This window comes from Manis pentadactyla, chromosome 1 (assembly GCF_030020395.1).
Source record: "Manis pentadactyla isolate mManPen7 chromosome 1, mManPen7.hap1, whole genome shotgun sequence".
Lineage (NCBI taxonomy): Eukaryota > Metazoa > Chordata > Mammalia > Pholidota > Manidae > Manis > Manis pentadactyla.
Window position 1 is genome coordinate 199,293,215 of NC_080019.1, and position 285,604 is coordinate 199,578,818.

General features: G+C 48.8%; 6 protein-coding genes and 2 long non-coding RNA genes across 26 annotated transcripts; 5 read left to right on the plus strand and 3 right to left on the minus strand.

Annotated features, from left to right (window-relative positions):
- Nucleotides 1-3,235: 3,235 nt before the first annotated feature.
- Nucleotides 3,236-17,674, minus strand: TPRA1 (transmembrane protein adipocyte associated 1). 3 transcript variants are annotated; one of them, XM_036911590.2, is made up of 11 exons: nucleotides 17,309-17,674; nucleotides 9,505-9,646; nucleotides 9,257-9,389; nucleotides 6,634-6,714; nucleotides 6,470-6,542; nucleotides 6,299-6,378; nucleotides 5,688-5,774; nucleotides 5,458-5,518; nucleotides 5,161-5,263; nucleotides 4,984-5,064; nucleotides 3,236-3,809 (listed from the first exon to the last, which is right to left on the minus strand). In XM_036911590.2, exons 2-11 carry the CDS (start codon nucleotides 9,627-9,629, stop codon nucleotides 3,566-3,568), a joined length of 1,068 nt encoding a protein of 355 aa, XP_036767485.1. In that variant the 5' UTR covers nucleotides 9,630-9,646; nucleotides 17,309-17,674; the 3' UTR covers nucleotides 3,236-3,565. The 3 variants fall into 3 exon arrangements, with proteins under 3 accessions (XP_036767485.1, XP_036767484.1, XP_057361819.1); XM_036911589.2 differs by having other exon boundaries at nucleotides 5,664-5,774; nucleotides 17,309-17,672; XM_057505836.1 differs by lacking the exon at nucleotides 6,634-6,714 and having other exon boundaries at nucleotides 5,664-5,774.
- Nucleotides 17,675-17,760: 86 nt separating this feature from the next.
- LOC130684570 (uncharacterized) lies at nucleotides 17,761-23,722 on the plus strand. 3 transcript variants are annotated; one of them, XR_008998894.1, is made up of 4 exons: nucleotides 17,761-18,313; nucleotides 18,764-18,900; nucleotides 19,506-21,297; nucleotides 22,228-23,722. It is a non-coding gene; the product is annotated as an uncharacterized LOC130684570 (long non-coding RNA). The 3 variants fall into 3 exon arrangements; XR_008998891.1 differs by having other exon boundaries at nucleotides 19,506-20,479; nucleotides 21,139-23,722; XR_008998890.1 differs by having other exon boundaries at nucleotides 19,506-23,722.
- A 38-nt stretch (nucleotides 23,723-23,760) lies between these two features.
- Nucleotides 23,761-43,691, plus strand: MCM2 (minichromosome maintenance complex component 2). Its single transcript, XM_036911588.2, has 16 exons — nucleotides 23,761-23,894; nucleotides 24,742-24,974; nucleotides 28,005-28,180; nucleotides 28,272-28,532; nucleotides 29,257-29,476; nucleotides 29,689-29,896; nucleotides 31,599-31,733; nucleotides 32,047-32,238; nucleotides 37,981-38,074; nucleotides 38,854-39,104; nucleotides 39,250-39,376; nucleotides 39,959-40,071; nucleotides 40,932-41,183; nucleotides 41,935-42,117; nucleotides 42,347-42,502; nucleotides 42,907-43,691. Exons 1-16 carry the CDS (start codon nucleotides 23,889-23,891, stop codon nucleotides 43,015-43,017), a joined length of 2,718 nt encoding a protein of 905 aa, XP_036767483.2. The 5' UTR covers nucleotides 23,761-23,888; the 3' UTR covers nucleotides 43,018-43,691.
- An 11,096-nt stretch (nucleotides 43,692-54,787) lies between these two features.
- PODXL2 (podocalyxin like 2) lies at nucleotides 54,788-95,440 on the plus strand. Of its 3 annotated transcripts, none has more exons than XM_036911553.2 (8): nucleotides 54,788-54,900; nucleotides 60,927-61,205; nucleotides 74,983-75,749; nucleotides 76,588-76,662; nucleotides 91,042-91,198; nucleotides 91,709-91,770; nucleotides 94,090-94,269; nucleotides 94,857-95,440. In XM_036911553.2, exons 1-8 carry the CDS (start codon nucleotides 54,843-54,845, stop codon nucleotides 95,163-95,165), a joined length of 1,887 nt encoding a protein of 628 aa, XP_036767448.2. In that variant the 5' UTR covers nucleotides 54,788-54,842; the 3' UTR covers nucleotides 95,166-95,440. The 3 variants fall into 3 exon arrangements, with proteins under 3 accessions (XP_036767448.2, XP_036767450.2, XP_036767451.2); XM_036911555.2 differs by having other exon boundaries at nucleotides 94,953-95,440; XM_036911556.2 differs by having other exon boundaries at nucleotides 94,864-95,132.
- Nucleotides 95,441-95,555: 115 nt separating this feature from the next.
- ABTB1 (ankyrin repeat and BTB domain containing 1) lies at nucleotides 95,556-102,835 on the plus strand. 7 transcript variants are annotated; one of them, XM_036911566.2, is made up of 12 exons: nucleotides 95,556-95,698; nucleotides 96,881-96,943; nucleotides 97,039-97,094; nucleotides 98,152-98,296; nucleotides 98,410-98,584; nucleotides 98,671-98,716; nucleotides 99,030-99,146; nucleotides 99,233-99,351; nucleotides 99,622-99,720; nucleotides 99,827-99,994; nucleotides 101,958-102,158; nucleotides 102,246-102,835. In XM_036911566.2, exons 1-12 carry the CDS (start codon nucleotides 95,643-95,645, stop codon nucleotides 102,450-102,452), a joined length of 1,452 nt encoding a protein of 483 aa, XP_036767461.1. In that variant the 5' UTR covers nucleotides 95,556-95,642; the 3' UTR covers nucleotides 102,453-102,835. The 7 variants fall into 7 exon arrangements, with proteins under 7 accessions (XP_036767461.1, XP_036767462.1, XP_036767466.1 ...); XM_036911567.2 differs by having other exon boundaries at nucleotides 98,425-98,584; XM_036911571.2 differs by lacking the exon at nucleotides 99,827-99,994.
- Nucleotides 102,836-108,961: 6,126 nt separating this feature from the next.
- Nucleotides 108,962-237,009, minus strand: MGLL (monoglyceride lipase). Of its 7 annotated transcripts, none has more exons than XM_036911579.2 (9): nucleotides 236,894-237,009; nucleotides 216,392-216,536; nucleotides 178,745-178,851; nucleotides 139,767-139,903; nucleotides 138,416-138,526; nucleotides 127,654-127,743; nucleotides 114,782-114,997; nucleotides 114,404-114,519; nucleotides 108,962-111,862 (listed from the first exon to the last, which is right to left on the minus strand). In XM_036911579.2, exons 2-9 carry the CDS (start codon nucleotides 216,514-216,516, stop codon nucleotides 111,814-111,816), a joined length of 951 nt encoding a protein of 316 aa, XP_036767474.2. In that variant the 5' UTR covers nucleotides 216,517-216,536; nucleotides 236,894-237,009; the 3' UTR covers nucleotides 108,962-111,813. The 7 variants fall into 7 exon arrangements, with proteins under 7 accessions (XP_036767474.2, XP_036767478.2, XP_036767472.2 ...); XM_036911583.2 differs by lacking the exon at nucleotides 236,894-237,009 and adding an exon at nucleotides 232,383-232,405; XM_036911577.2 differs by lacking the exon at nucleotides 236,894-237,009 and adding an exon at nucleotides 217,759-217,927.
- LOC130684587 (uncharacterized) lies at nucleotides 148,154-158,300 on the minus strand. Its single transcript, XR_008998918.1, has 2 exons — nucleotides 157,983-158,300; nucleotides 148,154-157,952 (listed from the first exon to the last, which is right to left on the minus strand). It is a non-coding gene; the product is annotated as an uncharacterized LOC130684587 (long non-coding RNA).
- A 20,794-nt stretch (nucleotides 237,010-257,803) lies between the features above and the next one.
- On the plus strand, nucleotides 257,804-259,222 carry LOC130684580 (peroxisomal membrane protein PEX13-like). The gene has a single exon (XM_057505895.1). It carries the CDS (start codon nucleotides 257,855-257,857, stop codon nucleotides 259,061-259,063), a length of 1,209 nt encoding a protein of 402 aa, XP_057361878.1. The 5' UTR covers nucleotides 257,804-257,854; the 3' UTR covers nucleotides 259,064-259,222.
- The last annotated feature ends 26,382 nt before the right edge of the window (nucleotides 259,223-285,604 follow it).

The window sequence follows — 285,604 nt, forward strand, 5'->3', positions numbered from 1 at the left end:
GGGGCACACAGAGCTCTCTCCCAAGGGGATTCCTACCTCTTCTTTTCCACATACCCCTGCTGCCCTCTGCTACCCAAGGAATTTGGAAACAAAGGCCAGGAAGCTACCTATGAGCAGCAGGCTTCCCTGGGCCCCAGGGCCAAACTCCACCAACACAGGAGTGAGAAGGTGGCTGACGTTCAGAAAGGAACAGACACAAATTAGTATTACCTTGAAACATTACCCATCTCCCTCAAGTGACCCCTTGGAGAGAATTTTATAATCTCCATGTGTTTCTGTTAGGATTGGGTTTGCTGTAAACAAGATAGGTTCTTTCTCTTGTGTAAAAGAAATCTATTGGTAGCAGCTCACTGCTGGTATGGCAATGCCATATTTTGTCTTTCTACTTGACCATCCTTGATAAGTAGCTTCCCAAAGTCACCTCATCACCCAATACAGCTGCTGGAGAGTCAGCCTTCACATCTGCATTCCAGAAGTAGGAAGGAGAAAGGTAGGAGGAGAAAAGAGTCCATCTCCTCGCTGAATCAGCTCCCTTTAAGCAATTGGTGCTTAAAAAACAAAAGTCCCTCTTACTTCTACTAACATCCCATTGATTCAAACTTAGTCACATGACTGACAGCAAAGGGTTAGGGAATGTCACCTTTTCCCTGGGTGCTTCACAGACCCCCAAAAAATCAGGGTGCAGTTGGATAAAAATGGGTATCAGGTGGCTACCAGTCCTCTGCAACCCATGTCACCGATGAGGAAACAGAGGGTCAGAGAGAAGACGTGTTTGCCCACAAGTCCATGGACTCACTCAAAGTCCTTGAGCAGCAGCAGCAGGGAGGAGGGAGGTAAGACTGAAATTTGGGCTACATGTGGTGAACTCCATCATCACATCAAGGTTCCCAGAATCCCCTACATCCTGGCCACTCCTTTTAATGCCTGTTTCACCCAGACATAGCACATGGGCTGTGGTCCTAGCAGATCCAACATGAGCAGGGCTTTACAGGAAGACTGAAAATTACAAAGGCACCCAGGGTCAGTGAGTAGGGGTGAAAAAAAACTAGTACAACTTCTTTGAAGGCTCTGTTCTTTCAGACTAGTTTCATCTGTAAAAGAAAAATTCAAAGTGGCTTAAGCAAAGGAGACATGTATTTCTCTATTACATCCAAGAAGTTGTTTGAAGGTAGAAAGCCCAAGGCTATTATGAATGTACCACTGTATCAGGGCATAGGCTCCTCCTATCTTGCTGCACTTCCATGAGACTTCCATTCCCAAGATGACTGTGGCTCAAGATGGCTGCTTCCGCTCCAGCCACTGCAACCACATCCCAGTTAGCTGAAAAGAATGGAGCCTAGCCTCTCATGAAGGAGTTTGCATGCACACTTACATCCCATTGGCCAGAACTTGGATACATGGCCATAGCCACCTGCAAGGAAGGCTGGAAAATGGAGTCTCATTCCAGGCAGTTGTGTATCCAGTGAACAATCTGGGATTCCTTTACAATGGAAGAAAAGAGAACATGTATTGGAGGACAGCTATTCAACTCTGTCAGAAGATGTAAGACCAATTAAAACCAATGAAGATTGTGTGCTTCCGCAAGTCCACTTGCATGAGTCACCAAAAACATATTTACAAGGGTTTTTGTCATGGCTTTGTTATTGCAAAATACAGTAGAATCAAGTCTATCCTGAGGGAGCTGGTTAAATAAACTGCCACATATGCATGAAGTACACAGCTGAGAGGGAAGCAGCTCTCCCACCACGCATGATCCCATGATCAATTGCCAAGTGGAGAAAACAACATCCAGGTTATGTACGTTCCCAAATCAGCGGCTAATAGATGTACACACATGAACACACACAGGCACTTCTGGAAGGTCACGAAGCCCCTGGCCTTGGTGGTACTTCTGGGAAGTGGGGGAGGTGGGGAAACTGAATGTCAAGGTAAGAGGGAGTCACCGTCCATTCCACTGTATACGTCCTTGCACTGCATGAATTTTTTTTCTTTTTTGCCATGTGCATACATTATCTATTTAAAAAAACAAACTGAAATCAGAACCAGTGGGCTCTAGCCTCTTTTCTTCTGTTGATGCCTTCCTGGCGACCCAGCTGTTTGCTCAGTAATTTGTACCGGGCAAACCCAGGCTGCAGACGGCGCACACGTCAGAGGCTGCTGCTGGCTCTGGCCCCCAGCACTTGCCCTGAAGGCTTCCCTCCCTGCCTAACGGGCATCTACAAAAGCTGCCAGGTCTGAGAGGTCGCAGCGAAGCCTGCAGCTTGGGAGAAGCCTGCCAGGAGCCCCCCATGGTCCCACAGGGCCAGGAGTCCAGCTCACTGGCCATGCCTTTGCACTTGCTGGGACCCACACCCACCAGAGCCCTCTGTGCCCTGGATCCCAGGGAGCCTGACATGTCAGCCCCACATGCACAAGCCTCATGAGAAAGGAGGGCTGGCAGAGGAGACAGGAGCCAGGCCGGACCCTCAGCATCCCCATGGCCCCACTGGACCTCCTCTCTCTGGCAGTGGGAGTTACATAACTGGAAACTCCCTTTTCCTCTGGCTGCCCAGATTCAAGGCCAGACTTAGGCACAGTGGCAGCAATGTAGACACAGGCAGCCCCTCTCCCCTTACCGTCTTACCACCCCAGTGCTTTATGCTGACTTATCCCCATACCCAGCCCATCACACCCATCCTGATTATAACTGTCATTCCCTACCACCCTATTTCTGAGTGCCTACTATGTGCCACACACTATCCTAGTGGCTAAAAATAATTCCAGTTATTACTGTTCCCTGATGCTATGCCAGCCATTCACTCTTACTACCTCTTAATCCTTATAAATATCCTTGCAAGGCAGGCCTCTTTATCCCCATTTTACAGAGGCCAAAACCGGAGCTGTGGCTGCTTAGGAAGACAGAGTGGAGGGAGCAGAGAGGATGGAACCCACAGGGCTCACTCCAAACCCACACCCTGCACCGGGGCAGAGGGACAATGGCGCACAGGGACACAGTTCTCTTTCCACGTGTGTCTCCCCTACTCAAACAGGCCCCTGGCTGGGAGGCTGGGGTCAACTCTCTACCTCCAGGCAGCCAGCCCAGGGCCTGGGCACCGGCCAATGGCCTTGGTTAAACAGGTTAAAGCCCTCCCGGGCCCAGGATGCAGAGGGACGCACAGGGACCTCAGAATGGCCTTCGGGCTCCTGAACAGAGCTGGCCACAGAGTTCCTACAGAACCCCATAGTGTCACATTCCTCTCATTTTCCTTTTTATTAAAAAATAGATCAAGAAAATATACACACTTCAACCCACCCACTAGAGCAGACTTTGTGGAGGCCACAGTGCCGTGGGGAGTGGGCAGAGGGGTGGGGAGGGCCAGACCAGTCCTGATCAAAGTCTTGGCCATGTCCCTGAGCAGGGAGATGGCAGGTAGAGATGGGAGGTAGCCCCCCAGCTAGAGCAGAGGTGGCTGAGGGCAACATGAGGCCGGGAGGGCAGGACGGGGCCTGCCCAAGGCTGCTGCCGTGGCCTCGCCCTTCTCCACATGGACTCTCTGCTCCCTGGCCTCCTCTCGGGTCTCAGCACTCAGGTATTGATCGCCTTCCAGCGCTTGCTGTCTGTGCTGTTGATGCTGCCCGTGTGGCAGGGCATGGAGGCCACGTCATCCAGGTAGGCCACCCCGCCGGCCACGTCGAACTGTGTGCTGGCAGCCCCGGCTGCCTCCAGGCCCTCGCGCCGGGCCACGGCATACGGCTGGGGCAGGTGCATGTCCGGCTCCTCGGTCTCGTCCACTTGGCATTTGTAGGAGAACAGGATCTTGGGCTCCGAGCTGGTGGGGAGGACAGAGGGGCAGGGGAGCCCCACCGCAGGAGTCAGGAGAGGCCCTCCCTCTCTGGGCAGTACGGCTGGCAGACTGGGAGGAAAGGGGCTAATGGCTGCTAACGCCCACCCGGAGGCCCTGTCACTTGGACTCTAGGCCACAAGGACTTGTTTTAAACTCAGCGCTCCTGGCTGTGTGGGCTCAGGCAGGTGCTTCTGCACCTGCCTTCTCACTGCAATATGGGTGCAACTATCAACTTCAGGGGGCTCCTTGCCAAGGGTGAATAGGATAAGTCGGGAGCCTCAGCCGGCGCGGGGCGCAGAGTGCTCAGCAAACGTGGCGGTGACCTCCGCCCAGCAGCTGTTACTACCCGCTGTGTGCCTGCCCAGTCCCTCAGTCCTCAGGATAGCTCTGAAGGAGCAGCATAGCACCCAGTGTACAAAAAAGAGCCTGAAGCTTGGGGTGGGGGCAAACGCCAGCGCTTCCACCACGTTACAGGCCAGGGGTCCAAGCCTCAATCCCACATGTCCTTAGCATCGCGTCTTCCTGACATGCCTCCAAACACACATGCGTACAAGTGCACCCCGCCACATGCCCAAATACACGCGGGACTCCCCCAACCCTGTTCCTCTCCTGGTAATACATGCGGCAGGAGCCTGGGGGTTTTGGGTCTACTTTGTCCCTGTCGTGTCTGATGGCTACAGTGGTGCCCGGCACACAGGTGCTCAATGAATGGTCACTTAAGGAATGAGCTAATCCATCCTTAAATAAAAAACAGCACGTGCAGAACAGTGTGCATAGCTACTACCTCTGGTGGGGAAAGTATGTCTGTTGCATATAAAATGTATATATATGTGTATGTTTCTAGGTGTATACATGGACGTGTGTGCATGCACGTGCGCGTGTGTATATCTACATGTATACATATGCACGACTGTATATGTACACACGTACACCCCATCCACCACGGTTGTCCCGTGCTATCCCTGCACGGAGGAAGCAGGGAGGCTCACGACGCCACAGCATGCTTATGCGCAAGCGCACAAGCTGAGGGCGTAGTTCCATCGGAAGCCACGCGGGGGCGCCCGCAACCCTTTAAACTGCAGGGCAGTCGGCGGCGAGACCCCAGAACCGGCTGCGACCCCCACCCGCCAACCCGCAGTCCCTCTTTGGAAGGACTCACCCGAAGAAGCCCCGGAGGAAGGTCACGTAGATGAGGGGCGCAAAGAAGCTGAAGTAGAGGAACGTGGTGGCATCTACACAGCTGGAGGGGTCGGGAGGGGCAGGTCGGGGTGAGGCCTCATGCGAAGGGGGGCTAGCCTGCTCCCTGTCGCCCCCAGCCCGGCCTCGCCCCGCGTACCAGAGCCCCTCGATGATGTCGGCACAGAGCAGCGCGCTTCCCAGCCCCTGAAGCAGGTTGAGCAGCGCCAGGATGCCTGCGTACACGTAGAAGCTCCTCCGCGCTGGGGGGTGAGGGGGCGTGAAATCCTGCCCTGGCCTCCACCCTTCCTGCCCAGTATATCACCTGGGACCCCTCTGGGTCCCCCGGGAGGCCACCCTCCCTCTCGCCAGGGCTCTCCAGCTCTAGGCCACAGTGGCCCAAACAGACCCCTGCCCTGGGCCCAGTCCCACCCCGCGCCTGGCGCCAGCTGCTCACAGGGCAGGGAGATGCGCTCCTTCAGTGGGGTCTTGGGAAGCACGACCACCAGAGAGTAGACCTGCGGGAGCACAGTGGGCCTGAGAAGGATGCTGGGGAGCACCAGGCTGAGGCAAGCCCCAAACCAAGGCATCCGGGCCCCTGCCTCCAGCCCAGAGGCTCACCCAGCCTCCCCCAAGGCAGTGGGGGAACACCCGCCACCTCACCAGGAAGAAGAAGCAGGAGCTGACCAGCCAGAACTGGCGGCCCCCGTGCCCATAAATGTTGAAGTCCTCAGCAGAGAGGTGGGCATCAGGGTACAGGATCTCCAGTGTCCCCTGTAGGGACAGGCAGGGGAGGGTTTCACAGGCTCCTGTCACCTGGAAAGCCCCCTTCCTGGGAGCCTTCCCCCTGGCATACAGTCCCCAAAGCTGTCCACCCCACCCACGCAGCTCCCCAGCCTGGTCCTGAGTTCCTTGCTCCAACACCCAGAACAGGCCTGGCAGGGGGTAGAGCTGGGCAAGGGGCAGCCCCTGCCCAACCTAAGAAACGGGTCTCTGAATGCACAGCTCTCAGGGAGGTCTGCAGACCTGCATTGTCCCTACCTGGGCTGCCTGTTAAACCGGCAGGTACTGGGCATCTCCCTGCCCCGACCCCGACCTACAAGATTGGGATGGGTTGGGGGCATGACCTGCCTGGTTAGCAAGCACCCCAGGTGATCCCTTAGGTGCATTTAAAGTTTGAGAACACTGCACCTGATAAACTTCACAGCCTGACCCAGGACCAGAAGCAGTGGGTGCCCAGCCCTCACTGATCCCCGGCCCCTTCAGGGGGCCCCTGGGCTGTCCCAGCCCACCCTTGCCTGGGTGACAGAGTAGGCCAGGGACAGCACGGTGGTGATGGCCAGCACCCTCCTGATGCTCGACTTGCTCTCCAGGTGACCTGGAAGAAACATGCTGGTCAGTCAGCAGAAGCCAGCCAGGTGTCCGCCAGGGAGGGGCAGGGAGAGCGTTGGCCCCGGCCGCACACGCACCGAAGGCAAGGCCAAGAATGACCACACTCAGCTCGATGGCCAGCAGGAAGAAGCGGGTAATCTCCCACAGGATCTGGACATAGAGGGGGCAGGGTGTCAGCCAGGGGCCAATCACCCCTCTCCCCAGGGCTCAGCAGCCCCCTTGTCGGCAGGCCCAGCCACACCTTATCTGCGACAGTTGCAGCATCCGAGGTGCTGATGGACACCACGGCCCGGGCGATGCCCACCAGTGCCACCACGACCACCTGGTGGGAGAGGGGGTGGGGTGGTGGAGTCGGGGCCCAGACCTCCGGGAATCGGGGGACTACAAGCCCATTCCCCACAACTGCAGGAGCCTGATTCCTCAGAAGGGAAGGATTCCAAACTGAACAAGTCGGGGGTGGGATGCAGTGGAGTGGGGGAACCTCAGGCCTGGCCCTCCCCTCTCAGACCTCAGTTTCCTGGCTACACCAACAGCCTTGGAACACTTAGTAGGGGTGACATAGTGGAGCCAGGCTGCCTGGGTCCGAATGCCAGCTCTGCCACTTTCTGCCTCTGTGAACTCAGGGAAGGAACTGTACTTCCATGCCTCAGTTTCCTCATCTGTGAAATGGGGTAAAAACAGCGCCTGCTGCATTTGACCGTCGGGAGGACCGAATGGAGAACAGTACGTAGCAGAAGCGTGCCTGGCACACATAAGAGCTAGGTACACGTTTGCTGCTAGTACTGCTGTATTAAGGGTTTTCCTTCTGAGACACGGGCGCTAGGTGCAAGGAGACTGTAGGGAAGAGGTGTCAGTGACCCTGGGGAAGGCTGCTGCACCAGAGCTTGTGGAGAACTGCCTGTGCTCGGCATCTGCAGTTTTATCAGCCTGGTATCGACCCCTTCCTCTGGCTAGAGCCTCCTTCCTCTACCCTGCCCTCTCCTCCTTCACATGGTTTGGGCTGACCCACCACTCCTGGATTCAGGGACTGGTCGGCGACCCAGGGCTGGCCATTCAGCATATGCCATTCCCCTGGTTTGGGGCTGGGGGTGGGGGGGAAAGGAAGTCCAGTGAGAGTCACACCCAGGACATGAGGTGCAGCCCTGGGGAAAGGAAGTTCAGGGGATGCAAGCCTGGAGCTGCTGGGGCCACCGGCCAGCATGAGAGCAGAGGCTGCTAGACACAGGGCCATCACAGGGAGCCAAGCCGAGAGGGAGGCAGAAACGGTGCCCCAGCAGCATTGCTGAGCCCCTGAACCAGCCATGCCTGAAGCCCTGGGACCTGTCAGCTTCCCACCAATTACCTTGTCTCCGGCTTCTGTGAGTTTAGGTTGGGTTCACTGACACAAACAAACAAGAGGGCCCAAACTCACACACACTCCATCTTTTGTGTCATGAAAACCATGTCCAACCACTGGAAGTGGATGCCACCCAGCAGGGCCAGAGGCAGAAGCCACAGACTGTGGTGTGCCTACCGCAGGCCAAGCACTCCTGGGCTGGAGCTGGGCCCACCGTGGTACTCAGTGCTCAACTCAGTGGCCAGCGTGCATCTCAGAGGAGGCACTGAGGCCCAGAGGGCCAAGCCGCTGGTCCAAGGTCGTTCCGCACAGTGGGCTTTTTGGAAGGCAGGCTGCCCAAGTGTACTCTTACCGAGCATTGCGAACTCCCTGGCCCTACCCCGTGTTCCTGGGTACTGGCCCCGGGTCCCTCCACCCCGCCCACTCCCTGAGGAAACACATCTGCCTGACAAGCAATGGGTGCCTCATATCTGTTGAGTAAATACCCAAATGAGTAAATGCTCAGAGAGGCAGCGGGAGAGAGCAGAGATGAAAGCAGGCCTCGATCCCCACCCCTGCCCACTGCCACCTCACAGGGAAAGGGGCTCCAGCGGGGGCCTCTGGGGCCTCAACCAGTGTCCCCCCAGGTTCTCCATGGCCTCCTCTGCCTCTTGGCCTGCCCACTACCCACTCCTACGATTGGGATGTTCTGAGCCAGGCCAGAGAGGAGGACCAGGGAGCCACCCAGCTTTCAGTAGAGGTAAGTAAGAGTCACCACAGGGGGACTCCGGTCAGTAAGGCCCGAGCCCTGAAGGAAAGGAGCTGGTTACCCGGCACCTGGGGCTGCACCTGGGGCCGTCTTCTCACCCACAGCCCTGTTACTTCTCCCAGGCAACACGCACAGGACCACTGAGTGATGAAAATTCAGGCTGCTCTCCTGACAGGTGGTAAGTCTGCTCCAAAGAGATCTTGTAGAATGTGTGGGTGTGTGGACGTATGGACAGATGGATGGATGGACGGATAGATGGATGGATGGATGGATGGATGGATGGATGGAAGCTGCAGTGAGCATTTTTTCCCTCCCAGCATCTATTCCCCTTCCCCACAGTACTGGTTCCCCAGTTTTCTTCCAAGGACTATGACCCTCCTCAGTCCATATTACCTGGCCGACCCCACCCTCCAAAGAGCCTCTTCCCCTGATCATTACAGGGACGAACATGGGACACGAGATGGGCCAATCGGAGGGAATTCCAGGTCTATGCTGGCACCATCAGGAAAGAGGTACTGTGCTGGGGTTGGCAGGGAGGCAGGATGTCAGCTCGCCCGAAGCTGCTCTTGGCTGTCCGTGATGCCCTAGCGGACAACTCATCTAACATAAAGCTCAGAGGAGAGCAGGGATGCAGACAAAGACCAAGTCCTGCTGACATCCGTCAATGCCCTGGATGCAGCCATACCTGAAGCTGGCCAGTATAGAAGCAGTTAATAATGCTCTTTTCTGCTTAAGCCAGTTGGAGTTGGGTTTTCTGTCACCAACTGGAGTGAAACTCACCAGGATATAGAAGGTGATAAAAATGGGGCTGGAGGTGACGCGGATCTTGGCCCGAGCAAACGGAAGCTTCCAGAGCAGGAAGATGAAGAACAGCACATTGGGGATGAGCAGCAGGAGGTCCCAGTACCGGACCCTAGCAGATAGAAACAGAGGCTGGCTCGCTGGTGAGGCTGTGAACCCATGCCCCCCCACCATCCCCTCCCCGCCCCCCACAGCCTGCCTGCTCAGTGGGGCTGTCCCTGCCTCACCTAGAGGTACCAATGTCCTCATAGAGCAGCAGCAGACAGCGATGCGGCACACTGAGGTTGGGTGCCAGGGGCGGGGGCGGCACTATGCTCCCGTTCAGGCCAATCACCTCTCCCAGGGTGTCCATCCCGCCAGCAGCCAGCCCTGGGGGAGTGAGAGGTGCCATGTTAGCAATGCAGGGGCTGTGTGCCTGGGGCCACTGGGTCTCAGGCTCCCTGTGGGATACACGAGAGGCTGCCTACAGTGGGCCTGCGGACCGCTCCCCCACCCGCCCATGCCTGCCACAAGCCAAGCTCCGACAGGGGCCCAGCCCTTCATGTCAGGCTCTGTCTCTTAAGTCCCAGGCAATAAAAGCCACCCCAGTGACAGAGCCCATCTGTGTGCTGGGCCCAGCAATGCATGCCTCTTGCTGTCACCCCAGTGAGTCCCTCCAAACCCGGGGGCGAGGGAGAAGGAAGCAGAGGAGCTAGGAGCCAGCATTCACATCCCAGCCTACCCCTACTTCCTTTTCCCCTGGGCCTTAGTTTCCCCCACTTCTGAAGTGGGCACAATGACAGCATTCACCGTGTGAGGTTGTGGCGAGCACTAAATAAGCAATGTGGATGGAGTGCCTCCCGCAGCCTGACGTGTGCGGTCCTCAGTGACTGCAAGCTGCAGTGCCACCCTCCACAGGGACGCAGAACTGCCAGGGTAGCCAAGTAACCTGCGTGCGGTCACACGGCTTCCCAGGGCCACACCTCAGGTGGACCACAACCCCTTGCCTTCCTCTGCTCCACCCTGGAAAGGCAAGATGCAAACGGAGGGAACACCGCACCAAGGAAGACGCGCAGGAGGCCTCCACACGGATCCCGGAGCGGGAATAGGAGGCAGAGGGAGGAGCTGGGAATGAGACATTAGGAATCCAGCCAGAAGACAGGGCAGCTGGTGTCCTGGGCCCTGGAAGCCGCCCTGGAAGCCACCCTGGACAACTGAGGTGGGCTCCCAGGTCACAGGGCTCTCGGGGGTGGCTGCAGAGGAGCTGGGCCCACACGGACAGCTCAGGGGGACCCAGGGCAGGGGAGCCAGTCGTGGCCAGGCACCAGGACATAATAGATGCCTGCACGCAAATGACTTGAACAGACTGGGCCTTGTGACCCAGCATCTCCACTTCCAGGTACATTCATAACCACCCAGGCCAGAGTGGCCCAAGTGCCCACCATCAGCAGAACACACACATTGATGGCAACACTCCATAAACAGTGCAAACAGGGCAGAAATAAAAAGAACAGACTGCTGCAGGCAGTGAGGACCCCACAGACATGATGCTGAGCAGAGCCAGGCCCAAGTGCAGACACGCGGTCTGACCCCCGTGGAGATCCAGGTCAGGGGCCCCCTTGCAAAGGACGGAGTGCAGAGTGGAGGTGAGGCACGCCAGCTTCTGGATGCTTGATCTGGGTGGTGGGTATGCAAATACGCAGACAAGCTCACTGTGTCAAAATTCATCAAGCCGCATACCTGTGATGTGCACACTTTTCTGTATGGGATTTACTTCAGTAAACTTTTCAAAATTAAAAAGATGTGTTCTGTTTAAACGCCTATAGCACAGGCCTCCCCTCCAGCAGGGAGCAGCCCAGGGTGCTCAGCACCGGTTGGCAGGAAGGGTTTTCAGATGAAGCAGGACCCGAGCTGGCACCCTCACCAGCACCACCCCCAAGCAGCAGGCCCCAGATGGGCAGAAGGGACACAGGGATACCCTCACTACTGATCCAAGCCATGGAACATGATGCCGCCTCTGGTCAAAAGGGACGGAGGATCCTGTAGCAGGTGGACCAAGACCTGTGGCTCAGGACCCTCCATTCTTCCCTCCAACAGGCCATGGACTGGCTCTGGGGTCACGTCCCCATATGTGGGCATGCCAACGACAGGGAGTATTAAACAGAGCATGCCAGACACATAGTAGTTCCAAAGAAAGAAACTGGCTCCTTCCCTGTTCCCTACTGATGGAACAGCAACCAAAGTACCCCCTTCATTCTTGCATTCTCCCACCACAGCAGACACGGCTGAGCACCTTCTGTGCACCCTGGGTGAATGTAGGCACTGGACACACAGGACTTTCACAAGCCCTCATTCAAGGTGCCAACCACCAGCACACAAAGAAACTATACTTCTAGAGATAAGTGCTAAGAAAAAAGGAGTGGTACAGAATGATGGGAAACACAGTAGAGACTTGTGGGGCCCCCAACGTCCCCCCTTCCCTTTTGTGCTGGAGCCTGTGGATTTTAGCCTGCATGTGGCTTCCCAGAACAATGAGTACTTTCCCAGCTTCCCTTGCCACACTGTCTGTGGCCATATAACTGAGTTTCATCCAGTTGGACATGAGCGGTGAGGTTTGCCAATTTCAGGTCATGTCTTTCTCCTGCCCCACTTGCAATATGGGATGTGGTGGTAGGAGCAACAGCAGCCATATTAGACCACAAGACAGAAGCCACATATTGAGGATAACAGCAATAAGAAGGTGTCTGGGTCCCAGACATGATAGGGCCTCCATGCATGTCCTGGAAAGCTTGCACACTGACTGTCATGGAACAGACAGGAATAATCTTCTATCTTCTTACCTTGGCTCTGGGGGAAAGAGCCACTATACTGGCAACACAGGGCTGCTGAGGCAGGCTCCCGGATCACAGGACTCTCAGGGATGGCAGCAGAGGAGCTGGGTCCACACTGAGAGCAGCAGGGACTTTCACAGGGAGCTTATGGGGACCCAGGGCAGGGGAGCCAGGTATGGCTGGGCACCAGGACATAACAGATGCCAGCATTCCAAATGACGACTTGAATAGACTCGGCATTATGACCCGTTGTCTCCACTTCCAGGCACATTCATTACAGGCCAGGCCAGGAGCAGCCCAAGTGCCCACCATCAGAGAACGCACACACAGATGGCAGCATTCCATAAACAGTTCAAACGGTGCAGAAATAAAGAGAAGAGACTGCCACAGGCAATGAGGACCTCACAGACATGATGCTGAGCAGAGCCAGGCCCAAGTATGGACATTGGCCTTTGTTTCAACAGCTAAGCCGGAAGCCCAGTGAATATAAAGGGGTGCGGCTCTGCACTGGGTTATCAGACAAGGTAACATCTGAGCTGAGATCTAAATAACTGAGAAGCAGCCAGCCTTGGAAAAATCTGGACAAAAAGCATACCAGTGGGAGGACTGTGGATGCAAAGGCCATTGGAAAGAAATAGGCTTGGCCTGTTCACAGGGCAAAAAGCAGGCCAGAGTGGCTGGGGTGAGATCCAGAGGCTGGTGGGGCCACATAACCACACACAATGTGATTTCACTCCAAGTGCAAGCAGAAGGCTGTTCTGAAGGCAGGTGACAGGACCGAGGACCCCACTTCCATGTGGAGGGAATCACTCGGGCTACTGTGGAGAATGGACGGAAGCAGGGGCAGAGTGGAGGCAGGGAGACCGAGGCGGCTGTGCCTGTCCCGGTGAGAGAGGACAGGGCCTCACTAGTGGTGGCAGTTGGGGTGGATGGAGGGATCTGGAACGCCCCTGGGAGGCGCAGCCAGTAAGACCACAGACACCAGTCGGGAGTGAGGGGAGAGAGCCAGGGAGGCTGATGTCATGGCTTCTGGCCTGAGACGCCGGGTATTTTGCAGAGGCCAGGCTGACACTGTGTCGGGGTCCCCACCAAACACTGCCTCCTTCTTCCTTGCTAAAAAGGTGCTGTTTAGTTTCTGACTCCCTCCATGATGCCCTGCTGAACAGGCGGGGCCCCTCCCTGGCACTGGAAGTGGAATCTCGATTAATGCAAGCCAGTGGTTTGGGGTGGGGCCGCATGAAGCGAGGCATGCCGCAGTCCCGGACCCTCAGCGGGGTACAGGGGTGTTCCAGTTTGACAATGGGGCTGCAGGCGGCAGGGGGCTGTTGATTTTTCACAGACAGGGTTCAGGGCTACCAAATATTCTGCAACCTTCGGGACAGTCCAAATGCTTGTCCTCCCCTTTGCCAAGAGCGCCCTGCAGAGAAACTCTGGTCCAAGCCAAGAACGGTGGGCATGTTCTCCATGCCAGAGGCAGGTTCAGGCAAGGGCATGTGATGTCACATGGCAGAAGTCTCCTCTAGGAGAAAGGCCCCCTTCTTTGCACCTCTATGTGGCCGTTGAAGGTGTGAGTCCAACCTGCAGCCATGCTGCACCCACGTGAGGCCATGCTGGACACAGGGAGGTCACAGCGGGCAGGGGGTGTGCCTCCTCCCTCAAGACTTCCAGTGACCCAAGATGCTAACTTGAAAGTGACTGGAGTTGAAGGACAGGGCTTCTGCAGCCACCCTGCTCAGCACTCCCTGTGGGACAGTCTTCTGTCCCAGCAACCTGATACCAGCTCTGGCCTGGGACAGAGGACCAAGCAGCCCCAGGCAGGGCAGGACTGACGGGTGCTGGCCCAGCATCCAGCAGCTTCCAGGAACAGAGAGGCCCTTGTGGCAAAGAGGAGCCAGTGGGAATGAACAGGAGCCAGCAATAAGAGAAGCCATAGTGGGGGGCTTCTCTTGGTTTTGCCTGTCCAGTACCCCATTTTTCTCGGGGGTAACCTCAGCTACCCCAGTCTCTATCCATGAGGTTTAGATAGAGCTCACTATTACCCCTTTACAAAGCTAAGAAATGGGCCTGTGATCTAAGCCTGGCCAATGAGAATCAGCCCTGAGACTTCTGCCTAATTGTTAGGAAACAGCTACATTTTCTGCTAAGAGCAGTAAGCCAGAGCTGTACCACTTTGACACACACATGGATACCCACCTGAAAACAAAGCCAGCACAGAGGAATACAGAGCTGAGAGACAGATGGAAATAGATCGTCGTGTGAGACCCTGGGTGCAACCATACCTGAAGCCAGTCCTACCCCCTGGGCTTGTTAGTTATAAAATACAACAAATTTCCTTCTCATCTGAGGTCAGTTTAAGTCTGATTCCTCTAATTTACCACTGTACAACTTTCAGCTGACACAGGTTATAGTCTTGGGCAGGCCTGGGTTGTACTTCTGGCTCTGCTCTGTGCTACGTCATTTCCTCTCTCTGAGTATCATGGTGACACCACCTACCTAACACGGCTGCTCAGAAAATCAAACAAGTCCAGAGAAATAAATGTCAAAAGGCCATACAAAGGTAACTGCTGCTTTTATTCCCTGAGGGACATGGAGAGGAAAGGATTTGGTTCACGGGTCCAAAGGCCCCCTTCAAAGTTCACCTGCTCCAGGGTCTGGGATGAGGAACAATGTCAGCTGCTGTCCCTCCACCAATTCCCCTACTAATTCTATAATCACGGCGAGAACATTCACTGAGCCCTCCCAGCCCTATGGGAAGTACTTCTGTTGTACAGAGCTCAGAGTCAGGCAGGCCTGCAATCCAGGTTGTCTGCCTCTAGTGCCCAGACCGTGAGGCAGCAACTTGCCAGGTGGCCCCTCAGGGCCTCGGCTTCTCCACCTTCCCACGGAGGGCTATATGCTCCATCTAGGACTGTGCTTCTCAGACCTGAGGGCTGTGGACATGCAGGTTCTGATCCAGCAGGCCTGGGGCAGGGCTAGGAGTCTGCGTTTCTAACAGGCTCCGAGGTGGTGCCCGCTGCTCTGCTGATCAGGGAACCACACTTGAGTTATGAGGCTGTCATTCTTAACAGGGCTGCCAGTCTGTGTCAACACTTATCAAAATAACTGAAGCAATAAAAAATAAATAAAACGATGCCCACTGGGTACAGACCCAGGGCTGGATGCTTTACAAGTGGTAGCACACTTAACCATCACGGCCCCCGCTAAGAGAGAGGGACCTAGTATTGTGCGCAGTGTGCAGAGGCACAGAATGTAAGGCACTGGCCCCACATTCTCCTCCCACCACATGGGTGAGCTCCTGGCCCCCGGGGGTGGGAGGGGGAGGGCAGGAACCCAGACAGTGGCAGAGCACGGGGTCTGCAGGCTCAGGAAACAGGACCAGGGAAGGCCGGCTGAGGGCAGACACAACGGGTGGGGAAGGGAATTGTCAGAGGAGGAGGTCCTGGAGTACTGAGCGCTCTGGGGCAACCCTGCGCCTGTCAGGACCAGGACAACGAGGACGGCTGCTTCTTCCACTTGGGAGGGACTCTCCTGACCGCATTAACATTCCAGAGGCCATCTTCCCATGCCACATGGGCCTCCACCTCCCTCCCACACTCCCTCCACCCGAGGCCCGCCTGTGGAGCAGGACACCAGCCCAGCTCTGCTCGTGAGGTACCAGGTCTGCCATGAGCTCCTGGACAAGGCCCCCCCTCCTGGGCCTCAGCTTCCCATCTCTCATCTATGCAGTGGGATTGACCGAACCTGACTGGGAGTTGCTGGATGGGAAACCCCAAGGAAGACTGAAAACCATGAGCAGAAGAACGAAGCTGTCATTCTTAGTTGCTATAATGTTCCTCTACTTCCGAACCCAAGCTGGTTGGTTGTTGAGCTTTTAAACCTGGAACCAAAACAGGGAGAGAAACCTCCATAGATAGAGGCCGACGTCCTTACCCCACAGCCTTAGAGCTGGGAGTAGATACTACGTAGAGAGGCCCCTCCTGGTAAACTGCAGCAGCCTGGGCGGGAGCTTCCTTCCCCAGAAGGAAGGGGAACCCTGGACCCCTTCCCTTGGCCTTCAAGGCCCAACTTGACCTGACCCCTGCCTGCTGCTCTGCTCATCGCCTACCACTCCCCAGCCCCTGGCTTCCATCGTTTTCCCCAAGCTGCCAAGCTTATTCCCACCTCAGAACTTTGTTCTTGATCTTCTCCCACCATTACCTCAACATTCGGGCCACCTCCTCAGGGAAGCCCTCCTGAACCATCTTTCACAGCTAGCATACCCTGTGCTTCTTTACAATAATAGCACTTGGCCTCTGCCTCAAGTGGTGGCCCTAGCTGTGTATTTATTTATGGGTTTACTGGCTGTCTACCCCAGCCTGCTCATGACCCAATCCCCTAGAACAGTGCCTGGCACAAAATAAGTTGTCAGACAATACGCTAAGAGGCAGACAGATGAATCTCCAGCAGAGTGCAGCCAAGACCTTGTGGGGAGTGAGAGCAGGACCCCACAGACCCTGCTGCGGAGTGGGCGGCAGTCACTCCCACCCTTCCTCCCCTAATCCAGCAGCAGAGCACTGAGCGCGGCATGGGCCCCCGTGGGTATAAACACACTCCCTGGCCCGTTTCATGTTGCTGAAGGCCACCGTAAAGCTGGAGGCAGGCCCCGTCACACTGTAGATGGCGACACAGGCCCGGTGGGGGGATATCTCAGGCCAGATCTTCTCGTGCACAGGCTCAAGCCACAGGGTCCACAGCTCTGCTTGCCGGCCACAACCCCAGACTCTGTGCAGCTGTGAGGGTCCGCACTCCCTCCTCTGCCCCCTGCCCCCGCGGGACTCCCAGTTCCAACCCCTCTCCCTTTAGTCCTCACACCCAGGGACCTCTTTGCCCTCTGAAGCTCCTCCAAGGGTGTCCTACGAGGCTGTGCCCTGAGCAGGAAGGGGTCACTCCTGGAGGAGGGAGCGGGGACAGGTGGTCGCCCATCCAATCGATGGGGATGAGGGTCCCCATCGACGCCGGGCTCTTTTTCAGCTGTCACGGGGGGTCACTAGATGCTCCCGGGCTTCAGGAGCTCCCCTCCCGGAAGGGGTCGGGGGACAGCGGCTGTTGACGAGGCGTCTATGGAGCAGTGGTCCCAGCCCGGGCAGAGGCGAGGAGGCGCCCCACGCGCTGTAGGATTTCACCGCGCTGGGATAGGACCCCCTCCAGTTGTGGCAGGATTGGGAGAGGGTCACCTCCTTACCTGAGGGCCTCAGCCCGCTCTCAGGCCCCGCCGCCAGGGCGGCCCATTCGCTGTAGTGGGTGCGCTGACCGCGCAGGGGCTCCGGGATTCCGGCCTCCCGTGCGCGGAGCTGACAACGGGGCCGGGGAGCGTCGCGCAAGAGCCGAGGGAGGCAGGCTCCACGAAAATCGGGGCAAGCTGGCGGCGTCGAGAGTGTTCAGCTCGCCGGGCCCGCAGGGCCCACTGGCCCCCAGGACACCGTGCAGCCCTTGCCAGCTGCAGCAACCCGGAAGGCAGGAGCGTCCTTTTCTTTCAGCCAAAACTACAAAAACATTCACAGTCCCTACTTGTAGCGCTCAGGCCCGCCCCCCAGCCTCCAGTAGCCTATAGGAGTGGAGCGACACCTAAAAGAGGGCACAAACAACGGAAGAAGCCACTCAGATCCCTAAGGGGCGGAGCGGCCCGCTGACCTCTTAAAGAGACAGCACGCAGGCACTGCGGGAACGGGAAACCACTTGGGGGAGGATAGCTGTTGCGTTTCTCAGCCGGAAAAACGCCTTGATCGCTGACCCGAGAGCTGAGGACTTCGGCCCCTCGCTGGCCAGCTGTCAGCAGTTGTCAATGGACCCGCTCGCTCCGGCCAGCGCTCCTCTCCGGGGCCGGACTGCAGCCTGACGGTCCGGGGAGGAGCCGCGGCAGACCGGCCCCCTAGCGCGCCACCGCCTCGGGCGTACGGCAGTCGCTGACCGGCCGGGTGACCTTTGGTCACCTGGGTGAGGAAGGAAGGGTAGGAGACACCCCTCCCAGGAACGACGCGTTCTGACCAGCTTGCTACGCCGCCAGGACGTCCACCATCAAAGCGCTCGGGCGTCGTTTACCTCCACCCAGATTGCAGAGACTAATTTGCACAACAGCAACCCTGCAGGGCAGCTATTATCAGTCGCCTTTTACAAGGGACGCACCTGAGACGTTAAACAGCTTGCCTAAAGCCACACAGCCAGGAAGTGTCAAAGTCAAGACGCAGGGGTTTGAACTGTCCTTCCTCCATCTCTAACATCAACAATCCTTCGTCTAGCATTCAGCTTCCTCTAGGAAGCTTTCCTGACTGCCCCTGGCCTCGCCCTCCTGACATCTACATGTGTCCACTCCTGCCTCTCTTCTGCTGTTAGCACTGCCTGGTCCAGCCCTCCCTGCTTCGGAGTCCTCACCTCCCACCCTCCTCCTCCTCCTTCAGTGTGCTCAAACCACACTGCTTTCTGTTTCTCTTCGTTGAATATGTATATATTCACACACCAAGCTTGTTCCTGCCTGTGGATCTCTGCATCTGTCCTTGCCTGACTGACTCCTTATCACATGACTTCCTCCTTGACACCCCAGCTAAAAAGTAGCTGTCCAGTCTCTATCACATAATGCCCTTTTCTTTCCCTCCCAGCACCATCTCTCTAACATGATTATATTCATTTACTTGTATCCTAGTGAGTCATCAGCCTCCGCCTACTAGAGCGTCAGTGTCAGGGGACAGAACCATGCTTGTCACATTCCCTGCAATGTCCTAAGGCTGACTCACTGCCTGGTGCAAATTGAAGGCAGCCTCTTCTGACACCAACCCCAAGGTACACACCCCATGGTAGCACATCTGCTTCCAGTGCCGCTGCAAGGAGACCGGGCCTTGTCTTCACCTACTCCTGTTCTAAAACAGGGTACACTAGGAAGGAAGTCACCGCCTTGTAACCATTTGGGACTTGGTTTAGCTGGAACTTTCCCAGCCTGGACCGTGGTTGGCATGCTCAGCTTCTGTATCAGCCAGGAGAGGCTGTGCTCCATGCTGATGTGTCCCTTCCGGAATGGGCTGTGCAGAGTCAAGGTCAGCCCCCAGTTTCCTTCAGGAAGTTCACGCATTATCCCTACCCACACGTTGGCAAAAACAAGTCCTTGGCCACTTCTAACCTCTAGGGGCAGGAAACTTCCCTCCTACCAAGTGCCAGGAAGGAGGAGAGATGGAGTTAACTGAGGCGGGGGCCCAATGACTAACCTTTACTTTTCTGTGTTTTGAGACACTACAGACTTCCTGGGGCAGGGGTGGGGAGGAGTTTGCTATTACTATCACAATGCACGATTCTGTGTTTTTATTCTCTTGAGTTTTGGGCCCCACACGTGGGTCTCTGTGAGATTGTATTTGTGGAATAACAGCTTATCTATTCCACCCCCTCTCCTTCAGGGCAGAGGCAGCAGCTTATTCACTGCCGTATCCCTTACGCACAGGATTGAGTGTGGCAACAGCGAATTTCAATGAATGGTTGTTTAAAACACAAAGATCTGACACCCGGGTTCTGTTCATTGCCTGGCACCAAGCTCAAGGGTGGTGGTCATTCTCTTGAGGACACAGCTGACAGTAGGAGAGGCTGTTACAGAACCTGGCTTCCTGACAGCAGTGGGGATCCCAAAATAATAGAGACAAGATGGTAGTGCTCAGCTGTCAGAGACAGAGGGGCCCAGCCATCATAGAACCATCTAGGCCAAAGTACCAGCCATGAAGCCTGACTGATCACTGAGACAGACAGACTCTGTAGTCAGTAGAATAACACTTGGTTTGTATGATGACAGTTTTCAGAGAGGTGAAGGTTAAGTGACAGTCCTGAATCTTACCCCCACCATCTCACCTCGGCCAAGAAGTGAGTAAAAGGCAGTATCACAAACCAGGGGAAATGGCAGAGATTAGTGTTTCTGTTGAAGACCTAGAGCCTCTGAGTGGGGCAGGGGGTGTGGGGCTGGACCCCATCATATTCCTATTTAATTCATCCATCCGTCTGACTTTAAAACAATACAGGGTATGGGAGAGGTCTGCTACCGACTCAACCAACTAACAGCGCAAACAGCTGTGGTGCAAGTCATGCCAGCACAGATCAACACAGCCTCAGGTCCAGTGTGTGGCCTTCCTTCCATCTGGCCATCCCCATCAGGAACCATTGACTTTCACAGGGAAGGACAGCAGTTCACATTTATGGTCTTGCCCCAGGCCCGTGGTCACCCTCCCACCCTTTGTCATATTAAATCTGAAGGGCCCTGGCCATCTGGACATCTGCAGAGCAATGCACTGCTTTACTGCACCGGAGACATCCCTGCTAACCTGGCTGGACGGACAAGAGGAAACAAGTAAATGAAGACCTTGATGAGACATTTGTGCTCTAGCGGGTGGGAGATAAACCCTGTGAAAATCTGGGGGCTTGCATTCAGTGAAATTGGTAGGGTCTAGTGGTCTAGGAATGCCAGGACAACCCTCCACAGTCCGGGACAAATGTGGCACACCCCATCACAGGAAAGGAAGCACAATGCTGGGACTCACTCTTTGGGTTCTGGAGGTGGCATATTCCACACCTAGGAATGCTGCTCTGACCCATACATCCCTGGGAGACATTAAAGGCTTCCAGCTTTGAATGGGGCTCACAGCAGGAAAGGCCTGTCCCATGGGCCACAGGACAATAGACCCTGTGGTATTAGAGGCATATGTGGTAAAAAAGATGCTGTTTAAGGTTTCTGGCAAGCCCAAGTGCTGAAACCATGATGTAGATCCCTAGGGTTCTAGAAGAAGGCCAGGGCAACGACACCAGAAAACCACATACAAATTCAAAAGGCACCTCCCCCAAGCTACAGGACCCTGGTAGAGATGACTAGGGTACATCAAGTGACCACGAAGCCAGAGCAGGCCCTAATGAATTGGGTTCTATCAGACCCACTAAGCTGCAAATTCAGGTGGGCCCAGCAGCCATCTGTTGTAAGACTAAGCGATCAATTGTGGACCCATGTTATATACCACTGTCACATCAGCACCTCTCCCTCATTCACACCTACAGTCGACTGGAGGGCCCTCATGACCAGCTGACAAAGAAGGGAAAAGGCTGTGCTTGACCAGAGATGAACCAGCTAATGATCAGATGCAATGTCCAGAGCAGCAGCAGCTACAAGAAGACCTTGAGGACAACAGCCATAGGCTGAAGACATGGAACCAGGAGGTAGGAGGACACTTGTCCTTGATGATGTCCAGGGCCTGATGCCTACTGATGTGTGAAAAATAAACCCCAAGGTGACGTGGCTCCAGAGAGTCCAACATAGCTGTTGGCTGGGGTCTTCAGTTCCTCTCTCCATGGGGCTGTTCACTGGGCCACCTGTGTCCTCAGGACATGGCAGCTGGCTCCCCTCAGAGTGAGAAGGAGAGTGAAGCCACAATCTCTTCATAACTTCATCTCTGCAGTGACATCCAATCAGTGTTGGCCACACAGACCAACTCTGGTACAGTGCGGGAAGAGATGACACAAGCTGCCAGTACCAGCGGGCAGACCACTGCAGGCTGTAACAGAGGCTGCCCCACCCTGGTCCACCTTTGCATTCCTCCTACCCTCCTCCCACCAGTATGCCCAGAGGGCCTCTCCCCTCACAAAAGCCCTTCCTCAACCACAGGGCCAACTCCTCCAAAGAGCTGTCCACATTCACCCTTCTCACCTCCCTGCAGTCAGCCCTCGAGCACATTCCACTGTGGTGTCCAGTACCCCTCCGGCACAGACCAGCTCTCACAGGCGCCACCAATGGCTCCTGGTCCTCCCAAACTTGGCCTCTTGGCAGCTTGTCATCTTCTGACCCCATCTGTCATCTTGCCTATCTAGTCGGCAGCCTCTGAGATGGCCCACAAGAATCAATTCTCTCCCCATGACAATGGGCTGCACCTAGCCACTTGCTTCTAAAAAACAGAATATGGCACAAGTGACGGGATGTCACTTGAGGGATATGGCTTCTGCCTTGTATGGCTTCTCTCACCCTCTCACAAACCTGCTCTGTGCAAAGCCAGCTGCCATGTAGTGAGAGGCCCTATAGAGAGGCCCATGTGGCAAGGAGTGGAGGAGGCCCCCACCTCTGCACCAGTGGGAAACCGAGTCCTTGTTCAACAGCCTAGGAGGCACTGAATCCTGCCATGGGAGAGAGCCTGGAAAAAGGATCCCCCCAGGGCTAAGCCTTCAAATGAGACTGCAGTCCCCACAAGCACTTTGTCTGCAGCACTGTGAGAGACCCTGAGGCAGAGGCACTCAGCAGAGCTGTGCCCAGATCACAGACCCACGCTGGGATAATACACAGTCATTGTTTTAAGCTGCTAGATCATGGGATAATTTGTTATGCAGCAAGGGATAACTAATACAATCCGCCCCACCGTCTCCTCTGGCTTCTCCTCAGCAGCTCCCAGAAGCCCAGCTCCTGCCCAGTGTCCTTTGTGCCTCTGAACTGTTAGGGTTTCTGGGGCCCCAGACCTGGCTTTCTTCTCTTCTCACTGCACTCACTCTTTGGATTATCTAGCTACACCCATGGCAGTCTACAGCTGTGACCCAAACTCTTTCTCAAGCCCCAGACCTGTTATTGAATTCAGTATCTGGTATCTCCACTCAGAGCCCAAGTTCAACACAGCAGGAAATACACTCATCCCCTGTCCCCCAAAACTTACTTGTCTTCCTTTTGAGTTTCCCATCCTCCACCCAGTCTCCTAAGCCAGAATCCTGGTGTCATCTAGATGCGTCCCTTTTGTTGTCCTCAACCCCTAAGGCCAACAGACTCTATCTCCTGAATATCTCTTAGATAATTCTAGTCCTCATCCCCCTCCTGCCCCAACCCTGGGCCCCATCAGAGCTCCTTCACTGCAGAGCAGCACCAAGAGGGCTGTGATCCAGGCCTGCCCTGTTCACCAAGGGGCCCACCCTAACCCGAGCTGCCTGGAACTGGAGGAAGAGGCACAGCAACCACTTCCAACCTGGTTTGACCCACCTCCGTGCAGAAGCAAGCTGAAGGATTCTCCTAAATCCCACACTGCTCTCATCTCACTCTGCTCGAAATCCTCCTGTGGCTCCCCATTGCCCTCAGGATAAAGCTCCAGCTCCCAAGAAAGACTTGCAGCGTTTGTCACCTGGGCGCTCCAACCTTGTCTTGTCCCTATCTGCGCATCGCAAGTTGTTCAACCAGAGCTAAGAAATTGCCTGCAGATCCCTGCCGTGCGGGCCAAGCTCCCTACATCTTCACAAATAACATTCATTCTATATGGAATATCTTTGCAACTTTGCTCCAGGCGCTGAGGACAGCTACCAGAACATGAGATGCGGCCTCCTGCAATCCTGGAGCTGTGTCGATGCCTGAAGTATTCAGCCTGAGAGCTCTTGGAGAAGCTGAAACGGAAAGTCCGCTCCTACGACAGTGAGAACACCTCCGAAAACAAGGCTCTGGCGTAGTCGCCTCACGTGTAAACTGGCCGTAGCGTGACCAGGGTCTGACAGCCAGCAGGTGGGGCTGGTCCAAACGGCCCCCACCCGCAGCTCCCGCTCCCTCACCTTTGCGAGTTAAGCAACTCAGAGCCCGGGGACAGCTCTCCGGCCGGCACCGGGAGGAGAGCTGGGGCTGTGGGCGGGGCCTCCCTTCTGGCCCGCCCCCTAGCGCCAGCTTGACACACTAGACGCTTACGTCATGGCGCCATGTTCTTTCCTGCGCTTCCCGGGTTTACGCAGGTCACGTGAACCACTTTTCGCGCGAAAACTGCTTGCTCTGGAGGAGCGGAGAGGCGCACGGCGCTGCGATGGCGGTGAGCGCGCGGTTGCGGGGCGTGCGGAGGGTCCCCGTGGGCTTACGAGTGTGCCGGGCGGGAGACGTGGGGGTGGGCGGACGCGGATGGGCCCCGCGCCTGCTCGTGTGCAGGGCTTGAGGCGTGCGCCGGGAACAGGGCCGCGGAGGTGCGCGCTTCTGGTCCTCCGGCCCTCGCTCTGCCCCCGCCCCGCCCGGGATCGGTCCTCCAGATGAGCTTGGGCCCGTGGGGTCTGGTTTGGGGCAGATTTCTCTCCTTTACTCTGCTCTTGAGGGGTCTGCAAAGCCAGCGAGCCCCTCATCGCTCTAGGCTGTCCGGTGATGCCTCCTGCCCCAACCTGGGAGCGCAGGGTTGCCTAAGCGGGGCTCAGCCCGCCCCGGTCACTGGTTTATCCACTCCACTCCACACACGCGTTTAGGGCGCCCTCACTATGCCTAGTTCATGTCTTTGTGCACTTCTTATTGTAATATTTCTTGTGTTTTTTATTGTCTGTTCCCTCCACCAGTCTGCAAATTCCAGTCCAGATCTCTTATGTCTTGGTCACTGACACGTTGTGGGTGCTCAACTGGGTGGGAATTCATACTTAAGTGGGAGGAGTAAATGATGAACAAGTACGTAAATGATTTGGCATGGAGGAGCACAGGGTGATGAGTGAGCTGAGTTTGAGGAAGTGATACTTGAGCTGGCGCCTGTCTGTTGGGAAGCCACTGGCTCACAGAGCATTCTATGCAGATGGAACAGCAAGTGCAAAGCCTTGACACTGGAAGGGATTTGGAGTGTAGAACAGGGTCATGGTCACCTTAGAGGAAGCCAAGTCAGCCCTCACTTTTGTGTACTTCTCTCACAGGATTCATCTGAGTCCTTCACCGGTGCATCCAGCCCGGCCCAGCGTCGGCGGAGCAATGATCCTCTCGCCTCCAGCCCTGGGCAGAACTCACGACGCACAGATGCCCTGACCTCCAGCCCTGGTCGTGACCTCCCGCCATTTGAGGATGAGTCCGAGGGGCTACTAGGCACAGAGGGGCCCCTGGAGGAAGAGGAAGAGGATGGAGAGGAGCTTATCGGAGATGGCATGGAGAGGTATTTTTATTCAAGGCCCTGCACCCAACAGACAGTTTTGCAGAGAGCCCACTGTGTGTCCAGCCAGCAGCCTTCTTTTGAGTGCTAGGAAAGCAGACGAATCAGTGTTTGAGCGCACCTGGGTGCAGGGTCTGGGGAGAGGCAGGCATGTTCACGGAGCCACAGTGTAGGTCCACATGACTTGCTGTGTCTTAGAGTAGAACCTAGGGCCTGCATAAGCCCAGCTCCATGAGATGTGCACCCCAGGGGTGCAAGGGGCTCTGATCTAGTGGACCACATCAGGGATCCCAGCTGGGAAGGACAGGAAGCAGGCAACTGAGTGTTCTTCTACAAACTTCAAAGATATAGGGTGGGAAGGAGTCAAGATTTAGATTCAAATCACCAAATGTTTATTGTGCCTAATCTGTACCAGACCCTGTGTTAGATGCTTTCACACTTACTTGTAAACATTCAAACTTGTATTACAGGTTATCGAGGTTTAAGGCTAAGACAGTGGGGAACCTTAGCAGTGAGCAAGATTAGATTTCTGCTGCTGCCTCACCCTGAATTTCTGACCAGGTTTTGTGGGTATTAGTAGACTTGTGTGAACACCCGAGCTCATGGAGATTCTCCTTTGGGGCCTTTCCTTACTCTGACTCAGGAGTGCCGCCAAACTTGGTGTGTATGAGGCCAACCCACAGTGCACAGTGTGTGTGTGGGGTGCCCTCTGTGAGCCGTCCAAGGGGCTTTCAAGGGCACCCTGGACCATTCGGGTCTTTAAGCGCTGGCACCCTAGATGGTGAGCCTGGGTGTGTGCAGTATATGCCAGACTGGAAGAAAAGGAGTCTTTGAACACATCAGCCCTGGGCGGCTTCCCTGTTGTGCACTGTGCAGATGCGCAGGCTGGAACTGAACATTTCCTTATTGGGAAATTCATCCCCTTTAGGTCCCCTGTTTACAGTTAATCCTAGTTCCCATCCCCCTCCTCACCCCTAGGCAACCAGTCTACTTACATTACCTACAATAATCTTTCCTTTTAAATTTGCCAGTTCTGGCCATGTCATATAAACAGAATCATGTAATGAATGGCCTTTTGCAAGGGGCTTCTTCCTGTGATAGTGTGTACTGGTGCTCCTTCTGTTCTGTGGCTAGGTAATATGCTTTGTACACATAGACCACATTTTATTTATCCATTTATCAGCTGGGAACGTTTGGGTTCTGTGCACTTTTGGACTCGTGAATAATGATGCTGTGAAATTTTTGTATGAACATAAGTTTTCGGTTCTCTTAGGCATTTATCTAGGGATGGAATTGCTGGATCATGTGATTACTCAACGGTTAATCTTTTCAGGAACCACCAGACCATTTTCCAAAACATCTGCCCCATTCCCATGAGTGGCATATGAAGGTTCCGATTTCTCCACGTTCTCATAAATTTTGATTATATTACACTTTCCTATTTTCTGGGTTTTGATAGTAGCCATCTTAATGGGCATGAGGTGGCATCTCATGGGAGTTTTGACCTGCATTTCTCTGGTGATTGATGATGTGGAGCATCCTGTCATGTGCTTATTGACCACTTGGATACCTTTGGAGAAATGTCTTCCTATCCTTTGCCTGTTCTATAATGGGATTACTTAACTTTTTATTACTGAGTAGTAAAGCTTTTTAGAATTTATTCTGGGTACAAGTCCTTTATCAGATACATGATTTGCAGATATTTTCTCCTCAATCTGTGGCTTATCTTTTTCATTTTTCATTTTCAGGGGTGTCTTTTGAGGCACAAAAGTTTTATATTTTGATGAAGTCCAGTTTGTCAAAAAAAAAAATTTTCTGGACCAGTTAGAATCTGAGGGCATTTCATGTGACTTAAAATTCTAGGAGAGTCAGACAGATACCTTTACACCGAGGACATGTAAGAATTCAGAAACAGACCAGCCCGGAAATTTACCTGGCTCTGGGTTCTGTTTCTGGCATCAGTGGTGGGATTACTTCTTCTGAGAGTGTAGTTTGACAGAGTTTGCTGCAAAAAAAAATAACCAGTTCTCCTAATTGCCAGTTACCCAGAAAAGGGGGAGAATTCAAGAGGACCGTCTTAGGGAGGCCATGCAGAGGCCCATGTCAGGGAACAAGCCAGCCATTTGTGGTGGGACTGTATTTTGACATCCAGCTCTGCCAAGCAGCCACTGGCAAAAATCCTTTCCTGCCTAATCCTCAGTTCCCTCCTCCTTCGGGGGCGTGGGTGATGTCTGCCTCTCAGACTCGCATGGAGGAAAGCGGTGCTTTGCTCTCCGTGGGTTCCTTGTTAAGGCACTGTTCCCCTTCACATATCTGAGTGCTGCCATTGTGGAAAATGGGTCCTTCAAGGTCTTGGAGTAGCTGAGAGGGCAGTGGGCAGGCACTTCAGAGAGGCTGCTTTGGCTGGTGTGAACTGCAGGCCTTCCCGGGACTCCCCGGGGGTTGAGGCGGCCTTGAAGGAGAAGGTGGAGGGAGCATCCCTTCCCTGCGTGGAGCTGGGCGTGGCTCTCTGGAAGGCCTTCCTCCTGAAGGCAAAATTCCTTTTTCTTATTGCTCGCTCAGCACTGTGTGGAGAACACCCCCCCACACTTTTTTTATTGTGGTAAAATACACTTCACATAAAATCGACCATCCTAGCCAACGTAAGTGTCCAGTTCAGCAGCATTAGGTATGTTCCTGTTCTGTGACCATCCCCACCACCCACCCAGAGCTTTTGCATCTTCCCAAACTGAATTACACAGTATTTATCCATCTGTGTCTGGCTCATTTCACTGAGCACAGTGTCCTCAAGGTTCCTCCATGCTGTAGCACATGTCAGATGTTTCCACCCTTTAGGAAACTGAATGACATTCCATTGCATGGAGAGGCCACACTTCGCTGGTCTGTTGCAGGTCCTTTTTGAGCCTTTTATGTTCCTGGCAGGAGCCTCCTCAGGCCTACCCAGGCCAGGGCTCCTGAGCCTTCTGGAGGGGGGTGGAGGGGGTTGTTTTGCTTTTTCTAGTACTAACAGGGTCCATTTGGGGGCTCTGTCAGGGACTACCGTGCCATCCCAGAGCTGGACACCTACGAGGCCGAGGGACTGGCCCTGGACGATGAAGATGTCGAGGAACTGACGGCCAGTCAGAGGGAAGCGGCGGAGAGAGTCATGCGGCAGCGGGACCGGGAGGCTGGCCGGGGCCTGGGCCGCATGCGCCCCGGGCTCCTGTACGGTAGGTGCTGATGTCTGCACCCCCGAGGGGCTGGCCTTGGCTCCCAGCATCCCAGGAAGACGTCACTCAAAGGCATCACTTCCATCCCCAGACAGCGACGAGGAGGACGAGGGGCGCCCTGCCCGGAAGCGCCGCCAGGTGGAGCGGGCCACCGAGGACGGCGAGGAGGACGAGGAGATGATCGAGAGCATCGAGAACCTGGAGGACCTCAAGGGCCATTCGGTGCGCGAGTGGGTGAGCATGGCGGGCCCCCGGCTGGAGATTCACCACCGCTTCAAGAGCTTCCTGCGCACCCACGTGGATGGCCACGGCCACAACGTTTTCAAGGAGCGCATCAGCGACATGTGCAAAGGTGTGGCTTCTGCGCCCCGGGTCTCAGCTTCTGCAGCGTGTTTGGTGGAGACATAAAGTGCAGGGGATTTTTTGACTTGCCTCATAGACAGGAGCTTGGACCTGAAGCCTGAGGTGTCTGTCTTCAGACAAAAGCAAGCAGATACGAAAAAAAGCAGCGCATGATTGCCCTAGAATTCTCCAGCTGACTGTTCAGGGGCCACATCTGGCCAAGAAGTGTTCTTTGGCAAAATAAAATTTGGCAGGTTACATAAAAATCTGGATTACTACTTTGATCAGAATGTAGAAGCATTTCTGTGGGACAGGAATTAATTTTAAAAGGAGCCATGCAAATCTTGGTTCCCTGCCATCCCCTCCATTCCCTCTGTCTTATATTTGACACGGTTGACTCATAAGTTCCTTCCTCTCTCTTCCTTGGCTGCATTTAGAGTTTGCAGCCTGCTGTATTGGGCCCCCTACATGCATTATTTTACTTCCCCAGCAATTTCATGTACCAGGTGACATCCCCACTTTGCAGATTGGGAAGTTGAGTCTCAAGATCTATCACTTACTAAGTCACTTGGCTAAAGCAAGGTGGACCTAGAAGTGAGATCTGGGCTTTCCAGCTCAAAGTCAAGTATTTGGGTGGGCAGACCTGCCTCCTCATGTGGTAAGATGGAAATCGCCTCCTTTGGCCCCAGCCAAGCTCAGTACTTGGTCTCTCTTCCCATCTCACCTGCCCCTAGAGAACCGGGAGAGCCTGGTGGTGAACTACGAGGACCTGGCGGCCAGGGAGCATGTCCTGGCCTACTTCCTGCCAGAGGCACCGGCCGAGCTGCTTCAGATCTTCGATGAGGCTGCCCTGGAGGTCGTGCTGGCCATGTATCCCAAGTACGACCGCATCACTGACCACATCCACGTGCGCATCTCGCACCTGCCCCTGGTGGAGGAGCTGCGCTCGCTGAGGTGAGCTGAGGGCGGTGGTGGGGTGGGCGGGCTGTGGCTATGGAGCATCCTCGCCCCCTGAGTTCTGGCTTGCACAGGGCTGTGATGGGATGGATCTGGTGGTGGCTGGGCCCTGGATTTGGGGGATTGTGTGTTGGAATGCCCTGACCTGTACAGAGGGCATGGGTCAGGCGTCAGGGCTCTGGGCCCCTGACATCCCCTGGTCCCTGCAGGCAGCTGCATCTGAACCAGCTGATCCGCACCAGTGGGGTGGTGACCAGCTGCACGGGCGTCCTGCCGCAGCTCAGCCTGGTCAAATACAACTGCAACAAATGTAGCTTCGTGCTGGGGCCTTTCTGTCAGTCCCAGAATCAGGAGGTGAAGCCGGGCTCCTGCCCCGAGTGCCAGTCAGCTGGCCCCTTCGAAGTCAACATGGAAGAGGTGAGAGCCTGCTCCTGACTGTCCTTCCGTGGGCAAGTGCGCAGGGCCTGCCCACCCCATAGCTCTTCTGAGGACCAGCCAGGGTGGCTTTAGGCAGTATAGAATTGCGTTCCCTGCCATCGGAACCAGCCTGAGGGAACCAGATCTGTCTTGCCAGCCTGTTTGGTTTGGTTCCCATGGTGTTTTCAAGAATTCAAGCCAATATTTAGAAGCCAGACAACTTAGTTAAAATGTCAAAGCTTACGGCTTTTCTCAGAGAATGGTGCGGCCTGACAAATGGGCCCCCTTTTTGCCGGCTGCCCCCTTAGCGGGGCACCTGCTTTCCAGTGCATCACTGACATGGGGCGCTGCAGCCCCATCCAGACTGCCTCTTGACACTTTCTGGTACCTTCCTTTCTGTGGGCCTTTCCTTGGGGGCCCCTGGATTGTAACCACCTCAAACACTGTGCTGTATTCAGGGCATCCTGCCAAAAGCCTCTGGGCTTTGGGACTTGGGCACATCAGAGGTGCCTTTATGCTTGAGTGACCTCACCTGTATGGCTGGGGGGCAGGGGTCATCACAGGATGGGTGATGGACACCCAGACTCCATTCACTGCCTTGCTGTGAGTGTTGGTGGCCCAGCTCTCACTGCTGTACACTTCCGAGAAGGGCCCGAGCTGGAGCCGCCTTGCCAGGGAGTGCCTGGGAGATTATGCTTGTGGCAGCCCACAGCCAAAGACCTGTTTTCTTTAAAAGGTCAAGTGCATCTTGCTTGGGGGGGACAGCTGTACGGCTGGACTTGAGCTGAGCCCGCGCTTTGTCCAGGGTTTTCCCCGACGCTGTCTCACTTGCCCTCCTCTATGGGGTCCACCTTCACAGAAGTTTGTTGCACAAGAGCAGAGTTGCAAGCTCAGTTTCTGAAGTACCTGGACAGTAACTAGTAGAGGATCCAAAAGCGTAGCTGAAATTTCTGGAATATTCTCTGGGTGCCTAGTGGTGGGTAGGTGATATGTGGTGTAGTCGTTATCACATCCTGTAAGGTGGGTGCTGTTACCCCGTTTTGCCAATGGAATAAACTGGCTGAGGTCACCCAGCAGGAAGTGGCCCAAAGGATAAGAAAGAACTCAGGTGTTTGGATCCAGAGCATGTGCTTTTAAGGGCTGTATTCTGTGGCTTCTTTTCTAGACAGTAAGTGAAATAGTAGATGTCACATTATACACCACAATGCTGGCAGGTGACTTGACAATAAGAGCCCCCACTTAGTGTAGCTCATATTTCTTGGGCATTGGTTTAAGTGTCTTTTAGGAGTGACACGATTTTGTCCTCACCGTGAGGTTGGATTTGCAGTGTTAGTGTCCCTGTTCTTCAGGACACGCCTGCGGAGAGGAGGTCACTTGCCTAGAGTCACACAGCTCAAGCCACAGAGCCAGGATCTGAACCCACGCAGCCTGGCTCCAGCACCCATAAACACGAGGACTCAGCCATCGGGCCTCTAACAGGTGCTCGATCGTGAGCAGTCAGGAGACATCCAGAGGGGTGGAGGCAGGGGCAGGGACGGTCCACTGATGTGCTAGCCACAGTGCTGTCTGGCTCCGTTTCCTAGCCAGGAGGTGGAAATAACGCTGCTGGTTCTCAGGGCCATGACCAAGGTCAGGTGATAGAATAAGCAGAGTCTCTGCCGCGCGGGGACGGCCCCTGTGCCCTTCTGTTTGTCCCACGCAGACCGTCTATCAGAACTACCAGCGCATCCGAATCCAGGAGAGTCCCGGCAAAGTGGCGGCCGGCCGGCTGCCCCGCTCCAAGGATGCTATTCTCCTCGCCGACCTGGTGGACAGCTGCAAGCCAGGAGATGAGATAGTAGGTGGCAGGAGCGGGCTGGGAGGGAGCCAGGCTGCCGAGGAAATCGGCGTGGGCCTTTGTGGTGGGGAGAGGGCCCATGGGAACCAGGCTGAGGTCAGTTCTTTGTCCCTGGTTGAAGAGCTTCCCTCCTCAGAATGAGCCGGCCAGTTGGAATGTCGGGTTGAAGAGTAGTTTTGCTTTTGCATTGTGCTGAGTTTCCCATCCTGGTGCCTGTGGCGTGGAGGACTTGGGTGAGGCCAGTGTGGAGGCGGGCCTGGCTCCCGCAGCTGCCCAGGTTGGCCCTTCTGACCGCATGGTGCCCCCTGCCCAGGAGCTGACCGGCATCTACCACAACAACTATGATGGCTCCCTCAACACTGCCAATGGCTTCCCCATCTTTGCCACCGTCATCCTAGCCAACCACGTGGCCAAGAAGGACAACAAGGTGGCCGTGGGGGAGCTGACCGACGAGGACGTGAAGATGATCACCAGCCTCTCCAAAGACCAGCAGATCGGCGAGAAGGCAGGTGGTCTCCCAGGAGGAGGGGGTGGTGGTGGGCACCTGGGGTTGGCTGCTGCTCCAGGCTGCCCCTGAGACCTCTGTCCTGATACCTGGCTCCTGGGCCCCTTCCTACTCTTTTCCTTCCCAGCATCAGCCCTGTAAACTTGCCCTGACAGGAGCCCTGTACTGCAGAGAGCAGCGCGAATGGGGCATCAGGGATCAAGCTCTCTGACCCGTATCCCCACCCAGTTAGGACAGGGCTCTGCTAAGGAGTCGAGGTCCTCTCACGCCCGGGCTCGGAGTGGGAAGGGAGGCATTGCAGTGGGAAAACTCACCTCAAGTGGGTGTCCCTAGGGTGACTGCTACCAACAGTCTCTGGGGAGAATATCTCCCCAATATGCTTCGGTTTGGTTTTTAATTGTAGACCTTTTCCTGAAGGTTGGAGAGATGGGGGTTTACGTTGCAGAAATACAAATGACAAATGTCTATTCAGGCACTCGGGTGCATCAACTCCCAGGTTGCTAAGGGTTCTAAAGTTCATGGTCCTCCTGCTCTTCCTCCCTTCCTTCCTCCTCTTCCTCAGCCCTCCCTGTGTTTTCTTCATGCACAACCATGGAGCCCTCTTGCCCCTGCTCTTCTGCTGCTGGAGAGCCAGGCCCTCTGTTTACAGGGGTCAGTTCACATTCTGGTTGGCTTGTTGAGCGAATGGCATCCTGCCCTTTGTGGTCTGTGAACTCCCCGAGGGCAGGGCCATGTCTGACACACTCACCTGTCACGTCTCCCTGGGCTCCCTTTGTGTTAGTGTGCCACAGATTTGGGGGTGTTCGCGGGAGAGGCGGGGGTCTCCCCAACACTGGGAGACAAGAACTTCAGTCCTACCAAACTAAAGAACTAGGTCCTTGAACACCTTCTGGGACCACATTCTGGGAGCTTGTTAAGAAGTCAGATATAGTCCTGGTCCTCTCGGGGCCCATTTTATCAGGGTTCCCGGTCATAAGAAAGCAAATAGGGTCTTTTCATGACATGAGTAACATGGGAAAAAAAGTGATTCTTTGCTACCCACTTTTCTGCACTTACCACTCCCAGAAGAAAATTCATGCTAACGTGAAGGACACTTCTTCAGTCTCAGTGGAGGATTTGAGCTGGTTTCTCCAGGGATGGTAGACTCCACCCCGCCTGTGCCCTGTGCGTACATCAGTGTGTGCACAGGACCTGACATGCTGAAGAGCGGCATGCTTCTAGGACACACTGCTAATGCCCTCCTTCCTCTGCTTGGACTTTCAGCCACTGATTCCCACTCTGTGGGTTGAGGAGACTGGGAAATCTGGAGACAAGAGGGGAGCAGACACAGGGGGTCTGGACGTTACCCAGGGTGTCAGACAAGGCCATGTGTGCCTGTGCCCCAGACTTCCAGAGCTACTCACTGTTGCCTAAACGTGGAAGGCTCTGCCATGCTTCTGTGCCTTCGTTCCTGCTACTTTTGTCTGCTTTTCTCCCCTGTTCATCTAGCCGACAACCCCAGGCAGACACATGCCGATAGCATGGTGCTGACTGTCCAATTTCACGTATCTCTCCACATACTCACACAGTGGTTCCCTGGGTAGAAGAGGATGATAACTCTGCATGGCACCTTTCTGAGCCCTGGAGGGAAGGAGGACTGGGTGACAGCAGGGAGGGTTGATTTGCACTGGCATTCATCCTTCCTCCACTGTCAGGGTACATACTCTACCAACAACTTGGACAGAGATATAGAAGGCACAGTCAGCAAATTCAGGGACAAATCAGAGAGATGACAGACAAGATCCAGAAATGATCAGACTTTTTTGAACTATTCAAGCCCGAGGCTTGTGAAGTAGTGGCCCGTGGGCCACATCCAGCCTCCTAACAGGTTTTGTTCAGTTGGTTTGTGACTTTCTTTTCTTTTTGAATTAATTATCCTTTAGAAATCAGGAGATTTCATGTAAAAATCTGGACATCCAGGGTTTTGCCAATCCAGGTGTCCCTCGGTACTGGTTATGTGTTTCTAGCACCACCGGGGCTGTGGCTGCTGCCCTTTGGGACAAGGCGTGCCCCCTCCTGGTCACCCCAGCCACCCACTCACTGCCCTATTCACTCCAGCATGCTTACCTCAAGTTGGCAGCCTGGTCTGCCTTCTGTGGGCATTTGACTTCGTGGGCCCTGGTCCCTCATAGGATGTGTGTCACACCTCACCCTTTGATTTTAAAGAACTGACAGGAGAGTCATGCAGTCTGAAGCCAGACTTCCTAGGTTTGGATTCTGGCCTAATCCTTTGTATCATCAGATGAACTGTCCCTTTCAGTAAGGAGACGATGAAAGTATGTGCTCGCAGAGCTATGATAGGGATGAAATAGGTGAACACACGTGAATGCTCAGCAGGTAGAGTGCCCAGCTGTCATTATTTCAGGTTGTTAACAAAACTTAAGCTCTTTGTACAAAAACTGGATGGAGCACCCAGGACAGCATATGTGAAAAGCGTAGAGAACCAAAGGAGGATAAAAATAGCTTTGGGCTGGCACACTAGGTATCTCTTGGGCATTGTGTGGTGCTCACAGTGGCTGCGTGGCGCTGTGTGTGGGTGGGCCTCCCAAGCACTGATGGGCAGTGCACACACAGAATGAAGAGTGTGAGGCTCCAATGCAGAGGAATCGGGCTGGGTCCTGCCTCTGTCATTTAGGAGAAAATTATTTGACCTGAGGCTTGGTGATTTTCCTCCTCTGTGACCTGGAGGAACCAGGGTAGTTACGCTATTTCAGTGGAAGACTGCCTGGGTTATCACCCCGCAGGTCTGGGTTTGACTTTACCCTTTCCGCGGCCACTAACCTGGCCTGTGGGTGTAACTGGGTCAGCGACGGGGCCTAGCAACCCCATAGGCGTCGGCGTGGTAGCTCCTTGTCCTCCAGCCCCACAGGGAGGCCCGTTGGGTGCAGCCATTGCTTTATGGGAGAACCGAGCCTGGGAAGCTGCACTGCATGGCAGGCAGGGGGTGGGCCTGCTGCCCTCTGTCCTGGACGGAGAGGTTATCTCAATGGGCAAGGAGCTTGCTGTGAAAACAGCCCTGGGCAGCAGTCTGGGTCAGAGAAGCCAGGGCCAGGCAGTCTTGGCACGCCCACAGGATGTGGGGAGGATGTGAGATCAGAGGCAGGCTGTCTTTCCCAACACACCTGACAGAAAAGGGTTTAATGAGAGTCAGTTCGTGCCCTGAGCATGAACAGCTCACTTGGCCCTGTCAAGGTAACCTCCATGTAGTGATCCTGCAAGAAGGTGTCACCTGTGTCCCTTATCAATGAATCAGTTGAGGCGTGAGGGGTTACCTAAGTTGTCCATGTCACATAGCTAATCTGTGGCAGAGATGGTGTCGTCACATGGGCGGGCTGGCTTCAGTCCCTGCTCCATGTGGCTACGCTCTGCTCCCTAGCCCCACAGTGGCCCCAGCTGGGAGGGTGCACGTGTGAGTGTTTGGTGATTACGAGTTCTGTGGAGCACCATAGCCCACGTCCTGACCCGCGCTGTAAAACTTCTTATCTTAAAGATTTTCAGACGTGCACGTGGAGTTAATGAACCCCTGTAAACCCTTCACCAGTTTCACCCTGTAAACCCTTTGTCAGCCACAGCCAGTCATTTCCTCAGTACTGATGCCCACTGCCCCTCATTCTGAAGCAAATTCCAGACATAGCATTTCACCTGCAACTGTGTCAGCATGTCTCTCTAAAAGGCTCTCTCTTTACCAAACCACAGCGCCACCATCACACATAGTAGCTCCGTCACATCAACTATTTGTCCAGTGTCCACGGTTCCCCGAGCAAATCTTAACTTTTTTCTCTCTTCCATAACAATACTTGCAGTCAGTGTCCAAGTGGGCCCACATGTTGTGGTTTGTTGATCTGTCTTGTGAGTCTTGTAATCTTTAGGTTAGTTGACTGTTGCGATTTTTTGTGGAAGAAACTGGGTGGTTTGTCCTGCTGAGTTTTCAGAGTCGAGAAGCGGCTGATTATGTCCTCGCTGAGCATATTCCTCTGTCACCTGTTTCTGAAAACCGGCCCTTAGAAGCAGGCTTCATCAGACTCGGGGCCTTTTTCTGTTGGGCGCTGCTTTTCCTTTTTGGGTTGAGACTGTGGCAGGGTACTTCAGGGTGGACTTCAACGAGGAAGCAGACCCCATCTGCTTGTCTCTGTGATGTTAGGCTGAGCTCCTATAGGCAAACCAAAATAAATACTTTGTTATTTCCCTTTATGAATTTTGAAATAATGAACTGATTCAGAGTAACAAATGGTTCACCTCCCAGGGTGACCAGTGTCCCCACAAATTAATGGACTCATTGAGGTTTCGGAGCTACACTTAGCATCCAGGTGGTGATCCGAGTGTCCCATTTTTTGCCAGGTGAGCCTATTCCCATTAGCTCCTGCATCCTGTTGACAGGTCCCAGTCGTCTCTGACAGCTTGCTTACTAGCGTAAGATCCTGCAGGCTCCTCCTGTGTGCTTCCTGCCTCACACCTGGAATCGGCCCTTTCTCCAAAAAATCTGTGGGAAGTGTGACTTCGTTTCAGTGGGAAATAAGTGTTTAGAGACATAGTCCTCTCAATTCACCAGGCCCGGACCAGGGCTGGCCACTTAATGCTGTACAGCCTCTCATTCGGCTGGGTTTTGCAGTAAATTTTAGAGCCAAGGAATGAGCTAGTCAAGGTGTGCGTGTTGTGGAAACTGACCTCCACTCCTAGCTGCTTATAAAAAAATTATGGCAGGGGTCATTTCCAGGGGCACCACTGTGGTGGCAGTGGAGTGTGGCCATACACAGGAGAGACTGCTGACCCCCGCCTGGAGTTCCAGTTTACTCTTCCTGGGATCCCAGAGGGAACAACTCTCTGGCCTGGCAGGTGGTGCAGGCAGGAGAGCTGGACTCAGCTTAGTGGGCGCAGGTCTGTAACACTCTCGGTGCCCCATTCCCCTGGGGCCTGGTGCTTCCACCCCACCCGGCTCCAACGTGCAAAGAGAGGGGTTCATGTGTGCACAGGGCAGAAAGCACATCGATGCTGCAGGTAGAGGTGGAAGCTGCTTCCTACCAGCAAGACATTTATTTGATATCTCTTGCTTTATCTTTAAAATTCGTGCAGATTTTTAAGAGATTCTCCCCTTCCCTCCCTGACACCCACACGCACAGAAATGGAGAACTGTTCCACGACTTCCTGGTGGACCCATCTCCCAGATGCTCCATATCATTTTTTGCTGTCACAGTCCAGCCAGGCATTTTATAAACCTCTAGCGTAGCGCTCACACACTCCTGGGAAAGGAGTAGTGTCCTCTCTCTCTCCCATTTGAGGAAACTGAAGCTGAGGCAGGCCCGGCCCGCGTGAGGGCCCCCTCCTGCCTTCGTGTTGTCAGAGCCCACCCTCTGCTCACACGGTGCCCTGTCTCATGGGCCTGGGTCTTGCCTCCTCTCCACTCTTGCTCTGCAACCTTGGGGAATCCTTTCTGAAACAGGGCAGAGGGGGTCAGACCAAGGTCCTGTTAAGCTGTAAAGTTCTGTGGTTCTCAGGAAGAACCAACTAGTTGGAGGCCCAGAGCCAGCGAGCAGGGGGAGGGCCTGTTGGCGCCAGGGCTGGGAGACCTGCAGCAGCTGTGGCGCGGGCTGGAGATGTCCCCATTCCGTGAGGCCAGAGCCCAGGGTGACCTGCTGAGTATGTCACGTTGGCCAGACCCAGGGGCCGAGGTTCCCATCCCCACTGGCTTATCCTGCCTTCTTTCAGATCTTTGCCAGTATTGCACCTTCCATCTACGGGCACGAAGGCATCAAGAGAGGCCTGGCACTGGCTCTGTTTGGAGGGGAGCCCAAAAACCCAGGTGAGCAGCGCTGGGCACCATCTCCTTTCCTCTGCAGGCATTTCAGTGGGAGCCAGCATTTGGGGTGTCAGACAAGGTGGCTCTGCACTGAAAAGTTTGGGGCCGGGGAGAACCAGCATGTTGACCGATGACCGATGTGTGGCTCAGTCATTGGTGGGGGGCATAACCCATGGGTGTGGCATCTTGGACTGTTTAACTATAAAAATGATACATGAAGGTATATTTATGTTACATCCTCTTAAATTGTTAGAAGTCACAGAAAGGCTGGAGGCACCATTGACCAGCCTGTCTAATCCTGGCCCCCTCCCTGAAGCCCACTTTTCTGACCAGCGTGGTGTGTGCATAGCTGACCTGTATGTGGACGCTCACAGATTTGTGTTTACACAGAAAATGGGATTTTGTTACCTATGCATGTTTCTGTTGACAAGCAGTATTTCCTGCACCTGAGGCACCTTTTCTTGTTGGCACATACAGAACAAAGTCCTCCTAAGTTACTGTGTCATGGTCCACACAGTGTAGTGCATTTGGCCCTTCTAGTTGGAGAAGGTTTACCTCCGGTTTTTACACTCACAAAGCACATCTTTATACAAGCATCCTTGTATACCTGTTTCTCTGGGGTCAGCGCTCAGAAGTGGGAACTGCTGGTCCCAGGGTATTACATCCCTTTCTAGAAAGAGTATTGCTTTGCCATTTGGAATAAGCAGGCTGAGAAACTGGAGGTAATCCAGCAGTGCCTCCCTTTTGCCCCTCCCGCCCACTGCCGTCCCAACCTACTCCAGGTGGCAAGCACAAGGTGCGAGGGGACATCAATGTGCTCTTGTGTGGCGATCCGGGCACGGCCAAGTCTCAGTTCCTCAAGTACATCGAGAAGGTGTCCAGCCGCGCCATCTTCACCACCGGCCAGGGGGCGTCCGCGGTGGGCCTCACGGCATACGTCCAGCGGCACCCTGTGAGCAGGGAGTGGACCTTAGAGGCTGGAGCCCTGGTTCTGGCCGACCGAGGGGTGTGTCTCATCGATGAGTTTGACAAGGTGGGCCCCTGGGCCATGCTGCTGCTGCGATGCAGGGTGGCTGGCTTAGCCCTCGTGGGGGAGCCAGTGTTAGCTAATGAGGAGCGTTGGGACCTCATCCGAGAGGGCAGTCAGGGCAAGACTCCTGCGTTGGGGTTTCCTGCAGATGAATGACCAGGACAGAACCAGCATCCACGAGGCCATGGAGCAGCAGAGCATCTCCATCTCCAAGGCCGGCATCGTTACCTCCCTGCAGGCTCGCTGCACTGTCATCGCCGCCGCCAACCCCATAGGTATGCCGGGTGCCACAGCCCCTGGGGGACAGCACACAGAGGGATCCCACGCTCAGGAGTCAGGAGCCCAGGGCACCCCTCAGCCAGGCACAGGGTTGAAGAGGGAAGCGAGCAACAGAATGCCTTCCTCTCCTCCATTTCTGGCCTGGGAGAATGGAAGCTAGACTTGGGACTCCAGGGCTTTGTGTTGAGCTGTATCCTCAGAACCACACTTGGCCATAGTCCTCAGAGAATGGAGAAGGATCTAATGCATTGTCTGAGCTGGGGCTGAGTTGACTGTTGGTGTCAGCCAGCCCGCAGTGAAGAGCCCAGGTACCCTCGCCCACCTTCCTCATGGTTTTTCCTGCTGGGAGACTGTTAAGTGTTCTGTGTAAAGGCCATTTTCAGGCAGTTTCCTGGGAAAAGCCCTTTTCTCTGTCTTGTGCTAAGTGGCTGAGTGTCCGTTCTCTCCTGGTTCCTTTTCCAGAATCGTTTTCCCCTTTTGTCCCTGAAGCAAAGTGGGGCTGGAAAGAACTTTCCACAGTGAAGAGGGGAGCATCTGGGGTGCAGGAGCCCTGATGGAGAGACCCCTTTGTGTTACAGGAGGCCGCTATGACCCCTCGCTCACCTTCTCAGAAAACGTAGACCTCACAGAGCCCATCATTTCCCGCTTCGACATCCTGTGTGTGGTGAGGGACACGGTGGACCCAGTCCAGGTACACAGTCCGTGCCCTGGGCTCTGTGCGCCAAGTCTCCGGGACGCCGAGTGCAGCTCGGGGGCTGTGGTGTGCCCGATGCGGGGAAGGGGCACCGCACAGCATGCAGTAGTTTCTATTCTTCTTCTTGGGCCCACAGGTCCTTGATTTCTCTTTCCTTCCCAGTCCGCCCTGGCCACACACCTAGCATGGTACACACTCGGCCCCCTCATCCTGTTGGCCCTGCCGCCTGTGGCCACCTGCTTCTTTTCTGCTTCTCTGCTACAACCCAAGTCAGCGGTGCTACAGCATCTGGTGATTCGTGTTGGGCCTTTGCACTCAGCCCGCTTAGGCTTCTCCACCTAGAGGCCAGCTCATCTTTTGAAAGCCGAAGTCAGATCACGGGTCTCCTTTCAAAAACCTGCCAGCAGCTTTCTGCCGTGACCAGCAGAGAATCTGCCACCCCTGCTGTGGCTGCCGGCCTGTAGGACCTCTGTGCTCATCCTTCTGCTCCCTTCACACACCCCACCCTCTGTTCCCCTCAGAGGTGCCAGGCTTGCTCTCTTCTCGCCCTGGCATTCCCTTCTCGAAGACTCTCGTGTGACTGAGGCTCTGGCAGCCAGCTGGAGGGTCTCCTCTGCCCTGTTTCTCTCCGTAGCAGATCTTACTTTCTGCCGTTATTTTAAGAACTGTGTGTCTCCTGTCCCCTCCCTAGGAGGTGAGCTCCCTGGGGGCTTCGTCACGGTCCTCTTTTACCCCTAGCACCTGGTAGGCATAGGATATGTATTAAGAGAATGTCATTCTCAAGCACATACAGCTTTCAGGTACCCGCTGGGTCACGAGACTCACCCCACGACCTGCCCTCACCTGTGTTATCTTAGGACGAGATGCTGGCCCGTTTTGTGGTTGGCAGCCACATCAGACACCACCCCAGCAACCAGGAGGAGGGGGCGCCGGGCCGCAGAGGAGCCCCGGAGCCTGCCATGCCCAACACGTATGGTGTGGAACCCCTGCCACAGGAAGTGCTGAAGAAGTATGTCATCTATGCCAAGGAGAAGGTCCACCCCAAGCTCAACCAGATGGACCAGGACAAGGTGGCCAAGATGTATAGTGACCTGAGGAAAGAGTCCATGGTGAGGGCCCAGGGGCGGCCAGAGGACTGGGTGGGGTGCCAGGGGGCACACGGAAGCTGCCTCGTCCATGTGGTCAGTCAGGAGGTGCTGGAGGAGGACGGCCCCAAGGAACATGCTGCGCATGTGCCTTGGCCCTTTCCTAGGCGGAGCTTACTTAAGTGTGCATGCATTTGTCTCTCCTGAGGCAGAGGTCTTTTGATGGGCCACGGATTAACATCCTTATTGACTCTGCCTAAATCCCCATGATCACGTGGTCTGGGCTAGTTTGGTTCTTTCCACTGGGTGGAGTGGGAATGTGACGGTAGCAGGCAGGCGCTGAGATGTAGCATACTTGCAGGCCCCGTAATCTCCCCACCTAATAAGAGTAACTTGTTTTTTAACCTTTTAACTTTATTAGGCCTTTCAAAGCATTCAACTTAGTTTGCATAGAAATAACTTGCTTTTCTCAATGTTGTACTGGAGGGCACAGTACTTAGTTTCTGACAGTACTGAGTGCCACTGGCCACAGAGGGAACCCGCTCTGGCCTGCACACCAGTGATGGGGGAGAAGAGCGTACAGGCGCGGGAGGGCAGGCCACTAGCACCTTCCCCCTTGGAGGGGGACCGGGAAGTGTGAGCTCACCCCGTGGTTCCATGAGTGCTGCTGCAGTGGGACTGCTGGGTGGGCCTCCCTGTCTAGCCGCCAGCAGTGAGGCATCTCTTGTTCCTTGCCTCTCCTGGCTGAGAGAGCCTGACGCGTCCTTCCCTCCAGGCAACAGGCAGCATCCCCATCACGGTGCGGCACATCGAGTCCATGATCCGCATGGCGGAGGCCCACGCGCGAATCCACCTGCGTGACTATGTGATAGAAGACGACGTCAACATGGCCATCCGCGTGATGCTGGAGAGCTTCATCGACACGCAGAAGTTCAGCGTCATGCGCAGCATGCGGAAGGTGTGTGTGAGCCGAGGCTCAGGGCCTAGCACAGGAGGCCACAGCTGGGTGCCTCGAGACTCCGGCCTGCACGCCGGGCTTTGCCATCCGCCTGGCCACCCCATCCCCGACCTGGCTGCTCTGGCAGGTGGCGATGGGAGCATAGCAGAAATGGGCGCTGGCCGTCCTGTGGTACTCTGGGGGCCTGGCGGGGAGGCCTGTCATTTGACTCTTGCTGTTCTCCCTGCAGACGTTCGCCCGCTACCTTTCCTTCCGGCGTGATAACAATGAGCTGCTGCTCTTCATCTTGAAGCAGTTAGTGGCAGAGCAGGTGACATACCAACGTAACCGCTTTGGGGCCCAGCAGGACACCATCGAAGTTCCTGAGAAGGACTTGGTGGACAAGGTATGGGCAGGGAGGGGAGGGGAGGCGGGGGTCTGCCACCTGGGGAGCTGTCCGTCATGGGGGGGTGGGGCTGAAAGCCCTTGCTGGTCATTATGTGGATGGCCTTGCAGAAGAGCCACTCATTGAGTGTTCATAATGGGCTGGCAGCAGCCAGAGGAGCAGGCCTGTTCCCATCAGCCCACTTTACAGGGGAGACAGGCACAGGGCAACTAAGTAGCTTGCCCAAGTTCACAGGTGGTTGGGAGCCAAGATTTCAGCCCTGCATCTAGCTCCAGACCCCTACTCAGCGAGTCTCTGCTCTGCGTTATGCCTGCGTCCACACAAACTGCCTCAGTGCCCTGGGCCCAGGACTCTGGATGTGCGGCAGCCCACTCAGGGGACTCACTTGACGTTTCCCATTTTAGGCTCGTCAGATCAACATCCACAACCTCTCTGCCTTTTACGACAGCGAGCTCTTCAGGATGAACAAGTTCAGCCACGACTTGAGGCGGAAAATGATCCTGCAGCAGTTCTGAGGCCGGGCCGGCCAGTCCCAGTAGCTCGCCGGGATTCCAGCTGGGGAGTCAGATGCTGTTCTAGCTTCAGGGACGCAAAATGGAACCGCTGAGGCACGCCAAGTGTGCAGCCAGGGCTCGCATCTGAACCATCTGGCTTGCCCCACGGTGTCCTGGCTGCGGCTGGGGCCGGGAGTGGTGGTGTTCATTTCCTTGGCTCCACTTTGAGCATCTCGCACCACCATGTTGGGTGGGCCCACTTTGCTGGTGTTTCTCTTTTGGCAGCCGCCACCTGTGGGATGCTTGTCCCCTCTTCTTCCTGGGGTTGGCATCCCGTGTTGAGGATACCCAGTCTGTTTAGGTAACCAAGCACATAAGGGTGTTGGGAGAACTGTTGCCCTCTTGGTGTGACTTTGTGTGTTGCCTGCTTCTGCCGCTTCGGCGGAAGAACAAGGTCAGGGTATTTGGAGTGTTTCTGAGCTCTGTCCTGCAGGTTTCTCTAGGCTCTGTGAGTAAACGCCTGGGCGGAAGGGAGCGCAGCCTGTCCACACAGCCCCGTTGTCCCCTAGTGGGACCATCCATCACCATTACTGTTAGTCTGCTCTCTCCTACCTGACCGATTCCCCATTCTCATTGTTCATACATTCAATTTTTGTTGTGGTTTTAATTTTTAATAAAATGAAGTCAAATCTCAATACTGGTCTCTGTTGTTCTGAATCCTGTCCTAATAGCATAATGCAGGCTTTCCTGGACTTCCCCTGAAGTCCGCCTTCCACCGTTGGTAGGAGGTAGATCAGGCTAGAAGAGCTGACCTGTTTGTGGATGTGTAGAAGCAAAATCGGTTTGGCTCTTCCTGGACATTCAGTTGGCAGCTGCTGCCTGTGATCTCTGTGGAATCCATGGGAACCAGAGAACAGCCTCGGACAGCCGCGGGACTGGAGGTCACCTGGCCCCACTTCCAAATAGAGCAACACTGTTCATCTTGCCAGCAGTGCCATCGGCCTCTACCTGAAGTGCCAGACTCTGGGGGATGGGTAGACACCTACAATTCTTAGTGTTTCTGACCTGAGATTTAACAGATGGTCTTGCGTCCTCTGTCGTCCAGTTTCCTTTCTGTTGCCTTCCAAGATGAGTCCTTCCTGTGAAAGTCCTGAAGATAACTCAATGAAACTGGCATGTTGAATTCCCCCACTCAGTTCCTTCCCCAAATCCTTTTTGAGAGCCTGATAAGCAGGCCCTAAGGGGAACGAGCATACCTGATCTCTCCCACTCGGCCGGTGGGTAGACCTGTCAGCAAAGGGCAGGGAGAACCACGAGGAAGCAATTGTACGGTGGAGTGGGTAGTGGGAGGGATGGGAAGGAGCCAGCCACAGGGAGGGAGTGGGCGTCCCGAAGCGTAGCGGTGTGTGGGCGGCAGGGCCCAGTGTTCATCATGCAGGTTCAAAGGAAAGTTGTTTTCTTCTACAGAAGAACAGTTGTGACACAAGAAACGTGGGTTTTCCCACCCATCAGTTCTCCAGTTTTCTGTGATTGGGTGTCCCGGAGTGCAGACCCCAAAGGTTAAATGCTAAGTCCCACAAGATCACCTCCTTCAGACACCAGTTGCATGCGAGTAGTGGATTCCCCAGATCCCCCACACTTCTGTCAGATTGGTTACAAATCAAAGGTTCCCATGCCCCCCTCCTCAGGTTTGATAAGTTTGTTATAAGGGCTCTCAGAAGCCAGAGCAACAGATTACTCATTATTCCTGGGTATATATTAAAGGATACAAACGAACAGCCAGTAGGAGATACACAGAGCAAGGTCCGGAAGCATCCTTGAGCAGAGGCTTCCATCCCTAGACTTTGGGGTGCTCCACCCTCCTGGCACATGGATATGTTCTCCTTCACCAACCTGGAAGCTCTCCAAACCCCTTCAGTTATGTCTTTGTATGGAGGCTTCCTTATGTAGGCACAGTGATTAAATCATTGGCCATTAGTGATGAGCTCAACCTCTAGTTCTGCTCCCTTCCCAGAGGTCAGGGGCTGGAGCTGAAAGGTCTAACCTTCTAATCACATGGTTCCCCTGGCAACCAGGCCCCACCCTTAGGGTCCTATTACGTTATTCATAATAACAAAAGAGGCTCTTCTACCTCTGTTACTCCAGAGCCCTTTCAGGAGATAGAGCCCAAACACCCAAACATTCCAGCAGGACGCTCCTGCCTCTTAGGGAAGCACTCTGAGGGTCCAGTACGGAGTTGCTTATGTCAGACTTGTCTGTTTTTGTGCAACTGCCTCTGTAAACATACCCAACCCTAAAAGGAGCGCCAGTGACACCCAGACCTGATAACTCCGTACCTCAGGTGTGCCATGAACGCCCGAACTGGATAACCCCACATGTGGACTGTCCCCTCTTATCTCTGACCCCCAGATGGGTGGACTGGACTATATGAGGGACTGGACACAATCTGCAGCAAGCCTGTCCCGGGGTCCCTGACGCGTGCTCCGAGGCTTGCTCCTGCTCATCTGCCCGCGCTCCCACCCCCTCACGGATCATCAGTCCACTGGAACCGGCTGCTGCATCACCTTCCCCTTGGAAAAGACAAGAGGGTGATAGGGACAGCCTGGACCCGAACTGTCTGTCATCACCAGTATGAGGTGCATTGATCCATGATATGTGTGATTTTCAGATATGTGTGTTCCCCCTGAGTGTTGTGTGAAAGGAAAGTGCAAAATAAACTGTGTGATTCATACAACCTTAAGGGTGTTAAGTTCATTACTCCACCGTCCTGTGGATCCATATTTTCTGACCCACTCAAGTCAGAAAATACAAGACTGTGAGGGGCTCTGGCCAGGAGCTGGAGATAAAGACCTCAAAATATACATATCTACATCTATCTCTATGTATTGTTTTGTTTTGTTTTTAGAAACCAAGATTAGAAACCTAATTTTTATTTGATCTTTTTTATTGTTTTTATTGAGACATAATTGACACATATTAGTTGCAGGTGTACAACATGATTTGATGTCTGTATATACTGTGAAATCATTGTAAGTCTAGCTAACATCCATCACCATACTTGGTTGTAAACCTTTTTTTCTTGTATTAAGAACTTTTAAGATCTACTCCCTTAAAAACTTTAGAATCTACAATACAGCATCATTAACTATAGTCACCAGGCTATATATTTCTTACATCCCAATAGCACACAAGCCCCATAAGGCCTTGGGTTGGAGTGCAGTGACAGCCCTTGATGGCTGTAAGCAGGACAGTAATATGGTTCAGCGTGTTTTACAGGCAGCTCCCATCTGTCCACCACCAATCATACTGAACAGAGAAAAGTGTGCAAGAGTTGAGTAAAGGCTGTAGTGTAGCCTAGAAATGGCAATGATCTGGACTGGGGATGGGGACAGCGGGTGCATTTTAGATGTATTAAAGAGGTTAGACAAGATTCAGTGATGAGTGAGAGAAAAGAAGAACCAATGGATGACAACCAGGCTTCTAGCTTGAGAAACAAGTTGGGGTTTAGTGGAACCAGGAGCTTTGTTTTAGACATATCGGCTGGAAACGCCCCTCGGACATCCAAGTAGAAATGGGAAGCAGGCATCTGGACTGCTGAGCAGAGGTTTGGGCATGAGCTGTAAGCAATCACCTGACAGCTGTCACTGTGGTGCTGGGTGTCATCACCCTGCAGAGGGCAGAGGAGAAACATCACGGAGGCTTGAGTGCCTGTTGTTTGAACCAGCAAATAACACTTAGGAGTGGGCAAAAGGTGGGGGGAAATGGGGGGTTAGAGGGTGTTATGGAAGCCAGAAAAAATTCAAGAAGTCTGAGGTCAGTTGGGGCCAATGTAGCTGAAAGATCAGGTAAAATGATAAGCTGTCCACTGAACCAGGTTTCACTGAATCCCAGATGTCATCTATTGCAAAAATCATCATTATTTTATGTGCTAAGACAAAAATGTTAACTTTCAGAATTATTAGATGCCAGTAACCATCACATCCCAGTTAAGAAATATGGGCAGATTGTTTTAAGTTGAAATATGGTATTTGTGGTAACATGGGGGCTGGTAGTGACCTTGACAAGCAGTTTCAATACAACAGGAGTAGAATAAAGGGGAGGTAAGCAAGTAGAAACTATATAGGCAGAAGTCTTGAGAGATCTGGCTTTAAAGGGAGCAGTGAAATGGGACAGCTGGCAAGGTATATGGAACCAAGGGGAGGCTCTCCTTTCATATTTGTCTTTTAGAATTGGAGAATCAAAGCTTTTATTAGTATGATATGAATTTATTAATGCATTAATCTGAGAGATAATTGTGAGTGAAAAAATAAGATGCCAAAGGATGAGGTACCATATATATAAAATTTAAATTACATATATACTGTTTATAGGGGTGTGTGTATGTTACAGATAATATAAAGTGTATGCTTATATATACTTGTTTTTTTAAAATAATGGGTTTATTGGGATGTAATTTACATACCATACGGTTCAAAATGTACAATTTGATGGTTTTAACATATTCAGCGTTGTACACCCATCATCATAACCAATCTTAGAACATTTTCATCACCCTGCCCCCACCAAAAAACTCCACACCTGTTACCAGTCACTGCCCTTCCTTCCAACCCCACCCGCAGGCTAAGGCAACCACTAATCTGCTTTTTGTCTCTATGGATTTGCCCATTCTGGGCTTCCCTTATAAATGGAACCTTATAATATATGGTGTTTGGTGATGGGTTTCTTTCATGTAACAATGTTTTTAAGGCCCCTCTTGTGTTGTAGCCTGATCAGTACTTCATTCCTTTTTATGGCTGAATCATATTCCATTGTTTGGATGGGCCACATTTTGTTTATCCACACATTCACTGATGAACATTTGGGTGTTTTCCATCTTTCACCCTTGAATAATGCTGCTGTAAACATCTCTGTAACAAGTTTTTGTGTGGATTTGTCTTCTTTTCTCTTAGATACGTACCTAGGATTGAAGTTGCTGGGCCTTTGGCACTTCTATGTTAAGACTTTTGAGGAACCAGCAGAATGTTTTCCAAAGCAGCTGCCCCATTTTGCACTCTAATCATTAGTGCATCAGAGTTGATTTCTGTACATTTTGTATAACACATATTACTATCTTGCTGATTTTAGCCATCTTATTCATGAGTTTCCTCACTGTGATTTTGATGTGCATTTATTTCCTTGATGGCTAATGAAGATAAGTTATCTTTTCATGTGTTTATTGGCCACTTGTATATCTTCTTTGGAAAAGTCTGTGCAGATATGCTCATTTTTTAATTGATTTGTCTTTTATTGAATTACGAGTTCTTTATTCAAGACACAAGTCCCTTATCAGATTTATGATTTCCAAATGTTTTTCCCCAGTCTGTAGATTGTCTTCACTTCCTTGATTGTGTCCTTTAAAGCATAGACTTTTTGATTTTCTAGATCTCCAATTTATGTATCTTTTTTTTTTGTTGCTTGTGCTTTTGGTATCATCTCAGAAGCCACTGTCAAATCCAAGGTCATGAAGATATACCCCTCTGTTTTCTTCTAATAATTTTATAGTTTTTGCTCTTATTTTTAGGTCTTTGATCCATTTGGAGTTAATTTTTTATATAGTGTAATGTAGGGGTCCAACTTTGTTTTACATATGAATATCCAGTTGTCCCAGCACACTTTTCGAAGAAACTGTTCTTTCTCCTTTGAACTGCTTTGGCACTCTTGGTGAAAATCAACTGACCATTACTGTGAACAGGGCTTGTTTCTGAACTCTCCATCTTATTCCAAGGGTGTGTTTGTCCCTGTGCCACTGCCAACTCTTTCTTTCTCAAGATTGGTTTGGTTATTCTGGATCTTGTGAATTTCCATGTGACCTTTAGAATCAATTTGCCAATTCCTGAAAGTAAGCCACCTGGGATTTTGATGGGGATTGTGTTGAATCTGTAGATCACTTTGGGGACTGCCATTTTAACACTTTCAGTCCTCTGAAACATGAAAATGAAATGTCTTTCCATTTATTTAGGTCTTCTTTAATATCTTTGAACAATGTTTATTTTGTTTTCAGAGTGAGTTTTGCACTCTTTTATTAAATATATCCCTGAATATTTTATTCTTCTTGATGCTGTCGTAAATGGGATTGTCTTAATTTCATTTGTATTAGTTTCCTATTGCTGTTATAACAAGTTGGTTTAACATTATACAAAGTTGTATCTTAGTTTTGGAGTTCAGAAGTCTGACATGGGCTTCACTGGGCTAAAATCAAGGTGTCCGCTGGGTTGCCCTCCTTCCTGGGGGCTCCAGGCGAGAACCCATTCCCTTGTGTTTCCTAGCTCCTTGAGGTTGCTCGCATTCCTTGGCTGGTGGCCCCTTCCTCCATCTTCAAAGCCAGTAGTTGTGTCCCTCTGAGCTCTGCTTCCATCACCACATCTCCTCTGACTTTGGCCCTCCTTCTTCCCCTTTCGATTAGAAAGGGCCTGTGATTACACTGAGCTCACCTGTATAATCCAGGATACTGTCCCACTGCAAGATCCTTAACTTAATCACACCTAACAGTCCCTGAAGGGGTGTTGAATTGCATCAAATGCTTTTTTCTGTATCTATTGAGATGATCATGTGGGCTTTGGCCTATATTCAATTGATACAGTATATACTACATTAACTGATTTTCAGATGTTAAATTAACCTTGCATTCCTGCGATAAAGTTCATTAAGTCATAGTGTAAAATTCTTATGTGTTGCTGGATTTTGTTTGCTTGTACTTTATTGAGCACTTTTGCATCTATATTCACAAAAGATACTGGCCTGTATTTTTTTTCCTAGTAATATCTGTGTCTGTTTCTTGTATCAGAGTAATACTAGCCTTATATAATGAATGATTTAAGAAGTGTTTCCTGCTCTTCTATTTTTTGGAAGAGTATATGAAGAATTGGTATTGATTCTTTTTTAAATGTTTGGTATTCGTTTTATATAGTTATAAAACTCAATCATTTCCTTGATGTCTTTGCATTTGGTTAATATATTTCCTATACTACTTACCATTAGTTAAGGTAGCTTTTAAGAATTATTATATTTTGTTCTTCAGTCTAACTGGTGTGATTATATGAAGTATGGTTCTAAATTTATATTTTCAAATATAATTGACACAACACCATTTATTGAGTGAATAGCCATTCCCCATTTAAGAACTGTTTTCCTGCTCTTCTATTTTTTTGAAAAGCTTTATCATAAATTTCCATGTGTACAGGAGTCTGTTTTCTGAACTTTCTATTTTACTTCATTGATTTATGCATCTATTCCAGATTCAGTACCACATTAATTTCTATATGTCATATTGTGTTTCGGTAAAAATTTCCTTGACACATCTTAAACATTTTCTGTTCTAGATGAAGTTTTAAATCATCTTATCAAATTCCATTAAATATTCTCTTAGGATTTTTGGTCGGCATTAATCAGGTTAATTAATCAGGGAGGAACTGGTATCTTTACAACATTGAATCTTCCTCTCCAGGGACAAGATACATTTTCCCTTTTGTTCTGCTATTGTATGAAGCTATGTTTTCTTCATTTAGTTCTTACAAATCTAGTTTGGTTTACTCTTAGTTATAGTTGTTGTGAATGGCATATTTTCCTCTATTATGTTTTCTAATTGGTTAGTGATGATACATAGTAAACTTATTGATTTCTGTATGTTATCTCATATACAGCAATCTTGCTGAATTCTTATTAAATGTCTTCAATCTGTATCAGTTGATTGTCAGGAATTTTCTAGGTACACTTGCAAGTAATTAGTTACACTTACAAATAATTAGTTTTACCAGATTTTCTCCAATATTTTTCATCTATTTCCTTTATCATGACATTACATTGTCTCTTACAGAATATTCACTATTTGTGGTGGTAATGATTACCATTTTCTCTTCCTCCCTTAAATGGGAATGCTTCTACTGTTTCTCCTGTAAGGTTGATGATTGCTGTAGGTTTCTGGAGATACCACTTATTGAATAAAAACATTTTTCTTCTACTTTTTGTTTATTTCTTAAGTTTTGTTCCTTTAAACAGGAGTAGATGCTAAATTTCATTGCATGCCCTTTTTTGGCATCTCCTGAAAAAGATTTTTTTTCTTCTTGACTCTCTTAATACAGAGAACTAAATTAGTGGCTTTCTCTAATACTCAACCAATCTTGTATCTCTAGGATAACCCTTACTTAATCATGATACATTATTATTTTTAATACATTGTTGAAATCAACCTGCTCCTATTTTCTTTATGAAAGTTGCATCTGTGTTCAGGCAGATTGACTTACGGTTTTATTTTCCTATCGTATTATTCTTAGTTGTTTTGGTATCAAGGTTATACTAGCCTCATAAAGTAAGTTGGGATAGTTTCTAATGTTGTTCTGGAAGAGTTTATATTTTGTAGGTTTGATAGGATACTCATTCCAAGGGGCCCTATGCCATTTTTAAGGATGGGTTTTTATTGTCTTTTTATTTTTCCCCATTTTTGTTTATTAGCTTTTCTACTACTTGAATCAATGTCAGTACTTTGTGTTTTCCTTTAAAATATTCATTTCAATTACATTTTAAATTTTATTGATATATGCCAAGTCTTGCATTTAACTTTGTAATCTTATTTGTAGTTTTCTACCTTTTATCATTCCTAATGTCTTCTCTTTTTTATCTTGACCCTAAAGGTTTGACTGTTTTAATTCATCTTTTCAAATAGCAGGATTTTAGCAATCAGTTCTACTAGGTATTTTTATTTTAAAAACAGAAATTTATTGATTTGTGTGTGTTTTAAACCTTCTTTAGTTGAATGCTTAGTTCATTTACTGTGTTTTTTTTCCCTAATAAATGTATTTGTGGCTGTTAAATCTCCTCTGGGAATTGTTGGTTGCATTGCAGATTTTAATACGCAATGTTCTCATATTGTCATTAATTTCTAAATAGATTAAAGTTTATACTGTGATTTACTCTTTAACCTAAGAGTTATTCAGAGGGGGCATATGCATTTGGGGCTGCGGTTTCCTCCATCAATTAAATCTCAATTGCTTTTTATCTTCCAGGTGTTTCCTCAGCATTTTAGACCCCGTGACTGACTCGATCTTCTTTTCCAGTGCTGTTTTGAACTTATATGTGTATATGTATCTTTGCTATTATTTCCAGGACTCAAGAGCAGGAGGGGAAAGCAGGCATAATGTACTCAGTGTACCAGCAGTGTGAACTCATCTCCTCAGTTATCATTATTTTTTTTAAGGTGAGGGGTCCTTGGTCATGTTTGTATCTAATGAGAGAATGATCCAGAAGAGAGGCTGACAGTGTTGGAAAAGATACTGCTAAAATGGATGTCTTTGAGACATCCTTGAAAAGGAGACAGATAATGTAGTGATGAGCCTGTGATGAAGTGATAAAGAAGGGATGATAAAACTGGCCGCTGATGAAGAAGGGATGCCTCCTTCCTTCTAGCGGAGGGAAGGAGACAGATGACAGTCTAGATATACCCTTGTCTTCTCTTTTTCTAGGCAAATACTCTCTGCTTCAAAGATTGTTTTCGTGACATCCTCCTGGATTTCTCTCCTGTTACTTGGTCCTTCCTAAAAAAAAAGGTTACTATAGAAACACTATGTTGATGAAGTCCAAACAGTTCAGAACAGCAGGACCACTAACTTTCTTATTGTGGACACTGTACTCATATTAAAAGTCCACAATCACCTTACACTTTGCAGCCATTACCTATGGTGGGCTCTTCGTGTGAACTGTTATAAAGTGGGTCTCCTTTAATTTATGCTTGCAGAGAGAATAACACCAAAACCACAGCCGGCACGACTCAATTCAGGCATTGCCTGAGTCCCATTAGTTCTGTCTGGAGTGTTTTCTCAAATCTGCCATACTTGCCCCAGTCCAACTTTGACCACCTGCACTGGAGCCACGGCCATCTCTTCACTGGCTGTTTTGTTCCTTCTTCCATTTCAAGCCCTTCCTCCCAGTTGCTGCCAGAATTGTCTAAAATACAGAACTAATCATGCCATGATTCCTCTGTAAGAAATGAATTTCTTGAGCATGAAGTCCAAGCTTCTCATTATGACACTCAAGATGAATGTCCAGGTCCTCACCTATGTTTCCAGAACCCAGATTGCCCATGGACTAAAAATGGGCTGTGCAGTGTAAATTGGCCACAGGCTGAATGACATGATGTAGTTCTGTGAATTATGTAAAAATATCTTCACCTAAAAATTCTACTTTTATGGTACTACTTTTCATTATGTTTTAGACTATTCATTTTTTGTTTTCACTTGAAAAGTGAAATAAATGAGGATTTAATATTTTAAGATTAAGATATTTAACTAGTAAGTAAGTCACCTATGTTTCTGGCCTTGTCTTTTGCCCCCATTCTCATCATGAAACTCATCATCCCCTAAATATGATATGCTGTGTACTATCATACTGTAGTATGTTCTGCTCATGTTCTTCCTTTGCCTGGGACCCATTTCTCCCTACCCCCCTCCACTCCAACTCCTATTTCTCCTAAATATTTAGCCCTGGAAGAGTCCTTTGTGATCATCTACAATGTGTAGTGATATTCTCCTGGATTGAGGAGTGAGGATATTGCTCAGGAAAGCAGATTCAATATAATAATTTATCTTAAAGTGTTTTCCGAACATACTACATATAAAGCAAAATTATGGCTGCTGGAGATATTTAAACTGCAGTAATTCCAAAAGGGTCAGGACTTTTCTCGGTTCATTTAGGTGGCTGAGCACCTTTCAAACTTAGAAATTGCCATTGTGCTTTTCTCTCTGCCTGGAATGTTCTTTCCCCAACCCAACCTCCTACCAAATGTCCATTCATCCATTCAGGTGCTAGCTTAAATGTCATTTCTTCAGGCAGGCAAGTGCCAAGTTTCCCTTTTACACGGTCTCACAGCCCTTTATACTCAACAGACCTTACTGCAGTTGAAATGATGCAGTCATGTGTGTGGTGTTGAGTCTGTCTTCCCTAGATTGAATGAGGGTGGGAGTTGTGACTGTTTTGTTCACTAACAAAAAATGGATGAACTTCGGTTGCCAAAGGGACAAAACGCTTAACAGAAAGAAGTTAAGAAACACTGGCCTAAAACCCCAAAACCCGCATGTCACAGATGAGGCACCCGGGGCACAGAGGTGAGAAGAGATTCGCTTGAGGTCTCGGAGCCAGTCTGAAGTGAGGTGAGCACTAGCCTGCCTGGCTCCAAGTCCGGCTCTCTGCGCCCTCCCGGCCCAGGGCACTTGCTCGTCCTTCTCTTACTTTGGCCTTCATGTCTCACGCAGCTCAGGTACCCCCAGGAAGCCTTTTCCGACCCCACTCCTCCTAGAGCTCCCGTTCAACTCTTGATGTACCATTAGCGACACTCTCCACCCTGTAGTGTCACGGGTCACACCTCTGTCCCTCTGGTAAGGCTCATTCCTTGCAGGTGACCGTGCTTTGCCTGCACGCAGGCCGTGATTCCAGCACAGTGGCTGGGGGCAGCCCCGGCGCACCCTCCCCTGTCGTTGCGCCCTGGGGCTGAGGCCAGGAGCCGCTGAGAGAGTGTCCACGGGTCCCACCAGACAGGAGGTGTGAGGCCGCGGCCTACCGGCCGCAACTCCGCCCCCCAGAGGATTCCGCGGCTCTGATTGGCCAGCGGGAGCGGGGGACCGCGGCAAAGGGGCGAACGCCCGCGCTCCCGCCTCGTCTGCGCGGGGGCGCGCCCGCGGCACGCGGCCGGGCGGGGCCGGAGTTGAGTGACGGCCGCGGGGGCCAATGGGGCGGGCGCGCACCGCCGCCGCCGCCCGCGCGGCCCCTGACGCCGGCCGAGGCGCCGCGCCGCTGTGGCTGCGGGCAGCGACGGCTGCACCATGGGCCGGCTGGTGCGGGCCGCTCGGCTGTCGCCGCTGCTGCTCTTGCTGGCCGCGGGTGAGTGCGCGCCGCGCGGGCAGGCGGCTGCAGGGCGGGGGCCGGGCGGCGGCGGCGGCGGGCGGCGGTGCTGGACAGCTCCCGGACCGCCAACAAAGGGGCCGGCGCGCGGAGCGCGGGAGCGCGGGGATCGGCGGGGCTGATGAGCGGCGGCGGCACGCGAGCTCCCCGGGCGTGGGGCAGCCGCGTGGGCCTCGTGGTGCGCGGTTCCAGGGCGCGGGAAACGCACGCACGCGCGGGAGAGTGGGTACCCAAGGTGGCCATGGGCGCGCCCGCACACGCTCCTGGGGCGCGGTGCAGGGGGTTATGCGGGCAGGGCGGGAGCGCGGGTGAGGGAAGTGCGGACCCTGCCTGCCAGCTCCGTGGGGCCATGCAGGGATGAGAGGGTCATTTACAGGCCCCACGGGGCCACCACAATGAGCATGAGGCGGGGGTGTCCACGGCTACAAGGGGAAACAGCCAGAGCCCCTACACACAGCTGCTGCGACAGTGGGGGTGTGTTTACGTGTGTGGTGCTGCCGGACAGGAGGTGGGGGTGTGTCATTGTGAATGCGTGTCCTGGACTGTGCTGGGCAACTTTATTAGGTCTGATAGCCACCGAAAGGTCTCTGTTTGTGACAGTGACAGTGCTGGATAGCCCCTGCGCAGCTGACCAGCAGGGATGTGCTTTCCATTCAGTAGCTACCCAGGGCATTGGGATGTGTGTGGATGACAGGTTGGGGATGGGAGCATGTGTGAAACGGATGTGGCCGAGAGAGAGACAAGCCTGCTGAACGGCTTCCCAGTGTCAGACACGAGATTTAGGTGTGTGTATGGCAGGTGCGTGCAAGGTATGTGACAGCCTATGAGACAGGCCTCCACAGAATGGGGATAGGGAAAAGGGCCCTCTGCAAGGGTGGGTCAAATAAGGACATGGCCGAACAGCGTCTTCATGTGGGGGACACAGCAGAGGGGAGAGGATGACATGTGTGCAGTGTAAAGTGTGATGGTTAATTGGTGTCAACGGAGAAAAGTACTGGGATGTGTGTGTGTGTGTGTGTGTGCCTGTGTGTACACTCTCACATATCAGGTAGCCTTGAGTGACTCCACTTCCAGCGGACACACAGGAGTATAATGTGTGTGCCTGTGTTTTCGTAGATGTATGCAGGGAACGCTGGCTACTAGGCACTTCCCATGTTGTTAGCCACCAAAGACATGGGTGCGTTGTATGCTTACGTGTGTGCATGGAGAGACTTGTGAAGGGTCTCTGCCTGAGGGGAGGTACAAGCTCTGCTTGATGGTGACAATGAGATGGGCCACTGCCATGGCCCCACAGTGACAGAACCCCAGGGAGAATGGCTGGGAGGAGAAATGGGCCCCTTGCTTCTGAGCATGTCCCTTAAAGGCTCAGTTCAGTGAGGGTGCTTTTTCTCCACCATGAACCCAGGATAGATAAGGACTGAACTGGTGTGCCCATGAGCGTCTGTCTCAGACACTCACACACACCTCCCTCTGTCCTCATGTACCATTAATCCTCTTTGGAAGTAGGTGAGAGTCAGCAGATGGGTATCGGTCAGTCTGCTGTTTTGTTGTGTGACAGCCACAGCACCGGCCAGCAAAGTGAGTCAGGACTTGCACCCATCGCTAACTGCTGGGCCCCGTCACGCGGCACGCCGTGGATTACTGTGGACAGCTCCGCTCCCTCTGTTCCCTCCTGGCCCCTTCCGTGCACACTGCATGAGGCACGTTATTGCCCCTGTGCTTGGACGACATGTGCGTCTAGCAGTACATCGTTCTTATACACTTTGTGTGGAAACCCTGCAGGGACCCTTCAGCATCGTTCCTCAGACCCATACAGACGCACACGAGTGTAAGTGTGAGAATGCTAGACAATTTTTGTTGTAGCTGACACTCAAGGGTGTGGGCGACTATGACAGATGCTGCCCGGCAGCTCCCGTATTGTGTCTGGCGAGGGCTCAGGCAGATCTGGACTCCGAGCAGCTGATAGGGGGAGGGGGTGTGGCTGATGGTGGGAATCAGAGAAGGATGTTTGGATCAGGAGCAGATTGCAGGGGAGCTAAAACATGGGCACTACCAGGGCCTTGTTTTGTTCGTGCCAGTCAGATACAAGCCTGCTGCATTTGCCTCTCTTTCTGGGTTCATTTGGGTCAGACTTTCTGTTCTGTGAGTCTGATCCCTGAACCTTTTTCATATACCTTCCTTTTCTCTCTTCTCTCTGTTGGGAGTGATGAAGTAACAGAAAATTATAGCATTAAAAAAGAAGAAATTATAGGTGTTAGAGAAGAAAAGAGAATCAATCCCAAGGAGTGCCATTCTGAAATTTTAAATCAGGTGGACTCTTGATTAAGGCAGATTAATTATTAAGTGCACAAGTAATTATACACAGAATGGTTAGGTCTCGGCTACTATTTTGGTGGGGAAGTTTGAAAATAAGTAACTTCTCATAATTACCTAAGTAGTTACCCACTGCCAAGGCTTTTGGAAACATCAAGGTCTATAAAAAGGAAAAATAATCATCACAGGGAAAAATAACGTCAAGAACATGGGACTAGTTACTGGAGAAGGAATGAAAAACCATATTCCTTTTTTTTCATGCACAGCTTTTCAGCAGAATTATCAAAATCTCTCATTCGATCAGACCATTGGGACAGGAAGACAAGGAGGGAGAGGAAGAGAAGAGAAAGGGAGACTGTGGCTTCTCCACTTGACAGGTGGGGAGGATCAGGAATGGAGGCACTGGCCTAAGTCATGGTAAGGGTAGGGAATAGACCCAGTGAATTCAGCAGACCTCACACCTCTGCTTAAAGGCTTCACTGATTAAACATTTTATCCCCAGAGGTGGGAAATGTACAGGACTGCTAGTTAGACTTCCCTCCAGAGAGTAGACAGTTCTTTCAAGATCCAAGCTGTTCTGGAGAGCAAACCAAGGTCTAGATAGCAGTGACTTCTCTCCTGCCACGCACAATGTGTGTTCAATACCCTAATGGTTTTGTAGAGGTCAAAATACAAGAATTCTTAAAGAAAATCAGTTCACACTCTTTTAAAAAGGCTGCAGTCATGGCTTTCCCAACATCCCAGCTAGGGACTGGGATGGAGATGAAGATGTCAGTTCATGGCCCTCTCAAAGATGGGATGCTCAGGTGCCCTGGGAACCTGTAACATTTCTGTTATTTAATTATCACAAACATTTCTCATCAGCTGAGTTTTTCCAGATGAACATAGTTGGTTGCCCCAATCCTGGACATACCACTTTTGCAAATTAGGGCTGTTATGTCAGCTGGTATCATATATAAAACTTAGATTACACTTTCCAAACAGCGGTCATCCCCCGAGGCTGTCTCGTGTTCATCCTTGTATCTCCAGAGAGGGCCAGGCACTGCCCTGGTCCCAGAGGAGGAACTGGGGGTGACCACATTCTGCTCCAACAGAAAGTCTATGGCAAATTTTACGTCCACTAAGACACAGCAGTCTACCTAAAACTAACGGTAGTTCAGACAGCCTATCTGATGGGTGTATTACATGAGTCCCATTAATTTTTGTAAAAATTAGAAAATAACTTAAATGAGTACAGTTTATAAGGAAAGTATTTCCAAAAACAGGGTCCCCACAGAAGTAGAAATAAGGGGGATTCTTGGTGAAAATATTGGGAGCCACCTTACTGATAAGGCCTTTGGAGAAGAGGAGAGACGTGGGGACCCTGAGCAGAATGCCGGGGCGGGGAGGGGTGGCTCAGTCTTCGGCTCTGGCCTCTTCCTTTGCCCGTTAAATCTCAGCATTTGTATTTATGCCATCTTGGACATGTCTTCCCTTACTACTGCTTTGGAAGAAGCATGCCCAGTCCAGCGATTAATCGCTTTCCGGTCGTCATGGAGCATCTGCAAGACCTTTTTGTGAAGAGAAGCCAGCTAATTACAGCTCTTCTATTAAGTAACTGACCTTCATCTCACAAGGCCTCAGTTATTTCTTCTGTAAAACAAGAGGGGTATTTATCCATTTATTCATTCACTTATCCAAACATCTATTGAGCCCCTATTCCATTTCAGAGACTGTCCAGACACTGGAATGACAAGGCTGAACCAACACAGGACGCCTGGCTACGTGCTCACAGCTCAGCAAAGGCAGCTGTGTGATCGTCTGTCACAACTCAGGGAGAAAAGTGCAGTAGTTGGTTCAGAAGGCGAGGTCCTCGGAGTGGTTCCTGGCCTAGACTAGGAGTGGCCAGGGCTCACTTCTCAGAAGCAGAGGTGGAAGCAGAGTAATAAGAGTTAGGCAGGTGGGTGGAGGTGACCTAGGCATTACAAGCTTCCTAGGCATAAAGGCTTTTTGCTATCCTGTGTTGCCACCCATTAGTCCTCATTTTTTCTTTGAAGTCTGATAGAAAAATTCTGATCTTTATTATCCACATCAACCTTTTATTTTACTGTATTTGAAGATACTGACCTCTGTCTTTCTTAAATGTTCTCTTTTCCTGGCCAGAAGGTCCCTGTTCTCTGTTCTTTCTATAGGATAATAGTACTTAACATTCATAGACTACAATCTGCGCTCTATAGCACAGTCTGCATGTGCTGCAGGGAGCGGACCTCATGTGATGCCCCTGCCCCAGTGAGGGCTGCCTGGATCATTGTCCTCCTGTGGAGAGTAGGAAGCTAAGGCCTCAGTGGTGAAGCGGTTCACCCCCAGTCACAGCTAGCGAAGCTGGAATGGAAGCCAGCTTTCCTGGTGCCAAGCTCCCTCTACTAGAACACCCTTCTGTGTCTGATTTCAAGACCTGTGTATCCTCTTCTGCACACTTTGTACTTTGTTAAGCCCCTTCTGCTCGACCCTGGATGCTTTCATTATGACTAGATGTGTTTGGGGCCCTGTGGTGTCTGACTGGTGCACAGCCTAATCCAGATGCTCGTCCATTTCTGGTGGAACTCATTTCTGAGTCTGCAATGTCCATTTTCTTCAGGGGCCTTTGCTGGGCTGGTGCATGCCAAACCGTGCTGGCTGACTTCTTCATAAGGTGGTTTTAAGATTAAAACTCAGATAACACTCACAGAGCAGTTAGCAGGCCAATAACGTTGGCTGTCATTTTTATTATGAACACCACTAAAAATGTCCGTGAACACCTGTGAAGCCAGGTCACAGGGGTAGAGCCTATAATTCCCGAAATTCTCTTTCCTTCAACAAGACTAAGAATGTTAGTCTTGGAAAAGAAAATTTGGAGGTCATTTTATCTACCTTCCTTTTCAGGTGAGGAGACTAGACGTAGAGGTTTAATCAACTTTCCAGAAGATGTGTAGCAAGTTAGTAATATTCTTGTAATGAAGTTAGGAATTAAGTTGTGAAATGGTAGATAGGGCTGTGTTTCTCTCCTCGGTGAGCGGGAGAGAGAAGAAAGATGCCCTTTAATTTACTGGTTTTTGCTTGTTCATGTGTTTGTTTTGTAACAAAGATGCCCTTTAATTTTTTTGTCTATTTGTTTATTTGCTTTGAAAATTTGGAGAGAAGGATCAAGATTCTAAATGAGCCCTGTCATTACCAGCACTGGATGAGTTTGAGCTCTCCCCTCCCAGGGTTTTTTAAAGACTGCGTTCAGTATACCATATTGATGAAACACAAATCATGGTCTTAATACAGTTTTGGAAAATTTTCAGTCCAAATTAGAAGCTAGGGGGAACAACATCCACATGGGGTCCTTAAAAGTAGGGACCCTTTCCTGGCTGTGTTTGTGCCCCCAGCGCCTAGCACGATGGTGGCCCGGAGTGGGTGCCTGATGGGTGTTTCTGAGCTAACAGATGCCTGGCGGGTGCTGAGTCAGTAGTTCCTGACACTCTCCTGTCTCGCCTTTGCCCTGCCACAGCGAGAGCGAAGCAGCTTGGCCTTTCTGAAATGAGGACAGCATCTCGGAACCCCCTTGCGGGCCCTGAGTGTCAGGAGGGTCCCCAGAGCCCTGCCCCCAGGTTCTTTGTTGTTGGTGTCTGACCAGCACCAGCCTGTCCTCTCCGGCCTCTCATAACCATCTGGTTTTCGTGTCTGTGCAGGAGCGTCCCTGGGTGTGCGTGCGGCTGGGCCTGATGAGCCAGGCCCAGAGGGCCTCACCTCCACCTCTCTTCTGGACCTCCTGCTGCCCACTGGCCTGGAGCCGCTGGACGCGGAGGAGCCCAGTGAGGCCATGGGACTGGGGGCGAGCCTGGGAGCCCCTGGCTCGGGCTTCCCCAGCGAAGACAGCGAAGAGTCCCGCATCCTGCAGCCACCACAGTACTTCTGGGAAGAGGAGGAGGGGCTCAACGACTCCAGTCTGGACCTGGGGCCCACTGCAGGTAGCTCCTCCCCCGAGCGTGTGCGGATTACAGCCGCTGTGAGGCGGTCTGGGCAGAATGCCACGCGACCGTTCCCCTGCGTGAGCCACATGCTTCTCTCTCTGGCTCCTACCATGCTGTTGTCCGCCTGTCCATCAGCGCCGGGTCCCTGGGACTCCAGTGTCTTATTGGCCTAGGAGGCCCTTTTCTCCTTAATATTCACTGCTGTTTAGGGAGCCTGTATTCTGTGCTCAGATAATTCAATATAATGCTTATAGCCTGTGAAAGGAATAATATTATCCCAATTTTAAAAACACGAGAACAGGCTGAGGGAGCTTAAAAGCATGCCTAAGGGCATACAGCTGTTCAGGTGTTCAGTCGTGATTCCGATTCAAACCTGGGTCTTTCCAAGGTCTAGGGTTTTGTTTGTTTTCTATGCTGTGCTGTGTTGTCTCTGTTGTAGGTCCTGTGTCCCTTCTCAGGTCTCTCTAACCCCCAAGTCAAGGCGCTCTGATTGCTCGTCCCCTGCTCAAGCCCCAGAGCTGGTTTCTGGGTTTGCAGAGCACAGCTAATGAACATGGGGGCCCGAAGCAAGCCCGAGGCCCAGAGCCCGTCCGGGATGCACACAGCCACACTGACTGTGGCTCTGGCGGCTTCCAGCCACAGCAGCTGTGCAAGTATTCTGGGCCAGCTGGAGCCCGTTTTAAGTGCCAGCAGATCGTGTGTGTGCCTGCACAGGGGGCAGGGGTTACGGAACTTGGCCCTCAGTTTTCTTCTTAGAATGTGTAGTAGTTTAGATTTGTGTTCTCTAATTACAAAAATGATAGCATGACAATTGTAGAAAATATGGAAAATACAAAAACAGAGAAGAAAATAAAACCCACCATGGTCTCTCAGCTAAAAGATAATTACTACTAATAGTTGGGATACAGCCTTCCAGTCACTTTTATATGCACAACTGGAATCATAGATTACACCAGGTTTTCACTTAAAATCTTTCTATTTTATTTCCACATTATTGGATATTCTTCTATAACTTGACCTTTAATGACTACATAGTATTTTATCATGTGGAGCATTGTATGTATGAAACCAGTTTCCTACCGTTGAATATCTATATTGTTTCTAGTTTCAATGCTGCTACAGATATCTTTATATATATTTTTGTACCTTTCTGATTGTTTCCTAAGGATAAATGTCTAGAGTAAAATTATCTAGGTCTAAAGATACATCCATCAGCATCCTACTTAGAAACAAAATATAGGATCAGACTAAGATAATCCAAGGAGGGTCTATTTATAGAGCAACAAATTTACAAAGTTTTGGGCAGAGGATCGGCGAACCACCAAGGAGTCCAGGGCTAGTGGCAGCGGAGTGCTCGGCGCCTCTACACCCACTGTGACAAAGGGAGGGACCAGTGGGAGGACGCTGCAAGATCCAGTGGTGGGTGGTCCTGGCAAGAGCAGTGACCCGGCAGGGATGAAGCCCGGAGAATAAGTACCTGAATTGCCCCCCAGCTCTGCCCCGCTTCCTGCTGAGGTCCCTGTCATTCTCTCTTCTCCAGCCTCTGCTGAGGAGTCTGGTGAGGAAGCAGGGACATGGCTGCTGATGTAATGCACTGCATCAGTCTCCCTGGGCTGAGGACAGGGAAGAGAGGGGAGGAGAGTAGGCCTGGAGGGGGTGGAGCAAGTCTGCACAAAGAATGTGAATCTTCTTCCAGGCTTCCCTTAAAGGTTTCCAAGTTACCCTCCAGAGAAGCTGTTCCCGTTTGCATACCTGCCGGAGGTGCACCTGCCGGAGGTGGAAGGAACACCAGTTTCCTTGAATCCTTCCTGCCACTGATTTTGTCACTTAGAACTTTGTTGATTTGATAGGCAAAATTACAAGGGCCTTTGATTACTAGTACATTTAAACTTAAATATGTGCATTTATACAGAATATGTATGTTCTGACCATTCACACCTCTTTTTGATTTCAGGCAGAGTGTAATTAAGAGCAGGCTTTGGAGTTGGGCAGATTCAAAAGTTCCAGCACTGCCATTTAGCAGCTCTGTGCTTTTTGGCAAGTAAAACCTAAGTTTCAGTTTTCTCATCTAGGAAGTAGTATCATAGGATTGTGAGGTTTACATGCAATAATAGTTAAAGCACTTAGCCTGCTGCTTGGTATGTCATAAGTACTCTGTAAATATTATCTGTTTTACTGTTTTCCATTATTTTCCTATTGAGGCTTTTTCTTATCACTGTACCAGTCTTCATGTAAAAAGGATAGAAAGAAACCTCTCTGCCATATAGAAAATGTTTTTCTAGTTTATTAATTACTTTTATTTTTATTATAAGTTTTGATACACATAAATTTTTGTAAGCTTGGACAGTCCTTCTATTGAAATGTTTTTAAATGTTTATATGTGTTTTTCTTTGCTTTATGTTTAAACAAGACTTTCCCTCACTGAGTTACATGCATCTTTATTTTTTGCATCCTTTTTTAAGCTTACTTTTCACACTAACTCTTTATTCTAGCTGTAGTTTATTTTGGTGTGTGATGTTGAGATAGGGATGTAAGCCATTTCCCACAGACAGACCCCCCATCGCAGCAGCGCACACCAATGGAGCTGTCCTCTTGTCATTGAAAAGAAACGCCACCTCACCTTCTGTGTGCTGGGCTCTTCCTTGGCCTTCTCCTTTTGTCTGACTCTTGAGATTCGGGTCTAAGACAAGCAGTCGCTCAGAGGGCCTCAGGCCTTCCTCAGATGGTGAGGGGAAGAGCCCTTGGGCTTCCAGCCCCTCAGATTTGCTCCGTGCCACCCCCCTTGCTCTCACCTCTCTTGCTCTCCCCTTGGCTTCTCTAGGTCTTAGTAATAAAAAGAGCTGCCATTCATTGAGTACCAGCTACGTCACGGGCACTTGGCAGACATCCGGCCTCCTCACACAGCCCCACGGCTTCCTCACGTGTGCTGCGCATATGGGGCTATAGGTGGGGCAGAGTGCCCTGCAGGGGGAGTGGGGCAGCAGAGGAGGAAGCAGGGCCGCTGTTGTCCAGGCCCCTCCGTGCTCATCTTCTGAACAGGCCACTGCCTCTCCTCAGCCCTGTCTCTCCTCCAAGGCGATGTGAAAGTATAGGACCCACAGGGTAAAGGCAGGCCTCATAGCTTTGCTGATGTTGCTCTTGACAGTCTGTCACAGTGCCTTGGCGCCTTCCCTTGTCCAGTGCATATCATTTAGTGAGCCTATCATCAGCCCTGCTCGGCAGGCAGGGAGGTTCAGTGCCTTGCCCAAGGTCACACTTGGTCTGTGATGGAGCTGGATGGAGAATCTGTGTCTCCTTACTGTCTGTCTACTCCCTATTCTGCCCCACCCACTTGGGGTGCTCTTCTCCACCCCAGCTGCCCAGCATCACCCTTCAGCTCCAAGCTCAAAAGATACAACCTCTGCAAGGCCTTTTCCAGCTCTGCCGAGTGCGCAGGGCCACCACAGGTGGCTGTGCTGGTGGGATACATGCCAAGCAGGCAAGCTGGGGCTGACACCAGCCTCTGCACCACTCACTGGGCGGTGGGCCAGACAGAAGGAGTGCTTTTTGTTGAATCTTCCATGCAGAGGGAACATCTCTATGTGTTAACAGTGTCATCCTGCTGCTGTTTCCTCCAGCACCTTGATAACACACTATGAGGACATGACAGAGACAGAAGTGTTCAGGGCGTGGGGCTGATTTGCATGGGGAGGCAGCCCAGAGAGGACAGTGTGCAGCTCCCCACTGCCGCCTTCTGCTGTGACCCTAAAAGTCTGAGGCTCCCATCTTGGGGTTCTCTGGAAGAAGGAGAGCATTGCCTCCTGGAGTTTGCTCTTCTGGTTGGAAGGAGTCCATCCAGAGTCCACAGTGACTGTGCCAAAGGCCATCTAACATGGCTGCTTGGGACACTGTAACTCCATGCAGCACTGGCAAGGACAGCCAATCCCAGGTCTGGCGTCCTAATAACTGTGATTCCTGCCCATGTGCTGAACACCTAGCATGTGCCAGGCACTGTTAGGGCTTTTAGTATATTATCTCCTTTAATCTTCACAGGTACTTTTAAGTGTATCTTGTTTCTCCTAAGAGACAGTGAACAACCTTAGTTTCAGGGAGTTTAGGTAACTGCCCAGCTGCTAAGTGCGAGAACCAGGATTCCAACCCAAGTTGTCAGGTACCAGACTTTTGAGTCTTTCTGTTACGTTGCCTCTCAGTTCCATGACTTTACCAGAGACTGGCAATAATGTCTTGTATTATGTATAATGCATTTTTTCATAGAATTTCCTCTTTGGTTAGCTCATTGGAACTTCACAAGCAGTTCATGAGGTCACAAGACAGCAGTTCCATCTTTGTATCATGAATGAGGAAACTGAGGCCAAGAGAGGTTGAGAGCTTTGCCTAAGCCCACGCAGCTTAGGTGTGGCAGAGCCGAGCCTACCATCAGGTCTCCTGAGCCGTGATGCCCTGGGGCCTGGGTTCTTGCCCTGGGGGCTCCTCGATGGTGTGTGTTAGGGAGGAAGCCAGGCCATTTCATTGTCCCTGGTACTTTGTTATACCCCTCATTTTTAGTCTGTTGGGCCTAGAAGAGCTGGAGCTGTTGCCTGCCTTCTCCTCCCATAGCAATGACCCTCAGGGTCCAGGGCAAAGCAGCAGGCAAGTGTCTGCCTGGCCATGATGAGCACTAGTGCCACAAGTGGGTTCCTTTGCTAATCTTGGCCTCAGTCTCTGTGTCTGTGAGACCATGGCAATGATAGCCTGAAGTCTTTTCCAGCTTTAAAATATGATTCTCTGCCGTTTCAGGTGGAAAGAGTGGTCTCAACAAAGTAGACAAAAAGAAATGGAATGTAAGTTGCTGCTCCACCAGCTAGCATCAAGGCGACTTACAGCCCGATCCATGAAATGCATGCAAAATTGTTAATGATTAAGGACAGTTTTACAGGTTACTTGTTCATTCCAAGACCTGCACCTACTGTAGCCCTCCACCCTTTCATTTTCTAATCTCCCTAATAAAATCCTCTGCCTGCAATTTTAATTTTCCTAGGGAACAAGCTGATTTGTCATCTACAAGAAGAGAGAACTCTCTGGGGCTGGCAAGGGCTAGAAACCCAACTCAGACTCACAGGCCTGTGTGGAAAGGGGGCATTTACTGGCTCAGTAACTGGTGAGCCCAGGGTCGGTTCCCAGCTGCAGGGGTGCAGTGGGGTGGGGCGGTTCAGGCATTGAACCAGGGGGTCAGAACCTGCCGGGCTCCCGAGTGCTTTGCCCGCCCTTTCTGGCTTCATTCTTAGGCAGATTGTCCCTGTGGTGGCTTAGAGAGCCCCTGGTAGGTCTGTTTTCATCTCCTTTCACTTTGCAAACCCAGCCACTTCCCCAGCACTTGTCTCAGGATGGAGGCTTGTGAGTCTGGTCTGGGTCACAAGCCTGTCTCTGAACCAATCCTGATGGCAGGGGGATGGAGTTCTCTGACTGGCCCAGGCTAGGTCTTGCGCCCCTGAAGCTGGGGGGTGGGGCCCCACTCTCCTGCACCCTGAAAGGAGGACTGAAGTGCCAGTAACAGAAAAGGGAAGAAAATGATGGTGGGGCATAAGCCACAATGCACTTGAGTAAGGAACATTCAGAAAGTGCTTAGATTTTTATGCATCCTTTTCACCTAATTTTTTTTACATCTCCGCAACCTGACAAATTCTGTAAAAGCAGGCATGATTGGTGTCACTGTTTTATAGCTAAGGAAACTGGCTTAGAGAGGGTTAAAAGCACTAAATTACACAGGTAATAAGTGGCAGAGCTGAATTTCAAATCTGAGATTTCTACTTCAAGATCCACCACCTTCTCTTTATGAAAGCATTCATTAGGTGCTTTAATTACTATTGCATTTTTAGAAGCCATATCATCAAAGCAGCTGTCTTGCAGGACCTGGAAAGGTCTTTGTACAGCAAATCCTTGTTGAAATTTTATCTTCTATAGAATGATTTGACCTGCTGGGGCACAGTACACACATCAGGCATATTTTATAAGAGGAAGCCCAGCTGACAGAAGTACTTTCATGTGGATACACACTAAAAATACCCAATATTTTTGTTTTATGCTGGTAATAAGTATCATTATATGAAAATTAGAAAATGCAAACACATTAGAAGAAGAAAATAAAAACCGCTGGTAATCCCATCCTCCAGAGTTCGTAAGTTTAACATTAACATTTTGTCATATATCTTTCTTGACTTTTTTCCATATGGGAAATAACATAAAATATGCTCTAATTAAAAATGAAATTACAGTTCAGATCTTGCTGTTTCACCAGCATTTTTCCAAGCCAGCAAATGCAGTTCGCCAAACCTCAGTTCTAAGGCTGACACAGTACCCCATGCATGGGTGGGCTCCCATTTCTCTAGTCAGTCTCCCCGGGGAAGAAGCTAGATTGGTTTCAGTCTTTTGTAACGTGAACTGTGCCAAGATGGGAATCCTTAAAACCAAATTGTCGTAAACATCCTTAATTGTTTCCTTAGGGTGCATTTCTTGAAGTGAAATTGTAGTTTCAGAGTGTTTGTTTTTAAAGCTTTTCATTTGTCTTGCTCCCTCCTCCAAAATGTGGCCCGATCTCTGTTCCCATCAGCAGCAGACTGAGTGCCTGTTTGCTGCATTTAAACAATATACTGGGCGGTATCTTTAAATACATACATAGATCGTCAAGTTCGTAGTCCAAAAAATTTATTATCTTGTTTAATTTACATTTCCTTGATGACCACTGAGGTTGACCATTAAAAAGTCATTGTTAATTATACTGAAAGCTTCTTTCCTTGCACCTTTGTTTTATACAAATCTGTGAATTCTTTGAGTGTTTTTGTATTAACACTTCGTTGAATAGCTGGCTTGAGTGTTGTACTCGGGGGACAATTATCAGTGATTGGACATTAACCTGAAGGGACATTTATGATCTTACAAAGCCACTAGCCCTGATGCCTGTTTTAATTCCATGTCTTAAACAGGGGAATCAGTGCATTAATATTTCAGCTGATGCCAAAGGTCATCCATGAGATTATAGCTACCCTGGAAGGCAGATACAAAGTCCAGGGTGACCTTGATAAATTGGGCAAAGAGACTTACAAAACTGATGAAATACAAGAGGGAAAGAAAATGCAACATGATCTATTTAGGGAACAAAGCCAGCCCCATAGTGAGATTAAAAGAAAAAAAAAAAAGGCCTGGAGAAAAAAAAAGCTGTCTGGACGCTGGAGCTTCATCAAAGTGACCTCCAGCTGCCTCTGAGCCGCCCCATCACCTCAGTGAGGAGAAGGCAGCCTAAGCGCTGTGATCAGCTCCAGTGATGTGTGAGAGAGTCAGGAAATCTCACCTTGCATTTTGCATCAGTTAACCTCGAGTTAGTGAATCTTGTTCAGTGATCTTCAACAATTCATTTATCGTGTACCCAACTCTAATTTTGAGGCGACTCTTAAAACTGTGGCAAATCCAGTTTTCACAAGAGAAGAATAATGACAGCGGGAAGGACTGGGAAAAGGAATCATTATGGTTGTTTAGCCCCAGGAAAGAAAGCTGAACGGGGACAACCAAGAAAATGGGGAGGCCCTTTTACCCCTGAGGTATCGTGAAAGAACACACACAAGCCCTGTTTTACAGCTCTGCAACGACAGTGAGTCTATCGTCACGACATGGAGCAGGTACCCTCCCCTCTCTGGGCCTCTCTTTCCTCGTCTGTAGGACAGGGGTGATGATCTTGCCGGGGCTCTAGTATAAAATACCCTAAGTCTGTGATTTCGAGACCTGATATTCCCCAGGGCTCCAGGGAAGATTTTGTTTCCCCTTAAACCCACCAGGGGGCGCTGTGACATCACAGCGCTGTTGCCCGGCTTTGCCTGGGAGGCGAGGCAGAGGACCAGGTCCTGGGTGGCGCGCTGGTGTCTCTCATGGACAGCGTGGGGACTGAATCAGCTGTCTTCTGAGTCCCCTTGCAGCTTAGCCACTCCTTGACCACCCCCCACCCCCATGCTTTGGGGCCAAGCCGGAGCACCCCCCATGGAGGGCCTGGGCTGTGGGGCTTTGCATCTCTTCAGTGTCCAGCTGTCTCACCCTCTTGGGGACAGGGGCAGGCTTTGACTGGCTCTTACAGTCTTGAACATGTCTCCCGGGCATCTCTGCTTGTTCACGCCTGTGTCCAGATGTGGGGTGTATACAGAGTGTTCTGCAGGTTCATCCTCACTCCAGACAGGTGCTCGGGCTTGTGGGACCCTACTGCCCCCAGCCCAGAAAGAAGATGGGCCAGGAGGGCATCTTCCTCTGTTGCTAGCTTACTCCTTTTCCCCTCCTAGTGACTACTGAGACCTCCTGTCAGTGTCGCAGGTGCCTGGAAGCCTGGTCACCCTTCCTGGGCACAGCCCGTCCACTATTGCTTGCCTGTCTCCTGGCTTCTGTGTCCCTTCCTCCTGGGGCTCTTAGTCCCGGGTGGCCTGCCCTGGCCCCACCTTGTCTCTCTTCTCCTCTGGTAGCTCCAGTATAAAATACCCCAAGTCTGTGATTTGGAGACCTGATTTTCCCCAGGGCTCAAGGGAAGATTTTGTTTCCCATTAAAGCCACCAGCCTGTGAAGTGCTTCCCTCTGTAACTCCGTATTTTTTAAGAATTTCAAAGTTATAGAAGACTTGCAAGGCTAATTCCCATGTACCCCTCACTCAGATCCCCCCCTTCGTTAACATTTTGCCACATTTAAAAAAAATTCTCTGTATTTGTGTATATAGTGTATAGACATGTAATGTTTTCTAAACCATGCAGACACAATTCTCATTTACCCACACTCTTCAGTGTGTACTTCTTAAGAACAAAGACATTCGTTTCCAAAACCACAGGACAGTACTCAAACTCGGGCAGTTGGTGTTGATGCAATATTACATACTTTATTCAGACTTGACCAAGTGTTCCCAGCAGTGTCCTTTATAGCAAAAGAAACAAAAGGATTTGTTTCCCATTTCACTACAGGATCACGAAAGACATTTAGTTGTCATGCCTCATTTGTCTCTTCTATTGTGGAAAATTCTCCAGTCTTTCTTTGTCTTTCATGACCTTGACATTTTTGAAGGAGAGGGGCTTGGGTGTGTCTCATGTCTGCCAGGGATTAAATTCAGGGTCTGCATTTCTGGCAGGAGTGTCATAGACATGCCATTGCATCTTCAGAGTTGATCAGACCATGGCTCTCCTCTTGGATAAAGCTTGGTTTACTTGCTTGCTAGTCCACATTCAGGTTTGGATCAGTCCCTCTAACCACTCTCCTAGGACCCCGTTTTCATCCCACCAGGGTCTGTCCCACAGCTGCTCATGTCCCACTTCCCCACACACTCTTGGTTCCTAGTCTGTGTCCCCGCTGGGCCTCGCATTAAATTCTTGTTTCTGGTGTAGGCATTTCTGATATTCAGATCCATCTAGAACTGGCAATAGCGCCATCCTTTCCTGCCCTGCCCACATATGCGTATATTGCGTAAATACCCGCACAGAACCCTGTCCTGGATTCTCTTGGGCTTATCACTCAGTGCTTATCCTGCTCCTCAGCCTGTGGAGCAGACTTCCAGAATGGTACTATTTTCCTTTTTATGATTTTACAATATAATAATGCCTTTAACAATGTTAATAACAGGAGGAGGAGGTGGGGGAATAACAAAAATTAATAAGGTCTGGCAGAAGCCCCACACTGTCCGTGATACACCAGCGCTAGGTGCCATTATTATTCTACAGAGAAGGAAGAGCAGACGCATAGCGGTTAAGTACCATGTCCAAGGCCATATAGTTGATAAGCAGTAAAACTAAGGAAAAGAAATAATTTCGGATTATGAGAGGTGGTTAAAAAGCAGGAAAAAATCCTGCTGATTCCAAGCACCACGGAGCATTGTTAGTGAGTGATGTGTCAAGGGAAGAAGCTGGACAAGGGTGAGGCCTTGGTGGAGATGTAAATTTGGAGGCCATTAGCATAGAGGCAATAGATGAAGTCTTCGCAATCAGTGCAGAAATGTTGTGTCAAGGGCTGAGTCTTTGGAAGTGATCACATTTAGGGGGACAGGAAGACAGCAAACGGGGAAGTTTGGGTCATCATTGGAGGCTCTTTTCTCTCCCCAATGGGGATAGGTTCTGGGTTTAAGAGGCAGAAGATGGGAGTCAAGAGTTCAGTCAACACACATTCCTCTCCTTTCTCCTCTGGGCCAGGCACTGTGTTAGGTGCTGGGAACATAGAGATGAAGAAAATCACCTTGCCTGTCAATAAGAGTTTGTAATTTCATGAATATTCTATTCTTATTTTAGACTGTAGATGAGTTGTTTTTAACGCCACTGGTGTGCAAGGCACATTTATCCAAACTGTCTCCAAAGCATAGAATATCAGTGCTAGAAAGAACCTTGGAAATCAGCTGTTCCAGCACCCTCACTTGTTATATGAAAAACTGAAGCTCAAGAAGCCAAGGGGCTGACCACTGCTTTGACAAGTAAGTTGGTGGCTAAGTCTTCTGGCTCCCAGATCTTGTCATCCACAGCGTGAGTACTCTTGGCCAGCTTACGGGACATAGCAGCTGAGCGGATTCTGTTAGGAGCCAGGCTCTCTCTGGAGGTATGGAGACCCCAACTTTGGGGAAGTCAGCATCAGATTGAGTAGAGGGCTGGTGTTGGTCTGCTTGCCCTCGGGAACTCCTGCATCCCGTGGGATTCTGCCTGCCGGTTCTGCATTGCCACCCACCACATTCCCGCCACATCCCAGGCTCCATCAAATCTCTTGGCTGTTTCAAGTGTCTCGAGCATTTCCAGTGCATTTTCCTCTAGCCCCACCATTTCTGTTAATGTCATGCTTGCTGTCATGGTCAGCTAGAGCACTCACTTCTTCCTGTTAATTAGCCAACTCATGCATTTGATCAGTTCTGCCTTTGGGTCATCTCTAGAATCCCTTCTTCTCTCATTTCCAGTGTCATCACCTACGTTTCCTTCACCTGAACCATTGTAATGCGCCCTTATTTTTTCCAATTTCATTAATATCCTTCATTTTATTTTTGCACAGTGCTGCCAGGTCAATTTAATCCTGAAGTCTCAGGACTGTAAGGGATTTTATATGCTGCATTTCCCAAGTACCCATCTGACATTGTGTTGCTTGGTGTTCCCATGAATGGTCATCCAGCCCATTTCCATTACATTTTAATGCATTGAATTTCAGTTTAAACAGATCTATTATAAAATTATTTGAAGTGACATATTTTTATTCTTTTATATACTTAATTTGTGGGTGTAATTTCCTCTTGAATCTCTCTGAAGGTGTTAATACGTTTTTCTAAGTTCTCTTTTGTTTACTAGATGAACTCTTCCCTTAGAGGTCAGATGCTCTGCTTTTGCTCACTTTTATGCCTCTTCATGAGCCTGGCTCTCCTCAAGTGTCCTGTGAATCTTCATGGTTCTTTCACAGTTATAAGGGTAATACTAGGCTGCTCATATTTAGAGGCTGGTGTGGGTCTCTTCAGCAGTTCTGTGGTCACTGTTGCACTAGCAGGCCTCTCCCATGAACATGACTTGCTGCTTTGCATGGGGAATAGGGAGCTTTCCCACAGTGTATACATGGGGGAAGAGGAGGGAGAGATCTCAAGTTAGTATGTCTCTGCTATTCAAAAGGGGTATAATTAACAAAAATGGGATGGGTAGGATGTTCTAAGTATTCTTTTACATATAATAGGCTTTCAATTATCACTAAGATCATTCAGCTTCTAAAAATTATATGTTTTCTTATAGAAAATCTATTTTTCATGTAATATTTCTTCTCAGAACCCTCTGGATCCTTGTTCTGATTTGAACACTTGCTGTCTAGTCCTGCTGTCCATCCCGATAAATCTCCATCCTGAGATTTATTCTCATGACATTTCTCTCATATTTCTTAATTTCCCATGTCTTCTTTTTTGGATTTCTTGAGAGCTTCCTTAAGTAATTCTCTCAGAATCTATGGATAGTAAAACCATTAAAGTCCTTACATGTCTGAAAATGTCTTTATTTTGTAAGCACACTTAAATGATAGTTTAGTTGGGTATAAAATTCCGAGCTTAAAATAGGCTTAGAAATTTTAATGCAGTTTTCAATTCCTTTCCTGCAATCTACTGTTATTAATTGGAAGTTTGATGATAATTTGATACTGTTTCTTGTTCCTTTATAGGTGACCTGTTTTTTTTCTTTTCTCTGAGAGCTTTTAGGATCTTCTCTCATCCCTTAGAATTCTGAAATGTCAGGAGAATGAGGCCAGGTGTGTCTTTTATCATTTATCTTGCTTATATGCCCTTTCAGTATGAAGATTCATGCTGCCAGGCCTGGGAAACTTTCTTTGTTTGGCTGTTTATTCTCTCCATTTTATTGGTTCTTTTTGGAAGTCATATTTCTAGACTTCTCACATTGGTTGTCTATATCTTAACTTTCTCTCTTTGCTTTTGCTCTGTAGACCTTTCCTTGACTTTTTATTCCAGCCATTCTGTTGAATTTTCACATTTCAACAACTGAATTTAAGCTTCTAAGAAATTTTTAAAAGATTAGTTTATTTTCTTATTAGATTATTCTTATTTTAGGGATGTAATATCTTTGGGTCTTTCTGAGGATAATAATTAGAACTTACAAATTATCTTCTGTTCCTTGAAAGGTCTGTGTTCTGCCTCTTTGCTAATGCACAGAGTTCTCCTTCATTGCTAGGACACCCTCTTCCTCCACTGCTATCTTTCTTATGTTTATTTTGGCTGAGGGGTTATCTGTTCCTGTGATCTCATCTGCTTTCCATGTTCCCATAAAATTTATCTAAACCTTCTAAACTTTCATTTTGACAGTGAAAAAAAATTCCTGCATTTGACAGGAATTTAGGAGGAGAAGGAGGACAATGAGTAGGCTCAGTTCACCACCTTAAGTTATTCCCACCTCTCATTTATGAAGAATATTTTAAAACTGTCTTTGATATTTATTATTCTGAGACAAAATGGCAGCCAATAAATTTGCTACCTGGATATGGCTTGTGTTATTTCGAATAAATTTGCAGCATAGCTGGTCTGTAATTTCCGTATGTTGTTATCCTGAAGAGGCCTAAGTTTCACTGAAGAGCCAGAAAATGTCCTGGTCTCTAGAAGGTCTGCCAGATTCCCTGCTTCAAAATGAAATTCCGAGGAATAGCATGGAGAATAGAAATTCCCTCTCCCACTGCCAGCAGTGACCCTGTAAGTTCTGGAAGTCTCTAGAAACCTCTGGGCTCAGTTCCTGGCCTCTCTCTAGCTCACCTTGCCTCTTTTGCATTACAGAATAAGAGCATAGCCAAGGGACAGTGGTCATAATCTATGGGTCTCCTCTGTTCCTGTGATCAGAGCGTTCTCAGACTTCATTAGGGGATTTTGCCAAGAAGACCCCATGGTTGTTATGGGGTCTTCTTGGTGAAATGCCCAGGTGAGGAAATACAAGCACATTATAAAAACACTAGAGAAGATCAAACTGTTAACAAGGGCTGTGTCTGAGGGGCACAGGCACACAACTTTCCCTATACTTTTTCCACTCCTGTGTTCATGGGATTTTAGCCGCATAATAGTAGTGTGGGTATTATAAAGGAAACGAGGATTAGCGTGGCCCCTTTCCCCACAGCTGGCCCCTGGTCCCCATCCAGCCTTGCTTCCCCCTCCTTTCTAGAGGGACCAGTTATCCCGCCCCCCACCTCCCCTGTGGACCTCAGGGCTCTTTTATATCATCAGCTCAGTGAATACTGAATGCACCAGTGAGTGATGGAACTAGTGAGTGAACTTTGTGTCTCTGTCCCTTAGACTACGTTTTTCCAGACTTGACTGAGAAGGCGGGTCCCATAGAAGACACCAGCCAGGGCCAGGAGATGCCAAGCCCCCCGTCTCCCTTGCCCAAGATGAACCTGGGGGAGCCGCCCTGGCATATGGGTCCCAGAGAGGAGGAAGAAGAGGAGGAGGAGCAGAAGGAGGAGGCGGAGAGGGAAGAGGAGGCGGAGGAGGAACTGCTGCCTGTGAATGGACCCCAGGAAGCAGCTCAAACTCAGGCCCGTGACTTTGTTCCCACCAGCAGCAGCCAGGCCCCAGGGGCCTCCAAACACAGGCATGAAGATTCTGGGGACCAGGCTTCCTCCGGTGTGGAGGTGGGAAGCAGCATGGAGCCCAGCCTGTTACCACCCTCTGTCACCCTGAGTACAGTGACCCTGGGGGGTCAGGACGTCATCAGCCAGGAGGCAGGAGGCACAGTGCTGCCGGCCACAGGGCATGGGGTAGAGTTTGAAGCCCCTCAGGAGGCGAGTGAGGAGGCCACCGTGGGAGCCACGGGGTTGGCAGGCAAGCAGGGGGAGGCGCCGTCCTTGGCTTCATTCCCTCAAATGGAAGCTCCCAGCGGGGCTGAGGCCCCCGATGAAGACTCCCTCTATCCCGGAGACTCAGCCCCTTTCCCACTGGCCCCCCGAAGCATGGAACTGACACCTTCCTCTGCTACTGTGGGGCAAGAAGACCTCAGCCAGCAGCCCCAAGAAGGGCAGGCTGCTGAAGTTCAGTCCAGAATACCCTGGGATTCTACTCAGGTAGAGTTGGGGTGCACGTGGGCCTTGGGGCTGCACCTTTCCCCACGGAGCCCAGTCACCCTGGCTGCACAGTGTGTGGGGAGGGTCTGCCCCTCCACACGTGAGGCTCCTCTCCAGCATGCGGAACCCCAGCTGCACTGTTGGGCTGCATACCTCCCAGCCCTGCCACAGGTGGTCTCAGCACACTGCAGGCAGAGGGAAAAGCCTTGGGAAAGCTTGGTGCCCTGGCCTGGTTTTGTTGAGGCGCTACAGCTGCCACCCTTGGCCTTCTCACTGCTTAGAACAGTGGCTGAGAGTTGGTGCCTGAGCTGTGCTGTCCCTGCACGCTTCCCAGTGCCCAGCCCTGCACGTGCAGCCGCCTCTGCTCTCCTCAGTCCCTGCCTGGTGCACATGCATGCCAAGTCAGCGCTCACACCCGCCAACACAGACGGAAGGGAGAGCGGGTCCAAGCTGTTGGCTGCACATCAGGCCCACAGGCATATTTTTGTTTGGCCTGCAGAGCAGCACAAACAAGTTTGCCATTGGAAGCCTCTAGCTGGGGTGGGCCCTGGGCAGTCTGGCCTCCCCGACACAGTCCCTGCTTCCTGGGTGTCACGCCTGACCTCTCCCTGAGACATCCTTTGCTTTGTCCCTGAGGCATCTGGGTTTGTGAACCTTGGGCTGGGTCCTGGGCATGCCACCTTGCAGAGAGTCTGGGTGTGTCACTCCCACTTAGCTGTCGCAAACCTACACCTATCCTGCACCTTCTAGCTTCTCCAAGTGTTCCTACCGATGCTCTCATCAGATGCCCTCCTTATGCCCCGGTGACAGTCACCCTTCATTTCTTGTCATCATACAGGTGATCTGCAAAGAGTGGAGCAACCTGGCTGGGAAAAACTACATCATTCTGAACATGACCGAGAACATAGACTGTGTGAGTGCCGAGCTTGGCTGGGCACCAGCCGCAGGGAAGGTTGGGAGGCAGTGGGGGGCCAGCCCAACACAGGGGTCGTGCAGCACCTGCTCATGTTCAGAGAAGAGTGCTCCCCTACAGTTAGCTTTCTTGGGGCTTTTGCAGTGCCCCTGACCTGCATAATCTTCAGGAGTGGTTTTGTTCATGTGTGCAATGTCTTATCTCTGAGGGATATTGGGAGAGCTTTTTTAAGTTTTTTTCCCCATTTAGATTGCTTTCCATTTGCTACTTTTTGTCTCGGTTTTCCCACGTGCACACCCTCCTCAAATCTCTGGTGGCCTTTGTTCAGAACTGTTTGAGGAGGGCCATGAAAGAGGTTTGAGCTGGGTGATGGGGTTTATTTAATGCAGTGCCTCGGGAAGGTGGTGTGGCTGAGCCACTGTCAGCACTTACAGGTCCTTCCTCCAGGGTGATTAGATGTTCTGGAAAAGGAACTCCTGTCCTCCTGGGAGGCAAAGGGTGGTTTGCCAGTGTTCTGGGAGCCAGGGTAGGGAGAGGGCTGGCATCTCAGTATGGAACATATGTGCAGAGGTAAAGTCACTCCCCTTCCCACAGTTGTGCCCAGTGTCCTCCAGGTCAGAGACCATCTGTTTTACCCCCTTGAAAGAATAAACGTCCAGTCTCCTGCCAGGAGGAGGAGACATTGATTGGCAGTGGAGTGTTGAAAGGAGTTAGGGACCCAGCTGCTTCCTAAGCAGATTTCCCAACAGTTCTCCTGTCTTGAGTACCATTTTCATCCCCTCTTGCAATGCTGCTTATTTCAGAGCATTTGGGGGGTTCAATGGTATAAGACTGATTGCTTCTCAGCTTTTCCCATTTTGGCCCAGGATTCAGCTCTTTGGGGCTAAATCAGGAAATTCTAACTCATCCGTCTACTTCCAGTGTCCAGGTTTTGTTACTGTTCTCTCCTCTTCTTTCTTATTTTGTTTTTCGTCTTTGCGGTTTTAGACATTGAAAAAAAATTCTTTATTCTTTTTCAGTGGGTTTGGGGGAAAAGAGAAAGTACATGAGTGTGTTTAATCCAGAAGTGACCAGTGAAGTGGCTTTCTTTTTTCCCAGCATCATTATTGACAGGTGGATTTGACCCTAACTGATGTATTTTAATCCCTCGTGGCCCTTCTTATGGATGCTCAAGATTCCCTGCATTCGGCCGGTGAAGCCCCTTTGACTTGCCTTCTGAGTCCGTTTGGCCCACCTGTTAGTGTTCGGTAGGTTCCTTACTTTCCGGTGTAATAAGATGCTGCAGGCTCATATTGTATGTTCCTTCCCCCAGGCAACGGAAGCAACATTTCTCCAGCCTCGTGCCTGTTATTGGAAACTGGCACTCAGAGTTATCAATATGGCCACTTCGGACTCTTAAACTTTTGGTATGCACACTTGAACAGTAAATTCTAAAGCTAGTATCTCTCATCTCTGTCCAAATGACACATAAATGTGCTTTCATTCTGCTTTCCTGTTTTTGTCTTGTTTGTTATTCTCATTTAGTATTTGATATCCACCTAATTATATTATTATTTTTATGATTTTTTTCTGTTGTGGTAAAAAACATCTAACCTGAAATTTGCCATCTTAACCATTTTAAGGTGTGTAGTTGTGTTAAGTATATCCACATTGTTAAGAAATAGATCTCCAGAGCTTTTTCGTCTTGTAAAACTGAAACTCTGTCCCTATTAAACTTCCCTCCCCTCTTAGCCCCTGGCAGCTACCATTCTGTTTTCTATCTCTGTAAGTGTGACTCTGGGGACCTCATTTAAGTGGAATCAGACAGTACTTGTCCTGTTGTGACCGGCTTATTTCACTGAGTAGAATGCCCTCAAGATCCATCAACGTTATAGCCTGTGTCAGAGGTTCCTTATCTATTGAGGCTGAATAGTATCCATATATGTATAGATCATATTTTGTTTACTCATTTGTCAGTCAATGGATATTTGGGCTGCATCCACTGCTTGGCGGTTGAGAATAATGCTGCTATGAACATGAGTGTACAACTATCTTTTCAAGACCTTGTTTTCAATTCTTTTGGGTGTATACCCAGAAGTCAAATTGCTGGATCATATGGTGATTCTATGTTCATATTTCTGAGGAACTGCCATCAGTTCTGTGCAGTGACTGTGCCATTTTACATTCCTTCCAACAGGGACAAAGCTTCCACTTTCCCTGCATCCTCACCAATGCTTGTCATTTGCTATTGTTGTTTTTTAATAGTAGCCATCCTAATGGGTATGAGGTGGAGTCTCCTTAGGGGTTTCATTTGCATTTCTCCAACGATTAGTGATGTGGAGCATTAGTCTGTATTATTAATAGTCAATACTTATTTTGCTTTATCAACATAGTTATTCATTTCTTTGCTCATTCATCTTCTTACATCCCCAGTCCTTTCTTCTAGATTTAGCTTCCTTTTTCCTGAAATACATCCTTTAAGTATCTCTTCCTGCAAGGATATCTCAGCATCTATTTGTGTAAAAATGTCTTTAATTTCCTCATGTTCTTCTTTTTGGTAACTTTTTATTTTGATATAATTTCAAACTTATAGAAATAATGGCACAAAGAAATCACATATATCTTTCAGCCAGATTCACCAATTTAGAGTCCGTTGAAGACATTCCATTTTGCTCCTACCTCTAAATATGTTAGCATATATTTCCTCAGAACAAGAATATTCTTTTAGACAACCACAGAATATTCTTTCCAATAAGAGATATCAAAATCAGTATATTAGCACTGACACAAAACTAATCTATAGACCTTATTCAGATTTCACCAGTGGTCCAGTAATGTCCATTATAGCTTTTTTCCTTCTGGCTCAGGGTCTAATCCAGGATCACACATGGCACTTAGTTGTCATGTCTCTTTAGACTCCTTTAATCTGGAACAACAGTTCCTCAGCCTTTCTGTGTGTTCAATAACCTTGACATTGTTGAATAGTATAGGAGTAATGGTAAATGAGAAATGATGGGACTATACAGAGAAATACATGTTCAGAAAAAGATAAGGTGAAAAGTGTTGACAGTTTCTCAGAGAGTCTTGCAAGATAGAGCTTCAGTTCCAGGGATCTGATTCTCAAGATCTGGAAAAAGTATTGCAGACTCACTGTTCTTCTATTTTACCTGAGATGTCATTGATAATATATACAGAAGAAACTGCAAAGAAGCCTGCAAAGAAAATCCAGGAGAGGAAGCAGAAAGATAAAGTAGTAAATCAGAGATACTGTCTTTGGGTTCTAGAAGGCAAAAGGAAATCTTTGTAGTGGAGGTGCAAGGACCTGATCCTTTGCCCAGCACAACAGAGAAAAGCAAAACAGCATGAAAATGCTGCCCATCCTATAGTGAGAATCCTGCAAGAGCACCTCAGCACAAAGGACTGGATCACCAAGGTCTCAAACAGCTGAATGAGGGATTAATCTTTCATCTGAGGGCACTGAGTTGTCATTACACATACTTACACAGTGTGCACATCATACACATACTTACGAAAAGATGTTGCAGGCTCTCTTGAACTTTCCTGACTTTACCCTGGAATTAGCCCTTTCTCCAAGGAGCCTTGGTTCCTTTTGATGAAGAAAGATATTTAGAAACTAACATCTGGACTGTAGGTGTGCTCATGGCTACTGCAGTGTCATTGCATCTAGGCCCTTTTAGAGGAAGAGCTGAGAGATACACAGCTGTACAGATATGTATACATAATGCATGTGCATATATACATATGTGTTTACATATGTACACATACATATTTAAAACAATGAGTTCAGTACTTCCATACCCCATCCATCACCATCAGGTTCTTCCTGCCTCCTTCTGTGCCTTGTTTGTATCAGGCTTTGCTCACATAATCCTGTCTCCCCACATCCTCAGTATATTTACTCATTTGTCCAGTTCTAGAATACACAAAGTAGTTTCAGAATTTTTAACCCATATCACTGCAGCAACAGACATATTAAGTAAATGTCAGTATTTATTTGCAGTCTCTTTTATCTTTTAGACTACTCAGAAGTTACCTGAGTTAGATTTCTTTCCCCTTTTGGTATAGTTATACATTTGAAATTTAATTAGGTTTGTTTGTTTCTGGTTGTGTTCAATTTTAGTTTTTTCCCCTCATTCTTGTTTAATTTTTTAAGTATGTAAATTGTTAATGTGGTTCTAAACATCTGTATGATTCAAAAATGTAGAGAGGGGGTGGAGCCAAGATGGCGGCATGAGTAGTTCAGTGGAAATCTCCTCCCAAAAACATATATATTTATGAAAATACAATAAATACAACTATTCCTAAAAGAGACACCAGTGGATACAGTACAACAGCCAGGATACATCTACATATGCGAGAACTCAACATCACATGAAGGGGGTAAGATACAAGCCACGGCCAAGCAGGACCCGAATGCCCCCCCACCCCAGAACCTGGCGGGAAGAAAGGAGTTGGAACGGGGAGGGAGTGAAAGCCCAGGACTGCTAAACAACCAGCTCTAGAAATCTGCACCTGGAGCACATAGACAAGGTGCATGGGGTGCTGGATATTAGAGAAACGGAAAAGCAAAACCTGTGGGCAGGTCCCTGCAACTGACGCCCCTGAGACAAAAGAAAAGCAAGTGCTTTTTGCAAGTCTTAAAGAGACAGGGACCCCACAACTGGACGAAGTCGTCCCGGCACACTTAGCCAGCAGCTGGAAATCCTGGAGAACTTTAGGCGCCCTAACCCCCTGGGCAGCAGTGCAGCTCTGAAGCCCCTCACGGCACTAAGCAGCCTGCCAGTCATTCCCCCAACTGGTGCGGACCCTGACACACCGGCTCAGTAGTGGGAGAGTGGCAGTGCGCATTGGGGGCAGCGGCACCAGAGGGGACTGGGAGCGGCCCGCGTGCACCAGCGGTGCCAGAGGGGACTGGGAGAGGCCCGTGTGAGCTTGTGGTGGTGGTGACCGAGCGGCCTGCGTGTGCCAGCTGCGGCGGCGGTGCCAGAGGGGCATGGGAGAGGCCCACGCGCACCTGCAGTGGTGCCAGAGGGAGCAGCTGCACCTCCAGCAGCCGACTGGAAACCCTGCCCGACACACAGCCGTCTGGGCCAGACCCAGAGGCTGCTACCGGTACACAGCTGCCCGTCAGGGGTGCCGCTATCGCGGAGGAGCGCACCCAGTGTGCCTGCCACTCCCCGCAGGGCTCTGTGCTGCTCTGACGGAGACCCCGCCCACAGCAGCTTAGGGGACTAACCCGGTGGCTGCTCCAGGAGTGCGGGTAACCGACACAGGCAGTGGAGAAGGGCAAGGCATCCAGCAAGCAGGAAAGGACTTTCTTCTCCCAGCTGACACACCCGCAACCTGCCTACAGCCACTGCTATCACCATGAAAAGGCAGAAAAATTTAGTCCAGTCCAAAATAGTCCAGACAAATCCCTGAGAGAGGATCTGCAGAGACAGACCTAACCAGTCTCCCTGAAAAAGAATTCAAAATAAAAATCATAAACATGCTGATGGATCTGCAGAGAAATATGCAAGAGCTAAAGGAGCAAGTACAGAGGGAGACTACAGAAATAAAACAATCTCTGGAAGGACTTAAAAGCAGAATGGACGGGATGCAAGAGGCCATTAATGAATTAGAAACCAGAGAACAGGAAAGCATAGAAGCTGATGCAGAGAGAGATAAAAGGATCTCCAGAAATGAAACAATATTAAGAGAACTGTGTGACCAATCCAAAAGGAACAATATCTGCATTATAGGGGTACCAGAAGAAGAAGAGAAAAAGGGATAGAAAGTGTCTTTAAAGAAATAATTGCTGAGAACTTCCCCAAACTGGGGGAGGAAATGGTCTCTCAGACCACAGAAGCACACAGAACTCCCATGACAAGGGACCAAAGGAGGGCAACACCAAGACACATAATAATTAAAATGGCAAAGATCAAGGACAAGGACAGAGTATTAAAGTCAGCCAGTGAGAGAAAAAAGGTCACCTACAAAAGAAAACCCATCAGGCTATCATCAGACTTCTCAACAGAAACCTTACGGGCCAGAAGAGAATGGCATGATATATTTAATGTAATGAAACAGAAGGGCCTTGAACCAAGGATACTATATCCAGCACAATTATCATTTAAATATGAAGGAGGGATTAAACTATTCCCAGACAAGCAAAAGTTGAGGGAATTTGCCTCCCACAAACTACCTCTACAGGGTATTTTAGAGGGACTGCTCTAGATGGGAGCACTCCTAAAAAGAGCACAGAACAAAACACCCAACATAGGAAGAATCGAGGAGGAGGAATAAGAAGGGAGAGAAATAAAAGAATCATCAGACTGTGTTTATAATAGCTCAATAAGTGAGTTAAGTTAGACAGTAAGGTATTAAAGAAGCTAACCTTGAACCTTTGGTAACCACAAACTTAAAGCCTGCAATGGCAATAAGTACATATCTTTCAATAATCACCCTAAATGTAAATGGACTGAAAGTACCAATCAAAAGACACAGAGTAATAGAATGGATGAAAAAGTAAGACCCATCTATATGCTGCTTACAAGAGACTCACCTCAAACCCAAAGACATGCACAGACTAAAAGTCAAGGGATGGAAAAAGGTATTTCATGCAAACAGCGGGGAGAAAAAAGCAGGTGTCGCAGTAGTAGTATCAGACAAAATAGACTTCAAAACAAAGAAAGTAACGAGATAAAAAAGGACATTACATAATGATAAAGGGCTCAGTCCAACAAGAGGATATAACCATTATAAACATATATGCACCCAATACAGGAGGACCAACATATATGAAACAAATACTAACAGAATTAAAGGAGGAAATAGAATGCAATGCACTCATTTTGGGAGACTTCAACACACCATTCACTCCAAAGGACGGACCCACCAGACAGAAAATAAGTAAGGACACAGAGGCACTGAACAACACACTAGAACAGATGGACCTAATAGACATCTACAGAACTCTACATCCAAAAGCAACAGGATACACATTCTTCTCAAGTGCACATGGAACATTCTCCAGAATAGACCACATACTAAGTCACAAAAAGAGCCTCAGTAAATTCTAAAAGATTGAAATCCTACCAACCAACTTTTCAGACCACAAAGGTATAAAACTAGAAATAAATTGTACAAAGCAAAAAGGCTCACAAACACATGGAGGCTTAACAACATGCTCCTAAATAATCAATGGATCAATGACCAAATCAAAATGGAGATCCAGCAATATATGGAAACAAATGACAACAACAACACAAAGCCCCAACTGCTGTGGGACGCAGCGAAAGCAGTCTTAAGAGGAAAGTGTATAGCAATCCAGGCATATTTAAAGAAGGAAAAACAAATGAATAATCTAATATCACAATTATCGAAACTGGAAAAAGAAGAACAAATGAGGCCTAAGGTCAGCAGAAGGAGAGACATAGTAAAAGATCAGAGAAGAAATAAATAAAATTGAGAAGAGTAAAACAGTAGAAAAAAATCAATGAAACCAAGAGCTGGTTCTTTGAGAAAATAAACAAAATAGATAAGCCTCTAGCCAGACTTATTAAGAGAAAAAGAGAATCAACACACATCAACAGAATCAGAAACGAGAAAGGAAACATCACGACGAACCCCACAGAAATACAAAGAATTATTAGAGAATACTATGAAAACCTATATGCTAACAAGCTGGAAAACCTAGAAGAAATGGACAACTTCCTAGAAAAATACAACCTTCCAAGACTGACCCAGAAAGAAACAGAAAATCTGAACAGACCAGTTACCAACAACAAAATTGAAGTGGTAATCAAAAAACTACCCAAGAACAAAACCCCCGGGCCAGATGGATTTACCTCGGAATTTTATCAGACATACAGAGAAGACATAATACCCATTCTCCTTAAAGTTTTCCAAAAACTAGAAGAGGAGAGAATACTCCCAAACTCATTCTATGAAGCCAACATCACCCTAATACCAAAACCAGACAAAGACCCCACCAAAAAAGAAAACTACAGACCAATATCCTTGATGAATGTAGATGCAAAAATTCTCAACAAAATATTAGCAAACCGAATTCAAAAATACATCAAAAGGATCATACACCATGACCAAGTGGGATTCATATGCAAGGATGGTACAACATCATCCACCACATAAACAAAAAGAAAGACAAAAACCATGATCATCTCCATAGATGCTGAAAAAGCATTCGACAAAATTCAACATCAATTCATGATAAAAACTCTCAACAAAATGGGCATAGAGGGCAAGTACCTCAACACAATAAAGGCCATATATGATAAACCCACAGCTAACATCGTACTGAACAGCGAGAGGCTGAAAGCTTTTCCTCTGAGATCGGGAACAAGACAGGGATGCCCACTCTCTCCACTGTTATTCAACATACTACTGGAGGTCTTAGCCATGGCAATTAGACAAAACAAAGAAATACAAGGAATCCAGATTGGTAAAAAAGAAGTCAAACTGTCACTATTTGCAGATGACATGATACTGTACATAAAAAACCCTAAAGACTCCACTCCAAAACTACTAGAACTAATATCGGAATTCAGCAAAGTTGCAGGATACAAAATTAACACACAGAAATCTGTGGCTTTCCTATACACTAACAATGAACTAATAGAAAGAGAAATCAGGTAAACAATTCCATTCACAATTGCATCAAAAAGAAAAAAATACCTAGGAATAAACCTAACCAAGGACGTGAAAGACCTATACTCTGAAAACTACAAGACACTCTTAAGAGAAATTAAAGAGATCACTAATGAATGGAAACTCATCCCATGCTCCTGGCTAGGAAGAATTAATATCTTCAAAATGGCAATCCTGCCCAAAGCAATATACAGATTCGATGCAATCCCTATGAAACTACCAGCAACATTCTTCAATGAACTGGAACAAATAGTTCAAAAATTCATATGGAAACACCAAAGACCCCAAATAGCCAAAGCAATCCTGAGAATGAAGAATAAAGTGGGGGGGGGATCTCACTCCCCAACTTCAAGCTCTACTACAAAGCCACAGTAATCAAGACAATTTGGTACTGGCAGAAGAACAGAGCCACAGACCAGTGGAACAGAATAGAGACTCCAAACATTAACCCAAACATATATGGTCAATTAATATATGATAAAAGAGCCATGGACATACAATGGGGAGATGACAGTCTCTTCAACAGATGGTACTGGCAAAACTGGACAGCTACATGTAGGAGAATGAAACTGGATCACTGTCTAACCCCATACACAAAAGGAAATTCAAAATGGATCAAAGACCTGAATGTAAGTCATGAAACCATAAAACTCTTAGAAAAAAACATAGGCAAAAATCTCTTGGACATAAACATGAGTGACTTCTTCATGATCATATCTCCCTGGGCAAGGGAAACAAAAGTAAAAATGAACAGGTGGGACTGTATCAAGCTGAAAAGCTCTTGTACAGCAAAGGACACCATCAATAGAACAAAAAGGTATCCTACAGGATGGGAGAATATATTTTTAAATGACAGATCTGATAAAGGGTTGACATCCAAAATATATAAAGAGCTCACACACCTCAACAAACAAAAAACAAACAATCCAATTAAAAAATGGGCAGAGGAACTGAATAGACAGTTCTCCAAAGAAGAAATTCAGATGGCCAACAGGCACATGAAAAGATGCTCCACATCGCTTGTCATCTGAGAAATGCAGATTAAAACCACAATGTGATATCACCTCACACCGGTAAGGATCGCCACCATCCAAAAGACAAACACCAACAAATGTTGGCGAGGGGAGGTTTATCACATGCTTAAAATAGAAATACCATTTGACCCAGGAATTCCTCTTCTAGGAATTTACCCTAAGAATGTAGCAGCCCGGTTTGAAAAAGACAGATGCACCCCTATGTTTATCGCAGCACTGTTTACAATAGCCAATAAATGGAAGCAACCTAAATGTCCATCAGTAGATGAATGGATAAAGAAGATGTAGTACATATACACAATGGAATATTATTCAGCCATAAGAAGAAAACAAATCCTACCATTTGCAACAACATGGATGGAGCTAGAGGGTATTATGCTCAGTGAAATAAGCCAGGTGGAGAAGGACAAGTACCAAATGATTTCACTCATATGTGGAGTATAAGAGCAAAGAAAAACTGAAGGAACAAAACAGCAGCAGAATCACAGAACCCAAGAATAGACTAACAATTGCCAAAGGGAAAGGGACTGGAGAGGATGGGTGGGAGGGGAAGGATAAGGGGAAAAAGAAAGGGTGTATTACAATTAGCATGTATAATGTGGGGGGGGGCGGTACGGGGGAGGCTCTACAATGCAGAGAAGACAAGTAGAGATTTTACAGCATCTTACTACGCTGATGTACAGTGACTGTGAAGGGGTATGTGGGGGGAATTTGGTGAAGGGGGAGCCTAGTAAACATCATGTTCTTCATGTAATTGTAGATTAATGATACCAAAAAAAAAAATGTAGAGAAATGCCCCTTTCCTCATCTGGTCCTCACCTCCTAGGTTAGGTAATCAACCTCTTCAGTTTCTGGCTATCCTTTGTAGGTTTCTTTTCATAGAAGTAAGCAATAGATGTTCAGTTTCTTTTCCTTCTTGCAGAAAATGTAGCATGCTATTTATATTTTTATTAGTTTGCAACAGCTGTTGTAACAAAGTACCACAGACTGGGGACTTAAGGAACAGAAGATTATTTCCTCATAGTTATAGAGGCTAGAAGTGCAAGACTACAGTGCGAGCAGGGTTGGCTTCTCCTGAGGCCTCTCTCCTTGGCTTGCAGATGCCGTCTTCCCCCTGTGTCCTCTCGTGGCCTTCTCTCTGTGGGTATCTGTGTCTCTGCCTCCTCATTTTAATTTAATCACCTCTTTAAAGGCCTTATCTCCAAATATAGTCACATTCTAAGGTACTAGGGATTAGGACTTCAGTATGTGCAGTTTGGGGGACACAACTCAGCCCTTAATAATACTCTTTTGCATTTTGCTTTTTTCATTTAACAAGATATTCTGGAAATCACTTTATGTCAATTTCAGAGATGATTCTCAACCATTAATACTAATTATGTTAATATTATAACTAATATAATATTGCTCCGTATATATATGTACTACGTTTATTCATTAAACGTCCTTTGTGCAGTTGGGAGGTTTCCAGTGTTCTGTAGTTGCTTACAGTGCTGCAGTAGATAAATGTGCACGCATATACTTTTGTGTTGTTGGGATGTGTCTTCCAAGTAAATTCCTAGACGTGGGATTGCATATCTAGTTTGTTAGATTATTGCCAATTCCCATGTCTCCTTAATTCATGTTAGAAGTTTGTTAGGCCTTATTTTTCTATCTGCAGTGTCTCTTTAACAACACTTCTGTGTTTTCTCCCTCTTTAAAATATTTCTGATACATTCTGACTGATTTCCTAGCTCTGTCTTCTAAATTAGTAACTCTCTTCAGATGTGTCTAATCTTCTGTGAGTGATCCATTGAGTCTCTGGTAGAGATAAATGTTTTATATTTTTAGAATTTCTACTTGGCCCCAAACCTCTCCCTTCCCTATTCAGTTTGTTCTCTTTCATTATGGTTTCTATTCCTTGATCTTTGTAATTTAAACATGCTTAGTTGATGATCTTTCATATTTAGAAACACCACATCTTGGGATTCCAGTTCTCCTGTTTTTTTTGTATTTGTATCTTATTCCCTTGTATGGTTCATAATTTATTATTGTGTTCTCATCTTCAGCCCCAGGTTGTGAAAGAATTCCAATGAAGGAGTTTCAGGGACATTTCAGGAGTTTCAATAGTCCTAGGCCAGCTTTAATCTTAATTTCTTTGCTTAGACTTCTATACCACAAAGGACTGAAAATTTGAACTCCACATCCAGGTGAAGTGCAAGCCTGGGTTTTTAAATGATTAGGTGACCATTTTTTCTCCAACCCATGGATAGGAGCAGATGGCAGAGCTCCTCCAGGTGCATGGGAAGTGTGTTGAGTCCCTGTTGCACTGAAAGGACTGTTCTGTGAGGCCTCTAGCTTTATCCTTGTTCTCTGCCATAGTTCTCCACCTTTTCACGTGAGTTTTGGCCAGTTGGATAGCCTCTTTTCTGTGAAGTGCCTATTAAAGTCTTTTGCCCATTTAGCTATTGGGTTATCTGACTTCTATATTGACTTACATGAATTATTTATATATTCTGGATGTAAGAGCTCCTTGAAATATCTATACTGAAATATCTTCTCCCATTCTGTGAGTTGCCTTTTCACTCTCTTGATAGTGCCTTCTGATAAATTGAAGTTCTTAATTTTTTAAAACTCGATCATTAAATAGTCCAACTTACCAGTTTTTAAATTTATGGTTAGTGTTTTTGGGTCCAATTTAGAAAGCTTTGCCTATTCCAAGGTCATGAAGATAACCTTCTGTGCTACTTCTAAAAGCTTCAGATCTGAAATCCATCTGGAACGGAGTTGGTGTGTGGTGTGAAGTATGAGTCAAGGTATATATTTTCTTTTCCACTGGAATATCCATTTGTCCTAGCACCTGTGATTGAATACTTACTTTTCTTTTGATCCTCACAGTAAGACCACAATATAAGGGCCAACACCCACATTTTCAGATGAGGAAACTGAGGCTCAGAGAGGAGCATTATTTTGTTAAGGGTCACAGAGCTAATAAATGACAGAACCAGGATTTGAACCCAGATTTATCTGATCCCAAAGCCAGAGCTTTCCCCCAGGCCCCTGACACTCAGTTCCCATCTACAAAATAAGTAGTATGAAATAGACAGTCATCAGACCCTACCAGAACTGACACTGTGGGTCTGTGGGCTTAAGCCAGAGAGACAGCTTGACCCACAACGTGGAGCATGCACATGTGGTGGGGCACAGGGCTGCAGCACAGGGGTGGCACTGACCATGGCAGAAGGATGTCTGTTTGGAAGCAGTGGGGCTACTGGGTAGCTCACGCACCTTGCTCAGGCAGGTGTGGGCGTGCACCCCTTCCCCACGCACATGCATACACACACCCATGTATGAGGATGGTAAGAGCTACTTCAGGATCTAGGTTTTTCCCACTTGCTCGTGGCTTTCTCCAGTACCAGTCTTCCAAATTCAAAGTTGAGTTGGCTTTCCGTTAGGCCAGTGAGTGCCAAGGCTTGAGCCTGCACCCCACACTTGCCACGGTAACAAGGAACTCAGTCACCTTGGTAGCCTTTAGGTAGTTATGACAACTAGGGGAAGCTCTTTGGCTTGAGCTCTAGCAGAAAGACTTGAGTGTCAGGGCCCTACAGGGGTCGCCTAGGGAGTACCTGTGCCTTGAGGGCAGCCCTGGCTGGCAGCTCCACAGTGGGGCCCTGGAGAGTGCTGAGCAACTGGGAGAGGGGTGTTGGCTGGGAGTTTTGGAGGCTGGGAGCAGGGGACTGGTGATTTCCAGGTACAGAAGGGAGAAGGCTGCTGGAGAAGCGTCAGGGGTTGGGGGCAACGGGGAGTGGGGAGCAGCTACAGGGCCAATGGAGGGTCTCTTCCCAGATGGGGCTAGATAGGGACAACAGTGAGCTGTGAGCCAGAGGCAGGGCCCTGGACTCCAACCCTGCATGGGCCCCCACCACTCACTCAGTTCCCGTTCAGTGCTGGCCTCTTGCTTTTGTTTTTAAATTATGGAATTACATATACACAAGGTCAAGAGAATCTAAATACTACAAGAGCACATTGGGTGAGAAAGAAGCCTCCGTGTGCCCCTCGTCCTGTCCTGGCCCTGCCTCTGAGGATTGCCATTCTAACCATCTGTTTCTGTTCTGGTCGGCACGGCCACCATGAGAGTGCTCAGACATCTCTCCCAACTCCCCACCTTTGGGCTGCATCTCTGCAGTGACAGGCGAGCGATGAGCCTGGGTAGACTGCTTTCCACCTCTCTGCCTGGACTGTGGTGGCTGTGTGGTTGCATACATCTCTTAGCTTGTACCCCCAATATATATATTCATTCCTTGCACTATACACTTGAACTCTGAGGCATGATGAGGGGTCTCCACAGTCCTGCACATGCTGTGCACCCACTTCCTGGACTTGTGTATGTGGCACTTCTGTCCCCCAGCTCAAGTGTGTCTCTGAGCAGGTCCCATGCCCTCCTCATGGTGAGAGGCCAAGGCAGGAAGAAGTGCCTGGAAGCCTGTAGGGAACAGATGGGGGTCTATCTCGGTGTTTCCACAGTCCCACCCAGAGGCCGTACGCACAGCCTCCCAGTGGTCCCCCGAGCTGCCAGAGCAGCCCCCTCCCCAAGGGGCCAGATGGCCTTTCCAGCATTTGGCTGCTGCACAGAGGTCAGAGGTGGGCTAGCCGAGGGGCAGGGGTCAGTGGAGCCCAATCCTTCGCTGAGCGTGGGATGCTCTTTCTGCCTTTGCAGGAGGTGTTCCGGCAGCACCGGGGGCTGCAGCTCCTGGCCCTGGTGGAGGAGGTGCTGCCCCGCCACGGCAGTGGCCGGCACGGGGCCTGGCACATCTCCCTGAGCAAGCCTAGTGAGAAGGAGCAGCACCTCCTGATGGCCTTAGTGGGCGAGCAGGGTGAGTGGGGCAGTGCCCGGACACAGGGAGGGCCAGCAGGAAGGTGGCAGGTGGGAGGCCTGTGACCCAGCCGCATTTCCCGAGGGCCATGGAGGTGTCCTGCGGAGCTCCGGGGAAGTGTGCACACAGGGCTTCTGAACATGGCCCTCTCGGAGAGGAGGGTGAGGTGTTGGCCAGGTCCCTGGTTTAGGGTTCAGTGGGTACTGAAACCTGTGAGATCTGGAGAAGAGGTGGGGTGTGAACATTGGGAAAAGGAAGGAAGAGGTCTGGTTTCTGCCCAGGCAGAGGCCGGTGGGCACTACATGCTGCGGGGGGCTTAGGGGGCATTCACTAAATCCCTTTTCAAGAGTCAGTCGCTGGGAAGCAAGCAGAGAGAGTAGAGTGCATGCACATGAGGCCAGGAGCCAGAGTGAGGCTCTGAAAGCCCAGGCCAAGGCTGTCCGAGGGGCCAGGAGCCTATGGGGGCGCCTTGGTGACCGAGGCTGTACTGATGATGGTATCTGCCCCCAGGGGTGGTGCCCACTCAAGATGTCCTCTCCATGCTGGGTGACATCCGCAGGAGTCTGGTGGAGGTAAGACGCGCTCTTCTCCTGTTCCGTAAGCCCTGGGAGCAGGGCAGCCTACCTGAGGGTGGGAGGCACCTGCATCAGTGGTGCAGAAGAACAAAAGACAGACTCTCGCTCTGGGCAGCACCTCTTCAGGTCTCCTAAGACACAGTTGCCACGAAGAGATAGCATATGAGAACTCACCAGCCACACAGCGGCTGCAACCCAGGGATGGAAAGGGAGGGGACACAGATGACAGGGGACTCTCAGGGGGGCCTTGACAGGGACGTGGGAGTTTTCTGGGTAGATGATGTTTAGAGAAGCACCATGTCTGGGCAAAGAATTGTGCAGAAACCCAGTGAGGTGAGTGAGTGTCATGTGGAGCCGGAAACCACAAGACAGAGGCATGGATGCTTCGGAAGCCATCAACCGGGCACTTCCCATGGGAGTTTAGTGCTGCTCAGCCAGCGGGGGGCCACTTGGGGAGGCGGACGGGGCTCAGGACTCAGGGGACAGCTCTGCCATCTCCACAGGCGACCTGAACCAGTGTGGCAGGCTTGCTGGTCCTGAAGCCCTGGGCCTAGGAGACAGGCTGGCCACCCTCACTTGTGCTGCCCTCCATGCTCGCGCATGGAGCAGAGCCGGGGTCGGTGGGTGGGACAGGTCCCCGTGGGTCCCCCTGCTCCTCATTCCACCTTCCCCGAAAGGGAAGACCTCAGGTCCCTCACCTCCTTCCTTGAGGACAGCCACTGTCTCCAGCAAAACCACTTGCACCCACCGTGAAACCCAAAGCCCTGCCATGAGACCTCTTCCTTCCCAAGGGCTCTGCAGTGCTGGACGGCAGGGATGGGCGGAGTGGGACCCTGGGCGCAGCCTCCTTATCTCGTACATGCAGGGTGCAGGGGTGGTTTTGTTTTTTATGATAAGCATGCTGACAGCTTCCTGAGTGCAGACTGCACTGGGCGCTCTCATGTAGCCTTACAGCTGCTCCGGGTTGGTGACGATTAAATAAGGCCCTCCAGTGAGTGCTGCTGGTGCCCTGTTTAAGATGAGAGCTGTAGCCCAGAGAAGGGAGCTCACTCACCTGAGATTGCACAGCTAGTACATGGTAGAGCCGAGCTTTAGACCAGGCCTGCACTATCCAGAGCCCAGGACTTTCACCCAGTGCTATCTGTAAACCACCCAGACGGCCCCTGAGGGCCTTTCCAGTTGTGAAATTCTGGGTTCATGAATGCGACAGGATGGGGCTGGTGGAACTATGGGCTGGCCTTGACCTTTTTTACAGACCCTCCTGCATCTTCTCCCTGGCCCTGGGTATTCTGGCCTTACTAGACCTTTCATTCAGACTGACTTGCTGGGTCTGGAAGTATATTAGAGGGCACATTGAGTGAGTTCTTTGGTGGGTGAATCCAGCAAAAAACACTGTTTCTTGATAACTTAAAGAGTCAATAAAAAGTACTAGAAATACACAGGCGGTTCTCAGAAACCAAGAGCTGAATACCTGGCCTTAGAAAAGATAGCCCACAGTAGAAGGAGGCTCTCAGGTCTCTGCCCTGGGAGCCAGCAGACAGCACCCTCACATGGCACCTGCTGTCTGGTGAGGGTGGCACCTCACCTTCCCTACTTCCCTCTGCCTGAGATGCTGCTTTGTGGAGCGAGCCCCTGCCCAGCCCAGCAGGGGTACAGCAGCCTCTTGGCCAGAGAAGGCAGGCCCACCTGGCAGTGTGGGCCAGGTGCTGGGCGACCAAACACCATTGGGGACCACTCCAATGGGGAAGGGGAGGAAGCTGGGATGCTAGGGTTGGCCCAGGATGTGGGGCTGTCCCTAGCACCCCCTGCACTGTCTCTGGCCCTCAGTGGCCAGATGATGCCAGAGCACCCCTGCCCCAGGGTGGAAGCTGTTTCAGGGACCTAAGTAGTAGTGGCAAGTGTGTGCCCTTAAGTATCTTTTTTTGAACCACTAGGGATAGGTTTGGGGGCTCTAGCTAGTTTCAATCATGACTGGCAGCCTCACTGGGAGGTTAGGGCCACAACCAGGTGGGTTTAGGGCCAAACCTCTGGCTGGCAGGATCGGGTTCAGGGCAGAGCCATGGGCATGTGAGGGAAGGCTGCAAATGGAGGCCTGGGTGAGAGGGGCTTGGGCTGCCCTCAGGGGAGCAGGATGGGAACAGGGCATAGACTCTGATGAGTACAGGTCCAGGTCTCTCAGGGGGCTTCAGGAGCCAGGAGTGCGCCAGCTCTTTCTCAAAGCCTGTCCCCTGTCCCTGAGCCCCAACCCCACAGGCCCCATGGGGAGCTATGGCACCTGGGGCCTCAGCTGAGAAACCCGGCTCCTCCCGCCCTCAGATTGGCATCCAGAACTACTCCACGACAAGCAGCTGCCAGGCACGGGCCAGTCAGGCTCGCAGTGACTACGGGACACTGTTTGTGGTGCTGGTGGTCATTGGTGCCATCTGTGTCATCATCATCGTGCTGGGCCTGCTCTACAACTGCTGGCAGCGCCGGCTGCCTAAGCTCAAACATGTGGTGAGTGTGCAGGCAGGTGGGGAAGGGGCCTGGGTTGGGGCGGACTGGAGGACAGCATGCCCACTAGCGCAGTCATCTGATACAGTGTCCTCGTGTGCAGGTGGGATGGCAGTCACTGTCCTGGGACAAGTACTGTGGGTGAAGCCACCGTCTAGACTCTGGCACTGAGTTGTCCCTCTGCAGGGCACCAGCCCTGTGACAGGTGCTAGGGGTGAGGAGGCCACCCACGGGACCTCCATGGCACCAGCTCCTCCTGGGGCAAGGTGACCCAGGAACCCCCATTAAACCCGCCCGGAGCCCAGGTTCAGGAATAGGCTCCAGATTCCTGCAGTTTCCCCCAAAGGAGGGGCCAGGCACACCTCACATGTTTGCCAGAAGTCTTTTTTGGGGGTGGGCGGCTGTCTGTTGGGAGGAATCATATGATGTCATGGAGGCCATGGGGTTGTTTAGTGCAAAGGGTCATTAGAATTATTTTAAGGAGTTGAGTTGTGGGAACAGAAGAGAAGTGCCATCCGTGGGGGGTCCCCTGGGCATTCCCTGTGGGGTTTTACAGACCAGGGAAGGAACAATGAAGTGACTTGTTCAAGGTCACAGGCCGGTTCCTGGGCGTGTGCCTGCAGTTGTCCGGCGGGTGGGGGCCGGGGCGGCGGCGCTCGCCCAGCGGCCCTCTTCCACCGCCGCAGTCGCATGGCGAGGAGCTGCGCTTCGTAGAGAACGGCTGCCACGACAACCCCACGCTGGACGTGGCCAGCGACAGCCAGTCGGAGATGCAGGAGAAGCAGCCCAGCCTGAACGGCGGCGGGGCTGTCAACGGCCCGGGGGGCTGGAGCGCGCTCATGGGGGGCAAGCGGGACCCCGAGGACTCGGACGTGTTCGAGGAGGACACGCACCTGTGAGGGCGGCTTCGACCCGCTGCACCCCCAAGGCCATATGCCCTCGCCCCGCAGAGGCTGCGCCGGGACGAGCAGGGCGGCCCCGGAGCAGAAGCCACGCCTCCCCTCCCTTCCCGGCCTCGGCCGCCCCCCGCAGCCTGGCCCTGGGTGCGGGGCCTCCTGCTTCCCACCGACTCACAAAACAGCCTCGGCACAGCCCTCCCACCCCAGTGACGCCCCAGGGGCCGGCCCCGGAACCCCATTAAACCCGCCCGGAGACCCCGCCGGGCCCAGCCCGTCCGCCGCCTGCCCGACTCGTTCTTGCTCCGCGGTGGGGGCCGGAGCCGCGCGCGGCCCGGGTCGGTCCTCCGGGCGCCAGGCGCCGCTGCCGAGCGGGGCGGGGGTGAGGGCGGGCGCGGGGCGGGGTCGCCCCGTGTTTACATCCGGCCCCGGCGCGCCGCCGCCTGAGGTCGCTCGGCCCGGGTCCGAGCCTTCTGCGCCATGGACACGAGCGACCTCTTCGCCAGCTGCAGGAAGGGGGATGTGGGCCGAGTGCGGTGAGGACCCCGCCGTCCCGGGAGGGCCCCGGGTGGGGCGCCCTCGGAGCGCGTCTGGCGCGGGCGTGCAGGGACGGCAGCGGGAGGGGCGCGCGCCTCCGCAGCGCGAGCGCCCGGGGATGTGCCGCTGGTCACCCGCCAACAGGCGTCAGGGGCTGCCGCGGCTCCGAATCCGGGGCGTGTGCTAGCGGTGATTTACTGCCTGCGGCCCCGGAGGGCTTCCTGGAGGAGAGGACCGCCGCGCGGAGGCCGGGGGGAGAGGGGAGCGGAGAGAAGAGGAGGGTCGCGCCCTGGGTCCGGACGCCAGACCCAGGGGCAGGTCTGGGACTCCAGGCCTGGCTCCTCTTAGGAATGCGCCCTGGAGTTGGCGCTGGGAACACCCCTGGGCCCACAGTTGGCCTCTTGTCCCTGGGGATTCAAAAACTCGTTAAGTGCAGCTAAAGCAAATCTGTCGCTGAAATCGCCATCTCCATGGGCCAGACGGGGAGGGAGGAATGCCCATTTGGGATGGGAGGCACCTTTCTTGACCCTTCCCCATTCTCTGGTCGTGACTCACCACTTCCCATTTCCCCTGGGCCAGTCCCAGGCTTCCTGACCCCCACAGCTTTCCTAGCACCCAGGCCACCTAGGAGTTAGTTGACTCCTGAAGCTGCATCCAGCTCAGAGCTCTGCCTGGACACCCTGGACGTTTCCCCCAGGTCGCCCCTCGGTGGCTCTGTCACATCTGTGATGAGCCAGCCCCCTGCCCTCTCACAGCCCACCTTGTCTCCTGACCTCCATGCTTTAGAGCCTGTCCACCTCACGCTCCCGCAGCACCAGGACACCGGCAGCCTCTCCCTGGTCTGCCTTCCTCCGGTCTCCCCAGCAGTCAGAGGGCTCTGCCAGGAGCAGAGGCCCCATCACCACCACCTCTGCCAGACGCTCCAGGCCAGCGTCTCAGCCTCTTCAGTCCTGGGGCCTGAGCCCCAGTGTCCGCCATCTGCCTAGGGTTCCGGCCTCCACTTGCTGTCTAGCTGGCCCCTTTGCCTTGTGTGCCCTTCCTGCTCTGCTCTCTTGTCCCCTGCTCTCACGTGGGGGAGGTGTCCCTCAGCCAAAAGGGCTGGTTTCCCACCTTCCTGTTGTACGGACCTCCTCTCCAAGACCATGACCCTGTCCTGACCCAGGCTCTGACCTCCCGCCCAGGTACCTGCTGGAGCAGCGAGATGTGGAGGTGAACGTGCGGGACAAGTGGGACAGCACCCCATTGTGAGTGCCCAGGGGGTGGGCGGTCAGGGCAGGCAGGGGGTAGGGGGCTTCAGTCCTGACACCTGCCTTCCATATGCCTTCCTTCCCTCCCCGAGGTACTACGCCTGCCTCTGTGGGCATGAGGAGCTCGTGCTCTACCTTCTGGCCAATGGTGAGAGAATGGGGCAGGGGTGCTGTGTGTGCATGTGTGTTGACATGGGTGCAGGGGCTCAGAGGCATGGGTATGCATTTGCAAACCCGCGAGTCCTCTTTTCCTCATGCCCTACACCAGCAGCAAGCACTGTCAGCTCTACTTTCAGAACCTGTCCTCTCCGCTGTCCGCTTCCCATCTCCTCTGCCATGGCCCAGCCCAGCTACAACATCTCTGCTGAAAGCGAGGCTAGTCTCCTCTCTCCTGTCTGCCCCTTTTGCCCCACCTACAGTCTGTTTTCCATATTGCAGTCAGGTTGATCTCATAAGTCTGAACCAGCTTAAAATCCTCCAGTGACTTTCCTCTGCATTTAGTTGAACACTGGAATGCCTTGCCATGCCTATGAGCTTCTGCAGGACTCCAGCCTCACCTCCTTTGGCTCCCCCGTGTTCTTGCTGTTCCAGCCCCTGTCTCTAGCTCCCCAAGCTTGCTCCTGCCAAGGACCTTGGCACTTGGTGTGCCCCCTCCTTAGACTGCCCTTTCTAGATCTTTGCATGGCAGGCTCTGTATATGTTCAGGTCTCTGCACCTTGTTACTGACATAAGGACCTTCCCTGGCCTCCCTGTATGGCAGCTGCAACCGCTGTTTTCCTTTGTCTTGCATTACTTTTCTTCATAGCACTCAACATCTTTGGTTAAGCTGTTTTCTGTGCACTGCCCCTCTGAAGTGTCAGCTCACTGCAGACAGGGACTTGTCTGCTTAATGGCTGTGTCCCCAGTGCATAGAACAGGGCCAGTCTCTGAGCCTGATGTGTTTTGTGTGGGCTGTGGTATGTGTAAGTATGTGTGTGTGTGTGTGTGTTTGAGTTCACAGGTGTCTGTGTGCTGGGGCTCTGGCAGGGAGGATGCTGGGGTCACAGTAGGCCCAGGGTAAAGTGGAAATAGTCTCCAGGGCTTACGGGCTCCACGTGTGGGAAAGAGCTGGGAAGGGAGAGGGAGATTAGGATTTCTGAGGCCTCAGCCCAGCTGCAGCTTGCAGCCCCGTGGCCCCTCTGATTGGTGAGCCCTGCTGCCCCCAGGAGCCCGCTGCGAGGCCAATACCTTCGACGGGGAGCGCTGCCTCTATGGGGCACTGAGTGATACCATCCGCAGGGCCCTGCGAGATTACAAGCAGGTGACAGCCTCCTGCAGGAGGCGGGATTACTATGACGACTTCCTACAGAGGTGAGTGGGACGCGGGTGGGGCACGTGCAGCAGGGCTGAGGTTCTGTCTGTGGGATGGGATGGGAGCCGCAGGGACAGGACCAGGGGAGGCACTGCTGAGCACCCTCCCTCAGCCCACCCCTCCCCAGGCTTCTGGAGCAAGGCATCCACAGCGACGTGGTCTTTGTGGTGCACGGGAAGCCCTTCCGGGCACATCGCTGTGTCCTGGGTGCGCGCAGCACCTACTTCGCCAACATGCTGGACACCAAGTGGAAGGGCAAGAGCACCGTGGTCCTCAGGCATCCACTGGTCCGTCTCTCCCGGGGGCAGAGGGAGGCAGGGGTCTTGTGTGGGGCGGCTGCCTCTGACCTCCCCCTGGCTGTCTCTGCCCACAGATCAATCCTGTGGCCTTTGGGGCCCTGCTGCAGTACCTGTACACAGGTGACACTCCAGGCCCAGATGGGGGAGCTGGGAGAGGGCCACATTTCTGTCCAGGTGCCCCTGGGTTGGGTTGTTTTGGGAGACAGTTGGTGTGTCTGCTCTGGAAGAGTTTGTGCCCCTAACAAACTGAGCCCCTTTCCATCTGTCTTGGGGCCTGTAGAACTCAGGATGGCGAAACCAGGGCAGCAAGTGGACCTGGGAGTCTTGGCCCTGCAGCCAAGTGGCTGGGCAGGAGGCCACCTCTTATGGAACTGTGCCTGGGGAGAGCTGAGGGTCCCTCTTGGGCCTGAGCCCCCACACTGCATCCCCGCAGGCCGCCTGGACGTGGGTGTGGAACACGTCAGTGACTGCGAGCGCCTGGCCAAGCAGTGCCAGTTGTGGGACCTGCTCAGTGACCTGGAGGCCAAGTGCGAGAAGGTGTCCGAGTTTGGTGCGTCCAGGCTTTGGAGTCTGGGGGTTGGGGCTGGCCTGGCAGGGCCCACCCAGCACTCTGTAGCTGTGCTGTCTCCCCTGCAGTGGCATCCAAGCCAGGCACGTGTGTGAAGGTGCTGACCATCGAGCCACCCGCAGCAGACCCCCGACTTCGGGGGGACATGGCCCTGCTGGCCGACTGTGCTCTGCCCCCTGAGCTCCGAGTAAGCATCCGGTAGCCTGAGGCTGGGCCTGGGGATGGGGCTGTAGAAGGCAAGTCCCATACTGGGGTTCAGTTCCCTGTGCAACCTTGAGCAGGTCACTTCCCTTTTCTGAGCCTAGTTGTTTGTTTTGGTGGTGGTTTGTTTTGTATTTAAGTCTGCAAGTGGGGCTGCAGTCCACCTGTCCAGGCTCAGGCTAGAATGGGCTCTTGACTGGGGCTGGCCACGTTCCCTTCTCCTACCCATGCTGACAGCGTCTCCCCTGTCCCCCAGGGTGATCTCGGGGAGCTGCCCTTCCCTTGCCCTGACGGCTTCAACAGCTGTCCTGACGTCTGCTTCCGAGTGGATGGTTGCAGCTTCCTCTGCCACAAGGTGCCGTCCCTCTCCCAAATCCCCTCTTCCTTCGCCTTAAGCCCGGGGCTGGCTCCCCTGAGCATGAGCCCTGGCCCCTGCCTTTCCTGAGCCCAGCCTTCCCCAGGCCTTCTTCTGTGGCCGCAGCGACTATTTCCGGGCCTTGCTGGACGACCACTTCCAGGAGAACGAAGGGCTGGAGGCCTCGGGTGGCCTCCCAGCCGTCACCCTGCACGGCATCTCACCCGACATCTTCACCCACGTGCTCTACTACATATACAGTGACCACACGGAGGTGCGGGCTCCAGGCAGCTGCACGCACCTGGAGGGCGCGGGGCTGGGGGCGGGACAGAACAGTCACCACAGGGCTTAAAGGGAGGGCTCAGGTCCCCAGTGGCTCTGTGGGGTGAGTTTTCCATGAAGTTGGAGAAAGAGTGTGGAACCCATTTGGAGTTTTCTTCCAGGCAGAGTGACCTTGGTAGATTCCAGAGCAGGAATGAGTAATAAGACCCACATGAGCAGGATACTTGGGGACATAGTATCAGCTACCTGGAGTTTCCAGCTTTTCCAGCTGGAGGGTGGGTGGGGTCAGTAACCCTGACTTCTCACAAAGCAGGGAGCCCAAGCCTGCAGGTTCCCAGGGCTCTGGGCTCTGCCCCCAGTTCTGCTGCCCTGGGGCATCCCTAACTCTCCTGCGGTAGACAGGGCTGACGGTGTGCTTTGTGGGGGCTGTGGGGGGTGGGCAGAGGCCGCCGCAACAAAGCGCACAAACCACGGTGACTTAAGAGAGAAGTTTGTTTCCCCTTTGTGTCTGCGTGTCTGAGGAGAGTGTCCCAGGACAGGCAGCCTGCTGTCCTCTCCATCTCATTGCCCTGACATTCCCCAGGAGACGGGGCAGCAAACCTTTTCTCTGAAGGGCTAGGTGGTAAATATTGTTTGCTGTAGGCTTCCTGTCACAGCTGCTCAGCTCAGCTATTGTGCAAAAGCAGCTGTCGACAGTACAGAGATGAGTGGGTTTGTCTGTATTCCAATAAAACTTTATTCACGAAAGCAGGCAGAGGGCCTCATATAGCCCACAGGCCCTCGTTTACCCATCCAACCCTGGGGTGTTGTTCTTTGCATCTGGAGATCAGGGTGCAGCCCAACTCCTACTTTAAGAGGGAGGGGAAGGCAGGGCCTGTGTGGGCCAGGTGGGAGTTCACGCACCACTTCTCACATTGCGCTGGGGAGAACTTGGTCAGTGGCCATACTGCCAGCAAGGCAGGCTGGGCAGGGTGGTCTCTGACTGGGTCTCTGTTCCTATGGGAGAAGGCACAGGGACAAGCTGGGCTGTGGCAGCCCCTCCCTTGCCTCCTGCAGTGCTCCCGTCCTGCCAGTTCACTGGCCACCAGGCCTCCATGCTTCCTGCCTCCTCTCCTTCACGTGTGCAGCATGGTCGAGCTCTCTGCCCCGCCACCTGGTGTTCAGCTTGGCCCACCCCCACACCCCCTAGGAGCTCTGCCACCCTGAGGGCAGATGCTTAATGGCCGGCCCAAAGTGGGACTTGGGCTGCAAACCTGGGTTGACACTGAGGTAGCCCCTCACGAGCTGTGAGGTCTTGGGCTAGTTCCTCAATGGCTCCATGCCTCCGTTCTGCCCCTCCACCCCCCATGAGACAGGAATATGGGTAGTTAGCACCAGTGAAGTGCCTGGCATGAGTAAGCACACCGTGCGTGGCCTCCGACAATCTGGCAAAGGTCCTGTGTGCTCCACCTCAGCCAGCTCCCGTGGTCCTTCAAAGTCTGGACGTGAGCTGAGTGCATGGCCTCTCCCCGCGCAGGGCACAGCTGTGGGTGAGCCCTAAATCCCACAGCCTCTGCAGGTGGGAGGGCACAGGGTACCCCAGCCGTTAGCAGGGTACTGCCTTGGTTTTGAACAGCACCTTCTGGTTTCTGACAGTCTTTTGGGGCAAGCATGATTGCACCTCACAAAGAGGAATCCGAGGCACAGTGTGGCCAGGCTCCCACGGCTAGTATTTGAGAGCCCAGGACTGTGTGGTTTAGGGGCTCCTGCCTCTGCCAGTGCCTTGCCAGCCTGCCCCAGGCATGGGAACCCTGGTCTCCTGGGCCCCTTCAGATCGTGTGGATGCCTGCAGGGATCTGGGCTGGGCACCTGGGGCATGGGTAGGGGATTCCTCCACCCTTTCCCCAGCCCTGCTGCTGGGCCTGAGGCCCTGGTGACTTGGGGCACACCTGCCCTCACCCCTCCTTTCACTGCAGCTGCCCCCTGAGGTGGCCTACGATGTGCTGAGTGTAGCTGACATGTACCTGTTGCCTGGCCTGAAGCGGCTGTGTGGCCGCAGCCTGGCCCAGCTGCTGGATGAGGACAGTGTGGTGGGGGTGTGGCGCGTGGCCAAACTGTTCCGCCTGGTGCGCCTGGAGGACCAGTGCACCGAGTACATGGCCAAGGTCATCGAGAAGGTAGGCCTGTGGGTGGGGTTGCGGCAGGTGGGGCTGACTGAGGGCAGGCACCGTGGAGCCCTGAGCCCTGAACCCGCCCGTCCATAGCTGGTGGAGCGGGAGGACTTTGCGGAGGCCGTGAGGGAGGAGGCTGCGGCAGTGGCGGCCCGGCAGGAGACGGACTCCATTCCGCTGGTGGACGACATACGCTTCCATGTGGCCAGCACGGTGCAGACCTACAGTGCCATCGGGGAGGCACAGCAGCGGCTCCGGGCCCTTGAGGACCTGCTGGTGTCCATCGGCCTGGACTGCTGACTGCCTCTGGGCGAGAGGCCCCCTGAGGATGACATGCATGGGTGGCTGTGTGCGCAGCTGTTCTTTGCACCCCTTGCACCCAAAGGCATTGTGGGAGCCAAGGGGGGTCAGCGGGGCTCCCTGTCCCCTGTGTGCCCGGGGGACGGTCGCCCCTGGATGAACCCCCTCTTCCAGTGCACAGACCAGTCCCCTAGATCCTGGGGCTGGGCACCACTCAGGGAAACTTGGGGTGGGGTCTCTTAGGGCCTCCTTCCCCACCCCACCCCTGCTCTCCGGGCTCTGGCTGGCAGGCTCCTGGCAGCCAAGCTGGCCTCTCCCGGGCACGGAGCTGGCCCGGAAGAAGCAGGGAAGTCTGTGTGTGGCAATAAAGCTTGATTTCTCTATGGGAGCCTGAGCCTGCATCCAGGGCACAGGAGCAGGACTTGGGGAGGGCCGTGGGGAGCAGCTCTGCAGTCAGGGCATCTCCTCCAGCGTGAGGGTGCTGGGTGTCCAGCAGGGACTCCGTGGGGAGCAGTGGGTCTGCATGGGCAGCCCCTCTGTGTAGAGGCCCTGAGGTCTCCCAGCTGGGCTCAGCCTTCCCAATGCTTTGGGCTCCTCATGGTGAGGCCAGACCGACCTCCTGCCCACCCTCAGTGGCCCCGGGGAGGACCGATTGAGCAGCCAGAGGCTGCTTCCCCCGCACCAGGGAGGGCCTGGCTTCTGAGCCATGAATGTTTCTCAGCACTCACTTATTGAGCACCTCTGTATCAAAGGCTGCTCATACCGCTCATACCCTTGACAGGTGCAGGGCTGAGGCTGGGCTGTGGGCAGGGCCGGGGGAGCAGCCCCAGGATGAGGGCCAGGGAGGAGTGGGTGCAGAGAAGTGGGCAGAGTGGGAGGAGGTGCCCCTGACACCAGCCGCGGTCTGGGTGACTAGCCGCCCCACCGGTGGGCTTTGTCCCAGGAGGGGGCTTGGCACTGACCCCCAACTTCCCTCATCCCAAGAGCAGCCTCCTCCCTGGGGAGGCCCTCCTGACCCCTCCCGCAGGGGCTGTGACATCAGGGAGGGCAGAGTTGACTTTCTCAGGGGGCCCTGCATGCACCCCTCCCACACACACACCCATCCTGCCCCGCCACCCAAGGCCTGCCTGGGCTCCACTGCCCTGGGAGAGAAGGAAGCTCACTGTCCCCACAGGCTCCTCACGCTGGGGTCCCAGCCCCCCTGCATTTGTTTCCCAGCCCTTGGTGCCTTTTGACTTTTGTCCGTCATTTTCCCGGACTTTCAGGATCTTCTCCTTGCCCTCCACCATGCCCTTCATCCGTGTTGGTCTGGCGTGTTGGTCAAGTGGGGAAGCCATGCGGTCCCGAGGACCGGGATGAGTGAGTGATGAGGTGGATGAGTTAGCGGCTTGCAGGGAGGAGCGGTGATCAGGATCAACTTGGGGGAGGGCAGGGTCTGTGCAAGGGCCTAGGACCCTGCGATGCCCGATGAGGCGGGAGAGGTCGGTGGGCCGGAGACCAGAGTTGCCACCCTGGTCCTGCCTCTTCCTGCCTGGTCATACTCTGCCTCAGTTTGCCCATCTGTGAAAAGGGGATGACCATACTAGGGACTACCCTCCTTGCCTGGGGTAGTAAGTGAGTGACTACCTATGAAGGGCTCAGCACAGTTTCTGTAGGGAGCCTGCTGTGTTTGTTAGATGCTGGGCTCCGCCCCGGGGAGTGACAGGGCCTGACTTGCATCTTTAAAAGTTTGCCCTGAGCCTGGGACACACAAACAGGAAGGGCGGCGCCCGCCCCCGTGGCCCAAGAGCCGCAGGGTGCACCTCAGACCACACACTGGCCCTGTGTGTGCCAAGGTATATGCATTAAGGGTTTAAACATTAAACGAAAATGTTTAAAATTACTATGTATATATTTTACAAGATATTAGGGGGAAAAAGAACTAATACATCAAACCCATCATTTTTACAGAAATTATTTGAAATCATATAGTTTGTTTTATAACATTTTAAGCAAAAACATAAGCAAGGGGGTTTGAGGAAGAATACTCTGGAACTGATACCCTAGTGGCTCACGGACAGCAAGAACGGTGAGGTGTGCCAGCCGGGGCGGCATGGGGCGGGTGGCCGGTCCCCAGGACTGCATGCCACTCCCCAGCCATGCCACCCCTTCCTCGTGTTGTCTGTACTGTGGGTTGAAGGTGAGGAAAGGCTCTCGGTAGGAAGGTGCTGGGCGGTGTTGTAGATGAACAGGAAACCCCGTGCATGGTAGCCGCACTGAGCAGCGAGGAAGTCGTAATGCACGGGAGCTTCCTGTGGCCTCAGAGGCGGTCAGTGCACACAGGGGTCCATCTGTCTGCCTCAGGGGCTCCCCCATCCCAGCCGCGACTGAGCTCCCAGAAGGACGCAGGAGTGGCTGAGGGAGAGTCGGGGTCTCATCGGACTTGGGCTTGGTTTTCACAGCACAGCTGTGCTCCTTTCAGGGTTCAAGGGCACATCTCACCCTCACATAACTTTAATTCACTCCTGCCTGCCTCTAAGTGAAAAACTGCTGAATGAAAAATTGTTTCCATAAATTTTATTGGGAAATACACGTGCCTTCTTCCAACTCAAGAACTCCCCACATTTTTCACAGATGGGGGAATAGACCAACTGAACATTGAAAAAATAAGGGACAATAGAAAATAAACACGGCTTGTCCCTACCACGTCCTGCAGGGAGGGCGTGTTGCGCCCCCTCCTGCCCCAGGAGGGAACAGGCTGGGGGTGGGGCGGGGGTGGTGAGGAGCCGTCGCAGGGCTGTGCTGAGTCCTGCTGGGGCCCAAGCAAAAGGAGGGTCAGTAAGCTAGAGCCTTTCTTTATTTAAAATGTCAGTATGTGGCTCTTCATGAATATTCTTGCACTAATTTTGATTTTTTAAAAATAATACTTGAAAATATTACCTTGATTACTAAGATTTTTGTACCCCCTTAAATTGAGGAGAGTACTCACTTGCCACCCTTTAGTCCCAGCCCTGACCCAAACATTTTGTCACATGAGGTAAGTCTATAATGAACAAAGAAAATTTTGTTTTGCTCATCCTAGAATATCCCTTCCACGTGCAAAAAACACAAAAATACAAGAAAAAAAAAACGAAGAATGAAGTATTTGCTTTTTTTATTTGCTGCCTGGAAAACTCCAACATAGCCTTCAAGGCCCCATCTCACTGCAGTGGACAGGAACCCAAGGGGGGGTAAGCTGCCGTCCAGCCTTTGGCATCACAAAGTTGGGAGTGTTCTCCCCTGGGTTAGGTGCACCTTTAGTCCCTGAAGCAAACGTTCTGAAGGCATAAACATTTCTCACTATGGGGGAAAAGTCCGAACAGGCCTCAGAAGCAGACACTTCTGAAGGAGGAAGCCCTATGGCCCAAGGGCTTTGGAGTTTCTGCATCTCCCAGGAGGCCACGCTCAGGCAATACCAGTCCCTGCTGGTGGCTCAAGGTCTGAGAGGCAGTGGCCCTGTGCACCTGGGGCTTGTTCCCCTGCCTGCCTTCTCAGGGAGGCAGCGAGCAGTCTTGCACCTGAGTCTGAGATGCGGGCTGGAGCTCAGCGTCTCTCCCGGACTTTGAGCAAATCAGAGTCCCACAGAACCTCAGTTTACTTATCATTTGTGAGAAATGCGCTCACTGGTCCGACCCTAATAAGTGGACACGGAGTCAGAACAGCGGAGCGAGGCTTTAATGGCGGTCCTGCTCAGGCACCCTCAGGGTCACAGTGAGCAGGCACCCTCGGGATCACAAGCTATTTATTCCTTAGCCCGCAAGCCCCTCCCCTGGGTCCTCATTGGCTGAGCACTACAGGGTTCACATTCTTTCCCGGAGGTCACCTAAGCAGCTTATATCCATATTGGGCTTTCTTTACATTTGTCTTAAGTTTATTGGCAGCTCAAAACTCTTTCTGCATCCTTATGAAGTGACGCACAGCCCACTCTTTCTCAAGCTCCCTCCTCCCATCTGGGGTGACTCCCTGGTACCTGTTCTGACATGTAGGCATCTTGTCAATACCATTTTATCTAAATGTTATTTCCTCTGGGAATAAATCCCATACAGGTTTACATCATTTCTAACATCAGTCTAAACGGGAGCCACAGTGCCAACCAGCTAAAGCCAGTGTAGAGGTCAGGAGCAGCAAGGAACCTCCTGGCAGGGCAGGCATGAGGCTCAAACCATGTGAACTTCACCCTCTCCTGAAGATGGAAAGTATGTCCGTGGTTTGGGACATACTTTGTAACCTTGTCTGTAGACTTCCAGAGATGGACATGTGCTCCTTCTGTTCTGTCCCAATTCCCTGGCCCTCAGAGGTGGCTGGGCACCAAACCTGTGGATTCGGCCTCTCCAGTAGCTGCTGATTCCGTCTCCCCTTCCCTGTCCTACTGCCTGACCTCCAGCTCATTCTCACAACCCTCTTGGCATCTTCCAGGCAGATACCGAGACCCAGCCACCTCTCCTTGGAAGTCTGGATGCACACACAAGGCTCCTGGGCACAGCCTGTCCCCCTGATACCAGCCCCTCCTTCTCCTCGGGGACCTGGCTCCTGTCCCAGCCTCCCTTGCTTTAGCTGTGGATGTGAGCTAAATACTAGGTGCAATGGTCTCTGGTTTATTTCTTGAAAGGCTCACACCCACTTTTTTCTTTCTTCCCCTCCTGTGGGCTGGAATGAGGCCATGGTGGCAGGAGCTGGGGAAGCCATGTTGGACCACGGGCTGGAAGCCTCGTGCTGAAGACTGCAGGGCAGTGAGAGGGGATGGGAGGAGAAGGAGGCGCAGCTGCCTCCGCGGCTCGCCTCCACTTTGGTCGAGGCTGTGTCCTGGGCTCCACCTGCACCCTGCAGTCGGGCGGTTGGCTCCCTGCTGTGGCTGCTCCCCGCTGCACCTACCTGGTGAGCTCCCTTTATTACACTATTGCTTGGCTGACTGCTGTGGTTGGGGGGCCCTTGGTTTCCTCCAGCCATCACAGAAGTCTCAGTTCTGGGACCAGCCTGAGCTCCTTCCACCTGAGCTCCCCCCAGACCTTTCCCTGAGCCCCTTGGAGCCCCATGCACCCCCGCTCCCTGCTCCTCTGTGTGCTCAACTGCAGGGCTGCCTCTGGAGAGCCTGCTGGCTGCTGGCTGGCCTGCTGCAGACTCCCACCATCTCCCTTCCTGCCGCACAGCTGTGAGGTGACAACTTGGTGTCATTCTGTCCTCGTCCTAAGGGCCAGCCACAGGGCCAGCATGGAGGCTCCTGGCACATCAGGGACGCTCAGTAGGAGCTTCTGATGGTTCCTGACTGCTCACAGGAGGCAGGAAAAGCCTACAAAGGCGGGACACTGCCCAGGTCTGGCTCAGGCTCAGGGTAGAACTTGGCCGGGCCTAAGTAGAACATGAGGGCTTGCCCAAGTCTAATGCCATCCCAGGGGCCTCTGCATGGAGGGCAGGGCCAGCTCTGGCCATCCCACAGGACCTGCTTTGTGTTCGTGGGGCCCTTGTCCAAACACAACTGAGACACTTGAGGACAGCAACAGCAGGGCACTGAACCCAAGGAGGGGCCTTCCCAGTGTGGGCCCCTGGGTGGCCACGTGGCTTGGCCCTGTGTCCATGACCCCAGGGCCAAGCTCCGTGCCTGGCCAGAGAGCACTGGGTCCTCCACGCACTCCCTCACCCCAGCCCACCTGCCCTCCATCCTCACTGGGCAGGTGTTTGTCAGGGATGCTCTGGACCCCAGACAGAGGTCCTGGGCAGGGACACGCCCTCCTGCAGCTCAGCTCAGGGTGTCGGGGTCAGAGAGCTACCACAAGGCTATGTCCGATGGCGACACACGTGCTGGAGGAGGGGAAGCAGGGAAGGTACCAGAGCGGGTTTTGGATTTTAGGATGGCCGGGAAAGGTTCACTGAGAAGGTAGCCAGCAGGGAGGCCAGCATATGGTGGCCTGCAGGTGCGGGGCGCCCGGGAGCACAGGCAGGGAGGTCACAGCCCAGGGCCTCATCCGGGTGATGTGGGAGCCGTGGGGGCATTTTGAGCAGGAAGGGCCAGTGTCTGACTCATTTAACATCCTCTCTGTGTTGAGTGGGAATATTGAAGCGGTGGTGAAACAGGGCTGGGAAAAGAGGCTGCCACCCAGCAGGAGGGGCCGGAGGGCCCTAGGCATGGAGGACATCCGGGGCTCGGGGCTGCAGGGCTGGAGAGCTGCTTCCCTAAGCTGAGATGGACGGGTCGGAGGTGGAGCCCGCGTGGGTGGAGTAATCAAGGCTGTCTCTGGACATGCCAGGCATCCCCGAGGGCTGTGGGGGAAGCGCTCAGCCACGGAGCCCAGAGCCAGGGGAGGCCCGGATCCATGAGTACCCAGCAGCGGCCGAGTCTGGAAGAGAGAGAGGGCATGGAGTCTGCTCCTGGGGTAGAAGTCCCCATGTCTGGAGGAGAGAACTCAGATCCACACATAGGTTTATGGCAGATGCTGGCTCAGCCCAGACTCTCAATACTATCTCTGAAAAGGGAATCAGACAGACGGACACCACCATTCAGTAAACATCTGGTTTATTAGGATTAGCTGTGGTATACATCAGTTCCTTTAATACACCTAACCTGACAGCCACATCCCCACTAACAGTATACATGTAGGGACGTGGCTGAGCTTCAGTGACAACAGCAAACTAACCTGCTTGGAAAATCACGGTGATCCTGATGGGTTTATGTTAGCGGTAGTGTGGGCCTTGCTGCAGGGTGCTGAGCAGAGCCTGGCAGGCTTTCATAGAATCCTGTGCTCTCCCCGTGACCCCCAGCATCCCCCAGAAGCTGAGGGAGAGGCTGGGGTCACCGCAGGACAGCAAAGGAATGGGCCTGGTGGATTGGACCTCACTGGCTGCAGGTGGCATCTTTTCCTAAAAAGATTTGCAGGCATTCCACCCCTCTTCTGTATGGACCAGCGCGGCCTCTGAGGTACAGGAGAAGATTCTGTGTTCACACCAGTGCTTGGGCCAAGTGTCCTGAAATGCCGGAACCCCCAGCCTGGGTTTAGATCAGCTGCACCCCCAGGGCCACTCCATAGCCTTTGCCCTCCTCCCACCTTCTCAAGGCCAGGCCATGTGTGTCCCTGCTTCCCTTCCAAACCCATCTCCGCGGTGCCGTGGCGAAGGCATGACCTTAAAGCTCCAAAGGTCCGCATGGAGCTGCCAACATTCAGAAAAAACTCAATTCAAGACCTGCTCAGCTTTCCAAGAATGGGAGAGCCACGCTGCCCTGGAGGGGTCCTGTGTGAGCTCCAGTTACAGCTGGTGTCTGGCTCCCAGGCCCACCCCAAGTTCAGCGGGTGGGCGTGGCATGACCATGTCCCTGTCCCATCTCCTAGATTACAAGACTGTCCCAGTTTCAAATATTTTTTCTTTTTAATACAGGCTATTACTTAACCAGATATGTAAATATGGCTGACTTTGTCTCTGTATGAGCTGTCATATAAGTTCATGCACCTGCAAGCAACCTGGTCAAACTGTGGGCCTGACACTTAATTTGGGGAGCGGAGTGGCCGCCACATGCTTCTGGGCAGCAGATGGGAGGCTTGGGGGCTTGTGTGGCATGTGCTAGCACAGCCCCAGGCAGAGTCCCAGATCTGGGCTGGGGGCGTCTCGGGGCTGGGATTTGTGCGTGGAGCTTCGGCTTGTCCTGGGCTGAGAAACATTCCCACCGCTGCCCAGCAGAGCAGGTGGGCGTCCAGCCCTCTCGGCGCGTTTTCCGCATCTCTCGCCTCCAAAGAGGAGCCAGAGAGGTCAGATGAGGCTATGGCGCCCCTCTCCGTGGGACCTGGGCTGGGTGCCGAGGCTTTGCCCCTTTCTGGGGGGTGGGAAACACAAACCTTGGCCCCCCGGCAAACGTGACCTTCATCTGGGGACCAGGGGCCACCAGCAGGAGGTGACCAGCTCTTGGCTGGACCATGGTGTGGTCACGATTCCTGGAAGGAGGGCGGAGGGGCTCCCCTCTCTGGGGACCTGAAGAAGCCCCAGAAGCACAGGGCTTGAGGGGGAAGCCCGTGGAGGAAGTGGGGCCCCAGCCTCCTTGACGGAGGGCCCGGTAGGGCCCCTGCGGACTGCAGGCGGCTCCGCCCCCGCCCGGAGTCCTCTGCATGAGGAGCCGCGTGAGGTAACAGAGAGCCCGTTAGACGGTGGCCATACAGCTCCGGGGGGCGCTGACCCCTGTTTATTGCTGGCGCTACGTGAGGGCTAAGGGCGGGCAGGGTGGGGACGGCACCTGAGAAAGGTGGCCGGGAGCTGCCAGCCGGCCGCGCCAGCCCTGCGGTGCCTGGGCCGGGCCACAGCGCCGGGACTGTCTTCTGCCACCAGGGGTAGCTGTCCGGCCAGCAGCGAGGCCCCCGGCGCTGTGGGCCCAGGTGGGCGGGACCGGGGACGGCCCGAGGCCGCCACTGCGGGTGCTCCCGGGCCCTGCTTCCCAGGGACTCCGCCGTCACGCCGGGAGCACAGGGCCCCCTGGCCAGCCTGTCCCCCTTCTGGGCCGGGGCCTCAGGCTCCGGTGCCTTCAAGCCCCTCCCCCAGGGTCCCACCCCATCCCCCACCAAAATAGTCTCTGCTTTAGAATATACCTTATATATTAGACATTTCATCTTCAATACAACTGTCCTCTCAGAGCAGCAGGCAATTAGTCACGTGAAGAAAGGCAGCCTGAATATATACAGCACTTGGCAGGCACCTCCCGCCCAGCAGGAAGGAGCAGGTCCCTGCTGAGCTGTCTCAGGGCCAGGCCTGTCCCTTCCCGAAGCCCTGCTCCCCCTGGCAAGGAGCTGACACGGGTCACTGGTGGGCACTCGTTTTGAGGAAGTACTGTGCATATTCTGGGCCTCAGAGGGCATGTGAGGCCGCACGGGGCCAGAGAAAGGCCACAGAGCAAGGCCATCTGGGGGGAAAGGGGAAGGTGGGTGCTGGAGGGGACAATCCTCCAGTTATTGCAGCCAGGGGCCCTGGGCACACCATGAATTCCTGGGAATCTTGGGGGAGCTGGGAGAGGTGGGGCAGAGGCTTTGCTTGGTTTGAGGACATTTCAGCACATTCCCTTTCTGGGACACAGCCTGTGACCCTTCTCTGTTTTGGGATAAAATGTCTACCCCTCAAGGTGGGTCTGGTGGTGGACAGCCAAATATATGACAAGAATATATATAGTTTTTGGTAGTAAATTATGCTAGGGATTCCTCCAATTTGTGATTTGTTTTGGCGAGCCACATCAGAGAAGCCAGCTTCTGCCCTTTGTCTGCCCGCTTCCCCGGCCAGGGACAGCCACCCAGCCAGTGTGCTCAGGGTGGACACCCTGCTCCCGCCACCGCTGTCCTTTGAGAGACCCACATGTTTATTTCATGGAAGACAGAGTTGGTCACCTCAGGAAGCTCTTTGTGGAGAATGTGGTAGGCACCTTCATAGATCTGCAATTCAGAGAGACAGGAATCAGGCCTAGGGAGCGAAGGGCAGGGAGGGAGGCCGTGCACACCCTCTCCCATGCCCCGAGGACCCCCATCCTTAGGGTGTCAGTGCCTTTGGGGCACATAATCGTTCCAATAAGTGAAAACGCCCTAGGGTGTCCTAGCACTTCTCTCTCCAGCCCTGGACCCGGTCCGCGCCTCCATCTCCAAAGGGGGATTTCTCTGTCTTACCTCCCTAGCCTTCCATGTGGTCCTCGGTTCTTTCCAATCTGACTGCCGCTCCCACCGACTCGCAGTGGCCACCTTGGCACCCCCACCCCCACCCCCGTGACCGTGGTGCCAGGGAGCACTTCCTGCTGTCACATGATCTGACTCCTCAGCATCATTCAGAAGTCGACCAGTGCCAACTTCCAGAAACCTGCTCCCCTGGGGGTCTGCGCAGCTCTCTACCCTCCTGCCTCCCTGGCTGCTCATTCTCCGCCGGGGCTCAACAGCACCACCCTATTGGCCTCTGCAGGCTGGCACAGCCTAAGGATGTGGACGAGGCCCGCTGTCTGTCCCGAGAAATCTCCTCCTGTCCTGTGGCTTTAAAACCTGTCCACGTGCTGGTGACCCTGGAACTGTTATCTCCAGCCAGACCTCTCTGAAACTACACATCTATATCCAACTGCCTATTTCCTATTGCTTTCACATTTTTAATAGGTAACTCCACATTCCATTTTTTTTAAACTAGTAAAAGACATAACAGAATGTGTACCATCTTATCCATTTTGGGGGGTACAGTTCAGTCGCATTAGCTATAGTCAAACTGTTGTGCAACAGATCTCTACAACTTGGATCTTGCAAAACTGAAACTCTGTCCCCATTAAATACCTGCTGCTCCCTCCTCCTTCCCCAGCCCTTGGCCACCACCATGCCACTCTCTGTTTCTGTCCTTTTTTTGCTACTTCAGATGTTTCAAAGAACTGGAATCACACAGTATGTGTGGTTCTGTGACTGGCTTATTTCACTGAGCATGGTGTCCTCAAGGCTCATCCGTGTTGTAGGCCGTGTCAGAATTTCCTTCCTTTTTAAGGTTGAATCATATTCCACTGTATGGAGGGACCATACATTTTGTTTGTTTATCCATTCACCCATCAGTGAACACTTGGGTGGCTTCCATCTCTTGGTGATGGTGAATAATGCTGCTACGAGTGTGGGTGTGCAAATAACTGTTCGAGTTCCTGCTTTCCATTCTTTTTCCAAATACTGGATGGGATGCTCTAATAGGTATCTCCACATGGAACTCTTGAAAGACCCCAAGTCTGTCTCTCCACGTCTTGCCCATCTCAGAACAGGCTGTCTCGGTCTCCTCACTGATGCCAGCCCAGCCCCGGGGCTCACCCTGAATCACGTCAGCATCACTGCCTGCAGCCTCAGACTCCCCCATTCCGCCAGGCCTTCGCCAGCTTTGCTGCAGTGCCACAGGCCACCCCATGCCTTGGTCAAAGTCCCATCATCCACTGGTCTCCCTGCCTCCACTCTGGTCTCCACATGGAAGCAGGGAGGGTGCTTGGAGAACAGGAATTGGTGCACATCACTCCCCAGCTCAAAATGCCCCTATGCTTGTCATCGTACTAAAAGAAAAAGCCTAGACGTCTCATGCTGCAGGGGCCGCTGCCCCATCACACACCACCCCTCCCAGCTCGGCTCACTGCCGCACCCACCTTCTTTGGCTCTTGCACACACCACGGTCTTTACAATGTCGCTCTTCACACTTGCCCTTCCTATGTTCTGGAATGTTCTTCCACTGCTCTTGTCACAGCCAGATCGCAGGGTTGAGCCCCACCCCTCCTTCATCCCCTGTCTTATTTCCTCTGGGCCCTGACCCTCTCCAGTGTCAGTCTGTCAGTCACTTGTTTATTGCTAAGCCCGTTGGGACGCACGGGGGAGGTGAGACTTTGACTTGCTCTCTGAGCCCAGTCAGTTTCCCTTTTTCCTTTTTCTCTTTATCGTTACCCATGAGTCCACATCTGGTAGCTGGTGTGGGCCAGGGCCTGAGACTCGTAATGGCATGAGGGGAGCGCCTGACAGTTTGGTAAGATGTGAGAACCCTTGTGAGCAAGGCGCCACCTGGAGAGGGCCAGTGGGTCAGGCAGAGGAGCTGAGTTCAAATACTGACTCCCTGCTCAGCAGGTATTGGATCTGCCATGACTGGCCTGTTCTCTTTATGACCTAGTGGGAAATAGCCCTACACTCAGGGCCTCCACAGGCTCTTGCCAGGCTGTGGGGGCACAGTGGGGGACATGATGGTCAGGACTGCGCTCTGGGGCTGTGGTCTGCCCTGCTGACCACAAAGAGCCACCTCTTCCCAGTTCAGTCTGGCCAAAAAACCCACACGTCTTGAGTCCCAAACAACACTCGCCACCTCACGAGGCCCTCCGGGTCAGTCCACCGGGGTCTCCTGATTCTGAATGCCCTGAGGCTAAGCCACAGGCATGGCCCCTCTGTAGATATGCTCTTGAAGCCTCCCTTGCAGACCAGATCTTGCCAAGGCCACCTCACCTTTGCATCCCCAGCTCCCAGGGGCAGTGACCTCTCGGGAGCTGCTGCTGGTGCACGAAGCCAGGCTCAGGGAGGCCAGGCACCACACCCGCCCTAGGACCCTGGATGTGAGAAAGCTGAAGACATCCCCCCCTTTTTTTTACCTGTTTTTGCTCAGTGCCTGGTTGCAAGTTATTTTTCTGACCATGACATCTGAGTGTTCTCCCCTTCTTCCTTTCAAGCTCATTCATGTGAACAATCAGGTAGTGACTCACATACTCCCTTAGAATTAATAGATGCTTCCTACTCCTAGTGTCACTTCCCAGTGGGGCGGGGCCGGCCCACATCCCGAGCTGCCTGACCCACGGATGGCCCAGGGGGGTCTGGGCAGCTGCTCACCTTGAGTGTCTTGTCCTGGCTCTTGGCAGACTCCATGAGCAGGTAGGCCCCTTTGCTGTCACACAGGCGGTCGGCGGAGCCCTGGAGCAGCAGGAAGGGCAGCGTCAGCTTGGGGAGGGCACGCTCCACCCTCGACACGGCATTGAGCAGCTGGATGCCAAAGCACACCTTCAGCCCCGCCCGGCAGATGAGGGGGTCTGAGTTATAAAGATCGACCTGGACAAAGAAAGAGAGGGTTCCATCAGCTCATGGCAGGGGACTCTTTACCCACAGGCCCAGACCTATTTCCTGGTAGCTCTTCCTGCTGCTCTGGCCCAAAGAGCTGACTCCATTCAAGCCTGCCCTGTCTGGGGTGCAGAGCCTGCAGCGTGCCCAGTCCTTCTGCGGCCTGCACCTGCCCTGCCTTTGGTGCCTCTCCTTCCAGGCTTTGTTCTATGCATGTGCCCCTTGACAGTTTCAAGCATTAATTTGTATTTTTGAAAACAGCAGCAGTATTATATCTTTGTTCTGATTTCACTCAGGAATAGCTCTGAGGATGTTTTTGTGTTAATTCATGTGGATTTTGTTTCCTCTTTCTCCCTTGACTTGTTGTCTGCCTGGTTGGAGTGGCTGAGGGGCACACAGACTGTGGGATCCATGGAGGCCCTGCTGGAAAGTGTGGGGCTGGTGTGAGGAGGCCCTGGAGGCACTTTGGCTGGGTGCTGCCCCAGGAACCTCAGGAGGACTGAAGCTCAAGGCAGGTCTGGGCTGCAGGGCTCCTCCTCTGTGCCCTCTGCCCTGCCCCTCTGACAGGATGCCCCTCTGCCATCTCTGCATCCTAGGCCCTGTCTGCCCCTCTATGAGACCTACTAGAGGCTGGTCACCTCTCCTCAACCATCAGCCAGCCAAGGACCTGACTCTGACACTCTCCCAGCTTGCGGCTGAGAATGCAGCCCAGACTTTGGGGGTCATTCTGCACCCTGCTCTTGCTCTCCCTGGCCCAAATTTCTGGCTTCACCCCTCCTGCCTCTAAGGGGACAGTGAATTGCTTTTGCACTGTGGCCCAAGATGAGGCATCTGCCCCATAGAATATGGGTGAGAAGTTTCTAGAACTCTCAGAGGCCCATATGGGCACGTGTGAGGCCATGCCGCCCCTTCACTGCTTTCCTCATCCTTGCTGATGGGTTCTCAGCTGGCTGGAGAAGTGCCACATGGTGTCAGGACTGGGTGAGGGAGCAGAGGGTTCCCCGGGGACAAGGAGTACGGGGATGGCCGCCAGTATCCACCGTGTTCCCCCTCTGATTCTCCAACGGCGGGGGCTACCTCTCCGCTTCTGTTACCATCCCTTCAGGGACTTAGCCAGAATTCCGGATCCACGCCAAGAGGGGCAGGCTATCCTGGGTCACCCCTGCCATCCCTGGATTCCTCCCATGCTTTGGGGACAGAGCACGGCAAACCAGGCCATTTGTGGAAAGCCACACGAGATGGATTAGCCACTTCCTGCAGCTGAGCTGGCATGAATCCTGCAGGGCCAGGCCATCTGTTTGGGGGCTGAGAGGACAGGAGACTGGCAGGGGCAGTGTATGGGCAGTGCACCGCAGCGGGAGCTGTTCAGGGTCTGCCAGGAGCCCTGTTTGGGAAGAGAGCTGGGGGCCCACGAGAGAACCCTGGGCTTGGAGTCTGTTGAGAACTGACGCCAACAAGCGCAATGACCACTGCGGCCCCACTGGCCAGGCATACACTCTGTGGCCCACACGTGCCAGGGCATCACGTGCAGGATCTCACCTAGTGAAAAGAAGTGATAGTAAAATTGCCGAGCTCTTCCTATGTGTTTGGCACGAAGTGTTCATAACCTTCATTAAGCGCCCAGTCTGAGCCCAGGCCCTCAGCACCCCCGCTCTGCAGAGGAGCAGACTGCCTCGGTTACCCAGTTCCTGTGCTCCGTTACAGGACCTGGTGTTTAGTGTGGACTACAACCGCCCAGAACAGACTACATTTCCCAGCCTACCTTGAGAAAGGTGTGGTCACGTGGCCATGCTCTGGCCAATAGGAAGCGAGCAGCAGAGCCACCTGCACCCTGTGGTCAAGGCGTGTCCAGCCTTGCCCTGTCCCTCTTCCCACTGGCCAGAACATGGTGGAGTAGAGGGAGAGTAGGGGCCATGTGGACGAGGGGTGCACCCGGGAAACACCAGTGCTCTGTTCGTGCTGCAGGCCCCTGGTTTCAGGGCGCATGTCCTGTGAGCACAGAGAGCTAGAGGGCAAGAGACCACCTCCTTCCCAAAGCAGCCTGACACCTTGCCCTGCTGACCCAGACCGTGTGGGGCAGGCGAGGCCCCTCGGGGAGGCTGCTCCTGGGTTTCATTGCTCTGATGGCCCAAGCAGCTTCCTGCTCTTGGCTTCTTTTTCCATGTCTTGCTCACGTAGTCCCTGTTTACACAATGGCCTATTTTGGGCCTGGGGAAGGAGCCACCAGATGTGTCCGGGAAAGGGCGGGCCCCTGGTGTGAACCACAACCAGGGCAGGAGGTGAAGGGCAGAGGGGAAACTGGAACCAGGGGGGAAGAGGAGGGCCAAACCACACAGGGAAACTGAGGCTCAGAGGGCCCAAAGCGCCCCCTACTGTAATCATTCTGGCCCAATCACGGGGCCTTGTTTTTTTGACAGTTTAAGACCTAAGCCCACCAAAGGTCCTCCCCGTGGGGCTGGAGCATGTGTTGTCACCCCCAGGAAGGAGATGAGGTGCATGGGGCTCTCCCTCTGAGACCAGGCTCAAGCCCAGAGCCCTGGGCAGCAGAACGAGCCTACCCAAAACCAAAGACCAAAAAGTCACACCCACAAGATGACTTATTGTCTGAGTCCATTTCCAGGACGTTCTCGACGTGACAAACTCAGAGAACTGGAGGACAGATTAGTGGCTGTCAGGCATGGGGTGGCAGAAGCGACGTGGATGTGGCTAAGCAAGGCAGCGTGTCCTGTGGCTTGACTGTATGTTGGCAACCTGGCTGTGATGTTGTCCTGCAGTTTTGCAGGATGTACCTATTGGGGGGGCCTGAGTGAAAGGTGCATGGGATCCCTGTGTGTGATTTCTCACAACTGCGTGTGAATCAGAACTGTCTCAAAATTACAAGTTTCATTAAAAACACACAATGAAGCCCCAGACTTTGGCACCATCTCTTGTGGCCACCTGCCTGCAGTTTTTGGACCATGGCTGCTCCTGCCAGCAGAGACCAGCATCTGCTGGGGCCGTATCAGCTGGAGGCTGTGGGTCCGGGTCCACATGGCTGCATTTTTGCTCCAGATCACAGACTTCTGCCTGGGGAGGGGGGACCTCCACTGGCTGAGGTCTGAAGTTTTTTTTCTTGATTGGAGGTTGACAGAACAATATGAAGAAGATGGGAGACAGAAGGACCACCCTGCCCTGACATTCCCTAGCTGTGTGGTCTGGGCAAGGAGCTTCTCTTCTCGGCTCAGTTTGCTGATCTGTACAGTGGGAGCGACAGTGTTGGTGCCTCCGAGGATGCCAGGGAGATTCGGTGAGATGATGCAGCCCCAGCGCCAGGCCCAGGGTCTGGCCCACTGCAGCGTGGATGTGTGGCCTGCATCTGACCCTGGCACTGGGAGGAGAGCTGCTCTGCACTGGAGGCCTCTCTGCCTTGGAGACCCCAAGCCACATGTCTTTGGCTGGGGCTCTACTCCGACCTGGGCCTCAGTTTCCCCACAGTGGGGACCTGGAGAGTTCCTCTTGGGTTATATGTTTCACAGGCTGTGAATATTTGCCCAGCCCCCTGCCTGGGTCTTGCTGATCCCCTAGTACCTCCACTGTTTGCTGGAGCTCTGAGGGCTCCCAGCAAGGTTGAACATGACAGCTAGGAGCAGGCCAAGCAGGGCTTCTGACTTTTGCACACTGTTTCTTTGTGGGGAGAAACTTTGCCCTGAAGCATAGCAAATACAGCTGCAATCCACAGCTAGCTTTCTTAAACTTTTGGTTGAGCAAAATCTAGGCCCCACCCCTACAGTCAAACCTTTTTATCTATTTTTTTTTTTAAATCTGTGATGGAAAGCAAAATTACATTTTAAATTGGAATAATATTAAAAATAACTAACACACTGAACCCTCAGCTCTATGCCAGGTGCTATATTAAGTGCTTTAGTTGTGCTTTCTCAATAAAACCTTTGCAGGAAGCCTATGTAGGAACTACTATTCTTATCATTTTACACATGAGGAGACAAGCTCAGAGAGGCTAGGTGATTAATCTGAGGTCACACAGCAAGTAAGGGGCAGAGCCAGGATAAGAACCGAGGCAGTCAGACTCCACCATCAGCATTCTGAACCACTCACCAGGTTAGGCTACTTGTCTACAGAGGAGAAAGCAAGGGCGAGTCCTGTGTGCCTGGACAGCCAGGAGCCATGGGGGTGGCACTCCTCAGAAAGAAAGGGGTGGGTCCCTGGTGAGGACCAGCAACATCTGGGCTTGATAGACAGTGAAGTGAGTTGGTGGGTCCCAGCGGTTGCCACCCTTCACAGACTGCCAAAGCAGATGGGGGTACCCTCCTGGGCACAGACAGACATGTGCACCCCTGTGCCCCTGCACACCCTCCCCCCACTGACTTCACATATAAATACAGCCCCACAGGCCTAATCTGTGGTTTCTCCTCAGGTACCTACAGATGTATGTACAGCTGGGTCTTCTTGACCCTCTTTCCCTCAATCCCCTTCCATATTCCATAGAAGCCTTACCCTTTCACCTGAGGTTTGGGATCCCACCTCCTTCCTCACTGTTTAGATCTCTCTTAATCTATCCCTCGTCACCACAGGGAAATCAGATAGCCTCCTCTGGCATACTGGAGAGGGAGTGCACAACAGCTCTACCCAAGTGATTTCTGTGAAATCTGGAAACCCGTGGGAACCCTGAAATGAATTGGCATGGCTTTGCAAAGACAATCTCTTCCTTGTCCACCTTTGTCTTGAATGGCAGGGGATACAATCTGTTGTGGCAAGAATCGGATGAGAGAAAACCCCTTCCTTCCCACGGTGGCTTCCAGTCCGTCTCTCCTAATATAATTAACATCTGCCCCTCCTTCAGGCCTTGGGTCAGGCTTTGCCCTTCAGGGAGGCCTTCCAGACTCCTCAGGTCCCCGTGGCTAGCCACCCCGCTCCAGCCCACTCGTCCTGGCCTTCAGTCAGGTGTCTGTGCATCTGTCTGTCTCCCCGCTTGAGTGTCAGCCTGTAGCATTAGGCTCTATCTGTCCTCCTCGTGCTGTGTCCCAGCACAGGAGGCCCTCAAGAAATGCTGGCTGAATGAATGGGTGCAAGAGCGGGCCGGCCTTCCTCTAACCCAGCCTGGGAAGCAGCACCGCTGTGCACAGGTGGGAGCCAGCTGGTGCCTCTGCACCGGGCTCGCTGGCCTGCAGCTGGCAAAGACACTGTCCCCAGCGCAGATGACGCCGGGAGCCTTACAGGGGAAGGCCCCTTATCACTTCATTTGGCAAAGGATGACAAGATATGAAAGAGGAGCCAGCCATTTCCCAAAGGTCAGCTCTTTGGAGCTGCCTGGTATGGCTTTCCCTGTGGCTTATTGGACTGTGTTCTCACCAGTGCCAGCCTTATGGAATATTCTAAATGCAGATAAGAATTTACCATAGAAATGGGCCTGAATACGGAAATACTGGACACTGGCAACAGCCCTGCCTGGTGTGGCCAGTTTGAGCTCCTTCTCTCCATGTGCCACCTGCTCCTGGGTCTCACCATTCTCCCCCAGCTGGCGTACAGCACCCAGATCAATCCCTTGCACACCACACTTAGATTTCTTCCGTTCCTTCCTCCTAGAGAAACCCACCAGGTTTTGCACCGGCCTCAGGGCCAAATCCAAACTGCTCCTGTGGTTCGCCAGACCGTATGTGATGGGCTCCAGCGGGCCCTTCACCTTCCCGTCCCCCACACTCCCCCATCCTCTTGTACCTTGGTGCCCTTGCACAGTGTCCCCTCAGCCTTGCCTGCCTGTAGAGTTTCTCCTCCCTTTTGGCACTCAGCTCAGCTGCCCCTCCCTCCAGAAATCTCCTGCTCTCTCCAGGGGCACTGTGTGCCATCCCTGGCTCCTGTCCTTTTCTGTGTGTTCATCTTCTGTCCCTCCAGACTGGGGCCTGCCCCTGACATTTCCAGGATCCACAGTGCCCCTTTCCCCTGCCAGTCTTTCTGTCTGCCAACAAACCCCTTCCCCTCGAGTCTCAGCTGTTTCCTCCCCTTGACAGGTGCCCAGCCACGGTTGGTGACACTTCCCTTCCCCAGCCTCCTGTACTTTGCTGACACTCTTTAAAAACAGCTATGATAACAACAGTTCCCATCTACCCAGCATTCACCTGCACCAGGCTGCAGCCTGGAGCCCCCAGGGGACCAAGGACAGTGGCACTAAGTGTGGCTGCCAAGGTCACACTGCAGCATAAAGAGACAGGGCCAGAGAGCTGGGTCCAGACTCAGGCCCTTCTGCTGGAAGGCTTGTGCCCTCCCCCGGGCCCTCTGTGTGCCACTTTGTCCTCACACAGAACAGTTAATGTGCAGGCCTCTCCTGTGACTGTGACCCCAGAAGACAGAGTGACTCGCTGGGTGTCCCCAGCCTCTGGCTCGTGGCCTGGCCTGAAGCACGAGCTCTGTGAAAGCCTGCTGACTTGACGTGCCATCTGTAGGCTGGCAGAGGGGAGATAAGGGGTCTCCCAGACTGGGCAGAAAGTCTCCCCAGTTTGGTCGGCCAAAGAAAGCCCTGTTTCCCAGGGGGTCCAACACTCTGCTCCAACCACCAGAGCAGGTACCCAACCTTGGTGGCTGAAATTCCTGAGCCAGACAAGAACCAGCAGAAGCAAGGACATTGCAGTTCCATTCTGGATATAACAGGATTTGTCAGGATCAGCCCATATGAGAGGGTTGCGAATTATTCAAAAGCATGTGAATTACTGAACATTTTTTCCCAAGAATTATTTTTGCTATTCAAGCTTGAACTCTTGGACATCTGGGTATCTGCATTTTTGTGCAATGAGCTGGGCCAGCAGGTCACAGTTCTGGAAACGTCGGTGCAGGTGGTTCACACAACCTACCACAAGGTGGACCTCCTTCCGGAGGGCTGAGGGTCCTCACAACCAGAGATGCAGAAAGTCAGCCTCGTTTGCTCCTTTGGAGTGGAGGCCCCTGAAGTGTGACCCTGGACCAGACACAGCTCCTGAGTGGCCAGAACAGAAGAGAAGAAGCAGACACCAGGTTTCCACCCAATCACACTGGGAACAGCAACCTTTTCGCAGGCCCCAGGATGGAATAAATAACAAGAGAAACAAGAGAGAACACTGGGGTCTGGAAGGATCATGTTCGTAGTTGCTGGTCACAAAACAGCAGGATTGTGTAGCCTCAAGTCTTAAAATCAAAAGTTGGTGACAAACTCAGGAAATGTGAATAGAGACTAGACCACTGGAGAGAATAGTGATAGGAATTACTGTTCCTTTGCTAAAGTGTGATAATGGTGTGGGCTTCTGGGTGAATGTCCTTATTCTGGGTCCTTCCTCTTGGGCAACACTTGCTGAAGTATTCAGGAGTTAAGGATCATGGTGTATGCAACTTAATGTTCAGTCAAAACAATGTATCCACTTCATGACCCTGGATTTGGCAATGATTTTTCGAATATGACACCAAAAGCACAGGCAACAAAATAAAAAAATAGGTAAACTGGATAGCATGGAAATGAAAACCTTTTGGCCGCAAAGAACACTCCCAACAGAGGAAAAAGGTGACCCATGGAACGAGAGAAAAATATTTGAAAATTGTATATCTGGTAAGGGATTAATATCCTGAATACATAAAGAACACCTACACCTCAACAAAAACAGACAAAGTATTTTAATGGGTATTTCTCCAAAGAAGTACACAAGAGGACAATAAGCATGTGAAAAGATGCTCAACATTACTACTCATTAGGGAAATGCACATCAAAATGATCTGGTGATCCCATTTCTGGGCATATCTCCAGAAGAATCAGAAGAAGGGACACAGGGATATATCTGTACACCCAGGTCCATGGCAGCATTATTCACAATAGCCAAGGGGTGGAAGTGACCCAGCTGTCCATCAACAAATGAATGGATCAACAACTGTGGTCTATATGTACACTGGGATATCACTCAGCCTTACAAAGGAAGTTCTGCCGCAGGCTGCAACATGGATGAGCCTTGGGGTTGCTGTGCTCAGTGAAATAAGCCAGTCACAGGATACATACTGTGTGATCCCACTTATGACAGGTCCCAGGAGTGGTCACATTCACAGAGACAGAGAGTAGAGTTGGGGCTGTCAGGGGCTGGGGGAGGGGGAGTGAGTGTTTACCAGGGCAGACTCTTAGTTTGGCAAAACGAAAAAGCTCTGGAGATGGGTGGTGGGGATGGCCGTGTGACAATGTGAATGTACCATGAATGCCACAGAGCCACACACTTAAAAGTGGTTAAGATGGCAAATTTTATGTTCTTGTGTATCTTATCACAGATTTAAAAACATTTGGAATCATACCCATATTGATTTTTTCATATTTAAGCATAGATAAAGAAAGTATGGCTGGATAGTTCCCACTGGGGAGGAGCCTATGGGTGTGTGTTACCCTACCATGTCAACGTCTCTGTAGATTGGAAAAATTCCGTAATTAAAATTGGAGGGAAAAGCTGGTGACTGGCTTTGACCTCTCCTCTCCCCCCAGTCTCAGCTTTCACATTCTTAATTTGAATTCCCTTTGCCAGCAGGAGCCAAACATCCCTTGGGTGGGAAGACCCCTGTACCCCTGTGGTTAGAGTCCCCTGTCTGGGGCTGTGTCTGGCTTGGCCGCTTATCCCAAGCTTTGGCCAAGTCGGTTGCACCCAATTGTCATGTAAATGGAAGTTTGATCCTTAGCTTCTGTGCCACTTTGAGGTGCCTGAGCCTGTTTCTGAAACAGCTTTGCCCAGGCTGTGCTCCTGTGTGAGCCCAGCCGAGCGGGCAGCTTTCCTCTTCCACCACGTGAAAGGACCCGGGACAGAAGCTTAGCTGGGCCTGCGGGGCAGGGAGGTGCCACATTTTGTCTTGGGTCTGGCTGGCAGCTGGGACTACCCTGGAAGTCTCTCCGCGGCCTCCCTGCGGCGTCTGCTGGCATTAAAGCTGCCAGCCTCAGGGACATGCCTCCTGTGAGCTCAGAGCTGCTTCTCCCAGAGCTGCAGGTGGGAGTGGGGCTGGGGGCAGGGAACATCCAGCGCGGGGCAGGTGGGTGTGAGTCAACAGGCCCCGTGCGCAGGGCCCCAGACCAACGTAGCTCCCCGCCAGCTGCCCCCATGTGGAGATACACATGACAAGAGATGGTCTAATAGTTCGTTATTATTTTTTTTAGGCAATGGTAAATTGTTAGCTGCCTCAAATAGACAAATCTTTTGTGGGGAATATGAGATATGAATGATGGAAAGTCACGAAAGAAAATCAGCTAATCAAACCGAGTGTCCTGGAAAGTTAATAACCGGTTCTCAAGGCAGACTTCCGTGGGACGCTGTGTCCTGGGGACAGAGTGGGAGGCTACGGCCTATCTTTAGCTGAGGCTACAATTAGTCAAAAGCCTCCGGATGGCCGAGCTTTCCAAGACCTGGCAGGAGCCTTCTGAGGGCCATGGGCAGGTATGGCCTCCCGGCAGTCTGGATTGATGGTGTAGAGGGAAGAGAAGGGTAGGGGGCCTCATCCTTGATGCTGGGCACGTCTGGAATCCTGAGTTGGGGTCTGGAGCGGTACCCACCTAGTGCAATGGAAGGAAGCAGAGTTGGCCACTCCTTACAGCTCCCTGGGTGCCCAAAACTTGCCATATGGCCTGCCAGAGTGTGTGTTTACAGAGAACAGAGACTTGGGTCTAGAAGACAAATCGCCTCGGTATGTAAACAGTGGCTGTCCCTAGGAGAGGGTGTGCCCAGAGCTCAGCAGCACTTCCTCCAGGCTTCCACCCAGGTCTCAGGGCCAAAGGGCCGGGCCTGGAAAGCTTGGCATTCTGTCTCTGAGTAACCGAACAGTCATAGTGGTCTGGGGATGCAAGGAGATTCGAGGCACCTTCCCCTCCTCACCTCTTCCCCTCAGCCCTTCTGACCAGAGAATTATTTAGAACATTCAAGGATTTTCAGAGTGGGAGGGAGTCATCACATTCCGAAAACCCCAGTGCTGAGGGCAGAATGTCAGTACTCCTGTGTTCTAATCAGGGGCTCTAAGTGTGTTAAAAAATATAAAAAATATCTGAGTAGCAACTTCTTTGTACTCAAGATTTTAGGGCCAAAAGCACTTGGCCTGGACTAGAGAGATCTGGGCTCAACTCCTTACTTAGTAGCTGTGTGTCCTTGGGTAAGTGACTTGCCCTCTCTGGGCCCCAGCTTCCACACATGCAAATATTGGTAACAAGACTGACTTCTCGGGGCTTTGGTGAGACAAAAGGGCGAGGGTATCTGACACAGAACAAGGGCACAAGAAGCCATGTGGTGGATGACACTGAAACAATACAAGGCATTTCTGCCTTTGCTCCCAGAGGCTTCATACAGGTGGGGAGAATGTGGGCTTGCAGCATGTGAGGCAAGGCTTGTGCAGGCAGTTGCACCAACAGTCCTGGGTGGGCTGTGAGAACACTTGCCACAGCAAACCCCAAACAAACATCCCGTTTTTGACATGCGAACGACAGAGCCAGCCTGCTTCCCCAGAGACGGGCTCCCAAGCCTTCCCAGAGAGCTTGCGACACCCCCTCATCCTGAGCCCGCGGCCCCATCCACCACCGTCCTGCTTTAGGAAGCTTGTTAGGCAAACGTTTCTTCTCCTTCTGAGACTTTTATAGCTGCAGGGTTCCACAGGAAAGATCTTAGCTAAAGATGTGCCTTAAGACACCCCGATGTTAGATCTGGGGGGGTGCCTTTTCCGAACACATTTTCTCCCTCGCCGTTGCTATTTTTAAAGCTCAGCAGAATGTTCAAAGAGAGATTCAGAGTGGCGACAGGCGAGGGGCGAATCCTCTCTGCTGAAGGATGCAAACCCTTGCTCCTTATTTATTCCAACTGGAGTCCAGCCTGCAGGCAGACCAGCCACCTCCCTTCCTCCAAGTCTTCCCACCAGGAAATTTACTAGTGTTTCCAAAGAATCACCCCTCTTACTTGACCAGTATGACACCTGCTAAATGATGGTGTGCAACCGAGGGATGCGGGCCGGGACAGAGCCGAGAAGGGAAGGGCCTGCACGCCGCATGTTCACACCAGACTCTTCCCATTTTATGAGGCCTTTGATGGAATTTTCCATTATTTCAAAAATGAGAAACGAGCTCTGAAATTTGCTACTTTTAAACAAAGAGGGTTTGGAATCTCTCTTTTTTTTCCCTTTCCTTTGCTCATGTGTTTTCAGGTGGTAAAATGAACAACGTGGCTTTGCACCTGGATGTGCTGTCTTAACTATCTCAAAGGGAGGTCCCCCTCGCTCTCAACCCACCGTCGTCCTAGTGCAGCTGCTGCAAAGATAATTGGCTTTACTAGAGATTGCACATTCCAGCCAGAGCCTCTATGCGGCTGCCGGCAGGTGGAGGAGCCCCTGCCCCGTGCTGATCCCCCTCACACAATGAATCCTGCACACAGGGTGGTGGCTCCCAGCCACAGGCTGTGTGGACCACTCATTGTGAACAGGAAAAAGACTGTAATGATTGTAAACACTAGCTGGAAGGAGACACCCAAGCCATGCTTTTGACTCAGAAGGACTCAGCTCTGCCCCTACTAGCCATGCAACCTCAGACAACCCATTTTACCTCTCAGGTACATGAGTTTACTTGACCTTTTGTCTGACCTCGGAGCCTGGTTGCAACCTCCAGCTTGTCTCCCCCAAAGCCACTTTTCCCTCTTCTTTCTGAGCTTCTCACAGCTGGTGTTGCTTCTATAGAAGGCAGGACACAGCTCTGCCTGGGGGCTAAAGTGTGTTCCCAGCAGGTCAGTCACTCCTAGGAGATGGGGTTCACGAGGTGCCTTGTGACCTGACCTCAGCCACCCACCTACTGCCCTTTATACTAAGGCTGAACCAAACCCTTGGCTGTCCTGCAAATGAGTTGTCCTCTCTTCCTGCTGGGTCCTTATGGTGCTGTTACCACCACTGGGAACCCTCTTCCTCTGATCCTCGTGCAGCCCCAGCACCACTCCCATCCCCATAGAATATTTGGCCTGACCTGTATCTATTCTTCCACCCTCTGCTACCACCATCCCAGTTTGCCTGCCAGGAACTGCCCTTCTCTACTCTCAGTCCAGGAGGTTGGGTGGGGTTGATACTACCTCCTTTCCTGGACAAATAACTCAGGCCTGGACAATCAGCCAATAGGACTCAGTCCTGAGACTTCTGCTGGAAAGAGGTGCTGTCTTCCTGCTGGGCTTCCTCCCGTAACACTGCTGGTGGCCATCTGTGCCTCCACTTGGGGAAGGTTTGGCTGGGAATGGAACCAAACCAGGGGATATGAGAGCTGGGGAGAGACAGATGGCCAATGACACTTTGAGCCCCTGGATCCAGCCATGCCTGAACCCTTTAGTTACATTCACCAATAAATCCCTCTTTTTGCCTAATTTCACTTTGAGTTGGGTTTCTGTCACTTGCAACCAAAAGAGACTTGGCTGATACATATGCAGCTTCATCCGGTTAGCAGATTTGTGTGTTTAGGGCACAGTTCAGGCATCACGATCACCCACCCTTTCGCAGCCACCCCTGCAGCCAGGCGGCGCCTCACACATCCTCACGTCCCCATCACGAGGCACAGAGCTCAGGGAAAGGGTGGTAGAAGGCCACAGACACAGTTAAAACCCAGCAGCTGCCTTCACTCCCTCACCAGCCCCCAAGTAACCCCAGGTTTCCAGAAGGACTCTCACCTCTGTCTTATTCCGAGAGAGCACACTGGAGTCGATCGGGCCCAGGGACAGGTTTGGCAGTACAAAGTTGAGGATTTTCGCAGCAAAGACCTAGCAGAGAGGGAAAACAAGGGTGTGAGTTCAGTGGGATCCACACCCACCTCTGCCCAGAGGACAATTTACAGTAAATTGAGGAAAGTGACGTCTAGGCTGAACACCAGCCAGGTTCATTTCCCAGGGCTGAACACCCTGGGACTCCCTGTGCTCTGATTCACACAGCCTCCAGCCAGGCTGGCACAGATCTGCCGTGGGTGAGCCGGGTGGGAGGCGGTCTGCCGCGGCTGATGGCGGGAATGCCACGACTGTTTCTTGCCTGCTCCAGATTCTGTGCGGTCGCCCGCCCTGCAGTCCCTTATCGGTTGTAATTGTGAATTATTTGCAGGATCTGCCTCGCTGAGCACTTGGGCACAGCCACTTCTCCGGGGGTTCTAGAAAGCCCCAGCTGGAGCAGAGTGGCCAGGTCACCTGAGCATGATGCAGGCTGGCTCGGAGGCCGCTGGGGAGCCTGCTCTGGCCAGAAAGCACCTGTTGACTGCCTTGGTTTCTCTTGGAGGAAGACAGAAACAGTCAACAGTCTGATTAGCAGACAGATGTGCGGCAGACGGAAAGAGGCCCGGTTTGGCTCCCAGCTGTGGTCCCTTGTGCCCTTGGACGTGAGGTCTGAACGTCACTGATCCTCCATCTCCCCAGCCACCAGGGGCCCTCCCAGAGAACCACTCTGTGCAAAAGCACCCGGCATACAATAGGTGCTCCCCCTGCGGTCCTTGAACCTGAGCTGGAAGCACATACAGGCCATCCCACCCCACCCATCCCTCCTGCTGGACCTGGTGAACTTGGGCCTCACACTTCCTCCCACGGGGGTGAGGGGGGGCAGCTGTCTCATTTTTGCACTGTGCACACACTCTGGGCTGAGATGCTATTTCCAAAGTGAGCTGTGAAATGCTGAAATTAGAATCACATGGAAGGTGGCAAGCAGCGAATTCACGGCCCATGTTGAGGGCGCACGTCATGGAGCTAAGAAGCGATGTCCTCTCAGTACCCTTGGTGGGTGGGGCGCGATCACACACCACGGAACAATCTGTGGTGTGTCAGCACGGTGGTAGGTGCTGTCTTTTAATCTTGACACAAATGCTGTGAGATGAGGGCTTATCCTCGTGTTACAGACAAGGACACAGGCTCCGTACCGCACTGTGCGTCAGCTGGAAGGGGAGCAAGGGTCTGGGCAAGGCACTCTCTCCCTTTATGCCAAACAGCCTTCATCATTCCCTCTCTGTGTGAATGCAGTGGGGAGGCTTAGCCATCAACATGGATGCTCAGAAGCACCAGCCCGACGTTGTCCATGGAGACACTGCCGTGCACTTCCCCCAAATCCCCTGTACTCTCAGAGCTGTACAACATCCTATTTCTTTGGAGTGCTCGGGCGTGATGTAACTTCTCACTGCAGAGCTTCTCACACTGCAGGGATCAGGCTTCCCAAAGGAATATGGGTGCCTTTCTGAGATCCAAACTGTCGACTCTCCACTTCTCAGCACAAGGGTGGTAGCCCCTGCCGCTAAGGCTATTCTAGCTCACAGCACCCCAAGCGTGAAATCCAGGCAAGCAAACTCCATTTGTGACAAATGCGGCCTTCGACATGCCAAGTGCTATGCCAAGCCCTGGGCTGACTTTGAACCACCCAGAGTAGAAATATAGGAAAGTCCAAATTAGGGCTTTGAGTCAGGCCACCCAGTCTGGAGCCTTCTGGGGTGGACACCATCTGTTGGGCAGGTTCGAGAGTCAAGGTGGGACTTGGAGGCCAGCTCCGTGGACAAGAACAGGACTGGAAGGGCTTGGGATTCTGGGAGCTCTACAAAAGGAAAGGATTTGGGTGTTCCCAAATATGGATCAAATGAGTGCAAGCCCCAGAAATGGAGGCTCCTCTGGCAACCTAAATTTGGGGGTGGGGATCTGTGATTTCAAAGGTTAAAACAACATTTAGATGAAGAGGAAATGCAGCAGATGAGAAGCACTTTGCCAGTCCACAGAGGCAATGGGCTTCAGCTCTATGGCCTTTACTGGGTGTCAATTATATAAGGAGGGTGACTTTTATCTCCTCAGCAACAGTGGCCCAGAGGCCACATTATTAGGAAAAAACTTAATGTGCATCCCCAAGTTCACAGAACAGACTTCTAGACATTCTGCTTTTCTCTAGGACAGTCGCCACAGCTCCCTGGATGGACACAGGATTCCTGCCATGCGCAGGAATCACCGGGCAGCTGTGTGGCACGGTCCATCGTGCAAATGCCAGTCTGCCTCCTCGGCCCAGCACGGCCTTCTCAAGGACATGGCTGTTTCTCTGCAAGCCAGCTTCCAACCCATTCCCAGATTAGAAGGCCAACAGCCGGGAAAATGCCGAGGGACATGCCACTTCAGCTCTCAGCCTGCAACAGCCCTGATTCCTTTTCTCCTAAGCCCACCACCAGATTTCTCGTTCAACAACAGTTTATGTTTTGTTGTTCATCAGCTGATTCTGCATGGACCCCGGCACACAGGGTGCTGGCCGTTTGTGAAGAGACTGACTGACCTACATCTTTGATCCCACGCTCATGCTGCTGGCACTTAAACCAAAATGTAATACCCCAAAGTTCTGACATCTCCATTTCCAGGGGAAGATGCTGACAATTTAGCCTTGACAAAGACTAGAAAAGGCAGTGCTGTGGCTTGAAGCTTCCTTGACCTGCTGTCACGGTGGGTGCATGAGGGGACCGGAGAGCTAGGAGGGACCCTGCCTCCAGGAGAGAATGCCGGGGGCAAAACCTGTCCTGTCCTCTCTCTGAGCACCACAGGGGAGCTTTCTGCGGCTACAGGAAGCTGTTGGGGAGAGAACTTAATAAGAAAAATACAAGAGGAGGGCCATTTCTGGAGAAGAATTCGCTGTGCACGAAATGAACGCTACAAGGGTTTGGTCCCGAGAGGGAAGTGAACAATTACCGGCAGGTCAGTGGACCACCTGAGCTCCCCCTTCAGTCCAGTAAGCCAAGTCCCGGTGAGGACTCCCTCCTGCAGCTGCGAAGGGCCCATCACCCGGAGCACAAACAGGAAAGGACATGGCAAGGTGTCATGCTGCTCGGAGGTGGCAGGTGCCTGGGCCGCCGGCTGTGTCCCACCACCAGGTCTGGGTGGGTGGCAGCCGCTGAGCGCTCCCAAGGGTGCTGGGCCTTCAGGATGGGTGCACACGCCCAGAAGGACCGCCTCACAACAATACAACTCCAGGCGGAGGGGAGGGGGAGAGACTGGTGTCCTAGCAACCAGAACTGGTTGTTCCGTCACCAGTAGAGATGAGGGGTCAGACCTCTCCCCTCCAGCACTGCAGTGAGCAGGTCCCACAGCCTTCCCTCCACCTGCTCGGCTGTGTCCTGGCCCTCACCCCTGCAGGGCATCCCCCCACGACCAGAAGGCCGCAGCGTGGAGATGATCGCTAACCCTGGCTGAGTTAACGCCTGAGAGGGCACGGGAGGGGCCCGAGTTAGACATTCGATTCCCGAGACAGGGGCAGGGAGAGGAAACACTGAGGGAGACGTGGGGAGCCGGGGTCCAGAAGTGCCTGCGGCTCCCCGTCTTCCCAGGAGGACAGTGCTTTGACCTGGACCTACTGTGTCTGCCATCCAGTTAGCATATTGGTTAGGGCACCACACACCCATCGGGCGTCCCTTCCTGATATTCGATGGTACTGCCACCCCTACCCTGTGCTCTAAGGCCAGGAGCCCTGGCAGCCCCTGGGGACTCTGGGGTATAGATTAGGTCTGCACTTTCATAGGACCCCCAGGCCAGTCACATGGGCCCTGAAGGTTGAGGGGCAAATGCATCCTGCACAACCCATCCCAGGGCCCAGCCTGAGAGGTTCTGATCGAGTTGTCTGGGGTGGGGCTCTGGCATCTGTGTTTTCTCCCTCCAAGCTCCCTAGGTGGCTCCAGTGTGCAGCCCGAGTAGAGACAGTATTTCTGACCCACACCCATTAGGCCGGTGGGTGTGCGATGGCACAGGGATGTCTCTGAAGGACAAGTTGCCCTTTTAAAGGAGCCACGATAAGAGATGTTTGGACAGCTCTGACCCTCAGCTCTTTTTCTAAACCTGCATTTAAGTTCCAAGCCACATTTCTCACAAGACCCAGTTGGGTAGCGGCAAATCCTCTCGTGACAACGTCATGGCTTAAAAAAATTAGGTGCTTAGCCTCTTCCCCACAAAAGATGGGAGAAAGATGCAGGTAGGGTAGGATGCTTTGCACAGATATTCTTCTGCCCCGCTGTTCTTTGGGCTTGTTTATTTCATTAGCCTAAGGGCTGGTGGAGGAGGAAAGGTGGGGTGGGAGCAGAAAGAACTCGGCAGAGGCAGCGGGCTGACCATAGTGAGGAAGGAAGCTCGCGGGTGGAGAGGGGGTCTCCAGGTCATGTGGGAAGGAAGCAGCAGGACAGAAAGCGCCGGGCAGACCCCACACCCAAAGAGATCAGTTCTGTCCAGTCTGCCAAGAGGCTGCTGCTGCCCAGCCACCACCAACTACCGTGAGAGCCCCATGACCTGGTTCCAAAGACAGACATAGGACGCTGGTCGGGGGTGCAGCTCGCCCAAGGCAAAGGGAATCCAACACGGTGGCATTCTTGTTGCCTTTCCGACCAAACTCTTCAGAGGGTCCTGCAGGAGTGTGGATGGAGCCTCGGATCCTGCTCAGGAGAGGGACAGGCCCCCCTTGAGGTGAGACCCCCTCCCCTCATCAAGACCTCAACAGACTAAGTCAGGTTTGGGCAACCACAGAGCCCCCATGGCCCCAACTCGACAGGGATGCCAGGTCTCATTGCCTGAGGACAATCTGGGGGGACGACCTACATTGCCTGGACACACTGTCACTGGCCCCCAGCCCTGGAAAAGGCGGGTGATGACGTCAAAGACTTAGACCTGGGGATTCAGAGGCAAGCAAGTATGTATTCTGCATCCTGGAGAGAGTCTATGATCCTCTATGATCCAGTTTCTTTAAAATGGGGATAAGGAGGCTTGTTATGGGAAGGGCTGCAGGGAAGACCTGGCTCCCGCAGAGCTCCTCTAACTGCGCTTCTGGCTCCTGGCCCCAGGAGCAGCTCACCAAATATGTGCTGGCGGACTGAGCGTGTGCTGACATTATTCACAGGGGGACTTGGGGAAATGCATGACCTGAAGCTTTGCAACCAATGTCACGGTCACAGAAAAACCTGAAATTATGTCACCCACAAAAGAGGACAACTCTCCCAGAAGTGAGGTCCATCTCCTGGTAAGCAAGAGACCAGAGTGTGTCATTTGCCCTTGACTTCCCTTGGCGTGATGCCCGATTAACTGCAGCACTCATCACTTTAAATGCTAGTGACTTGCACAAATACCTTTATTGATCTGAAAGGTTTTAATGGCTCCCTAAGATCATTTTTAAGCTTCTACAGTGAAAGATTTTACATGAGGGAGGTAATTACAATCACCATCCTCCAAAGTGGCTCCAGTAAGTTGACCTGTGCAAAAGGAAGTCAGATTCCCCACCTTCCGTGGGGTTGGCATCAGTGCAAGGGCCCAGGAAAAGCCCAATCTTCTCTGGGGCAGGAAAGGGCACCCTCAGCAGACAGGGAATGCAAAGTGCCATGTGTCTTTCTGGGTAAGCCACGCTGCGGAGGACGGGACACTTCACACTGCTACACGCCCAGTGCCTAACACATAGCAGGGGCTCCCAAAGATGTGCTGGGGAGATGACGCGCTCCTTTTACCCCAAGTGTCTAGACATTTGAAGCCGTCAAACTAGTGCAGGTGCCTGCGGGACAGAGTAACAACTCCTCGTGGTGCATCAGGGCTGCCAAATCCACAGGCCAGTTCATGATCACAGCTTAAGTCCAACTTTACCTGAAGTTTGAAAGAGGAGCAATTCCCCATTTCCCCCACTCCCACCCCCAAGGGCCTTCGGAATTCTAGTGACTAAAAACAGATGCGTGACATTCAGAGGGGAAGTAGGCTAAAGTCAAAGGAAGCCAATTTGGGTGTGTTTCAGGGTGAAAGAGAGCCCGGACCATGGCACCTGCTGGAGCTGGTGCTCAAGCGAGCCTTGATGTGGAAGAATTATCAGCTTCATTTCCTTGTCTGTAAACTGGGAGCAATCTTCCCTCCTTTGGGTGGGTGACAGAGAGGAAATGAGACAGTGTGTGTTACCCACAACGTGCTAGGTTCATAGTGGCCGTGCTCTTCTCCCTACTTGGCCAGGTGCCCTGGCTGAAGGGGACTGGAAGCATCTGGAAGCACTGGGGCTGGCTCCTGCATCCCTGACCCTGGGGACAACCTTCAGGCAACAGGCAGAGAAGGTTATGTAGAAGATGACCTTCCTGGCAAGCGAAGCCCCCACCCTGACCCCAGGCTCTGCCCAGGGGAATGTCAGTGTCACCCGCCCATGGCTCCCAGATAAGGAAGAGGCTGTGCACCCTGTACCCCACCCTGTGTTATCCTGATAAGTCAGGTGAGGAGACCTGCATCTAGCTCAGATGCCCTCCCAGCTAGGCAGTCCCAGGTCCTCTGTTTGCCGGGTTCTCCAGCCTTGCCTTGCCCAGGATGTGGGACACTGATACCCCATGAAGTGACCTCATGAACAGTTGAAACTTGTTCTGATGCCGTGGATTTTGTTTCCAAATTTCTCCTGCTGTCACTGTCCCTGTGCGACCGCATTCTTAGCCCAGACTGATGGCCAGAAGCCCCTCTCCTCCTGGCCCCTTCTCCAGGTTAAATACAGCCAGCTTGCTGGAAACGGGGCATGGAGGGAAGAACTGGATGTGTGTGGGATTTAGTGCTGGGGGGATCTGGCATTCTCCTCGTTCAAGGTGGGGGCTTTGTGACCGTCCACATGCCTGCCTGTACTCGAAGCCTCAGGCACCTCGTGCTGTCCGTGTGCATGACTTCGGGAATCTCTCCAGCAGGAGACCGGTGTCAAGAGACGATCCACTGAATGAACAGCTGATGAGTGAGCTCTGGGCAGGGAGTCAAGCTCTATGGCCCCCGACAGTGCGACTCCACCCAGGGAACGGCCCCCTCCCGTGCCTCCACTTTCTTAGCAGAGGTGGTCTCTCGGCATCTGTCCAGCTTTGGGGTCAGTAAGAGTGAACAAGGGGAAGCCCCCCGAAATTCAGTCCACAGGACCCCACCTAATCCGGGATGCTTCCCTACAGCGGGACCCTTGTTAGTCCTGAGGGGAAGGGGTGCCAAGAGGTATCGCTAAGCAAAACGGCCAAGGCAGCCAAAAGAACAAAACAAACGCAGAGAGCACATTGCCATTTGTGTAAGACACTGATGTGCAACCACAGTAGAAGCATAAACTGCTAATGCCAGCTGCTCACCTCCAACGAGGACGTAGGCCCTCTTTTTCTCTTCCGAATTTCAAACTGTTTAAGTGTACCATTCCAAAAATGTTTAAATTGAATTTCAGATGAAGATTCTACAAGATGCTTTTAGGGAGGTTGTCAGACAAAACGAGATGTGTGCAGGGTAAGCAGGTCATCTGGGGGCGGTGAGACACATGAATCACAGACTTGTCAGTCAAGATTGCCAGGACCCAGCAACAGATTTCACAGTGAAAGGGGGTGTGTCCTCGGGTGTGGGGGCCATGGGGAATCTAATTTGTCTTGGTTAATAAGAGGAGACATGCGTTCCCCGGGGACAGGTGGCTCCTGATTTGACAAGGTGATCTATTAGCACAAGGCTCTGAAAGGTCACGTTGGTGGCCTGGCCCAGAAGTTCTGCCTCAGCCTGCAACTGTTGGCAGAAACCATGCTGGCTCCCCCTGCGGGCCCAGCGGCCAGGCCCCGTCGGTCCTTCATCTGAAAAGCCCCACAGACCCTAGCTTTTTCTAATGTCTGCTGCAGAAGACATCCCTTTTCTTCTCTGTCAGGGAACATCCTGGCCTGGGAGCAGACAGCCCCAGATTCAAATCCACTGCACAGGGTATATGGGCCTGGTGGATCACCCATCCTGCCCAAGCCTCCATGTCACCGGGTAAAACGAGGTCGTGACCTCTCCCTGGGGTGATGATGAGCACCGAGTGAAACACCACAGGAACCCCACCTGCTGTGGCCCTGGGCTGCTTATTCTGCTTGGACAAGAACCCTGGAATGGTTTGGCCTCTCATATCATCACCGTCACAGCACATGTAAGTGACCAAGAGGCAGTCCAGCCCCGCATTACCTGCATGACCTTCATTTCTGGGCAGGCTGGCTCCCACCTGCATTGATGTCGCACACACCCTGGAATTTACTGATGGCAGCCCATTTCAGTAAGTCAGTGGTGTAAAGTTCAAAGGAGTCAGGCATCCCTCTCCTTCAGTGGATTAAGAAATCACTGTTCTCTGGTTAAACTACAGACTAATTCCAGGGTTTCCTTTTGCTTAGCCCATCGCCATTTCAAAGTCATGAGATTGTCTGTATCTAACCAGAAGCCCTTACACACAGGACCTACCTCCCCACCATCTCTAGGGCCAGGAGTAAGTCTGTGGCTGTGGGCAGGAGGAACACTTTCAGGACGTTTTTATAAGGCCCACTGCTGGCACGCTGTCCCCTGTTTGGGTCCTCTGGAGAGCACACAAGGCATCAGAGCTGAGGCAGTTATTTAAGTGGTCCTGCTGTCATTTGACAGCGAGGCCAGGGAAGGTTGGGTAGGCCCATGGTTTGATGGCTGCCCAGTTCCCGTGGCCCCAAGACACCCCACCTCACCCCTGGATCTCCTTTGAGAGTCCTGAGAACTGACCCAGGAGGCAGTGGCCCCCACCCAGAGATGGGGAGGGATCAAGCGTGCCTTGGGGGTCCACAGGGTTGGGATTCTCCACTCTCATTTGGTTATGTTTCTCTCTTAAACCTCATGCCCCTCAAGGACAAGTCTGTGATCTGTCAGCGCACATTCACAGTGAAGCAGCCCTGCTGAGGCCATGGTTTTGAGGAAGGGCAGCATCGTGATTAATTTTTCCTGCCTTGATGAAAAATGCCGAGACATAAACAGTATATAGTAAGAACAGGAGGGACCCCATCTTAAAGCTAAGAGTCCATTTTAAAAACCCTGGAGTTCGGAGGTAAGATTCCTAATGTATTTTATGGTAATCAGCCAATAACCCACCCTATCTTAAGGCAGGGTGAGCAGTCCTAAGTGATACCCACTGCTTGAGGATAACCACCCTCTTGGAGAAGAATAGGGTTAAGAAATCCCTTGTGTTAAATTTATCTTACAGACCATCTAGAGGACTATGGATGGTGACAGTGTTTCTCACTGGAGATGGACATCATGAGACCACCTGTGAAGACTATTATCCCTACCCCTGCCCTTTGCCCAATCCTGGAAAGCCTCAAAGGACAGAATCCTAAGCCTCTAAGTGTACCCCCTTTCTCAGGTTGCCCACACTCCCCTTTCTTTGAATGTGTACTTTTTGCCTTAAATAAAGACATCTCACTGCTCAACTTACTGTGTTGTCTCTGTGCTCTTCTGGGGATAAGCATCTTTGTTACTTTGCTGGTGCATTCTATTTTCTAGACTTAAGCACAAGTCTTTACTCTCTCTGTCCTGCTTCAGACAAGTCGGGAAGGGCTACCGAGACCTCCAGTCTGGGCTTGCATGTTCCAGTCACCTGGGTGACCCAGACAGGTCTGCAGCTGTAGGATCGTGCTCCTTAGCAGCCTGCCAGAAGATCTCCTTTCTTTGCTTTGGAAGATTCTCAGAACCTAATCTCACTCCATCCAGTGCTCTGTGGCTCCCCCAAATCCTGGGGTGGTAGGGGGCTTGGTCCCCATGCTATGCAGATTCAAGGTGACTCTGGCTTCAGGAGTTGGCCAGGGATCTGCCCAGTGCCGAGCAGGAGGTCAGTGAGCTTCCCTTTCCCCCCTCTGCTCTTCCTTGCTCTCTGCTGCCTGCAGGGCTGCTGCCATTCCCTGCTGCTCTCGCTTTATTGAATTCCCTTCCTTACCTACACTTGTCTGATCTGCTTGAGAATTCTTTCCCGATCAGAGTCAAGAACCCTCCCCAGTCCAGGTTGAGGTTTTCACCTGGTGCACAGGGAGAGACCTCCCCAGACGCAGCTGCCCGGCAACAGTTTCATCTCCTTTCTCAGAGAGAGAAGGCATCTGTTCCATTTCTAGGTAGTATCTGGTGGCTCATTTGCTTTGGCAAAGTAGCTGAAGGCTCCAGACAAAGAGGGTTTATGGGGGTGTCATTGTGCAATTTTATAACCAGAGAATCAAAAGGACCATCAGAATTAGGTTAAAGTTATAGTCAGAGGGGAACGTTTGTGCTCTGGAAGGGAGGACAGCTACAGTGAATACAACTCTATTTTGAATCATAACTTGTCCACAGTCCCACTCACTATGCATTTTTGGCTGAAGTTGGCAAAAAATGAGAATCAGTTGGAGTCTTGCATGTGCCTCACTAACAAAGGTTACTGTGCTGGATTCCGAACACGTGTAACCTTATTCCTTTTAACTTTCACCAAGAAAACATACACAAACAGGAAGTCATTTTTCTTTTGTCTTTGGGGGAAAAGGCGCCTGACTTTAGAAACTATAGAACCTTGGTGGCAACAACGTTGATATTCGTCCAAACCTTCACACAAGAGTTGCATGAGGTCCAAGGACGGTGGCCTTTCCCCAGACTCTAGCTACAGATGGATGCTCCGGGTCCTGGGGAGGCTGCTGGAGTGTCACAGAACAGGAAGTCCATTTACCTTGAAAGTTGTTGCGGACTCAGGATTGGCAAGAACCAGAGGCGAAATCAGAACCATGCCGGAGAAGTGGCTGGGCCTCTCTGCAGCCGTGAGGATGGCGATGGCACCTCCCTGCAACACAAATGGCCAGAGTTGCCGCATGCAGGCTTCCACCAGTACATATATTTCTGATGAGCACCATCAACTAATCCTAAACTGCAGTCCCGGCCAAGCTAGAGGATGTCCACCTTGGAATAGATAGCACCGAATGTTGGCTAAACTGGATCTGCAATTATTTTATTACACATGTTTTTTTTTTCTCTGGGTTTTCCAAGAGCAAACATTTCAGAGAGATATAAATAAGGTTCCTGCCTGTGGGCTGCAAGTTAAACAATAACACATTCCTCTTTCGTTTCAAGCCAGAAGCTGGCAGACCCCCAATTCATCCATTCCATCAGGCTTCATATGAGATTTTTTTTTTAATCTGATAATAAGAGATGGCTACACTTTTTTTTTTTTTTTGTCCAGATTCAGTAAAGGTCCCAGAGATTTAAATCTCGAGAAAAATGCTTAGTGGACATGGATGGTTCTGAAAGCGGGAGGCTGTGGCTGTTTGCTGGAGCTGACGGTAACTTGAACCAAGGGTGAAAATCGCAAATGCTTACAGAGGCCAGGCGGTAAGAGAACTGTAGCAAGAGCCAGGCTGTGATAAAGGGGGTGGGAGTCCTGCCTCAGGGTGAGAAGTACCCCGACCCACCTGCATTCAAATTCAAGCAGCTCAGTATTCTCCGCAGCCCAGCGTTGGGCTGCCCTGGGGGTAGATTTGCCCTGCAGACTGACAGTTTGAGGAGCCCTCCACAAGATCAGATTGACTGATTTTTAGCGGACATTTTACATTTAAAAGGTAAATAGGATTTTGAACGACCTTTGAGGCCTTCTCTCCTCTGGGAGCCTGTGTCCCTCCTTCCCTTTGCCCTGAGACCCTGTGAAGCAGGCAGGCTGGGTCTTGACACACTGTAGGTGCTTCTCACTGGCTGAGTGCCGTCCCCACCCTGAGAAGCCCTCTGCACTGTCCTCACGAGGGGCCAACGGGGCTTGAAGAAGAGGTCCGTTTCCCAAGAGGCCCCACAGGAGCTTGTCAGCAAGGCCTGGTAGGTGACCTCCTGGCGCCTCCGGCCCTGGACGGGAATAAACGGGCTCCCGCTGGGGCCGCCTCCAGGACCCAACCAGGCCTGTTTCCTCCGCACTAAATTGCCTGGACGGGACAAGCAGGACGGGCTGCCCCTTCGCCATCATAGCTTCTCCACCTCCCACCTGCCGGGGGGCTGCAGTCCGGGCCGGATCTGGACCGGCTGTTCTGTGGCCTACTTACCATGGAGTGGCCCAGAAGAAAGACAGGAAGCCCGGGGTAGTCTTTCTGCATGATATCCACATGCTGCAACACATCCCTTATGAAAACGTGGAAGTCAGACACTACCATCCTCTCCCCTTCGCTCTGTCCATGGCCAACTGGAAGGGAACGGGGGACCAGAGAACCGGTTACCAGGAGCTGCCTCCCGCCCAAGCTCAGCGGCTCCCTCACCAGGATTACCTGCCACTCTTGAAAGTGGCAATTCCCTCACTCCCATTGTACAGATTAGGAAGGTGAAGCACAGAGTGATTAAGGAACTTGCCTGAGGCCACACAGCCAGGAAGTGACAAGCCAGGATGTAAGTGTCACAAAGCCAGTGCACACAGCCAGGAAGCCTTCTGTGTGGCCTTTTCCAAGGCATATGGAAAGTGAAGCCTGATTTTCCACAGAGTGGTTAGGAGTAGGACTGGTGGGGCTTGGACTTTTCTGAATTTGGCCCTCATGGTTGTGTTTTAATATTAGCCTTTGGTGAAGATAATATGACAGACATAAAATCAAATAAAATAGTCAAGTGTGCTTGCCAGAAATCTCAACGAAGCAGCCATAAAACTAGGTCACAGTATATTCCTCCTGGAGTTTATTATCTGTCACATTATCTGTGCTGTTCACTCCCCTTGTTCTTTACTTAGGGTCTCTGCATGTCGGCCCTCGCTGAAGGACATCAGGCACTATAGAAATAATGCGCTGGCTGCTGCGGCTTCCTGATTCGGCTGCAAACAGCTAAGTGGTGGTTTGAAAATGGCAGAAAATAAAAGCTCCCAGAGAACGGGGACCACACAGTAAGAAGATCTGCCCAGACCCTTCCTGCTGCCTCTGCTGGGAAGTTGTGGTGGTAATAATGACACCACCACTCACCTCCTGGACGGCAGGGGTGAAGGCTTGTCATCGCTGGGACCCGACTGCTGCCCGGGCCCCGTGTGGTCACCGCGCGCTTGCCGCCCACTGCCGCCCTGACCGTTGCGCATGGCCCATGGCTCCAGCGCCCTCTCAGAGCCGCCGCCAGTGCCCTGGCCTCTCTGAGGAGTGTTTTCCTTTCTTAGAATTATCTTAGCTTTTTATGGTGGTCAAATATAGATAACACAAAAGTGACCACCTGAATGGCTTCTCAGTGTCCAGGTCGCTGGCATTCAGCACATTCACGCTCTCGTGTGACCATGACCACCACCCAGTTCCAAAACTTCTTTGTCTTCCCAAACCGAAGCTCTGTACTTCTCTTGTTAGGAGCTGAGCTGTGTGCCCCCCAAATTCCTACATTGAGTCCTAAACCCCCCACAGAATGTGGCTGTCCTTGGAGAGAGGATCTTTAAAGAGGTGATTAAGTAGAAATGAGGCCATTTAGGTGAGATCTGACCCAGTCTGCCCGTTGTCCTTATAAGAAGAGACTAGGACGCAGACACGCACAGAGGGATAACCACGTGGGGACATGGTGGCAGGGGAGGGGAGATGCCGTCTGCAAGCCAAGGACAGACCCAGAAGGCCCCAGCCCTGCCGGCACCTTGACCGTGGACTTCCAGCCTCCAGAACATGCGAGAGTGAATTTCTGTCGTTCAAGACCCCAGCCTGTGACACTTTCTCATAGTGGCCTGAGAAGACTACCACACCCATTAAACAGTAATCCCCACTTCCCTCTCCCCCAGTCCTTGGAGTATGGTTCAATAATGAGATGGCTAGAGTATTGTGTTTAAAGTTTAAATTATTACAAGTAATGTAATTATTTTCTCTGTGTCCTTATGTTACTGATTTGACAGACAATTAGATTCATTCACTTCAAAATAAATCTGCTTCCAACTAGAAGGTTTGCTTTTTTGCAATGTAATTTTCTTTTCCAAGTATGTAAACATTTACCTGGTACAACAGAAATATACAAGAAGATTCATCCAGTGAAGTCATGCTCCTATTCTTATCCCCTCATTCCATATATTTAATCATTTTATTTATTTTCTGGTTCCTTGAAGCACTCCTCTTCACAAAAATAAGGAAAATATCCTTCTATCATCTATGCATGTACCTACCTACCTACTTATTTATCTGTCTGCCTGCCTATCTATCATATGTCTATTCTTGTTTTCCTTCTTTCTTACATAAAAGGTAGCATGCACACATCCATCCTATTCTATACCATTTTTTTTTAACTTTTAACATATTTTAGAGATTGCTTGGTATCACAAACAGACTACAGAGCTCTTCTTCATTCTGTTTTACTGCTGCATAGTCCTCCTTCATGTGGGTGAGCTATAGGGTGACATTTGTGCGCTATCTGATCTCATTTATTAGACAGCTGGCTGTAATGACAAGCCCAGGAACACTTTCTATCACCTTTGTGAAGGTGCATCTTCAGGGTATGTGTCCAGATGCAGGGCTGCTCGGTTGAAAGGTACCTGCATACGTCATTTTGGTAGATATTGACAATTTCCCCTCCATGGGGGATATGCTTTTACTCTATCAGTGAGGTAGGAAAGGACCTATTTTTCTCAGCCTTACCAACAGAGCGTGTTGTTTGGTGTTTGGACTTTTGCCCATATGATGGGAGAAAGTGTAGGTTGAACACTTCATATTTTAAGAACCACTTCTATTTCTTTTTTAGTACACTGGGAATTCATGTTGTTAATTTTTAATATCAGGGTTGTGTATTTCTTCTTAATATTTAGGAACTCTTTGTCTATTAGTTGGTCGTTTGTCCATTGACTTTGTTTATGTTGTGTTTGTATGGAAGACTTTTGTTTTTAAACAGTCAAATTATCTCTTCTCCTTTTTATGGCTTCTGAATTTTGGTTCTTGGTTATAAAGGCCTTCTCCACTCCAGAGTTATAAAGGAAGTTAGCCATATTTCTGTGAGTTCTTTTATGGTTTCATTTCTTTTGGGGACGGTAACAAATACATAATGTCAAATTTACATTCATCATTTTTTTTGGGGGGGTAAGGATTTATTAAGGTGTTCAACTGTTGAATAACTGTGTCATCTATTTGAGACCAATGTAATATTGTATATCAACTACAATAAAAAAAGGAAAAAATGAAAAGTCTAACATAAGCCCCATCGTGACAGGGTTTTATGTCTGTCATATTCCCATCATCTAGAAAAATTGCTTGGTTCACCAAATCACCATATCACTATATATGTGCTGAATAAATGGCTATTCCAGGAGTATGATCTCATACTAATGCTTATTAAGTGTTATACATGCCTAATAGATAAAAGGGCATCACAGAGTTGATGTCATACATTTCATGTTTGGAAATCACACAATATTTAAATGTCACCATATTACCTCAAATTATATTTGGAAAGAAACCTCATACATGAACAAACAAATTAGTTTATTTAGTAATAGCTGTCATAAATCATGTCCTTCCTGAGGGCAATTAGGGTTGGCAAACATCCTCCAAAGTCCTTCAAAGCTATTGACTAATGTCATTGGTATTGGTGTTGGTTGAAAAATGGTATTTTCACATTGGTATTTGTGGAAAAATTATGTTACTTAGTTTCTTTAAGCCTCATTTCCGTATAAAAGTAATAAGACCATTTCACTGTACTAGTACTCAGGTTTCATCGAGAATGAGCCCTTGTCCAATGTCTGTCAGGAACACGGATATTAGCTAATATTTCCTCCTCATCCCTGCTTTCGGGTTGAGAGCAAACATGCATAACTTTGCCTGTGGTCTGGTACAGGGCTTACACTTCTGTCATTTGTAAACTTTCGGAGAGCCATGTCTGGTCTCAGAGTAATTCTGTTGTCATCTGTGACACTGTAAAATACGAGGAAAATAATTTTCATGAAAGCATCTTGCTACTTGGGTCTTTATAATCCCCCCAAATAAATATGCACCTATTCTAATAAAGTTTTTACCAACATTCATCATTTTTAAGTGTCCAGCTCGGTGGCATTAAGTACATTATTGTTGTGCAATCATCCTCACCATCCTTGATCCACTTGGAGTCTATCTAGGTATACGGTGTGAGACAGGGATCTCTTTCCCAATGGCCCTGTGGTTCTTTTTTTTCTTTAAATTGCAGGAAGAATAACATGACATAAATTAACCATTGTGAAGTACACCAATTCAGTAGCATTTAGTACATACACAATGCTACTCAATGACCACCTCTATGCAGATGGGTCTTCATGGAATTTATAAAAAGGCCCTTCGTTACTTCACTGAATGGTGAGGTCGTCCTTATCATATAGGAAAGTTCCCTTGCACCTGAGTCTTGTCTGTTACTGGGTTTCTGCGCAGTGCTGCCCTCTGATTATTCACGAGTTAGCCCCTACTGTCTAACATTATAGGATCTGCCTACCCTTTCTATGTGGTATCCGCAGAAGTCCCTGGTCCCTGCACAAGCTCTCCTCATCCGCATCCAGAGCCCCCTGCTTTGACTCTCTTCGTAGCGGACATCTCCTCACTATGCTGTCTCTAGCTCTGGGCTCCTTCCAGAGCTGCAGATCTGCCTTGCCAACGCCCGGTCAGAGGGATTCCCCTGCTGACCCCTGGCTCCTCAAACTGCTTCCAAACCAGCTCCTCTCCTAGGTTCCCCATCAAGTTATGGCCCCATCGTCCTTCTGAACCATTCATGCTCAAAAACAGGCTGTCATCTTTGACTTTAATTCCGTTCCTCCATGCAAGCTGGCCCCCAAATCCTGGATATCCTGATCCACAGCCTCCAGAGCCAGCCTCCCTTCTGCACTTCTACAGCACACTCAGGCGGGGAGGCCCTTGTTGTCTTTTAAGTGGCAATAGCTTCTGAACACATCTTCTACATGCCCCAAGCTCCCCGGGCTCTAACTCACCCTGCACTGTGTCGCGTTCTCTTCTGGAAGCTGCTCTGATCTTGTAGAGGTCAGACCTTTGCTGTTTCAGAACTCGGCCCACATGTTCTAGCCCAGCATTTGGGGCCTCCACTAAAGGCTCCTACTGGTCCCTCTGCCTCCCTGGAATGCATCTTCCAAGTTCCATTCAGAGCACCTGCCCACTGTTCCTCAAAGCACCTCCATCCTTTCCTCTCCTGTGCCTCCCACTGAACAGAACGCCTGCTGTTTAGAGGACGGTGCCCTCACCTCTGCAACAGTGCAAGAGTGATGCCCCTTAAGGCTCACCTCAAATGCTAGCACTTCCATGGAATTTGCTGTGATTCCCGCAACCCAGGTGCGATTTTTTCCCCTTCCACACCCCAAAGCATTGCCTGTCTCCATCACACATGAGTTATTAGAGTTTCCCCTCCTCTCTCCTCCAGCACCACCCCTCCCCTGAGGACCAAGGGTCCCTAGAGACAAGCAGCTGTGATCGGTGGCTGGTGGTATGCTATGGAGGATTGTAAGGCAAGCCTGGCTGCACTGGGCAGAATGCTGTGAGCAATCAGTGATGTCTGCCGTGGCCTCCCAGGGGGAGGTTCCACATGCATATGCCCCCATCTGCCAGGGCTGCCCTGGAGAGCAGGGATCTGACTTTATTCATCTGCATACTCCTCAGGGCCCCTTGCACAGGACGGGCAGGAGGTAGGTGCTTTATAAACACTTGTTGAAATGAATTGTTTCATAGGCAGTGTTTCCATAATGGCCACTCATTAAAGAGATTAAATTCCACTATTCCAGCTATAACTGATGAGACACAGTCCCTTTCCCACCTCGTAGACTGAGTCTACTGTGGAGCTCTTCTGTGTGTGCAATTAAAATTCTTCTTTCCCTTATATTTTTTTAAAGAAACAACCCTGCACCACAGACCTTAATCCAACATAGTTTAAGTTTTCTTTACCCTGCTTCTGCTACATACTATGTTTTTTTATTTTTTGTATTTTGATGTTTTAATCTGGTTGATGCTGACCCTGGAGGCACCAGCTAATTTCTAGAGATAAGAAAGAATTCACCGGTGAGTCAGCCGCTCATATGCAAACCAGCCAATCCAGAGTGGCCTCACCCCAAAGCCGCCCTGGGTCTCCCTCTAGCTCCCTGCCTTACTCACCCATGGTCACAGACCAGACAACCGGGGATGGCCCTCTGCCCCCGAGCCCATGGAAATCACTCAAACTAGCCAGTCCTAAGCCTGCTGACCCTGCCTCACTGTTCCGCCCCATGGAAACCACAATAAAGGGTCCTCGCCCGCAGCCTCTTGCTTCCCTCGCCCCCAGACCGACCCCGGTGCTTCCCCGTGTGGCTCTGTATGGTGTGCCATGTCGCCCGTTTCTAGGGATCTATAAGCATAACAAATTCTTCCTTCATGACAGGGATTTCTGTGTCTGTGTGTCTTATCAAATCTGATTAAGATAAATCTCAGGTACCCTTAAAAAAAACTCTAGCACTGAGGTTGATGAAAAATAAGCACTTAATAATTCTGAGTTGAATGAATAAATAATCCCAGTCTCTTTGTCTCATACAAAGTGTTTCTACTTTGCATGCAGCTACGATGTGCAAAAAAAAAGAGATCACTGGGGAATACCCAGACAGCTGATGATCCTGTGAGTGTTAGACTAGGAAGAAACCAAGATCCCACTTCCCTTTTCTTAGGGAACAGGTTCTACTCAAGTATTCATTTTCCTACGGAAGAAAAAGCTGGTAAAATACAGGCTTGAATAAGGAAGGAGAGATTAAGCTTTCAAAAAGTAGATTACAACACCTGATGTTTGCCTGGTGGTTTCCAATTTCAAAGCTCTTTTCCCAGAGTATATTTCATTTAATCTTCCCAACTCTGTGAGTTAGGGGTTCTTTCCCCCATTTCCTAGCTGAGCAAACTGACCCTCAGGGTAGACAGGAGAGCTCAGCCTCCCAGTGAGTTAGGGATGGGGTAAGGACTCCTGCAAGTTTCAGATGCCAAATCCAGCACTTGATCTGTCACAGCTCGGCGAAGACAGGGGCAGCGAGCAGAAGGCTCAGACACTGATGGCGTGAAAAGAAAGCCCTCCCAATAGCTGTGAAAACACACAGCTTTGGAGGCACCTTTCCTCTGCGCTTGTCCCCAGAGCTGCGCACACCTGAGGCAAGTCCTGTGCGTGATCAGCAGCACCTCACACGGACAGTCACCCTCACCGTGTGGCCGAGCTCTTTAGCGCCTGCAGACGTGCAGACACAGAGGCCCCAGGGAAGCATCTTTCTGGAGCCTTCGCAAATATTTGAGAGCAGGGTCCAGTGGGAACACAGGGCTGGGAAGAGAGTGGGAATTAACCACAACAATAGCAACCGACAGTCACTGAAGACCTCATGTCTGTGAGCTTGCCACGTTCAAAGATGTTTCCCACAGGCAGCTCCCTGGGCACATGTGTGAACTTTCTCTACAGACATGAAGACTGGTCTCTGGAAGGGTCAGCAGCATCCTTGACCCAGTGTTTCCTCAGAGAAGTACTGTCTGAACTGAGCTGGGAAGACAGCCAGGTTGCAGGGAAGGGCAGGGTAAGGGAATCTCAGACCTGGGGACAGAGTGGATGAAATTCCCAGAAGGGAGGAAACGTGGGGCCTCGGAGTTGGGGTTAAGGTGGGGCTGAAGCCTGGCAGGGCTGACTTGGTCTCCCTGGGGACATCTGCCTGGCAAGGGGACAGACACTTCCTTCCACCATAGTCATGGTATTGGCCCTGCATTCCTGGCCAACCCACAGGCACCAGGAGGGGGGACTGTTGTGGGACGTGTGATTCCGGCCATTGAGACAGACAATCACTATGGAGCCTCTGGTCTTGAGAACCACATGGCTAGACTGGCAGGAGCCTGGGGTGGAAGTCACAGCTCCTCAGATCCAGGGAGAGAATTACAGCCACTTGTGGATGAGGGCCAAAGTGGAATAAATGCTTATAGGAGCAGAGAAGGGGTCCTAAATTTAAATTTTAAATTTATAGGGAATCACTAATTCACACATTACAGGAGAGAGAGAAACTGGTACAACCACTTTGGAAAACAATTTGGAGAACTGTCAGATTCAAATTCCATACTTTACAATCCCATAAATCCACCCCAGGTATACATATGCCCAACTCCTGTGCATGCACCAGGAGACAGGCACAGACTGTCACAGCAGCCTGCTGTCACACCTAGAGAATGGACACATTGTAGCAAAGGGAGTATTCCATAGTAGTGAAATATGGATAAACTAAAGCTACCTGCAGCAACATAGCTGAATCTTAGAAATAAAATATAAAGTGGAAAAGCAAGTCATAGAAGGCTGCCCAGGTATGCAGTTTAGCCATTTTATATAAAACTAAAATATACAAGCAAAAATGAACAATATGCATTTTTAGAGCCATGGCTCTGTGATAAAAGCATAAAATAAAAAAGCAAGGGAATAAAACACAAATTTTAAGGTGGTTGTTACTGCTGGTCACTTGCCAGTCTGTAAGTCTTCAGCAAGTGCTGCCTTCCATCCCCTTTATCCCTACCTCCAGCTTCAGAGGAGAAAAGTCATCAATTATCTTGGTGCTCAGCATTCATTTCCGTCAGAGTCTTCTGTATGTCTAAGCTGTACTTCTCACACCTACAAGGATTTTCTCCCGCTCAGCTCTCCAGAGAGATGGAAGATCACCGGTCTACACCCTCAGCATAATCGCGGCTTTCTTAGAGACAGGTACTGAATGACCTTCCCGCTCAGTTTCCTTCAAACTAAAAATGCCCAGGTTTAACATGTAACGGACTTTTGGCTACCCTGAAAACACATCCAGTTACATCTGTGGTGTCCTCCTCCAGGTTCCCATGTAGTGCTTTTACAGTTGTTTGGGGCTTAGGGTTGGAAAAATATGATACAAACAGAAACACTGCAACTCACACTTAACTTCTGATGAAACTGTAATGAAACTGTAACACACATGACTTAAAAGAAAAAAAAAAAACCCCAAAGGAGATTCCACAAGGTAAGGTGAGTTGCTTTAAGTGCAAATTCATTTCTCCAGGATGAGAGACATGATAGTTTTAATATTTAAGAAGTGGAGCTTTCTGGAAGCCTTGGAGATACAAAGCAACTAGAACTCATGATGTCAGGAACCCAGGGCTTTTTGAAAAGGCAGGAAGTGCGTCAGCATTTTCTCAACCACAGAGAGTACGTGGATGGGGTCATGGAGCAAATCGGCCATGACAAATGGCTCCTGCCCTCGAGAGCTCAAACTCCCCTCCCAGAAAGGGAACAGGTCCATCCCTGCATTCACACCGGCCAGGGCCAGCAGGGTGAGCGCCCCTTCCACAGTTGTTCAGTGAACGAGTGAATGAATAAACACTACTGCAAATTCAAATGCAGCTAAGGTATTATGAAGGCGAAGAGATAGAGACTCTTTCGTTAAGCACTTCTATGTCAGTCTCCTGGACCTGGGGTTCCTTCTCTTGTTTGATCATGACTCAAACCTGGAGGGAGGCGTCACCACTCAATTTAAAGATGAGGAGACAGAAGCCAGAGAGAATGATGTGCAATTGAGGCCTGGAGTTAAGGGCAGAGGTCTGGAGTCTCACCTCACCTGAGCACAGGGACACTCACAAAGTGCCCTCCAATGGGTGCCTGATGATTAAAAGAGCATGAGTGTCAGGCAGTTAGCACTGTGGGTGGTACTCAGTAAGTGCTCAATAAATGCTGACCAACGTTATCGGGTTATCATGAAGACGGGGCGAGGACCTGCAGCAGCCCTGTGTTCTTGACATTGGATCATCGCTGTTTTCGGTTCCCAGCCATCACCAGCTGCCCCTGGGGTCCCGGGAAATCGCCTCCTGCTCCTACACCAGCGTCAGCTATGTACTGACATGCGGCACACAGTGCTGGTATGTGAGGATAATGGTGGGAGTTTGATCCCTGAAGACTTCCTTGTGATTTCTGGGAGTCTGGAAAAGGTGATATAGGTCTTTCTTGTCCATTCCTCAAGCAAATGCAAGAGCAAGCCACAGCCCAGGGAGCCTTACTTTCTGAATCAAGTCTCTGCTTCCTAAGGAGCTGCTGGGGTCCCACATGATAATGGTGGGGGTGGAGGCCCAGGGTCTGGAATCTGGCTGCAGACACTCTCCACCCACTCAGTCTTGTCAGAATAATGGACAAGGCACAGGGGACTCTGGTGGAATCCATCCACCAGGATTGTAGGCGTCCTGCTAGCTTGAGCCCCTGACCCCTCCCGGCCCTGCCCGGGAAGAGGTTAGAGATGGCCATCTGAGCATGCAGCTCTTCTCCCAGCACAGAGGCATAGACTGTTCCTGCGGCTGCCCACCCAGCCCCTGCACAAGTGGGCACTCCCGGAGACGCCAAGTCCCTTTATACCAGCAGGGCGCCAAGTTCCTTATGCCAGCCCACAGTGTGACTGCAAATGTGCAGCACCAAATTGCCCTGTCCAGTACAGCAGCCACATGGGTCAATTAAACTTTAAATGAACTAAAATGAAAACCACTAAACACTCCGATGCTCAGACTCAGCAGCTGCACCTTAAGCGCCCCACGGCCATATGTTATGCATAGCAGCTGTACAGGTAGGGCAGATGTAGAACATTCCCCTAGGCAATGATTTCTATTCAGGAGGCACCATGTGCAATGAAGAAAAACACCCGTATGCATGGACAAGCATCCGTTCTCCGATTAGAGGTCATACATGTTTAAAGCAGATATCTGGGGAAAACCTGAAAAGCATCGGGGCAGCTCTGGAGTGTGGGATTGGGAAGGACAACTCTGGTACTAGACTTCCTTGGATGCGGTCTGGCTCCCTCAGAGAGAGGCCTCAAGTGGGCTTTCCAACCTCTTTGGCCTCAGTCTCCACATCTGCAAAGTGGGGGGTAATAACAGCCCTCTTCAGAGGTAAGATTCACTGAGATTATTGGCACAAAGTGCTCAGGGCACAGGGGAGTCAAGTATTAGCTGTAGTAAATATTAGAGAGCAAAGAGTAGTTGCAGAAATGAAAAATAAAAACCAAACCAACGAATGACAAACCACGCCTGCCCTCATCCACCAGAAGTATTATTAAAGTCTGGTCTCATTTCCAGGGCTGGCCAACAGGAATTGGCTGAACAGGCCTGGGAGGACCTCAAAGATACTGCTGAGAGAAAGAACTCCAACTGCAGAATGATGCCTTCATAGCTCACCACTTACTTTTTTAACAACCCACAAAAGTCATCATATTTCTTGTGGCCTCCCGGGAGGCTCTGCACATTTCAGTGGGGCCCTGGCAGGCTGACATGGCCTTATCAGGCTCTTCCCAGCCAGTCTAAGCTCCGCCAGGCAAGACAAAGCCACCTGGTATGCATTTACTCTGCCCTGAGGCACAGGATCCTGCAGGACACAGTGCCTTCCAAAGGGGCAGGAGGCGTGCTGTCCAGCAAGAAGAGCCAGGGCATATGATCTGAGTCCTCACTCAGTCAACACCCGTTATCTAATGGTCCCAAGGGGCATGTCTTAGCGTGTGGGAAGGGGACAAGGAATTTCTCTACCAGGGCTGCCCAGGAAGATGGTAAAAGTGGATCATTTCAACTGAACAAACATTTCCTAAATACCTGTTGTGCCTCAGGTCTTGGTTAGGTACTGGGGGCCTGGAGTTGAGTTTTACCCTAACATATAAAATACATGAATATTTTCCCCTCGTTGTTGCATGATTTGTACTTGGGAATTACCATCAGGGGAATGAAATCCAGACTCCCTTTGCTGTGAATAGCAGGGCACTGAGACTGCCTCTATCTTTGCTACTATAAATAACACTGAGATGAACATCTTTTTACAAATGTAAAGTTAGAGTACATTTGCCAAAAACGGGATTTCTGGATTACAAGAGATGTTTTGGGGAGTCTTCATTCATAGAAACAAAAATGTTTTCTAACTGAACAATTTTTATTATCCCCAGGCAAAGTAAGGATGTTTGAGTTTCATTACGTCTTTGCCAGCCCGGGGAGTTACATCTTTGTTTATTAAATAGGAGATGGCAAACCCAGTGTGTTTCTAGGTCAAAACCCTAGGAAAGCTACTATTTGGGTCTGAAGAACATGAAGCTTAGGTAATATGTTTTTTTCTCCCTACTTTAAGGCAACCCATTTCTCCATCTTTGGTAGGGGGAGAGCCATGAAATATGTATGTGACCCAAACAGTGGTTCATGAAATAATCCAGGCGTTGGGCTGCTCATTTGGAAGTCCCAACTGCAGACAGAATCCGTATGACTGCAGATCGAATCAAATGCACCCAGATGTGAAGTGACAGAAGACGAGCTCAGTGGCCTGTACGCCCAGCCATGGTCCTCTGGTTCCAGATTTCCCCGTGATTATTATGCATCTTCTGCTTTTGGTCCTCAGTCTCAGTGCTTCACTGGAACGAGGATGCTGGCAACCCCAGATTTCCTTCCTCCTGAAGGCTGCAATGTGATGTTTAGAACTGTGCTATCACGGTTCCAATGCCTGTTTTCTAAGGAAGCTCTGGTTGGTTTTCTGCACTTCTGTAACATCCAACAGCAGAAATCCCATCGGTGGTGGCACTCTATGCCAAAGCGTAAGGACCCAAAACAGATGACCAGTGAAAAGTAAAGCAACTGCATCCTGAAGCCACAAGGCCACATGTCCATTTGCTGCCACCAGAAAAGCACGTTGGGTCATCAGCTGACACATTCCAATAATGCTAAAAATGTCCTTGTTAGGTCCCAAGAGCACAGAGCATAGGAACAAAGGGAGACTCCAAGTCCCAGGGAAAAGGGACTCCAGGGGCGATTTGATCCGGGTTAGACAAGAGCTGCACGCTGCCAAGGGCTGCCATGCATGGATGCCTGTTCCCTGGGCAGCGCGAGGAATGCTGTTGATTATGAAGGTTCCACTTGTCTCTCTCTTTTTAAAAAAAAATGTGCATATGGCAAAAAGTCCAAGATCACAGCTTGTTGGCCTGGAAGAGAGTTTGTTTGCCTCAACAAAAGCCATTTCCTCCTCTTCTGTTTGCTGATGGTCCAGGTCTCCATCCGTGGCCACTTGGAGCCACACGCTTTTGTCTTCCCAGCTACCGTGCCACTGAGTCACCTTTAACCGGAGGAAAACGTATCCCTTGTTACTCCCTGCAGTATCCGAGCATGAGCTCGATTTCACAAAGGACATAAAGTTGGAAATTAATTTCTTTACTAATTGACAACAGCTTGAAAAAGGTATAAAGATGCCAGAATTCAGCATATGGGCTATGGAAACACATTTTGGCTCAGATTTTTTTTTTTTAAGCTGTTACAACATGCTTTATAATGTAACCAGCTAAAAGGCTGTTAACGGTGCGGCGTTTTAGAAATAATGCATTCTCAGGATTTCATATTTAGAAGGTTTATTTGAAAACATCCTGCTCTCCACTGTATAAATACAAGAAAACAGCATGACAAAAAGTGTCATAACTACGGTTCTTGATGTCTAGCAAGATGATCTTCCTTGTGCATCACATTGTAGGGCAACAATTTGATTTTGGAGGGCGAGGAAGACTGCTTCCCATGGTGGGACCAGTGGTCACCTTCCCACGGGTCTCGCCTGCCGGGGCCAGTCTCCCCCTCATTTTCTGTCTCATGAACTAGTGGGGTTCTGGGCGATGCCGGGTCTGCTGGAATCATCCAGAAACACCAGACCTTTTACCCAGATCTTTCCCATGAAAAGTTGAATATACAGATAGTGCCTCTGTCCTATAAACAGGCAACAGCTGTGGGGTGGGGGAGAGGCACTCATTACCAGGAACTTCCAGGATGTAATGAGATCAAGGAATAAAAAGCCTGTGACAAAATAACAGGATGCTCTGCAAAGTCCCAGTAATGCTTGAGGCAAATCACAGAACTCCACAAGATCAGCAATCCCAGGGGTTTGAGACTTCAGAAAAACGTTTAGTATATGAAAAATAACTTCCTATACTCAGGACCAAACGCAGGGGAAAATACCAAAGGGTTGGGTAACAATATGCCAACTCAGGCAAATTCCTGTCCTCGTCTGGCTTGTACAGAATACGTCATTTTTAACTACTTTCTCTGTGCCCTTAAGATCATCTTTTTTGTTAGAAAAATGATGAAGTAGATCATGTTTTGACTAACGTGCTTGCCTCCACACCAGGCCCCCACTGGCCACAGAGCCTCTGGAAGACAGCAGGGAGGTCCCAGGCTCGGCACCAGATCCGGGGCCCCACCCGCAGCTGCGCTTTGGCCGTGCGCGTGGGCAGCTGCTGCTGGGCTGCGACCCTGCTTTCCCCACCCGTGGCCGTCATCATCCCCGGCGCGTCCTTCGGGGGGTTTCAGGTGCCCGAGGTCGCAGCCTTTCCTCCTCCGGCCCAACAAGGCCCTACAGAGGCTGCGCAGAGCAAATCCCACTTCGGTGACAAGCCCTCCCTGTGAGAGGCAGCAGCACACAGCCACGGGGGGTGTAAGGAAGAGTCTGAACGGGCCCGCGGCTCTCGGAGACCACCTAGAAATGTCCTGATCTGCCTACCGTGTTAACAAAAGTGATTTTGACTTTTCTGAAGCAAATGCAAAGAACAGAGTCCAAATAGAATGGGACGCCCAGCAGGCAGGCACTCAGGAGAGGTGGCCCAGATGGAAACCAGCAAGGCAGAAATGACAGAGCGCAAGTGCCAGAGGACCCCGAGACAGGGCTGCAGGGCCGCAGAAATGGACCAGAGTCCGGCTGGAGCGGGAGAGTCTTCTGGACTCTCCTAAGGGGAAAACCAAAAAACACACATGCAGCCGCCTCCCTCCTCTCCTCTAACCTGGCGACTCCACACATCACCCTGCCTGCGTTCCTCCAAGTTCCTCTTCTCCTCCTGCCTCATTTTTCGCAGGAAGAGGTCTGCAGATATGATTAGCCCTAGTCCATGGCTCACGGAGCCGTCCTTGCCAGGGGGGGGGTCGCTATGTGTTGAGTTCTCTCCTCTCCTTCACGCTCTGTCTGTCCCGTTCACTCAGCAGAAAAGGGAAGCTCCTTGGTGCCTCTCCGGGTCCTGTCCCTCGATGGCCTGGGGCCTGGAGGAAGAGCCAGAAGCCAAGGCCACCCTCCTAGGGCTCTGCAGTCGGACCCCCCAGGCCCCAGGCACCACGTACTGAGCCAGCAGGCTCTCCTCCTGCTTGGGCCTTGCACACATTCTTACCCCCTCTGAACATTCCCTCTGACTCTGTGGAACTCCACTCGCCTCATCTCTCCTAAGGAGGACCCTGACTTCTCCCTGGGTCCCCAGCCCTGGGGTAGTCACAAAACAGTGTACCTAAGCTCTCCACTGTAGAACCACACCCCCTGAGACTATCTTTGAATCTCCCACATCTAGAAAGTGCCAGGCTGTAGGGAAAATGGAAGTTCCTATGGCCAGGATCCTCATCTGACCCTAATCTCCTTGATGTAATCGGCCTATTGCATGGGCTAATGTTTCCACACCTGCTGGCAATAAACCAATATTGCCTATTGCTATAAAGAGCTCTGCCCAGGCCTTGAGGCAGACAGCAGAGGCTGGAGGAGAAGAGAGAGCCTGGAGCAGAGGTAGAGGCAGAGACCGAGGCGGGCTTGCTGCATGCACACTTGCTGAAGGCGGACGTGATTCTAGTGCTTGACCTACCATCATGAGAATAACGCTGGGTATAAAAGCCCTTTTACCCAGTCCCAAAGTTCCGTTGTCATATTTTGATCTCATCACATCCAGAGTGAACTTGCCTGGAGCTGAAACCCCCTTCCACCCAGAGCTACGCACACCCACAGTGAATTCTCAAGAATAAGAGAACTAATGGGAACCAGAGGTCATAGTTTATTGAATAACACAGGAGAGCTTTGCCCCAGGTCAACCAGCAGGCTCACCAGGAAGTGATCACAGGGTCTCAAGGGCAGCTGAGCCCCAAATGGGGAGTCACAGTGGTTTCCAGCTGTGGCTGTGCACAACTGTGTGCAATAAGGTCCCAGGTTCCCTCAGGGCACGGGCTTCCGTCATTACACCTGTCTGAGCTCCTCAAAGACTGTCTCAGAGGAAACAACAGGAGCCTTATTCCACCCCCACAGTCCCTGGAACTGGCATGGACTCCCAAGCCCTCAAAGATAAGTGACCTCACCCATCACAGAAAGGGAGGTTTTCCCCACAGAGCGGGATGTCACAAGGGAAGGGCCCCCAAAGATGTTCCATCGAGGATAAATGAATAAGCATGAAGACTGAGAAGTATTCTCTGATACGACCAAAACTGAATGTGGTTGGCAACGAATATCAAGCATTTTGTGATCATACTTTGTGGACCTCACTTGTGTACTATACGGAGGGTGATTTTAGTTTATCCCATAAAAGCGTGCCCGCCCTCCATGGTCTCTGGTTGGTTTTCCCTCTACACCGTGGGGAGGCATCCAGCATTCAAAGGAACATCCAAGTTAAATACAAGTTCTTCTGAATTCAGGGTTGAACACCAGAACCTATGGGTATTGTTCCTTCCTTGTAACCCCCAGGAGAAACCCCAAGCCCTAGCTGAGGCACCCAGAGCCCTCCACACCCCACTGACTCACTCCCCGCCATGTGTGGCCTTCCAGTGTCTTTGTGTGGCCTGAATTGTGGCTTCCACAAAATTCATAAATTGAAGCTGTAAACACCAGTGTGATGTATTTGGAGATAGGGCCTTTCAAGAGGTAATTAAGATAAAATGAGGCCTTTAGGAGGGGCTGTAATCCAACAGAACTGGTGGCCCTATGAGGAAAGGAGATGAGGACACAGACATAGACATGGGGACGAGCATGTGAGGACACAGGAGAAGGTGGCTGTCTGCCAGCCAAGGGGAGAGAGGCCTCAGAGGGACCAGCCTGCCGGAGCCCTGGCCTTGGGCTTTCCTCCCCCAGAGCTGTGTGGAATAAATGTCTGGTGCGAGCTGCCAGTCTGTGTTTGTCACAGCAGCCCGAGCAGGCCACTGTGCATGGCATCCCTTCCCTGATGCTCCAACCCCAGCTAGGGGCCTGTGGGTCACTGTCACAGCCTCTGCTCTTCTGCAGGTGTGACTCTCCTTGCTTGGAATCCACCCGCCTCTGCCCGCCTCCCAGACTGCTGTTCAGCCACCAGAGCTCCCTGTGGATATTGCCTCGTCCACACACCTCACCTCACTCACCCCCTGCCCCTTCCATGGAGAGCTGCTCACTTATCTCGATGTCACAGCCCCAATCACCCTCTGCAGTCTGCGAATGGCAATGTGTTGAGAAGTCTATGGTCTGGTGCAAAGTTGGAACCCCCGGCATGGATTGCGACCCTTCTGAGGGGACCAGAGCAACATTCCTGCTCTCCTGCCTTCAGAGTGGACGGATTCAGAGAGAGCCCGTGCTCAGAGCAACGCGTACGATGCCCTCCTCTGTTCCTTCATTCAAATCCCATTCACCTTTTATTCAGCCATTTACTGACCACGAGCTTTGTGCTGGGGAAGGGGCTCAGCGGTCAGCAGTGGGGTCCCCCAAGCACAGACCTTTTGTCATTCCAGTGGAACCAGACAAGAAACACAGAAAATGGGGTGCAAGTCTGCTGGTGTCCTGGGGAAAACAGTAAGGGGGATGGTAGGGAGTCACGTGCATGAGTGTGTGTGCAAATGGGGTGGGGTTTACAGCTTCAGAGACGGTCTTGGGAGGAGGTGATGTTTCAGTGAAGATGAGAAGGTGACAGAGGAAGCCATTCAGACCGCTGGGTCACATGTGCCCGGGTGGCGGGAGCACGTGTGGAGGCTCCAGATGGAAGCCCTGTGGGTAGGGAGCAGAGCGGAGCCAGGGACCTGGGACCAGGGGACAGGATGAGGAGGGGGTCCCTGGAAGAGACTCTCCATGGGGAACAGGCTTTGCGGTGAGGAAGGGAGCAGGAGCAGGGGCACAGGCGCCCTGTGGGGAGCCACCTCTGTGTCCAGTTTGTTTCCTGAGAAATTGAGGGTCCTTTTTCTCTTCTGGACTTGCTGTAAAGGATGCATCTGAGTGACAAGGAGACTACAGAGGGTGTTCTGGGACACCGGGCTGGGACATGAGTGTCCCCATTCTGCCAACTCGCTGGGCAGCCCTGGGCAAGACCCATGCCCTCTCTGGGTCTTTGCTTCTTCACCTGTGCAGTTAAGGAGATGGTCCCTGTCTTCTCCTATCAAGCTTCAAGTACTCCTGTTTTCCAGGGTCAGAAGCAACTTACAAAAAAGTAGAGGAAGTGCAAAGAGGAGGGAGAGAGTGCCAGGGTGAAGGGGGAAGCAGAGAGTAAGCCCGAGCGACAGGTGGGGGCGGACCAAGCGGCTCATCTGTCCATTCTGTTGGCAGAACCACTGGTCTCAGTCCTTCACACACACACACACACACACACACACACACACACACACACACACGGAGAGCTAAAAGGGTGCACTATAAAATGGAGTACTGCTTTTCTCTGAATAATCGGATTAAGGTTATTTTAATTCTTTTGTCCTCTTGAAAACATTTTCCAGAAGTTCTACAATGACCTGGTATTTTGTCATCAGGGAAAAAAAACAAAGGCACTTTTAAAAAAGAAATCCCACTTGTACCCATGCACAGATACATAAAGCATGGAAACAAAATCACGGGACTCTGCAATCAGCCTACATCACATCTGCTCTTGAGAAATGATTGTAATTGGAGCTAGTGCGTTCATGCATTTAGCTAGTGTGCCAAGGACTCGGCTAGGTGTTGAGGGTATGGAAATGAATGAGCTGAGTAGCGGGGGTTGGGGGGTGAGGAAATAATGACAGTCGAGCCCTTCGGTAGAGCAATGATGCTTCTGCCCGCCCGCGTCAGAGCCATCGAGACAATTCCCTCACCGCCGAAGAGACATCCTGGCATGGAAAAAGCAATTATCAGAAATAGCTCCAAGAATTGCTTTTCATTCTATTCTGCCAGTTTTGCTTTCTCAGAAACACACCTGTAAGCTTGTCTTCTTGATCACTTGGTAGACTGGCTGCAAAAATGGTTACAGTTCTCCCCGCCTTTCCAGCGTGCCCTGAAGGGCCTCCTGGCCATGCCTGAATCTGGGCTCAGGACTTGCTTTGACCACCACAGTGACATTTGACCAGGTCTGAGCCTAGGCTTAAAGGGTTTTGAAGCTTCTGGAAACCTTGCTAACCTGCCAGGTGACAGAGACCAGCCCAGTCACCCCCGCAAGCTCTATAGCCCCAGCCAACAGCCACACGAACTCACTGACTGGAAGAACCATGAGCCTGATAAATGGCTGTGGTTTTAAGTCACTCAGTGTTGGGCGGTTTGTTACACAGCAATAATTGATGAACTGACTACTGTCACAAATGCCCCTGGTCAAGAAAACCCTGGCTCAACTTCAACTGGCGCCCAGAGAATGTTCTCCTGTGCCGGACATCTGGGGGTTCCCAGTCCACAGTGGGGCCTTTCAGAGGGCAAGCGCTGTGGCACATGAAGAGCCCCAAATAAGAACTAGGTCAAAAGCACTGCATCTATTAATTTTGAAACTGTCATTGATTTTAAATTACAAAATACACAAAAACAGCCTCAGATTTGCCCACGTTATCATTTGGGTGTTTATGCTGCTAGACCTTTTCCTGCACACTCACACTCACATGTCTGAACCTCTGTATAATTTTGTTATGACCCTTTTCTTTCCAAAAACACTATTTTTACAACATTATTTTAAAATATACTCTATGTTTTTTCCCTGGACGATATGTCTTGGAGACCCTTCTGTAGCCAAAATTATTGACCTCTCCCTTTCTTTTTAACCAGCAAAGCGTAAATGGGCTCTAGTCTGCCTAATTATTCCTCTGTTAGGGGGCATGTGACTGTTCAGACTTCCAATCAAACAAGGTTTGTGCACGCACGCCAGGACGCTGACCAAAATGTGGAACCACTGGTCGAGTGAGCATTTTAAAAGGAAGATGGTGGTACATGGAAAGTTTCCAAAATCCACAGACCAATGAATCGACCCTTCCTGCAGAACCAGTCAAGCTTCCCTTGTCCTGCACTTTCTGGTTTCTGTCACCTCCCTCCTCTCTCAGGTTCCCTCCCTGCGCTTGCCTCTCACAACCTTAAGCGCACCAAGCAATGGGCTTCTCCAAAAGGTTTCTCTCTACCTCTTCACCTAAATTAACATGTGCGTTGAAGTTGCTCTATTTTCCTAAGAGGGGAAAAACATCGCCCTCCATCTGCTTACTCTTGTGTCCTTGATTGATTTCTTCCTCTGAGTTCATGGTCTTGCATACAAAAAAAAAAGACTTCTCTACTGTTGCATTATAAAATAAACACCAGATCTTACAGGAAGAAGACTAGGAAGGGAATCACTACAAAAATGGGAGACACAACGCACCGCAGAAGCAAGTACAAAAGAAACCCGTTCCAGGGGGGCTGCTGCTGCTTGGATGGGCGGAGGTGTGAGACAAGTGTGGACTACAGGTGTGGAGGGCGAGTGGCCTTCCACACCTGTAGCTGACCATGTGGAAGATAATGTCCCTGGCAATTCTGAGAACCGAGGCACATTGGCCCTAGATCTTGGGTTTTCCAAGCCTGCACAGCCCCTTGTGCCCCGCTGACTCTCCGCACATCTGCTGAGAGCAGAACCCGGCTCGGCTGCCCAGCTGGGCACATTTGCAGCTCTGCTTCATGGAATCAGCATCGGGCATCCCAGGGCCTGAGGTCTGGCTCTGCCACGGGGAGCCATGTGCAAATGCTATCACCTCTCTGCCTTTCACTTTCCTCGTTGAGAATAGTGACAATAGTGAGTGTGGCAGAGTCCACGGGAGGAAGGCTCCTTCTGCAAACAAGACGAGGCCCAGAAACCGCCCGATGACTTCATCAAAGCCACGGGCTACAAGATGGCAGGTCTCCAGTCCCACACTGGGACCGGATGAGCTATGTCTTCCCTTGGGTGGTTCCTTGCCCCAAGCCACATCACAGCTCTCGGGGATTGCCCTCCACCCCGCGACACTTCTCTACCATTTTCTCCTCCCCGTAGGCCCCATGTCCCCGTGCTCAGTTTCGGTGCCTTCTGCTTGGTGGCCCTTCAGTGCCTGGAGGCTGCACCCTCCCACCAGCCAAGCCATGGTTTCAATCTGCTGCTCGGAGCTTCCTTCTCTGGCCAGTACTTCCTTTTGTGGACTCAGCCCAGGGCCTGCGAGAGGCCCCCCAGCTGACCTCCCAACCCCATGACCCACGGGCTCGGCCGCCCACATCCCCACCAAGCTCACATGGGTCCTCAGATCCCCTTGGGAGAAGGAGGTGTCTAGACCCAGTGGACAAATCTCTCCCTTTTAGGAAATCAGTCCTGCTGTCACCCTTACAACCATAAAAGGCAAAATAAGGAAGAATAAATTATATAAAAAACTCCATACCACTATGTTCCAAGATTGCAAAAAAAAAAGCCCAACTTCATTTTTGTCCCAGTTTCCTCAACAGCAAGATGAGAAAGCTCAAGCCTCTTGCTGCAGGGCCTTGGGGGTGGTGTCAGGAAAACAGCATGCCCACCTAGGGCTTCCCAGGCTCCCTGTACTCTAATGGATCAGTCCGCACAGGGGCCCTGCCAACTGCAGGCAGGACGATCCCCACTTTACCCAGGTGCAAACCGAAGCAGTGGGGTGACGAGCCCAGCTCTACTCTACCTGAGTGAGAGCTGCAGGCTGACCTGCAGGCTGGGGGTAGCAGGGGTCCAGAGGCTGTGCCCAGGAGGCAGAAGGCTTGCCTGCATTCTCTGAGGGCTGGGCTGCAGGCCCAGCCTGGGCCTGGAAGGCGAGTGGAGGGGCATGCTTGGTCAGCCAGCTGCCCCACGTGGACTCCCACCCAACAGCTGGGGAAACCAGCCATGCGGAGACAGGGAATGTCAAAATGAATGGGGTTTTTGGGTAGGCGTCTTGGAAGATGTATTTTTAAGTGTATGTACTCACGGCCGCACGGCCCACGCCCCTGTAGTTGTCACATTCCCCTGACCAGCTGTGCATTCCATCTTACACATCCACCTTGAGCCCCAGTAGGGGACTCAGTAGGAGAACGCTTGGCAAGATTGGGGGTGTTTTTGCATTTGGGGGCATCCTCAGACTTTTGGGGAACGGTGGCCGTTTAGGTCACCTCAGCTGTGGCAGCCGGGAGGGACCGTGGAAAGGGCCCTCAGAGGTGGGGCTGTTCCTTCAGCCTGCATGGCAGCTTCTGCTAGGGGGCGTCCCTTCCGTGGCTCAGCCTCAGAAGGAAAAGCGGAAGATAAAACCTCAATTCAAACAATTTCACTTCTCATGAGCCACTATCACCTTGGAACAGTAGACAGACCGAAGTTAAAACTGTGTTCACAGTAGCTACACTCGGTTCTTTTTGAAAAGGGGAAGGGATGTTTTAAAACATTGAAAAGGTTTTAATATATATATATGCTCACGGCTTGGGGAAGGATGCGATGCCTCTCCCACCAGCCTGCCCTCCTGTGCCTCAGGGCCCGCCCCACCACCCACCTAGGAGGTCTCCCATGCACGGTAGCCACACAGGATGCCAGGTCATGACACAGGCTATTCTCATGACAAGCACAAGGAAGAGAAGCCTGCTTCTGAATGTGTGCGGGTGGGGGGCACACCAACGCCATGAACAGTCAGAGGACAGCCTACGAGCTGGTGGCGTGGCTCAGGGCAGCTGGACACAGGAAGACTTGAGGGGGCACATGTCAGTGACGCTGTGACCCTGGAGTGAAGAGGAAGCCCTGCGGATCCCTGCACACACCCCAAACTTCTCCCCTAGCACTCAGAGTTGCACAGTCTTCATCACAGGGTACCCCCTTTCCAACTTCATCCTGGCCACACACCATCTGTATTGTGATTTACCTAATAGATTTGTTACATGGATTCACTTTTTTCTTTTATCAAATGTATTCATCAAAGATACTTTCTAACACTACCACTAACGGAAAACCAGAGTCACTTCCCATAAACAGAGAGTAATGAGCAGAGAGTACTAGTCGCCTACCAACATGCATTCTCTCCCTTCTTCTTAGCAACTTAAACCTGATTTTATTCAGATTAGCAATATTCCTAGCTAAAGCACTTTATCTCTCTGACTCCATAGCAATCAGGTGTGGCCATGTGACTACATCATTAAGATAAGTCATTAAGATATAAGAGAAAGTTGATAATTGGAATTTCCAGAAAGTCTTCTTAATAAAGAAGATAGTCATCATTTCTGATGTCTGAAATAGAAATGTGATGTGATGGCTGGAATTCTAGCAGCCATCTTGGACTGAGAGGGTGACTTGAAGCTAGATGCTCTAAGGGTGACAGAGCACACAGAAGAAAGCTGGTTTCTTGATAACAATGGAGCTACACTATCCCAGGGTATATTAAGCATGTCCTTTTATTCTGATATTTTGACCTCTGGGGCCTAACTGACCCTGGGGGAACTGCCTCTCCTAGGACTAGCCAATTCCTAGAGAGGATGATACAGCTTGTCTTCAAGGGCAATTTTCATATGCAGACTAACCAATTCAGAGTCCACCATTCCCCATCTACTCTGTCTGGCTCTTACACTAGGCCAATAGCCCCCTTTCCCAATCATACAGTCAGGTACCAGACAACTCGGGACAGCCCCTATGCCCCAGAGCCCACTGAAATCACTCAAAATGGCCAATCCTGAGCCTGCTCAGCCACCTGACCTCACCCATTGCTTCTCATGGAAACCATGGAAACCACAATAAAGGTTCCTGTCTCATTCCCCTGCTCCCTCTGCCTCCTGACCAAACCTGGTGCGTTCCTGTGTGGCCCCATTGGGGCATGGCATGCCCCTTCCTCTGGGAACTCTGCGTAACAAGCTATCTTTTCAATCGCAACCACCTCCTGATCTACTGGCCTCACCATACCTGAGTAATAATAAACCTACATTTAAAAACACAAGCCCTGAATATCTCTGGACTTCTTTTCAGTAAGAGAGAAATTAACTCTTTCTTGTTTAATACATTCTTATGACCAATTTCTATTCCACCAGCCAGGCTTTATTCCTCACTGACATAAAAATCATAAAATAAACATGTATTTTTTAAAACAAAAGGTGATCACCTATATATTATTTAAGATCATCTCGGGTTCCACCCTTGATGGCCAGCCAAACCCAGCCTGTATCAGCTGACTTACATACACACCAGAAAAAGAAAGCTATTGTTGTCTTGGGCTAATGAATATGGGGAGACTTTGTTACACAGTATTATTATGGCAAGAGCTGACAGGTTCAGTCAGGAGAGCAACAATCTACAAATACTTACTGATGTTTTGCTGTTTGTGGACATATCCCAATGCCTATATATAAAATACATAATGCATAATACACACACACACACAACTGGTGACATGCCTCCTGGCCTCAAGGATTTTATGTCTTAACTTCAGAACTCCCCACCCGCAAAGCACGATGTCCAGTTGCAAGCTCCAGTAGGAACTGTGTTACATATCCCCACTGAATGGATTCCATCCGAGAAAGAAACTCTTTGTTGAGCTCCCTAAAAAAATAAAGCCTCTGAGAAGCCTTGGGGACAACTAAGGAAGCTGTGACCGTCATGAAGCTGGGGACCTGCTAATAAGATAGCACTCCTTGACCCCAATCAGGGTAGATGTGAACTCAAGCTCACCCTGACTCAGCTGTGTTTAGCCATATGTCATTGACACCTGTGAATGGAGAGCTGATTGCATTTTCTTAATTATTATTTTTTATATTGAGGTTCATATTATTAAATGCACAAATCTTAGTGTATAGCTTGACGAATATGTATGTACCCTCATAATTGCACTTTTGCATTGGAAAGGAATGCACATTTGCTCATATTGGTAGAGTGACTACTGTATGTGTAGGTGCTCGGTGTACGTAATGCCATCATATCTGCACAATAGCTGTGAAAGGTCTTTTATCTCTATTTTACAAATGAGGAGACTGAGGTTCACAGGGCCCTGCATGGCCTGTCCTTTGTCACCTCTCTCTCATCTACCTCTCCCTCCTTCTCTCGCTGCACCCACTGTCTTCTGGTTGCTCCTCTGATGAGCCAGGCACTCTCCCACCTCAGGACCTTTGCACTGGCTGTTGCCCCTTCCCCCAAATCCCTGCATGGCTCCTCCTCCCCTTCTTCAGGGCTATGTTCACTTGCCACTTTAATAGTGAGACCAGCCTTTTTAGAATGGTACCCTGCCTCCACTGCTCTCTCTCCCGTGTTTCATCTTTCTCTGGAACACCTATCTCTGATACATAGTCTCAAGTCATTCATGTCTGTGATGGCCTGACAAGGGCAGGGGTTTTTGTCTGTCTTTTTCACAGCTGCATTTCCTGTGCTTAGGACCAGGCTGGCTCATGGCAGGTGCTCAATAAATTATAGAATGAACAAGTGAATGAATGAATGAATGAATGAGGCTCGATGAGGTCAAGGAACTAGCAAAATGTCAACAGCCAGAAGCTTTCTGAGCCAATGGAACTCCGTCTGTCTGGACCCCTGCACAGAGCCCATGATGCCTCATGTAATTAAACCTACAGCCACGCCTCTCTTCTGGTGCATCCCATTGTGAGCTTTTAAAGACAAAGTGTCAGTCTCCTTCTCACCAGTTTTGTTGGGTGGAGGGAGGAGAATGGGGGAAGTTACTCACAAGTTTCTTTTCTCTCTTGCTCTTTAAAAAGGCCTTTAAAAATAAGATCTCTTTTATGCAGAAGCCAGTCGATTAATCCTGTCAGCGACAAGCAATTGCTAAAGGAGAAATATTCTTGAAGACATGCAGAAATGCACTAGCTGCAAGTTGCCAATGTTATCCTTGCAGGGGGTGCGGGGGGGCGCTATCGATCAAGGAGACTCCTGACAGCTGTTTAACATGGTTCCCATGCTTGTAAACCAGCTCCCTTGTTCTGTGACAGGAACAGTGGGTCTCAACCTTGTCACCAGCTAATTAGCCAATGTCTCACGTCTCTGGGCCCGTCCTCATCGCTCTCTTGGCCCCTGTCCCACAAACAGATGTGTGACAAAGCTCTCAGCATTATCCCTGCACACAGTAGGTGTTCAATGGTCAGTTCACCACCCTCCTGGGTCACATGCCCCAGAGGGACATCTGTGTCCACCTGCAGTCATTCAGAAATCTTAACCATAGGCGTGTTCCCACATCTCACGTCGTCTGCTGCTGAGAGAGGCTCTAAGTCCACGGCAGCGGTGCCATTTCATGGAGATGCTTCTACCCCCGCAGCCTGGTGGCCTCAGCCGCTCTGGGCTGGTGGGTCCGCTGGGAGGAAGGTGGGGCCTGCCGAGAGCCGCACCTACTGCGGATCAGCCCGCCCCTCCTCCCCGACTCAGCCCACGGGCCTCGGCATCTGCCCCTCTGGCCTGCAGATGAAGGGCCCAGGATGATTCCTCTCCTTTTTTGGTCAAAGAGAAAGTTTCCACTGAATAAACCCTCTGAGCGGTTTTTCCGATCTGGTGACTTCTGCACAGTAACTGGGAAAAGAAATAATCATTATGGAGCCGAGATGACCCAGCCCTTCTCCATGGCTCTGGGGAAAGAGACAGCTGACCACTGCCTCTCTGGCTCACAGGCTTTGCTGGCAGGCCCTGCCTAGCCGGCTCAGTTCTCCGCACTAAAGAAAGGAATCTAGCGGCAGGGTAGAGAGGGCTGTCAGTTGTGGGTGCAACCTTTCAGACTAAAGCAGAGCAGAAGGAAGGGAAGAGATTACACAGGCACAGTAGCCTACATTTATCACGTGTGGAGTTTGTGCTGGGTTCTGTGATTGATTTAAAATTTCTAGCAGAAGCCTCAGGCCCATCACACAAATGGGAAAACCGAGGCTCAGAGATAACCGACTAGTTTCGGCTGCACAGCCAGAAACAGTGGGCCAGGCCCCCATTTTTCAATCTGAAAACAGGGTGCTGCCCCGGTGTGAAGACCACAGGATGTAGTTAGCAGGGGGCACGGGGCCATGCTGACTCTGCCAGTGCAGGAGCCGGGGAATCCGGGCCAACGGACTGTGTCTCCACTCCTGGATTTGGCCCTTGACGTTGTGTCCGTCCTTGCCTGGGCGTGGGGGCCGCCTTTGGGAGTCAGAACATCTCTGAGCTGAGCCTTGGCAGAAGGTGCACAGTGGGGAGCTGGCACCACACCCCCAACAGACTGCGTGTCATGAGCTATTCCTGGAGCTGCTCTGGCACTTCTGCCGGATGGCACAGAAACCGCAGGGCCACTTGCCTGGGGACCGCACTGCAAGCCAGCCTGCTCACAGGACAGCACCAAGAGAGGTGCCACCGGTTGGGCAGAGCCTGCGGCACCCCGCCCCATAGCAGTTTTCCAAAAGTTACAATCCTAGCAAGGTGAAAGAGTGTGGGATTTGAACCTGGCCCTGCCACTCAATGGCTGTGCAGCCTTGAGTGAGTTACTCTGCATCTCTGAGCTTGCTTCCCTACTGGGCACGCTGCCTGCCCTGCCACTGCTGTGAGTATGAAATGGGGTGGTGATCACGGAAAAATCACTCGCACAGAGATGACAGATTTTCCCAGGTGGGAAAGCATTATTTGGTATTCTTGAAACAGAAATATACAATGCATGATTCTGAATTTGGACAAACCCAGAGAAGCCAGTGTCTATCAAATGCCTTGTAATTCAGCGGACATTCATTGAGCAGCTATTGTGTGCTAGTAACTGGCAGAACCGGCAGGATGCTAGCTGGGTTGCTGTTCTCAGAGCAACTCACAGCCTGCGGAGGGGTTTTGTGGCTGCGCATGCTCAGAGAGGGACCCGCAGCGTGGGAGGGAGCCCTGGGGAGACCAAAGGCCAGGCTGCCCGGCTTTCTGGAGCTCACCAGGCAAAATGCTTCTTCCCTGCTGCTGTGTCCCAGTAGAGGCACTGCCCTGGGGCTGTGGACTGGGGCCGGGTGGGGTTCTGTGTCTCTGGGGCTCCTCCTTATCCAGCAGGCAGGACCATCTGCTCCCAAGCTCTGCTTCCAGGATCAGGCAGGAGCCCACCGGGCTCCAGAGGAAGCCCAGCCCCTTCTGCAGCCCCACAGCCGTGGAACGGCCTGGCACACCACACACTGTCTTCCCAGGCCCATTCGGAGCACTTTCCATGTGTGCCCACAGGTGTGACAAGTCAGTCTCACTGTTTGCAGATGAGGAAACAGAGGCCCAGAGAGGTCAGGCAGCAGCCAGTCTCTGGCAGAGCTGTGCTCAGCTCGAGCTCAAGGCACGGCCCCTCAGGCGCCCTCGGTCCCTGACAGTCCTGCCCGCTCACTCCCCGGCCTGGCCCCCGGAGCCCAGCTCTCCAGGCTCAGACCGGCTCTGCCTTCACACCCACAGCTCTTTGTGCCTGAATGGCCAGGCAGGCACTGAGTGTTGGGGCGCCCCCAGGGTGCTTGGCAAGGGCCAGAGTCCCCCTGAGTATCCCAGGCAAGGTGGGGCCCTCGGGTTGGTGTTTAAGCCTTCCTTGTAATGCCAATAGGAGGTAAACCAAGGCACGGACAGCGTGGCTTCTCCGAGCTGTGGCTTCTCCGAGCAGGGAGCTGGAATTCTGATCCTGGTCCTTCCACTCCTGGTCTGTTCTACCCTTTGGAAACAAAGCCAAGGATCGCTCCACTGGTTTTGGAAGCAACTTGTGGGCATGAAATTCAGCAAAGGCTATGAAAACCCTTGGGAAGGGTGTCATGAAAGTGCACCGGTTATTTATTATCTCCAAGTTGGTGACACGCACGTGTAAGAAGTGCCACCAGAGTCTGAGGCAGCACCTTGTCTGCCATGGCGGGGCCCTTTTTCAAGCCTGAGAGGACCCCGCTGGCTGCTGCCGTGCCTGTGTTCTCCTGGTACGGCCCGGCAGTTGGCAGCATCACAGCCATTTATTTTTAGTGCTCGGTGGGCTGGCCATTTCCCGGTCACGTGCTGTTTGAGCTCCTGCTGCAGGAAGGCTCTGGCTCCCAACGGCGATGACGCCCCCTCCCCCAGGCCTGAGGGCCACAGGGCCTCTCCCGGGGGTGGGTTTAATGCAGCCAGCCCTGGCCCGACCTGTTTTAAAATTTCCTTGAGTAGCTTCTTTATCCGGTCCATCTACAGGCAGAATTATTAGTATTTTTTATTCAGTCATTTATTTATATCAGTATGGATTCATGAATATTTTCTATTTTGGGTTACAGTCCAGTATTATATTTTGTTGCTCAGACTGTCCCATCTTTGGTCATTGGAAGCTCTTTCAGTCGACTCTTGTGTCCCTTTGACATACCCCCATTAATTACCTTTTTTGTTTTTATGGCATTTTCTAACTTTGCAGCATTATAAGGTGCTCCAGGCTCTCTTGTGTATCTGCTGCCCCAGTCTTAGAATTAGTCCTTTCTCCAACGGGCCCTGGTTGCTTTTAGACCAAGACGTGGGGGCTGGGTGTGCTTGTTGCTTGCTGGAGTGTCCCCTAAAGATTTTAATTAAACTTAACGTCTTTTTGAGAGGAGTGGAAATACCATGTTTAAGGGGAAAGTTTAGGCTTGTTCTTAATTTAGACTTTTCTTCCCCTCTCTTTTTTGTCTACCCCTTTCTATTGCAGTTTTTTTTTTGCAAAATAGTGCTAAATCTTAAAATGCCATGTAAAATGCCATTATGCTAGTGGCCTCTGGCTATTAATATGTAGGGCTTTAAACCATTGAGATTATCACCTTAGGAAATATGAGTGTGCATTCTTGCACTTGCCACAAAGCAGATATTTCAGGACAGCTTTCCACATCATTGACTAAAACTCTTGAAAGAGGAGTTAGTGGCTGTTGCTTCCTAGAAAAGTAAAACCTTCTGGATGTGTGAATCAAGTTCTGATTATGCTCTAAAGGAGCTACCAGTGGTTTATTTTTATTTTTATTTTCGGTATCATTAATCTACAATTACATGAAGAACATTGTTTGCTAGGCTCCCCCCTTCACCAAGTCCCCCCCACAAACCCCATTACAGTCACTGTCCATCAGTGTAGTAAGGTGCTATAGAATCCCTACTTGCCTTCTCTGTGTTGCACAGCCCTCCCCGTGGCACCCCCCACTACACATGCTAATCATAATGCCCCCTTTCTTTTTCCCCACCCTTTTCCCTCCCTTCCCACCCATCCTCCCCAGTCCCTTTCCCTTTGGTAACTGTTAGTCCATTCTTGGATTCTGTGAGTCTGCTGCTGTTTTGTTCCCTCAGTTTTTCTTTGTTCTTATACTCCACATATGAGTGAAATCATTTGGTACTTGTCTTTCTCCATACAGGCAGAATTATTTTGCATGTCAATTCACAAAAGGGCAGTGGCAGCAATTTCCAAGCCTGGGGAGATGCACAGGGACCCAGTCCTGGGGTCCCGGAGCCCTGCCATTTGTTGCTGGGACCAGGAAGCCTGCACTAAGCATGAGAATATGGCCTCTCCCCACCACAGGGCCACATCACCTCACTGCTTGGTTGGTGATGAATAAATGATGGTAATTACGATCACCCTTTTAACTTCAGTTATGACTGTGTGTCTAAGAACAAGCACCCCTTGCTGATACACCCCTCGGGCAGGTCCTGCTCTGAGCACTTTTCAGATGGAGGCTGCAGAAGCTATATATCCAGGTACCAAGGTTACCTGGGCAGGCCCTTGCCCACACCTTGTGGCAGGTGAGTGGAGGGGCTGGGATTTGAACGCAGGCCACTGCTCCAGAATCTGCCTCCTACCCTGCGATGCCAGGTTTGGCCATTCCCCGCCTCTTGCCCTGGGCCTCAGTATGCACTTAAAAAGTCTTCATGTCCCTAATATGATCGGGAACACAAGCTTGATCCACCTGACTTGAATGTCTTTAGGAAAATAGTGTTTGCAGATGCGGAAAAAAAACTGAACCAAGGTCATTGTTACCTAAGCCAGGTGTCGACTGATTAAATTTAGAAGGTGTCTGGCTCACGGTGGGGAGGAGCTGGCCTCGTGGGGTGCACTGCAGGGCACACGCTGATGCCCCTCAGCCCTCTGCCAGGCTTGCCCACACATGCACCCAGCGGCCAGGGAACAGGCATGCCCGGGAAGAAAAGGCTTCAGGGGGCATGTCATTTCCAATTTTTTAAAGATGCCAGCAAGCATTTGCTGGAACACTGAGGGTGTTCCAACCGTGGAAACCGTCAACCCTCCCAACACCGTGAGGCCACACAGGAAACTGAAATCGCCTGGCCAGCGTCCAGTCGTTAGGGTAATGGGGGCTCACAAGTCAAGGCCAGCTCTGACTCAGCCCGGAATAGGGGGCTCCTGGATGCACAGAAGCCCTCCAGGCATGCCCAGGAGTGTGCCCTCTGCTTCCCAAGAGGACTACCTCAGCCAAGGCTGCCTGGATCTGGGCCCTCCCGAGGCAGGCAGGGACCTCAGCTGTCTAAGCACAAGGCCCGCCTGGACATGTCCTGCTGTTGACTGGGTCCAGACCCTGGCTAGTGTCATTTCCTCCTCTGCCCTGAGCTCTGACAGCATGCCCCTGCCCTCCATGGAGTCTCTCCTAGCTTCCTTCCTCCCCCTCCCGCCCCTTACCTCCCTCACACTGCTCCCTCATCCTGTCATTCTCCCCGAGATGGAGGCCCTACTGGAGGGGGGAAGCTGGGCCTTGTACCCAGGGAGCTACTGGGCTTATTTATGTCACAAAGTCCTTACACCTCCCCCCAGTAAGTGGCCAGAATCTCAGCTGTGCTAGGGATACAGGAATAAAAAAAAATGAAGGCAAGGTTCCGATGTACAATTGCTTAGAGTCTAGCAGGGGAAGCAAGCGAAGCGCCTGAACAGGTAACTAAAAATACATAGTGGGAGAAGCACTATCCTCAGGTAAGTAAAAGCTGCTACAGGAGCACAGAGGGCAGCAGGGGCTGGGAGATGAGGGCATGGGCTGCAGGGTGCAGCCTCCGGCACTGGAGGTGGCTGGGCCCGGGAGGCTTCAGCCCGGCATGGCCGTTGGTCCAGTGTCTGCACAAAGATGAATGTTAGGAGGTGGCTGATGCCCCCAGAAACCTGAGATACCCTTGGCCATGTGGACAATGCTAAGTTGCCTGAAGATGGGGACAGAATCTCAGAAGCTGATTCATTTCATGGCAGCTAGTCCCTGCCTTAGAGCCCGGGGCCAGGCCATCTGCAAGGCCCTTGGCCTCTCCTTCCATGTGGCTGGACGGTCACCTCCAAACTCAGGCTTTGGCCACCCAACTGGACCGTGGCTTCTCAACCACACGGATCCTGGACAACGGGCAGAATCCAGTGTGTCCGTCCCACCATGTGCCCTGGCCTCTGTGAGTGGGAGGGCACAGCTGTGGCTCACAGAGGCAGGGAAGCCCACCCATGTCCTGCCCTGGCCTCTGCCCAGGGTGCCCTTTCTCCCACCCACGCTCTGCCTGGGGTGTCCCAGTCATAATGCAAATATCAGCCCTCATGGGGCCTTCTCTACACGGACTTCCAGCATCCGCCCCTCTCACCTGCAACGTTCCTCCCGCCTGGTACTCTTGGAGTTTGCGGGGTCAGCCAGCCTGACCCATGACCTGCACCTCGAGCAAAGGCAGGGCCTGTCCAAGTCTGGGATGTCCAATCCCAGCCCAGGGCCTCCCGAGGGGCACCCCAGGCCTGTTTGCCAAGGTGACTGAATACTGTCCCCCACCACCCTAGGGGCCCACTGTTCTCCCCTCTCCTCCCAGATGCAAGAACCCAGCTGAGAAAGAAACTGGGGAAGAAAATACTTTCCTATATAAACATCTGGCGTCAGAGAAAGCTCCTCAGACTCCATGCAGCTTAAGGAGAAACTGCAGCTCTGTCACATTCCCAGGAGAAACAGCCCTGGAAGGGACAGGGGCTCGGGGACCACAGACCTGGAGTGGAAGGGCCCCAGCCAGCTTCTGTCTGGAGAATCGGCACACAAACGTTTAGGCTATAGATCTGTGGTGCAGAATAAATGAGATGCAGGATGGGAAATGCCCAGGAGAGTCGTGGTGCACAATTAATGCCCATAGCGGTAACTACTGGGCCTTCATTTTGATTGCTGTCTTGCTATAGATGAGAAAACTGTGGTTCAGAGAGGTTAGGTAAGTTGCGCAGGGTCACACAGCAAGTAACTCGTAGAACTGACTGGAACCCAGGTCTTCCAGATGCCAAAGTCTATGTTTTCACTTTATTTCCAAATCTAATCCACACATATGTTACAATTAGGCACATCTTCTCACAGTAACTGAACCACGGCAAAGAGCAGCGGTAGTGCTGAGAAGAATTTCCTTCCCTAGAATTATTCAGCCTTTTTAACAGCATCACAAGGAGGTAAGTTGACTGTTTTTCATCCTCCAAAAAATGACTCATTCAAACACTTCAGAAACTCCTTCTTCCGGAAAGAAAACCATAGAGTGATATCTGTATTCTCCTTATCAGAAAACTAAGTATTTCCATCATGACTAAGTTTGAATGAATGAATATGCCCTTGGGGTAAATTTTGTTTAGGTGGCACATTATCAGGGACTCCTGGTGCTGAGCAGAGAAAGGTGGGAATGTATTTCCAGAAGCATCCATTTGGTGTTCAAAGCCCTTAGCACTCAAGACTCGGGATCCAGGCTGCAAAGGGGCTCCGTGGTTTTGTCACTTCACTGAAGCTGAGTAAACAACTTGCCTGATTCAGACGTGAGTAACTAGGCACTCTTGGGGTATTTTTCCCCACCATCACTTTCTAAATTTCTTAAAAAATGCAATCAACAGTGGGTGAAAGACCAGAGTGACTACACCAGCCATTGCCCCAGGGAAGCCCCCAGCTGCTGATAAAGATGCGTCTGGGACAGCGTGCTCTGCAGGGGCCGCCCGTCGTGGGCTGAACTGCTTTCAGATTAGATAAAACAGAAAGTGTGAGCCACCTGCTGCAGAAAAGATGGAAACTGTCTCTTTAACCTGAGGGAACTGAAAAACAGAATTTCTCTTCTTGACGAGAGTGTCTAATGATGAAGGGCAAAGGGGTCTGTGTGGGGGTGGGGCAGTACCCTCCCTGTGCCCAGCAGCTGCCCCAGTCATGTCGTCCTCACCAGGCAGATGCAGACTCGGGCCCAGGTGGGGAAACCAAGGCTCAGTGAGAGGCCTGTCCAAGCGTACGGCGTCGGCGCTATGAAGACTTTCCCTGTGGCCACTCCACAGGGTGGAGACCCAGCCCCCGGCTCTTTTTGCCCCTGCACACATCCCCCAGAGCTGGGTCATAAACTCCTCGCTTCATGTTCTTTTAAAGCCGGTCTGTCTCCTTCACAGCTCTGGGGTCCTTGGAGGGAGGACCAGCGTCATGTCGTTTCCACAGTCCCACACCCAGCACAGAGTCAGCACACATTAGAGTCTTATACCATCTATAATCAATAAGATATTGTATAAGCCAAAGCTGCTTATTACAAATACCTGCAATTTCAACTACATCTACACTATCCCTTAAAGAAACTTCTACCCAAGAAACCCCTGTGGTGACCCTCCCCTTCTCCTTTAAACTGCCCAGTTGAATCCAGAAATCTGGGAGTAGGGCCCAGCCATCTGGGTTTCCACTAGCCTTCCGGGAGCACAGATGCCTTTGGGGTTTGAGAACCCTGCTTTCTCCCTTTTATCCCACAGCCACAAAGGAGCCTCATCGTGACTGTCACCAGCACTGTGACGTATTCACCATCCTCACTGTACACACGAGCCAAGTGACTGAACACGTGTCAGAGACGGACCCCCAGGATGGAAGGTTCTGGCAAGACCTGTGGGGGAAGACGGCGGAGGAGTGGGGGAGGGGGAGGAAACTGCAGAGACCTCAAAGGGCACCACGCATGGCCCAGCGCATCCTCCTGCACCCACTGCATCCTCAGCGGCCCTGGGAACCCCTGAAGCATAGGGGACAACTCCCTACGTTATTTTCACTCTCATATTTACTAAGGCAGGGAAAATGAAACACATTTTTCAGACATCTCAAACTACAGTGTGTGACTGTACCTGATGGCCCGCTTCAGAATCAGCCCGGCCGGTGACCTTGACCCCACACTGTCTCCCGTGCACAGACACACAAACACCACCTTCCCCCACCGAGCCTCCTCAGCGCCCTTTGGACGGGGCAACCCCCTCACCAAGCGGGCAGGGTGATCCGCCACCCGCGGACATTCCCTCAGAACTTCCTCTTCTCTCTCACATGCCCCAGCTGAGTTGTAAAAAAAAAACCAAAACTCGTTCTAACACTTTCCCTCAAATATTTGTAGATAATTAATTCACTGTTAATCAGTTGAGAATGGGTCTTTTATACTTTGTAAATAAAGAGAGAGCAGCGGCTCCAGGCCCTGCAAACGGGGTGTTTCCATGTGCAATTGGGAGGCAGCTTACTGGGAAGGGCACCTTGACAGCAGCCTGTGGCTGGGGCCGCGGGCCTGATGCCTGGGTACCAGGAAGAAAGGGGCTTTTGGGACTGGGGAGCCCGCCCCAGCTCCCTGTCCCTCTCTCCGGGTCACACCAGCTGCTCTGCCTGCGTGTAGGGGCCCAGGGCTTTCCAGTGAGTCACCGCGAGCAGCTGGTGACTGAGGGACCACGTAAACAGGGGCCCTGGTTTTCTCCGCGCTATATTTAGAATGGCACAGAAAATCCCATCCTTTGGTGTTTCCACCTGTTCAGACGTCCCCGAAGCTCCTCAGCCCTGCCTGCCGGCACCCTCCGGTGCTGGTCCCTGTCCTGAGGGATCCAGTCTCCTGACAGCCGCTGGGGTCCTCCCGGCTTCCCCCGGCCCACCTGTCACTCCCTGCTTGAATTCCTTCACGGGCTCCAAGCGTCCTGAGGGATTCATTAGAGGGCCCTGCGCCTTGCAGGCCAGGGGCTCGCTCCCCCTTTGTTCCTGCTGCTAAACTTCAGGGCTCAGCAAAATCCCTGGGCCAGGATTTCTGCCTGAACAGAAGCATGGAATGGCGCATCTGTTTTTTGTCTGTACAGTTTCCTCCACCTGGAATGGCGGTTCCCAACCTTGGCTGCACATTAGATTCACCAAGGGTGATTTCAAAAGTCTTGAAGCCCCAGACACGTCAGAGACCAGAGAAATCTCAGTTTCTGTGGAGAGAGGGCACCCAAGCATCAGTACCTTTCAAGACTCTGCAGTGACGTCCACGGGCAGCCAAGGCCAGCACTATGGCTCTTGGTGACGGGCGCCTCCCCTACCCCCTTCCCTCTTCCCACAAGCTCCTACCCACCTGACGAAGCCCAGCTACTCCGCCAGTCCTCAAGGCACTGGGGACGCCTGTGCACCGAGGTGCAGAGCCCCCCTTGGCACACCCAAGTCACAGGCCTTGTGGTAGCTCCCCTGAGCCAGCCCCCATCCACATCACTTTGAGTTCCCCTTGACAGCTACCCCTGGCCACCCCAGCCTTGGCCACCAGACTGAGAATTCCAGTGGCCACTCTGCTGGGTTCTCTCCACAGGGATGAGACCCAGCAGAGCCTTCATTTTAACATTTCTGGTCTGATCTATTTTGGATCATAAACTCCTTTATTCATTCAACAAACACAGATGATGCTTCTACTCTGCTCCATCCTGGGCTCCACATGGCACATAGAACGGTGTAGCGTAGAGAGAAGAGCTCGCACTGGACACAAGCAGATGCATTTCATATTCACTGCTTCATTCTATGAAGGCACAGCAGCCTCTGCAGGCCTGACAGGGCACCGCCCTGACACAAGAACCCAGTGCCCATGACTCCCAGCCTCAGCTCAGCAGGTCCTGGGCAGAGCCTTGGAGACCAACTGGGTACACAGCGCACCAGCTGGTCTGCATCCTGGCTGGAGGGCGTCGCAGAGCCGGCAGAGAGAAGGAAGGCAGCCCACTCTGCTGGGCCCTCCCGGTGCACTCAACAGCCCTTAATGACAGCACCATCTTGCCCATTTGATAGATGAGAAAACTAAGGCTTGGGATAGTTAAACAGGGTTTCCAAGATGGCATGGCTTGGAATCGCACCACCATGGGGGCTTGGGCCTGGGTGTGTCTGCACCTGAGCCCTCTGCTGTCTAGGGTGAAGGATCCAGCAGCATGCATGGGGGGGCCTGGGCTGGCCTGTCCATGCAGAGGCCACGGGACTTTGAGCAGCTTTTTCAGCCCTGTGTTTTTAATCCTTCGTGAGTCTCCAACTGACCCAAGAAATGCCCTGACATTGTCCCCATATATGCTTTACTGAAATTTAAAAGTTGTGCTGAAAAGAATGAAGTCTGCGTGTGTCTCCGGACATATTCATGCTTGCTTGGTAGGAATACTGAACCATCTATATGGTGTCATCATGGAAGCCAGGCTTTAGAACCAGCAATCCCCAGTTCGAATCCCTCCTTCTCCACCCCACACTTCTCAGCAAAAGGAATAAAGTGCAGATCACTAAGCACCAGTCTCCCCTTCTCCAGCCTGCACCGGGCCCCCCCGCCTCACAATGACAGCCCACTCATAAGGTCAGTTTCATCTGTCCAGCGGCAGAAGTCACACATGCATTCTACTGGGTTCATTTCTTGACTAGAACACCTCTCTTTGGCACTTGCCAGACAGATTTCCCATGAATCACTGGAAGAAACTGATAAATCTAGGAACTTAAAACAGGTGAACATAAGTAACTGGTTTCCCAAATCAACTGATTTCCCACTAAATTTAGAATGTCACCAAGAGCTACGCCTCAGTTCTGGATGGCATTTTGAAAACATCAAAAGGTGGGCTGTTTCTTTTCTCCCTTGACTCTAAAAAAGAAGCCTTTTTAAACTGTTTTTTGAAGTTCCACAGTCAGACAAAATAAATATAGTTACTTGCTCCCACGGATTTGGCCAAAGGTAGCTGATAAGGAGGTAATTGTCACCAAGATTCAAAACACATGCCTGAAATTCTGGTTGGCAGTGGTTGACATTTGCATGGTATAAATATGCTTTTCTTTCAGAATGTCCCTATATTGTTCAGTTTGAACTTAACGATTGCAACAAATTTTAATGGTGACAAATGCCTTAGAAAAATGTCATTTCTGTCTTGGGCCTTTACATGGTGTGCAAAGTGTCAAAGTACATAATGACACAGTCCCCACAGTGAAAATCAGAATAATCTTCAAATGGTGTTTCTCAAACAATCTCATAAATATTTCTGGGATTGTTTGCAAAGAGCCACAGCACATTACAATCCTAACAAGAAAGAATTTGGTCAAATTTTTGGTTACCAGGACGCCTGCACATATCTGACTTACAAAGTGCTTTTTGGTAAACCAGACGGGCAGGTCTTTATATACAAAACGCCCCAGCAAGCGATTCACCCCCTGCGTTACCGTGTCTGTGCGGATAAGCGGCCCTTCTCCAGGGACTCCAGGGCCCCATCATGATCCTCTCTCCCTCTCTTCGGCAACATCACTTCATCATATATTTTCAAATCAGATAAAACAGAAGCAATGTTTCTGTGTCTGGGCCAGGATGAGAGACTTTCACACTGAAGCTGGGGCGAAATCACCAGGTTCGGCCTCAGGGAATTCTCCATTTTAAAGATTCTTAGGCAAAGGAAGGTCTGAATTGGGAGCCTTCCCAGCCGTGGAGAATGTCACAGGAACGATTAAGGAAGTGCATTTCTGACTTAGGCATGAATGTTGCAGAATGATGGTTACTGTGCATTTTGTTATGCACCCCGGGGATGTGTGCACATAGGTCTGTGTATCTGGGGTTTTCTTGTGACCAATATGGCCTTTTGAGACATTTACTATTCTGGTCTGAAATGCTTCGTAAATGTCGCGTGGTTAGACTGGGGTTTAACCTGTACTTGCATGAGTACATCCATTTAAAATCCCTGGGGAGGAAACCAGGCCCCACTCTGTACAGGAAGAGCTTTATCAATGTAAGAGAGGATTATGCGGCCCGGGGCAAGTTCTTATATAAACATATGCCGACTTTGTGTTTTTGCAGTTGAGGTTTCTAATCAGCCTGCATTCAGTTCCAGGCTCAACAGAAACTGCTGATCAGACATCTTTTTTGTTTACACAGCTCTGTTTCTTTTTAACTTAGAAGTATCCTGTGCAGAATGCCTTTTCTGAGTTTCCCTGCAGAGTTGGAAGACAATAACCAAGGAAGGAGAAAGATACTGGGGGTAGGCAGACTGGAAATGGGGATCCCCAGACCCAGGTGCTGGCCAGCAGTGTGGGCCCTGCCCCGCGGCCCTGGGGCACTCACCGTGGTCGTGGGCGAACACCAGCAGCTCCAGCCCCACCAGCATCTGAGCCAAGTCGTCGTAGCGGCCACAGTGCTCCCCGGCTCCATGGGACACAAAGATGAGGGCCCTGCAGGGGGAGAGGGGCCGGTTAGGAAGGTGGCAGACCACTGAGGCTGCAGGCTGAGCAGCGCAGAGCTGTCACGGCATCAGCAATGAGTCAAGGACTAAATCGCAGGCTAATCGGGTAAGTGAAGGTGATTGCTATTAAAACGCTGGGCTTCAGGGTCCCGTGGGATAGAGCCCAAATCCTGGCTCTCCACTGAGCTCTCAGGTAAGGTACCCACACCATGGAGCTTCATTTCTTCATCTGCGAATGATACATAATGACAGTATCTCCTTCCAGGGGCATCATTTGTGAGGGTCCCAGGGTCTCCACCTGTGCTGGTTTCCCTGGAGTTGGCTGCCCGGGAGGCCCAGACCTAAGCCAGCCAGGGCCCTCCATGCTCATGGCCACTGTGATGGGTTCAGGGACAGGCAAGTGGCTCAAGCCAAGCCGACTGGGTTCAACAGAGCTGACCGGAGAGCTCTGGCCGGGGAGCCAGAGGCACTTCCATTCCCCCAGCGTCCAAGGCTGGGGGCCTACAGTGGTCCCAGCCATCTGGCCAAAGCTGAGGCTGAGTCGCCCCAACAGAGGAGAACCACGTAAAGAGGGAACACCCACACCTGACGGTGTCATGCCAGCCCTGAGTCCAGCTGGACCTGGACCCGGAATTGCCCCCCCACCTCCACCTTCTGCTGTGCTGTTGAAGTCACTGGGCTTTCCGTCCCTCGCGATGAGAAGAATCTTAATGCCGTGCAGCTCTTTGCATTTGTGGGGGATGATTTTACTTCCACGCTCATCGTCCATAGGCTATTGGCATTTTTATTATGTGTGTGCTTTTTCCCCTCTTCCCCTTTTCTCCATTAGCAAACTCCCCTTCCTTCAAGACCCAGCCTCAAGGTCCCCCTCCTCTGAGAAAGATTTTTTTTGCAGCCTCGGAAAGGTTGTGAAGCCTCCTCTCTCCTCTAGGCTTCTGTAATCCCCTGCTAGTACAGGGGTGGCGGCTGCTTTCTGCCCACCTCCACCACCATAACCTGCCCGAGGGCATGCCGAGACATCCCCCTCGATTGGTCTACGGTGGCTGGCACAGTTTTGAGCTCATGGTGGGCCCTCTGCAAATGCCGTTGGAATGAATGAATGAATGAATGAATGAATGACCAAGGTTGTGAGGTTGTAAAATAAATAACTGTATTTCACACCCAAGATCTGTGTAGGACAAGCTTCAGGAGCTGGAAGCCAGATCCGCTGGGTGCTCAGTACCCAGGGAGAGCCTTAGACGTGGCAGAGCCCCGCTGGGACACGAACAGTACCAACCATTGAGCTGCGGCTCATCCCAGCCTCTCCGCCAGCCAGAGTCAGCCCAGCAGGGGTGGGGGGCGAATGAGAAGGCATTTCGGTTTTTAATATCCAATTGGCAAGGCTCATATTCTTAGCATAAGACCTAAGGGGTCTCCTATGGGCAAGAAGTGAGTGCTGTGAGCCATATCCACCCAATTTCTGCCAATAATGAGGAGGAAGAGGTGGAGGATAGCTGCCGCTGTAGTGAACATTGACTACGTGTTCCTCCCTCTGTTCACTCCACATACAGGATTTCCAACCCTAATAGTCTTAGTTATGCTCTATCTCCTTTATAGCTAAGAAGGAAATTCAGAGAAGTTAGGTAAATTGCCCAAGTCACACAGCAAGTTGGTAAAATGTAGATCAGATTATTCACTGCTCAGATTTCAGGGCTTCAGTGGGCCCTCCGGTGGGCTCAGAATACCAGCCATCTGTCTCTTGCCCACCTCAGTGCTCCTCCTGACCACCTTGCCCTCCTCACTTGGGGCTTCCAGCCAGTCTTCAGCAGCAACCAGTTCTTCCCACCTTAGAGCCTTTGGCCTTGCCAACCCCACCTGCCTGGCGTGCTCTCCTCCAGATCACCCATGGCTGATCCTCATGCTTGGGTCTCAGGACAGATGTTAGCTCAGAGAGGCCTCTCTTCCGTTCCACCTAGAGTGGCCTCCCTCCCTTGGGCCTTTCTGACCTCCACTGACCCCTCACTGCACATTACAGTTTGCATTGTTTTGTTCATTCACCTGCCTGCTTGGCTCCTGGCTCTCTCCTCCAAACCAAGGCAAGCGAGGAGCCTTGTCCACCTTGCTAGCAGAGCCCCAGGTAGCAGTATCTCAGTTTAGCAGCACTGTGCAGGGATGGTGAGTGTGCACGGAGCAAATAATCACCTCATTCAAGAGCCTGTGGTCTTCCTTCAGTTCCTCTCTGCCAGGTTGGGCAGGGGCAGAACCACCCGGCTTTGTTTCACCTCGCGATGCCTCTTATTCTGTGAGCAGGGCACAAACTACCAGCCTTTGCCTCGTTCTCCTTTGACATCTCTCCTCCCTGCCTTTTCCCTAAAAACATAAAAGAAACCCTTCACACCCTCTTCACTGTTCTGTGGGATGTCCAGCCACCTCTGCTTGATCAGCCATCAGTTTGGGCATTATACCTGCCCACCCGGGGCTGCTGGGGTTGGCCGATGGGATTTCTCTCAGCTACCAAGGTGCATGGCTGACACCTCTAAGTCGTCATCATCTCCCATGTGCAAAAGGAGGTGTGCTTCCAGAAGGGATGGATCACCCACTTTAACATCCTTTGGGCCTGGGGCAGCTGCCCGGTTAACTCAGCCCACAATTAAGGCAGTCAGGCAAGTGAATGAGCTGGGTCAGCCCCTCACTGCGGTCAGGGTCCAGGTTGGTGGAGAAAGACCTCAGGATTTCGCTTAGCATCCAAAGGAGTGGCATAAGGCATTGTTTCAGTGCTGGACTGCCTGTTAATAGAGGCCAGTCCTGAGGCAATATGTGGAAAAATACTTAGCCTTTCACTTTACAGAAACTTTTTCTAATCCAGTGCTTCTCAGCTTTGGCCACACCTTAAAATCACCCGGAGAGCTTTCAAAAATGCTGAGGCTGGATCCCACCCCCAGAAGAACTACTGGGTCTAACTGGTCTGTGGGAGAGGGGCCCCTGTGTTTGACTGGCAGCCAAGGTGGGGAAGCCCCTGCCCTCATCTCAGTGCATATCTTGGGGCAATGATGTTCTTCAGATGCCACATGTAACTTGCCAGTGGCGAGAATGCAGCCAATCTGTGGAGACACAGCCACTTTGGGGCCACTTACCTCCCTGAGGAACATGCTGGTAAATCACAGGTTACAACTGTAGGGATGTGGAAGCTTGTGGAGTTTGCTGCAGCCATGCCTTTGGAAATGAAGCAGACTGACATGGCTGCCCACTGCAGGTAGCAGCAGTGTCTGCCTTCCTGCTCTGCCTAGGCGGCGCAGCACCTGCGGGCCCAGCCCCCCTTCCCCCACCAGATCCAGGTCAGACACACTCTGACTCATTCTGGTCTTAAGCTGCGGCTGTGGGAAGTGGGGTTCTCCTTGGTTCCTGGATTCAGGCTCTTGCCTTGCCCCCAGTTCTGATAAATCAGCCTCCCCTCCCCCTCCCCACACTTCTTCCCCGGACCTGAGTCTTTGTTTTGTAGAATCTGTCTGGCAAAGTAAAAATCAAATCACAGTACTCTGCTTTAAATCCTTCAGAGACTTCGAGCTGCAGGAGAACAAAGCCTGCTGCCTCTGTGATAACATCCTCAGCTCCCCCCTCCCCTCTGCCCTAGCCTTTCAGGTGCTCACATATGCCAATTGGATGTGCTGTTCAGAGTTTAGCAGCTGGGGTGCAGGGTCCTGATCTGTAGCATTTGCCAGTTTTCATGGTGTAAATGTCCTCACCATGGCTGCCTTCAAGTTGTTAATGTAGCAGCAGCAGTCATGGGGTTGAGAGCAGGTGTGCAGGCCGCGGCTGGCAAGCCTGCCCCCCACTTCAGCCCCGGCACCAACTGCCACTAGGGACCACGTGGCCTCTCATTTGGATCTCAGGCCTTTTCTGATCACTCAGGACTAAAACGGTCTTTAGCATTTGTGACTGGCTAAAATCCCCCAGCCATTGCCAGGTTTTCTGGGGCCTTCCCTACCTAGAGCATGTCCCGGGAGAGCACAGGGCTCGTCTCTCATTTACTACTATATCCTCAGCTGAGAGAAATGCTGGCACATAGTGGGAGCTTTGTGAGTTTGGTGGCTGCCTGGATGACCCTGGAGACCCGTCTGCCCACTGCAGCCGCCCAGGTTCAGAGCTCGGGCCCAGGGGCAGGGTCCTAGAGAAGCTCTCTCCCACACACCTGCTGTACGCAGAGCCACCGTCTGTCATCCTGACCTGGTCCCACCTGCTCCCTGGGCTCCTCGGACGCCTGGCGCACCCTGAGTCCTAGCCCCGCCTGGCCCCCGCACCTTGTCACCATGGGCACACCAGCCCTGTCCTGAGCCGGCTCGCCTCCCTGGGGAGAGGGAGAGCCCCCAGCCTGAGGCTCTTGACGGAGTTCCACATTCACCGCTGGATGCCGGCCACCGCTTGGAACTTCTCCTTTTTGGTTTCACAAGATGTCATGATTATACTTCCATGATTATACTGCCCTGAAAACAGCATGAACACGAAGCCGGGGCACCGAGACATGGAGTAAATAAACACCACAGTTGCCCAGAGGCTGAGAGCAGAGAGCAAACGCTGAAGCCAAGATGACTTGGGTTGATTCCAGGCGTCACCATGCATGGCCCTGGGCAAATCACCTGATGGCTCCGAACCCACGTTCAAAGGATGGCAGCAGCTGTGGTCCTGAGACTGTCTGGAAATATCAACCCAAAGCTTATCATGTGCCAGGCCCAGGGACACAGAAAGGGACAAAGAGCAGAGGCCCTGCCCTCTCCTGGCTTACAGTCTAGCAGAAAGGCAGATGCTCAGCAGAGAATACTCGTGTAAGTGTATACTCCAAGAAGTGCCATAAACATAGGCCAGGGGACCACGGGGAGCCTTACTGGCCTGGACGGAGTGGCCTGGGAAGACCTCTCAGGATTTTCAGGCTGAGAACTTAAGGCCGAGAAGAGACAAGTCATAGGTGGGATGGGATCTGTCTGGGTGCAGAGTCCTGCCCTGGGCAACACGGGTGTGTGGACGCCGGGCACAGAACAAAGTCCTTGGCATCCAGAACACGACAATAAGCTCTGAGAGAGGTGAGGCAGCCAGAGCTTGCAGGGCCCAAGGGCAGTGGGCAGCCAGGGGCCAAGGTTTCTCCAGAGTCATTTGGAGGCGGCCAGTGACCCAATATGACCTTGGGAAGCTCCCAAGGCATGCGGAGCATGGAGTGGGAGACGGAATGATGCTTGTCAAGGCACCCACATGGCTGGGCTCTCAGCAGGTGCCAAGGAAAGCGGGTTCCTCCCTTTCTTCCCTGGCATTCTGCAACTTTGACAAAACACAGCAGCAAATTAGCAGGGCCATTTATGCAGACAAGGCAGTACCCACAGTGGCAGAAATTAGGTTGCAGAAGAGGCTGGTGAAGATCTTTTTCCTGGAACTTCTTTAACGGCTGCAGCCAGTTGGGAGACAGTCATTCCGAGAGAAGGCAATGACTGTCAGAGGGGGAGGCCCGGCCCCGGGAGCAGATGGCCCGTCTGGCATCCAGCCTTGGGAGGCGGGGCAGCTCCCAATAAAGCATATGCCGGCCTGAGATGAAGACGCTGCAGCACTTCTCAGAATGTATAAACCAGGCCAGCGTATCTGTACCCAGGTCTGACGAAGTAGAGTGTCTCTTCGTCAAGACATTAATTCTCCCCTATCTTCCTTCGCTTATTCATTGTTGAAGGGACTCACCTCTCTGGGCCTCTGCTTGCTCACCTGTGCAACGGGGACAATCTACCACCACCGACCCCAGAGGGCACCCTGAGATAGGTGAGGACATGTGTGTGGGGCACCCTGGGTCTCGCCCAGCACAAAGAAAGCACCCTGCAGCTGCCCTGAGCCTGTCTCCTCGGGTGGCACGGGTGGCCTGCTTGCAGTCCTGAGGCCTGCGCTCATGCTCTAGCCTTCCCATAAGCTGGTGGCTGCATCTCCGTGGGCCTCAGCTTCTCCACCTGTGAAATGGGTAGCTGGCACCTCCTCACTGGGGTTGCGAGAGGAAATGAGAGGTCGTACATCAAAGTGTCCCCGAAGGCAGCTCAGGGCTGAGAGGCCTCCGCCCCTCCAGCCACCCACTCTGCCTCACTCACACCTGGACGGAGAGGCCCATCCCGATGCCCACATTGGGCGGGGACCCAGGAAGAGCAGCGGGAAGCGGGCCAGCAGCCATGAGTGCCCTGAAAGACGGAGGCCAGGGTTGGGAGGAAAAGAATTCGTCTCCACCAAGGAGGCCCCACCTGCTTCCTGCAGGACGGTGGCCCTGGCCGGGACCTACTCCCCCCACCGTGTGCACATCTGTGGAGTGGGGATCACAGTGCCTCCCTACAAAGCCATCAGGAGGGGTCGTTGAGCCACGGGAAGCACTTAGCAGGGGTTGGCACCCCCGTCCTGCCTGCCTTTCCCACAGTGATGCCTCATTAAAGGGAGAGCTGCAAGGCCGACTGAAGAGACGTTCTGCTCATTTTATTAGGAAAAACTCAGGAACCAAACTTGGAGGAAACAAACTTGTCGGAGGGACACAGTAGGCGGTCCTCCCACAGGGAGCAGCTCAGGAGGTGATCTGGAGCTCCTGACCCTGCCAGGGGATGGACCCCAGGCCCACTGACCCCTACCATCCAACAAGCGGGTGGGAGGGTGCCCACCGGCCTCTTCCGGGGGCAGGGGGTGCTGTGTGTTCTTCTTTATTTCCAAGACATCCCACTCAGGGTACTGGATGGCTTCATATCCACTGAGCCTCTTACTGTCAACCTTTTATGACCTTAAAAAACCCACCCGGAACATCTGCTGTCCGGCCCACGAGTGGGACCGCGAGGCTGAGCTGGACCCCTTTCCTGCAGCTGAACCAGGGGCAGATGGGCTCTGCTGGGATCCAAATGTAACGTTGTCCTTCTCCCCCAGGGTCCCAGGGTGACCCTGCTCCTCTCTGTCTCTGGCAGAGCTTTCGCAGCACCAAGAGCTGGCGGGGACGGAAATAGAACAAAACCGTGAAGGGGTCTAACATTTCAGAGAGGGCACTAGAAATAGGCTTCTCATTTGTAAAACAGATCAATAACACCTCTCTCCCGGGGTCTTTGTGAGGGCTGATGGAGAGAATTTATGGAAAGTAACCCAGCAGGATGCCGACGCAGAGTCAGGCATTATATAATAGCCATTGCCAACAGCTAATATTTACTTTGGCCAGCTACTCAGCCAAGGGTGTTCAGCGCTAACTCACTTAACCCTCCGGACAACCCCAGCGGGTGGGTGCAGCCATTTCCCCCATTATATGGATGAGAAAAGCAAGGCTCAGAGAGGTGAGGCAGCTGGCCTGAGACCACACAGTCAGCGGGTTGTGAACCTGGCAGAATCTGAACCCAGCCAGGCTGGCTCTCAAGTGTGCCTGTTGACCACTGTGTGATTACATAATAAGAGGAAGAAGCCCAGTGGTTGTGTCACGATGCATGGTCACCCCTCACCCTGGCCAGCTGCCTCCCAGCCCTCCCCTTCTCCCACCCTGTACACCAGTCAAAGAAGGACATTTGGTTCCTCAACTGGCCACCTCTGTCCTACTGGGCATAGGTCTGACTCTGCCCTCTGTGAGCTCTGCGGTCCGCCCCCGCTGCCCCCGAGGCTGCGGTAGCTGCTCCCTCCTGGGACCCTTCTGCTTACAGCTCTTTTCTCCAGCACTCATCCTAATCAAGTGTAAGTAAACCCCGAGTTCTTTGAGGCCAAGGACCATGGTTTCTTTATTCATCCTGGTGTCCTGTTGTAGGAGCTAGCACGGCCTCTGCTCCACAAACGCCGGGCAAATGCACGAATGTGTGAACAAATGAATGAAGCGGCTCAGAGAGGGCAGAGACAACCACGGGCTGGGGAAGGCAGGGGTCTGTACACCCCTCCTGCAGCCCCTCTGGCTGTACTGAGAGCACCTGATCCTCCCAATACATTCCCTTGTGTGTCCTCGGCGAGAGAGGCTGCCCTTGTCTGCAACCCTACAAAGACTTCAGCAGAGAGAGAAGCAAGGATGCTGGACGGCCAGAGAGCAAAGCTGGGAGGAGGGGGACGAGGACCCGGACTGCACAGCGCCCCAGATGCAGGAGGACAACCGCTGATGACGCCCCCCAGCGGCTCACAGGTGCGAAGGCTTCTGGGGAGGGGTCAACAAGGCAGGGAACACACCTACTGCAGGAGGGGAGAGTCAAGACTCAGGAACAAGATGGGAATTAGGCTGATCACCTCCGAAGCCCAAACCAATCTAAGTTTTGTTTTTTGTTTTTTTTTAAAGTAGATCTTCAATAGAGATCTCCTTGGTATCTTCCAAGGAGAAAACACGATAATTATAAGAATTTTTAAAAGACCACGCAGAAAGTTTCCTCCTGCGCTCTTTCGTGTAATGCCCCTTTTGAAATGTTCACAACCCAAAACCAGAATGGCTTTGTATCTAGTGTATTTTACCTCAAATGCTGCTGTCCACCCCCACATTACACGTATTTTTTTTATTTTCATAAAGAACACTATAAAACAGAAGAGCTTGCCTACACCAAGATGAGATAATTCAGTAAAGATTGTGCAATGCACAGAAACTGACAATCACCCTGATCAACAAAAACAGTGCCAGCAGATACGGCTTCAGAGGCGCGCCCTGCGCACTGAGGCCCTGGAGGCTCTGGACGCGAATCCTGGGTCCACCCTTCACTAGCCACAGGCCTGGGACAAGTGGTTCCACCCCTCTGTCTCAGTTTCCTGATCTGTGAAAAGGTCCCCGATCATAGCACCCACCTCCCGGGGTCATAAGGATTACGGCAATAATGCGAAACACTGAGCCCAGCGCCCAACAGCTAGTGAGCACTCAATTGCTAGATGTGATCTAAGCATGATTATTATATGCCATTTTTACAAATTAGGAAATGGGCACAGGGAGGTTTAATATTTAGCCAAAATCACACACACGCCAAGCTTTGCAGGAGGTACATCTGACTCAAGGAAACTCCTTCTTGACCAGTTCATTAAACTGTAATGATCTCACAGGGGAGGGAGATGGGAGGCTGGAGGGGCTCTTTGTGTTCTGGAGGGGTGATGGATTGGGAATGGCTTCTGCTACCGAGGAGGACATCATAGAGAACATTAGACACCTCCAAACTGACTGGAGATGACTTACTGAAGGTCTGCTTCTATCCTACAGCCCCAAAATAAATGTACTGAGTCATTCATTCATTCATTCATCAGGGATTTACTAGACTTCCAGTGTGTCAAGGCATCCAAGGATCCTGTGAATAAAAAAACACAGTTCCACAGCCTTCAGGGAGGTCACAGTGGAAGCAATTCCTCTCACCCCCATATTTCCCACAGCACAACCTCCTCCCCACCCCCCCATGGAAGGCCTGGCCTTCCAGTTTAGCGTCCCTACCCTGCCACACACGCCTGTCTGCCCTGTGCATGTGACCTGGGCTAGGAACCTAGACTCCTCCTCCCATACCTGCTCCCCACCCTTCCCCCCACCCCGCAATCCACTTGCCCCCAGGGCCACTGTGGGCATGGCAACACTGCCTACTGCTCGCACATGGCCTCGGGGTTCCCAGCCACACCCTGGTCCTCCATGCCACCGGCTCTTCCCTTCCCCGCTGGGGCCCCCAGAGTGCCTGCTTGGGGTGTGTCTGGCTGAGCACTGGGGGCAGCCCATCCTCCTCTTCCTTTTCATGAAGCAAACCCCCCACCCCACACTCAGAGGCTCTCGGAAACAGAAGCCAAGCAGAAGTGGAGACCACAGAGCTGTCCTGAGCTTCACCTTTCATTACAAGCTTGCTTCTGGATCATTTGAGAGCTTGGAACCTAAAAGAAACTGAACGCTCATCCTGTACACCCCACCTGCCCCAGGCACCAGAGAGCCACAAGGCCCACTTCCACAAACTTTTCCTTTTTTTGTCTGTGCATCTTCCTATTCTAAAGCACTCTGAGAAGAATCTGTAGCCTCCTGGGTAACTATGACCCAGCCAGAGTTCAAATTTCATGTCCTGATTATTTCACCCCATGGTGATTAGAATTTCTGTGCATCTCTTTGGCTACCCTACTATGCAAAAGCAGAGAAACTCTTATTTGTTGAGCTAGGCACTTTACATATGTTATACCATTGAATAAGCTCCTTGATTATCCCACCCCAGCCTCTTTCCAGGACCAGGACATCATTCTAATTCCAGTGTGGGCCATTTAGCCCAAGACTGAGCTCCTGAGGCCAGGAGCTTCTTGCTCACCTTTTATGGAAATTATTTTTGTCACAGCCATGTCCATTTGCTTTTGTCTGTCCTCATGGGAAGGAGGAGTATGGTCCCCTTCCCTTTCAGGTGCATCATGCCAGCCTCTGAGGGCCGTTCACCACACCCAGGTCTATGCTGACATCTCTCTACATATCTATGGATCTGGCTTTAAGACAGTTGTGTTAAATCAACCCATTCATTTTCTTTTTTTAACTCACAGAGAAATAATATGGCAGAAGAACATGGTCACAGTCCACAAACATGTATTTATAAGATTAGCTGGAAAGGGGTTAGAGAAAATCTGGAGTAATGGAAAAGGGGCAAGCTTTAAAAATCAGATCTAGCTGGGTTTGAACCCTACCTTTGGTATGTGAGAGAGTCAGTCACAGCCTCAGGTGCTCTGCCTTGCACAGGTGTTTTGAAAAGTAAACAACAATGTTCTCAAAATGTCCAGCACCACACCTGCCTAATAAATGCTTTTGCCCATATGTGCACGTCCGGATAGTCTAAGTTGAGTCATTGGAGTACATGCAAAGGATGCTTCCACTTGGAAAGACAGCTCCAAACAACATTTTGGTTACATGGCAGGTGACCCCTCCTGGCTTCCTGGTCTGTGTATTTGGGTTTTATACTGCCTCGCACAAGGTGGACACACCTGAGCCAAAAATGGGTGGGGCTAATGCCACCCCCCACCCCCCATCCCCTTGGGAGTCATGACTTGAAATATTTTTACTGGGGAGCCATGGTGATGATTGTCAGCCTACCTATGCCTGCAGGAATTCTCCATTCCCCCTGGCTGCATGCCAGATGGCACTCTTGCCAGCTCTAGCACAGTAACGACAGCAGCTCCCACCAGAGAAATAAAGCGGAGTGCGACCAGGCACGTGTCAGGGTGACAGCTGCCTGCACCTCGGCTGGCTGAGCGGCTCTCGCTGCCACCGTCAGGTCTCATGTGTCTGCAGAGAAGGAGAGAAGGACCTGGCTTGGCAGGTTCCCACAAACCCCACTTAGCTTAACTCCTGAAGTTATTAAAGCATTAGACAAATAGGCAGTGTCTGTGTGTGTGTCTAGGTTATAGGTTATAATATAAATATAATTTTATTTTAAAAATTATAACAACAATGCACTTTGAGTCCCTCTGTGCCAGGTGCTGGGGGACATACTCTCTATGCACAATCTTGCTCACTGCGCCCAACTGGAACAGCTCTGAATCCCGTGGGATCTTCTCAGAGGTCTGTATATTCCCCACTCATGAGTCCCCATTCTGATTTGACAGGGCCCATGTCTTCCTGGATTGTGCCACAGGTGTTGAAAAGTCCCCAGATTTCTTGTAGCCATACCACCTCCTAAGAAGATTGCTTCCATGACTTCTCAGGAAGATGCCCTTCTTTGGAGATGCTAAGTCTTTTGGGTTTCTGATTTCTCGCCTTTTCCTCATCCCTTCCCAAGAAGGTCAAGATTCATCCTGGACTAGACGTCAGGAGGTATGAGGAGGGTCCCTGCCCAAGTCCTTCAGTCCAGATGAAGCAAAGGCTGTAGCACCACTCCAAGCAGCTACTAAGAATTACACGGAAGAGGAGCGCCGAGTGCTTCTGGTGAATTTACCAAGTGGAAAATGCACTCCACCACATCTCTCTCTATATATATTTTAAAAATGCACACACCTACACCCACACACATAATTTATGTATGTTTGAGAAAGTAATGTGGGTCATTTTGAAACATGGAAAAATACAGACAAGCATAAGGAAAAATAAAATTCATCCCAAAAATCTCACCACCCAGTGATAACCAGGGTGAACATTAGGAGACATTTCCTTCCAGGTTCTTCCTTTCCATACACATTAAAATGCGGTTGTCATTACTTATGATTTAATTATAAGTTTATAATTACAGCTTACAATTGTGGTGATAATTTACCATTGTAATCACACTGTATGTTTCATTTGGGGATCCTGCTTTTGATTCCTTAACATCTTTCCACCAACATTTTCCCATGAGAAGAGCACCACCAATGACTTCCAGACCAAATTAGCGAATTTATGAAATGAAAAATTCATTATAAAATCAGAATTTATAAATTGCTCTGAAGAATGAATGGAGAGAACATTGAGGAAAGCCCCCAACACAAGGCCCAGCACCTGGGATGTGTCTAGGAAACGACAAACATGTGGCTCTCGGGCCACTATCCCCTCCTGAACTCAGAGCAGACATTACTAATCAACCACAGCTCCCTGTTCTGCAGAACCCCAGGAAGTCTGCATCACACTCCAGACAGCCTCCTATATTTCCCACTGGTTCCTGGTTTTGAAAAGGCTGGTTGCGAGTACATTCAATTCCCAATTTCTCCCAAGAATGATGTTACCATTTCTTGGAGCGCCACGCCTCTTACATTCAATGAAGCTACAGTTGGATCTTTAATGTTTAGCTTGGGCCTTCACTAAGAAGCACTGAGGAGCTGGTGCACCCAGAGGGTCTGGCTTCAACACCTCTGGTTAGGTATCCAGTAGGTGAGAGACCGCCCTAGTGCACAGAGTAAGAAGGCAGAATTTGGTTTGAGACCTGTTCCATCTTGATTCTTGGGCCATCAAAGGATTGTTATCTATCATAAAATCCTCAAAACAGCAACATACGGAAGCCAGTGGTGTCCACGATTAGTGCCACGTGATGTCTATAGCCATCCATTCTTCTGAGCACTGAACCTCAGTAGAGCCTTCCTGGTGTAAGGATAATTAAATTCCAAAGTGGGCCTGCCCTGAAGTTATTCAACTAGAAAATTACAAGCCGCAGCAAAGATGTATTTCCATATAAATGTGCAAAAGCAAATTCAGCATCAACCAGCTCAAAACTAGGGGGGGTGGACAGTTTGATGCATCTTAACACCTAATTTATCATACTGCTAGCATCTCTCTTTGGGTACTTATCACATTCTCCCCTGGGCCACCCAGACGCCTGCTTTATCTAGCTTGCTAAGCTGAGAGCTTCTGGAAGGCGATGCCTACCCACTCTGCAGAGCTTCATGGGAGCTTGTGATCAGCTGGGGTGTCTGCAGTCAAGGCTACAGAACAGAGACATGAGATGCCACACCATCACCTAGCACAGGGGGCATGTCATGCCACGTACACACCTGTTATATGGGCTGTGTGACCACATTAACATCACCCTCCCACCCTCTTCTGTCCTTGTTTCTTTGCAGAGGACATATCCCAGGACTGCTCTCCACTCAGCTTCAAGGACATTCATTCCTGAGTCCCTGCCAACCTCCCGTTTGCTGGCCCTCCCCTCTCTCTTCTGTCCCTTGTGGTCGGCCTCAACAAGCCCTGGGCACAGCAGAGCAAGGCCCAGTCTCCTCCTCAGCCCACAGTCCCACTTTTTGCAGGCAAAGAAAAATGTGCCCAAATGCACAAGAGTACCATTTCTCCTAAATAATATTTCCTCTCGCCCTTTCACAACTCAGTCTAGTCTTGCTCTGCACACAGCTGAATTTCTGAGCTGGAAGGCCTCCGAAAGCAGAAACCTGGGGCAAAAAGACTGAGATCTAGCCCAATCCTTTTAGTATGGTTGTCTATAATTCCTTATTTATATACCTGAGATTTTAGATATTCTGAATATCACTCATATCCTAAACTATTTCAGGTCAGAAAAACAACATAAAACCAAAAACAATGTAAAACCAAATTCTCTCTATGGCACAGGGAAGCCTTCCCAGTGTGTTCCCAGTCCAAGAACAATGCCACCAAGCTTAGTGTTGCCAGGTGAGCAGGGTGGTGTGATTTCTCATTGTGAATTCATCTGTGCTTGTGAAATAATCATGATAAAGTGGAGACCCATGTACAGGGCATTGCTGGCACTGTGGAAGACCCCAGAAGTCACTACTTGTTTTTATTCCTGTGATAATCATGTCCTGCTTTTTTTCATAGGTTAACCACCACTGCGCATAGGTAAGTGATGATCTGGTCAGTTTTGCCTGTGTTCAAGATTTTAGGTAAACAGACTCATCCTAGGTCTTGTTTCTTTTATTCGGTATGCTTGGGATGTGACTCAGGTGTGTCATTTTTCTCTGCTGCATCATATTCCACCATAAGAATATTCTATAATGTACTTGTCCACTTTTGGCTTGTTTCCAGATCGGGTATGTTATGTGCTGCTGTGACATTCCTGGGAGTGTCTCCTGGTGCTCACAGACTAGAGTGTGTCTCTGATGTATATCTGGCGGTAGAGTCACTGGGTAGGGAATGGAGATGTTCAGCTCTATCAGCTGATTGACAAATTGTCTTCCAAAGAGGTTAGACCAGTTTACATTCCCACCTATCATGGATAAACATTCTTTTGCCCAAACCCTGTCAACATTCAGGAATGGCAGACTTCATTTTTGCCAGTCAAATGGGTGCAAAGTGGTATCTCACTGGGTTTGAACTCCTGTTTCTCCAGCTATGGATGAGTTTGAACACTCCTGGTATGTTCTGAGCCTCCCAGGCAGCGCTGTCTTGCACCACTGTGATTGTGCCATCTGAAGTATCCTTTCCCTCCTCTCTGCCCAGCAAGCTCCTACTCATTCAACACTCAGTTCCAATAGGACCCTTGGGGTGTCGGCATCCTCCCAGTTCTCCCAGCCAGAGCGGTCGGTCGTTCTTCATCCCTGGGCTTGGCTGTGGCACTATCCCTGATCACCCTGGGCCGGAATAACCTGTTCCCTTATTGTTTCTGCCAGTAAATGACAATCTCCCTTATTTTCCCTTGTTTCCACCACTCAGAACAATGCCTGGCACAGAGTGGCTGCTCATTATATTTGTTGATAGATTTCATCAGGTTTAGAGAAAACTGACTCTTTCCACCACAAGGCAGTTTGGGTTTAGGTAGAAAGGAAGTTTGGCTTTAGAAAACAGGACAGGATTTCTGGATTCCTTTCCAGCAATCTGTGCATCAGATTGCCCAAGGGCAATTCTTGGAATGCTGTCACAGGCAGGTCTGCCTGGGTTCCCCTGTGGCTCTGAGTCTCTGCTTTGCTCTGAGCCCCAAGTTTTGGTCACCCCTGGCTCCCAGGGGCCTGGTTTGGACTCCTGCCTCGTCCTCGCTTCTGTGATCGCACCTGCTGCTCCTGCAGCAGCCTCTGGACACCGAGGTCCCAGCTAACTCTCCCAGATCCCCCCAGCCCTCACCTCTCTCCCATTTGTTCCTCCCATTCCCTCTGTTACCACCCCCGGCCCTCATTCCCCCAGACCTGGATGATTACACCCTGCCCCTAGCCTCTCCCACTCAAATCTGTGCTGACACAAACCCCAGCTTTCTATTGTATTGACAGCCAAAAGTCGTCCACCACTCTGCTTCTACATCTGACTCATTCTCAGCCCCACACCTTTGCTAGGGCCCTGGGGTGCTTCCCATCCTCTTCACCTCTGCGAAGATTGCCCATCCTAAGAGCCTCTGCTCCACGGCCTTCCCAGAGTGCTCCGGCCACCCCCTGGCTGACAGCGGGGGTGGTCAGGGTGCCCACAATGAGCTGAGGCCACGGATCACACCATCAAGCTGGGGAGCACCCAAGAGAAATTGCAGGGAGAGCAGGCAGGAATAGGGGGGAGTCCCAGCGTAGGGCCGCAAACAAGGGTCAGGACCAGAGGGTGGCAGAATTCCCATGAGGAAGTGAGTTTTTGAAAGGACGGGCAAGGCTACTTGCCCAGCTTCTTGGGTCTAAGGCCTCAGTGCTCCCCCAGGACACTCGGATATCATCAAAGATGCAGGGCAAATTTTCAGAGACCAGGACCTCAGAAGAAGCCAGAAGGGAAGGATATGTGTGCCTAGGATGTGCCCACTTACCAAAGACTAATCCATTCTCCCAGTGGATTCCTCCTAGTAGCTCTTTGACATAAGTAGCCTTAGCACCAGCGTTACAGGTAAGGAAACTGAGGTCAAAGGGATGAGGCTGTTTGCTAGCAGAAGAGTTCGAACTAGAATTTGGACCCACCTGATCTTGAATCTGTGCTTTGTCCATTCCACTCCAATACCTGTGAACTCTAGCCCCTAATCCTGGCTCCATCCCTCACCTGCATGATTCCAGGGGCTTATGTAACTTCTCTGAACCTACCCCATCATCACATACAAAGGAATCTGAGTGTAGTGATCTATGCAATTTCTACAACAATCTACTTTCTTTACAGTTGCTCTCTCTCTCCTTCCACATTCTAGAACACAGAAATGGCAACAACCTAGCTTTGGCCTTGGACCACACCCTAAGTGGTGGTGGAGCAGCAAGATGGTAGGAACCTGGACTCCTGAGTGACTGTGTGGAGCAGACTGGCCCTGCCAACCTGGACAGCTCGTCTCCGGACTGGGAAGGAAGACAGACATAGATCTCCATCTTATATAAGCCACTAAATTTGGGGGTCTCTCTTTTGCAATGCTCGGTCTGTACCTTAACAAATGCAGGCTCTCATTAATATGATCCCTCACACATGGAGAAGCAAGTGGATCTGGGTTCAAATCCAGGCTCTGTTACTCCCTAACTCTGTGATTTTGGGCAAGCTGCTGAATTCTCTGTGTCCTCATCTGTGAAATGGGGATAACAATAGCAGTGGCAGTGAGAATTCAATGACATAAACCACATACCACAAAGCTGACTATTGTTACCAGCATCATGGCAAAATCTTTCCCTGCTGATACAGCCCCAGCCAGGTCACCCTGTGTCAATCCCAGCAGCTTTTATGTATGGTTAGCTGTTGTCCTCCTGTAACACCTGATTTTACTGTCCTCACATCCATTTTAATGCAAGATCCCTATAAAGCCTGGTAGTAAGAACTGTGGAGTACAGTTCAGATGCATGCAAGTTTCTGGAATATTTCCCAAAGATCTATTTCCTTTAAAATGTTTATATTTACATTTTGCACATAAATATATGTAACATTTTTTGTTTCCTAGAAAAGAGGAAGCCGTGAGAGATGCCAGGCATTAGTTTGGGCTCTGCGACACATCTGAATGAGATAAAGTCCCTCCTCTTGTAGAGATTCCAGTCTAGAGCCAGAGCCAGAATAATTAGCAAATTAATATATTCCAGGCCATGTGAAGCACTAGGATGAAAAATAGTCAGGACTGGGACACAGAGAGATTTGGCTCTATAGCTCAGCACAGAATTGCTTCCTACCATGCTAGACACACTAGACGCATGAGGTTCAAGACTTTGGGCAGATATTTTACCAAAGAAATTACATGATGGCCAACAGGCACATGAAAAGATGCTCCAATCACTCATCATCAGGGAAATGCAAATCAGAACCATAATGAGATGTCACCTCACCCCAGGCAGAATGGCTACTATCCACAAGACAAGAAATAACAAGTGCTGGTGAGGATGCGGAGAAAGGAGAGCCCTCCTACACTGTTGGTGGGAATGTAAATTGGTGCAGCCACCATGGAAAGCACTATGGAGGTTCCTCAAAAAATTCAAAATAGAAATACCATATAACCCAGTAATTCCACTTCTGGGACTTTACCCAAAGGAAACAGAAACACTATGTTGAAGAGTTCACAGCACCCCGTGTTCATAGCAGCATTATTTACAACAGCCGAGACATGGAAACAACGTTTAAGTGTCCTTCAATGGAGGAATGGATAAAGAAGAATATTGAACCATAAAAATGAAAGAAATCCTGGAGCTAGAGGGTATTATGCTCAGTGAAATAAGCCAGGCGGAGAAAGACAAGTGCCAAATGATTTCTCTCATTTGTGGAGTATAACAACAAAGCCAAACTGAAGGAACAAAATAGCAGCAGACTCACAGACTCCAAGAAGGGACTAGGGGTTACCAAAGGGGAGGGGTGTGGGAGGGCAGGTAGGGAGGGAGGGAGAAGAGGATTGTGGGGTATCATGATTGGTTCACATGGTATGTGGGGGATCACGGGGGAGACAGTGTAGCTCATAGAAGACAAGTGGTGACTCTGTGGCATCTTACTATACTGATGGGCAGTGACTGCAATGGGGTGTTGGGGGGGACTTGACAATAAGGGTGAATGTAATACCCACATTGTTTTGCTTTTCAAACCTTCATAAGATTGTATATCAATGATACCTTAATAAAAAATTTAATTTAATTTAAAAAAAAAGAAAGAAATCCTGCCATTTGTGCACATGGATGGAACTTTGGGGCATTATGCTAAGTGAGATAAGTCACACAGAGAAAGACAAATACTGTATGATCTCACTTATATGTGGACTCTAAAAACAAAAAAGAAGGGAAAAAATTGAACTCATAGAAAAAGAGATCAGATGTGGGATTGCCAGAGGCGGCAGGTGGGGGTAGGGAGGGTTGGAGGAAGGTGGTCAGAAGGCACAAACCTCCAGTCACAAGATAAACACATACCAGGGAGGTGATGTAGGGCTTGGCGACTAGTTACTGCTGCTGTGTGATACACAGGGAAGCCGTTTAAAGAGTAGATCCTGAGTTCTCATCATAAGGAACAAAACTTTCTTTTTGTATCAAAATGAGGTGATGGATGTTAACTTGACTCTGTGATAATCATGTCACAACATATGTAAGTCAAGCCATTATGCTGCACACCTGAAACTTACACAATGGTGTGTGTGTCAGTTACGGCTCAACAAATTTTACCTGTATCTCAATAAAGCTGGAAAAACAACACTGAAGGGAATTTGGTCAGAAGAGGACTCCACTAACTTAAACGTGCATGCCTATCGCTGCCAATAAAATGAAAAAACGACCACATATGGGGGCGATGCTGGTGCCGGGGCTTCAACGTGATTATGAACAGAAGTGACCTCCTGGATTCCTTGGTGAAGCTTAACTAGCCTCTCCCACATCTTCCCTCCCTCCTGTAATCTCCTAGGGGTGTAGAAATAGGTCAGCCCCTGTGAAATGAGGTGCATAATTACCTTACATAAACCAAGTTAGAAACTTATATGGAAATTATTATTCCTCCAACATCAGATACGTCCTGCTCAGAGAAATTTCCTATGCTTTGGGAGATGCAACCTCCGAGAATGATTTATTTTTAATCGAAAAGCTGTTCTGGGCTGTATGAGGCCAAGAGATTAAGACCACTCATTAACATGCGGAATCTCTTCAGAGGCCCCTTGCAGCAGCCTGGCCAGCTCTGAAAAGGTTCTTCTGCCAAAGGGTTCCTTAGAGGCTGCCGCCAGATCAATAATTGGAACCGGCCTTCTGGGAAATCACTAATGGTGTGTGGAAGGCACCGACATGACTTTTAGGGTGGTCCATTAATGAAGAACTTCGCAGCTGTCCCAAGTCCCCAGCAAGGAAAGCCAAGGGGTCAGATGTCGTGCAGCTGACTCAGCTTCTGTGTGAAGGAGCTCTGAGCTCTGTTTTCCGAGCCCGAGTCTCTTTCTTAACGCGCAGAGAAAGGCCTGCGCTTGCTTTGGCTCCCAGCAGAGGGGCGCCCACCTGCGGGCCACCTGCCGGTGGGCTCCGCCTGCTCCCTGCGTCCTCCCGGCACCACCCGGACTCACAGCAATGGCCATGCATGCAGGCTCAGTGCCATCTGGGATGCTTCTCTTATGCCGGCAAGGTCTGTGGGAAATGAAAACAGCACTCATTTATAGGCGGGCTTTTAAATGCAGACGTGCATATATGCCAAGCCCTGCCCTCCCCGACCAGCCGAGTTTTTTTTTAAAGAGGGCTAGATTCTGAGTCTCTTGAACGGATGGCTCAAATCCTCAACCCTTCCTAACTGGTATGACTGCAAAACTCACTTCTGCAGGCTCTCAACCTCTTAGACTCCCACACAGGTGCCAGTGCCTGGGATAAATGTCGGTGGTTTGGTGACGAAGCATGAAATTACGTTAAAACACCAAGAACATTACCTGTTCCCTAAGTTCTTCCCATCCCCATGGGTGAGTATGTAAGGGAGGGTCTCAGCAAGGGACCGATTTGTCTTGAACACCTCTGGAATCCTAGTCAGTCTCCACTTTCAGGACAGAGAGAGGGGCTGCAGGCCCAGAGTTTCGGGTAGGCTGAGCATAGGACTGGAATTCAGCACCTGGTTTTGTTTCTCCTGTGGACACCTTCTATCAGTGGCCTCTGAGACAGGTTTTCCATTTCCCGAGTTAGAATAACGTCTCTTCTTAAAATAGAATTGAAGTGAGAAAGAGAGCTGAGTTGAAGAGAACTAGGATATTTAACCCAAACAGCAGCATGGAAAATCACACAGGTGGGGTGGCGGCACCTGCGGTCTGGGGGAAGCGGAGCAAGGGAGAGCATGCCGGGCTTCCTTGGTGACCTGGCAGCAGAGCTCTGACAGGGCTGGGGGGTCACCAGGCCCCCCTCACTGCCAGGCTGCTCCCTGCAGCCCATGGAAGCATTCGAAGCCTTGCTCAGGAATAGAGATGGAGGACCCAGGCATGGGACAAAAATGACCTGGAATGAGAGGTGATCAGTTAGGAGGCAAGCCTGCAAAACGGTCGTAGGAGGATGATGGGGAAGCAAGCCGCTGCAGTGGGGCCAGCCCCAGGGCAGGTAGAGTGCAGCAGCGCGGGCAGGCGCAGAGCCCCAGGCCTGCCTCTGTCGCTGGCAGCAGGTCCAGACCCAAGCTCAAATGTCACCTTGGCTCGGAGCCGCCCTGGCCACCTCGGCAGAGTCAGCTGATGCCCTCTGCTCACTTGTCAGCTGTCCCCATTTCCCCACGTCACCTAGCCCTCTGCTGTTTTCTTCCTCGCCTGCCGACTTCTGGCTTCCTGGGGAGGGGCCCTTGGCTCAGACACCTTGACTCCTGAGCCCCTGCCTAGATCTCTGCAAAGGAACGATCCCAACTGCCCTGTGCCTCAGTTTCCCTGTCTGCAGAGCTGAGGGACCGCACCAGATGATCTCCAGGGTTTGCTTTCCAACTTCTCAGGCCTGGGACTGTTGACAATGATTGTCCTGGGGTGCTTTCTATTTCTCCTTAATTTCTCAATGTCTTATAATGAACACGCTCACAAAAATAATAGGCCCAGTTTTACTTACAACAAAATTAAATGACCTACCACGAGCAGGTGGAGGAAGAGCTTGTTCCTTGGAGGAGAAATGGCAACAATGGGGGCAGGCCAGCAACCTTGGAGAGGCTCCAGGAAGAAGTGGGTGAGGGTGCACGGGCGCGGACCCAGGGCCCCCAGGACAACCCCAGGAGAAAGGGGCACTCTGCCAGGAGGCAGGCCCATGCGCTCTCCAGCAGCGACTCTCCCCACAGGACCCAGAGGAGGCCCTGGACAGGGGCGATTCTATGTGCACATGGGTCACATTTAAATTCTTCTTCAAGGCTTTGCCAGGAAAAATATTTTAGAAGACAGCTGCGATGTGATTTTGCACCTGAAACAGGAAATAGCAGGTAGAGGTAATGGGGAGTTCCTTTAGTCAGAGAAGTGTCTGCCCGATGTTTCCTATAAGAATATGCTGGGTTCCATCTTATGTAACATCGATTTTTTTTTTTTCCTGGAAGGAGGACAGCATGAACTTTCCGAGTCTGCAGATGGTTCTGAGTTCTTCTGGGTGGTGAAATGCCAAACGGATGGCAATAAACCATCAGGAATTTTTTGAGAATGCAGGAGAGGTGAAGAGCGCCTACGGTGATGAGTTTAAGGGAAATAGTCACAATTTTATGGGCACAGTGAGGCCTCTGAACCCAGTTATTCCCCTCACGGGCAGCTGCAGCCAGGCTGGCATACTCAGAGTGGATGCTGGAGTCGAATACCTGTGGAGGACAGATGGACCATGGACCACGGACTCACACCACAGACCTGACATTCTACATGGGACCTCCTCAGAGCCACTGGGCCTTTCCAAGCCTCAGTTTTCTCATCTGTAAAATGGGACTGTCCTCCCTACCTCCACAGGTGGTCATGAGCAATAAATGGCACCTGTCCACAGAGCTGATTATATGAATGGCTCTGTGTTTCATGAGACAGAGCCTGGTGTTGGAGAGAGAACAGCACCTTTAAAGCAAATGGATGTGGATTCAAATCCTGACTGCCTCTCTAAGGATGTGGCTTTCCAAGACTGCTCCTACCTCAATAAAATAGCAAGAATGATGCTGTTCACCTCATGGCATTGTGAGATCCTGGGAGGTAGGCCAGAGGTATCCAGCAAGGTGTCAGACTCAGGCTTGGGCCTTTCTGAAGATTAGCACCCTTCCTCTTCCCAAAGATGATACAGGCTTAAAGACACACATTCAAGGAAGCCCCAGCCCTCTGAGGTGCAGCCAGGCTATCTCCCAACTCTTGACTGGTGCCTGTGGAGATGGAGCCTGACTTGCCCATCTTTGGTCTGGTGTGTAGATTTCTAAATGTACCGAATGGCCAGGCAGGGCGTGAGTGTGGGGCTGCGAGGAGGGAATACTTGGTGAAGCTCTCTAGGCAAAGCTCCTGGTGTAGAACCCGGGCCCCGCTGGGCTCTAGCGCATGCGCAAGTGGCTCGCCTTCCTGACATTCTCCCTGCACCATGGGCTCTCAGAACACAAGGACCACTGGATCTCAGTGATTCCTCGGTCTCTTAAGACCCCGTATGAGGCCTGGCATAGAGCTGGTGCTCATTCAATATTTGTTGAATGAAATTAATGGATGGATCGATGGATGGGTACATGGGTGGGTGAATGGATGGATGGCTGGGTGGGTAGATGGATGCGGGGGTGGTTAGAGCCAAACAGTTATCTCTTCTGTCATAGATGCTGTAGGACATCCAGGCCCTCTCTCCTGGGACCTGGAAGCTGGGGGCCTATTGACATGCACACTCTTCTGTCCTCAGGGAGTCCCTGCATCGTTCAAGCAGAGCTGCAGGAAGGGGTGCTGTGACAGCATCTTCTCAGCCATCTCCTCAGACTCCCAGCCTATTACTGATACCCCCAAAGTCAGAGAGAGGAGACTCCCGGGCCAGCTGCCGGCCCGGACAGCCCCACTCTCCCTTCCGGGACAGTGCTCTCTCTCGATGCTCCCTCTGCTCTGCCCACTTTTTTCTATGCTTTACATGCTTCCTGATGCTGGGTCTGCACCTGATCTCAGCTATAGGGTCTCTGCTCTTCTCCCTGTATTAACTCCCACCAACTCCCAAAAAAGGAGCCTCAGAGACCTCCCCACTGCCTACAAGTTAAAGTCCCAAAAAGCACAGGAGGCTTTTTCTAGTCAGACACCCACCTGCCTTCCCAGCCTCATCCCCCAGTGCTCCAGCCATTTGCTCTGCACCCCTCCTGATGCTATTCAGTCCTCTGTCTGGAACACACCTTCTTTGTTCAAATCCACAATCCTTCAAGACCCAGCTCAGGCATAAAGCTCCTCAAAGTCTTGCCATAAACCACTCCTCTTAGGAAATGTGGGAAAAACAGAAATGAAAATTACCTATCGCAATTCCACAATCTGGAAATGGCCACTATTTGTATTTCTAGTTTTCTTTCCATGGCTGTATTTTTAATATGGTTGAGACCATAGCTTTATATTCTCTTATTTCTATGTTATCATTGTACCCTAAGCAACTTTCTGTGCCATTAGATTTTGGGGGTAAACATCATTTATTTATTTTAAATGTTGGCATAATATTCCTTCACTCATTTCCCTAGGTATTTACATTTGTTGGTAATAGCTTTGTTGAAATATAATTCACAGACCATATAACTCACCTTCTTCAAGTATATGATACAATGATCTTTAGTGTATTCACAGAGCAACGCAACCATCACCACAATCAATTTTATAACCTAGACCCCATAGCTGAGATCAACAGCAGAGACCCAGCATCAGAAACACCCCTCAAGAGAAACCCCGCACTCCTTAGCTGTCACCCCCTAACTTCCCCAACAACCACCCAAGCCCTAGACAACCACTAATCTACCTTCTCTCTCAAAAGGTTTGCCTATGCTAGGTATTTCATATAAATGGAATCATACAAGATGTGGCCTTTGGCAACTGGTTTCTTTCACTAAGCATAAGTTTTAGGTTCATCAATGTTGTAGGACTTATCAGTATTTCATTCCTCTGTAGGTACAGATAATGTTTTATTGTATGGATATGCCACATTTTATTTATCCATTCAGCTATTGATGGACACCAGGACTGTTCGCACATTTTGACTATTACCAATCATCTTGCTCTGAATATTCATGTAAAAGTGTTCTTGTGGACTGGGGTTTGTTTGCAGTTCTCTTGGGTATATACATAGGAGTTGCTGGGTCATAGGGTTCCGTGTTTAACCTTTTAAGGAACTATCAGACTGTTCTCAAAAATGGTTGCACCATTTTGAATTCCCTCCAGCAGGGCATGCGGGTTCCAGTTTTTCCACATCCTCACCAATACTTGTTATTGTCTGTTTTTTTTATTATAGCCACCCTAGTGGGTGTGAAGTGGTACCTCATTGTGATTTTGATGTGCATTTCCCTAATGACTAGTGATGTTGAGCATCTTTCATGTGCTCACTGACCATTTGCATATCTTCTTTGAAGAAATGTTATTTGGGTCTTCTGCCCATTTTTTAAATGGCTTGTCTTTTAATCATTGAGTTTTAAGCATGCTTTTATGTTCTAGATACAATACCCTGATCAAATAGATGATTTGCAAATATTTTCTCCCCTGCTGTGAACTGTCTTTTTACTTTCTTGATAGTGTACTTTGAAGCACAAAAGTTTTTAGTTCTGATGAAGTCCAATTTATCAACATTTTTTTTTGTTACTTGTACTTTTGGTGTAGTATCTAAGAAACCACTGTCAAATTCAAGATCACGAAGATTTACTCCTTTGTTTTCTTCTAAGGTTTTTATAGTGTTAGCTCTTACAGGTTTTTGAGTTTATTTTTGTACCTGGTGTGAGGAAGAGGTCCAACTTCATTGTTTTGCATACAGACAGTCAAATGTCTCAGCACCATTTGTTGAAAAGGCTATTATTTTCCTGTTGAACTATTTTGGCATTCTTGTCAAAAATCAATTGATCATAGGTAATGGGTTTTTATGGATTCTCTATTCTTTTCCATCCTTATGCCAGTAGCTCACTGTCTTGATTATGGTTGTTTTGCAGTAAGTTTTGAAATCAGAGAAAGTGAGTCCTCCAACTTTTGATCTTTTTCAAGATTGTTTTGGCTTTTTGGTGCCCTTTGAGTTTCCACATGAATTTTTGGCACAGCTTGTCAATTTACAGAAAGACCCAGCTGGGATTCTGATAGAAATCTCATTAAATCTATTGATCAATTTGGGGAGTGTTGACAACTTAACAATATTAAGCCTTCCAATCCATGAATATAGGAAGTCTCTCCACTCATTTCAATTTCTTTAATTTCTTCAGCAATGTTTTGCAGTTTTTCAGAGCATAAATTTTGCATTTATTTTCTTAAATGTATTTCTAAGTTTAAATTTCTCTTCTCTTTGATGCTCTTGTAAATGGAATTGTTTTCTTGATTTCATTGTCAGTTGTTCACTACAAGCATATAGAAATACAAGTGATTTTTGTATTTTCATCTTGCAATCTTTTTAAAGTCATTTATTAGTTCAATAGTTTTTAGACAATTCCTTAAGATTTTCTTAAGATCTTATACAATATCATGTCATCAGCAAATAGGGATAGTTTTATTCCTTCCTTTCCAACCTGGATGACTTGTATTTTCTTTTCTTGACTAATTGCCCTGACTAGCACTTCTAGTACAATGTTGAATAGTAATGGTGAGATGGACATTCTTGTCTTGTTCCTGATGTTAGGGGAGAAGCATATTCTTTCTTCATTAATACGATATTAGCTTGAGTTTTCTTATCATTGCTCTTTATCAGGCTGAAGAAAGTCTCTTCTATTCCTAGCTTGTTTGATGTTTTTAATCATGAAAGTGTGCTGGATTTTGTCAAATGCATTTTCTGCATATATTGAGATAATCATGTGTGGTTTTCTTTTTATCCTACCAATTGGTGAATTGCAGTAATTAATTTTCAGATATTAAACCACACTTGCATTCCTGCAATAAATCTCACTTAGCAATGGCATATAATTCTTTTTTATGGTGTTAGATTCAGTTTGCAATATTTTATTGAAGATTTTTGCATTAATATTCATAAGAAATATTGGTCTGTAATTTTCTTTTCTTGCACATTTTGTTTGCTTTTGGTATCCAGGTATACTGACCTCTTAGAATGAGCTGGAAAGTATTCCCTTTTGTCCTTCTTTTTAGAAGAGTGTGAGGGATATTAACTATTCTTTATGTTTGATAGCTTTCAACAGTGAAGTCAACAGTGAACAGGGCTTCTTTTTGTGGGTAGTTTTTTTGCTTACTAATTCAATCTGTTTCCTCATTATAAGCCTATTCAGACTTTCTATTTCTTCTCAAGTCCATTTTGGTAGTTTCTAGACATTTGTTTATCTAAATTATCTAACTTATTGGCATACAATTATTCACAGTATTCCTTTATCATCCTTTTTATTTATGAAAGATTGGTAATAATGTTCCCTCTTTCATTTCTGATTCTAGTGATCTGAGTCTTCTTTTTTTTCTTGATCAATCCAGCTAAATATTTGTCAATTTTCTTGAGCTTTTCAAATAACCAACTTTTGGGTTTGTTTATTTTCTCTATTGTTTTTCCATTCTTTATTTCATTAATTTTATGCACTAATCTTTATTATTTCCTTCCTTCTGCTTGTTATAGGTTTAATTTTCTCTTCTTTTTCTAGTGTCTTAAGGTGGAAGACTGGTCCTATAACCCCTCTAGCTGCAAATGACACTTGAAAAGGAGAATGGAGTAGTCACATATGATTAAAACCAATCATGAAGCATTATCCCTGGGGACAACAATCAGAAAGAAAGAAGGGGAATGGCTAGAGAGAAGTCAGCTACTGGGTCTGCACATTCTGTAAAGACAGAGTTTATCCCTGGCATGCTCCCACTCTTGTGTTTAATGCTGCCCTTGGGCCAACCTGGTCAATGAGGTTTGCTGGAACTAGATGGCCTTAGACACAAGAAACCAAGGCAAAGAATAAATCTGCAGCAACTTCGGACAGGCTAGGAAGTCCAGCATGAAATCACAGAAAAGCAAAAATGTGAAAAGTCAGGATCCTCATCTGAGTTCAGCCATGGGAGATATTCCCAGTTGCTTCGAATATACTAGATGTAAACAATAGCCAATCCTACCTGACCCTGGGCTCTCTGCTTCCCAAGCAGCCTACATAATAAGGCCCAAATCCCTTATCATGTCAAATATGACTGTTATAAACTGTACTGTGCCCCCATAGAATTCATATGTTGACGCTCTAAACTCTAATATGATGGGGTGTTTAGAGATAGGGCCTTTACGGAGGTAATTCAGGTGGGTATTGGAGAAGACAGAATAAAAGACACATGAATTCTGCCCTGGAGAAGTTAATGGGATGCTCTACCACTGCAGGATGAAAACTATTCTAAAGTTACATAAAATGCAAAACCCTCTGGGAACTTGCTGAAAGTCTAACATTATTCAGAGGCAGTGTCAGAAGCAAAACTGCAACCCTGATTTCCCAGCTCTTAGCACAAAGATCTTTTCCCCACATGGCTGACTTCAAAAAAAGGCCACAAAATATTCTCTCCCCTTATTTTTGCTCCTTGGGTATGCCTTCACATACCACCTGAGGGCTGACTCGACAGTGGGACACTGGTGACCTTGACACAAGCGGAGACTTGAAAAGTGCGTGCACATTGGGGTCTGCTTTCCTGTTGCTCTTGAAACATTGTCACATGAAGAACAAATCTGAGGTAGCCTGATGAAGGATGACAGAGCACGTGGAGAAGAACTGAGGTCCCCCACCAACAGCCTGCCGATGCCAGAACGTGAGTGAAGCCATCCCAGATCAGCAAGCCCCTAGTGGGCCTGCCAGTGCTGCAGAGGCAGCAGCTGACCACAGAGGCATGAGGGAGCCCAGCCAAGATCCGCAGAACTGCTCAGCAAAGCCTAGCCACAGAACTGTGTGTGAGACAAATGGTGATACACAGCAAGAGGTAACAAATGCCCCTGGACCACCCTGCCCACTGCAGATGTGGTAAATGGCAAGGTGGTGTTTGTAGCAACAATCTCATTCTCTGCAGCACAAATATTTCCACACAAACCTGATACACAATCAGGACCACAGGAGAAATACATGCCAAGGGCTGAAATAACGTTAGGCCCCAAACCACTGAAAACTGAGCGGATATTTTTACTGAAGTTTGTTTTGCATTGACTTCCAGCCTTGCGTGCTAAGGATTGTTTGGTTATCTTGCCAGTCAGGAGGGATACCTCAAATACTGTCACAGAAGTTTTACATGAGATAAAAGAAGAGTGTCTAATTAACCTAACTGTGTTATCTCCAAGGAGAGTTTTACCACCAACTGGCTTTCTTGTTTCATTTTCCTGATAAACTAAGGGCCCGGCATCTATCCAAGTTTACTGGGGGCGTCTGAGATCTCATTGAAATGGAACTGGGTTTTAACTGTTTAGAAAAAACAAGTATATTACCCAAGGGCTGGGAAAAAATCCTGGTGTCATGGGAGAGAGCAGTAAAGGTGGAATTAATGAAGATCATTATTGCTTTCACTCTAGGTCTTGTGACTGCTGTTTGCTAGGAGGGTGGCAGAAAGTAAGGGGTAATGGTGGGGAACAAACAAGCCTGGCACACAGTTCGTGGAGCTCACGGAACCAACAGGACAGTCAGCTGGAGGTCACACTAAGAAGAACTCACACTCACACTCAGTTACTACATGCCAAGCATTGACCCTGACCCTGTATTTAACCCTCACAGCCACCCTAGGAGAAAAGTGCTGTTATTCCCCGTTTTAAAGATGAGAAAACGGACAGAGAGACTGGTCAGGTAACAGATCCATGGCCCATGCAGCATGCACGCGGACCCACTCGGTCCCAGGAGCTGGGCTCCAGGGCCTGTGCTGTTCTATGCTGCACCATCCTGCTTTGCTTTCCCGAGAGACCGTTTTCCCTGAAACATGTCTCTTCCAGATCAGCTGAACAGGATGAAACTTCTGAAACATGTACAGGCAGTAATTTCCTAATCAGGGGTCTTTCATATCTAACCTAGCAGGCTGGGAATGGCCTGGAAATGCTGACATGTCTGACAAGGCAAGAGTAAACCAGAGGCTCTGTACCGCCAAGTGCAGTCTCCCCCGGCCTTCAAGCTCCTCTCTTTCCATTCTTCCCCACAACCCACTCCCTTGTCGTCTGGAGGCCCCTTACCTCCTCTGCCACATTCTTCTCTAATTTCCCTAGAGGCCTCCTGGGCCTCTCTTCCTCCTACTACTTACCCCCTTCCTTCCCCCACCCACCTCTGGGGTCCTCTAAATCAGTCTCCTGCCATCTTTCTAACGTTCATCCTCCTGGACCATTGGTCAGCCTCCTGGGGCATTACCTAGGTGCCCACACACTTCCAACCACTGAAAACAGAACCACCAAAACACAGAGGTTGTCTAACAGCTTCTGGCAGCGGGAAGGGAGCTGGGAAAGTAAAACCTCTCCAAACCCCGCCCCGAACTGGGCATTTGTTTAAATCAATACTGGGAGGGGTTAACTTGCAGTTTAAACCCCTAAGACACGGGAACATCTCAGGAGAGACAGCACGGCGCACCCGTCTGGGGGGTTGCCCCCCGGCCTCACGCCCGCCCCCTTGGTGACCTCGTGTTCACCCTCTGAGCCTCCGTCTTTCCATCTGCACTGAGGCCGGCACAGAGGTCGGGTTATGGACCGCTCCCACTGAGAGTGTCTAGGGGTTCCGTGATCCGTCCTCCTTTCCAGAAAAGTACGCAGGCTCAAACACGGGAGAAGTCAATAGGTCCCTGGACCAACCCCCCTACAACTCCCCACCTCCAACTTTGGGAAGTCCCCACGGCTGGGGGGAGTTGGGGAACTCTAGGCAAACCTTAGTGCCCAGGGCGGGCTCCTCCCCCAGGAGGAAAATACCTCTCTGTTCCTGACTTGCTCGCATGCTCCTTTCCTCCTGCTGGAGCAGGCTCACTCATTCATTAAAACACATTCATTAAGCTCCTGCGGAGGGCTGCCCGCCGGTCTGGACACCAGGGACACATTGTGTGCACAGAGAAGCGAACACCGGAGAGCCTGGTGGGAGAGGCACATCCAAGCAGCAGCCATCAAAGCCTTTCCCAGGACCACTCGCCCCCAACACCTGCTCTCCGGAGGCAGCAGTAGGAAAGGAGGCACAGGCGTGATTCCACTAAGCAGACCACTTCCATTCTAGCCCATCAACCCTACCTGGTGGAACCTTGTACATATTTCTGTTCTCGAAAGCTTGACCAAAGAATGGAAGGTCGAATTGCCCTTCACCCTAACATCAACTAAGGACTTCATTTTCCAAGCTCTCTTTCTTTTCTTCTGTTCTTTCCTCTTCTTCTCTTCCTTCCTCCCGCCCCACCCCCGCCACTCCTTCCCTTCTTTTATTTCCTTCCTTCTCTCCTTCCTCCCTCCCTCCCTCCCTCCCTCCCTTCCTTCCTTCCTTCCTTCCTTCCTTCCTTCCTTCCTTCCAGAATGTTGACAGAGTTGTGACCCCATGAGAAACAGCTCATTTAAACCTTGAAGAAGGTGAGGCATGCCTTTCCACAACAGCACACAAGGGGATCTGCTAGGTGCCGAAAGCAGAAACGAACGGTCAGCACAGTGCAGGAGAGAGGCCTGTTAGGAGATGGCTGCTAATGTGAACTCAGGGCAGCTGCAAATAGAGTGACCCATAGCTCACAGTGCTTCTTGCAGCCCTCCCAGCTACACACAGCCCCCTGTTGTAGTCAATCAGGCCCCCAAACACATAGATAACAGTGTCACCCCAGTCCCAGTTGATGGCCACCATCAGCATCCCCACCCCCAGCCCCTAACGAACAAGGCTGTGTGAAATGAACAGAAACTCCTACCAAGAAGAACCTTGGACGACCCTAAAATATGGGACAAGGGTTGTCTTGTAATCTCAGCTGTAAAAATTCGCACCACTAAAGACCGTTTCCTCTTCTACAATAACCAATAGTTTGGTTTGCATTCACGGACAAAGTGCATCTGGGATTGAGATCTAAACCTAAAAGGTGCCGATAAATAGACAATGGTGGACAACAGTGCTATTCAGGAAGCAGCTTATTTTGCTGTTTTTTTTTTCTTAGGCTCTACTGCAAAACAAAGCCAGATTTGTATCTGCAGAACATTCTTATAGCAACTGGAAGAAATTATCCCTTAACGAAGCTGTTGGAAAAATGAACTGCAAGAACAGCAGCCGGCCTTTCCTCTTGCCTTCAAAAGATCTTTGTTATTCAAAAAGTCTTTAAAAAACAACAAAAAAGCCCAGAAGTGATGCCCTATTTAAAAATAAGGCAGTTTGCTATGCGATAACAGAGGCGGAAGCATCAGATAGAGAAACAAATAGCAGCTTCATGCAAGAGAAAGAAACTTTTGGAAATTCTTAAGATAGGCAAAAGAAAATCCAGGTGGCAACTGAAAGGTTGTGATGTAATCTGATTAAAAATGATGATGTTGCCATAAAAATACATAGTAAAGTCCACTTTCTCAGAGCTTAAGTGTAAATTTCATGAAATAACACATACAAGTCGAAGGTGCTTAATTTTTGAGTCCTCGTTGTGGGGGGGACGATGGAAGACATGATTCCTTTCTCACGTTCACGAAAATGAACTTGTCCCTGTTGTTCACGTTTTATTGGTAACTGGGTCTGCGTGGCTATGCTCCCTCTCCTCTGTTTCTCCTGCTGGTTTTTTCCCGGGGTGCTCCAGCAGAGCACCCCGGAGCGCGGGGGGTCCCCACCTGTTCTCACTGTCAGAGAGCAGCCCAAGCTTCGTCAGAGTAATCTAAAGATGCCCTCTGGGAAGGAGAACTCCATGGTCCCTGTACATCGACGCTTCGGGAGACACCTGGGAGCATCCTTCCCTCCCACTATCACCCGTCACCATCAGATTTGGTCAGCTTTGATCTCCCTGTCCACTGCCACAACCATGGTGCCACCACTCTGCCATGACTCAGCCCTCTTCACCCTTCACCTGGATTATGCAAACACGTCCAGTCCGGGCTGTCCAAGTTACAAGTCTGATTGCACCACTTCTTGGCTTAAATCCTGACTGTGACTTCTGCAGCCCTGAAGGTTCAAGTCCAAGCCCGTCGCTTGGCCTGTGGGACTCCCCAGGGTCTGTCCCCTCCAACCTCTTTAGCTGTTTTGGGCTCCTGCCACTTTCTGCATCATGCTTTATGCTTCAGTAATACCAGGCTGCTGAGGCTCCCAAATTCTCATGCTGCCCATGCTTTTCTGCCTCAGTTTCCTCCCTTGCCCCTCTCGTGGGTAGAAGGGCATTCAAGGGCATGGCTGAAAGGGTGAATAGCAACTGAAATCTATCCCATGCTCTGTTCACCAAGCCACAATCCAGAGGACTGTGTCTCCCTGGATGTGTCCTCTAATTTGCATAAAGGTTCCACATGTCTTAGGAGCAGTCCCTACCTCTAGGTACTTGCCACATCATATTATACTTATCCATGTGTTCATCTACCCCAGCCCTTTGTCAAACAAAGGGGTTTTTGCCGCCGTCTCCCCACCCTGGTGCCCGACACAATGTCTGGAAGATGTAGCCTTCAATCAGAGAGTGTTAGCTAGCCCAGCTCCTCACAGTCAGGCCAAAGGTCCACGGGGCTGGGCTGGCAGGGACCTCGGCTGTCCGCATACCCATGGGGACCAATGAAATGAGTTCAAAACAGCTACTTTTAGGAACACATAAAGGATGCAATTTGTTTGACGCTGAGGATGTATCCACTGAGGTGAGTGATGCAGTGACACAGTCACACAGGTGGCAGGAATTCTCGGGGGAGGAGGGGTCCTGTAGACTGCAGGAGTTAGCAGGGGCTGCACAGGGATGCAGAAACACTCAAAGACGGAAGCAGAACCCACAGAACATTGCCCAGAACACTGAACCAACACCCTAAGTGGAGGGGGGTGGGAGCGGGAGGCATTAAGTATCTGACTTATAAAAAACTGGAAGAGAGGGAGAGACCAGGCAAAAGCCACTCTGATCTATGAGAATGAAATTTCCAGAAGGCAGTGGGGATTGAAATCATGTCCAGGCAGATGGTAAAGCCTCTGCGGCTCTCTGGTCTGGGTGCTGGCTGGCACGGAGGGGCCCTTATCTTTTGGGCCACTTGTGCCACACCCAAGTGGCTGGTGGCCGATGTGAAGACTCTATTATGAGGGTGTCCAGAAGGGAGGATTTTGTAGCGTTTAAATATATCCCAGCTTTGGGGAATCGTTTCTCCTCCAGGTAAATTTGCATAGGTGGGAGGATGTGTCCTAAGACGGCATCGCCCAGAAATGCAGCTACAGATTGTGAAGGCTTCCGGGAGAACAGGATTGATGTGATCCAGGAGAGGGCAGGGCAGAGGCAGGGGGCGTCCGCTGAGCCCAGCTCTGGGAAGTAAGGAATAAGGAGCAGGGAGGGGTGGCAGGCGGGGGCCCTGGCTTGTTGATCCTATAGCCACTGCTAACAGCCATGGCTCTGAGAACTTGGAAAGGTTCCAGAAAGGATGCCATATCAGCCTTGTTGGTCCGTCCCTGCCACGTATGCCCCCCGCCCAGCCCAACTCCGAGTCACCAAGGGGAAAGGCCTGAAAACCCCACGGGCGCCCACTGCTGGGGGTGCCTCAGGCTGGAGGACGGGGCGGGGAAACGGGAGGCGCCGCCACGACGAGGGTGTGGCCGCAGGGTTGTGGGAAGGAGCAGCCAGGTTTCTGAAACTGGAGTCAGAGGCGAAAAGGAAGAGGGCAAAGCCCTCAAGGTCTGGAGAAGGAACCCCAGGAGCCTGTGCTCTGGAAGGTCTCTATTAAACGGAAGGGAATATGGAACAAAATGCTAATGAACCTTTCAAAGATGAGTCACTTGTGAATTACAGAGACTCCCCAGGCAGGGTGGGAGGGCTCATGTCCCAGAGGTTTACATTCAGGACATCTGCAAGCAGAGGGACAGTGCACTTTGAAACAGCTCCCTGCACACACCAGTCGTTTCCACAGCACAAGTTACAGAAAGGAAAGTTTGTCAGCTCTCCGGAGTTGCAGGGGCCACCCCCAGGCGAAGTGCACGGAGCATGCGGGAAGTACCAGCTCTAAAGAGAGGCGAAGAGCACCGACGTATTCACTCCACGTGGGTTCGCTGCACATCGGCCCTTGTGGATAAACATGAACACGATGTCTGGCCCATGCCTGGAACCAAGTGTCTGGTGGGGATCGCAGCTGTGTAATCACACCACTACAGGGCGCTCTCCGGCCTTCTGGGTCATACAGGTTCAAAGGAGGGCGTTTTGGGGGTCTACGTCATCAAACTGAGTATTGTCCCAGGCCACCCCAGCTTCCGCCCAACGATGTGATGCAGTCAGGCATTCATCCTAAGGGCCAGTTACACTGCCACTATTTGGGGACAGCTAAGTAAGATTCAGAAGTTAACTTAAAGTCATCTTTAAATGGACTGAGGGCCGCTTGGTGGACTGAATTCAAAGGTGCTCAAGCAGAAAAGCTCACAAGGCAGCTCACCCCCCACGAGGGCCAGTCTTCATTACCCTGCCCATAGTATCAGTGGAAATTTGCTGAAGAACCAGTATTTTAAAATTCCAAAATACAAATCTGGATCAAACAGCCGGTCCCCCAGGGCATCACAGGAGATTTTTGTTTCGGAATGGATACATAGCTGTAATTTATTTCCCACTGATAGTATATTATGAGCAGACGACAAGGGAGAATTAATTATTCTATTACTGTTTACCATGGGGAGAAAAATGTGAGAATTGTTCAGGAAAACACTACTTCATAAAGGCGAAAGTGCATCTTGCTCAGTGGTGTGTTAGGAATAACAACTGACGGTACAGAAGCCAGAGGATTCTGTACCGAGATCATTCTATGTTAAGCGTATGTCTGTTATCACTTAAATAGTAGTAGACGAGCATAAATTTGCCATGACACTGCCAAATATAAGTTTAAAAATCTCTACTTCGTAACAACTAAAGACTGAGTCTCTGGCCTGCTGTATTAAAAATAGCACTGTTTGTGTGTTTGGACACACGCATTGTAATGACTGCAAGAAGTGCTTTCTCTTTTTCCCAGGGTCCATTCTGAGCAAGCCAGCATTTATTAAAAACATAATTTGTTTCCCTAAGCAGGTTCAGCCAGTTTTCCAGCTGTGGATGGTATCTGTGAGCCGGCGGTGCTCTGAGCCACCTGCAGAGCTGGTACCAGAGCCCGGCAAGTCTCCTGACAGCAGAATGTTCCAGCAGGTGCTCTGGGTGGGCCCAAGAAGGTGGAGGCAACATACTGACCAGAAAAACAACACAAGCCAGAGGCAGCTGACAGGCAGGTGGGGAGGACCGTTAGCTGAGTTGAGGGAAAGGGCATGGAGGACACTCTCCAGAGGGGTATAGACTGAGGCTGGTGGTGACTCTTCCTCAAAGCCGCAGGCACCAATGTTAAACAACAGCAGAGATGTCCCAGGCGTGCAAGAAGGAAGGCCTGCCCAACAGCTGTCTCCTTATTAAGATGTGGACATGCTTCTACACCAGCTGGCGTACCCCTCTGCCCTAAGGCCCCCTGCCCCCCACCACCTTGGCTGCCAGGATCCCTCCTCCAGGATCCCTTACCCTTCTCCAAGGTGCAGCAACCACAGGGTTACCACCTGTCACCCGGCGGCCTCCAGGGCTTTCTGACTGTCCAGGGTTGGTTGTGAATGTTTTTACAATCCTCTGACAGAGGCAGACCCCACTTCCATAAGGGAGGCTGGGAATCTGCACCATCTCCAGAGGGTGGAGGCAAAGTAGGTCAGCTAGTCTCGTCCAAAGCACAGGGTACAACTGCCCCCACGGTCCGCCCCATTCTTAATTCCATTCACACCGGCCACAATGCAAACCCTGACTTCCAAGAGACAGCTCAGTTTCACCCATGCGGGGGTTGCCATCTCTACCTGGAGCAAAAGCAGGGGAACAGAGAGAGCTCCCCACAAAAGTATTATGAAACCACTCACAGCCCAGGGAGGGGAGCCAGTTTGGCCCTTTCCAACCCGCTCACCCACCGGCCTGTGTCCGTTCGAGGGTGGCAGGCCCTCTTTATTTCACTGACCTCCAACTAGGACAGCCTCCCCACTCAACTAAGAAAGCCCCCAAAGCCTGAGACTCGGACATTAGAAACTTGGGCTTTGAACGCTTTGTCCTCCTTTTGTCTATTGAGCAAATAACACAGCACACACCACGAAGTTGTTAGGAACTAGACCAAGAACATGCAATTCTACAGCAAGTTAAATCGGAATAGGGAATTAATGTTAATGATTAACAATCCTGCCTCCCTCCCTGCATCTGACACATACAGACATACATATTCTCCTCCAGAGGAAATCTTTAAGAAAGACATTGCCAGAACTGGTAGCAACTATGAACAGCTCATTACCACAGCCAGTTGGAATAGCTGCCCTGAAGCTATGATTTTAATCCCCATCTTTACAAGTCCCTCCCTCTGTTTTTCAAATGCGCTGGTACCTGGATTACACATACCTTGTTGAAAATATGGGAGAAATTTTATAGCTGTGCTAGCATTGGGTAATTACTGAAACCAAAGAGATATGTAATCCACTCCACACCATGTCCCCTCAGAGACCAGAGGCCTATGGAACAGGTGAAATGCCCATAGACCAGAAAACATTCACTCTTCTCAAGGCCAGTCGGCTGCCACAGATAATTTCTTTCCCGGAATAACACAAACAAGCAGGGTTTTCCCTGCTTCATACAAGAGGAGGGAAGCAGCAAGAGACCAGCTGTCTTATTGTGTACACTCCCAATGCCTGCTTCTAACAGCAAGACAAATCCTTGATGGGAAATGTACAAAGTAACTGAGCTGGCAAGACATTAGAAGGAAATATCCAGACCACTTTCTTCCTAGATCCACACGTATGACACCTTCTGAAGCTCATCACCAAACAGGAAATGAAAACAAAGGTTACTATATATATGTGTATGTATATATTTTTGTGACTGTCTTATCTGATTAGGTGGTTTTCTGAGTTTGCTTTTCAAGGAATGCCCATCCAACAGGAAATCAACTCCAGTACAAAAACTGAAGTCATGTGGAATTTTTGAAACTGCCATACGGTCTGTATCTTAGTTGTTATAATGAAAATAGAACTCCTGCTTCTTAATTTAAAAAAGATGATCAAAGCAAAAATCTCAGCTTTGTTCAGCCTAATGTTAAAACAGCATGTGAAGTAGGTCATGGAGGACGTGGCCCCACAGGAGATGCTACATGAAGAAAGAGTAGAGGCAGGTGTGAATGTCCCCATGCACACCTGGGGCAGCCCTGGTGGGTGGATGGGTGGGGGGACTTACTTGGGTGTGCTGGTGGGTTTCCAGTACCTGCAGAAGAGGTACTGTCCGTCGGCATTGACCAAGTGAGGGAGGTCCTGGTAAGGAACACTCTGCGGGGTCCGCCTGGGAGAACTTCTCTCTGGCATTCTGAAAGGATCTTGAAGTCCTTGAAAGAAAGGCGGACATATTCCTAAGTCAGAAATATGTTAAAAACACATAGAGATAGGGGAGGAAAGCCTTGTTTGGGGTATCATTTTTTGTTAAAAGGCAGTTTTTAAAAACCCTCCGTTTCAAAGATTGTTTTTAAAATATATAGTTCTTGCAATCTCTCCAAGACTGAAAAATCCCATTTGTTCTTCAGAAAATGCTCACTTTATTTTTTAAGTGCCTCATTACAGCTCCCCCACCCCTTCCCATCTGTGTTTATTTTAAATCATTTCAGGAAACTTCATCTTAAAGACTATTTTAGCTGTAATCAAGTGGAAATTATAGTCAGCTCTGTGGGTATAAAGACCCAGCTGCAAAAGACCCATCTATCTTAAAATCCCCAAGGAAGTTTCAGAGGGGCACAATAATGGGTGGATGACACTCCAATTAATTCCTCCTGTCTGAAATCCCAAAGATGCCATGACAAACCTGTTTCCATCATGTCCTGGCTTTTGCATTCCACAACCACACAGCATGGAGAATCAGGCAAGTAAGGGCTGTTCCCTCATCTCCGCGGTCACAGGGTAGTATTCAAGCAGCTTCCGAGCCCCTGTCCCCCACCACACGCCCTGCCTCCCCACCCAGATCCTGCCTTTTGGGGCGTTAGGGGTGCTGAGCCCAGCAACCTGCTTCCAGCTCTCACTGACAAGCTCTCCGGGGCTCCGTCCCTCCCCAGGGCGGGGAACCGGCGCCTGCGAATCTCCACTACGAGTTCCTGTCCCCACTTTTCCTAGACCATCGCTGGAGGGGCTCAGGGAAGGGATGGAGCGCGGCGCCACTGCCCGGGAAACCGGCTACTAGCTCCGCGCACCCCGAGGCGCCTCGCACAAGCACAAATGCGGGTTCCCCGAGGCAAAGTCACCCCCGAGGCTCCTGACAAACTTTGCTTCCTGTCTCCGACAGCACGGGGAATGGAGCCCGTGGCTGTCACTGGAGATGCCACAGAAAAAGCCAGGAGACTTCTCCCGGTGTCCGCGTGCGGACGCGGGGACTGGGAAGATGGAGTTGATGGGGACAAGTTGATTTGGGGGTTGGTGCGAAGGAGCCGCGGGGGGCGCGCGCACACGCGCGCGCACCAAGGGACGCGGGAGCCCACGCCGAGCGCGCCCTGGACGCCCGAGCCTGCTCCCCACCCTGGTGACGGCACTCGCAGGCTGGAGCGGGGACCGGGAGGCAGTTACCGGGGCCACGAGCGCCGCTGCTGCGTTCCCCGAGCGCCGCGGGTCCTCGTCTGGGGCCAGCCGGGTCTAGCTGCGCGCCGCCGGCTCCGCGGCGACAGGGCGCGGCGTCTGCGCCGCCACTTTATCCCCGGGCCGGCTCTGCGGCGGGGGCGGCCCGGGTGGGTGGGGACGCGCGGGACCGGCGGGCGGCGCGGGGAGGCGGCGCCCGGGGCCCACGTGTGCCCGGCCCGCGGGGCGGGGAGGAGCGGGGGTGCAGCCCGCGGACCCGGCCACGCGCTCCTCCCCGCCCCGCCTAGCGGCGGCCGCGCCCCAGGGTGACCGCCCGGGGACTGTCATGGAGCCCTGAAGGGAGCGGGGCTCTCCCGAGTCTCAGCGCGGGCGGACTCGCCACACACACACGCGCGACGCACACCACACACATGGGGACACACGCACACCACACATACAGATGACACGTGCACGCGCGCACAGACCCACAGGCAGATAGCACACAAACGGACACCACGTGCACGGGTGCACGCCGACCTCTCCTCATACACACACGTGGACACTACATATCCACATTCACACTCAGTACACAAAAACAGACACCTGACATCCACAGAGACACACAAACCCACATAAGCACACACACAGACACAGAGAGACCCTCAGACACACACCCCTGGCAGATACACAGACACACATAGGCATGTCCCCATGTCCCGGGCATACCCAGGTGACACACACATTAAGGCAGACACACTCAAATCACACACACACACACACACATTTAAAGCTGGGGTTTAGGGGTGTACAAATCCCCAAGAGGTAGGCAAGAGGCAGACTGGTGCAGGCCTTGTTCTTCCACCCCCATCCCCAGCAACCCTCCCCATGGCCCAAGGGGTGGGCCTCCCAAGAAAACCTCTGGTGCCTCTACACAAGCCGGGAAAGGTCTGAACACTGTCCAGTAACTGGCAATGGAGCTTGGGGTGTGTCCAGGAAGGAGCACTGGGCTTGGAGTCCAGACCACCTGGGTTGAGCATCAGCTCCTCCATTTGTCCTGCCAGCCTTAGTCTCCTCACTTGTAAACCAGGGGTAACAATTCCTATATTCCCCCTGGAGTGGGACAAGTGTGTCCTGCTCACACAGACTTCAGCACGTGATCATGTCCTTCTGCCTTTTGAAAGCAACTTTCCACCCTAGTAATGTTGAGAAAAACTGAAACTGGCATCTCAGTGTCACATTGTCTGGATTTACAGGCCGTTTAGGGCCTGCAATCTCACTTAAGACATAAAACAATAGCCTTTGAGAAGCAGCTTGGGGTGTAAGGGCTGTCCAGTAGCTCAGCCAACTCTCTGACCTCAAGCAGGTCACCAACCTGAGGCAGAGAAGGGGTGACTTTCCAAAACCCACTCAGACTGACCCGCAGGCAGCATTCCGGGGCAGCAAGCCGCCCGTGGGCCTTCAGGCTGGCCTCGTAAATACACTGGATTTACCTGGATGGGAATTCAATGGGGGCAGTTGGGGGGCTGTTGGATATTGTGGGGGACCCAGAGCCCACCAAACCACCTTTTCTTATAGAGCTGCTGTTTCGAATTTTCGCAGCTCCAACACGTCATGATTGAATATACAATGTGAAAGCTCTGAGGACAGATTTTGGCTAAGTTGTCAGCAGAACCCTAGTAGAAATGGGGGTTGAGAACTTGAAGAGCTGCTTCTAGTTTGTTTACTAACGTAAATGAGAATGTGCTGCATGGGCAGCAGGTTGGGAACCTAGGGGTTAAGAGATTGGGATTTGTGCTATTCTGTATCTGGCTTTTTTTTTAAATTAAACTTTTTATTTTGAGATACAGATTCACATGCAGTTGTAAGAATACTACAGAGAAGTGCTCTGTACCCCTTACGCAGTTTCCCCCAACGGTAACATCTTGCAAGACTACAGGACAATATCACAACCAGGATATTGACATGGCACAGCCAAGATCCAGAACATTCCATAACCACAAAGATCCCTTATGGTCCTTTTTTATAGCCACATCTATTTTCTTCTCATCCCCGTTGCCCCATAAACCCTGTCAATGACTAATTTGTTCTTCATTTCTAAACTTCTGTCCTTTCAAGAACATTACATAAATTGAAATTGAATTGCCCAGTGTGTAACCTTTTAGGATTCCAATTTTCACTCAATATTACCAGGTTGTTGTGTGGAGCATTCCATGGTATGAACATACCACACGCTTTGTTTAATAATTTACCAGGTGAAGAACTTTCAGGTTGTTACCAGTTTGGGGCTATTATGAATAAAGCTGCTTAGTCATTCACGTAGAGGTTTTTGTGCGAACATGAGTCTTCATTTCTCTGGGATAAATGCCTAAGAGTGCAATTGCTGGACAGAAATTGCATGTTTTTTAGGAGACTGCCATAATGTATTTCAGAGTGTTTATACCATTTTATATTCCCACCAGGAATATATGAGAGATACAATTTCTCAGCGTCCTTGTCAGCAATCAGTGTTATCACTATTTTTTAAATTTAGCTATTCCTTTAGGTGTTCAGTGATAATATGTTATGATTTTAATTCACATTTGCCTAATGGTTAGTGTTGTTGGATATCTTCTCATGTGGTTATTTGGCATCTATATATTCCATTTTGGTGAAATGTCTCCTCCTGTCTTTGACCATTTCCTAATTGAATTGTTTGGTTTTACTGTTAGGTGTTGAAAGTTCTTTATATATTCTAGATACCAGTCCCATGTTAGGTACATGATTTGCAAATATTTTCTCGCAGTCTGTAGCTTGTCTTTTCATCCTTTTATCATGATGTTTTGCAAACTAAAAGATTTGAATTTTGATGAGATATGATTTATCAATTTTTCCTTTTGTGGATCATGCTTTTGGTGCCAGAACTAAAAGCTTTCTACCTAGTCTGACATCTCATGATTTTCTCCGATCTTTGTCTCTAAAAGCTATACAGTTTACATTTGACATTCAAGTCTATGATCTATGCTTAGTTAACTTTTGTATACGCTGCAAGATTAAGATAGGGGTTCATTTGTTTGTCTACGGATGTCGAATTGCTCCAGCAAAGTTTGTTGTAAAAGCTAACTTTTCCCCTTGAATTGCTTTTGCACATTTGTCAAAATTCAGGTTGCCTACTTGTGTAGATGTATTTCTGGGTTCTCTATTCTGTTTCATTGACTTATGTGTCTATTTCTTCATCAATACCACACAGTCTTGATTACTATCACTATCTTATCTTGAAATGGGATAGACTGGTTCCTTCCACTATACATCTTTCACAAAGTTACTTTAATTATTCTTGTTCCTTCACCTTTCAATATAAAGTTTAGACTGATCTTGTCTATATCTACAAAAAGATATTGCTGGGATTTCGATAGGGACTGTGTTAAACATGTATATAAGTTTGCTGGAGGCTGATATTTTTACCTTGTTGAGTCTTCTAATCCATGAACGTGGAATGTCTCTCCATTTATTTAGGTCTTCTTTGATTTCTTTCACCCATGTTATATAGTTTTTTGCATACAAGTTCTGTACATGTTTGGTCAGATTTACATTTTTTTTTAGTAATATCAAATGTTATATGTTTTTAATTTCAGTTTCCATGTGTTCACTTATAGTGTATGGAAATATAATTGAATTTTGTATGTTGATCTTGTATCCTGAGACATTGCTGAACTCATTTATTATACATATATTAGTTTTTGTTGTTTGGTTTTGTAGATTCCTTGGGATTTTCTACAGAGACCATCGTATTTGAAGTGAGTTTCATGTACACAGAATATATTTTATCATTTTAAAAACACATTTTGCCAATCTCTGTCTTTTAATTGGTGTTTAGACCATTTACATTTATTGTCACAATTATTATGTTAGGGCTAAAGTCCACCATTTTATTTTCTTACTTTTTGTTCTATATTTCCTTTTTCTGTTTTCTTTTTCTTGACTTCCTGTAGGTTACTTGAACAGAATATTTTTTAGAATTCCATTATTACTTATCTACACTGTGTTTGAGAATATCTCTTTATATAGACCTTTTAGTGGTTGCTCTAGTATTTAATTTTTTATGTATCACAGCTTAGTGATGTCATTTTACCAGTTCCAGTGAAATATAGAAACCTAACATCCCCTCTTGTCCCTTCACTCTCCCCCATTTATAATTGTCTTAAATATTTCTTCTCTATACATTGAGAACCATATCAGCCTATTATTATAAAATTTAGAAAACTGCAGAAGAGAAGGAAAGCCTATTATATTTACCCATATTTTTGCTCGTTGTGGTCTTTCTTGCTAGTATTCCAAGTTTCCTTATATCATTTCATTTCTGCTTAGAGAACTTGGTTCAGCCATTTTTTGTGGGTAGGCCTGCTGGCAAAAATTCTCTTAGTGTTCCTTCATATGGAAATATCTTGACTATCCCTTCATTCCTGAAGGATATTCCTAAATAGGTATAGACTTGTGGTTAAATCATTTTCTTTCAGTACTTGAAAAATGCTTTACCACTTCCTTCTGGCCTCATGGTATCTGATGAATACACTGTCATTCAAATCGTTTTTCTCTTATGGATAAGATGTTATTTCTTGTTGCTTTCAAGATTTTTCTTTGTCTTTAGTTTTCAGAAGTCTGACTATGATGTCTCTTGGCATGAATTTCTTTGACTTCATACCATTTGAGGATTGTTCAGCTTCTTGAATCTGCACACTTATGTCTCTTGCCAGATTGAGGACATTTTAGCCATATTTCTTCAAGTATTTTTTAGCCCCACCCTCTTTCCTCCCCTCCCTTTGGGACTCTGATGATATGAATGTCAGATCACTTATTATAGTCTCATAGATCCTTGCAGCTCTCTTCATTTTTTTTTTCATTCTATTTTCTCCATGTTGTTCAGACTGGGTAATTTCTAGTGTCCTATCTTCCAGTTCATTGATTTTTTTTCCTCTGTTCCTTCCATTCTATCTCTGAACCTGTCCACTGAAATTTTATTTCAGTTATTGGATTTTTCAGTTTTAAAATTGCCATTTGGTTCTAAAATTGCCTTCTGTTCCTCTTCTGAGACTTTCTATTTTTCATTAGTTTCAGGTGTGTTCATATTTGCTCATGGAAGCATTTTTATCATGGCTGCTTGAAAAACCTGTTCTTTCTGTTGCCATCTGCTGGTTGTCTTTTTTCATTCAAATGTCTCTCTCTGGTTCTTGGTTAAGACGTGTATTTTATATGGGAAACTGGACAGTTTTGTATTACCTTGTGAGACTCTGGATCTTATTTAGACCTTCCGTTTTAGCTGGCTTTCTCTGACACTGCTCCAGGCCAGGAGCTGGGTGGGTGGCAGTGTTGCCTCGTTATTTCTGGGTGGAGATAGAAGCCCAAGTTTCCCATTCAGCCTGTATGGGTGTGAGGGTGTGGGTGTGGGTGTGGGCCACATTCTTTTCTGTGTTGCATGACTGGTATAAAAAGGTTAATGTCTGAAGTTCTCTGTCTTGTTCAGCTTTCCCTCTCCTGGTCATTTGGCCACAAAGAGCAGGGTTTTGTTGGGTATTGTTTGATATATGCTCATGGCATATCTGAGTTGATGGCTTCTTTAGCTCCAATTCTGGCATATATAAGGCAGAACAAACACCCAGGAAATTCACCACCAGGTTGTTCCTCGGTTCCGGAGGTCCCTAGCTGGTCCGCCTTCTCTCTACCTTTCAGAGTTTCCATATGCTGTTATCTATGTAATGTCCAAGGTTTTTAGTTGTTCTTTGTGGGAGGAAAGGCACATCTCCTCTGCCTATGCAGACGCAGAGGTCCTGTATCTAGCTATTTATTTCAGTAGTCCCTGCTTACCCACGTGCCCACAGAGACCTCAGGCCCCAGTGTCCCTGGACAGAATTACTCTACTACACAATTATCTCCCATAGAAATGCTGGTTGGCAGGGTGGCAAGTCAAGTAAAACTGGGGTCTTTCTGGCCCCACATGTGTCCTCACTGTGCCCTTCCAGAGGTGCTCTGGGGTTTGAGGGGAGTGGAACATGCTAGAAACAACTGTGAGGGGAAAGGGAGAAGGAGTAAGCCAGAAAACATCAAGAAAATCAGGCGTTTCTCTTAGTAGATATTTTAGTATGTGCAAATTAACTTCTACAGGTTTTTGCACTCACAGGGATTTTGGTTGCTGTATACTTCAATTATAAATCACTCCTGGTAGGAGAGAAGTGGAGGTTGGAAACAGAGATGGTAATTAGAGTGCATGATAGAGAAGTAAGATTGTGCAATCAAACTTAGGGGAAAATTAAGTTAAGCAAAAAAATACCTAAGTTTAGAAATATGTTCCCCTGACTAGCCGGTTCCTTCCTGGCAAGTTACTTTACCCCACTGACCCTGCCCCCTCACCTGAAACAGAGCGAGGTGAATGCCTCCTTCAGGCCTTGGCCAAGGGCAGTTGAGATCATGTCAGTGGAGCCCCAGCACAGCACCTGGTGGGCAGCCAGCTCACACTAAACCTGGGCTGGCAGCTTGGAGGCCCTGATGTCGAATCTGACCCAAGAAGAAGTACTTTTTCTTCTGAGAAGAAATTTTTGATTGAATTTTAAAAATTGGTGATTTTGCTTGCAAATCCAGATTCCCAGTTTCTCTTGAAGAGCAGAGGGATACAGTCACATGGGGCCTTAGCAACGAGGGCCTGTAGGAGAGGCTGGGTTGGTGGCTCTAGAACTGAAGAGAGAGGTCAGGCTGGAGACTTGAGAACTGGCCCAGAAGCGGAGCGGTCCTTGCATCCATGGGAGAGAATGCCCTCACCTGGGAGAGCAGGCAGGTGGAGGTGTGACCTGGCAGCCTGGGCACTGTGTCTACAGGAGTTTAGTCTGATCTTCAAAAATACTTGAGTTAGTAGCCAACATTAAAAAACCAGGACATTTCACATAATAGGGCTGGCTTCTGGATTTCCTGTAAAAGGCCAAAGTCTGGGGCAATAAGAGGCCACGTTTGTGGCTTGCAGTGGTCTGCACAACAGTCGAATAGAAGCTGCCCCCTACAGAAGCTGCATTATCTGCCCACCTGCCCAGCCCTCTGCTGTGTCCATCTAAAAAAAACCCTTAGGTTTCTGGCTTGCATCAGATGGAGACAGAGGAGAATGACTAGGAAGGTGGGATTTCACAGGATCCAAAGCTTCTAAGTAGAAACGACTAACTGAATCTAATGCTGTCTGGAAGTCCCACCAGAGGACCGGGATATGTCCAGTAGATTCAATGACCAGTTGACCATTTGTGACTTTAGAGAGAACCCAGTGCATGGATTAATCAGGGCAGAAGACAGCCTGTGCTGAGTTACAATGTGAATGGAAAATAAGTGGATACAGCAAGTGCAGACACCTCTGTCATGACACTTTCTGGGGAAGAGGCAGTGGAGTGCAGGCACAAGGTCTGTGCATCTGGGAGCCAGACGGCCTGGGGTCCGATCCCGGCTCTGCTGACTTCAAGGACACAGTCTGGGACAGCTGATTTACCCTCTTTCTGCCTCTACAAAATGGGGATAATTAAGACTCCTGTCCAGTTCATGGAACTGAATGGAATAGTGCAGGTTAATTACTTAGCACAGTGCCTGGCCCCTGACAGATCAGGGGCAAGAAAATATCACCATAACTAAGATAAGGGAATATATGGGGTGTTAAAAGTGCCCGTGAGAACTAAAACATTCCCATCGAACTCCTTCCCACACCTGTGCCGCAGTCCCTGGTCCCACAGGCAGTCCCTCCTGCCAGCTCTTGCATGGCTCTCCACAGATGCTCTGTGGTCTGAGGAGAGGGGAACATGCCAGAAACACCTATGAGGAGGAAGGGAGCAAGTAAGACACATGGCCATCCAAGAGCAGTGAGAGTAACTGAATTTCTGGTGGCTCCATGCTGCTGGGCCTTTTCAAAAGTCAGGACCAAGCTGTTGAGTGTAGGTGTTCAGGTCAGAGCTTGAGAAACATCTCAGCAAGGCGTGGAGTGTTGTTGACTCAGTGGCCCCAGTGAATGGCTGCTTTATCCCCGTGCCATTTGCATTGTGACTTTAGAACTTCCCACTATCTCCAGGTAATGCATTAAATTATAGGGCACCCAGCTGATGTCACAGACTGCTTGGTATGGGAAACTCCACACATACATTTGGTGACCAGGAGTGTCAGAACTGTTCTGAGTAAAAGTAAAGGAGACTTGAGGGGAAAACTCGGTTTCTCCCTACTTGGGAAGACTGCTGGGTTTTTCCAATGCAAAGAGAAAGGAAAAAAGAAAGACTTTGTAATAAATACACTATCTACAAAAAATAATTTACAAATGACAGGACAAATGTATAGGATGTACCCAACGCTGTAAATAAAGAGGTCATAAATATTCTTAATGTTGTTATGAGGGGGTATATTCATCCTGCTGTTTAGTCTAATTTGAAATGTATATAAACATTTTTCCCAAATCATTTCTACCTTGGCCCTCTTTTCCTGTTTTTTCTATAAAGTCTTGCATTCCTTTTTCACAAATTCTTCCTGTATAGATTTGGGGCCACTCATGCCCATGGTTGAAAAAGGGCTGCTGAGAATTAAATGCAAATATGAGTTCCACAACATGCGAGGATGCAGACAAGCTCCTGAGGGCTGACTCAACCCTCCAAGTTACTCTTCCATGGACACCTAGGCCAACATCATCAGAAGCAATGGTAGGGGAAGGGCAGGGGTGGCGGTTGAAGCCACTCAACTGCCCGTCCTTGGCCATTAACAGTTAAACGGGAAAAAACATAACAGTGAATGTTTAGCCTTTTTAGTGCATTTTCAGCAAATGTTGCATTTGCTGGAACCAAAATAGGGATGTTACTACATGCAAAGACCCTGTGGGCTGGGCTCTAGCACGGCATTTTATAGCTGCAGAAATTGCCCTGGTTCCTTCGCTGGCCCAAGGTCACACGTGGGGTCGTGGCAGAGCAGCCTTTGAACCTGATCCGTTCGCCTCCTGTGTTCCCTCCTGTTGACTAGCACATGGACCCGGAATGTCCGGGAAATAGATGCAGGTGTTCAGGGCCCAGGGTGTCAAATGCTGCTTGGCCTCCTTGTGAGGAAGCCCCCTCCGGTTCTCGCTCAGCTTTCTGATGAGTAACAAGCAAAGTCTTTGTTGGGTTTTACGTGTCTGTAACACTCCAGTGCTTGCCCGTCTCCCTTTTTAACCACTGGACTTTCTTTTCATTCATTTTATTTATGGAGTTATCTTAAGTCTGTGGCAACTGTTCATTTCCTATTAAAATTAATGAAGTTTAAAACATGGGCGTGCTACCAAGTCCAAGCTTGTGCCACTCGCCTCACGACATGCCAGTAAGTCGAGAGACGGGGTGCTGGGGCAAGGAAAGTAACTTCACCCGGAAAGCCAGCAGCCCGAGAAGATGTGGGCCAATGTCCTAAGTGCCCTCTGAACTCAGGGTTGATTGCAGCCTTCTTTCATATCAGGGAAGCAGGGGCGCGGTCAGCAGGTGACAGATTACCTCAGGGTCAGCAAGGGTCTGAGAAGGGTGGTGAAGCCCCTTGTCCTTGGCTAGTTGTCACTTTGTCACCACAGGTCAGGACATGTTCCTACATGTCCTTGACCATCCAGTCGTCCTTGTTGTACAGACTTCTTTACGTCTTTGGGGAGGCGAGTGTCAGGTAAGGGGCTGGATGCAGCCATCTTCTGTCATGAGCAGGATCCCTTCTGACAACGGACAAGCCCGTGGGCAGGCTGCAGTGCTGAGCAGAAGCTTCATGACCCAAAGATCAAGGCAGCAAAGGAGACAGAGATGATGGAAAGGCAGAGATGCCAAGTTTTTCACTCTGTTACAGGTTGATTTAAAGAAAGATATTAAGTAACTTACAGTGTACGTGGGACACGGATAACGCAAAGTCATAATGTCAGGGGTGTGGCTGTAACAGGCAGGGGACACACAGGGTGGAGTCCTGGGGGGAGAACTGGTGTGGGCGTGCTCCCCCCCAACCTCTGCTCTGCCTCTGATCTGCCATCGCAGTTCCTGGTCCAGGCCCCTTCCGCTCTGCCTGAGCCTGAGCTTCTGGGCTTCAGCCCCTGCTGGTCGGCCTAAGGATTTGCCCACACGGTCTCCATCTCTCAGAGGCAGTCATTCTGTGAATTTCTATTTCTACTATGTATTTAAGCACCTATTGGGAAAGGCCATTAAGTACAATCAACTCTACCAAAACTACAGGTTCCCACCCACATGCCACCTTCCTTCCACGCATTCGGCAAGTCCAGTACATCAGCAATTAGCAAACGGGCCCAGTCACAGTCATGAGTTTTGCACTCGGCCGTAAAGGAGAAATTCTTCCACTGACTAGTCTGGTTAATGGAGCAGTTAAAAGCTATACATGCTGAAAAATATTCCAGGGGGGTCATTCCAAGCACAAGCAGAATGGACTCAGCTAGCAATTAACAGTGGTGGACCACCCATGTATCCTCCTACTTCATTTTTTTGGGAAAAAAATTTGTTTTACTTCTTTTGAAGTCAATGCCATCAATGTAATGTTAAGTTTTAGTCTTTGAAAGCAAATGAGGCAGTGGTTATGTTTAGGCAGGGGAAGTCCAGTGATGGGTTGAGTAACTATGCAGAAACTGCTGCATGTGTATAGATATTTCCAGATAATCTAGGCAAGGTAAGGAGGCATGGGCTGGTGGGGACAGAATCACACTACACAGCTTTCTAAATGACAGCATTTTTTTTTTCTGATCTGTTTTTAATTGGCTGGTTTTGGTCAAAGAGGCCATGCAGCATGCTTGTAAAGGACACAGACCTTGGGGTAGGAATCAGCTCTTGTACTTACAAATTACTTAGCCTCTCTGTGCCCCAGTTTCCTCATCAGTAAAGTGGAGGTAATAATAGTATCTGTTTAGAATTGTGAAGGTTAAATGAATTAATACATTAAAGTACTTAGAACAATGCTTGGCATATAGCAAATGCTTTATGTGTGAGCCATGTTATAATTATTACCATTATCGTTTATAACACAGCACCAACTCTCCCCTCCAAATTGCCTTTTTCAAATGCCACACATGTGAGAACCTGTGTCTTATGAAATCATGTTACCTTATTACAAGGTTAGGTGTACATTTCTCTACATATCAAGCAAAACTGGCAAGCCTTGGGGAGGACTTTACAGCTGGCTGGTGTCTTAGACATCATCTGATCTATAGCCCTCATTTTGCAGGTGAAGCAACTGAAACCAGAGAGGTGAGGTGACTTGCTCAACATTGCACAGCAAGCATGTGGTGGCACAATCTGAATTAGAACAAGGGTCCAGGCCCCTCCTTTTGAACTGTGTATAGTATTTCTATCACCTCCTTCCATTCCCAGGGGAGTCGTAGAGTTTCCTTTGTGAAAATCAAATGGAAACCAGGAATTAGGGCACTTGGGGTCTCTCACCCAAACCCTGCCACAGACCTGTGTCAGATTTTTCCCTCTCATTTCCTTCAAATCCATAAGAGGTATCCATGGACATTTGCCTTCTTTTATTTGCTTGATTGTTTTTTGACCACCAGGTAACACTTGTTCTTTTCTAACAGCAGCTGTGTTTCCTTTTCAGGAACCCTCCACCACTGTTGGATTCTTGGGACAACTGTCAAAGTGCCTGCATCACTTCAGCCAAGACTCAGGGCCCAAGAAGGCCCCTGGACCCTCTCTGACTAACTCCTGAGCCAAGTGACATGGGGTGGAAGGCGCAGAGGGCATTCTCTCTTTCTGAGGCTTTCTGGGCAAGGAGATTGGGTGTTCTGCTGACAGAGGCCTGCTGCATATCCTGGGTCCCAATCTATTGTTTCCCAGCTGGCCTTCCAATCTCCACTGTGTTCTATGAGCTCCCCAATAGACCCCCATAAAGTCCCCTTGGGTTTAAGTCAGCCAGATTTGATTTCCTTTGCTTGCCATCAAAGAACCTCAACAGATATGACTGAACCTACTGACTTAACTTATCCTTAACCTTAAACCACTGGGGAATTTTCTAGCAGGGAGAGAGATGGCTGGAGCCATGGGCAATGGGAACTGAGAGGCATGCTGTAGAGGTGTCCAGGGAGGACAGAGAGAGCCAAGAGTAGAGTAAAACAGGAGTCTCTTCAGACCCCCAGAGAAGGCTCGGCAGCAGGAAGACTGGGAAAGAGGAATTATGACAAGCCAAGAAGTTGGCACATTTAAGTCCCCAAGAGTGGGGGTGGGGGAAGGTGGTACCAGGGAGTTGACACCTGGGAAACAGAAAAATGAGAAACTGAGGAAACCACCCAAGGACTCTTTCCCCCTCAGGAAATACAGCCAACAGCCACAGCAGGACAGTCCTGTACAGGGAGACCTTAAAAGTGAATCCAAAAAATTACTTTAAGGACAGTGTTGACCAAGAAGCCAGTATTCATTTACATTTCCTTTCAGTCTTTCAACCTGCATTCATGAAGCAGCTGCTATATGCTGGACACTGTGCGAGACGCTGGGCTGTGGAGCTCCACGCCACCATCCTCGCCCTCACATGACTCACAGCCTGACAAGAGCAAGAAAGCAGACAGTGCCAGCCTGGGAGGGGGGCATCGTGTGTGTGGAGGGAGAGGCCCCCAAGGATGAAGAGCGAGAGTCCACACAAGAAACCACATGATGCCAACACCCACCTTCCACAATTGGAGAGGACGTGTGAGGACCAGGAGAGTCACAAGCATGCCTACAGCTTATCTTCTCTCCAGCTCAAGCCCTTGTCCTCTTCTGGGCTTTAGCACGGAGGAAAGGAGCATGTGGGCCACGTCAGGCTTTGCTCTGGTTCCCAGAGGCCTGAAGATTGAGCACCCAGGGCCCCAGGGCCATGACAGGACCTCGCAGTTCCTACCACCAAAGCACGGTGCATGGACCAGCAGCATTAGCCTGTCCTGAGAGCTTGTTAGAAACACGGAAGTCCAGGCCCCACCCACACCCACTGACCCAGTGTCTGCATTTTAACAAGATTCCCAGGTGATTCATAACCAAGTTAACTTTTGAGAAACGTTACAGGTCAGGAACCAAGCCATGTCAGCCAGGAATAGTGCATAATCAATGCCCTCGTTAGTAGTGGGGACAACGGAAAGTAAGACGACTTAGTCTGGGCAGGGCTTATGAATGGGATGGTTGATAGAGCTGCCTGATAAGATGTGGGATGTCCAGAGACATTTACATTTCAGACAAACAATTAAAGTTCTCAGTATAGGTATGTCCCGTGCAGTATTTGGGACATACACTAAAAAAATATTCATTGTTCATCTGAAATTCAAATGTCATTGGACATCCTGCATTTTTATTTGCTAAATCTGGCCACCCTAGTGTACCAGGATCCAGATGTTATCTTTCCATATCTAAAAGGGCTTGAAACTATTAAAACAAAGGGATTCATTAAGAATAGCCAAAAGAACAGAATGAGTGACTTACATATAGGGACATGTGTACAATTAACTATAATATTTTCAGCCCAGATACGAATGTGGGTGAATCGCTAGTTTCTCTCCACAAAAGAGCCAGAAACAGGTGACAGACAGTTCTGTGAATGGCACTGGGAAACACAGCTGAATCTCTACCTACCACCACACAGGTTACAGGCCCAAAAGTGAAGGGCTTTATAAGTTAATAGAAGAAAATGCAGGACAATATCTTTGTTAACCAAGTGAAGGGAGGAATGTCTTCAATTAAAAGTTAAAAACACAAACTGTAAAATTTTTTTAAAAATTCGATTACATCAAAATTAAGGATTTCCTTTCAACAAAGAGAGAAGATGAAGAAAAGGAGAAGATATCACCCAAGTCAAATTAAGGATTACTTTATGAAAAGTATAATTTATGAAAATCAACAAGAAAAGGACAACTGTCTTAAAAAGGAAAAATAAAATGAGTAAATGGGCAAAAAACATGACCGGGGTATCTATAGAAACAGAATCTCAAAGAGCTAATAAGCATTTTGAAGTGATGCTCAAAATTATCAGTAATCAAAACAATGAATGAATGCCCTTGACTAGTAGGCCAGATTAGCCTAGCAACAGGTGACAGCTGAGCCCAAGGACAGGGTGGCAGGGGCGGGGCTGCAGGAAAGCCACCCTGCTGCTGGGAGGGGCCAGCCCCCACCAGGACAGCCTCACGCAGGCCCACGGCAGGCAGGGCAGCACAGTCCCTGTGAGGGACCAGCCCTGCATCCTGATTGGCACACCTGGGGCAGTGAACACACCATGGAATGTCCTGCAGAATTCAAAGCAATGGTCAGATGCACCCAGAGTAATAGGATGGATCTTACAAGCACTAGGTGAACAAAGTCAAAAACAATGGAATCTGTAACACTCTCCCATTTACATGCTTTTTTACAGACACAAAATATATTTTAAAATCATGAGCTATAAACAGAACAGAAGTGTGATATTTGCTTGGAAGGACAGTTGGAAGAGGGATGTGGAGATACAGAAAATGATAAATGAAAAGCAATAAGAAAAAGTAATAAGTAGCAAACAATAAAATAATAAGTCAATAAGAAAGAAGAAAAATGTAAATAAAAGAAGAAAGATTCAACCGTGATAAAGTAGCATGAAATGGCAGGGGAGGGGTGATTGGCTCAGCCCCCTAAACCTGCAGTTCAAAAGTAAACACGTAAATACATAAGTACCTGCAAATGTCTACAGTCACCGTCCTGGACCCCTTTGGGGGTCCCTCTGAGGTTCTCACTTTTCCCCAGTGCTTGAGAGTGCCGGCCTCTGGTGAACACACAGTGGTGAACGCACTGCTCAGCCCAGCCCACTAGCTCTGACTCTGCTCTGATCTGACATGGATCTGAGTTGCTCACATTCCGGGTCTCAATCAGTGGGTTTTGGCCAGAGAAGCAGAATACCATCCAAATTCTCCCTGCCCCTGACATTCTCCTGCCAACCTTAGACGGGGGAGGAGTCTCAGCATTTCTTTTTGAAAATATTCCTTAGGTGGTTCCTAAGAACTTTGCAGGTAGAAGAAAATAGTGATCTTTAAAAAAAATCCATAAGATAGCAGGATATAAAATCAGCACATAGAAATCAATAGCCTTTAAAAAATACATGTATATGATTTAACATATATACTATTATAAATATTTATATTAACAATATTTAATTTATACTATCATAAATATATAAATATAATATTTAGTTCATGTTATAAATATATATTTTTTAATATATTATATAAAACATATGTATACTCAATTAGAGGATATTAAGGAAAAGTCCCTTTTACAATAATGACAGAGCAGGAAAATATTTAGGAGGAAAACTTATTCCTAACAAGCAATATGCAAACCCCATATTAAACACCTTTAAAAGACACAGGAAAAAAATGTGAATGAATGGAAGCACATTCCTTGCCTTTGGATAGAATGACAACATCATAAACATGCCAGTTTTCCTTAAATTAATTCAAAAAGTTTAAACAATCTCAATAAAAATTGCAAAAAGTTTCTCTGGGAGTTAGCCAGTTGATACAAGAGCTCTTGATTTTTAAAATGCAGGAATAGTATTTAATGTCTGAGAGGCAAGAATGCCTTGCCAGACATGAAAGCAATACCTTCTCAGACAGTGTGATACTGCCACATAAATAGACCAATGGACTGGTGGAAAAGAACAGAAAGTCCGAAAACAGACCAAGACGCATATAGGGATTTGGTGTTTAATAAAGATTGCTTCTCAAATCACTGGGGCAAAGACAGACTTTTTAACAAATAGCCCTGGACAACTGGTTAGTTGTTTGGAAAAAGATAACATTAGATCCACAGCTCACACCTTACTAAAGAACAAATTCTAAAGGGAACAGAGATCTAGATGTCAAAAAGGAAACAACAAATACTAGAAAACCACTGGTACTGAGTTCTCAGGCCTCTCCTCTTAGATGCTGGACTTCCAACATTTTTTGGCCAAGTAACTTAAGGCAATCTGCTGAGAACAAATGCATTCTTTATGCCTTTGAAGCCACCCCTGGCTTACCTAACTATGCAGCATGGAACAAGGCTGTGATATACACGATGAAGTAAAGCCATATTTGTGGTGGAGATTGCTAACACTCCTCCTTCTCATTGGCATACTGCTAGACTACATTTCCAGACACCCTTACAGTTTAGGGTGAAGGAGGAGTTGAGGATTCCTAGAAGATAGTGTGGGGAAATACTAACTGGAAAGAGCCTGGGTTCCTGAATGATGTGTGGAGCAGAGAAACTATGACCCCCACCAACTTGCACTGGGCTTTGAAGCAAATGAGAAATAACCTCTTAACTCATTAAGCCACTGAGAATTGAATTTTTGCCTGTTACAGCAGCTAACATTACTTGCTCTGACTAATACGGTATTTGAACTGTTGCTATTCTAGTGGGAAGCCCTTTCAGCGCTTTAAAGTCGTTTAGTTCTTTCCTGCCTCAGTATTTATGTGATACGTCAACACAAGAACATGCAAACATGAAGCGGCAAAGTTGTGTACCAACCCACATCTGGGCTACTGCCCCTCTGTGCTCAGAGACATAAGAACAGGGGGAGGGCCTGGGCATGTGACAAAACAGGGCAAAATGCTGGGAGAGACAAAATTCTTCAAATTCTGGCATCCAAAGAAGATCACAAAGACCAAGTTCAAAAACGTTGGCAATAACATGCAGTTCTAAAATAAATGTTTATTTAGAAATTAAGCCAGAACAATAGGGAACATTGCTACAGTCCCCAAAATGGTACTGAAATGAAGTAGCACAGTTATGCCAGATCATGAAGAGATAGTTGCCTGGGTAGGAAGGGAGCCTCTAGTCAGGGAAAGCTATTATAAGAGGTAGTAACATTTAGAATTTCTTTTGGGGAGAGCTAAGAAAAGTTGTTTTCATATGGCCAGCAGCCCCACACTAACAGGAACCCTAGTCACACCATCAGATAGGGGTAGAACTGAGCCCAGAAACATCTTACATCACTTTCTGGGAGTGATCATGCTCAGCAGCAGGAAGTGGGGGCAACCATACATACTGACTCCCAATCCCGGAAGGCCAGAAAGCAAGGCTGAGAAGGGCTTTGCAAAAGAAGGGTTTGGGAAAGAGGGAAAAGGGAGAGAAGGGGTGACAAAATCCCATTGTAAAACATCGAGGAAGCTTACAGAAAGAAACACAAAGGGTCGTCCAAAATCTCAGCCTCCTGGGGATGCTCACGCCTGCCCCCAGGTGGTTTCTCTGCTCCATGTGGTTACTCAGGAACCCAGGCTTTTTCCATTGTGATGCTCACCTGATGCACAACTTTGAGGGTTGCTCTTGGGGAGCACTACAATACCAGTGGGTGTTCAAAGAATGTAGGGAATTGAGTTGATCAGTAGCACAAGGAAGAGCTGGTTAAGTTGGGCTTCCTCGGTTAAGGAAGAGGACAAAACCCTCCAAATATCTGATACTAGAGCAAAGCCGATAATGCATTTATAACTGTCTTTTCAAGCACAATTATAGTACCTTTGAAATAAAGATACTCAAACAGTATACTAGTGACTTGTAACACCATGCCTTTATGGGAGAAAATGCCTTTATTTGGGTAAGTGTTGGCATGTAATGCCCTCCAACCCCCAGACATGGTGTCCATGTGTCCAGAGCACCATGGATTCATGGCAGTCATTGTAATACAGAAACTGTTAGGAACCCTGAAAGAAAAGCCATGCTAACAACTACATCTAAAGTGTTAAGGTCCTAAGACAACATCAGGGAAAGGCTTTTATATGTCCCCTCCAATGTGGAAAAAAATGGAACATCTGGGAGACATGAGCATGGATTCATGTCCTCCAGTGACAAGATGGCAGGCCAAATGTCTTGGCTAGTCTGTGAGCTTCCGTGGAGCTGGGCCCAAGCCTTGTCCCCCAGTTCTCACCTTCCAGTGCCCCAGCTGCACCCACCTTCTTGAATACTCCACTCAGGGTCCTGACTTGGGGCCTTTGCTCTTGCTGGGCCCTCCACCTGGGAAGCTCTCCTTCCACTCTCAGCGAGCCTCCTTCCCTGTCTCCCTCCAGCCTCCCTCCCAGAGAAGCCTGCTCTTCCCGCCCTGGCCCAAGGGCTCCCTTATCCTCTTTCACGGTCCTCTTTACATTTTCTTCTTAATACCCTTACTATTGTGAGGGCTTCATAATATGTCACAATTCTCAGTACTAAACTTGTATGATTCCTAAGTATACTTATTACATATCACATCTTTATTTATTGTTTATCATCTAGAATGGTACCCTCCAATAGGGTAAAGGTGTGGCTATGGGGCATTGGAAACACGACTGGTCTGAACTGAGGAGTGTATACACACTGGAGTGTGAAGACAGCATTAAAAAAGAACATAAAGTATCTCATTAATAATTTTTATATTGATTATGTGTTGAAACCGTACATTTAGACTAACCCAGTATATTGGGCTAGTTACAATTGATTATTGAAATTAATTTCATTTTCCCCTTTTTACTTTGTCAATGTGCCTACTAGAAAATTTAATGTTCCACATGGGGCTTGCATATTTTATTTCCTTCTGTTTCTGACAGTTGCGATGGCGGATGAACATTCCATGAGAATAGGAGTTTTGTCTTGTCCTGGTTTCTAGAAGAGCACCTAGCACATAGTAGAGGCTTGGTAAACATTTGTGCACTTTGACTGTGTTTGTTAAAAACGGAGCAATATGCAGTCCCTCCCTCTGCCCTCTCCCATCCCTCCCTGTCTCTTTCTCTCTCTCTCAATTCCTTGCCCTCTGATAGCTTCATTACATTAGAAACTACCAGCTTTCCTTGTCTACTTAGCTACACCCCACTCTGATTTAGCCCCTTCTTGGTTAGATTTTAAAATGTGCTTTAAAAACACTATCTTCAGAAAATAACCTTCATTTCCTAAACAGTTATTGCATTTTGAACGGCCCATCTTCTGCGCAAATTAGCTAATCTAATTCACTCCAGAGAACCCCTGGAAGTGTAAGGGAGAAACCCTAGCACGCACGCATCATAGCAGAGCCAGCCTGCTGCGGCAGCCAAGGGGGCGCCTGGCAGTCACAGAGTGCCACGTGCCTGACAGAGGGAAGGGCGAGGAGCCAATGCAGGGAGGGGCAAGCACTGAGAAAGCCTTTACCTCCCTCATCGGGGCAGACATGCGCACTCAGAGCAGGCGGCTAATACCGCAAGTACCTTTACAAGAGACACTCCACAGATTGATCGAGCCCCTCCTATGGGCCAGGTGCTGGGGATACAGCCAGAATTAAACAGACGAGATGCCTCCTCTTACTGGTGCTCTTCTGCTCTGCCTGGAGGAGACAGAAAAATGAGCAAATAAGCACATAAATATATATGCATCTATGTTCTTTATTATTGCATGCTCAGAGAATCCATGCTCTCAATTAATTTTTAAAACCCACAGTTTGGGGGATAGTTGGGCCATGGAATTTTGGGGGGGAGGGAGATAATTGTAGGATTTTTACAAATTAAGAATATTTAAGATAAATCTGTACAAAAATAAAATCCAGGCTAGACAGAGGCCACCATCCAAGAAGCACGCAGAATGGATGTGACATCTGTTCCAGCAGAGTGCCATCGACACAGGGCGGCCTCGGGACTTGTCACACAAGTTGCATATTGAAACCTAGGAAATGTTAATATTGTATTTCTAGAGGGGAAAACAATTTTATTATTATTTTTATTTTTATTTATTTTTACTTATTTATTTACATTTTTTTATTTACCAGTATGGACGTTGGCACAAAATTAGTACAAAATGCATCTGCTGAGTAGTTAGTGTTGGTATGATGTCTGGCACAGAACAAAAGAAAAGCAGAATGTGGTACCCACTGGAACAGAACAGAAAACTCCTTGAACTGTATGGTGTTCCCAGACAGAATATGCCAGTCTCTCTGTTAGCTGTGAGCACACCAGAGCATTTTCTGGAAACTGCCAGTACTGCAGCCCGGATCACCTGCACTAAGCTGAAATGAAACAGAAGCAAACGGAGCAGAGGCGCGGGTGTGACATTCTGCAGGCACAGTGATACCGGGGGTGGGGTGGGGGCATTTCCAGGATCACGGCTCAGGAGGCCTAACAAATGTGTAATGCAAGTTTTCAGGCAATGTATAATCACTCCCCTGGTTTATAAATTACATAATAGTGAATTTATGCTCCTTAAATTTCTGTAGGAGGAATGGGTATGCTATTCACAAGCAGTATCTTGTAAAGAAGGAAAAATTTTTTATTAAATGAGGATTTATATGAGTATATATACACAATATCATCTGTGTTCATTCATCCAGTCACCAAAGACCAATTAGTGCCTTTTACAAATCTGGTACAGCAGACACAAAAATGAATAAAATATGGCCTCGACTTTAAAAAAACTACAGTCTAGTTTGAAAGATCAACATGTAAACAAATAACTATGGGGCCATGGGCTAAGTGCTAATAATGTTTGGACATTTTAATGTGGGCTCGAAGAGGAGAAAAAAATGAATCCTCCCTGACAAAGGATGGGAGTCAGGGAAGGCTTCTGGAGGCGGGGGGTTATGGGAAGGCAAGAAGGAGCTTGCCAGGAAGAGGGTGGGGTGCAGGGAACGCACAGGCAGGCAGAGGAGGCCCCACGAACAGAACTCCTAAGCAGCCACATGCAGGGAAGGGCAGGGCGTCCTTGGAGAACCTCAGTGAGAGAGGAGGAAGGAAATGGGGGTAGGATGAACTTGACTGTGGCCTTGGCTGTTGGTTTGGTCATAAGTTCAGCCATCCTAAAACAATATCACCAAATAAAAGTGCCTTTAAAAATAAAGTCATTCAAATGAAAACAACAGCACAAAGCCCCAACTCCTGTGGGACACACGGAAGGCAGTTCTAAGAGGAATGTATAAAGCGATCCAGGCCTATTTAAAGAAGGAAGAACAATCCCAAATGAATAGGCTAAATTCACAATTACTGAAACTGGAAAAAGAAGAACAAATGAGGCCCAAAGTCAGCAGAAGGAGGAACATAATAAAGATCAGAGAAGAAATGAATAAAATTGAGAAGAATAAAAAATAAAAAAAATTAATGAAACCAAGAGCTGGTTCTTTGAGAAAATAAACAAAATAGATTAACCCCTAGCTAGATTTACTAAGAAAAAAAGAGAATCTACACACATAAACAGAATCAGAAATGAGAAAGGAAAAATCACAACGGACACCACAGAAATACAAACAGTTGTTAGAGAATACTATGAAAATCTGGATAACCTAGAAGAAATGGACAACTTTCTAGAAAAATACAACCTTCCAAGACTGACCCAGGAAGAAACAGAAAATCTAAACAGACCAATTACCAGCAATGAAATTGAATCGGTAATCAAAAAACTACCCAATAACAAAACACCTGGACCAGATGGAATTACCACGAATTTTATCAGACATTTAGAGAAGACATAATATACATTCTCCTTAAAGTTTTCAAAAAAATAGAAGAGGAGGAAATACTTGCAAACTCATTCTATGAAACCAGCATCACTCTAATACCAAAACCAGGCAAAGACACCACAAAAAAAGAAAATTACAGACAAATATCCCTGATCCCTGATGAACATAGATGCAAAAATACTCAACAAAATATTAGTAAATCGAATTCTAAAATACATCAAGAGGATCATACACCATGACCAAGTGGGATTCATCTCAGGGATGCAAGGATGGTACAACATTAGAAAATCCATCAACATCATCCACCACATCAACAAAAAGAAGGACAAAAACCACACAATCATCTCCACAGATGCCAAAAAAAGCATTTGACAAAATTCAACATCCATTCATGATAAAAACTCTCAAAAAGTGGATATACAGGGCAAGTACCTCAACATAATAAAGGCCATATACAACAAACCCACAGTCAACATCATACTTAACAGTGAGAAGCTGAAAAATTTTCCTTTAAGATTGGAAACAAGACAGGTTGCCCACTCTCCCCACTTTTATTCAACATAGTTCTGGAGGTCCTAGCCATGGCAATCAGACAACACAAAGAAATAAAAGGCATCCAGATTGGCAAGAAAGAAGTGAAACTGTCCCTGTTTGCAGATGACATGATATTGTACACAAAAAATCCTAAAGAATCCACTCCAAAACTACTAAATCTGATATCTGAGTTCTGCAAAGTTGTGGGATAAAAAATTACTACACAGAAATCTGTTGCTTTCCTATACACTAACGATGAACTAGCAGAAAGAGAAATCAGGAAAACAGTGCCATTCACAATTTCATCAAAAAGAACAAAATACCTAGGAATAAACCTAACCAAGGAAGTGAAAGACCTATACCTTGAAAACTACAAAACACTCTCAAGAGAAATTAAAGAGGACACTAATAAATGGAAATTCATCTCATGCTCTTGGTAGGAAGAATTAATGTTGTCAAAATGGCCATCCTGCCTAAAACAATCTACAGATTCAATGCAATCCCTATCAAAATACCAAAAGCATTCTTTAATGAACTGGAACAAATAGTTCTAAAATTCATATGGAACCACAAAAGACCCTGAACAGCCAAAGCAATCCTGAGAAGAAAGAATAAAACAGGGGGGATCTCGCTTCCCAACTTCAAGGTCTATTACAAAGCCACAGTAATCAACACAATTTGGTACTGGCCCAAAAACAGACCCATAGACCAATGGAACAGAATAGAGAGTCCAGTTATTAACCCAAGCATATGTGGTCAGTTAAGATATGATAAAGGAGCCATGGACATACAATGGGGAAATGACAGCCTCTTCAACACCTGGTGCTGACAAAACTGGACAGCTACATGCAAGAGAATGAAACTGGATTACTGTCTAACCCCATACACAAAAGTAAACTCAAAATGGATAAAAGAATTGAATGTAAGTCATGAAACCATAAAACTCTTAAAAGAAAACATAGGCAAAACTCTCTTGAATATAAACATGAGCAACTTTTTCATGAACATATCTCCCCGGGCTAGGGAAATAAAAGCAAAAATAAACCAGTGGGACTATTTCAAACTAAAAAGCTTTTGTACAGCAAAGCACACCATCAGTAGAACAGAAAGACATCCTACAGTATGGGAGAATATATTCATAAATGACAGATCCGATAAAGGGTTGACATCCAAAATATATAAAGCGCTCATGCACCTCAACAAACAAAAAGCAAATAATTCAATTAAAAAATGGACAGAGGATCTGAACAGACATTCTCCAAAGAAGAAATTCAGATGGCCAATGGGCACATGAAAAGATGCTCCACATCATTAATCATCAGAGAAATGCAAATTAAAACCACAATGGGATATCACCTCACACCAGTTAGGATGGCCACCATCCAAAAGACAAACAACAACAAATGTTGGTGAGGATGCGGAGAAAGGAGAACCCTCCTACACTGCTGGTGGGAATGTAAATTAGTTCAACCATTGTGGAAAGCAGTATGGAGGTTCCTCAAAAAGCTCAAAATAGAAATATCATTTGAACCAGGAATCCCACTCCTAGAAACTTACCCTAAGAATGCAGAAGCCCATTTCAAAAAGACATATGCACCCCTATATTTATCACAGCACTATTTACAATAGCCAAGAAATGGAAGCAACCTAAGTATCCATCAGTAGATGAATGGATAAAGAAGATGTGGTACATATACACAATGGATTATTATTCAGCCATAAGAAGAAAAAAAATCCTACCATTTGCAACAACATGGATGGAGCTAGAGGGTATTATGCTCACTGAAATAAGCCAGGCAGAGAAAGACAATACGAATGATTTCATTCATCTGTGGAGTATAACAACAAAGCAAAAACTGAAGGGGCAAAACAGCAGCAGACTCACAGAACCCAGGAATGGCCTAACAGTTACCAAAGGGAAAGGGACTGGGGAGGATGGGTGGGAAGGGAGGGAGAAGGGGAAAAATGGGCATTACGATTAGCACACATAATGTAGGGGTGGGCACGGGGAGGGCTGTGCAACACAGGGAAGACAAGTAGTGACTCTACAGCATCTTACTACACTGATGGACAGTGACTGTAACGGGGTATGTAGTGGGGACTTGATAATGGGGGGAATCTAGTAACCACAATGTTGCTCATGTAATTGTATATTAATAATACCAAAAAAAAATAAACAAAGTCATTAATTTCTCTCGCACGCAATGGGATGGACGTGAGCAGCCTAGGGCTGACAGGGAGGCTTCTCAGTGCCAGAGACCCAGGCTGCTTCCATCTTGGTGCCCTGCCATGCCAGGAGGGTAGGCTTTGTCCACAGGGCCCACCGAGGCACAGCTGTACTTTACATCCCCCACCTCTGTGTTCCACCTTGTCAAGGAGGGGGGTGGTCAACATGCTCCCTCTACTCACCCCTACCACTACCATAGTCACAGAGCATTCTATATTCACCTCTGCCACTTTCACATATTCACATCTGTGTCCTGGCTGGAAGGGGAAGGGGAGGACAAGCCTCATTCTGCTAAGGGTACAGCTGGGAAACTGCACCTCCCACTCACCTGGCCGACCGACACTGGAAGAACCAAGCCTGGGAAGTGTAGTTCTTCTTCTGGGCAGCCACATAGGGAGCCAGCCATCTGCCCAGTTAAAAGGGGAAGACCTTCTTTCCGCGAGAAAGAAGGGGAGAGTGGAGCCTCTAGGGGCTGTTAGTAGCCTCTGCCTCCGCAGGCTGCATCATTGATATCTGGAAATGCCTTTGGGATAAACTGATGTAATAGGTTTGCACTTTCTGCTTGATTTATTATGAATGCCGGCCTGATAGTGATCTTTGATTTCTCAAAACTGGGATTGTCAGGATGTGAAAGGTTACTCAGTGCTGTCAAGTAATAAGCAACTGCCGTCCAATCACATGCTCTGTGTAAGCACAAATTCTGACACTGTTTTAAAGGACGCTTTGCGACATCTCTGGCCTGTGAAATTTTAAGAGCTCCACTGGATCTATTGCCAAAATTTCTAGAAGCAAGTCATCAGCACGTTTGCACTGCCACAGACTAAGGACCCAGGATCTGATTTGCAGGCAAGGCAGGCAGGGAGGAGGCAGACAGCAGATGTCAGCTTCACACTGTCTTGGGTCTGAATCCTAGGGTCTCGCTCAGGGGGCTACTTGGGACACATCACTTCTCTTTTTTGACTTCAACTACCTCATCTATAAAATCAGGACAATTTTGGGCAGATTAAATGAGATACTATATGTGACCCATAGAGGGAGCTCAATATGTATTTGCTTCCTGTCTAATTCAGGCCCCTGATGGTCAGTTGCTATGTGCATAGTACTTGGACAGAAACAACACCCCAAGAAAGGATTTAAAACCCAGTTTCTTGCAAAGAGATAAGGGCACCTTTGCAATGATACCTTAACCAAGTAATCAGTCCTAATATGAGTAATAAAGGGACAAAATTACATCATGTACCACCTATTGTGCTACACTGGGGACACAGCATTACCTCTACTGTCCTTCCGAAAACCTATGACCTGAAATTAATCGTGAAGAAACAGCAAACAAACCAAAATTGAAGGACCTTCTCTAAAACAACTGGTCTGGGAAAATATCAGTATCATGAAATACACAAGGGCATACACACACGTCCATGCACCTGTGCACACAAAGGAAGGGGAACTATTCTAGCCAAAAAGAGATGCAGTACAACAAATGAATGCAAGTATTCGATTAAATCTTTCATCAAAAAACTGTGAAAGACATTGTTGGGACAATGGGGGAAACTGATTATTATTTAAAGCTCTCTATTAAATAACAATAGCATGTGTGGAGGTTAAATTTATTAAGTTAGTTCATTGAACTAAACTTGAAATTAAATTTATTAAATTCATTGAGATAATCATGTGGCGATTACATAAGAGAATGTCCTTTTTCTTAGGAAATACATGCTGACATACCTAGAGACAAAATATGATTACTGAAATTTGTTTTCAAATGGTTTTTCTACATGTGTGTCTGTGATTAAGTGTGGAGAGAGAGACAGAAAATGCTAAAATGAAACGTGGCAAAATGTTGGCAATTGGCAAATTGGCACAGGTTGTATAATTTTTCATTGTATTGTTAATTTTTCAGGTGGATTTGAAATTTGAAAGAATAAACATTGGGGGAAAGATGTTATGAAGGGGAAGAATGTGAGTTTTCTGCAAGAGGTTAACTTGAGGCAATGTATTCAAGAGAGTTTCTGGATTCTACTGACCTGTTGCTCTTCCAGTGACCATGTGGAATATAAATAAAAGTATTTACATTAAAAAGAAAGCAAGACATCTTAGTCCATTTTGGCCTCCAGGACAAAAGTGCCACAGACTGGATGGCATCTAAATGACAGATGTGTACTTCTCACAGTTCCAGAAGCTGGAAGTCTGAGGTCAGGATGCTAGCATGATTGGGGTTCAGTGAGAACCCACTTTCAGTTTGCAGATGGCTGACTTGCTGTGCCCTTGTGTGGCAGAAAGGGGGCTAGAAAGTTCTCCAGGGTCCTTTTATAAAGGCACTAACCTATTGATGAGGGCCCCACCCTCACTACTTAATCACTTCCCAAAGCCACACTTCCTAATACCATCACACTGGGGCTTAGGATTCAACCTATGGATTTTAGGGGACATAAACACTGAGCCCATAATCAACGGTCTCTTGCTCACAGTGAGCCCAGTGACGGTAGATGAAGCAGGAGGGAAGAGAGGGCTGTCAGCCTCACTGCCTCTCTTGGGGACACTGATAACAATGCACCAAATAAAGTTTACCAGCTGAGGCTTCTAGAAATATAAGGGAGCAAATAAATGTCTTGTAAAAAACATTCAGACAAACATGAATTTCCACAAGAGGGATCAAAAGCCAGCAAGCAGCTGAGGGCAAGGCTGAGCCTGAGAACAGAGTCTCATGATTAACAAGATGGGAATTCTGGCCGCTGGAGATAGAGGAGAACCTAGGAATCCTCTCTGGGGGATTTGCAAGCCCTCCGTTTTCCCATTTGTTTGTAGAAATCATCTACTTTCATGCAGCTGGAGGATGCAGAGACACACAACAGGCTTTTCTGTTTCAGTGTTTAACTGCAGGCACCAGGGACCTGCCAAACAGTGACTATCACTAAAGCGACCCAGCAAAGGAGACTTGATTACAATTACATATAGTGAGAGAACAGAGGTGAGAGCTCCTAGCAGTACCTGGAGTAGTCAAATTTTACATTACAAATAATTTAAGAAACTTCCAGAATGTGATGTGTGTCCTCAAGGCAGTGCAGTGGGGCTGCTTGCCCGGTTAATCTGGAGAACCTCCAGGTACACATTGGCCTCCAGGGCAGGCAGGCCCAGCTGTAAACACTCCTCACATGTTTGGAATCACGTACACCCTCTTTAGGCTCCGATCTCCAGCCTATCCTGTGTGTGGGCACTGCATATTCCTATTTTACACAATAAATTCAAAATAAACAATGTTGGCTGGCACAGTGATTTCACAAAGGAAGGAAGAGGACTTGGATTATGTCAGTTCAGTTATTCTGTTATGTCATGACTTGGAGTTTTAATTTCTGTTTAGAATTTAAAATGCTGAAATAGAATGTGCATACCATATAAATCCCTCCATCTTTAAAATTAATGTAAGTGAAAATACCAAGCCATTGCTTTACCCCTGTGTATCCGTGTTTGTGTCTGACATGGTTCTATACACCAAGTTCAACAAGAGAAAAGAGAAAATCTTTCATCTTCTCAGCATCTCTCTTCTGGATAGCCTTCTTCTTCCTCATTATCATTTCATGATTATTACTGAAAAGAATTTTGTTCTGTAAGGAGAGAGATGTTAAAAAAGGTATTCTCTTGACGTGCGGAATAGGTTGGGTATGCCAGTTAGAGGTAGAAGAACTGAGCACAGGCAGCTGCTTTGCTTCTTTCCAAGGCCCCTTTTTGATGCCAGTGAAAAGGTTGCTTTAAAGCCATAAAGTGCTGGGAGAGGCAACAGGATGGAATCAGAGGAAGGACACTGGGACATCCCCAAGTAAATGACCTGGCCACCCCACCCTGCAGTGAAGCTCAGAGCGGACAGGCCCCACCACGGTCCCGGGTTTCCAGTGACTGTGTCAGTGCCCAGTTCCCGAGCACAAAGGGGTCATCCGGGGCCGGCGGGCATCGGAGAGAAGCCCAGATATGAAACCTGGAGACCGAAATGCGAATGGCCTGGACCAAGATGGAGACAGGGAATGGCAATCTGGAGACGACAGAGATGTCTGTGGGGAGGATGCTTTAGAACAAAAAGAACACAAACATCCTCTGAAAGATAGAAGATGTTGCAACCATGCAGCAGACACAGGGTGTGAGAAAAACTCGTATTCGGAGAACAAAAAGGATTCTTGGAAATTAAAATCATGAGAGCTAAAGTGAAAAGCTCAAGAGAACGTTTAGGAGATAAAACTAAGGTCAGAAACTTGGCAGAAAATGTTGGAAAATAAAGGAGAAGAGTTTAGAAAATTAAACGACTAGTCTATGACGCTCAGTATTCAAATAATAGAAATTTCAGGCAGACGAGAATGAAACAGAATAGGTGGGATAGAGTTGGGGGTGTGTCTAAAAGACCCCCCAGAAGATGAGTTGCCACATTGTAAAGACCCCCCAAGTGCCCATGGAGGCCTACATCCCCAAACCCTAGGGCCCTGGGGACAGAAGACACCCTATAAGCTTCCAGAGATGGAGAAAGACTGAGGAATAAGGATCAAGGATCAGACAGACAGAATGGCTTTTGTATTACTTTCCCAATGCTGCTATAAAAACAACCACAAACCCAGTGGCTTATGACAACATAAATTTGATATCTTATACAGTTCTGGGGGTCAGAAATCCCAAAGGGGTTCACTGGCTGAAGCCAGGGTGTAGGCTGGAGACCGTGAACACAGAATCTGTTTCTTTGCCTTTCCCAGGTTTTAAAGATCGTCTGCATTCTTTAGCCTGTGGCCCCTCTCTCTTCAAAGCCAGCAGTGTAGCATTTTAAAGTCCTCTGTCCCCCAACCCCATTTTCTGCTTCTACTCTTACATCTTCTTGGACTCTGACCCTCCTGCCTCCCTCTTATAAGGACCCATGGGATTCCATTTGACCCTCCAGGATAATCTCTCAGTTTCAAATGCTTAGTGTAATCACACCTGCAAACTCCCTTTTGTCATGTAAAGTGACCTGTTCACAGGCTCCAGGGATTATGGCCAGGGTTCTCTTTGGGGCAGTGGCTTTATTCTACCCACCACAGCATTGAACTTCTGAAGACCAAAAGGCAGCCTGGCTGGCAGTGGAGCAACCTTCTCCATTCTGTGAGAAAATCTCTGCCTAGCCGGTCTCTCCTCAGCCAAACTCTCAGTCAAGGGCGAGGCTAAAATAAAGATGGTTTCCAATGTAAATTCTCAGAGAATTTACCTCCCACACATCCTCTCTCAAGAAACTCCTGGAGGATGTTCTCAAATAAAAAGGGAAGGCGTTAGGATACAGGAAACAGCAGACCCAACATAGGGACAAAGGAAGGGGCATCAGCCAGACTGCGCTGAAGAGACGTTCCGGGACAGAGGGGCAGCAGCCCAGACCGGAGTGGCTGGGGAGGTTCCAGAAGGGACTTTCTCAGGAAGATGAACTGATATCACATCTAGTGCATGAGACCTCATTGTGAGGAAATACAGCCAAGGCGTAGGGGGTTGGGATTAAATTAACTGTAAATTCATAGAAAACCAAACACAAGAAAATGAAAGACAATTATTAACACCAAGGAAAACAAAAGTTGTGCAGGAATAGAAAAGGTAATCATAGGTTACCTCATTTGGCAGTTTCATAGCTGTGAATAGTATGTGCATGCAGGATAATGTTTAACCAAAATCAAGCTAAAACAACCATGGGGGTGTGAGGGATGGGCTGGAGGGGAAATAGGGCTGACCTTAATTTTCAGACTGGGGATCAGTAGATACAGACAAAAACTAAAAAAGCAGGAAGGAGTGATACGAAGATGGTATTTAGGGACCTGGAGACATCTAGAAGGGGTGAAGGTGAAGGAAATCCGGGTGGAGAGAGAGAACTGGGGGCTGTAGTACAAGGTTGGCAAACTTTCCCTGCAAAGAGCCAGATAATGTCTACAACACAACATAAATCTGATTTAATTTCTGGGCTGCATAACAAATGATCCCAAGTGTAGTAACTTAACACCCATTTATGAGCTCTCAGCCCTGCAGAGCAGAGGTCTGACACAGCATGGCTGGATTCTCTGCTCAGGGCTCACATGCCTGAAATGCTTGTTGGCTGGCCAGGCTCTTATCTGGAGCCTCTGGGGGAGAACCTGCTTTCATTCCCTCCAGGAAGCTGGAAGAATCCAGCTCCCTGTGGTTGTAGGGCTGCGGACCCTGTTTCCTGCCACATGGCCCCCTATATCTTCTATTTTCTTCTTCTGTTTTTTTTTTCACTGAGATATAATTGACATATCACATTATATTAGTTTCAGGTGTACAACATAATGATTCATATTTGTGTATATGGTGATTTGATCACCACCATGAGTCTAGTTAACATCCATCACCATACAGAGTTACAGAATTTCTTTTTCTTGTGATAAGAACTTCCAAGATCCACTTGAAAATGGCCTACTTCCTCTTCTGCATTGAAGGGTCTATGTGCTTACCTTAGGGCCCCCCAGATAATGCAGGATAACACTGTTATTTTAAGCCCAACTGATTAGTAATCTTAATTACATCTGCAAATCCCCTATGCCAAGCAAACTAACATATTCCTGGGCATAACACCAGACAGGAAAGCCACATGGCTTTGAGAGCCATGCCATCTTTCTCCCATGTGCTCCATTGTGCCACTCTACTGCAGAAGCAGGCATCAGCAATTCCTAAATGCACATGTCCTTATGCACAAAAATGCCTGGGAAAACAATGAGAAGAGCACATTCCAAACTCTTAACTGTTATTGTCTCTGGGGAAGGGAGTGGGACAGAGGCTGGCATATGAGAGCTCTTTACATTTTATTCTGCACACTGCTCACCTAGCTTCGGGATTACCTCACAAGGCACTGAGCACACAAATACCAAAATTGTATGTATATATGAAGATATGAATAGTAACATATGTATAGAAAAACTCAACCAGTGATGGTGATTATTTCTGAGGGGAGGGGGTATAAAGAACATCCTTTCGAAATGATATATTCCTTGTCATCTTCGATTTTTTTGTTACGATGAGCTTCTGCTGCTCATTGTGGTGAAAAGAAAACTACATACACTTTTAACTTCACTGACATTTTTGAAGGATTCAGGTAAAGAGCTAGAGAATAAATATCTACAACGGTTATCCATAATGGAAAAACGCTCATGTTACAACTTTAAGTTAAAGTGCAAGATAAGCATGTACCCAGAAAATAAATCCAGTTATAAATATTCATAGAAAATGACAGGAAGGAAACCCACTAAAATGTTAACAGTGGGTGTTTCAGGCAGTGAAATCATGGATAATTATTTCTTCCTTTCTAGTTTTTAATACTTCCCCATTTTCTATTATGAGCATGTATCATTTTTATAATTGAAAAAATAAGCACTATTTTTTTAAAACTAAATATAATTGCCAAATATGGCAGTGAGCTGACAAGTTTTCTTCCTAAACAGAGAAGCCTGCTTGGAAAATAGTAAAAATCTGAGGTGATCTCAGTGGGTATGGGTCTCATGCAAAGGCACCTGAGGATGCACAGGTGGGGAACACAGAGACTATGCCATTTTACAATTGCAGGGGGTGGGGGGCTCCTGCCCAGTGACCCAAACACTCAGGGATATTAAAAAGGCTGCCCCTTCCCCTAGTCCATACTTGATACATGTTAATGAGCTGCTATTTTCCATATGGACCAGATTTCTGATTCCCATATTTCTAACAGCAGCTACTCTTTCAACACTCCTGTTGGGTATGATATTCTCCGCAGGCGGCTTTCTGTGTGTTCCTTCAGAGGAAGGTGGCTTCATTCGTGGACAGTCTTACAGCTCAGAACAAGCACTTGCCTGAAACACAGCCCTCACCTGCTTTACTGATCAGGCCCTTCCCCAGACACTCATATTTGTGACATATTATTTCTCCCCATGCACATTCCTTCAGGCCCTTCCCAGGCAACTTGAGGACCCTTCATCCTGCAAGGTGCCGTGGGAGATCTGAGGATGCAAAGGGTAGGGTGCCTGCTGTCCCAGGAGCTCACACCCCTGAAACGTGCCCAGCTCAGGAGACCACACGGGGAGACGGTCAGTGTGCTAAGAAAGGCCAAGGACAAGTGTCTTGCAGGAGAGGGGGAAGTTAATTCTGCTTTAATGGTGGGAAGAACAGTTGAGCTGTGCCTTCAAGGATGTGGAGGGCTTGCTCATGGTGAGACAGGGTGAAACAGCAAAAGTATTCCAGTCCACTCCCAAAAAAGGCAGCCTGAGCAAGACCGTACTTTTCTGACTCTCCAGGATCCAAATGTTAAAGTATTACCCCTCTGTACATTGGACCACTCAGGCCTTCCACAAGCCATTGCACTGGGCCAAAATGCCCTGGTGGTAGAGAAAATAAAGCTTATCTGACTCTAAAGTGCTCTAAAAGGTCACCAATAAAAAGGTTTTGAAACCTCAGCTTCAACCTACAGCATAAGAGGCAAATTCAAACTGTACTGGGAAACCAATGCATTCGGTCCGTGCAGCTGTGGGGAAACAGGCATTCTTGTGCACTGCTGGTAGGATGCAAAAGCACAACTCCCACGGAGAGAATTCGGCAGTATCTAGGGAATGCATACAGCTTTCGACCAGTTACAACTTCTGCAAGTCTAGGCTGAAGACAAAGTACATTCGGTGAGGCATAAACCAAGGCCACTCTTTGCAGCTTCATCTGTAATATAAAGGATTGCAAACAACCCAAATGCCCATCCACTGGGACTAGTTGGATAAACTGGGTAGATCCACACAGTGGAGTACTATGCACCTATAAGCAAGAGTGAGCGCTGTCTTCTGCCATGAAGTCATGATCTCCTACCAAAGGCTGTTATGATAAGTGAAAAGAGTGAGGGACAGAACACTATGTACAGCAGACCAGATGCCTTTTATCTAAGAAAAGGGGAATATGTGTGCTTATATTTTATATATATATTCACACGCAAACATATATGAATACACATATAGATGAATACATGTATATGACTATATATGTGTGTGTGTCTATATGTATAAACCTTGGAAGGAAAACCCAAAAGCTAGTAGGTTAGGAGGAGACAGGAATGGAAGCTACACATATATCTGGTTTTGAGATTTGACTTTGAAACAGTAATTTGCACTCCCAGTGAGAGACCCTCTAAAGAGACACTCTAAACAAAACCAGTGCAAAGAAATCTTATGTGTTTTCAATAATCACACAGTTGGTAATAATACTGGTAGTGTGATTCTGAAACACGTGCACATATCTACAGTAGATAAGTATGCAAAGAATATCACTACGAACCAGACTTTTCTGTTAAAAAAGATAGCATCTAACAAGTTAAGGAAAAACTCCATAATCCTTCATTTGAATGAAAATTATCATTATAAACTTATTACATATTTATTCTTACAAAGAATAAAGTGTTTCCTAGCTAGAAGCGATCCAAGTCTGGCAGTGCTCCACCCAGTAGCTATGAGCACCCCAGCACCCAGGTTGCCGTCTCTAAATGCCATTTCCTACTTGGAGCCTAGCAAGGCTCCTTGGACATCAGCCAACTCCAGATCTGGGATAGAAAATAGGGAAGATGAGCCTGCAGCACCTTGTTGAACCCAGGGTCGTGTCAGAAGGATTCAGGAGCTGCTCTGAAGAGGTTCGCGCCAGCCAAAAATGTAGCAGTTTAGTTGTCGGAAAGAACAGACTCATGGAAGATAGTTTAGAACCCATGCGACTAAAATGAGACTGAGATTTAAAAATCTCATTTGACATCCTTGGAGGATATTTGAAAACTAACTCATTATTCTGAAAACTGGAAAACAGAAAAAAAAGCAAACATCTACAGGAACTCTGCTTTGGAATGATTGTACAGTCAAGAAAGGGGCACATCTTCTTGTAGGGGAAGCCCAGCAAATGAAGAAATGATGGAATTAGAGCCTCACCACCTTGCCACTCATTGTCACAAAATGGACCTGAGGAACGATCGATGTCCCCACAAAAACCAGGAGATGCAGGATACTGAGTACTATGACAGTGTTGGACCAACAGGGTCAGTGTGTGTGTGTGTGTGTGAGATCAACAAAATACGGGACGTGGGAAACTCTACAGGACAAGAGATCTGATTTCTTCACAAAAACAAATTGCAAGTACAAAATGAAAAAGATGGAGGGGGCATCTGTAATGTACAAGGGATTTAAGAGACTTACCAACCAAATGCAGTGTGTGAATATATGGACCCTGATTCACATAAATCAAATATAAAAATTATTTGTGAGTTAAGGAGGGGAATATGAACATGGGAGATGTGATGGTACTGATGGATTAAGGGATATGATATTTGAGACTTACTTCAAAATAATCTATTGCAACATGGGGGAGGGGCAGGTGAAACAAAATAGACCATTAGTTTATAATTGACAAAACTGGTAACTATTCTCTTTTCTTTTTTATATGTTAAAAATTTCCAAAATGAAAGTTTCCAAAATGTTTGAAGGTTTCAGTCACCTGCAAAGACTCAGGAGGAGATACTCAAACAACCTAGAGGAAGACGACGTTGTTTTTGAAGACCTGCTTGCGAGCAAATGGGATGATGACATCAAAGATGCATGTGAATAACATTGTTTGCATAAAATAAGAAAAGAAAAAAATGGGAGTGTTTCAGAATTCATATACTGTATGTGGCTTTGAGTATGTGTATAACTGAATTATGCAAGTAGGTCACTGACTAATCAATGTCCCTAAAAGTTTATACATTCAAATGAGCAAAAATGAAACTTATTTTTATCCTTTCATTGGGAAAAACAGAGGATTGCCTAATATGTAGGATTGTGTCATGGCAAGTAACCCAGGTTAATTGGGAATTCAAGGCAAAAAATTTGAATTGCGTCCTTTCTCCCATGAAATTCTCTTAGTCTTTGCTTCTTGTAGAATTTGAAGAGTCTAGAATTGCATCTTAAATGAACTATAAAGCCCTGACCCCAAAGATTTACCATCCAATAGTATTTTCATTCAGGATTTAGGTCAGATTAAAACTCGATCCCTCCTGGGCACTCACACATTTCCCGTGAAGTTTGGGGCAGGGGATTTAGAGCATGTTCTCCCCAGGAAGTCCTTGCCTGGGAAGTCTGAACTCCATGGACAATGAGGTCATCTGGTTACAGTGTATTTAATAAATTTAAAAGAAGATGGGAACCTTGGAAATGATCTATTTCAATCTCCTCCTATGTCAGAAGGGACAAATGGGGTTCAATGATAGGAAAGCCTCAGGTTACACCCCAAGGTGCTGACAGGGTGATGATAAAAATCTTGTTTCCTCACCTCCAGACAGAGCTGCCCTTTAGCTGGGGTGGGGCCCACTGGCACAGCCTTGGCCGGTTGCCAGAAGAGTCACTGCTTCTGCCTTAGTAAATACTGTTTCCCTGAGCCCTCTGAGGGCCCACCTCCCTTCCTGGCTGCCATGCTCCTCCCCTAGAACCTTCCAGACATCATCATGGTTCAAAAATCTACAGCCTATCCACCGGAACGACTAAAATTTAAAAGACTGACCACACCTAATGCCAGCAAAAGGACACAGGGTGACTATCCTGTCACACATGGTTGGTCCGAGTGTAGAATGATACAGCTACTTTGGGAAAATGTCTGACAGTTTCTTATACAACAAACCCTACACCTCACCCATGACCCAGCAATGAATGACCTAAGAATGTCGTACACTGACCCGGCACTGTTCACCAAGGGAAATGAAAACATATGTCAACACAAACACTTGTACAAGAGTGTTCATAGCAGCTCTATTCATAATAGCTCCAAGCTGGAAACAACCCAGGTGTCCCTCAGCTGGGACTGGTTACACAACCCGTGGTGCCTGTAAAACGGACTACTGTCCACAATAAAAACACACACAATACGTGGATGACTCTCACGCGTATTGTGGTGGCTGAAGTAAGTCTTAGACAAAAGAGTACATCCTCTGTGACTCCAGTTACTGGTTCTAGAAGGGGCCAGATGGGCCAGGTGCAGGAACCACAGCAGAGTTCTGCCCTGGAAGGTGGGGGTTGCAGCAGGGCTTGACTTGGAGTGAACAAGAAGGAATTTCTGGGGGTGATTGTAGCTCCTTTTTTTGAGATATTACTGACACACAACATTACCATAGTTTCAGGTGGACAACATAATGATTTGATATTTGTATATGTTGTAAATCACAGTAAGTGTAGGTAACACCTGTTACCACATGCAGTTACAGAATCTTTGCTCTTGAGATGAGAGCTTTTAGATCCACGCTCTCAGCAACTTTCAGATACATAGTTCAGTGTTAACTACAGTCACCATGTTGTACGGTACATCCCCAGGACGCATTTCAGAACCGGAAGGCCGTACCTTTGACTCCCTGGGGGATGGTGTCTTGATGAGAGTCCGAGTTAGATAAGTGCACACATCTGTCAGAACTCGTGAATCATTTGCTTGAAACTGGGGTTTTGTATGTGAATTTCACTTTCAAAGAAAAAGCAAACATGGAACTCCAGCTCCTGGTATATCCATGCTGATGCGTCTAGAGGTAAAGTCTGATGCATGAAATGCAGCACTTAGCCTGGACTCGTTCAGAGTTATGCACAGATGGGCAGATCAGTGATGAGGCAAGTACACAGTAAATATTTTTAAATGTAAGTGATAGTGAAACTGGATCACTGTCTAACCCCATACACAAAAGGAAATTCGAAATGGATCAAAGACCTGAATGTAAGTCATGAAACTATAAAACTCTTAGAAAAAAACATAGGCAAAAATCTCTTGCACATAAGCTTGAGTGACTTCTTCATGAACATATCTCCCCGGGCAAGGGAAACAAAAGCAAAAATGAACAAGTGGGACTATATCAAGCTGAAAAGCTTCTATACAGCAAACGACACCATCAATAGAACAAAAAGGTACCCTACAGCATGGGAGAATATATTTGTAAATGACAGATCGATAAAGGCTTGACATCCAAAATATATAAAGAGCTCATGCACCTCAACAAACAAAAAGCAAATCATCCAATTTAAAAATGGGCAAAGGAAACGGTTGTCAAAAGCTGAAAGAGCTCTCACCAGAACCCAGCCCTGCTGGCACCTTGATCTTGGACTCCCAGCTTCCAGAACTGTCAGAAAATAAATTTCTGTTGTTTCAGAAAAAAAAAAAAATGGGCAAAGGAGCTAAACAGACAGTTCTCCAAAGAAGAAATTCAGATGGCAAACAGACACATGAAAAGGTGCTCCATATCGCTAGTTATCAGAGAAATACAAATTAAAACTACAATGAGATATCACCTCACACCAGTAAGGATGGCTACCATCAAAAAGACAAACAACAACAAATGTTGGCGAGGTTGTGGAGAAAGGGGAACCCTCCTACACTGCTGGTGGGATGTAAATTAGTTCAACCATTGTGGAAAGCAGTATGGAGGTTCCTCAAAATGCTCAAAATAGACTTACCATTTGACCCAGGAATTCCACTTCTAGGAATTTACCCTAAGAATGCAGCAGCCCAGTTTGAAAAAGACAGATGCATCCCTATGTTTATCGCAGCATTTTTTACAATAGCCAAGAAATGGAAGCAACCTAAGTGTCCATCAGTAGATGAATGGATAAAGAAGACGTGGTACATATACACAATGGAATATTAATCAGCCATAAGAAGAAAACAAATCCTACCATTTGCAGCAACATGGATGGAGCTAGAGGGTATTATGCTCAGTGAAATAAGCCAAGTGGAGAAAGACAAATACCAAATGATTTCACTCATATGTGGAGTATAAGAACAAAGAAAAACTGAAGGAACCAAACAGCAGCAGAATAACAGAACCCAAGAATGGACTAACAGTTACCAAAGAGAAAGGGACTGCGGAGAATGGGAGGGAAGGGAGGGATAAGGGCAGGGAAGAAGAAAGGGGGCATTACGATTAGCATGTATAATGTGAGGGGTGGGGAATGGGGAGGGCTGTGCAACACAGAGAAGACAAGTAGTGATTCTACAACATCTTACTACGCTGATGGACAGTGACTGTAATGAGGTTTGTTGGGGGGACTTGGTGAAGTGGGTAGCCTAGCAAACATAATGTTCTTCATGTAACTTTAGATTAATGATAACAAAAAAAAATGTAAGTGAAAAATGGATGGGAGTTCTCTGTAAAGTTCTTTCAACTTTGACATATGCCTAAACACTTTCAAAACAAAATACTGGGGGGAGAAATGTGTAGGTCAACAACCACAGGACGGGTGGACCGGAGCTCCCAGGATCCTGCCTGAGGGGCCCCATGGTGCCAGTGACTGACTAGGCCTGAATACTTGTGTGGCATTACCTGTCCCAGAGCAATGTGTGGCCCTCTGCCTGCTGGCTCATGCTGCCTTCCTCACTAGTCTAACCGGGTGCATCTGTGGGATAACAAACATATTGTCCTCTCATTTAAGGTGACCCGGCAGCCCTTGGTCAGTAGTGTCTCCAAGTCCTCTAGCCTGGAACATGAATGCAGATCAAAAATTGAGATGTCCATTTAGCAAATAGCTGGGGACCATTTGCTTTATGCGAGGCAGTGGGGACACAGAGGGCACTAAGAAATGGTTAGGAGTTGCCTTAATGACCAGAATGGGAAGTTTTGGGGTGGATGAGGGGTAGGGATGGAGAAGAGAGGTCAAATCATGATCTTATCTTTGGTGTCATGCTAAGAGGCTTGAATTCTGTTCTCAAAGTGGCAGAGCTCTCCAAGCCCTCCTGAAACACTGTGGGGGAAATCAATGCATGTTTCAGACATTTACAAAAATGCCCAGGAGATTGTGAAATTTAAAAAGCAATATGAGAGTTGACAGATAATAACTGCGCTAGTGGGGGTGAGGATTTAATAATATGGTTAAGTGTTGAACCACTGTGTTATATACTTGGAACCAATATAAGATTGTACATCAGCAATACTTCAATTTTTAAAAATGGGATATCTTTTTTGGAAAAAAAAATCTATTTTATATGGAAAATCATTAATTTTTACTCTTTTGATCATTTTATATTTAGAAACATATCCTATACCTACCTTGCCTTCTTAAAGTAAAGCATACTAATTATGTACAAAACCAGCCCTGTTTACAGATAATTCTCAGCAGCTGAGAACCTGTCAGGAGAGGATGTGATCCACAGCATGTGAGACAATGAGGCAGTAACACTGCACCCTTAGTGACTTTGAGACTCAAAGCAAGACCCCTTACCCTCAAGTGGTCTTTATTTCATCAGTGGGCAACTTGATTACACATATGTATGGAGCCATATCTCTTGGCTGAACCAATTAGATCTCAACATACAATAGTTTAACATAGAATCATAACTGAACAGGGCTGGGGAGCTGTAGGATTCGCCTGGTCCAATTCCCTCTCACTTCATGGTGAAAGAAGATAAAACTAGGAAATATTTAAGTGACTTGAAGTTACTCAGCTAGTAAGAGGCAACGTCGAGATTCAGATCCAAGTCTCCTAATTCTAAATTCATTGTTCATTCTATACCGTATGGTCAGCTATTAAAACCTCCACTCTTTTTCTTTTTTTCTTAATCACAGCATTTTGCATTTCTTGAAAGAAGGGTGTAGGTAAAAATGACTCTAAAATCTTTTAACATTAGTATTATTTTAAACATTTTTGTAAGACAAAATGTCTGTGGGAAAATAATCACTCAAAATGGGTAAAACTCAAGATCTATGGTCTAATTCAAGCAAACACATCTCCCTTCACATGGCTCTCTGTTCAGAGACACTTCCCAGGAGTTTATGGATTTTGAACACATGAGCTATTTCACTGCAAGGTATCAAAATATTCTTCTGTAAAATCAACTGCCAACCAATGAGAGAAAAAATAAATTTTAATGGAATCACTTCTCTGAATGTCCTATCATTTGAAAAGCAACTAAAAGAATGAATGGACCGCGGCCTAGAGAGTCCCAGCGCGGAACCACAGCCGAGCGGAGTCGGAGGAGATGGCGTCCCAGCCGCCGCCTCCCCCCAAGCCCTGGGAGACCCGCCGAATTCCAGGGGCCGGGCCGGGACCAGGGCCCGGTCCCACTTTCCAATCTGCTGATTTGGGTCCTACTTTACTGACAAGACCTGGACAACCAACACTTACCAGAGTGCCCCCACCTATTCTTCCAAGGCCATCACAGCAGACAGGAAGCAGCAGTGTGAACACTTTCAGACCTGCTTACAGTTCATTTTCTTCAGGATATGGTGCCTATGGAAATTCATTTTATGGAAGCTATAGCCCCTATAGTTATGGATATAATGGGTTAGGCTATAACCGCCTCCGTGTAGATGATCTTCCACCTAGTAGATTTGTTCAGCAAGCTGAAGAAAGTAGCAGAGGTGCATTTCAGTCCATTGAAAGTATTGTGCATGCATTTGCCTCTGTCAGTATGATGATGGATGCTACCTTTTCAGCTGTCTATAACAGTTTCAGGGCTGTTCTGGATGTAGCAAATCACTTTTCCCGATTAAAAATACACTTCACAAAGGTTTTTTCAGCTTTTGCATTAGTTAGGACCATAAGGTATCTTTACAGACGGTTACAGTGGATTATGGGTTTAAGAAAAGGCTCTGAGAATGAGGACCTGTGGGCAGAAAGTGAAGGAACTGTGGCTTGCCTTGGTGCTGAGGATGGTGGAGCTAACTCAGCAAAGTCTTGGCCAATATTCTTGTTCTTTGCTGTTATCCTTGGTGGTCCTTACCTCATCTGGAAACTGCTGTCTACCTACAGTGATGAAGTAACAGACAGCACCAACTGGGCAAGTGGTGAGGATGACCATGTAGTTGCTAGAGCAGAATATGATTTTGCTGCTGTATCTGAAGAAGAAATTTCTTTCCATGCTGGTGATATGCTAAACTTAGCTCTCAAAGAACAGCAACCCAAAGTGCGTGGTTGGCTTCTGGCTAGTCTTGATGGTCGAGCAACAGGACTTATACCTGCTAACTATGTCAAAATTCTCGGTAAAAGAAGAGGTAGAAAAACAATGGAATCCAGTAAAATTTCCAAGCAGCAACCGTCTTTTACCAACACTACACTAATTAAAGGATCCACGCCTGTTGATTCTTTGGATGAACAGGAAGCTGCCTTTGAATCTGTTTTTGTTGAAACTAGTAAGGTTCCAGTTGCACCTGATTCCACTGGGAAAAGTGATAAACAGGATCTTTGATATCTTTCGTGTTTGCCTGTGGTTGAACTATACTTTAGAGTACTTTTTAAAAATTACTTCTTACAAAGAAATTAATGTAAAATCCAATGAACACATTTTCTTAATGACTATTCCAGGTGTTTTGCTGCTAGAAATTATTAATAAAGTTGTACACTAGTGTGTTGGTCTAGTGACCTGGTTACATTTTACAAGTTATTGGACCATGTTTATTTCACCTGCATTTTAAGATTATGGGGGCTGCTGTCATTTTCATCTTATTTGAAACCCTATGTTTATTGGAAGAGTAAGTCTGATGAACCATAGAATGCACTGCTACCGTAGGGATCATTAATGCTCTGTAAAGTTCTAGATTAATTGACTTGGAATCCTCAGATATCAAATGATAACATGAGAACAAAAAGTCTAATTTTTTTTATAACTTTAATTAAACTAAATAATAAAAATTTTCTAATCTATTATATTCAGTCTTGGGTTTGCTTTAGACAGTAATATGTTTTCATCTACTTGCAATTGGTACTATTATCTCTTACTGTATTTTTAAAAATTTATCTTGAACAGGCCACTAGAAGCATTGTAAAGGAGATAGTTCTAGAGTGATATTTAGCCCACATAGTTTCTCAGCTAGTAAAAAGCTGAAATTTATCTTTCTTACAGATTATTTCCATTGCTTCTGAGGATAATATAATATTTTATCCATTTACAATATAACTAATTTTCATCCTGGATGAGTCAGAACATATGAAAGATTTAGTTTCTTTCCTTTGGCCAAGAGTTTGCACTTAATGATATAATCAATTCTACCAATATTGATTTTGAATATTTTCATAGATTCTGTGCATTTACCTAGTTTAATTCCTTTTGAAATTCCACATTCAGGCTGTTCTTTACACATTGAAAATGTATCATATTGGATACACATTTATTTTAGATTTAATTTTTACTACTGAGACTATAAATAAAATGCTGATGCTGTTTGGCAATATGAAAAAAAAAAAAAAAAAAGAATGAATGTTCCAAGCACTGTTCTAAGGACAGTGCCTGTATTATCTCCTTAATTCTCATAACAACCTAATGCTGCTCTAAGCACTACTCTAACGGGGAAACTGAGGCAAGGTGATCCCTGTGCTGCTCAAAGGCAGAGATCGAAACAGGCCGTCCGTCCCCTGGGCTATTAGCTGAACCCCCAGTGCAAGCCACTCGAGGTCTTACTATCAATTCCACATGGAGCTTTGCTGCCTCAAGGGAGTCCACCTCTTGGTCTTTCAACTCCACGCTTTCTTTTTCTCCCTCACGCGGGAAGAGTTGGAAGCAAGAAACCCCTTTGTCCAAATGTCCCTGGGAGCAATGTTCCAGCTGGGTTTTTCCAGTGGGGGGCGCTCATGCGACACAGGCACCGAAGGCAGGTGCCAGCCACCTACAGGACCAGAGGCGACCTCAGCTCCCACCAGCAGGCAGCCCAGACGCCACAGCGACCGCGCAACGTCTTTTCTCCCTGGCCTCTCAGCACCAGCGGCCGTCCTTCCTTATTCACCTCCAGCTCTTCCTTAGTTGAAAACCAGTTTCTTTCGTCAGTCCCCCTTTGCTTGAAATCCGTAGGTCACTTTCTTTTTCTTGAACACTGATGGATTCTGACACCTCACTTAGATATATCCCATTTCCCTGCCTTCCCAAATGAATATAATGGTCACGTGTGCCCTTGCCTTGCCAGACAGGCAGAATCACGATGCTGTAAGGTGAGGTCTTTGGACCTGTTTCCGGAGCTCACACATCTGCCGTCCTTGCTCCCTGAGATCACTTAGTAATGATGGGAGAAAAAATTACTCTTGTAATTGATGAGCTGTAATAGCACTGGCAGACAAGAAAGGGTGCCCCCTGCAGATCAGAAATGTAGAGGAATTCTAGGAAGGGAGAAAGCAGTTGCAGACCCATGGATGGAGACATCAGGGCAGACTGAGGTTGTTCTTCCCAGGGCAGCCCTGCAGAAGCCCTGTGATGGGTATCAGTAGGTGCAGAGACAGGGCATCCAAGATGCACTCAGGACTGCCGGGAAAATCAGAGTCCCTCCTCTCTCTGTAAATACAGTTACTAGAAGCAAAAGAGCTCCAAAGGGGAGGGCCCCACATAAGGTTCTGGTGAGAAAGCAGAGCAGAGCACAGACACAGGGGAAGGATGCAGGACAAAGACAGAAGCTAGCTGAGCCCAGGACTGGGATACAGCAGAACACAGCCCTTCTGGCTGCAGTGCCTGTGGGGTCTCCAGCCAGCTGGCCAGCTTGCCGGCCTGTGCCATGCAGGGGTCCCCTGCCCACCATGGGCTCCCACGCCCTGTTCACACAGAGCCTGCCATCCGGCACTGGGGGGCAGAGGCCCACAGCAGAGGAGCCAACGCTGCCTGGGATCATCCTTCTTGAATAAATACACACGGCCACTAATGGTCACCAGCCATTGGAGGAAAACCACCACTGAGCAAGACAGAGAGAAACTAAAGATCCTGAAGGACGTGGAGGTGATTCAGGATGCTAGAGAAAAATACAATACAAATCTTAAATTTATTTTCATTTTTAACTTTTAATATCTGTACTATACTTGCATGATTCAAAAACCAAAGAAAAATAAAAAGAGAGATACACTGAGAAGCACTTTCTGAAGACTGGTAGGCATTATTAGATTTAGATTTGATTTTGGCTGGCAGGGGGGCAAGACATTTCATAGGGAGTATGTCGTGTACTTCCTTTAAGAGGCGCATCCTGTCGGGCCATCTCTCTTTTCGTGGTGTTGGCAACTATTGACCATCATTGACTAATCCATCAGTACCTTAGATGTTGCAAAATGATGCCTTTCAAATCCCATCATTCCTTCTTCATTTATTTGCTGGAAGACACCTCTAACGAGAAGCTTCCCTCATGAACTGTTTGGTTAACAGAAGGGCCATTCACATAACAAAGGCAAGATAAGTGTTTGCTTCTTTTGCGGAAAAGAAGAGGAAAAGAAGAATTGGCTTTCCAGGATACTCCAAAAGGGGGATGCTGTATTTTTACCATTATGAACTCATTTCTTTTAACGTATTTCACGTTTCCTTCTGGCATAGTTACAAAGGACTTTCTGATGCTCTGATTGTCATCTTCAGTCCACGGGAGCCTCCCCATCCTGGCACCTGAGCCCTTCAGACAGCCTTGGCCATGGCTCACTCTCTGCCTGCTATTTGGCCACATGTACTGTGGCAGGTTCATCTTGCACATTCCCTGTTGCAGACCTGGAATCAGCCTTTCTTCCCAGGAGTCCTGGTTTCCTTTCTATAGGAATGGTATTTAGAGACCACAGTATGGACATACTTAGGATAGAATCTAATCAGCATGCACAGCATTATTTACTGCTGTGGAAAAGGCATCATGAGAACCCCAAAGTTGTTAGAGATTAGAAACTGCTTCCTGAAATCAGACATTCAGTGGGCACAGAGAACATGATGGGCATGGGGGATCACCAGGTTCGTGATCTGGAAAATCAAGTGTAATAAATCTCCCAATATGTAGAGCAAAAAGACAGAGATGGAAAAGATGAAAGAACTGTTTTCATTTGGAAAAAAATTCAGAAGATCTAAGCTTCAATATTCAGCTATAAGGAATTCTAGAAGGAAGAGAAAGAAACAATGACGTTAAGGGAAATAGTTTTAGAAGTAATGAGTGTATATCCTGTTCAGCCCCTCCATACCTTTGGAAATGGGAGTGATCAGTCACATCATCACTAAAACATGGACTCCATGAGATGGGTTTCTGATATAGTAATTTATTATCTATGGGCAGCATACAGTTAGGTCTTTATCTTCTTTTGTTCATGATAGTTGTCTAAATAATCCTGTAAAATCTGAGGGCCTAGGCCTACCTGACTGAATCTGTGACTGTGCAAGGCCCTGGAACTAGCAGAGTAACCCCATAGGCAATCACAAGCTTGCTTATCCTTTAAAAGGCAACCTATTATCTGGGAATCAAAGAATCTTTTTTTACGAAAGAGGATGTTAATGACAAAAAGAAAAAACATACAAAATAAATACACTGAAGAGACCCTCTCCAACTGCGAAAAATGCTATATTGTGTTTTCTCTGTTGGCGTAGAACAGGGCTGGGCAAAATAAGGTTTCATATAGCCTGCAAGCTATGAAAGCCTCTTCAATGGTTGGGAAAAAATCAAAATGAGAATAATATTTTGTGACACATGAAAATACATGAAATTCTAATTTCAGTGTCCATAAGTAAAGTCTTATTGGAACACAACCGCATTCATGCATTTACATTTTGCAGTGGCTGTTAGCAGCTGCAACACAGACCCTCTGGCTGGCAACCCAGCCTGCAGAGCCTCAAGTGCTCACTGAAGACTTCATGTTTTCAGAAGTTTGCCCACCTCCAGCCTAGTGGGTGCTAGCATCACACCCTTGTCTTCAGCCCAGGCCCGAAGGACCAGGGTCTTCACACTGAAAGAAAGTTGGGGCCAAGCAGGATTTCATTCTTATGGACTCTGACGGGCAGACCAATCCTGGTGAAAATTTAGAACTAAAAGATAAAGAGAGGACCTAAAAGCCTCAGAGAGATAGAAGAGCTTTTCTAGAAGGTGAGGGAATTGCTTTCCCAGCAAGCTGTTCACTGGCAACACGAGACACAAGACAGCAATGGAGCCATGAACCAGAATTCTGGGGTGAAGAATTTGGATCCTAGAATTCTAGGCCACCCCCAGCATATATGAAAACCAAAGTAAGAGAAAGATATCTAAAAAGACAAGAAGTCAGTGTTTATTGCCCATATTTTCTATGTTTAAAAAGAAATCTACTTGAGGTATTCTGGGAACACACTGATAGGAAAGACTCTGATAAAAAGACAGCAGGGGATATAATAAATTGTGTCAGCTGTATGTGACCCAGAAGAAATGAATGAGGCTGGAATGAAAATATACAGGATCAGCAGAATGATGGTGCTTGATCTTCAATGTGGAAGAATCACGTTCAGTGCATATTAAAGATGCAAATTCCCACAGGCTCTTCCAGAGATTCTGAGGCAGTTTTGTGCGGGGAGGGAGGACCCTAAGCAAGGTCCCTTGCCTCTCTCTAGCATCAGTTTTTTTGTTTGTTTGTTTGTTTTTTTATTGAAGGGTAGTTGACAACAGTATTGCATTACATTAGTTTCAGGTGTACAACACAGTGATTCAACATTTATATACATGATAATTCTAGGTACCAGGTATCACCATACCAAGTTGTTACAATATTTTGACTATATTCCTTATGCTATACATTACCTCCCGGTTACTTATTTATTTTACAATTGGAAGTGTGTTTATATATATATATATTTTGTGAGGGCATCTCTCCTATTTATTGATCAAATAGTTGTTAACCACAATAAATTTCTGTATAGGGAGGTCAATACTCAATGCACAATCATTAATCCACCCCAAGCCTAATTTTCGTCAGTCTCCAATCTTCTGATGCATAACGAACAAATTCTTACATGGAGAACAAATTCTTACATAGTGAATAAGTTACATGGTGAACAGTGCAAGGGCAGTCATCACAGAAGCTTTCGGTTTTGTTCATGCATTATGAACTATAAACAGTTCAAATATGAATATTCATTTGATTTTTCAACTTGATTTATATGTGGATACCACATTTCTCTATTATTATTATTTTTAATAAAATGCTGAAGTGGTAGGTAGATACGAGATAAAGGTAGAAAACAGAGTTTAGTGTTGTAAGAGAGCAAATGTAGATGATCAGGTGTGTGCCTGTAGACTATGTGTTTATCCGAGCTAGACAAGGGCAATAAACATCCATGTATGCAGAAGATTTCTCTCAGAACATGAAGGGGGAGGTTCTAAGCCTCACCTCTGCTGCTCCACATTTTCTCACCAGATGGCCCCCTGCGACTGTGCCTGTCTTAGGTTGTTCCTCCCTTGAGGAATCTTACCCGTCTCTGGCTAACCAGTCATCTTCCGGGGCCATACAGGGAAATGTGAAGTTGGTAAGTGAGAGAGAAGCCTTATTGTTTGAAAAGGTTAGCTTTTTACTTCTTTGCATATTTATGCCCTGTGGCTTCTATGCCCAGCATTTGTCTTGAGGTGTCTTTACCACTAGGAAGAATTATGATACTCGGTAAATTCGACATGTGGCACGAGTTCTATTTAAAGGTTGTGATTAGGTAGGAAGAAGAAAAGCTATAGAAGTAGCAGGCAGAAGAAAACCTGGGAAGATTGATTATTTCTTTGACATATCTTCTTGTAGAGTAACTTCAGCATGGATAGGTTTTAAACTACTAATTAAATTGTGCACACACATTAACATAATAGGAATATAGTTACCTAACCAAAGCATACCTGTAATTACCAGCCATCTCCAGTGAAACCAAGAAAACCAGTTAGGCACCTTAGGCATTTGTGAAAACTTATCTATGATATGGTGGATATTGTCCGACTGAACTTAAACAGTCTGAGAGAATTCAGATAAACTAGAACAACCCATTCCTGGGGACTGTTCATATCCCATATGTTCTTTTAACGATAAATAGTCTGTGGTTGTAAGATTTTGGAGTGCTACAATTTGCACTTCTCCGAATTCTTGGTTGAGTTCCAACAGTATAGATCCAGTCCAATTTTTGTTTTACTGTATGCACAGGCCAGCTTAGATATCTCCTTCATCATTCCCATGGCAAGTCCAGGAACTGGTGGGATGAGTGCATCTACACCTGTGACAGTGCATGGATCTTTGTTGGAGTTTTTTTTTTGCTGATCGTCTTCTGTCATGAGTCTTTCCGAGAGTGCTGATGTTGGAAGTTCTTTTTCATATCGTATCTTAGTTCATTTTCGGGGTAGCCAAATTAGGCTTTGATCCTCTGTATAAACACAAACAGACCCTTTGCCTACACTTTTATATGCCCTTTATATCATTGTGTAGAACTCATTAGAGGTCACCACATAGGAACTGCTTTTTTTTTTTTTTTAATCATTAATCTACACTTACATGACGAATACTTTGTTTACTAGGCTCTCCCCTATACCAGGTCCCCCCTATATACTCCTTTACAGTCACTGTCCATCAGCGTAGCAAACTGTTGTAGAATCACTACTTGTCTTCTCTGTGTTGTACAGCCCTCCCCTTTCTCCCACCCCGCTATGGATGCTAATCTTAATACCCCTCTTTTTCTGCCCCCCCTTATCCCTCCCTACCCACCCATCCTCCCCAGTCCCTTTCCCTTTGGTACCTGTTAGTCCATTCTTGAGTTCTGTGATTCTGCTGCTGTTTTGTTCCTTCAGTTTTTCCTTTGTTCTTATATTCCACAGATGAGTGAAATCATTTGGTATTTCTCTTTCTCTCCTTGGCTTGTTTCACTGAGCATAATACCCTCCAGCTCCATCCATGTTGCTGCAAATGGTTGGATTTGCCCTTTTCTTATGGCTGAGTAGTATTCCATTGTGTATATGTACCACATCTTCTTTATCCATTCATCTATCGATGGACATTTAGGTTGCTTCCAATTCTTGGCTATTGTAAATAGTGCTGCGATAAACATAGGGGTACATTGGTCTTTCTCATACTTGATTGCTGCATTCTTAGGGTAAATTCCTAGGAGTGCAATTCCTGGGTCAAATGGTATGTCTGTTTTGAGCATTTTGATGTACCTCCATACTGCTTTCCACAATGGTTGAACAAGTTTACATTCCCACCAGCAGTGTAGGAGGGTTCCCCTTTCTCCACAGCCTCGCCAACATTTGTTGTTGTTTGTCTTTTGGATGGCAGCCATCCTTACTGGTGTGAGGTGATACCTCATTGTAGTTTTAATTTGCATTTCTCTGATAATTAGCGATGTGGAGCATCTTTTCATGTGTCTGTTGGCCATCTGTATTTCTTTTTTGGAGAGCCGTCTGTTCAGTTCCTTTGCCCATTTTTTTAATTGGGTTATTTATTTTTTGTTTGTTGAGGCGTGTGAGCTCTTTATATATTCTGGACGTCAAGCCTTTATCGGATGTGTCATTTTCAAATATATTCTCCCATACTGTAGGGTTCCTTTTTGTTCTATTGATGGTGTCTTTTGCTGTACAGAAGCTTTTCAGCTTAATATAGTCCCACTTGTTCATTTTTGCTGTTGTTTTCCTTGCCCGGGGAGATATGTTCAAGAAGAGGTCACTCATGTTTATGTCTAAGAGGTTTTTGCCTATGTTTTCTTCCAAGAGTTTAATGGTTTCGTGACTTACATTCAGGTCTTTGATCCATTTTGAGTTTACTTTTGTATATGGGGTTAGACAATGGTCCAGTTTCATTCTCCTACATGTAGCTGTCCAGTTTTGCCAGCACCATCTGTTGAAGAGACTGTCATTTCGCCATTGTATGTCCATGGCTCCTTTACCAAATATTAATTGACCATATATGTCTGGGTTAATGTCTGGATTGTCTAGTCTGTTCCATTGGTCTGTGGCTCTGTTCTTGTGCCAGTACCAAATTGTCTTGATTACTATGGCTTTATAATAGAGCTTGAAGTTGGGGAGTGAGATCCCCCCTACTTTATTTTTCTTTCTCAGGATTGCTTTGGCTCTTCGGGGTCTTTGGTGGTTCCATATGAATTTTTGAATTATTTGTTCCAGTTCATTGAAGAATGTTGCTGGTAGTTTCATAGGGATTGCATCAAATCTGTATATTGCTTTGGGCAGGATGGCCATTTTGACAATATTAATTCTTCCTAGCCATGAGCATGGGATGCATTTCCATCTGTTAGTGTCCCCTTTAATTTCTTTTAAGAGTGACTTGTAGTTTTCAGAATATAAGTCTTTCACTTCTTTGGTTAGGTTTATTCCTAGGTATTTTATTTTTTTTGATGCAATTGTGAATGGAGTTGTTTTCCTGATTTCTCTTTCTGTTGGTTCATTGTTGGTATATAGGAAAGCCACAGATTTCTGTGTGTTGATTTTGTATCCTGCAACTTTGCTGTATTCCGATATCAGTTCTAGTAGTTCTGGGGTGGAGTCTTTAGGGTTTTTTATGTACAGTATCATGTCATCTGCAAATAGTGACAGTTTGACTTCTTCTTTGCCAATCTGGATTCCTTGTATTTTTTTGTTTTGTCTGATTGCCGTGGCTAGGACCTCCAGTACTATGTTAAATAACAGTGGGGAGAGTGGGCATCCCTGTCTTGTTCCCGATCTCAGCGGAAATGCTTTCAGCTTCTCGCTATTCAATATAATGTTGGCTGTGGGTTTTTCATAGATGGCCTTTATTATGTTGAGGTACTTGCCCTCTATTCCCATTTTGCTGAGAGTTTTTATCATGAATGGATGTTGAACTTTGTCAAATGCTTTTTCAGCATCTATGGAGATGATCATGTGGTTTTTGTCTTTCTTTTTGTTGATGTGGTGGATGATATTGATGGACTTTCGAATGTTGTGCCATCCTTGCATCCCTGGGATGAATCCCACTTGGTCATGTTGTACGATGGTTTTGATGTATTTTTGAATTTGGTTTGCTAAAATTTTGTTGAGTATTTTTGCGTCTACGTTCATCAGGGATATTGGTCTGTAGTTTTCTTTTTTGGTGGTGTCTTTGCCTGGTTTTGGTATTAGGGTGATGTTAGCTTCATAGAATGAGTTTGGGAGTATCCCCTCCTCTTCTATTTCTTGGAAAACTTTAAGGAGAATGGGTATTATGTCTTCCCTGTATGTCTGATAAAATTCCGAGGTAAATCCATCTGGCCCAGGGGTTTTGTTCTTTGGTAGTTTTTTGATTACCGCTTCAATTTCGTTGCTGGTAATTGGTCTGTTTAGATTTTCTGTTTCTTTTTGGGTCAGTCTTGGAAGGTTGTATTTTTCTAGGAAGTTGTCCATTTCTCCTAGGTTTCCCAGCTTGTTAGCATATAGGTTTTCATAGTATTCTCCAATAATTCTTTGTATTTCTGCGGGGTCCGTCGTGATTTTTCCTTTCTCATTTCTGATACTGTTGATTTGTGTTGACTCTCTTTTCCTCTTAATAAGTCTGGCTAGAGGCTTATCTATTTTGTTTATTTTCTCAAAGAACCAGCTCTTGGTTTCATTGATTTTTGCTATTGTTTTATTCTTCTCAATTTTATTTATTTCTTCTCTGATCTTTATTATGTCCCTCCTTCTGCTGACCTTAGGCCTCATTTGTTCTTCTTTTTCCAAGTTCGATAGTTGTGACATTAGACCGTTCATTTGGGATTGCTCTTCCTTTTTTAAATATGCTTGGATTGCTATATACTTTCCTCTTAAGACTGCTTTTGCTGTGTCCCACAGAAGTTGGGGCTTAGTGTTGTTGTTGTCATTTGTTTCCATATATTGCTGGATCTCCATTTTGATTTGGTCATTGATCCATTGATTATTTAGGAGCGTGTTGTTTAGCCTCCATGTGTTTGTGAGCCTTTTTGCTTTCTTTGAACAGTTTATTTCTAGTTTAATGCCTTTGTGGTCTGAAAAGTTGGTTGGTAGGGTTTCAATCTTTTGGAATTTACTGAGGCTCTTTTTGTGTCCTAGTATGTGGTCTATTCTGGAGAATGTTCCATGTGCACTTGAGAAGAATGTGTATCCTGTTGCTTTTGGATGTAGAGTTCTGTAGATGTCCATTAGGTCCATCTGTTCTAATGTGTTGTTCAGTGCCTCTGTGTCCTTACTTATTTTCTGTCTGGTGGATCTGTCCTTTGGAGTGAGTGGTGTGTTGAAGTCTCCTAGAATGAATGCATTGCATTCTATTTCCTCCTTTAGTTCTATTAATATTTGTTTCAGGTATGTTGGTGCTCCTGTATTGGGTGCATATATTTATAATGGTTACATCCTCTTGATGGACTGAGCCCTTTATCATTATGTAATGTCCGTCTTTGTCTTTTGTTACTTTCTTTATTTTTTAAAGTCTGTTTTGTCTGATACCAGAATTGCAACACCTGCTTTCTTCTCTCTGTTGTTTGCTTGAAATATCTTTTTCCATCCCTTGACTTTAAGTCTGTGCGCGTCTTTGGGTTTGAGGTGAGTCTCTTGTAAGCAGCATATGGATGGATCTTGCTTTTTTATCCATTCTATTACTCTGTGTCTTTTGATTGGTGCATTCAGTCCATTTACATTTAGGGTGATTATTGAAAGGTATGAATTTATTGCCATTGCAGGCTTTAAGTTTGTGGTTACCAAAGGTTTAGGGTTAGCTTCTTTACTATCTTACTGTCTAACTTAACTCGCTTTTTGAGCTATTATAAACACAGTCTGATGATTCTTTATTTCTCTCCCTTCTTATTCCTCCTCCTCCCTTCTTCATATGTTGGGTGTTTTGTTGTGTGCTCTTTTTAGGAGTGCTCCCATCTAGAGCAGTCCCTGTAGGATGCCCTGTAGAGGTGGTTTGTGGGAGGCAAATTCCCTCAACTTTTGCTTGTCTGGGAATTGTTTAATCCCTCCTTCATATTTAAATGATATTCGTGCTGGATACAGTAGTCTTGGTTCAAGGCCCTTCTGTTTCATTGCATTAAGTATATCATGCCATTCTCTTCTGGCCTGTAGGGTTTCTGTTGAGAAGTCTGATGATAGCCTGATGGGTTTTCCTTTGTAGGTAACCTTTTTTTTCTCTCTGGCTGCCTGTAATACTTTGTCCTTGTCTTTGATCTTTGCCATTTTAATTATTATGTGTCTTGGTGTTGCCCTCCTTGGATCCCTTGTCATGGGAGTTCTGTGTACCTCTGTGGTCTGAGAGGCCATTTCTTCCCCTAGTTTAGGGAAATTTTCAGCAATTATTTCTTCAAAGACATTTTCTATCCCCTTTTCTCTCTCTACTTCTTCTGGAATACCTATGATTCTTATATTGTTCCTTTTCGATTGGTCACTCAGCTCTCTTAAAATTCTTTCATTCCTGGAGATCCTTTTATCTCTCTCTGCATCAGCTTCTCTGCGTTCCTGTTCTCTGTTTTCTAGTCCATTAATGGTCTCTTGCATCTCGTCCATTCTGTTTTGAAGTCCTTCCAGAGCTTGTTTTATTTCTGAATTCTCCTTCCTTAGTTCTTGCATATTTCTCTGCAAGTCCATCAGCATGGTTATGACTTTTGTTTTGAATTCTTTTTCAGGAAGACTGGCTAAATCTATCTCCCCAGATTCCTTCTCAGGGGAAGATGTAGCAGATGCCGAAGCTGTCTGGGTTAGTCTTGTCTGGATCATATTTTTTTGCCTTTTCATGTTGACAGGTGCTATTGACTGTCAGCTGGGAGGGCCAAAATTTTCACTTGCTACTGGCCTTTCTTTACTGGGACAACTGCGACCCCTAGTGGCTTGTGTTGGGTAATTGCGTGTAGAGTGGGTCTTTGTGTCTTGCCTGGCAGGAAGGGAGAAATTTCCCTTTCTGTGGGCGGAGTTTGTCTCAGGCTGCTTCTCTGCTTTCGCAGCGCCCGGTGGGGTAATGGATGGGGGAGCTGCTTGACTTTTTGCCTCCGTGAGGGGTCTCAGAGATGTTGCCCAGGGAGTTAGTGCACCCGGTTTTCCCTGTAATTTCCAGCTGCTGTACTGTGACCTGGGTTGTTTCCGTCAAGCTGTTAAGTCCCTGTCCCTTTAAGACTTTCAAAAAGCCCCCGCTTTTCTTTTTCACAGGGGCATCAGCTTCGGCACCTGCTCAGAGGTCTTACTCCTGTTCCCCCAGTATCCAGGGCCCCCTGGGCACGTACTGTGTCTGCGCTCTGGCCCGGATGGCTGGGGCTGGGTGTTCGGCAGTCCTGGGCTCCGTCTCCCTCCCGCTCTGCCTATTCTTCTCCCGCCGGGAGCTGGGGGGAGGGGCGCTCGGGTCCCGCCGGGCCGGGGCTTGTATCTTACCCCTTTCACCAGTTGCTGGGTTCTCGCTGGTGTAGCTGCAGTCTGGCCACTGTCCTGCGTCTTCTGGTCTCTCTTTTAGGGCTAGTTGTGTTTGTTGTATTTTCAAAAGTACATATGTTTTTGGGAGGAGATTCCCACTGTCCTACTCACGCCGCCATGTTGGCTCCGCCTCCCTAGCATCAGTTTTAATGGCACAGAATTACAATGTCTTCCCAATGGATCCAATCATAGCACTTAGCATTCATTTATTCAACAAATATTTATTCAGATATGTATTGAATCCTATTGTGTACCAAGCACTGTTCTCTTCTAGGCTTTGGGGCTACATCCATGTCAAAACATATGGAAAGCCCAGCCCATGGAGTTTTTTCTTAATTCTAGAAGGAATACTTCCACAGTCATCGTGGGGTAAATGATGTTCACTGGCTCTCAGTTTTTATAGTCAGAGCATGGAAGATTTACTCACAATTACAAAACAGATGTAGGCAATATAAACTTGGCAACCTAAAAATAATGGGACTTATACAAAATTCTATGTTATAGGATAAGTGGAGGGAAAAGAGTAAGTAGGTAAGTTCTGTCATCTCTCTGGGTGGACGGCCAGAGGGGTTAGGGGGAGGAATCTTTTTAGTTGGGGAGAGGTTCTCAATTACCAGGAACAAGGCTGCAACATTGTTTTGCACAATAGTCAATTAGTTCTTTAGAATAAGTTCCTAAAAGTAAAATTTCTGTATATTTTTAAGGTTTTGATGCAATATACTGCAAAGTCATCCTTTAAAAATTGTATATTTTATAGTTCCACTGAAAGTGTGGCAAAGTGCCCTTTCCCCGAAATTTCATCTACCTTGCACGTTATCCAGTTTTTTTAATTGCTCACTTGATAGTATGAAACAAACTTGATATCCCCCAATCTTAAAATTGTATTTATTTGTCCACAAAAATTAAAATTCACTTCATTTTTTACTTTATTTTGGTTTCTTCTTTTAATGACTAATCTGTTCATGGCATTCATCTCCTTGTTGAATTACAGAAATTCTTTATATGTTAAAGATACTAATTAGTGGACTATTATTTATATTTCCCCATATCCCATTTGATTTTAATCATTTTTTGGTGGCTCTTCACATAACATTTAAAATTTCAAGTAATCCTTCTTATCACCATTTTTGTTTCTTCTTCAGGTATCATAGTAATAAAGGTGTTCTTTATCCAGAAATTACCTACAATTTCTTCTTCTTCTTATCTTTTCTCTTTTATCTCTCCTTTTTTAAACTTAATTCTTTTAAGTATTAAGGACTTGCTTAATACAAGATAGTGTCATACGAGATAGTGTTTTAACTTATTTGTCAAATATCTAGAATTTTTTTCCAACATAATTGTTAAATAATCCGATTGATCTAACGTGCCATAGCTAGCAGACAATGATTCTCCTCTAAGCATGGGTTGGTTTATAGACTCCCTTTGTTTCTGTGACATAGCTACCAGCTCTTCCTTCAGTACCAGATTGTTTTCATTTCTGCAGTATCGTTATAATGTTTCAGTATTTGGTAGGGCAAGTCACCTCTCTTTGCTGTTGTCTCTTCTGAATTGCTTTGGCCATTCTCATATTTTTTCAACATCTCATTAAAGCTTTCATAAAATGAAAAATAGAAATTAAAAATTAGATAATTTAAGAAATATAGGAAAAATTAAAAGAAGACAAAAACAGAAACAAAAAACCAAGACACTGTGCCAAATCCCACCAAGCAGGAAAAGAAAATAGGGTTAAACATGGGATGAATATCATTCCGGACATACATTCAAAGATATATCTAAGTTGGATGATTTGTATTTAATATTTGGCTTTAACAAAAGAATAAAATCTGGAATTGAAGGAGTTGCTGAACTTCAGAAAAAAAAAATTTTATAAGATGTCTCTAAAAGATTTCTCTAAAATTATAAAACATTTAGAACACTGGATTATATGTTTTTACCTATATGTGTCAATGTTGGATAAAAACTATTGATTCCTTGATATGAAACATGATTTTTTCCTTACTTCTTTCACCACCAGCATTTTGTTAGCTGTTTTCATCTTTATTTTGTCAAGTCTTACAGCATTTACATTCAGTTTTATAGACATTTCTCCAGTTGCTTAGTTTTACTCTTTGTTTATGTAGATGTAACACATAACACTGACCTTTTCTTTTTTTAATACATAAAAATAGAAAAGCTTTCATTCCATCATTTGGTTCTATCTATAATAAAATCATTTTTCTACAAGTGCTGTATGCAGTATTTCTTGGATTCTTTCATGTATGAGTGTGACTTCCTATTTTCTTTCTACTTGAAGAACTCTCTGGCTGGCTATAATTACCTTGGGTCACACTTTCTTCCCTCAGAACATTACCAGTATTGCCCCACTGCTGCTGTGGAGAAATCCAAAGTGATGTCCTCCCTCGTAAATGACTTGTGTATCAATCTAGATGGATGCCTGATGAACTGTCTTTAATCTTAAAGTTCAATAACTTAACAAAGTCCAAGATATGGATGATTCTGTATAAATTTCCTCCTAAAACAATATGTGCCCCTATGAATAAATGTTCATTGTTCCTCCACTACAGGGATTTTTTCCTCTATTATATTTATGAATATTCTTTCTGTTCAACGTCTTGGGTTCTGTATTTGAGATACACTAGTCATCATGCTGGTTCATTTTGTCAGTCCTTGAAATCTACCACTTCCTCCTTAACTACATTAGTCTCTGTTATTTTACTGCTGAAATTACTGTGATTATCTCAAACCTTTTTTCCTATATCAGGAAGTTGATTCTTGCTCTTTCTAAATTATTTAATGAAATCTGCAATAGCATTTGGAGTCTCATTATTTTTCTGTTTCTCTTTCCATTTCATCTCTATTATTTTATTTCCTCAATACTGAGCTAGTTTTATTGAGCTCACAATCTGTTTTAGTTTTTCCATATCATGAAAGACACATGGACGTTTTCTTCAGTTCCTTAGGTAATGTTTTCTTCTGGACTGTGTTCTTTGGCTGTTATTTCCATACAATATTGTATTGCATTTCTGTTGCTGTGAACTTGCACTCTGCACGTTGTTTCCTTTCATCTTGCACATGCTCATGATGTTTATGGTGGTGCCCGTCTTTCCAAGTCTTCTATTTGCCATGTGGATAAGTTTTCCTTGATATTTTTTTCCATCTGATCTAACATTCATTTTTCTTCCTCTCTGAGCTACAATCTGTAGCCTAAGAATTTTTTATATTAAACTTTGTGTTACTTGCAGGGTGTGGGTAGGGAGCAGTGTTGAGCCAGCTGGAGTTGCTTAAAGACCTTATGGGGCGCTGAGCACCACTCCCTCTTCTGAGCCCTCATTCAATGTCTTATAACTAAAACGACTATCCTCACAGAGGTATGTTTCATCCTATGGGCTTTGAATCATTTTCTCTGGGTAATGCTCTGGGTAAAACAAAAAAGAATCCTAGAAAATGGCCTTTTATGGCTTCCTCTGTAATTTGGTGGTGATATGTAAGATTTTCCACTTCCAAAGATCTTCCTTCCTTCTTCCCCAGGGCTATATAGCTTCATGCTCCATTTGCTTTTTTTCCAATTGGAAGATGTTTGTGAGAATTTTATGTATTTCTTTGTGTGGAAGCAGATAAAAGGGAGGGTATTCAACCGTTTAAAATACCTCACAAAGGAGATCGATTCAAGATGGCGGCATGAGAGGTGAGACAGAGAACTCCTCCTAAAACCACATATAGTATGAAAATATAGTTAATACAACTAATCCTAAAAGAGCAACAGGAAAGAAGGTTGCACCAGACTGCATACACCTAGAGAAGAGAGCAGATCTCACAAAACAGGGTAACATACCAAAGCCTTGAACTGGCAGGACCCAAGCCCCAAGCCTTTCCCCCATCCCAGTTCACCAGGGGGGAGGAAGAGAAACAGAGCAGGGATGAAATGGAAGCCTAGGACTGCTGAACACCCAGCCCTGGAGATCTGCTTTGGGAGCACAAACCTACATTGCATGGTGCTCTGGAGATTAGTGGGGTTGGAAAGCTAAGAAAGGTGGAATACCTGGAGAGACTGAGATTCCAGCTGTTTGTGGAGGACAGGGATCCATACCTGGCTGCTCTGGGACAAGAAAAGGCAGGCAGTCTTTGAGGCTTCCTAAGAGAGAGAGGGCTGCTGAAGGGGCAGGGTTTGCATGGAGCTTGCTGCACGGCAGAAGGATAGGTCGACAAGGTTGTCTGGGTGCACTCTGCCCAGCAGGTTGGGAACTTTCAGGAGCTTCAGGTGCTCCATCCCCCTGGCTGGCTACTCAGTTCTGAGGCCCCCCACTGTGATACACAGCTGGGTTCACCTTCCTCCTGACATGATGGCACTGGCTCGCATACCGGCAGTCACTGCCCTGGCATCAAGCCAGGAAGAGGGAGGCCCCACCTATGACAGCTACAGATGCAAAGCACAGATGCTTACATCTGTATGCTTGGCCCGCTGGCTCTGACAGTGAAGACAGGCACTGCAGCCAGGAAGCAGGAAACAGCTCTTTCCTCCCACCAGGCACCAGCACCGCTCCCCTGCGACTCCCAACCTCACTCCAGGGGCTGAGTAGCTCCAGATATTAGAGCATTTGGGCACTAGAGGGTGCCACATAGAAATATGAAACATCAAAGGAACCTGGTTCAGACCAAAATCTCACAAACCCCAGAAAAAGGGCCAAATGAAGCTGAACTCACCAATCTTCCTGAAAGAGAGTTCAAAATAAAAATCATAAACATGATCATGGAGGTACAGAAAAATATTCAAGAACTCAGGGATGAATTTAGGATGGAGATTCAATCATTAAGAAATTTCATATCTGAAATGCAACATACAATGGAGGGATTTAAAAGCAGATTAGCTGTAGTAGAAGAGATAGTAAATGGGATAGAAATTAGAGAAGAGAAATACAAAGAAGCTGAGGCACAGAGAGAAAAAGGATCTCTGAGAATGAAAGAATATTGAGAGAATTATGTGACCAGTCCAAAAGAAACAATATTTGCATTATAGGGGTACCAGAAGAAGAAGAGAGAGAAAAAGGGATAGAAAGTGTCTTTGAGGAGATAATTGCTGACAACTTCCCCAATCTGGGGAAGGAGACAGTCTCTCAGGCCATGGAGGTGCACAGATCTCCCAACACAAGGGACCCAAGGAAGACAACACCAAGACATATAATAATTAAAATGGCAAAGATCAAGAATAAGGACAGACTTTTAAAAGCAGCTAGAGAGAGAAAAAAGATCACATACAAAGGAAAACCCATCAGGCTATCATCAGACTTCTCAACAGAAACCTTACAGGCCAGAAGGGAGTGGCATGATGTATTTAATGCAATGAAGCAGAAGGGCCTCAAACCAAGAATACATACCTAGCAAGATTATTATTTAAATTTGAAGGAGAGATTAAACAATCTTCAGATAAGCAAAAACTGAGAGAATTTACCTCCCACAGACCAACTTTACAGTGCATTTTGGAGGGACTCTATAGATGGAAGCACTCCTAAGGCTAAACAGATGTCACCAGGGGAAATAAAACCAGAGCAAAGTAGAACAATTAATACTAAGAAGTTGCAAAATCAAATCAACTATGTCCAAAGTCAATCAAGGGATAGGAAAAAACTACAGAAGATGACACCTAATATATAAAGAATGGAGGAGGAAGAAAAAGGAGAGGAAAGAAAAGAACCTTTAGTGAGTTAAATTAGACTATTAGATAGTAAGGGAATTACCCTTGAACCTTTGGTAACCATGAATCTAAAGTCTGCAATGGCAATAAGTACATACTTATCAATAATCGCCCTAAATGTAAATGGCCTGAATGCACCAATCAAAAGAAGTAGAGCCACTGAATGGATAAAAAAACAAGACCCATCTATATTCTTCCTACAAGAGACTCATTTCAAACCTGAAGACATACACAGACTGAAAGTAAAGGGATGGAAAAATATGTTACATCCAACTAATAGGGAGAAAAAAGCAGGTGTTGCAGTGCTTGTATCAGACAAAACACACTTCAAAACAAAGAAAGTCACAAGAGACAAAGAAGGACATTACATAATGAAAAAGGGGTCAGTCCAACAAGAGGATATAACTATTATAAATATCTCTGCTCCCAACACAGGATCACCTACATATGTGGAACTGATAATACCAGAATTAAAGGGGGAGATAGAATGCAATGCATTCATTTTAGGAGACTTCAAAACACCACTCACTCCAAAGGACAGATCAACCAGACAGAAAATAAGAAAGGAGACAGAGCCAACACACTAGAACAGATGGACCCAATAGACATCTACAGACCACTCCATCCAAAAGCAACAGGATACACATTCTGCTCAACTGCACATGGAACATTTTCAAGAATAGATCATATCTTAGGCCACAAAAAGAGCCTCAGTAAATTTTAAAAGATTGAAATTGTACCAACCAGTTTCTCAAATGACAAAGGTATGAAACTAGAAATAAATCACACAAAGAAAATGAGAAAGCCTACAAACACATGGAGGCTTAATAACATGCTCCTAAATAATCAATGGATCAATGATCAAATGAAAACAGAGATCAAGCAATATATGGAGATAAGTGACAACAATAATTCAACACCACAAAATCTGTGGGACACAGCAAAGGCCGTGTTAAAAGGAAAGTATATTGCAATACAGGCCTACATCAGGAAAGAAGAACAATCCCATATAAGCAGTCTAAACTCACAATTAATGAAAGTAGAAAAAGAAGAACAAAAGAGGCCCAAAGTCAGTAGGAGGGGCATAATAAAAATTAGAGCAGGAATAAATAAAATTGAGAAAAATAAAACAATAGAAAGAATCAATGAAAGCAGGAGCTAGTTCTTTCAGAAAATAAACAAAACAGATAAACCCCTAGCCAGATTTATGAGGAAAAAAAGAGAGTCTGCGCACCTAAACAGAATCAGAAATGAGAAAGGAAAAATTACCACGGACACCACAGAAATACAAAGAATTATGAGAGAATACTATGAAAAATTATATGCTAATAAGCTGGATAACCTAGAAGAACTAGACAACTTTCTAGAAAAATACAACCTTCCGAGCCTGACCCAGAAAGAAACAGAAAATCTGAATAGAACAATTACCAGCAAGGAAATTGAATTGGTAATCAAAAAACTACCTAAGAACAAAATACCTGGACCAGATGGTTTCATAACTGAATTTTATCAGACATTTAGTGAAGACCTAATACTCACCCTCCTTAAACTTTTCCAAAAAGTAGAAGAGGAGGGAATACTCCCAAACTCATTCTATGAAGCCAGCATCACTCTAATACCAAAACCAGGCAAAGGCACCACAAAAAAAGAAAACTACAGACCAATATCTCTGATGAACATAGATGCAAAAATACTCAACAAAATATTAGCAAACCAAATTCAAAAATACATCAAGAGGATCATACACCATGACCAAGCGGGATTCATCTCAGGGATGCAAGGATGGTACAATAATCAAAAATCCATCAACATCATCCACCACATCAACAAAAAGAAGGACAAAAACCACATGATCATCTCCATAGATGCTGAAAAAGCATTTGACAAAATTTAACATCCATTCATGATAAAAACTCTCAACAAAATGGGTATAGAGGGCAAGTACCCCAGCATAATAAAAGCCATATATGGCAAACCCACAGCCAACCTTATACTTAACAGCAAGTAGCTGAGGGCTTTTCCTTTAAGATCAAGAACAAGACAAGGATGCCCATTCTCCCCACTTTTATTCAACATAGTACTGGAGGTCCTAGCCATGGCAACAGACAACACAAAAAAATAAAAGGCAACCAGATAGGCAAGGAAGAAGTTAAACTGTCTTTGTTTACATATGACATGATATTATACATTAAAAACCCTAAAGAATCCACTCCAAAACTACTAGATCTATTATTTGAATTCAGCAAAGTTGCAGGATACAAAATTAATACACAGAAATCTGCTGCATTCCTACACACTAATGATGAACTAGCAGAAAGAGAAATCAGGAAAACAATTCCATTCACAATTGCATCAAAAAGAATCAAATACCTAGGAATAAAACTAACCAAAGAAGTGAAAGACCTATACTTTCAAAACTATAAGACACTCATGAGAGAAATTAAAGAAGATACCAATAAATGGAAACACATCCTGTGCTCATGGATAGGAAGAATTAATATTGCCAAAATGGCCAACCTGCCTAAAGCAATCTACAGATTCAATGCAATCCCTATCAAAGTACCAACAGTATTCTTCAGAGAAACTAGAGCAAATAGTTCTAAAATTCATATGGAACCACAAAAGACTCCGAATAGCCAAAGCAATCCTGAGAAGGAAGAACAAAGCAGGGGGGATTACGCTCACTGACTTCAAGCTCTACTACAAAGCCACAGTAATCGAGACAATTTGACACTGGCACAAGAACAGACCCATAGACCAATGGAACAGACTAGAAGGCCCAGCTATAAACTCAAGCATATATGGTCAGTTAATATATGACAAAGGAGCCATGGATATACAGTGGGGAAATGACAGTCTCTTCAACAGCTGGTGTTGGCAAAACTGGACAGCTACATGCAAGAGAATGAAACTGGATTATTGTCTAACCCAATAAACAAAAGTAAACTCAAAATGGATCAAAGACCTGAATGTAAGTCCTGAAACCATTAAACTCTTAAAGAAAACATAGGCAAAATCTCTTGAATACAAACATGAGCAACTTTTTCCTGAATGCATCTTCTCAGGCATAGAACAAAATAAAAAATGAACAAATGGGACTACACCATGCTAAAAAGCTTCTGTACAGCAAAGGACACCAACAGCAGAACAAAAAGGCATCCTACAGTATGGGAGAATATATTTTTAAATGACATATCCAACAAGGGGTTAACATCCAAAATATATAAAGAACTCCTACACCTCGGCACCACAAAAGGAAATAACCCTATTAAAAAATGAGTAGAGGATCTGAACAGATACTTTTCCAAAGAAGAAATTTAGATGGCCAACAGGCACACGAAAAGATGCCCCACATCACTAATTATCAGGGAAATGCAAATTAAAGCCACAATGGGATATCACCTCACACCAGTTAGGATAGCCACCAACCAAAAGACAAACAACAGCAAATGTTGGCGAGGTTGTGGAGAAAAGGGAACCCTCCTACACTGCTGGTGGGAATGTAAATTAGTTCAGCCATTGTGGAAAGCAGTATGGAGGTTCCTCAAAAAACTAAAAATAGAAATACCATTTGACCCAGGAATTCCACTCCTAGGAATTTACCCTAAGAATGCAGGAGCCCAGTCTCAAAAAGACATATGTACCCCTATGTTTATCGCAGCACTTTTTACAATAGCCAAGAAATGGAAGCAACCTAAGTGTCCATCAGTAGATGAATGGATAAAGAAGAGGTGGTACATGTACACAATGGAATTCATATTCAGCCATAAGAAGAAAACAAATCCTACCCTTTGCAACAACATGATGGAGCTAGAGGGTATTATGCTCAGTGAAATAAGCCAGGCAGAGAAAGACAAGTATTAAATGATTTTACTCATCTGTGGAGTATAACAACAAAGAAAAAACTGAAGGAACAAAACAGCAGCAGACTCACAGAACCCAAGAGTGAACTAACAGTTACCAAAGGGAAAGGGACTGGGGTGGATGGGTGGGAAGGGAGGGAGGGAGAAGAGGAAAAAGGGGCATTATGATTAGCAACATACAATGTAGGGGAGGTGGGCACGGGGAAGGCAGTATAGCAGAGAAGACAGGTAGTGATTCTACAGCATCTTACTACACTGATGGACAGTGACTGCAATGGGATGTGGTGGGGATTTGATAATGGGGGGAATCTAGTAACCACAATGTTGCTCATGTGATAGTATATTAATGATACCAAAAGAAAAAAAATTCCCTCACAAGGACCTCAGTAAAGTACCTTAGTGGACTATTTGACATACCAAAAGTTAGACATATCAGAGTCTAGCCTAGATTGCTAAGGAGAGAAATTACAAAATGAAGAGTGTTGGGGATTACAGGAAGCTAAGGAGGATATGAGAAAATATTAAAGGCGGAAAGGAGACAGCCCAGCTACATGGCCAGATAATGGACATCAAATGTTAGAAAAAACACAGTGGAAGATCCACTGAAGCATGTTGATCAATTGAACTGCTCCATGGCTTCAAAATTTCAGACAAAAAGCCTCTACACACAAGCTTGGGAGAGTTAAAAACATGTGGTTTTATGGATGCTGTCCCAAGAAAGAAGAACCCATAACACAGATCACCCAATTGGTGGAAGCAGAAACTTAAAATCGGGGGTGATCAAGAGAATTATAATTCCTCCTCTCTTATTAAACCCTGGAAATATTCAGTGGGGAAAGCAAGTTTTTAAGGTTTCTTACCAGCCAATGGGAGGGTAGGGTGACATCCAAGATGGTGACATATGGTTCCAAATGTTTAACAGTAAAAGTTACACATTTTCCTTGATACAGTTTTGTTCATATCCATGTTTTCTTAATTTTGATATGTGGGACTGTAGTTATTAGTGCTTCCTGATTTATTAATGGGGTCCTACATCAGAAGACTTTTAAATACCTTTTGTATAAAAATATTAGATGAAACTATTATTGTTTGGGGATTTTGCATTTTTTTATTGAGGTAAAATTTACATACAGTGAAATTCACCGTTCTTAGTATGCAGTTCATTTGAAAAACGTCTACACACATACAACCAACACTGGATCAAGATGTAGAACATCTATCACCCCAGAAAATTCCTGTGTACCCACTTCTAGTCTATTCTCTGCATTCCAAACAAGCATTACTCTGATTTTTGCCACCATAGATCATTTTGCCTATTCTAGAACTTGACATAAATAGAATCATACAGTGTGTACTCTTGCATCTAGCTTCCTTGGCTCAATTATTTTTGAGATTTGTTTGCTCATATTGGTTTGAGGATTCATTCATGCTGTTCCTATTGGCGGTTTTTTCCTTTTTATTACTGATTAGTATTCCATTTTACAGTTATGCTGCAAATTGTGTATATAGCCTCCTAATGATAGACATTTGTTTTGTTTCCAGTTTTTTATGACCATATGTTTTTGTTTCACTTGGTAAAACCTAGAAGTAGAATTTCTGGGTAGGTTTTTACTTAACTTTATCAGAAAACACTGGTTGTCCAAAGTGGTTATATCATTTTATAGTCCCATAAATAACATATGAGAGTTCTACTTGCTCCACATCCTTACCAACACTTGATATTGTCAGTCTTTGTAATATTAGCCATTCAGTTGGGCATAATGGGACCTTATTTTGGTTTCAAGTTGCCCTTCTCTGGTGACTAACATATGAGCATCTCTTCATGTGTCATTAGCTATTTAATTTCTTCTTCTTGAAGTGTCTGTTTAAGTTTTTTGCCTATTTTTAAAAATTGGGTTCCAGCAGCATTTGCTGAAGAACTAATTGACTATGTGTGATTGTATTTTTGGACTCTCTTCTATTCCAGTAATCCATCTGTCCATTCTTACACCAACACTATGCTCTTTCTTGGTTACTTTAGCATTCTAGTAGGTCCTAAAGTCAGATTGCAGGAAGTCTTCAGCCTTGCTGTACCTTTTCAAGATTCTTTTGGCTGCTCTGTGTTCTTTGCACTCCATATGTGTTTTAGAATTCGCTTACCAGTTTTCACCAAGACTCTGCTGGGCTTTTGACTGAGATCAGATTAAATCTATAATCAACCTGGGGAGATTTTACATTTTAACTAAATTGAGACTTCCAATTCATAAGCAGTGGTCTATTCTCCACTTAGATCTTTAACTTCTTCCAGCAATATTCCATCTGCAAGTACACCTTATATGTATATAAGATGTGAATCATTTAGATGCAAATCGTTATGAAACTATGATTATGTGAATTTTTAAAAAATTCTGGCATTCTAAATGCACTGACCAAGCACAGAGGGGGCACAGCACCAACACAGCTCACTAACACAGTAACACAGGAGCACTAACAATTCACTGGACACAAGAGTTTTTAAGTACTACTATAATAATGATTTGATTTTTAAGCATGGTAGCAACTCTTAGTGAAGAAAAATGATACTGGAAAGAACCTGTCAGTCTGATTGCAGTCTTATGTAAAACACCCTGTCTAGCCTCCGTCCCCTGACTTTCTCCCGTGTTCACGATTCGCTCTACTCAGAGGTCTCTTGTCCACCCAGCAGTCCTCTTGCTTCCAACTGACCACCACTGCCAGGGCTCAGGCACTCCTTGCCTCCTAACCAGACCACTGAAATAATGTCCTAACTGGTTTCTGTGCCTCCAGTCTTTCTGCAGCCAGTTTACCAAATTAGCACTCCAAAGTTATTTTTTAAAACATACACCTGCACATTTTATACATGTTTGTTCCTTCTGTTCAATAAAATGGTTCAAATACCTTAGTAGTTTCTCTTTAATAAGGCATGGCAAATATATGCTCCATATATCCATGGTTATTCTGTTAAATTAGATTGATCACTCCCCCAGTAAAGAAAAGAATATGCTACAAATAACTTGGTTGTTCAAATATCTGAATTATTTCTCATCTAGGTACAAAATTATGATTCTGAAAACATATGAAGTTAAAATACTACATTAAAACAGAATACACACCGACTTACGAAGAACACTCACTAACTTCCACCAAACCAAACCAGTACACTGTACCCTTTGCAGAACGACAGCAAAGTGAGTCTCCTTGGTGAACGGTTTGAGCTGAGCCTGACTGTGACATAAATCATGATTTCAAATGCGATTAGCACCAACTCAGTGTAAATAAAATCCAGACTACCTGGCAGCCGTGTATTCAAAGACGGATGGATTGCCATCATGTAAATGAACCTTCGAGAAGACCCCCGTGTCATTTTCAAAATGTAAATGAGCAACAGGAAATTTCTACTCAACAGGATGACAGATTTGTGCCTCCCAGTGGTACAGCCACTTTATTTTCGTTATTGATGACTTGACAATCCATTCCACAAACCTGACATAATTTTGCCAAGGAAAAGAAAATACAAAACCAAAGGATGTGCTGCCGCCTCTCTGCCTGGCAACCTGGGAGAGAAGCATCATTGCACTACTTTGCTCCACTGCTGCATTCTAGCAGCTCCAAGTGACAGGACAACATCCATTATGCTTTGCATTACAATTTTTCTTTGCCATTTTCTCCCAGCTCCTCATAACCTAATTATGTGCCTTTGTTTTCTAGCCAGGGGACTGTGCTTTCTTTCATCCCGGACAACATCTGCAGAGCTCAACCTTGATGCCTCCTCAAAATGGGGAAACGTGTTTGCTTTTTGTTTCAGTCTGGCCAGTTCCAATTTCCACACGCTGGTTTGACAAATTTTCTTCCTGCCAAAAATGCGTTCAACCCTGAAACTTCCGTAGGATTGTGCAAAGGCGCTTCCAGGGTCCTTAGTACTTGTCTGTACTGTAATTTATCCTTGAGCCACGTTGTTTTGGAAATGTGTCTAGAAGACCAACGCTGTGCTCGTTCTTTTTATAGCTTCATAATTGCTCAAGGAGAATTGTCTTTGTGTCAAACTCATCTGAACATTTTTATCCTTCTTTCTATTTATGTCTACTCATATGTGCATCAACGTTTTCTGAGAGCCAGGGATGTCAGGCCAAAATCTC

Coding starts and splice junctions, on each gene's coding strand:
- TPRA1 (XM_036911589.2), bottom strand. CDS start 9,629: ATGGACACCCTGGGAGAGGTGATTGGCCTGAACGGGAGCATAGTGCCG. Junction 6,379..6,469: donor CATTCTTGGCCTTGCCTTCG/GTGCGTGTGCGG, acceptor TGTTTCTTCCAG/GTCACCTGGAGAGCAAGTCG. Junction 3,810..4,983: donor TTCCTCCGGGGCTTCTTCGG/GTGAGTCCTTCC, acceptor CCTCCCCACCAG/CTCGGAGCCCAAGATCCTGT.
- MCM2 (XM_036911588.2), top strand. Junction 29,477..29,688: donor GAGGAGCTGCGCTCGCTGAG/GTGAGCTGAGGG, acceptor TGGTCCCTGCAG/GCAGCTGCATCTGAACCAGC. Junction 39,377..39,958: donor CGCCGCCGCCAACCCCATAG/GTATGCCGGGTG, acceptor TTTGTGTTACAG/GAGGCCGCTATGACCCCTCG.
- PODXL2 (XM_036911553.2), top strand. CDS start 54,843: ATGGGCCGGCTGGTGCGGGCCGCTCGGCTGTCGCCGCTGCTGCTCTTG. Junction 91,771..94,089: donor TCCGCAGGAGTCTGGTGGAG/GTAAGACGCGCT, acceptor TCCCGCCCTCAG/ATTGGCATCCAGAACTACTC. Junction 94,270..94,856: donor TGCCTAAGCTCAAACATGTG/GTGAGTGTGCAG, acceptor GACTTGTTCAAG/GTCACAGGCCGGTTCCTGGG.
- ABTB1 (XM_036911566.2), top strand. CDS start 95,643: ATGGACACGAGCGACCTCTTCGCCAGCTGCAGGAAGGGGGATGTGGGC. Junction 99,352..99,621: donor CTCTGCCCCCTGAGCTCCGA/GTAAGCATCCGG, acceptor CCTGTCCCCCAG/GGTGATCTCGGGGAGCTGCC. Junction 99,721..99,826: donor GCAGCTTCCTCTGCCACAAG/GTGCCGTCCCTC, acceptor AGCCTTCCCCAG/GCCTTCTTCTGTGGCCGCAG.
- MGLL (XM_036911575.2), bottom strand. Junction 138,527..139,766: donor TTCTTCTGGGCCACTCCATG/GTAAGTAGGCCA, acceptor TTTGTGTTGCAG/GGAGGTGCCATCGCCATCCT. Junction 111,863..114,403: donor TGGGAGCTGGGGATGCAAAG/GTGAGGTGGCCT, acceptor TCTGAATTGCAG/ATCTATGAAGGTGCCTACCA.
- LOC130684580 (XM_057505895.1), top strand. CDS start 257,855: ATGGCGTCCCAGCCGCCGCCTCCCCCCAAGCCCTGGGAGACCCGCCGA.